At 39.8% G+C, this 288358-nt stretch overlaps 3 protein-coding genes and 1 pseudogene across 5 annotated transcripts; 3 read left to right on the top strand and 1 right to left on the bottom strand.

Annotated features, from left to right (window-relative positions):
- Nucleotides 1-80057: 80057 nt before the first annotated feature.
- On the top strand, nucleotides 80058-235913 carry ca10a (carbonic anhydrase Xa). Of its 3 annotated transcripts, XM_018761444.2 has the most exons (11): nucleotides 80058-80338; nucleotides 81194-81617; nucleotides 105509-105586; nucleotides 149338-149480; nucleotides 212750-212935; nucleotides 226248-226343; nucleotides 230668-230740; nucleotides 233542-233696; nucleotides 233886-234060; nucleotides 234650-234720; nucleotides 235087-235913. In XM_018761444.2, exons 2-10 carry the CDS (start codon nucleotides 81557-81559, stop codon nucleotides 234667-234669), a joined length of 987 nt encoding a protein of 328 aa, XP_018616960.1. In that variant the 5' UTR covers nucleotides 80058-80338; nucleotides 81194-81556; the 3' UTR covers nucleotides 234670-234720; nucleotides 235087-235913. The 3 variants fall into 3 exon arrangements, with proteins under 3 accessions (XP_018616960.1, XP_018616959.1, XP_029102362.1); XM_018761443.2 differs by lacking the exon at nucleotides 234650-234720; XM_029246529.1 differs by lacking the exons at nucleotides 80058-80338; nucleotides 234650-234720 and adding an exon at nucleotides 80558-80614 and having other exon boundaries at nucleotides 235087-235224.
- A 7204-nt stretch (nucleotides 235914-243117) lies between these two features.
- On the top strand, nucleotides 243118-243231 carry LOC114909237 (uncharacterized; annotated as a pseudogene).
- Nucleotides 243232-274201: 30970 nt separating this feature from the next.
- On the bottom strand, nucleotides 274202-279175 carry eme1 (essential meiotic structure-specific endonuclease 1). The gene is made up of 9 exons (XM_018761762.2): nucleotides 278767-279175; nucleotides 278451-278684; nucleotides 277840-277967; nucleotides 277071-277160; nucleotides 276705-276826; nucleotides 276363-276501; nucleotides 276023-276138; nucleotides 275104-275293; nucleotides 274202-274470 (listed from the first exon to the last, which is right to left on the bottom strand). Exons 1-9 carry the CDS (start codon nucleotides 279173-279175, stop codon nucleotides 274294-274296), a joined length of 1605 nt encoding a protein of 534 aa, XP_018617278.2. The 3' UTR covers nucleotides 274202-274293.
- Nucleotides 279176-280025: 850 nt separating this feature from the next.
- Nucleotides 280026-281343, top strand: mrpl27 (mitochondrial ribosomal protein L27). Its single transcript, XM_018761728.1, has 4 exons — nucleotides 280026-280106; nucleotides 280427-280561; nucleotides 280822-280889; nucleotides 280991-281343. The coding sequence occupies exons 1-4, from the start codon at nucleotides 280070-280072 to the stop codon at nucleotides 281195-281197; spliced, it is 447 nt and encodes a 148-aa protein (XP_018617244.1). The 5' UTR covers nucleotides 280026-280069; the 3' UTR covers nucleotides 281198-281343.
- The last annotated feature ends 7015 nt before the right edge of the window (nucleotides 281344-288358 follow it).

The raw sequence follows: 288358 nt of genomic DNA, 5'->3' as shown, positions 1-288358 counted from the left end.
ATCTCCACAGGAGAACAGTTTGTAAACAAATCCACCATTCAAACGATAAACGGTGCAACTTAATGACAAGCACTTGAAATGAGGCACTTGTAATTGGAAGCAATCAGTCTGTTCAGGAACATAAGGTAAAACTCACTGGCACATTGGTTCAAGAGAACTCTAAATGTGTGTAGATGAATCATTAATTCCCACTGTTTTGCTGCTTGGCAAAGGATGAGATCCCTTTTAGACTTATTCACTGCTTTAAATGAAGGGGAAAATAAACTTTAATTTGTTCTCCTGTCAATAACAAAACCTATGTCTGAATCAATTCAAAACTAGAAAGGCATTGCTTTTAACCAGTTACCTTCTGAAAACAACTACTTTATAAAATGAAGTTGCCAAATCTACAATAAACTTCTGTGATCACATTTGTACTGCCAAAGTAGATGAGTAACTAGTTATTGCAGAGTCAGTCCAAAAACAATTAAATTTTTTTATGCATGAATATAGCATATATAGCAGAAATACATGCCAAGCAAAAAGCATATTTGATCTCTTGACTCAAAGGTATCTCTGGTGCTAGTTTCTAAAGGGCTTAAATTACTTGCCCTCCTCTGATGGCCTTGCCATTTGCAACAACAAATGTATTTCACACTGTAGTATTTAGTTCCTGATTTCATCCCTCATAAATCTGGGGTGATCACAAGGTGCGGCCCCAAGATGTCTTATTTAAAAACTTTAAAGGCTAAAGTAACATTAATGATCTCCAAGAGTAAGTAATTTGGGCAAGTACAGCAGATGAGTTAATGAAATTTGAAGTACTACAGCTACATGTAAATAAATAACAGCATGGTTAATGTTCTGATTGTCAACAAGAAAATAAATTTACTTGTTATATTTCTAAAAGTAAATAAAAATGGATTGGTTGGACAAACTTAGAGTTCAACTGTTTCAAGGACAAACAACTTTAATTTCAACAGATGTGTTAAGCCTGTATTTATATAGATATAGGTCTCATGTGACTTGTTCTTTATCAGATAGAAAATCATGAAGTTCTAACACCATCATCATTTTTTTCCATCAATATTTTGATGATTTTTTTATTTAGGTCCAGCAAACATTACCAAAAAAAAATATAGGAAACTATTAGGTTTTAGATTACAACTACCTTAAAATGATAAGCAAACTTGTAACTTCTGCCCATTATGCTTGTCCTATGTAGGGTCACAGTGGTCTGGAGCCTATTCTGAAAGCTTAAGGTCCAAGAAAGGGTATACCCTGGGTATGCCATTGACAGTCCAGGTAAAAACTTGAAAAGCTACATGGTATTACATTTGTTACCATCTGTACAATGACAAGGGGGAGTCTAGTCAGAGTGAAAATGTAAAGATTCCGTTCCCTATAATGTCATATTCTCAGTTTTGTGGTTTTCATCTGTCTGTAGAAATATACTTTACCTATCTATGTTTTGAAGTGGAGTATCATATAGTTGCTGCAAACATAAACTCAGCAGACAAACACTGTCAGTTTTCAGCACTCCACACTTTTATAAAGACGTAGTAGCTGACTACCCACACCTGGAGCTCATTGCCACTTTAACAAGCTGTCAATGCTGTGAAGTGGGTGTGGCCACGCTATGCTGGAGCCTGCCATGGAGAGAATGATGGAGGAAACTTACTTCCAATGGCACAATGATGTTGTATCAGCTTTTTTAAGGGCTGAGGGGTGTGGTGATGCAGTGGGCTTGCCTGGGTCCTGTTCTCTGGAGGGTCTGAGGTTCAAGCCCTGCTTGGGGTGCCCTATGATGGACTGGTGTCCTGTCCTGGGTGTGTTCCTTCTCCTCCGGCATGGTACCTTGTGGTACTGGGTTAAGCCCCAGTTTGCAGCAACCCTGCTTGGGGCAAGCAGTTTCAGATAGTGTGTGTGTTTAAGTGCTGTGTTCCACGAAGTTTATTTGCTTTGTGACAATTTAATCCTAATATTTTCACTGCACTTCAGCAATAAAACAAATTGTAGAGCAATCACCCCCGTCCCACCAAACGAAAGACAGCCTTTCATGAAAGCTAATGTTCCTCTTAGTTAAACTCTGTAAGTTCCACTCCATGGCTGCTATGTTTGCACTGCTGAGTGACAGAGCCCTGGAGTGTACTTTCAATATCCCTCTGACATTTGGAACAGATTGCAGGGGAGCCTTGCTGAGGCTGTGGCTGTAGATCCAGAGTTGTGTTTCCCGCCATGTATTCTCAACCAGCAAATATTTAATTTGACTGAGTTAAACTTTGATAAAGCATAACAGGTTTCCAATGGACCAAAATAAAGAGCTTTTACAAGTAAAAAAAAAAGTCTCTTCTCACATCAAGATATTTTTCAGAAATGTCCAGTTTCCTCCCAGAAATGCGTTTCCAGCCAATTAACAGCAAGTACTAAATTGCCCTCGGTGTGTGGCTATCATGCATTGGAATGGTGTTCTTTGTTGGGTATGCCCCTTGTAGCCCAGCATCTGATTCCAGCGTAGACTACAAACAGTTACAACCGTGATGACAAACGTTTAATGAAAATGATTGTAACAGAATTTGGTGTGCATTGTTTGAATTTACTGGCGACATTTTGTCTCTTGACATATAAGTTTTTCTTTGAATAAAACTTAGCAGTAGGGGCAGCTGGTAGTTTAGTGATTAGTGCTGCTCTCTTTGGACCCAAAGGTTGGAGGTTCAAATCTCACCTCTTGCTGTAGTACTCTTGAGCAAAGTATGTGCCCTAAAATTGCTCTAATGGAATTACTGAGCTCTATAAAGGGGTAAATAGATTAACATTGTAAGTCACTTTAGAGAAAAGCATCAGCTAAATGAATAAATGTAAATATATCAGCTCCAGTCTTATTGCGGGTTATGCCAAATGGTGATTGCATTATCTTTTCGAGCACTAACTCTAAGTTTCTTGAGACAAACAAGGAACTTCTCATTTTCATTTTCTCCAGTGTCCAGCTCCCAATTCAGAACTGCCTCATTTTAGAAAGTTGTCGTTTTAAGCAATAACTGTAGTGATTGCATACATTAAATTTACAATATGCTGAAAATATCCCCTCTTGTTATTCCTCTGAAATGTTTCTGAGTGAGCTGATGCTGCATTCTTATTGCTTAATTAAATTAGTGCAAGTTCAAGGCTTTTGGTTATTTGTGCTGCTGGAGTCATTACCAGTTTATATAAAGTGCTCGTGTTCAGCATTGAACTAAAGAGACATTAATCAAAATACTAATGTAAATTTTGTCTGTCTTGGAAGGTACAGTTTTTAAACTTCTTAAAATAATATGATATTCTATATAATATTGCATTGAGGTTATAATGAGTACTACATCGCTTTGAAATAATACATTTCACATTGAAATGAGCAGGAGTTTTTACAAAAAAAATTAAAAAAGAAGCAGGATGTTTTGCAATAAAGGAATAAAGATACATAAAAAGAACATAAACAACAACCTAATACTGGCCCATTTGTGCAATCACAGTCATACTCACAGGTATTACCCTCTTCATAATGGCAACACCACTTAATGACTGTTCAGTTCCAAGAGCCAGAATATGCCGTCCTTCAGGTCTTCATAACACAACATAATTGTTTTCTGCTTCCATTATATGCACTTGGATTTTTATCTCACTATAAAGACATATTCCTGTTTGCAAGTGTTCCACTGTGACTTTAAAACTGTGCCTGAAACTTGCTGTACGTAGCTATATGGTGTTTCGAAAAAACAAAAAAAAAAAAAAAACGGCGTTATTACACTTCTTTTTTAAAATTGACTCAGATGAATTTCTGTATCTGAATGCTATTCATATGTATCAGAAATTTCTTTATATTGCAGTGTGAACTGAAAATGTTACATGCTACAAACAAATGTAAAGTTCACCTTTATAGTCACAAGGTACTTTCTTCTGCAGCATTTTTCCTCTGTGACTGGATTATAACTGGTAATCACAGTCCCGTTATGGCAAAAACAACTTGGGCCTTCATTGCCACCATAAGGTAAGCCTCCCCTTTAGGCAAAAGCACCTTTGGTTTGTGTGACTGAGACAGATAAACTAAAAAAATATAGCAAAATGAAGAACTAAGTGCTTGCTCAGGGCTCATAATTCAATTTACTATATAAATAATACTTTTAAATTACTTTTACCAAGGTTGCACTGCATTTTAATGCTGTTGGTAGAGTTTACAAAGGAAAAAACATTTTTATTCTAGTGAAGGAACAAGCATTCCATATTTCCCACATGACCTTAGTGTAGCATACTGTGATTTTGCCAACTATGGTGTTTTTTTTAGAACACAGTAGTTGGCAAGAGAATGCCGTAAACCGGTTTTTCTTCAAATTCCCCAATGTACTTCAGAACTGACCATGTTTTTCTGCCTCCAAAACAGCACTAATAATACATGCATATCACTGATTTAATTTTCTTTTTTTTTTAAAACCTGAACAATGTAAAAAGATTAACTGATATAGATTTTTAATTACCTTCCAGACAAAATAAACACATTATTACCCAGTCTTTGGGAGAAACTTTCTAGAAATCCAGCTAAAGTTGTGTGAACAATTCGATGGAAATGTGATCTCTTTCAAAATCACTTAGCAACAGCAGCTGTACGTACTGCGGCAAAACATGGCCTTGCTCATTGTTTCTGCACATTTCTGATGAGATGCTCATGCTAAGAATGCTTGCAGTTTTGTCACTTGGATATTGATAAACAAATGAAAAATAAAAACTCAAACTCTATCTCACTCCTTTATTCAATTTCAATAACCAATTATTCTGGTCAGGGTTGTGGTGGTCTGGAGCTCAACCTGCAGTCATTCAGTGCAAGGCTGAGGGTACTCCCTGGATGGAACACCAGTCCATTGCAGTCATTAAAGATATTAAAAATGCATATATATGATTAAAAATATATATTATATACTAAAAAGATATGATTCTGAGCTATATATATATATATATATATACAGTATACTGTAAATATTAAATACTGTGTGATTTTGAACTATATTACTACTACTATTACTACTACTATTACTATTACTATTACTATTACTATTACTATTATTCAAAAACTGTACTGGAGATTGACAAAAAAAAAAAAAATCAGAGAAACCATTTACCTCTCTTGAGCCCCTGCTGATCATTTTAAAGAGTCAAACTCTAGGTGTTGTATTGTCAAGAGGAAGTCTACTTCTGCAAAATGTGCTCAGAGATTCCTGTTCCTTTCCACCCAGTGCCTGTCCCTGTAAACAGTGTGTAGGAGGTTAGTGATGGAGGATTAGTGTTGAATAAGATAAATAATTAGAGAGAGATACTGTGAGATGGAAATTATCATGTTGGGCTGATGAACAGCTTACTTCTATTGCATGATGGTTTTATCTATCCTCATGTATAGTTCAGGCTAGGCTATGTCACTATGTCATAGGTCATCGTTCAATACTTACCTCTCTTGTTCCTGTACCCTTCCATACATTCTGTGGATTAAAAAAACCTACTGTACATTCAACTTTTAAACTTCTTTCAAGACTACATTAAACAGAAGCCTGGTTATTTTATACTGTCGTGCACAACAGTAAAAGCCATTTAGACAGTAGATAAATGCATAAAATACAATTTTAAAACCTTTGTTTTATGCATTTAATTTTTCACTGTCTGTCTGGTGTCTGCTGATGCAGTCAAGGTAGTGATGGAAAACGTGCTTATATTGTCTGAGTGGTAAGATAGAGTGATATACATATATTCTTTTTCATGGGCTTTTATTCTCCTGATTATTATTATTAGCATATATGTTCCAAGCAAAGCTTCTTTCCAAAGTTGCTTAAAAAGCTTTTTATGCTTTTACTAAGGTTGCATATTTTACAGAAGCAATGTGGGTAATAAACCTTGCTGGAAACTGCCACAATTTCCAGTTTTTTCACAGTTCATTCAACTTTTCAACTACATTGTCAGTTTTCATGAGAATTGCCTCAATTACAGTGTGGGGTTTTATGTAATCTTCTTTTAATATTATATGCTTGTATTGCTGCTCTTAAGACAATGTTGGCAACACTCAATTAACCATAACATTTGCGCATCCGCGTGTACAGTTGTACCTAAACGCACTTGGGCCCAGAACTTGGTTCATAACTTGAATTGTTGATTCATGGATTAGATTCTGTTAATAAGATCAGATAAAGGAGAAACAAATAAAAAGTTCAAAGTAAAACTTATTTATTCTGTTTTCATCAGTATGTTACATAATGCAGGTTCTCAGTGCTACTCTATACTGCAAACATTGTGCGTAAGATAGGATACAACATGGATGGGATGTCAGTTTATTTTCTTATTTTTTTATCAATTTGAGCTAACGTAAAAGTCAAGTCTAGTTCAAAATTAATTAAAAAAGTTAGAATCTCCTCAATCCCCTGTTCCCTGTTTGTGATTTACACACGCAACACAGTGCTGTGTTCTTGCTGCCTGTCTCATTCTTCGCTGTGGACAGAAAAGTAGCCACTAGGAAGCTACTGATTCATCACGTAAACATGTTTGTCAGAAGCCGGGGCAGCTGAGAGTGTAGTGGTTACAGCTGTTGCCTTTAGAGCTAAAGATTGCCCGTTCATGTCTTACCTACTGCAATACCCTTTGAGTAACATAATTACCTGAATTTGCTGCAGTAAAATGATCCAGCTGAAAAGATGGATAAATAGATGGCAGTGTCTAAACATTGTAAGTTGCTTTGGAGAAAAGCATCACTTTAGGTTTACAATCAAAAAGCAAAATAATAGACACAGTTCTGTTTTTTTTTTACTGTGTACTTCCTATAAAAGTCTCGGATACAGCAACAATAAATGAAAAATAGGCTCAATGAAATTGTTTGTGAGGATGCTCCCCCCGACACTCCACAATTTCATTTTACTGACTTCTATTTATTTAGCTGATGCTTTTTGCCAAAGTGACTTACAATGTTAATCAACCTACAACTACTTACCAATTTATGCAGCTAGGTAACTTTACTATAGTAACCAACTTGCTCAAGGGCACTACAACCAGAGAGGAGATTCAAACTTGAAACTTCCAGCTCTATAGTCAGCTGCTCTAACTACTCCACTACCAGACTTTTTGTTACAAGTATGGTTTACTGCAGTGTAAAAGAAATGAAAATGCATTGCAGAAGAAACACACACACACACTTTCAGAACCACTTGTCCCATACAGGGTCACAGGAAACCGAAGCCTACCCGGTAACACAGGGCGTAAGGCCGGAGGGGGAGGGGACACACCCAGGACAGGACACCAGTCCGTCGCAAGGCACCCCAAGCAGGACTCGAACCCCAGACCCACCGGAAAGGAGGACCCAGTCCAACCCACTGCACCACCGCACCCCTGCAGAAGAATTATGAAAAAGTTATTTAAAAGATCAAAGTTTACCTAACTTGACATTCTGTAGACAGTTTCGTAAAGGTTTTAACCTATGTCCTCAATCATACATAGAATAGGTTATTATTATTATTATGGGGAGGGAGGTGAGGTGGCGTAGCAGGCTTAGCCAGGTCCTGCTCTCTGGAAGGCCTGGGGCTCAAGCCTCGCCTGAGGTGCCCTGTGATGGACTTGCATCCCAGCCACGGTGCATCCCCAGCCCACCGCAACCTTGCTTGGGACAAGCAGCCTCAGCAACTGTGTGTGTGATGATTATTATTATTATTACAACAAGACTTCAGTTGCTTAATATTTTTACCCTTTTTGAAAGAGTTGAATAATTACCTGATAAAATTACATCTGCTTTCAATTGTCTCTGATAAAACTCAGCACAATACCTAGATATAATGTCAAAGACAATTACACACTACATTTTACTCTTTTAAATTATCCGGTAGAGAAGGATGAAGCTCTTGCAAAATGAGTGCCACAGCCAAGAGGGGAAAGCTTTTTTAAGTTCTAAGTACTGTTATTTTTAGCGTCTCACAGTTTTTTTTTTTTTTTTACAAAAGGTTCTGAATAGTTCATATTCATTTTTAATTCATGTTTGTAAGTTGTAGAAGCCAGAATAACATATAATTTTAATAAATATTTTGTATGACTTCCAATGTTTGGATCCCATTTGTTTCTATATAAGTGAACTCTATGCAGGGTGTGGTGATGCAGCAGGTTTGGCCTGTGCCTGCTCTTTGGTGGGTCTTGGGTTCAAGTCCTGCTTGGGGTGCCTTGTAATGGACTGGCGTCCCATCCTGGGTGTGTCCCCTCCCCCTCTAGCCTTGCACTCTGTGTTGTCAGGTTAGGCTCTGGTTCACCATGACCCCCCCTTGGGACAAGTGGTTTCAATCAATGTGTGTGTGTAACTGAGCTCCACTACAAAGATTTAGAGTTAATTATCACTAGAAGCAACTTTTGACAAAAAACATATTCCCATATGATGACTGCATCATTCATATTTTGTTAATTTTTCATATGGTATTGCATATAAAGTGATCTATTTTAGATCTTACTATTCCAAAATCTGTAAAAGATACTGTTTTTAGAAATTTGACTAGTGGCATGTGGCATCTTCAATACCAGAAACATTTTGGACACTTCATATTATTTCATTAAATTATAATAATGCAGAAGGGGGTGCGGTGGCGCAGTGGGTGGGTCCTGGTACTGCTCCTTGGCAGGTCTGGAGCTTGAGCCCCACCTGGGGTGCCCTGTGATGGACTGACATCCCGCCGTGGGCCCCCGCCAGGCTACGCCCTGGCTTGCCGCGACCCCACTCAGGACAAGCAGCCTCAGCGTGTGTGTGTGCGCATGTGTGCATAGTACACACACACACACATTTTCAGAACCGCTTGTCCCATACAGGGTCACGGGGAACCGGAGCCTACCCGGTAACACAGGGCGTAAGGCCAGAAGGGGAGGGGACACACCCAGGACGGGACGCCAGTCCGTCGCAAGGCACCCCAAGGGGGACTCGAACCCCAGACCCACTGGAGAGCAGGACTGCGGTCCAACCCACTGCGCCACTGCACCCCTCGTGTGCATAGTAACACATTGTAATTGATTTTTAATGTGATTACTGTTAAGAAGTGATCAGCTTTGATTCAGCAGTGACTGGACTTATGAGCGTTATTCCTTCAATTTCCTATAACAACATCATAATTAGCAATAATAAAAGTTATAAACAAATTGGGGCTCTAAGAAAAAAAAAAGAAAAAGAAAGGTAAGGAAACGAAACACTAATGGTGCGAAACTAGTAGTGTACAGAGAAGAACTGCTCTTCCTAAAATGGATTTAATGCAATGAAAATGTATTTTTCAAAATGGTACTGAAGAGTCATATCAGTTTGATATGAGGAGTACTGCTTTATATGTGATTTAGGTGTGACAGGCAATAAAAGAAAGGAAAAGAAGAGGACCCCTCTTCAAGTAAAAGCAAAACTGCATCAGCCCTATGATGCCTATGGAGAAACAAGGAAATGTGATGGGGAGGACAAGGTAAGACTGAGTCATAATTGGACCAATGCAGTGATAACTGCCAAATATTCTTAGCAAAGAAACAGCCAGCCCAACAGAGCAAAGGTTGCAAAGCCTCAGAATTACACCTGAGATGCTAATTCTCTTGTTGCATCATTACCCTTTTGCTATACCTGTAAGCATTTTCACATTAGCAAAATTATTTGAAATGGTTCACTGGTTGTAAGTGCTTTTGTGCTTTGACAAATGTTGCAACTTGTAGTGCAGTAAATTATGTGTTAGCTCTGTGAAATACGCTGATGTAATTAAACATGCTTGCTGATAGCTCTCTCTTACTGTCGTGTTACTTTGTAACTACACACACACACTTTCTGAACCGCTTGTCCCATACGGGGTCGCGGGGGAACCAGAGCCTACCTGGCAACACAGGGCGCAAGGCTGGAGGTGGAGGGGACACACCCAGGACGGGACGCCAGTCCACCGCAAGGCACCCCAAGTGGGACTTGAACCCCAGACCCACCAGAGAGGAGGACTGTGGTCCAACCCACTGCGCCACCGCACCCCCAACTTTGTAACTATGCTGAAGAAATCATATTTATTAGAAATAAAGAAAGAAATAATATTCTCAGATGCACTGAATTGAGATGCACTGAATTGAGATCAAAGCACTAATTATTGTTTATTAATTCACCTTGATTACGTTATCACACAAAATTGTTGGGTGCAATCAAATAATCGGGCAGTCACCAAGGAATAACAAAAGAATTTATGCTGTGCAGAGGACAAATGCAACAGCAGGCTCCTTTCTCAGCACCTAAGCAATATTTTTCTTCATAACTGCATGCCTTACACAATTTGGTCTTTCCCACTTACTCTTCATCGTCGTCAGACCACAGTGAAGGTTCTACTGAAACAGAAAACATCAGGTGACTGCTGACTTCTGCAAAAGTACCCCAGCACAAAATAAAAACTTTGGTAACCCTAAAAAGTAATGCAACGCTGCTGACCAAACAAAATGCATGTCCTTTACTATAGAAAATTTAAGCAAAATATAATTAACAAGGACCATGCATGTTAATCTAAATTACATCTTTCGACACCATGTATAGCAAAACTGTCACAGTCCACATGATAATTTCAGTATTATGTATTAATCCATTACCAAGAAAAGTGATATAGCATGCATACGCTTTGTGACTAAATCGCAGTGTAATTAAAAGCTAATTATACCAAAGCAAGAAATAAATAGAAACTAAGTAAGTAAACAATTTCAAAATTGTTGCAAAATTGCATAGTCAAATTACTTAGGAGGGGTTGCAATTTTTTGTAAATTGATACCATTTGAGTGGACTACACGCGAAGAAAAAAGTTCACAGTTATAATAACATCACAATATTTGTATGTCCTGCCCATTTGGGCAGCATGGTGGCACAGTGAGTAGTACTGCTGTCTTGCAGTGCCTGGGTGGTGTGAGTGAATGTGTGTCTGATTCTTGCTCAATCTGTGTGGAATTTGCATGTTCTTCCTGTGTCTGTGTGGGTTTCCTCCCACAGTCCAAAAACATGCTGTTCAAGTGGATTAGTGACTCTAAGTCACCCACAGTGTATGTATGACACTAAGTGGGGCAGCTGGTAGTGTAGTGGATAGAGCTACAGCCTTTAGACCTATAAGGTCACAGGTTTGATCCCTACTTCTGACTGTAGTACCCTTGAGCAAGGTACTTCCCTCAAAATTGCTCAAGTAAAATTACCCAGCTGGATGAATGGGTAAATGATTCTAAATACCTTAATATGGTAAGTTGCTTGGGAGAAAAGCAACTGGTAGATGAATAAATGTAAGAGCGTGTTTTACTGTTGTATGGATGAGTGACTCCTTGTAAGCAGTGTAAGTCACCTTGGGTGAATAAGGTGAGAGCTGATAACGCTACATAGTGTTTGTAGGAAGTTGCTTTGGAGAAAAGTGTCTGTTAAATGAAGCAATGTAAATTTACTAGAGAAGTGTATTGATTATTAAAATGAAATGTCATTTTTTTTTAATTAGAAAACTCATTTATCGTTTAACCAGATGTGAATTCTTCTGAATCCCCTTACAACCATAATCAGTTGTAGTATTTTGAGTCAATGAATTCTGATGTCTCAATGTGTTAGATTAACTGAGATGTTCACTCATTAATCTAACAACATAAACAAAAGTTCTTTTTTTTTTAACTTTTTCTTATGGATGAGTACTTTCACATGAGCAATTATTTGTTAAAAATAACAGCTACTCTTTTTTTTAAAGTTTGGCTGCTCTGCTGACATTTGACAAGTGGCTAATGATGGATGGATGGATGGATGGATGGATGGATGGATGGACATTTTTCACAGACACATAGCTTTGTTTCTGAGTTTCTTCAGAAAACTCCAATGCTCAAAGAATTGAAGTCAGGTCAACAGAATCTCTATGAATGGATTTCTGTGGATTCATATCAGGTAGTGAAGCTGGCTTCAACAAATCTGTAAGTGATCGTATAATGAGTTTTTCTAAGACTTTTTCCCCTTTGTGCTGTTTCAAGATGGGTCTTCCTATCCCCCGTCTGGAAACCTCAAAGAAAAGAACAACTGAAACATTCTCTTGGTCAAAGGATTAGTCTTTACTTGTTGCATGCAAGTAAGTTTCTTGCTTATGACACCAAATTTTACACTTCTTTTCAGTGTCACAACTGCTTTAATAATGCAGAACACTGACAGTGTGGACTAGAACTGGATAGAGATTTCAAGCATTCATTCTCACTGTCCAAACTCTGTTTTTTTCTATTATTCTGCATTATAAGATTCAGGATCTTGGGGCACCTTTTAATCCATTTGATCTTTCCTAGGACTTCTGGTATAAGAACTCTCTGCTGCTGGCTGCTGCTGGTTTCCTTCACCTCGCATCTAGCTTCGATAAGATGCCATAAAAAAAGTTCTCTCTGCACCACTAAACTTTTTACATATACTTTAATTTATGCATTTCTTAATAGCTCTCCTCTGACCGCCAAGCAAAGAACTAAATGCTGTTAAAAAAAAAATTAAAATAGGTATTGATTTAAACTCAGAAATCAATTAGGTCACACATAATCTCCCAGTCTTTGCTACCTTTGACCTGTGTGGTTTTGCTGAGATCTCTGTGCGTCGTGTTTAATATCATAAGTATTCAGTCATTTGACATGAAGACCACAGAATGACTCAGCATAGAGACTAAAATCCCCTGCCTGATTGTGTCAGGTCAAAACTAATTAAAACCAGATGAATATTAGTTCTTCCAAATCTATATTGACATCTACTGAAATAGAATGCTTCTACCAAAGTGAAAAACCTTCGTAAATGGGCCTTCTTGATCTACAGTAAATGCTTATATTTAAAAGTTTAATTGATCTTTCTATTGCATTTATTTATTCATGAGTTCCTGTCTTAGGACATTGCCCATTCTCATGTAATCTTGTCACATATACCATACATATGTCCATGTGTTTGTGTGTATGTACATATTCCAAGGTTCACTCAGTTCAACTGAAAAAAATGGTAGAGTTGTAAAATAAAATGGTGAACCTGTTGTGGGCATTTGGGACAACCAATACAAAAAAGGACAAATATCCTGAGAGGAAATGCTTCATTATTATTAGTCTTGTCAGTACTCATCCCAAAAAATCCCATCTGATTCAAACAGTTCACCTGGAATTACAAGTAGCAGCAGTAAGTGTTAGAACACTGCTGGCAAAAACATGATAGCAACGCCATGCTCCAAGGGTTGCCAAGGTCTGACTGTGTTCTTATTTCATGTTCTTTTTTCTCAGGGTTATTTATTTATTTATTTAGCATCAGTGTCAGTGACTTTATTCATTCTGTAACAATTCACCATGGCAACTGTTTTCTGACTGTGGAGTAAAAAAAATGTTTCTTTTGCATCTATCTATCTATCTATCTATCTATCTAGCCTCATTCTTGCAGTCTGCCTAAGAAGTTTGCATTTACGTTTACATTTCTTCATTTAGCACACACTTTCTTCCACTGAACACTACATAGTGTTATCAGCCCACACCTTATTCACCAAGGTGACTTACACTGTTAGATACACTACTTACAATGAGTCATTCAACGATACATCAGTGAAACACACCTTCTCCCTGTCACACATTATGGGTGACTTTTATGTAATTAACATTTAATCATTTTGCTAACACTTTTCTCCAGAGAAACTTACAATTTCAAGCTACTGTTGACTTGCAAGAGGTTCTCCATGCATTTTGAAGTTCCTCAAAACACATTTCTTTACCAGTATAGTACAAATTAACGTTATGTTTCATTCTTAGTCATTGGTCTGCAAAGTTTTTTTTTTTAATTTTTCAGCTTTAATTTCATTAAAATTACTTTGAAGCACTTTAAAAAGCACAAATTGAAATTTCACCAGATTCTGCCACGCCCACGCCACCGAGTCAACACGGAACACCTGGGGCGCGGCACAGATGGATGCATAAAAAGCAGCATCAGACCAGGAGCTGACACGGAACCTTGTTCAGCCTAGTTACTGCGATCTCCTTATGACCATTTCTCTCTTTCCTGATCCCTTAGTCCTTTCTCAGTCCCATTACCCTGATCCTTGAACCTCGTTGTCTCCTTATGATCATCGACCTCTCGCCTGTGTACCGACCTTGCCTTTTGGATTGCCCCGTGAACAACGTTTGCACCTCGGATACCTTTCGCCAGTTCTGTGACCAAGTTCCTCGGTTTTCCCTGAATAAAGCTCGACTTCCACTCCGTGTTTGGGTCCGCTACTTCCTTCCAGAACCAGACATGAAATTAACACAATCTCACAAATAACTGAACCTCCATACATTCTTAGTGTCAACCCACAATTTTACTTTGATTAGAGCTATATTTTCCAGGCTGTTCACTCTTTTGTTTTGCATTCAGATTCCTTGCCTATACCCTGTAAAACTTTAAGATATTTACTTTTAGCACTCAATTTACCCAGCCCACTTTATTATTTGAAGCTTTCTGGTATATGTATAATTCATGTAGTAGGCAAATAAAGGCATAATTATGCCTTGTGAAAAACCGATAGAATTTTTCAACCATTTTTCACAAATTCAGCTCTGGTTTTTTTACTTCCTGATATTCATGTAAGTTTTAGAAGTAATTACACACACACACATTTTCAGAACCCCTTGTCCCATACGGGGTCACGGAGCCTACCCGGTGACACAGGGCGTAAGGCCGGAGGGGGAGGGGACATACCCAGGACAGGACGCCAGTCCATCGCAAGGCACCCCAAACGGGACTCGAACCCCAGACCCACCGGAGAGCAGGACTGCGGTCCAACCCACTGCGGTCCAACCCACTGCGCCACCGCACCCCCGTAAGTAATTACATGACAAGTCAATTTATATAGTCTTAGAATTCTCTTGAAGCACTAGCTGGTGTGTTCACTTTAGAAGGAATATATAATTAGAGCTTTGTATCATACTGAGGAAGATACACAGAAGTGCAGCATACCTGGAAAGAAAGTCAAGTTGACAGCCTAATGAAAGGTTAGAATCCACCGTCTTCTTTGGAAAGCGTTTAACACAAGACCTTGAAGTGCGTAAAATTGTGCACTACACTTAATTTAGCTTTAGTCCTTAAGCTGAGAATTTTATTAAATCACTTGAATTTGTCAATCATTTATTTTAATTCATCAGTCATTTATTTTGAATATGGTGTCATATTATAGCAAGGAAGGCCATGGATGTAGATTGTTATAGACAACCTCTGTTATACAGTGCGTACTGTAACACCAATCAACATTATGATACAGTCACAAAAAAAGTGCTAAAGTTTACTTTTTGTGACAAATCCATCTCCCACTGTTCTCTCCATAAACCATGGAAGTCACTCCAAACACATAGTTACTTTCGTGGTGGGACATGTATTTAGATTTCCTTGCAACCCCTATGTAAAATTGCAAGTATTTCCAGCAACTATTTACAATGTAGTACATGACCCTACTCCTATGAGATGCCCAACAGTAGAATAGGACACTACAGTATATTTTAATTAAGCAGCGGTCACACACTTTTTCTGTCAAGCCTCCCCCTCTCTCCTTTTCTATTTACACTTATGATTGAAACTTTGAAAGAAGCTATTAGGAGTGATCAAGATTTTTGGTATTAGGGTAGGTGAAGAGGACCATGGCATTTCTCGATTTGCTGATGATATACTGTTACACCTCAGCAACCCTGAAACATCCATCCCAGCAGTACTAAAGGTGATATCCTACTAGAGTAGACTTTCAATTTGTGAAATTAATCTCTTTAAATCTCTGTTCATGTAATTGAATATCCTTCTTAATTCCACTTACTTTTTCCCCTTTAAACTAGCAAACTCTGGTTTGAGATACCTAGGATTTTTTTTTTTTTACTCCTGATCACCTTCTAGACACGAACTACTCAGCACAAATTAAGAAGATTAAAGAGGAGCTGGATTTGTAGACTTCTTAACCTATTTCAATGTTTTGCCTGAATGAATTCTGTCTGAATGAATGCTTCACTTTGGTTGTTATACCTTTTCCAAAATCTCTCCTGTTATTTGCCAAATGTTTTTTTTATTAGATAGCTTGATGTCTAAGTATACCTGGAGAAACAAAAGACCCAGAATTAGGTAATCAAAGCTTCATCAACCAAAAGACAAGAATGGGCCTTGTCTGCAAAATTTGAGATTTTACTACTGGGTTATGCAAATTCAATTAATGAGTAATTGGTTCCACGGTAGATCAGAATTGCTGTGGGTGAGTATGGAGTCTGCGTCATGCCACACAAGACTTCAGATCTTTGCTTTTCATTCAGAAATTCCATAATATCGCATCTTTAACCAAAAATGTTGCTGTATTCAACATTGTTTTCATTTGGAAAGATGTTAAGAGTCACGTGGGGATCATGAACAGGTAATCATTATGGTTTCTTATTGCTTTCAACCCAGACCTCCCCCAACTAAGTCTTCCCTGTCTGCGCCTCCCTCATTATCCAGGAACAAAACTTCAGGTTAATTCATAGAATCTACCTCACTCCAGCGATCACTCCATGATCATACCTGTGGTAAATTGTAGCCTTTTGATCCTAAGCCCTCACTCCATGTATGTGGACATATTTGCAGTTTCTCAATGGACTGTCTATCTGCATGTTGTTGTTATCCTGTACTGTGTATAAAACCAATAAAAAATAAAATAAAATTATAAAAGCTGTATTATTTTTTGTGCTATTAAACTGATTCTCTGATGATACAGTTGTCACAAAACAACTGTTCTATAATAATTAATATGACTAGTAAAGAATAATTAATGGTTACTTAAAAATGTTTCAACTGTTGCAAAATAAAAATGCAAAGAACTTGTTTCATTTTAAACTTTCAAGCTGTGACTGTAAAGTCTTTCTTGTACTGACAGTTTTGATCGTGAATATTAAACAGTGAGGAGGCAGTTCACAGATAATCATATATGAGACAGAGTGTACACACAGGAGAAATGCTCTGTGACCCGAATAAAATACGACCCTTAACAAGTAGTACCTTAACCAAGCGAAACATCACACACCAAGTATATAGGCTTTTATATCGCATCCCCAGAGGGGGAGGAAGTCCAAACTGTAGTCCAGTTCCAAGGCCATTCTCATCTTTGTCCTTGTCTTCATCCACCCTCCTGTGTTCTTCATTCTTATACCATGTCTACATGTCCCTGACTTTCATGTATTCACTTCGATGCAAGCCTATAATTCAACACTGGCATTTTGTGCTAACAAATAGAACTCCACCTTGGGTTCACCTCAAACCCTTTTTCCAAGTAGTGCTTGACAAACTGTAAGTGACTGTTGAACTTTATGAAATGTTATAATATGTAAAGACAACAAGCAGTATTATGAGCTGTTTTCGACAACTTTGAAATGCATTGGTTTACCGGGGCATTACTGTACAGTGTTTTTGCTGTGGCACACATGACATTTTTCAGTGATGATGCAATTATTGTTGATTTCACATCTGACTAATATGTAGAATGTTTTCTTGTGGAAATTTTCATCAGTACTTTTCATAATGCTACTATAACATAACACTGAGTGTTAAGAAAGCTACTATATGCTGTCATTACACCAGAGAACCACAATTAAATTTCTCTATTTCATTACAAAAAAACATCCTGTTAATACAATTTTTTTTAAATAAATCTTTTATCTGAACTAAACTTATATGAGTATGTAATTTTATCACCCAGAAAAAAGAAACAACATTAAAATACCAAAAGTAGACCCTGGTTGCTTGCAGAGAGATGGGTTGAATCGATCATTGGTCTGTTGGTATTAGTATTTCAAGAGGCCCTGCTTCATATACCTGGACATGTCCTTTGCTCAGTGTGTATGTCAGTGCTGGTTTGAGGGCACAGAAGTGCATCCCAGCTCATGGGCTAATCCACAGAAGCAGCAGAAGCTCAGCTGTGAGTACAGCACACCCCCTGCGCACTCCATTAGCATCACAAGGACATGTGGCTGATTGCCCCCTTCCAGGTGGGAAAATAAAAGGCTTTACTCTCTACATCCAGACCTAAGGACATTACTTGTATGCTGGCATATTACCTCAGCTTTCTCTGTGCCATCTGACTGTGAGCTTTGTAGAGGGTTTTATTCATACCCTTATTACTGAATAGCTTTTAACTTCATTTTAACTTCATGTTCAGTAAGAGGCTGCTATTCCATTATTGTCCTCTCCTTTCAAAGCTTTGGATAAAAATCGTAAATATTATCTGAGTTCTACGTAATGCATCCATTTAGAATGGGTAATACAGGAAGACATTGTCTGCAATGTATTTTAGTAGCACAGCAGGCCAGGTACTGCGTTTCAATCAGCGTGAAGCTCCTGGGTGAGAAGGAAAGCAAATTCTAACTGTGAAACAAAATGGACCTTAAAAAAGGACGTGAACAGGTGTACAACTTTAGGTAGTCCATTGCTTGTGTACTCTTGTCGATATGTGTTCGGTTATGACTTCAGTTTAGGTCTGAAAAAAAGTCAAATAAAGCTATTTTTAAGTGTACTATGCAGCCATGTGACAGTTGGGGTACTTTTGTTCTACAAATATTAAATCTTTTTGGATAAAGATGGCGAATATGAAACAGAAGACTGATGCTAAGAAGACTGTTTGATGATGGCTTGCTTGGGCATTTTTCCTATAGCGTGTCATTGTGCCTAATTAGACAATGAACATTATGGCTGAAAGTGCAATTCCATATATTATATGTGGTGCTGTGAACAGAATTCAGGCTAACTTCAGCTAGACTTACAACTTTAGCTCAGACACATCAAGACACAACAGGTGTAAAGAGGCAAGAAAAAAACATTACATGACAGAGAAAGAAAAGTTAAATAGAGGGCACCATCTGTATTTGTTCAGGCCTTCAGTTTTCACTGTATGCCGTTCCCAACCGTATATCTGTCATGCTGTGCAATGGGCTGATAGGCTGCTGCTCTCAGTATAGGGTGGGCCCTCTGCCCATCTGCTTTTTGCATGCAACGTGAGGTAGAGCAAGGGCAGGTGCAGTCAGTCACAGTCAGGAAAGACCTCTGTGCTCCTAATGATCCCGTAATGGCAGTATTGCTCCTTGGAACGAGGTCTTTTAGTTCGGAATATCTGCCACTCACTGTGACGAGTTCCGTCGAGTTGAGTGACAGCGACTCCCATCAGGCCTCAGCCACATCAGCTGTAACAAGCCCTCTCTCTCATGAACACATGGACACACAGAAAAGCACAGACGAGCTAGCATACACACACCTTGGTTCGAAAAAGTCTTTGGACAGATGGATTGAAAAACTCACGAGCAACCCAAAAACAGACACATAAGCCTCTGCTCTATTATCTCATTTTCTTTAAAGGACAGTAAAAGGTCTGATGTGTATTTTTCACCTCCCAGCATTTGTTCTAGATGCAAGTAACAATGTGCATTTGTGTTACCTGGGTAACTGAATATATTATGTTTTCTTTTTTTAATATTCATAATGTATTTACACCGGAGCCATTTTGAGAAATTTCATTGCCCTCAGGTAGTGTTGTAATGAGACATCTCTCAAAGTTGTTTACAGACTAGAGATACAGGGAAAAATCTCAACAATGCCACTGATTCAAACAGTGATGGGATGCAACCAATTCCCTGTTGTTATTTTGTGTTTATATAATATCCATTGCATCATACAAAGCCTCGAAATCCATTAGAAAAAACATGCTATGCTCTTTTCAGAAGGTCTTTTAGGTTCATCTGTGTAGATTTCAGTGATAATATCAGGACAATGCTTGGGGCTGTAATGGTGCTGATGATGGCCAGAGGAGCTGTCTCGCTAGAGGAGGAAGCCGTTTGGAGAAACAGAAACACAACACATGCTATGGTGACTGAGGTTTGCACTAAATTAAACAATTGCAGTTAAAATTTTGTGTGAGTGGGCATAGTACAGTCTGCACTTTTGGTTGTATCATGGAGAGAATATACTCAAAAGCACAATGCTTGGGTATTGCATGTGTGGGTACTGTACAACTAGCAAGGAGCCTGTGTTGAAGTTGTGGTTCTTCATTACTTATATGATGCCTGTTAGAGACATGTAAGACATCCCAAAACCAAGCTTTGTTACAATCCAATCTATTCTGGGGAAAAGGAGACAGGAAACTGAACTGACAGTGCACTGAGGCAGGCATTTATGCTAATAAAAGCGAATCAATGCAAATGAGACTTTGAACACCATCTTGATGTTGCTTCCATACAAATCTCTTAGCAGCCCTTCTTGCCCTTTTCCCGTTTTGCTCAACCCAGCTAACTCACAATGCAAACATCCTTGTCACCCCAGTGACTCGCAGCTGTGTGAAATTATCCCGATTCATTCTAATGGGCCTGGGAGAGGCCTCCTTGGTGTGGAGAATCTGAGCATCCAGGCCTACGTGGGAAGCCCACCTCTTACACTGACATGCACTAGATTAGACTTGACATTTGAAGCATTTCACTGGTGCGCTCAGCATGTCCTGTGTTTGCAATCCAGAGAGTGAAGCCCAGGCAAAACATCTGCTCTGAGTGACAGGCAGAACATGAGCACCATTATTTAATCACCTCCGAAACACAGCTTGGCATGGAGCGGCGCTCTTTGTTTGGACCGTTATGAAACAATGAACACTGCTTGTGCAAAAAAAAAAAAAGACATTAAAGGGAATCAAGAGCTCCTAGCACTCACCCACAGCTCTGTAGAGCAGGAGCAGATGCAGCAGATGCCAGCGCTGTCCCCAGAGCCAAGCTTGTTTACCCCTTCACAGCGTCCGTAAATCTGGGTGATAAGCCCCTGTTTTAAATAGGCAGGATGTATTCGCTTGTCAAAGCAGGGTGCTTCCAGCAGTGCCAGATGTCTGTGTGCTTCATGTCACCTTTGCAAGCTTTGTTTTCAGTATCGCTTAGGTATGATCCTAGGCATTTAAGTGTGTGAGCAGGAGCTGTCTCATTCAAAACATATTAATGGTAAACTGGCACAAAGAGCAACCTTTTGTGTCAATGCTTAAAAAAGAGGCCAGGCAAAAGAACGCAGAATACTGGGCTCACCACTTTTATTATGTTCCAGCTTAACTTGATTTCCATTCATTTGATATGACGACTCATCTTTCCACCAAGTTTATTAAGTATGCATAATAAAACACAATGGGCAATGGGAAAAACAGGACAATGCTGAAAAATTGCTATGGTATAAATTATGCTCCCTTCATCCTCAATGAGCTCACAGAATCCTTTAGCTACAAACTGTGTAGCACTTATTTTAAAAAATTATTGTACCATAGATGGGGTCAAAATTTTAATCCCTCCCTTACATCCATATGGGGACATTTTACTTACAGGGGAGTGAAGATTTCCTGTATTTCAAAGATGAATTCATGTGGCAAAGTGCTTAAATGATCACAAATGCAGGATGTGTTGCATTTTAACATAAACTTATAGGATTGTAAGACTTTGAAAAAAGGTGAGATATTACATTTATGCAATGCTTTTCTCCAGAGCAACTTACAATGTTCAGCAATCTACTGTCATTTACCCATTTGTGTAATTTTACTGCAGCAACTTAAGGTAAGCACATCACCCAAGGGTATTACCGTGCAAGGTAAGATTTGAACTTATGATTTTTCACCCTGAATGCAATGCCTCTAACCGCTATCTTACCAGCTGCTCTACAGATGCAGTGCTGAAATAGGTGTGTATGTGCGTTAGGCAGAATGCTTATGTCACACTAGATCCTTTATCTGGACAGTGATGGAGGATTAATAGCCTCACTGCTTGCAGAGGCCCATTCACCCAAAATACTACAGCTCTTAAAACACAGCTGAGGATTGAGGAAGTCCAGCAGGGGAAACCAGAAAACAAACTGTAGATTAGGTGCTGTAGCGTAAATAAACACTTCCAAGTAAATACTCCAGATTTTTCACTTGGAGGGGGGTCATGCAGTATGAACCATTTAGCAGAGGCTTTTCTCCAAAGCTAAACAGACTAAGCTAGCAAAGAGGCCCAAACTTAGAGAAGCTGGTCCGAGAGTAAGTTATTTATATTTACATGACAAAAGTAGAGATACGGTAGAGACTACTGAGCAAATATTTAGCTATTGCGCTAATGTTTCTTTATTTTATTAATTCTTTTAGCTGACATTTTTCTCAAAAGACTTAAATGGGTGGCACGGTGGCACAGCAAGTAGGACTGCTGTCTCACAGCACCTGGGTAGTGCCAGAGGATGTGGGTTTGATCCTCCCCCTAGCTGTGTGGGTTTCCTTGGGGTGCTCTGGTTTCCTCCCACAGTCCAAAGACATGCTGTTCAGGTTCCCCCATAGTGTGTGAGTGACAGAGAGAGTGTGTTCCCTGATGTATGAATCAGTAACCCTTTGTAAGTAATGTATCTAGCAGTGTAAGTCACCCTAGTAAATAAGATGTGGACTGGTAACACTACATGAAGCTTGTTGAAAGTTGCTTAGGAGAAAAGTATCTGCTAAAAGGATAAATGTGCAGTAAATTGTTAAACTACTTAAAGTGATATACCCACTAATACTGCAGGGTAACTTTTTATTCTATCACTTCAGAGTAAGCAGCTTGCTCAAAAGAACTAAAACAGGACCAGGGATTACAATTAGGGTTCTTGGAACTGTAACCAATACGCTACTAGTTTTTTCTGTATCTCATGCACATTTACCTTTACATTTATGTTTACATCTATTCATTTAGCAGATGCTTTTCTCCAAAGCAATGTACATGTACTTCTCATCTCTGGAAAGACACATGAAAATCATTCAAAAAATGCTTGTATTCCTAATATTTGAGATATTTGTTGCTAAATATATATCGTAGAACATCTAATTCATCATTGGACTAAGGAAAATCCCTTAATTTTGTACATATAAATTCTTATTCAGAGGCTTTATCACACATTCTGAGCAGTTGTAGGCACTGATTTACCCTTACATAATTATCTGTTTTGAATTTGAATCTCTTGAGTAATTCACATAATTATAAATCAGAGAAGTGGAATGAAATATTCACTGTAGATCTGGGATATACATAAAACATTCTGAGATCAGGTTCAAAAAACAGGATAAATGCAAATGGATATGTTTCAATAATTCCATCATTCTGTTTTCTCCTGTCTCTGTAAAAAATTTACATAACTCTAACACCTTCTGTTTAGGTATTTGGAATAATGTACTACAAATAATGAAAAAGTGAATCTCCCATATGCTCTGTGCCAGACCACCTTTTTCATCCTGGCAGGGTAACTTTTATATTCCCAGATGAATTCATTGCTTTTCAAGTCAAGGAAGATTTGAGGCACTGTTAAAAAACAGCACAAGCCGCCCATTTCTGTATTAATATATAAAAACATTATTGTGGATTTTGTGTGAATGTACCTGGTTGTGGATTATTTGGTGATTTCATATTTATAATATTTCTTTCCGTGCACACTAATCTGAAGGTTTATAGCATTCATCATGCTTAATATTACCATTTAAAAATTCCACATACCATTTGGAGGAAAAGCCCCAGATTGCCAGTTTCATTTCTGTGCAACATGTCTGTTGTCTTCAGAAAAAAACATAACATAAGTAGTGAACAAAAACCTTTTCCAACAGATATGTCTTGCACATTAATGGTTTCCTAGGAGGGAATTAATTTGTTTTGTATTTTCAAAACAATTGAAATTCTGCTTTATTCAGTTTTTTGAAGAATGGTTTGACTTGGCTTAATTAAAGTCGAAATTTGTTTGAATGTTTTTGCTACATCCTAAATTCAGTTGGCAACTGATGCTATTGATAGCACTCTTGGTCTGATGAGCATAAGCAATCATCTGTCCAACTGTCCATCATCCAAAACATTCCCTGTGTTCTCAGTTTTCAAACCAACAGAGAAATGCATGTTTTTTGCAAATATTGCATGGAAAGTCATTATCAGACAGTTACTTATTTGAAAGTATGTTGCTGGCTATTACTGAAGGAGGATACAAGGTAATTTCATAGTACTCTTGTCAGAATTTCAGATTGATAACAAAAGTCATGTTATTTTTGTTAGATTAATGGACCAAGATCCTTTTTTTCCACGTCATGTGGGATTTTTCCAGTTTCTCTCAGTTGTTTAAATTGGCTTGTGTGATTATACGGTTTGCTGTAGGTCCAGAAAGGTACAATTCAGTAGCCATTCCCTCCAAAGAAAATTAGACACTCTAATTGCTAAATTCAGCTTCTGACTTCTGTGTTTCCTTTCATATGTCCTGCTTATTGCTGAGGGGTCCAGCCCTTAGGTGAAGCAGCATTATTATTCCTTGAGAGAATTCAATTATTTTGCCATTAATCCTTAAGGCCTAATAAAATCTGAGTCTACACTTAGACACTGTTTCAGATACTTCAGATAACAAAAAGGGAACAGTATTACCCCTAAACATGTTATTTAATTTATCCTTTAACAAGGGTTTTGGTGGTATAGATATATATTTTTTTATAAGTCCTCTAGAACACCTCAAGCCAGTATGTACAGTATTTCTCAAAAGCTTGAATATATTTACTGGAAACTTTTTTGTCATAAGGAATTTGGTCAACTACTTTTAGCAGGCAATCAGCCAACATGTCTTCCCAGATGTTTTTCAGCAATTCCCATGCACTTGTGGCTTGGTTTGCTGTCACTCTTCCTCTCCAGTTTGTCCCATAAAATTAGTGCCCAGGTGGAGTAACTGTACTCAGACTTTTACTACGTATATATATTCCAAATTTACCTACAGATAAAATGACAGACTTTTTTCTTGAACTATACACGGTTCAGTGCCACTTATGCAAACTGTAGTGAGACCTCTCTAGGAACCTAAAGCTCATAGATATTGACCGTTTTAATATCACTCCTTGATAAAATCTATTTGTCTCTGTGTTGAAGAGTTCCAAAATATCCAGAAAAAAAATGTATTTCTTTCTCCCCACAAGCATTCCGTGGCAGATGTTAACAAATATATTAGCCACAGTGTCTAACAATTAAATGTTGCTGGTTGCCATGGTTATGATGACAAGCTATTATAGCTCAATAAATATTGGTATCCACAATAAAAATAAAACATTTGCCATGTCAATTTTTATGCAGTTGTGGAAGCCATAAAAATCTAAATTGAAAGGCAATCAACTGCATGTATAAACTCAGTGGGTTTGTGTGATAAGACTATTTTACATTATAATATATCAGACACACCGGTAGAAAATTTGAAAACCATGAAAGGCAAAATTATGTAAATATTTCTGGATAATCTTACTGTTTATATTGCCTTCAGTAACCCCCAGGTCAGAGTTTATATATACCGTATATACAAAGTTGCTACAGTCTGTTCCTAAGTATGAAATACATCTGTTTGCCTCAGTTACTTGAGTTTTTCACTGATTCAAACTAATATGCTTTGCATGCTGCTCTCATGTTTGCATCTCATCAGTGTTTCCACAAGATCCCCATAAAATATTAAACTAGAAAATTTTCAGCAGTTGGAGTTATGCATTGCAAAATCCCTGAGCTCCTATAGTGAAACGACATGCTACCTGAATTGAATATGCAGCCTCAGACATCAAGTAAATGAAAAAAATGAACATTAATGCATGTGTTCTTCTGCCTTCCTGCTCTCTCCCTCCTCCTGTCATGTAGGTTACAAGTGAAGTTCCAAGTGAAGTGCCATAGCTGCTTATCAAATCTAGAGCTCAGAGCGCTATATTCAAGGTTAAGAAAATGGTAAAGAAAGAAGAAAATAATGAAGCATCATCATAATATCAGGTTTTCTGCTGAATCTCTAATAAGTGCTTTTGGAAAGTACAATTAAGAGAATGTTCCTGTTGCATTTACATTTTCTGTTTTCGGAATTTGAATTGTGTTTGTTGTAGGTTTCGATATTTTGTGAGAGAGAAAGAAAAGTTGTGGACTGCTAATTTAAGCATGTCTTGTTATTTTGTTAATTGGGATTATCTGTATTTTCTCAAGGATACACAGGCTTTTTCTTACGTCTTTCCATTCTTCAAAGGTTAAGGAAATATATGTGATATAGAATGACTACTGAAATTCATGTGTAACCCTAATTGCATTCACATCTTTCTTCTCATTGTAAAACTTTCATTTATTTGTCAACATTATGTTTTTATCTTACTTCTAATATTTAATGACTCTTTACCTTATTACAGTATGTTACAATTACCTTGAACAATTTAAATTACTATTTGTCCCTGTAAGCTGTAGGAGAGGTTAGTTTCGTCATGCCTTTATACTGTATAGCATGAATACATTTGCATTAAACTGAAGCACAAATGCACCGTACATAAACACCCAGCATATGCACTAAAACTTGTTTTTCACTCATTAATACTTCACCTGTTGCACTGGACTGTAAGCTAGTTGGACAATTGACCATGTTTCCTATTTTCCTTAGACATAGCACCAGGAAAAGGTACTGAAATGAGTACAACCTGAAACTTTGACCTCCAGATCAGTCCATCATCCTTTGGTTCACTGCCTACACAAAAGGGGAGCTCTCTTGTTATTTTCTCATTTTTATTTATTTATTTTAATAGATTTCGAGGGAGGAAAGGCAGAAAAGAGTATAATAAAACACAAACCAGCGTAAGTGTAACTGCTAGAGGCTCTTCATTAAAAATGCTCTCATGCAGGTATGTAGTGATTATGTAACAGTGGCGGACAGGGACTGAGAACGGAACATTGCTCATTGGTGGCCAGAGTGTCTGTTTCATCAGTGTTCCATTAAGTGTTCTCTGGAGCTGTGTGGGACAGTGCCTGCATCATGAGCCTTTCAATTCATCTATCTGGGAGACTTACTCACTGTGTTTTTTTATAGTTTATTGCTGAAATGCTGGGTTTACTTCAGTGTAAATAGTACAAGGAAACACACAGACACAAGCTTTAAGTTTGTACTGTACTCTGTACACTCCTACATTTATTTAACAGTATGATAATAAGGTTGATATACCAATGTAGCCAATGCCCTACTAATGGAGAAAAATGTCAAAATCTGCAGTTTTTATGACACCAAAATGACAACAGACATCCACACCATTCCACCAAATGGAAGAGCAAAAATCACAGCAATGAATGATACAAAAGGCAAAAATACAAGCAAGGTGTAGATGCTCAAAGGAGATAACACACGCTGTCTGAGCCGCTTGTCCCATATGGGGTCGCGGGGAGCTGGAGCCTTACCCGGCAACGCAGGGCATAAGGCCGGAGGGGGAGGGGACACACCTAGGACGGGACGCCAGTCCGTCGCAAGGCACCCCAAGCGGGACTCGAACCCTAGACCCACCGGAGAGCAGGACCCGGTCCAACCCACTGCACCACCACACCCCCCATAAGGAGATAACAGTGTTAGGTTATTCTTTGTATAAAACTGCTTGACAAAAGTGGTATGATTTTTTTAGCAGACATTGTCCCTAAAAGAAAGTCAGACTAACACTGAATTTGAAAAACATTGTGGAACCCATTTATAAAAAGGTATGGCTCTTAGAATAAGACCACTTAAATCTGAATGCAAAGAAGTATGAAAAAGGTTTGGCGTATATGGAAATGTGAAAGGCTTTGCAGATGTGACTTAATCCCTAATGACTAAACATATGTCTTTTTCCCAGAAAGTTCTACATTCTTTTACATTCTACAGATAAATATACAATTTAAACAAATAGTTTAAAAAATCAACAAATGTGAAACATGAAACACCAGAAGTTGTTTTCTGGTTTATGTTAGCACTACTTCACTAATATTCTGACAACTCAAGTTTAAAGTAAAATAATGTTTTAAAAATATTTCAGATACTATCTCTATGTGAGTTTTTGTCTTGTTGCTGAACATTATGCGACCAGAATATTGCTGTAATCCACACATTTCCATATTTATCTTCATATGAAGTTTTTAAATAAATTGCAAAACTTGTAATCATCATCTACAAATAAAGTTTATTAAATGTCATCAAAACATGCCTACTCACTACATCCAGAGATTCTTTGTGATTTTTTTAATTTTGTTCATCATAACATTACAAAAATAAAGTTGTTTATATATTTTAAACATCTTGTGTTTAAAAATGTGTATTGGCAGTAACAGCATTCAATGTACAAAAATGTGGCTGTATCATTTGTACTCCAGAAATTTTTAAACAACATTTTTAGGGTATAAATGTTTTTGCGATGCGTCGTATGACTATGCAGGGATGGGTTTGTTCATATACATGTCTACTAAGCAGTGATGAAACAATAAGTAGACCTCAGCTGATTCATCTACTGTGTGAACCATACTTTTACAAGTGCTGTAACTCATACAAAATGTATACATCTAAGTCTATGAGAGGATGATTTTCTAAGTTAAATGGCTGTAGCTAGTAATGTACTTTGTTTTCTCACAATGACAATATACGGTGTACACAGACATATGTGAAGTTATGACCAGTATGAAGTGTTTGTCATCTATGATTACTGGCTATGCCAATTACTTGTGACAATTTTGGAGTGAATTGCGTAGGGACTATTGGCTGACACTTCTACCCGTTCTCTCAGTACAGCTGAGCACACACCAGCCTTAATAACACACAGAGGTAGCCTTTATGAGCCTGATAAAAGCCAGTGTCCGGGTTAGGAGCCTTGACAAAATGAGAAAGATGACATGTGATAAGTGTTGACTTTAAGAAGTATATAAAAAACTTTGACAAGACTTAGAGTGAAATTATCATTGAATGGATTCTAGTTTTAAAACAATATTATCTAAGTTTGGGGAAATTAAAACAATAAAGGTATCAGTTAAGGCCACTATATTCACAAATGCAGATTCTGTGCTTTATTTAATCATTTAGTTACAGAAAGGTTTTATAAGTATCTTGTGAATATGATTAGCTTTAACTCACAATTATTTTGCAAGCTAAAAAAATCACTAAGTAATACAAAAATGATTTGATTAAATGACTAATTCCATTTCACACCCTACTGAGAATAAATCTGGTCTAATGTCTTTTTCTCTAATAAATCTGAAAAAAAAGTTTTACTTTCATTACAGCTGGAGGACATAAAAGAAAAAAGATGTGTCCTGCTAGTCTACAGGCCACTGTAATTCCAGTCTGTTGCATTTTTAACCAAATATGGGTGAAGTCTCTGTACAAGTTTGATACTGTATTATGTGGTCATAGTTGGTTTTATTGAAATTATGAATAATTTTAGAGGTATTTCTAACACAAGTTATATTTTATTTCTTACAATATGCTACATACAACAAACGGTTGGGAAATTGTGATTTGTAGAAAGTGACACTGGAACATTGCAGTTACCAGAATGGTGTCCTGACCCCAAAGCCTGCAAATAACCTTTGGGTTGAACTGGAAAACAAAATCAGAGCATCTTGCATCAGAAGATTTGTTTAATAAATGTGTGACTGAGAGTGCAGCTGGAAAGACAGCACTGAGAGATAGCCATTGGCTTAGCAGCATTGCCCATTACCTTTGATGAGGAAACTAAACAAAGTAAATTATGACCAGATCAATCGAGACATAGCTAAGGGGACTATGGTGAAGGGAATGAGTGACCCACAGGCTTGGACTAAAAGTTATCGGAAACCAGATATGTATGAATAACAATGAAGGCTAAGCTTTTTGTACGTCATGAGAGCTGAAGGTTCACCAAACCAAGATGAAATGCTCAAAGTAGAGCAGCTGTCACAGCACATAAGTGTCACTCCTGGTGAGATGTAAGATGGACCTGGTTAGAAAGAAACTCACAGTTCTTGAATCCTCCAGGTGCTAAATCCTCCAGGTGTAAATCTAATCCATAAGCAGAGTAGTAGAAAGGTGTCAGATCAGATAGTTTCAAGCCAACAAGAGGAACGTGTGAGGCCAGTTCACTGTGGATGCAGACACATTTACATTTATTCATTTAGGAGACGCTTTTCTCCAGAATGACTTCCAATGAATGCTATATAGTATGTAGTATTTAGCCCACACCATTTCACCCAAGGTAACTTAAAATGCTACATAAACAATCTACACTGAGTCACTCATCTATACATGACTGGAACACACTTTCTCCCTAACGCATACTGGGCAGTACAGAGTCACCAATTTACTTGAAACACATAATGCAAGACAGTGAAAAGTAGGCAGAGCACCCAAAAGAAACCCATGCAAATATGGGGACAACATACAAATGCCACACACAGATCAAACCCATGTCCTCTCCACCACCCAGGCACTGTGACACAAAGACACTACTTGCTGCACCACCATATGACCCAAGGTAAGATGCTTAAGGCAACGGTGAAAGGTGAAGTGGATAAGATTGTTCAGAGGATAACCACTATTGTGGGGTGTGGTGGCATGGCAGGTTTGCCTGCTGTGTGGTGGGCCTGGGGGTCGAGTCCTGCTTGGGGTGCCCTGTAATGGACTTGCATCCTTGTCCTGGGTGTGCCCTTTTGGTTCTGTGTTGCTGGGTAAGCTCTGGCTTGCTGCGACCCCACCTGGGACAGTGGTTGTTGACAACGACATGACAACTACTGTCATTAGTTTGACAGTAAAGAAATTTGGTACAGAGAAGAAGGTAGTTAAGATAGGAAACATCAAGAACAAGCTTACATTTCTTGATATACTCAAACATGTTGCTAAGACTGGACATTGTCCTGCTGTCTGAAGATTTTATACAAATCTTCTTGATGGAGGTTACAGTAACATGGGAAGAAAGCACTGGGGAGTCCTAGAAGAATTATGAGACAAAGATGAAATATGAAAAAGCATAAAAGTGGCACTCAAAATGTTAGAGAACAGGGTGTGTGCTCATCAAATTAGACTGTAAAGTCTTTACAGGAAAGTCATTCAGAGCCTACAGTGTGTTGGGTATCACAGGCTGTCAGGGGAGTTAGGCCAAAGCTGGTTCTGGATCTAGAGGGAGAAGGTATCTAGATGCCTGTGGATCAGGAGAGGAAAGTTTAATTCTAAAGCAAAAGTTCAAAAGGAAATTCAACATGAAGTAGTACTGCCTAGACACAGACTGAGGTCTGGTCATTACTGTTTATCAGATGTGACAGAGCAGAAATTTTATAATAATTGTTTTTTATGGGCAAAAATTATGTTAACTTTTGGGCAGCAGTAAACTTGTGCATATAGGAGGCAAAAAGTCACATTATGTGAATCATCAGAAACGTATGCTTACATGCTGCTGTAACACATTTTTGATTTGCAAATCCCTGATTGCAGTCTGACTGGGTGCCTTACATACATATTTCATAGATCCTGATAATCACATTGCATTATAGTTTACTGTCTATTATATCTTCATAATTTTTTCATAACATTTTTGATATATTTCCTTAGCATAATTTTAATTTAGAACTTTAAATCATTTTCCAGCAATAACACATAAAAATGACTTTAGACAATTTGCAACTCATTTTTAAAGAAGCAAAAAAAAAAAAAAAACTTTAAAAGCAACCCATGAGAAGGGAGAGAGGCAATGGAGTATAGATAAAATGGCAGTTATGGAGGACAACAAAAGTTTCATTATGCTCATGATGCTTTGAAGTTCTAACTGGAGAGCACTAAACATTAAGACATCTTTGTATTTAATCTTCATTAAGAAAAGATGCCCTGAAAAGTGATCTCTGTCAAACAAAGTCATGAAATTAATTACCCATTTGTTTTGCCAATCATTGCAAATTGCTTCATTTGCAAGGACGCATTTCTTATCACTGTTTTGTCTTCAGTTTCAGCTCCTCTCAATGAGTTACGGTGTGGTGGACAAAGACCATAGCAAGATAAAATCAGAAGGACTTTAATCTGCCACCAGCACCACATTCCAAACGCAAATGTAGCTTTCTAACATTCTGTTCGCTGTTTCCTTGGTAATTTAGCATAAATGAATCTGAAGTAAAACAATAGTTGATCTTTTTCAATTCTGAAGGAATATTTTCCACTAAATCTTACTATGTAAGTAAAAAATAAAATGTGTGATTGCCGTACTGTTTATTTTACAGTGCTGCTTGAAAGTATGTGAACCCTATAGGGATAGTAGTTTTTTTTTTTTTTTAAATAATATATTAAAATCGACATAAAATCGAAAGCTTAAATCTTGAGACAAACTTATGAAGTGAATACATAGTTATGATTTTCACACCTGATGATTCTCCTTACTTGGTTTAACTGATGTAACCTGGGGTTCATTCACTTTTGCACCTACACTACTTCCGTTTTTCTGCTACACACAATTTCCTCTGAACCAACATATGGAACTGGTAATTTCAAACCTACTATATCAAATGAGAAAGACTTGTTCTGATTAAATAATGATGGGACACAAGATTTTCATATGCTTTCAAGGAGCACAGTATATACAGTATAATACAATACATACTGCTGTACAACACATAACACTAGAAGATCTCCAACTTTAAACTGGATTTTAAAAGCATAGACTTAACTATATCATGGGTGGCAAGGTTTGATTCAAGAAAGCTAACACTCTGAAAGTTTAAATAAGTTCAAAGCTTTATAAAGTTCCTAATCTTAATGTCAAAGAGCTTTTGATCCGAAAAAAAATAGTTGCGCTATGGATGTTATTGTTCCCCATCATTTAGAATATCCATCCATTTTTAATAACCGCATATCCTGATCAGCCTACAAGCATTGGGCAGAAGGGGGGCAGGGGATACACCCTTGACAGTCCATAGCATGGTAACACATAAAGTCACTCACCCATTCACACACTAAGAGCAATTTAGAGTCACCAATCCAGCTGAATTACATGTCTTTGGACTGTGGAAGGAAAGCCCCATGGACACAGGGGAGAACATGCGAACTCCACAAAGACTCAGCAGGGAACAAACCCACATTCTCTCGTACCACCAGGCGCTGCGAGGCGGCAGCATACTCAATGTACTGCCCATTGTTGAAAATATCTCCTTCTGTAAATGCCACTAATATAGAAACATCCAACAGGAGTCTTAAGATCTAGTATGCGTTAGAATACTTTCTTCTGCTCATGACAATAGTTGAAGACCTTGTCTTTATGTTAATGCATAAGTCATTGCTGTAACTGAATTGACTTCTGTATAGAGAGACTGCTGAGGCACAAAGAACTGATGTGTTTATCAAAGGTGATGTCTGAAGCAGCAGCAGCACCCTTCGGAGCAGATGGAGACGGAGAGGTAAGGTCCTTGACCTCTGAACCTTTTTTAGTGAAAGACAAAGACAAAATTAAAAGAAATAACTGAAAAAGAAAAAGTAAAAGAAGCTGAAGAGGCAGCCATGGGTCAAGGGCCTACGTTTGCAGCTTCCTTCAACGTACCACATCTTAACTCTCTCATTACTCCAATACATGTGCTACAAAGTTCATACTAACATCTGCTCTTGACCCTGTCTTGCACCATTCCCCTAGTCTAGACATTTATCCCATGTTGTGCCCTTAAGTCTTGATGGATGCTGTAGGGTGACTGGGGCCAGGTGGTTATAGAGAATTTCCACAACACATACTGACCTTGCTATTCCCACTTGCTCTATCAGAAAATCTAAAACATGTCAAAGCTGTCCCTTCTCTGTATCCTCACCCCATCAGACCTGGGGATCTTATTTTCCTTTACCAAACCTCTGCCTCAGTATTAGTCCCCCAGTATTTTCCATGTGAAGTACTATAACTGCTGGATTTCTTCATTTGGAGCATTACAAATATGTTATTAATACTGTAGCTGCAAAGTGATGGGAATCTTCTCATTGTCCATTACTGCATTGTCTCTATATCTTGATTATGTTTAATTAGTGTTGTGGTGTTTAATTAGTGTATTTTAATGTTTTACATGTTAATGATTGTTAAGTTGGTTGGGTTTTGTCTGTTTGTTTATTTGTAATTTGGTGGCTTATTGTCATTATGACTTCTGTCGCATATTTATTATAAAATAGTACATATTTTCCTTTATGGGGGGCGTGGTGGCGCAGCGGATTTGGCTGGGGCCTGCTCTCTGCTGGGTCTGGGGTTTGAGACCTACTTGGGGTGCCTTGCAGTGGACTGGTGTCCCATCTGGGGTGTGTCCCTTGCGCCCTGTGTTGCCAGGTTAGGCTCTGGTTCACCGCGACCCCACTCAGGATAAGTGGTTGTAGACATTGTGTGTTGTGTGTGTGTGTGTATACATATTTTATAATATTTAAAATATTACATATTTCTTGTGCAGAGTGCAACTCATCGTTATGTCACTCCCAATCTATTTTGGTTTTCACACACACACACACACACACACACACACACACACACACACACACACACACACACAATATGTTAAATACACAAGTCACAAAATAAGTGCTGAAAAAAAAGTCACCAACAAGACAGTTGATCAGGCATACAAACATGCATAATATTATAATTCATACAAATATATCAGTCACTATACTTATTTTATTTCCCTGACAAGAATATCTAATTTTGCTTCAGTTTTACCCAAAACATTACCTGAAAATAACGTTTTTAGCTCAGGAGAACTTTATCATGAAATAACAAGAAGTTGGTGCACTGGAAAAGCATTTCAGATTTCACTCCATGTAATTCCACAAGTGCCTGCAGAAGTAAACATGTCCATTATCAGACAGCACATACCTTTGTTTGTGATAATTGCCTAAATTAGCTGGCCCTTGAAACAACAATATAGTCAAGGTGTTTGATAACTTAATAGATTTTCTAAGTAAATTTTTGATATTTTAATTTATCTAATTTAGCCAACTCCCTACCAATGGAGAAAAATGTCAAAATCTGTAATTTCTATGATACCAAAATGAAAACAGGCATCCAACACCATTCCATCAAATGGAAGAGTGCAAAATAAAATGAATGGCGCACAGCAATGAAAGACACAAAAAGGGAAAAATACGAGAGAAATGTAGAGGCTCAAAGGAGATAACAGTGTTAGGTCGTTCTTAGTATAGAACTGTTTGACAAGTGTTCCACATTCTACTGACCTCAATTTCTAGGTCCTTACAGTTGCAAAGTTTTTCAGCCTCTTTCAGCATTATGTTTGTTTCATCCAGCATAGCTACATCGATCTATAGGCGGGTCTTCTCTCTGTTATTGTACCAAACTATGTCAGGATGGTTTTCTCATTTGTATGATTCATCCCAATACCAACATGGTTGATGGTAACATCTCTGATGTTGATGACCTTTTCAGGCTTATGCTCACAGTACTTATCAGTCACTTTGACTCCAAGTTCCAAGGTGTGTGCACAATGTCCAGCGGATATAGTTAGCCACTAGGATGTCTTTTTGTGTACTCAGATGGGGATAGAGCAGGGTGATATATATGGGGATAGAGCAGAATAATTATGTGACATATATGTGCTTCCTCCTTGTTGCACATTCTACACTTACTGTTCACTTGGTGCTTGAAAATGTTCTTATGGTGGTACCTGGTGTTCAGTGCCTGGTTCTTTGATGCAGTAATTAAAACTTCTTTTTCTCTTTTAAACCCAAAACTGCGTAACCACACTATTGTTTCTTTGCCAACGGCTAGTTTGTCAAGATTTCTGAAGAATTAGCCATGCAATGGTTGGAACTTGAAGAAGTCTTATTTTCTCTTCTTCTAAGCTGTTCTTGAGTTGTACCTTGATTTTCTCTGGAACAAGAAAGACATTTGTCTTTAATCTCTTTTGCTTCTTTTTGGAGGCTGTATTTAGCTTTTTTCTGCTTCATATTATTATTAGTGCTGTTGTTGTTGTGACAATCTGCAGAAGACAATCTTCTTCCACGAGTTATAACTCTTCTGTATAGATATCATTGTACAAAAAAGTGATGGTATAACATTATGCGTATTTCATTAAAACACATAAGACTTTTTGCTTCATCATGTATGGCAGATGGGATATTTGACAACTGATTATTATTGTATTGACTTGATGTATTTGTGAGCATTTTTGTAAAGTAGAGAAGCAAAAACTGAACTTAAGGTTTTTATGATTTTAACATGAACACATTAAACACAAAGTGTTTTTGAGGGTAGTTACACAATCAATAATCTCATTATGATTTCATCAAAATAGTATTTGCATGTGACTGGCCGAAAACAAAACTTTTTTGTTTCATTACAATTGTAATTTATTTGCAGACTGATGAAAGAGTATTGAATTGTATTGAATTTCCTGTTACTTATGTACCTGTGTTTATATTGCTATGCCAGGAAGAAAACTTCTCTCCACAATCTGTGCTGCAGAACTAATTGGTTTCCACTTAATACCGAAGATGCCTCATGTGAAAATTAAATTAATTAAGCAAGGCATACCATGCTGAGCCCTTAATAATTTAGTTTCAAAGTCCCTGTTGTGTGCACCTCTGACAATTTAATTGAACAATTTCTCAAGATTAAAATGTAATCAGGTCTAAACACAAATCATTAATGAAATCCAAAGGTAAGTGTCATTGAGGATCAAAAGCAAAACATGCAAAGCCCATTAAGCAGCATCCATGACTGAAGTTCTGTTTCCTGAACTAGGAATTATGGATGATTATAATCGAAACAGCCTAATTTACAGGGAACCATTAATGTAGGAAATCTTCTGCTGCCAAAAAGTTAAACACTGATAAAAAAATAAATAAATAAAAAAAACTGACTTTCCAAGTTCGAACAGACAAAGTACGAATGAAACTCCTTTGTATGTGTCACTGAGACTCTGGGGGGTGTAAAATATGTTTCAGTTTTAGCATACATTTACATATGCTGGTGTTATGAACTTACGTTTACATTTTACATTTATTCATTTAGCAGACGCTTTTCTCCAAAACGATGTACATCTCAGACTTCTGTAGGAAACAGCAACACAAGTAAATTTATAATTTTTGTTTAGCTGAAATAACTCTCTTGATAATGCTTACACTGTAATTGAAGAGGTTCTTCTTCTGAATCAATGATACATGTGTCATTGTCACTAGAAATGTTTATAGCATTAGCGTGTTACAGAACACTGGTGAACCAACTCCAGGCAAATATTTGGAACTCATACTTTTCAGTGTTTCATATAGGGTAATACAGCACTTTTTAGCACACTCACGTAGGTGGAATGAAGGAACACAGAGATGCTGAAGAAGGGAGGCCCTTCTGTACTTTTCTGGTGAACTTTGTTGATAAGATGAGGTTGAAAGGTAATGGAATCATGAATGAGGGCAATACATCTCCTGGTGACAGGTTCCCAAAAGCCCCTGCGGTCTATAGCATGGCCTTGCTTTTTCAGTTTTTACCACAGGGCAGCTGATTTGTCCAACCTCAGCACATTTCAGCCAGTGGATAGCAGAGATGTTGGCCAAATGTGAAAATGTGAATTTTAACATCAATAAAGCAAGACCTCAAACGGGCTTGGAAAGGCAACTGGAAAAGTCTAATCATTCATTGTTGAATTTTTTTGCATAATTTGTTTCTATGTGTCAGTAAGTAAATATTCAGTACAAATTATTAAAGCCAGTTATAAATTTAACAGATTTTGTGCACGATGCCAGCTGCGTGACTTACAACATTTTAAAAAAAATCTGGAATGATTTTTTTTTTACTAAGAAAGCTATAGCAAACAGTTTTAGACTAGGTTTTCTTGCATCTTAAAGTCTATCTTAATTCCTTGTCTGTGAAACATAATCTACCTGCAAATATAGGAATTTATAACACTTCACTGGTTGAGACTTCAGGCTCAAGTTGTGTCACAGAAAGTTAGCTGATATATAACAACAAATTGGAAGTACATAATGGGGGGATGCGGCAGCGCAGTGGATTCGGCCTGTGCCTGCTCTCTGGGGTTCAAGTCCTGCTTGGGGTGTCTTGCAACAGACTGGCATCCCATCCTTGGTGTATCCCCTCCCCCTTCAGCCTTGCACCCTGTGTTGCCGGGTTAGGCTCCACTTCGCTACGACCCTGCATGGGACAAGTGGTTTCAGACAGCGTGTGTGTGTGTGTGTGTGTGAAAATACATATGTATTTGTCAAGAAGGAAGAGGTTTTGTGGAGGGTTAAAAAGGCAAAACAGTTTTACCTGATAATGTGTAAAGAATGCTTTAGTTAATTTAGCTATCCCTGCACCATAAATCATTTTCAGAAAATTCTGCATATATTTGAGATAAATTAGTGTCTCTGTTGAATTAATGGTTTGCTGTAAAATGCATTACATAGCAATTACTTTATGACAGATTCATATCACCAATAAAATGTGTGCATTAATTAATTTAGCTGCATTAAAATGATGAAATGATGAATTAGATGGATTAGAATACAGGAAGAGCCTAACCACGAAATAACATACAACTAAGCATATAATACAGAAACTCGCCAAACATGAAAAGAATTGCTATAACGTATTGTTGATGTATATTTACATTTATGTCAGGTTCAATGAAAATGTGTTAATACCAACTAACGTAAATGGTCCTGAGGGACTGTTACAGTTGCAAGTGAATTGTATTTCTGCATTAAGTGCTCATAAAATGTGGTCTGATTTTAACAATCTGTGTCATAATGACAGATAAAAACACTATTTTCTAATTGCTATTAACTAATAGCACACAAACTGTTGTGTGTCTTGTCAATGTGGAGCACAACATTTAAAACTTCATAGTTTAGGTTGCAAAAAGTATGTGCCCAATTAACGTGTGTTTCTGATGTCACATATTGTTGAATAATGGAAAACCCTATATGCAGCTACCCGTGTAATGTATATGGCTTCATATGATGGCATGTGACAGACTAACTGTACTCTATCATCACTTGTTTGCATCCAAATCTCTGCAAGCTAATTGCTTCTCCAAAAACTAATTGGAGTCAGGTGTTCCAATCAATGCGATAGAAGCTTCCGCCTCTCAGAAGAATGACAAGAAGATTCCACCTCTGTTATAGACGCAGCAGAGATCAAACGTCTTAGCAATGCCATATCTGTACAAGGGGCGTTCCTCGGCTCGCACAAGCAGACCCTTCAGCAAGTGGTGAAGACAATGCAGGAGATCCTGAGCATCTTCCAACTGGACCACAGCTCTAAGGACGATGGACTGGCCATGGCTGCTTCCACATTGGGTCCAGTTTCAGTACCACTTGCTGTGGCGATTGTCCCTGTGACAGACCCCCAACTAGCCACACCCTTGAGGCATGATGGTGTCCCAGAGAAATGCCAGGGGTTTCTCCTACAGTGCAACATTTTTTTAAATGGATGAGAGCTACGTAACGTACCTCGTCTCCTTGTTGAAGGGACCAGCTCTGGACTGGGCCACAGCAATCTGGAGGCAGCGCTCCTCCATCACGTACGCAGGCTTCAAAAAGCAGTTTGAGGCCGTCTTTGATCACCCAGCGTCTGGGAAAACAGCCGATCACTGCTTGTTGACACTTCAGCAAGGAGGAAGGTCTGTGTCCACCTATGACCTCCAGTTCCGCATCCTGGCTGCCAAAACCCAGTGGAACAATGCTGCACTACTGGTGTGTTTTCAGCAAAGCCTAGATTCCCATATTCAAGCCAAACTGGCTTATCAAGGAGAAGACTGGATGCTTGACCAGCTCATTGAAAAGGCCATAATGCTGAGAACTTAGCCCAAGAATGCCTGAGACACCCCAGGCAAACCCTTCCGGTTGCCGGCACCCTCCTGGAGACCCCAGAACCCATACAAGTTGGCTGAGGGCAGCTAACACCCACTGAGAAGCAATGATGGCTCCACGAAGGGCTTTTCCTATATTGTTGGAGTTCAGACCACTTCCAAGCAGCCTGCCCGGCAAGGCCACCACAAAGAGGTCCACAATCACAGCAAGTGTTGAATGACCCCCTCCAACCGGCCTCTCAACTCTCGGTGCTGATTGTTTTGTCATGGGGAGGGAACCGGGTTGTTGCACACGGGCTTATTGACTCCTCAATTTTCGCAGGATCTGAGGGCCACACAGGCAGAAGATCCAGAGCCTGAAAGAGTCCAGGAAGGGAGGGAGTAAGTCCTGGCAGGTATGCATCCACAGTAGCACCATTGGGCCCACGATTCTCCAGTGGCAGGTCATGCGGGTTGCAGAAGGACTCTTTCTCTACTCCAGCAGAAGTACTGGAGACAACATGCAAAAATTCGCCGAGGCCTGTGAGGTTTGTACCCAAGCCAAGACCCAGGCCCAGAAGCCAGCGGGATTACTGGAACCTCTCCTTGTCCCTTCCCGACCTTGGTCCCATATGGCAGAGGATTTCCTAATGGATTTACCCACCTCAGAGGGCAACGTCATCATCCTGGTGGTGGTCGATTGCTTCTTCAAGGCTTGCTGCCTCATTTCACTTCCTCGACTCCCCATTCCACTGGTTACGGCCGAACAGCTTTTCCACTAGATATTATAGCTGTATGGGTTACCCAAGCACATCGTCCTTCACCTGGGACCCCAGTTCGTGTCCCAAGTATGGAAAGCCTTTTGGCAGAAGCTTGGGGTCTCTGTCAGCTTTACTTCGGGGTACCACCACCAGGCCTACAGTCAAGTGGAGTATCTAAATAAAGACCTCAGCCAGTTTCTTCAGAGCTATTGCAGTCAGAACTAGGACCAATGGTCATGGTTCTTACCATGGGCAGAGTATGCCCACAATGCCCTTTCTCATTCCTCCACAAGCTTATCCCCTTTCCAGTGTCTTTTAGGTTATCAACCTCCTCTATTTCCTTGGCCTGAAATTGCCATCCCAGAAACTCAGCCCTTGCTTCATTGGACCCTACAAGATCCTCCAGCGCACCTCCCCTGTTACCAACCAGTTACAACTACCCCTCATCTGCACATCTGCCCAACCTTCCACGTCTGCTTCATAAAGCTCTACAAGACCTCTCTGTTCCACCCAGCACGGAGGACACTAGCGCCACTTCCACTGGAGGTGGACAGAATGCCAGCCTACCCTCCTAGATTCCAAGCGTCGATGTGGGGGCATGTACTACCTGGTGGACTAAGATGGGTACCGGCCAGAGCAACGCAGCTGGGTTCCGGCCCATGACATCCTCGACGCTTCTCTTATCTCAGATTTCCATAAGGACCATCCAAACCGACCGGCGCCCCGTCCCAGAGGTCGCCCTCCTTCCAGGGGTCGTAGGGCAGCAAGAGTCGCCTGTGAGGGAGGGGGTACTGTCATGATCACACCTGCATCTCATCCAGAAGCACCTGGCTCTAATTAGAGCATCCTGGACTGGATGCCAGTCCATTGCAGGGAGAGTTAACAACCAAGAACTGAAATATAACCTCCTACCTTTCTACAAGATTCTAGCTGTGTTATACTAATTAAACATTCTGTGCCTTCAGTCCCTATTCTTAACATCATTAACACATCTCGCTCATCAGGCCTTGTCCCTGACTGTTTCAAGGAAACTGCAGTCAACCCTTTTCCAAAACACTAATGCTGGGTTTTAAAACTCAGTTTCTCTATAAAAATCCCTTCAAGAATGGTAGTTACTTTTCTGACTTTGGGACAAATGTCAGTTCTATTAAACAAATTCCATTTGTTTAATATTTCAGTATATTTTTGTATAGTATGTGTTAAGTGCTATGGGGACATCCATGTTGACTTAGTTGAGTGTTAAACTGAATTAAATGTCTTGACACTAGAGGATGTCTACAGGGCTAGCACCAGCTGCCACATGTAACTGTCATACGCTTCACTGAGAAGATTGTAAGATGAGGACCACCATATGTGTTAAGTGAACCACTGATCTCAATCTATATTAAAAAGACATAAAGGTAGAAAATTGCATCTATCCTCATAGTTTCCGTTGCATGTTTTGAATTTCAGTGAACAATCAAATTATCTTAGCAATGACAAGGCCAGTCTGCTAATGCAGCACATAAGAAATTCTTAAAGAAAATTTGTCTGCATATTGTTGTTGGAAAAAAAACCAGGAAGACAGTGGGTATAATTCTCTTGGCACAGTGCTTTTCATTTTCAAGGTGTTAATGTGTGACTCCATTTATTTTCTGTTAACCAAGCGTGCATCTTGTGGGAGGCATATTCATCGCTTTACAGCAGATAATAAGGCTGCTGCGAACAGTTCTGCACCCACAGTCCCACTACCTCAAGTCCTGAATAGTCAAAAAAGACAAAACAATGCAAGGCTGAATGGGTTGACCTGATGTCACCTGGTGTCAGCACATCTTGCTGTATTAGTCAGAGGAAGTATTCCTTCATGTATGAAAAGGGGAGGCAAAAAAAGACAGCATGTGAAATTACTATTATGGAAAGCATTTGTGAGAGCTGAATTAGCACTTCACTCACTGCTTTTTACAGCTTGGTGCTACATCAGAGTGGCGATAAATTTTGGTGTCTCGCCAACAAATAGAAGGAATGAAGAGTAATACATCAGCTGCTAACTGAAGTGATTTGAGTTTGCAATGCAGTTGGCTGAAAGAGCCATGGACTGTGATGAATGTATTTGTTATTATAACTTACCTGGCGAAAGCTGAAATATGCAGTGCCCAGTATATTTTTCATGGCTAGGTTCTAAGTCATTTACTGACTGGCCTTCCACATTCATTAGTATGTTTCCAGGGACCTCAAAGATACTTTTATTGATTCAGAATTGTAAATTGGTATTTTTTTTCCTTCTACCCTGAGAACATAATTATCTCATACTATCGTATAAATTATAGGTATATCTGGTCTATGATACCTGTCCTGGGTGTGTCCCCTCCCCCTCCAGCCTTGCGCCCTGTGTTACCGGGCTAGGCTCTGGTTTGCCGTGACCCCGCCTGGGACAAGCCGTTTCAGCCAGTGTGTGTGTGTGTGTGTGTGTGTGTGTGTGTGTGTGTGTGTGTGTGTGTGTGCGTGCGTGCGTGTGTGATTATTCCTCATGTCATCTCTTTTACATGAATGTCTGAAGATAGTTTTGCTAGTGTATATGCTTCTCATTTCAAATATTATTGTATATAGTCAGGTTCAGTCCTTTACAAATATCCCCAGTTTAATGTTTGCACACTGGAATCATGGGAAACTCTATTTGTACAGTAAGTTCCACTGTGGGTAAGGAGAATATGGCTGTGCTGATGACGAAAACAGACTGAATTAAAAGCTATGTAAGTTGATATTCCCATGTTGTTTTGCAAGTTTTTTTGTGAATTTACAATACATGGTACAACATAGAATGCAGTACAAATCAAGTTTCAAGTTTCAAGTTTATTGTCATAGGTACAAGTACCATGTACAAGTATCATGAAATTCTTCTTGAACGCTTTTCCACAGACCATGGACAAAGACAAAGACAATAGAAATACTGCACAAAACAATGAGAGTGAGTAATGCAATAGCAATAACAATAAATAACGGTAATAATAATAATACCAGTAGTCAACAAGAGAACTCAGAACGTGAGAGTGAGAATGCGAATGCTTAAAGTGACAGTGTAATTTACCAATGTGCTTGGGCGGAGCAGTCCAACTCCAGTTACTAAAGGTGGCACATTGGTTAGTGTTGTATAGTCTTACAGCAGTGGGGTAAAAGCCGTTCCTGTACCTAGCTGTGCGGGTTCGAATAGACTTAAGCCGTTTTGCAGATGGCAGGGAAGAGAAAAGAGCCCGTGCGGTTGTGATTATGATCTCTTATGATGCGCATCGTCTTTCTGAGGCAGCGTGTGGTGTAGGTGTCCTCGACTGCTGGTAGCTGTGTGCCGATGATTTCCTGAGCCGTTTTGACCACCTTCTGTAGGGCTTTCTTGTCCTGTACGGAGCAGCTGCCACTCCAGGATGTAATACACCCTGTGAGGACGGACTCCACAGCACACCTGTAGAAAGTGGTGAGGACTATAGTGGACATCCTGGCTTTCTTCTGACGCCTGAGGAAGTGGAGGCATTTATGGGCCTTTTTGATGGTTGATGCTGTGTGCTCAGTCTATGTGAGTTTGACCCCGAGGAATTTGAAGCTGTTGACCCTCTCTACAACGCCCCCTCCTATGTAGATGGGTGCCTAAACCGTATCCTGTTTCCTGAAGTCAATCACCAGCTCCTTAGTTTTACTGACACTGAGAGACAGGTTGTTGTCCTGGCACTACTCTGCCAGGAGCTTCACTTCCTCTCTGTAGGCCGTCTCATCATTGTTGGTGATCAGACACCAACATATTTCTCAGAAGTGGGTAGAAACAAGATGCCTCTCCTCCATTACATTTACACACACATCATCTGAAACCACTAGCCCCATATGGGGTTGCGGGTAGCCGGAGCCTAACCCAGCAACACAAGGCACAAGGGGCACACCCAGGATGGGATGCCAGTCCATAGCAAGACACCCCCAGCGGGACTCAAACCCCAGACCCACTGGAAAGCAGGACCCGGTCAAACCCGCTGCGCCACTGTGCCACGACACAGCCCCCCGCTCCATTGCGTTTAGTTAAGTAAAATTTCCAAGAAAACATACTTTTCTGAGTAATTTTTAGCATCAGTAATTTTTTACTTTCACTACAGTAGGTAAAGAAAAAATATACTCATGTTTTTACATTTTATCTTTGTTTTTTTTAATATCTGATCTTTCTCCCCCTAAAGCTCCACCAGTTTTACCTCAGACCCATGACTAAGAACTTTTTACTGTCAGCTGACTTTAATGGATTTCTTTCTCCACTGATTATTCTTAATCAGAGTTTTGTCTTTTAACTGTTTGAGATAGTTTATTCATGTTAAGGAGAAGCAATGTGAGATCTGAGGGGTAGTTGAAATATATTTAATAAGTACAATTTAATAATATAAAAATAGTTGCATTACTGGGTATGTTGTTTTTCATTTTAGAAATGTGAACTATGATAATAAATGGGATTTTGCATTTTACTACTATCAAAAGTGCTGTGGTGGCACAGCAGAGTTGGCCTGTCCTTGCTTTCTAGTGGGTCTGGGGTTCAAGCCCTGCCTGGGGTGCCCTGCAACAAACTGGCATCCCACCCTGGGTGCATCCCCATGCCCCATGCCACTAGGCCAGGCCCCACCTTGCTACAACACCCCTCAGGACAAGTGACCTCAGTCAATGTGTGTGTGCTATGAATAGCATGTGTTTGAAAAAAACTGAAATCAGTTCAACAGATTCAGTTCAACAATGTCAAAATATCATTGTCAGAACTATTTTAATTTTTCTTATAACTGCAACTGGAGAGTAGCAATTAAACTTTTCATTTTAGAACTGATTTCAAGAAAGTTTGCAAAAGCTGTGCAATTACATGTTAATTAATTTCTATTTTAATATACTATTTGCACATTGTTCAGCCAGGGCAGTGCACAGAACTGTGTTTTTGGAGGTTAATTGTATTTCATTTTGGTGAATTATTTACTTCACTTTACAAAAGGGCCTATACTGAGGGCAGCATTGCATGTGATAATGTTAGTGTAAAAATGTAAGTACTTACTAATTCTGTGAACTTATCTGTAATTTAATTTAACGTTGTACATAACTTTGAATTTTTATATGCATTTTCTTGATTTTGAAGTAAAGATGCTAATAGTTTCCACTTTTGTCCTCTTCTTTCCTACTGAACAACCAAACCTCCTATCAAAACCAGCAGTCTGGTTATGTTTTGGTTATCCATCCTTAAAAGTATTCTGACTACACATCCACCCTGAATCTAAAGTATATACAGCCATTCTCCGACATACGTCCAAATTCTGTTCTGACCCACCGGTCAGATCTGGAAATGGACATAAATCGGATGTATGTTAGCATGGCATGTAGAAGTCATATACCTGGAGAACATTCTTTTATCCTACTGACTTTTTATTGTGATTATGTCACGACCATGTCTGCACTTCAGCCAGCAGTACCTGGTTTTGATTAAGCACCTTGCTTCAGTCAGAGCACTCAGCTATCAAAGATACTTCTCAGCTTCTTCCCAGTTGTGGAATCTCATTTGAGACAACCGTCCTGTCTGCTCACTCAAAGCTACCTTGTCTTGCTTTTCCCATGTCTTGTTCTTCATCGTTCCCCAGTCCCTCTCCACATCTGTTTGCTAATAACCACCCGCCTTGTCCCTCAACCACTACTTCTGATCTTCACCTCTGTCCAGTTTGCCGATCAACTGACCATTCGCCCATCCCTGACCAGGAGAACAAGTCTAATCCCTTGGTTCTGAATAAATTGTCCTGCACCTGGGTTCAGCCTCCTCGGCGTCCTCTGTTTTCAATAACAGATTATCTTGTTTTTTATTAACTAGTTTCATTAATTGACATTTCATATATTTCTGTAGTTTTTTCTATATTTTATTTAAGACTTTTTAGCTCATATTTCATCATTTTTATTTTTTATGTTATGCAAGTTCTATCGTGATTATCTCATTTTTGTTTAACCAGTATTATAAAATCACTCTATGGTATATAAAAAAAAGGTTCTTTGGTTTATTTTTACCTTCTTAGCATAGTCTTTTTATGAGTCCACCAAATACAGTACAGTAGTGTATTTGTCATTCTTTAGTTTCTATTTTATCATTTATGCTTGTCATTTTCTTTTTTTTTTTTTTTTTTTTTTTGGGGGGGGGGTTAATACAATAATGGTTTAATCCAGCATGAAGATTCATTAGATTTACTTGAATAACGTGCACTCACTGAATGGCAACTGAGAGCGAGAGCTGAGAGAGAGATGCTGTGATCTACACAATGCCGGGATATTGTCTGACTGTCACTATCATACGCACGCAGCCATTAGTACTGGTAGACATACAACCAAGCATAATTTTTATATTTACATTTTTTTTTCTTAATTTTTTTATTTTACAGTATTTTGTTTTTCGGTCGTAAGTCACATAGGTCGTAATTAGGGCAGAGGCTATACTGGCTACACCTTAATGTACATTTCACAAGTGTAGTCTTATCTTTGCCTGCCAAAATATGTCAGTCTTCGTATAGATGAATTCCATATCAACTGCAGAAGAATGTTACACTGTCATCTTTTGCAGTGGAATATCACTTAAATAGTTAAGTCTGGCAACATTTAGCTAGGTGTTAAACACACACACACATTTTCAGAACCACTTGTCCCACATGGGGTCGCGGGGAACCAGAGCCTACCCGGCAACACAGGGCGTAAGGCCGGAGGGGGAGGGGATACACCCAGGACGGGACGCCAGTCCATCACAAGGCACCCCAAGCAGGACTCGAACCCCAGACCTACCGAAGAGCAGGACCCGGTCCAACCCACTGTGTCACTGTGCCACCATGCCCCCCATGGGTGTTAAACAGTATCTGTATAATGTATATGTCCTGAAGCCTTCTAACTTTGATGTCCTAAATGAACTGATGCCCTGCCTAATAATTATCAGATCAGATAGACTGACTGGGTAAAGCTATATGTAAGCTATATACAGATAAAATGTTGCTTCTGGTCTTCTTCATTTGTTACTTGTTTTGATAGTGTCGTTTTGTGTATAGATTTTGATATTATCAGACAATAGTTAGATTTGACGAGGGGTGCAGCAGGCTTGGTCAGGTCCTGCTCTCTGGCTGGTCTGGGGTTTGAGTCCCGCTTGGAGTGCCTTGTGACAGACTAGTGTCCCATCCTGGGTGTGTCCCCTCCCCATCCTGCCTTGCACCCTGCGTTGCCGGGTTAGACTTCAGCTTTCCGCGACTCCACTTGGGACGAGCGGCTTCAGCCAGTGTGTGTGGTTAGATTTCCAGTTTAGAATAATGACTAGTAACTTAAAGGTTTTCTAGCTTCAGCTGGAAAATAGTTCTGCTTGTCATGCTCTGTGTTAAATCGTATGCTTTTACATTAACTACTTTTACACATACTACAGAAAGATAATTAAGAGAAATAGACTCTGAATTGGTCTACTATACACAAATGCATGCAACAAATAGAAATATAATGATTCATAAAAATGTAAAGGTTTAAAACAAAACTGAATGGGCTCAGTAGCTTACTTAGACCATGTCAGCTTGATTGATTCAGTGGGGATGTTTCAGGACTACTGGTATTACTAGAATGAAAACAAATTCTTAAGAATCAGATTATGACAGCTTTATTGAAATAAACATAACAGATCTGGATTACATTTTTTGTGTTTTCAAAATTAGGCAGTAAAGAAATTAAATATGCAAGTGATCTTTTTTTCAAACTTTTTTTTTATATTGGGTTACCTTCTTGGTATGAAATGTACAGTATTTTGGCAAGATTTCCCCCCTTCTTAAACAATTTCAGTTCCTTTAAAGTAAAACGGACAATTTTTGAACGTTCACATGATGTTAATTCCACTTTTTCAGATTTAAACTCGTAACAGTTAGTTTTTCTGTGTGTGCTTTTGCAACAGTCATGATGCATTTACAATTAGGTAAAATGGGGTTAAATACTCCTTATGTGCTTATCTAATATCGCAGTCATTTAGCTGACCCCCTTCCCGTTTCCTCCTGTTTAATGTTCCTAATATGCAATCACTCTTTCAACTTTAGAAGGATTGCATTGCTTTGCACGCTGGGAGGCTGAACTGCATAAGAAAAGCTTAAAGGCAAATAGTGGATTATGGAATACATGATAAATGTTGCAGTATAGTGAAATTCAAGCAATATTATAAGGAACAATTTACATATACAGGTGTCACTACTGAATTCAAAGATTAGACTATATTGTGAGAGAAATACAGTTTCCAACCAATTTTCTGTCTTATGATCTGTTTTTTTTTTATTCATTTGTAAAGATTAATGCATTTTCATTACTATATTTATATTATATTCCTAAAAATAGAAATAAAATATGGTATACAGTGCACAGAAACACTGTATAGATTTTTCGTCAGGGGTCTTCATTTTACTTTACCTTTACATCATTTTTTACTAGCCTTAATATTTGATATTTCTTTTTGCTGGGTTTTTTTTTTTTTTGCAAAAATAGAGAAAAATTGTTATAATGATACAATTTTTCGTCAATGCCAATTGGAAAGCTGTATAATTAGCAGAGCAAGACAATCAGTCACCTGCAGAATTCCACTCACAGAAGAAGTAAGGCAATAGTACACTTATTGAAGAAACATTAAGTTACTGACCACAGATCAGTAGTAGCTGAATGATGCCATATTAAAGGGCTTCGAAATTATGTGGCAGCAAAACATTTTAAAATACAGAGAATTTGGAGTTACAGGAATCAGTTCTATTTTCTGCCAAAGTGAAACTTGATTACTTCATTGTCAGAGAACTGTCACGCTCAAACAAACAAAAATGGGCTGTGCACATTTACTTGAATTACTTGAGCAAAGTTCCACTACATTTCCTTGAGGTAGAGGTGATATGTCTTAGTTTATACAAAACCATTATTCACCATTGTGGATAAATAAACATGTGCCTCCAGACCTTCCTTTGGGTCACAAAAAAGTGTTGCTCCAACACTGATAAAACAGTACATTATTAAAAATGCATTTTGTTTCCCAAGCTTACATTTCTCTTTGAACATGTAATGCTATTTAGAATATCACACACACACATTGTCTGAAGCCACTTGTCCCATACAGTGTCAGGGGGAGCGGGAGCCTAACCTGGCCACACAGTGCATAAGGCTGGAGAAGGAGGGGACATACTCAGGACGAGACACCAGTCCATCGCAAGCCACCCCAAGTGGGACTCGAACCCCAGACCCACCGGAAAGCAGGACCTGGTCTAACCCACTGTGCTACTGATCACTGAATCTCTGTGCAGAACCTCTTTCATAAAGCCTTTAAATTTAATATTAATTTTTTCATATTAGGAACGTGTTCTTTAATCTGATGCTTCCCTGTGAATTCCAATGGTATGTTAACTGCTTAAAAAATGTGCATAAAATTGTGAAGCAGACAAAAAATGTAAAATTTGTCGATGAAATCATTCATTAAATATGGTCTTCATAAGTTGTTCCCCTCATCAGTCTTCATAAGAAAGGAGCTTAGTATCCTTAAATATTATCAGTATTTGGGATGTTAGACTGCATAGCAGATCAATGCCTAAAGACACGGGGTTTTAATGCAAAGCTTTGAGAGGGTCACTAATGCTTTCATTTCCTGCAAATCCTATTACAGCTCTGCAATAAAAGTTATCCCTGAGAGAAGCAACATCACTTTTGGTCAGCAAACATCCCAATTTAACAAAACCCTGCTTTAGAAAAGAGGTATAGAAGGGAAATGGAAATGAAGTGTGAGACAGGTAAATGTAGTCAGCAGCCATCTGGTTCTGGAAGTTAAGTGCATGTAGAGCAAGGATGAGTTGGGGGTTGTAGGGGTTGGGCAGGTTATCCGAGGTGCCCAAAAGGATCCACAGATATCTTCAGACAACTTCAGTTCCTGATCATCTTGTCAAGTGGGCTGATTAAACCCTTCAGAAGCAAAGACATCTGTTGCTGGGGTGAGATTAAGAAGAAAAACATCAATGACACTTGTGATCTCTAAAATGATCCTGACATTTTCTTTTTGAAGGGAAGAGACAATCGATGAAAAAGCAGTGGTCTCAGTTGTCAGACAAAGATGGTCTGGTCTTTTGCTGGATGATTTATTAATGTAAGTGTTTATCTCTATCTCTGGAGTTCTAAAATCCTTTACCATTTTTTTTTTAATAATCTCACATAAACACACAAATAATTCATCTATACATTCAGACAGCCTTTTATTCTTTACTGAGCTAACACCTTTCTCTGAAGCAACTTGCTATATTTTTCTTTAATTTCTATTCCTGAACTTTAATGCTATTAGAAAAGTATTTCCCATGGTATTTTTCCACTTGAGTGGGGTGCAGTGGCACAGTGGGCTTGGCCAGGTACTGCTTTCTGGTGGGTCTGGGGTTCAAGTCTTGCTTGGGATGCTTTGTGATGGACTGGTGTCCTGCCCTGGATATGTCCCCTCCCCATCCAGTCTTGCATCCTGTATTGCTGGGTTAGGTTCTGGCTTGCTGTAACCCTGCTTGGAACAAGTGGTTTCAGATTCTGTGTGTGTGGTTCTAATAGTATATGAATGGAGCCTGAGAGAGCAAAAACTGACACCAGTCTTCAGTTCTCTTTTGTCATTTCCTTAGTGTGGTAGTTAATGAAATGCATAATTGTTTATGTGAAAGTTATTGTCCTTAACCAGTCAAACAAAGGAGTAATTACAGTCAACTGTTAAAATACAGACAAGCATGCCTTGATCCACAGACATGGCCCGAAACCGCTTGTCCCGAGCGGGGTCGCAGCAAACCGGAGCCTAACCCGGCAACACAGGGTGCAAGGCTGGAGGGGGGAGGGGATACACCCAGGACAGGACGCCAGTCTGCCGCAAGGCACACCAAGCAGGACTCAAACCCCAGACCCACCAGAGAGCAGGACCCGGTCAAACCCGCTGCGCTGCTCCGCCACCGCACCCCCCTATGACTTGATCCAGGTGTGTCAAATATAAGTTTCGTCTGCAATACTCAGTTACAAGCAGTAGTCAAGCTGGCAGAACAGACATTTATGAAGACACAAGATGCTCAAAAAATTATGGAAGAATGTATTTTAGTTTAGAACTGTCACGCCTGCCAACTCAGTAACAAGCAACACCGGCAGCTGATCAGGGTCCGGGCACATAAAAGGGCAGCCCGGACCATAGGAAGCTGCAGAACCTTGTTCAGCCTTATTACTTACTTGCACTCCTAGTAATTGCTTCTCGCCTCCTCGCCCCGCTCCTCGTACTCGACTTCCCGGCTTGCCACAGCTCCTTGCCTGTCTTCTGGATTACGTTTCTCGGATTCTCCCTTCGGACTACGTTCGCACATCGGTTTCCCTTGCCTGTCTCCTCAACCGTGTCTTCTGGATTGCCTCTTGAACAACCTTCCTGTCCGGCACACCCGCTCCGGGGAAACACCGTGACAAGAACTTCATTTAGTTAAACTTCATTGTGCAAGAATTCTTAAAGTGTCCAATCAAATTTGCAATTTTTTACCCATTTTTTCAGCAAAATATTCATACTGTATTTGATGGTTCAGAGTAAGTACTTTGAGCAAGGGTACTGCAGCTGGAGTGGGGATTCAAACCAACAACCAACAGGATACACAGTGACAATCCAAATCTACTTATCCTATATTTGCCTAATGAAGAGAAACAGTAAAATGTTTGTTGAGAGGTTTTTAGGATAAATTTGGTTAGCCCTGATTGCTTCTTCAGTTCAGTCTCACCCACAGCTTGGCTGGGTCCCCTTCTGACTGGAAAGAAAGATAATTAAAGACATTAAATGAGATGCCGGTGTTCCAACAGTAACTGAGAAAAATTAACTGTCGGACACTGGGACTGCTCTCTGTGCTGCAGTGGATGCTACAAGTACCAGTCTGTTACCTGTCACTTTCAACTGTCTGAAAATTCTGTCTCTGCTGTAACAGTGTTTGTGTGACAAATTGGGAAACAAGCTTTCATTTTCTCAACTTCTTCATAATCACTGGCTGTCTTATAGCTAGGCTGGCTTGCCTTGTTCATTGTTCTTGTTAAGAAGCATTATTTTCGATTAGCTGACACCTTTTCTAAGACAACTTATAATGTCAGATATATACAAAGCAATTTGCATCATAATTCAGATGTATTTTTGTAGTCAGTCTTCTCACATTGTATTCACCAAGCTTCCATTTTGATTTCATTAACTTGAAGGGGAAAAAAGTATGAGCTCATTAACGTAAAGTCTGTATTAACTTATATTAAAAAAATAAATAAAAGTAATGAACAAAAATCTTGGAAAGCTTGACAACCAGGCAAAAAGTAGATTCCAGTTTCTTAGACCTGTCAGCGCTGGGAAAATAGAAGCTAATGAGTCAAACATTTATTATACCCCTTAACACAAAAGTATTGCACATGCTAAGCTTGAGAAGTACAGCAAACAATTCTGGAAATTTGCTATCAATAAAACAAATCTATTGTTTTAATACTCATATGTATAATTTATACAGAGCAGACAAAAATTCCAACAAAGGAATTAGTTGGGGTGGGTATGCAAATTAGGCCTCATAAATGATAATTATTATTTTGCTTACATCACCATGAATATCTCATAAAATTAGCTACCATGGAATGTCCTGCATTCTCTGTCACCTTACAGCTCCAAAGCACTCAATTATTCTCCTGTCTCCACTGGTCTCCTCCAGGTGGTTCGGTTTCCACTAATGGTGCAATGACATGCTAAATCTTAATTGGTTGTTTAGCAGATACTTTTATCCAAAGTGGCTCATAGTATTTCATCTATTTAAACAGCTGGTTAATTTTACTGGGGCAGTTCAGGGCAATATAGCTTTATCAAAACTCCAACAGCTGTAACAGACAATGGGGACCTAGCAACCTTCAGGTTACAAGTCCATGTCCTTAACTTATGGTTCTTGCTACTCCCTGGGGCAGTGTTGCTAGTGTAGCATTCTCTCCGCTGGGGACAGAAGGGTCTGCATTGACCTGTTCTTTTAAATCATACCTATAAGGCAAAACCTGCCGTGTGATATTACTTGGCTCTCTCTCAGGTCCCCAGTTCCTCCCCTCTTGCTCGTTGGTTTTTATCTGCTGGAGAGCCACATGGGGTCACCAGGGACTGGCATCGCTAAATTCCTCACAGGTGAGTGTGTGTTGTTGGCAAAACATTCAGAAGTGTAGACATCTTTCCACTCAATCCACAAAGACAGATCAGTACTTCTTTGATTTCTTCTTCAAAAATCACAAATCAGCTATCTGCATAACTCTCCTAGAATAAATTCCTTGATGTATGACAGTCCAGCTATGAGACTTCTTGTAATGCTTCAGCAGGCAACTTCTCAGACTTCATTCTCAACGGTATTAAAACGTTATCCATCTGATCCTCCTCTCCTCACAAGAGAAATTAAGAATAAAAGTTATAAATTGATCTGAGATGGTTCTGTCTGTGTAACCTGTTTCATAGTACAGCATGCCTCTTTCATTTCTTTCTGCAGTTGTCCTGTAGGATTCACTGCTGGCCCCATTACTCTTCTCCATTTACACCACATCCCTGGACTCTGTCGTCACCTCTCAGAGGTTCTCTTATCACTTCTATGTGGATGTCACTGAACTTTATCTCTCTTTTTCGGAGTAGAAACTGAGGTTTCTTGGCATACTTTAGCATGTCTCGCTAATATTGCCACCTGGATGGCTGACAACCACTTACAATTTAGTCTTTCTAAGAACAAGATTATTAACCTGATTTCATCAACCTGCTAAGAGTGCTGTCAAACTGTACAGCCAGGGGTCGATAGAGAAGCCAAATGCAATTGTCAAGTGCTACAACTTCCAGAAAAAAACGAGTAGAAGTACTCGTCCAAAAATTTGAGTAAAATGCTAAAAGTATGAGATAAAAAAATTACTCATGTACAAAAGTTACTTTGATTCAAATGAATACTTCTAAATTTTATGAATGACTAGCAATGTGAAGAGTTACAATATAGATTTGACTCAACTTTTCAATAAATTAAATCTAATGTGCAAATAAAAGTAGTGTGGTATGGCAGGGCCAGTTCTTGGAATGACCAGGCAGGCAGTAAATACGGGAGGGCATACAATGCTTTTTTTCCTTTGCCGCAAGTTAAAATACATACGAATGAATCAGAATGAATAATTCAACTTACAAACTTTTTATCTAAAATTTTTCTATAAGAGTTCTTGGCTTTTGATACACAATTTCAAAGTTCAAGAACAAAAAATTTGTATAAAGAAATTTATCCAAAGCATGTATAATAAAGCTGAGAAGTTGTGAATCGCATGAGTAAAGCAGAAGCACAGTAATGCACTGTAGTTGGTGCTAATGTACCATCAGCCATTTCATGTTAATTTCCTGTGTTGCATTCTTTTTGTTTCCATGGATTTGTGCAGTTGCAGTGCAAGAATGACTCCCAGGCCTTCTTCCACTTCCATCTATTACAACTCACAATCAAGTGTTTTCGTCACTCGGTGAGTACATTAACGTTCAAGTACAATATATTGTGTGGGGCACGGGGGTGCAGCGGCACAGCGGGTTTGGCCAGGGCCTGTTCTCTGGCAGGTCTGGGGTTCGAGTCCTGCTTGGGGTGCCTTGCGACGCACTGGTATCCAATCTTGGGTGTGGCCCTGCGCAACGGGCTTGGCTCCGGCTTGCCATGATCCCACTTGGCACAAGTGGTTTCCAACAGCGTGTGTGTGCATGCACGCACGCATGCAATACATTGCCTTTTTTATTTTAAATTGTCGTCTGCATTTATTTTTAAATAAAGTTTTTATTATTGAATGTTTGTTGCTGGAGGGGTGCGGTGGTGCAGTGGGTTGAACCACAGTCCTGCTTTCCGGTGGGTCTGGGGTTCGAGTCCTGCTTGGGGTGCCTTGTGACGGACTGGCGTCCCGTCCTGGGTGTGTCCCCTCCCCCTCTGGCCTTACGCCCTGTGTTACCGGGTAGGCTCCGGTTCCCCGTGACCCCGTTTGGGACAAGCGGTTCTGAAAATTTGTGTGTGTGTGTGTGTGTTTGTTGCTGTTTACTGCGTATAAGGAAAACACAATTATTTTCTGAAACCTACTGCCTAGAAGCATTCCGGCACACTGCAAACATTTCAGGTTCAGCATTTTATGGATTCATTCATTCCAAATTCCTAGTCCTGTGTATTATTACTCTCTATAAGACTATTATGACTCCTTCTTGACTGGTCTTCACATAAGAATGTCACTTCACAGATTGCATTTGAGAAACCAAAGCCCCTCCAGAAGCAACATTTCTCGGGCCAGCCGGTTTGAAGAAGGTGTATTAAAAACATTTTTGCCTAATAGAAATGATCGTACAACCTGTTAAGCTTTACATTTGAATTCACTCAAAAATCCTCAAGAGTTCAGTTGTTGGAATTCGTGAGCCCTGGTTCATTTGTTGGTAACTCTGTTATGTTCCTGTACCGGTTTTGGTGTCGTTTGTTTTTCTTTTCTATGTTTGTATATTTTTGCTTCCTGTACAGGTCCATTGTCTATTCAGTTCAATTCAATTTATTTTTATAGAGCGCTCTTCTCACGCAGTGACATATTGTCTAACATTACTTCCCTTTCCTGTCCATCAGCATCAGTAGTGGCTGAACCCCAGACTTATGTGTCATGGTGCTTGCAGTTGGCTTGTTATTGGATAAATGACTTTATTGCATGCATATGTTTGTTCCCTGACATTTGTTAAGTTATTGTACTTTGGTTGACTGAAGATTAGTTGTTTATTGAGTTGGTGATGTTGTCTTGAGGAAAAAGAGAACAAATAAGTATGTCATATGACCTACATATGCAGCATGCAACACGGAAATTTCAGCAGCCTAGACACCCTAGGGAAGAGGTGGATGCCACTCCCCTTCTAATTATGGTTATTGTTTGATAAAGTAGGTTAGTTAGGGTGACATAGACACCGAAGACCCTTTTGTTTTGTTTTTTATAGCTAGTGTAGTTTACTAACTGGAGACCAGTTACTAACTTTTTTTTTTTTTGTGGCTTTTTTTTCAGTTCTTTTCTAAGGTCTTTGCTTTGGCACCCTTCCTTTTTCCCCTGGAAAGTTTGTGTTCTTTTATGAATACTGTAAATATTTTAAAATGGTACTTTAACGTAATCTACACCAGTTAGCACAGTAAAGTAAATTGCACTCAGCATTTGATTTGTGTATGTGTGATTTTGTTGGCCCCATGCTACCACTGCTCACCATTCAGTTGATGGTACCAGAGGAAGCCATTGGAAAATGGGTGGTAGAAGCAGATATATCATTATCTCACATTGTTATCAGAATTAAGCTGAAGACAGGAAAAAACAAAAATACTATGTTTGTAAAATGTTATGTTTTGAACAGTTTTTCTGTTATACTTTAAATGAAAGATAAGTATTTGTTGAATGATGAATGGATTGGCTGAGGGGGATGCCTACTCTATATTTATTTCAGAATGCAGAAAAAAATAAAAAATAAAAAAAAATAATGGGAGAGAGGGAGAGGAGAGAGAGTAAGAGATTGAGCTCAAGAGATCAAGAAAGAGTAGGAAAGGCTATTTCCATTTAGACTGTTTGTGAGGCTTGTTGGTTGCTAGTGGAAGTCTTAACTTTGTATGTAGTCATTGTTGGGACCTTTAAATCTAAAATATAGTAGCAGAACATTTGCTGAAGAAAATGACGTTTCTGTGGATCCACAGTAACTTTGTGTTGACCTGATTACTTGACAACCTGGGTCACACCTACAAGAAGTAATGAAGAGAGGAAGACATCACTCATGATCATAAACCTATTATTTATTTATTTGTACATTGAGACATTCCAGCAGTCAGCTGTTTTTAGAAAGTACAGACAAGAACTTCAACACACATTTATAGATAATGTTTTGTCTTTGTATGTGATGAATTGACATTTGTATATCATGAACGAAGTTGAATGCTGAAACGCATCCATGTATGCATCAATAAATAGTTTAAATAGTTTTATTTCTTTCTTCATAGTAAAAATAAATAGAAGACATGCTCAAGTACAACAAACCACTAAACACAATAGATTGGGAGTACAAAAAATTGCTACGTGAAGTCTGAATAGTGTTTTTAATATATTATAGGAAGTTGTCCAATAAACATCAATGAAAAGATTACGTAATGATTGTTGCTTGTAAGTGCAAAGATTCACATCTAACTAGCTAGCTGTTTGCAATGTTGTTCTGAAAATTTAGTTTATTTTATTTTATTGTCACTGAAGTTTAGATAGACTTACAAAAATTTATTTCCGTATACAGTAACTTTAAACGAGGAGGAGCATAAAGCTCCTACTGTTTACCACAAATAGCCTTGTAGCCTGCTGCTTTCATCATTCTTTGGACACTAGGCCATAGTATAAGGCAGCTCAGATCCCCCACACCACATGCTTCAGAATCCCACCGACCTTGAACCTAGGATGTCAAGTTAGCATCTGGAACTGAGTAGGGTGACTCAGAGGTACTTGAACCTGCAGCCTGGTGCGAGGGTGTCCAACACCCACTACTGATGTTTGTAACAGCTGCAGCTCAGTGGCCTCAAGGTAAGTGGGTGGTGAGCAGTAAGCTCTTTGCTGCTTTCAGCAGCTCGGACCAAGAGGACTGCAAATTGTTGTAACTTGGATAGTCTATGGATAATCTATTGTTTCCCACTTGTCAGACATGCACTTTGTGTCTTGCTCTGCAGCTTGGTTATAAGAGATTGTCAAAGGAACCTCATGGTTTGGCTTAAAACTGAAGTCATGTGGGGAAAACAGGGAGGACCATGCAGGATGTATACCCTGATTGGAGCATGGCATTAGACAGGGTAAAGGGTGAATGATAGTGGATAATGTTTGAATCTTTAAGCCATGAAAGTTCATTTTGGAAAGAAAAAAACATTAACTATAAAAGCCTATTAATTAAAATTGTGATGACTATAGGTGACAGAAAAGTTAGTCTTCATTATAAGCTAAAAACAACGGTAATTTAAGGAAATAATTTAATTGAATACAATGAGATAACAGTCATACTGACTAGGACTGTTACTGGTTCATTCTTCCCCATGAGTCTCACAATTTTTCAGAGTTTCTTACTTTGAATTATATTAAGAAACGGTGAAATATCATTTTTCGAGAAGTGTTGGCAGCTGTGCTGTAACATGTAATAAGTCATAATTTTCCATTATCCATAGCTAACATTAGGACTTGCAGCCTGTAATCAGTTAGAATTTCTAAAACAAAACCTTGCATTTCCAATTACACACAGCTAGCAGGAGTCCAATTATATCAGTTAGCAGGAAACCAGGAAAGATGAGAGTTTTTGTTTTTGGTTTTTTTTTTGTTTTTTTTTCTGTACCCATGAGTGTAGGTAAACATACATCTAGCCATTCACTTTCAGTAACCAGTTCAGTCAGTCCCAAGATTATTGTGACTCTCTCTTCGGAAAAATGAGCTGTAATGTAGGGGACATTCTGAACTTGATAATATAAATACGATGTATAAATAAGTGCAAGAGGGAAATTTACATTTTTGCAGAGAAATGTATACAATTTAGGGGGTGTGGTGGCACAGTGGGTTGGACCACAGTCTGGCTCTCCGGTAAGTCTGGGGTTCAAGTCCCGCTTGGGGTGCCTTGCGACGGACTGGCATCCCGTCCTGGGTGTATCCCCTCCCCCTCTGGCTTTACACCCTGTGTTACTGGGTTGGCTCCGTGACCCCGTATGGGACAAGTGGTTCTGAAAACGTATGTGATGTGTATGTATAAAATTGCTCATTCTGTTAAACTAAAAATCTAAGGAAACAAGTGTGTGCGTGCACTATAGTCACTGCACTTCAGTAATTTGTACTCCTGTAAGAATATCACCATTTTACACAACATAGATCACATGGCACCACGCTGGCACCGAGCACCAATAGGATAAGCTGCACATCTTTCACTGCAGGATGCTGACAACCTCCAGTCCAAACCACAAAGCTGAGATGAGCAGTGGCCTGAGATGCCTTACCTAATTTAACACCAACTCAGCCAGCAGCCAATTATGTTCTTGCACTACAAAACTCCCAGTCAGTTACCTAATGATACAGCCAAGATTTGAACTCCATGGGTTACAGAATGAGACCCTGCACTCTTATACATACAAACACTTGTTCTCCCCTGTTTTGCTTACCCTGTTGAAGGCTGTGGTCAATTATATATGAACTTTGTTGAGTATAAGGTTTTCTACAGAAAGAAAAATACAGATAATTTCCAAGCCAAATATAATCAAATATAGCCAATGAAATAGATTTGTATGCACTCACATTGGAATTACCTAAAATAATTGTGTTTATCTCCCCAGATTTACAACCTATCTCAGTAGACACAGACTCCAAACAAACAGACAGCTGCAAACCATTACATTAAATCCCACAGCATTGAGAATTCAATTTTCTCCCTTTGACGTCTCATTCCTGGAGTTAGAGAGCACTTAAATGAAGGGTCGTTCATCTGATGAGATTTCTAGACAAGTTGTACTCCATATGGCTGTATCACCCAGTCTAATCTAAATCAGAACTGAGTTGAACACAGGTCAGACACAGTACAACAGCAAGAAATGAAAGTCCAAGTTGTCCATTGCCCTATACCTGTGCAAATGTGTGTGTCTGCATGATTGTGCTGAATCAGACTGGTACGTCTCCGGAGGATTAAAGTGCTTTTCAGATTTTTTTTTTTTTTTTAAAAAGTATTGCAGGTTTCATGCAGTACATCATGATTTAAGTACTCTCATACTAATGTCTGTATGTATAATGTAAGAAATGATTGTGGTACAGAATTTATTGTACTTATCTCTGTCTCTTGAAAAAATAATTAAATAGTTAAGTAAATAGTTGTTTACAATCAAAGTAATTCCATAGGATGCAAAGCAGTGTAATGTAAGAAACTAAAGTGTGGCATGTTCCTGAAAAACTGCTACAAACTGAAATAAAGAAACCGATCCATCCATCCATCCATCAAATTTCATTACCCTCTTGTCCTGATCATGGTTTCAGGGTTCCAGAGCCCGCCTTGGAATCACTGGGCATAAGGCTGGATGGGGCGGCAATTAAAACAAAGAAATGTTTACCATAATAAAAGTCATTGCATTGTTAATCATTAAGGAATTCAATATTTAAAATAAAGATCTACTTGCCTGCATGATGATTTGTCTTTGCAGCCAAAGACACCATATGTTTAGGTTTAGTAGGAGTTGTAGTTGTGGTTAACCTTTTCTAATTGTGTTATTAAAAAAAAAAAAAAAAACAATTCCAGCATAACACTTAGGTATTTGAATATTCTTAGTATTATTAAAGTGGATTCAGACATTTGAATTCAAAATGTAATGGTTGTTTAAAATGATATTGATTTTGAGATAGAACCCTCAAGAAGTCACGTTTCAAATGTCCACACACATACACACTTTCTGAACCGCTTGTCCCATACGGGGTCGCGGGGAACCGGAGCCTACCCGGCAACACAGGGCGTAAGGCCGGAGGGGGAGGGGACACACCCAGGACGGGACGCCAGTCCACCGCAAGGCACCCCAAGCGGGACTCGAACCCCAGACCCCCCAGAGAGCAGGACCCGGTCCAACCCACCGTGCCCCCCCCCCTTCAAATGTCCATATTATAAATATTTCAAAGATACTTATAATATTATGTGGAAAAACATGTAAATATAAAACATTTTGCACTATGGTTAGCTTGAGTCAAGTATTTTGTCTTGCTATAGCAAACTGCCTACACCACTGGTACCTTACTGATTAGACGTGACCTCCTAAATTCTTTGAGTCATGGTAAGACTTTGACATTTTCTTTCATCCGAGGACTCGAGTCCTCCAACAGTCCAGATTATGTAGGTATTGTTTTTGGCAGTGTTTTTTCTGCATCATTTATCCCAGTTTTTTCAGGCTATTTGAATGGTGACCATCTGTCTGTGATTCCTCTCTCTAAACTGCGAGCAGAGATGGTCTGCGATGACATGGCACTCACAACATAGAAGTGGTTCCGATTGACACAGAGTTGTGTCTTCCAAAGGAGACAAAGAGTGGAGTCCACCACCACACTCTCTTCTGCAATGATGACCCAAAACTCTTAGTTAAAACCTCCAAACTTAAGACCTCGGAAAGAGACCACAAACAGATTGTCTGACTGCACAATGAGGATGAACACCTGTGCTGGTTAAGCCACTTGGGTGCATTAGTTTTAGCGTGCCGTTCTGCTGGCTTGTTTGATCCATACCTCAGAGGCTGATTCAACATGATCACATTAAGCTCAGCTGTAACTCCATGGTCTATGGTTCAGCAGCTTTTTTCTCAGGTATGACTCGCAAGAAGGTGGTGGAGAACAGATAATGTGGCTGTTTGGCAGGGAAGGTGTTGTTCATGGAGTAATGCAGAGGTTTTATTGCCACCTGATGGCATTCAGTCTGAATTAAGAGTCTCTGGATTTTCAGAATCACAATGATGACTGCATCTTTAATGACTATATGGAAACTGACATCCTATTCTCTGATCCTTTTTCTTCTTATAGCCAAAGGGAGAGCAGATGAGGATTTTTCTGCTCAGCAAAGTCTCATGATGACAACTGAAAATGTGAAAGCTGAGATTACATCCAGTAACTGCCAATTAACCTAACTGAGAAAAAGTCCACTCACTACTTTCCATGAAAGGATTACAACTCTCCACGAAAGGCAATTTATGTTATAATTCCCGGAATACATGTTCTTTTGAGACATAGCAGTGACTGAAAATGCTGGGTCCTTCCAAAGATAACAAGAAATGCAACAAATTCTACAGGGACCCAATCAAAAGTCTTCCTTTTTGATTTTATTTTTTTATATATATATATATATATATATATATATATATATATATATATATATATATATATATATATATATATATATATATATATATATATATATATATATATATATATATATATATATATATATATATATATATATATATATATATAAGGGGTGCGGTGGCGCAGTGGGTTGGGCCGCAGTCCTGCTCTCCAGTGGGTCTGGGGTTCGAGTCCCGCTTGGGGTGCCTTGTGACAGACTGGCGTCCCGTCCTGGGTGTGTCCCCTTCCCCTCTGGCCTCTCGCCCTGTGTTGCCGGGTAGGCTCCGGTTCCCCGTACGGGACAAGCGGTTCTGAAAATGTGTGTGTGTGTGTGTGTATATATATATATGTATATATTTTGGACATTGAGAAACCATGAAATGGTAAAGAATTTTGAAAAGAAATAACACTGGATAAATTATCTCCTTTTCTAACAGCTCAACTTTACTGAGAAATTAATGTAGTGGTGTTCATGTAAGACATCTTACAGAACCAAAAGAGAAAGTGTAGCAGCTGCATTGGCACAGTTAGCTGTGAAATGAGTGCATCAAGTTGCTAATGGAGCTGGTGAAGGGGTCTTTTTTTCAGAAACAGCCTGTTTTCATCAGCCTGTTTTATATTTTCATAATTTTTTAGCATGTGATACATGCGGGGGGTGTGGTGGCACAGCAGGTTTGGTCAGGGCCTACTCCCTGGTGGGTCTGGAGTTTGAGTCCAGCTTGGGGTGCCTTGCAGTGGACTGGCGTCCCGTCCTGGGTTTGTCCCCAAGGAGGACCTCCAGCCTTGTGCCCTGTGTTGCCGGTTAGGTTCCGACTCACCGAGACCCTGTTTGGGACATGCGGTTGTTGATGGATGGATGCGTGGTTCACTACTCTTTGATTGTTCCATTGACAGTATTTACACATTTCACAGCTCAAATTGCAGCATATTGAAGAACATGGTGGCCAGCTTCACTGGATCAAAGCTGGAAGCTTCTGTTTTGCCATACGGGAACTCAGCCATACATGCTGGAACATTATTGCCTCCTTGTCTGGCAAAGGTCACAATGATGTCTTGCTTACACATGGCCAAGTGCAGTGACAAACACCCATTGGCCTCCCCCTCCTCAGATATAAATCCTTCTTATTTCTGGCATCAGTCCCTCACGTATCCATCGGCTGCTGCTGGCCCACCAGATGGCGGAAACAGTCCCAGCTGTATCACCCTTGCCATTTCACAATAACCCAGTCGAGCCACCAGATTGTGTAAACGTGCAAGACCTTAATATATGCCTCTCCATATGGCTGCTTTTATATTTTGTATGATGAATAAGTATTATTTATAGTATATATATATATATATTTATACAATGGGATAGATTATGTGTTAAAATCCTGCCCTGAAAAAAAACCAATGACCTTACTTTGTGACATGGCTGCTGCAGCTGATTAAAGATATCAATCTCAGCAAGTGGCTGGACCGCAGAGACTTTGGATCTGGGAATAGAATATCATATAAGAAATGCTGGGCACCTATTTTCAAAACACTTGTTTGTTTGAGCACTTTTCTGCTTCATGAAAGGCTTTTGCCGAATGAAATATCTCGATTTTAGAGGCATAAAGTTTTGTTTTATTTAAATTTGCTTTGTTCATTTCCTCTTACTTGATTTTACATTTTGCATGATTGCTTTTTGCATCAATTACCATTTGTGTAAATAGCTATTTATACAGTATTTTTACATATTTATGGTTGGATCAGACCCCCAAGCAATTTGCTCTGTATAACCTTCACAAATATGCTTAAAACAAGACAAAGAAGAAATCAATAAACATGATTTAATATATTACTGAAGTAACATTACCCTCTGTACCTCACAATTCAGCCCTCTAGATTCCTCACTAAATCAAACCTGTGTTGGTAAACTATTGGTTTGTGTTACCCTCCCCACACAAACACACACAGATATATCTCCACAATCACAAGTCTTTGGACTCTAAAACACCAAACCAGATAATTTGTCACAAAAATTATATTTGAGTATATGGACATGCACAAACTGTTGCAGTTGTCATTTTTAAATATTTATTCCATTGTCTTTTTTTTTTTAATTTGCCCGGAAGGCTTAGTGAACATTATACATTTCCCAGAAAATAAGGTGTAAATTGTGATTAAAATTATAAAAGCACGTTTTTTTTAAGTCACAATAATCTTCTGCATAAGAACATTTTTTTATTTGTTCTTTTACACCCAGATTTAATCTATCATGGCTCAGCACTGTTAGGAGATAAAATCTTCATGTCTCCAAAACATTGTAGCCCATGGACACCTGTGAAGGCGTAAATTAAACACTTTGGCTTTAAAAATCTGACATTTAAAGTCATGTTTCATTTACTGTTGTATTCTGGCAAGGAATCAATACACATTATTTAAAAAATATATATTATAATAATAATAATAATAATAATAATAATAATAATAATAATAAACAGTCTGACATAGTTTCCCTCCATGTCAGGATTTTTTTAGGCTACCACTTTGTGTGATTATTGTGTGGCCAGAATATGCACATAGACATTCTAATCAAAATTTAACACTATAAAATTATTTGTTCCTTAATATTCATAGACACTGTTATAGGAAAACATTCAAATCTAATACAATTCAGCTACTTTTAGGGTGTTCGGAGAGATATGCTCTAAAATGAAGGGTGTTCAGAAAGTCTCCCCATCCAGGAAAAAAAGAAAGGTGAGAAGTACGGGGACATGTGTTTGAATGATACCTGGTACAAATGAAAGCAGCTTAATGCTAGTTGAAAGCCCTGTTGGATAATATAGGCACTGGTTGCATTGCTTCATAAGGAATGGGGAATATTATAGATCTCCTACAGCTGCTGAAAAATGTTGAAATGCTCTATAACTACATTTTTTTAAGAAATTTGAACTCTGTCTAACTGTTGTGTTCACTGAAAGCAAATGATGAAGAAAGTTTTTTTTTTAAGTTGCCTATAATCAACAATAAAAACAAATATGAACATTTTAGAAAGTTAACAGATGTGCCATGCTGTACTTGTAACAGTATGGATCATGGAACTCTTGTTTTTTTTTTTTTTTTTTTTTAACTTGTGCCTGACTAGGCCCAAGCATTGGCAAAGGAATTGCCAGAAAAAGCAGAATTGGGTCAGTTTTTTCAACTAGAATGGATTGCGTTCGGTGGGTTGTTATTCTTAAAGCTGATGCAATTGAGTGACAGACTTTGGGCATGGGAACGTAGCGACGACTGGTGGCTGCACACCATTCTGGGCAATATTCTCTAAAATGGACTGGAATGTGCCCCTAATTTACATATAACCTCTAATTCTGTCTTGGCTGCAAGAGATTTGTTGAACAGAAATATGCATCTCTTGCAGATGTTGTACCGGTATTTCATAACCTACATTTCCGGACAGGTTCAGAAACTTTTTTAAACTGTCATGTAGCTATTTTTAACTATACATCTGCAAAAATACAGGGGTTGAAAAAAACTTCAAAAATTGAATCTGAATTGAATTCTCAAGTCTCTTTCGAAATCCCAGTCTGAATAAATTTCAGAGAGTAGCAAGTAGGTAAAAACCATTTTAAAATGTAGGTAGGACACATCTGAATAAAGCCAGTAGGTTGTTGCCATATAAATGTAAATGCATGCTAATACATCACTGCAGCAGGTTGTGTTAATTGTATTACAGACTAATCAGCAAATGTCCTCAGTGTGCTTAGGTTAACAACAAATCTTTCTTCATCCCTGTTTAATCTCACAAAATGTATGATACAAAGGTAAGTGTTTTGGTTTAATGCCATCCTTTGTGATTCACCAGGAAATGGGTCAATGAAATTTACTCATGCAACCTGTCTCTGAGGTTTTACCTAGTTTACATCAAGCCATTAAAGGGTTTTACTTCCCATGACGTATTTTCACTCTTTCCTGCTCATTTAACCCTGTTCTTTATTTACTGATGAACAAAGATATTACAAGCTTATCTGTAAAAATTTGCATTTCTTTTTGTTATTACATTGACATACTCTCACAACTTCTTATCAAAAGTAACGTCACAACAAAAGAACGCTACAGCTCATACATTCTTGCCATGTGCCAGTTTAGGGCTGGCTTTTAATACTGAGCTTTCTTTGACAGCAACTGTATTTAAAATGTAAACAAATTACATTATCCAAGGGATTTCTATTACAAGTGCAAAACCCTGTCTTTATAATTCAAAAAACTGATGTCAAAAAAGGACCTTATCAGCAGTTAGAATATTGTCTGCAGTTAGCAGTAGGAACTCCAAGAACCAAGAATGTAAATTTTTGACACAAAGAACTCTCAACATTTATGCCCTGTAGACTTGGACTGGACCTCCATTAGTTTTTTCTGTTTTTTATGCTGAGGAACCTATACACATTGCAAATTACACATTGCCATCTTTAGAAAAAGCTGTAAATTTTCTCAAAAGCAGCTCAAATGATGAACCTTATCCAGGAGTTTATCCAACCTCGACCAAGGAATTCAACTTTTTGTTTGCAGACAAGTTCTTCATTAACTGTTGCAAGTCTCTTTTTCAAGGATTTCCATCTACCTCACAAACAAAATATCAAGTTTGTTTATCCCTAGTTCAATTGCAGCTCTGCCTTGTGATCTGGAACTTATAAAGTAAATGGTCAAGTACTCTAGTGTGTTCGCATGACCTGCTATATAAACAAATGCATAGTTTTGGTCACCTGCTCTTCAGAACAGAATTCTGTTGATGTGCAATGTAGCTCAATCAAAGAAGATTAGCAAACTTCAAGAGAAGAGTTGTTGAAGCTCATAAGAGCAGAAAGAGTTAAATAAGGATTTATAAAGATATGGGCATCCATCAGTCCATGGTCAGGCTAATTTACAAATGGAAGAAATTCAGCACTGTTGGTACTCTCCCTTGGAGTGGGCATCCTACAAAAATGAATGCAAGGGTATGCCATTAAATCCTCAAAGAAGTGACAAAGAACCCCGGGTTCTTTGCCACATAAGGATCTGCAGGCAATTTCTGCACTGCAAAACATGGTGTTCATGGGAGTTACTATAGAAGAAACCACTGATCCTCAAAAAAAGAAAAAAACATTGAGGCCCTCCTGTACGTTCCACAGCACTACTGGAGAAATGTTCTGTGAACAAATGACAAAAACAGCTTTATGTTAGCAGAAAACAAAACAATGTGTACCAACACCAAACCTCTTACCAATTGGAGGGAGTATAATGGTATGGGGCTACTTTGCTGCCTCAAGGCCTGGATGGCTTGCAATCATTAATGAACCAATAAATGCCAAATTGTATCAAGAAATTCTAGTTCAAGTTCAAGTTTCAAGTTTATTGTCATAGATAAAAGTACCATGTACATGTATCACGAAAATCTTCCTGAATGCTTCTCCACACACTATGGGCAAGGACAATAGAAATACTGCACAAGCAAAACACTGACAAACAAAACAGTGTCAATGACAGTAAATAACAATAGCAGCAATGACAGCAATAACAATAAATAATGGCAACAGTAGTAACAATAATGGCAACAGTCAAAGAACTCAGAACAACAGAATGAGAATGCTTAAAGTGACAGTGTAATTTACCAATGTGCTTGGGCGGAGCAGTCCAACTCCAGTTACTAAAGGTGGCACATTGGTTAGTGTTGTATAGTCTTACAGCAGTGGGGTAAAAGCCGTTCCTGTACCTAGCTGTGCGGGTTCGAATAGACTTAAGCCGTTTTGCAGATGGCAGGGAAGAGAAAAGAGCCCGTGCGGTTGTGATTATGATCTCTTATGATGCGCATCGTCTTTCTGAGGCAGCGTGTGGTGTAGGTGTCCTCGACTGCTGGTAGCTGTGTGCCGATGATTTCCTGAGCTGTTTTTTTTACTACCCTCTGTAGGGCTTTTTTGTCCTGTATTGAGCAGCTGCCACTCCAGGATGTAATACACCCTGTGAGGACGGACTCCACAGCACACCTGTAGAAAGTGGTGAGGACTGTAGTGGACATCCTGGCTTTCTTCAGATGCCTGAGGAAGCGGAGGCATTTATGGGCCTTTTTGATGGTCGATGCTGCGTGCTCAGTCCATGTGAGTTTGGCAGTGAGGGTGACCTCGAGGAATTTGAAGTTTTGACCCTCCCTACCATGTCCCCTCATACGTAGATGGGTGCCTGAACCATATCCTGTTTCCTGAAGTCAGTCACCAGCTCCTTAGTTTTACTGACATTGAGAGACAGATTGTTGTCCTGGCACCACTCTGCCAGGAGCCTCACCTCCTCTTTGTAGGCCTTCTCATCGTTGTTGGTGATCAGACCCACGGTGGTGGTATCGTCAGCAAACTTTATGATGGTGTTGGAGCTGTGACTGGCCACGCAGTCATGTGTGAACAGGGAGTATAGCACAGGGCTCAGGACACTTCCCTGTGGAGTGCCAGTGTTGAGGATCAGTGGGGAGGAGGTATTACTGCCAATCCGCATATGCTGGGGTCTGTTGGTGAGGAAATCCAGGATCCAACTGCACAATGCGGCACTCAGTCACAGCCCTAGTAGTTTCTGGATCAGCTTGGTTGGGATGACAGTGTTAAATGCTGAGCTATAGTCTACAAACAATAGCCTTGCACAGAAGTTTTTATTATCCAGGTGAGACAGAATGGTGTGAAGTGTGTGTGATATCACGTCTTCAGTGGATCGGTTGTGGCGGTAGGCAAACTGCAGTGGGTCCAGAGTGTCTGGGATGATGTCCTTAATGTGTCCCAGCACCAGCCTCTCAAAGCATTTCATTGCAATGGGGGTCAGTGCCACTGAGCGATAGTTATACATGCAGCTCACTTTGTTCTTCTTAGGAACAGGGATGATGGTGGTGTTTTTGAAACAAGTGGGTACAGTTGAGCTTTTTAAGGAGGTGTTAAATATGTCCGTGAAGACAGTGGCCAGTTGCTCACTGCATGTTTTTAAAACTCGCCCTGAAATTTCGTCCGGTCCAGCAGCTTTGCGGATGTTGACTCAGCTAAAAGTTCTTCTCACCTGTGCCACAGAGACGGTGGGACTGGCATTATCATGTACTGTGGGGATGCACAGTGGGGGGTCTTTGTTCTCGAACTCGAAGCGGCCATAAAATGCATTCAGTTCATCTGGGAGAGACACAGTGGCACCTGCGACCACCTTTGTCGTTTATAATCCGTTAATGTTTGGATTCCCTGCCACAGCATCTTGAGTGCAGTTAAACTGTGATTCCACCTTCCTGTTATATTCCCGTTTCGCACTGGCGATGGCTTTGCAGAGCTCGTACTTGCTCTTCTTGTACGCGTCTGTGTCTCCGGACTGAAACGCGCAAGTTCACAAGTGGATCTTATTTCGGATTTCGGCGGTAATCTACAGTTTTTGGTTGGGGAATAAGCAGACTGTTTTATGTGGTATGCAGACATTTACACAAATCCCGATGAAGTCCGTGACCACCGTGGCATACTCGTCCAGATTGGAGGATGAGTTTCTGAACATGTCCCAGTCCACGGAGTCAAAGCAGTCCTGGAGCCTTTCTTCCGCTTCTGGTGTCCAGCGCTGTACAGTGCGCGTCACAGGTTCCTTTCGCTTCAGTTTCTGCTTGTAGACCGGGAGCAGCAGAATCGAGGCGTGATCTGACTGCCCGAGGTGTGGATGCAGCAGGGAGCGGTACGCACCTTTGTGTGAAGTGTAGCAGTGGTCGAGGGTCTTTGAGCCTCTGGTGGGGCAGGAGATGTGCTGATGGTACTCGGGGTACCCGTTTCTGAAATCAGCTTTCAAGACGTTCTATAATAACATGTCAGAGCATATGCGTGTGATCTTTAATTCACAAGACGTTGGGTCATGCAACATGACAACGATCCAAAACACAGGCCAAAATTAACAAGAGTGGTTAAAAAACAAAATTCATATATTAAAATGGTCAAGTGAAAGTCCTCACCTCAATCCAAATAAAATGATCTGATGCAAACTGAAGCAGGCCATGAAGGCAAGAAATCCTGAAGATATACCTGAACTGAAACAGTTTTGTATAGAGGTACAGAGGAGTGGGCCAAAATACTTCCTAACGGCTGTGCAGATCTGCCCAGAAGGTACAGGAAGTGTTTGTTTGAGGTTACTGACAACAAAGGAGGTTCCACTAGTTACTAAGCGGAAGGATTCACATGCTTTCCCATCAATTACCTTGTTTGTTTCAACCATTTGTTCAGTAAACATATGACAATGTAAAATGTTGTGTGTTGTTTCTAAATATGACTGATTTTATCATTATAACTTAGATAAAAATCTAAGTTATAATGATAAATAAAATCACATTTTAGAAGCAGTTCATGCAGAAATCCAGATAATTCCAAAGGGTTCAGAAACTTTTTCTTGCAACCTTGAGTATTGCCTTCAATGTCTTTCACTTCACACTTGATAAGCCCACTGTTTATTTTGCAATATTTTGTAATATTAGTGTAATACTCCCATTAGTTATGGAAATACTATGCCCTCAAGTTGTCAGATAAAATGCGACCATTTTTAAAGAAGTTCTGTCAAAATGGTAACTCTAGATAATAGGATTTGTGAGTGTGTGTGTGTGTGTGTTCGTGTGTGTGTTTCTGAGTGTTTTAATACCACTTACCATTGTATTGTATGCTATTATTATTATTATTATTATTATTATTATTATTGATTGGCACGGTGGCACAGCGGGTTTGGGTCCTGTTTGGGGTGTCTTGGGATGGACTGGTGTCCCATCCCGGGTGTGTCCCCTCTCCCTTCAGCCTTACTCCCTGTGTTGCCAGGTTAGGCTTCAGTTCACTGTGACCCCGCTCGGGGCAAGTGGTTTTGGTGTGAGTGTGTGTGTGTGATTATTATTATTATTGTTGTTGTTGTTGTTGTTGTTGTTGTTGTTGTTACAGCTGTTCTTTCTGATAAATATTCTGAAATCTTGTAAGAACTGCAGCCAGCACTTATGCACAAAGCAATGCAATACTCAGTTTCAGGAAAGGTACAGTCACAGAGGTGTACATCCATAAATAGTCATAGAATGCGTCAATACCCGCCAGAACATAATTGCGAAAGCACATGCTTTCACTTCAATTACAAACAAATCTAAATCTATCTACATAAAACTAATGAACCATTAGTGTTGATGAAACAATTCACATTAGCACTGATTATTTGATAAGCATTAGGGATAAAGAGCACTTTTAAACCAAGCACCATTTGTTAATTATTAGATAAATGCAACATTTAACCGTTTTATCTGTACCTTAATACATGTGGCTTTAATACCAATGGATTGTGATATCCACCATGTGCTCAGTGAGCATTAAAAGCATTCAAATGTTTTACCAATTTGCAGAAGCAATAATTATGAAAACTGTTTCCTGTTAAATATCCCTAAATCTATTTCAGCAGCCTACACCCCAACCTATACTACACACACACACACACACACATTTTCAGAACCGCTCGTCCCATACGGGGTCACGGGGAACCGGAGCCTACCCGGGAACACAGGGGCGTAAGGCCGGAGGGGGAGGGGACACACCCAGGACGGGACGCCAGTCCGTCACAAGGCACCCCAAGCGGGACTCGAACCCCAGACCCACCGGAGAGTAGGACTGCGGTCCAACCCACTGCGCCACCGCACCCCCTTCAACCTATACTATTCCAAGCGTATTGCAATTAAAAATGATAATACCAAAACCGTCAGTTGAAATCTCAGAAACACATCCAGCCATGGACACATGGTGCAGATCGTGAACATATTTTTGTCTTGTAACACTGATAAACTTCAAGTCAAGTACAGGGAAGAAGTGAATTAAATATGTGGAAGGTGGAAAACTAGTATATTTTAGTTAAAGAAAAAGGACTGTAAAACAAACATACACACACATTTTCAGAACCGCTTGTCCCATACAGGGTCACGGAGCCTACCCGGTAACACAGGGCGTAAGGCCAGAAGGGGAGGGGACACACCCAGGACGGGACGCCAGTCCATCGCAAGGCACCCCAAGCGGGACTCGAACCCCAGACCTACCGGAAAGCAGGACTGTGGTCCAACCCACTGCGCCACCGCGCCCCTAAAACAAACATAGAAATATACAATATTTCAAAATATTTGTACATATTTCAAAATAGGGAGTTGCAAAAAATTACTTACTTTTTCATGTTTTTTACAAGCACTGGCACCTAAAAATAGGTAAAGAACCATGAACTAAATAAGAAGAAGGGGTACACTGTAAAGCAGGATACAAACATTAAGGTTCAGTTAAGCGAAGCAAGAAGTGTTTTCTTTTCGGAGATGGGGGCAAACTGTGTCCCTATTAGCTATGCCACTAGAACTGCTGCACACGTCAGGCAATGGCTTCCAGATCCACATACAACATCCAGATCCCAATATAGAAGCATTTTGTTGAACCAGGGCTGTTCCGTTGAAGGACATCTGGAGGACTGCAGTACACCTGATGGCCCACGCAATTGTAAAGCCATTTGTACATTAACAATGATGAGTATGTACTGGGTCAAGAATGGTCAATGTGTGCAATTCCAGGGACACAGCTCTAGAGATACTAAATGTTACAAAAAACTGGGGAGGAAGCGCATTGTTCAGCTGGTATATTACATAGGCTATTGTGACCAGAGCGTAGCAATCAAGAAGAAACGACAATATGAATAAGACATTTTGGACGGCACTGACCTTCAGTTGAATAGTGTTCCACCAATGTACATCATTTACTAAGCTTGACACAGCAGTAGTACAAAACCATGAGGAAGCAAAGCACTAGCAGATCTGCTCAAGCATCCCACCGCCCACCAACTGTGCGTGCTTAAGATATGCACTGTGTGCTGTTACTGTAGCACTGCAGCAGCCCTGGAGCAGAGCTGTCGAAGTGCCTGTAAGACCAGCCTAGCAGCACTGGAGGTGCAAAAAACTGCACTTTGCCTGCTGTGAGTACAGCATCCAGAAGACACCGTCAGTTCTGGCTGCCACAGTTGGCTTTGCACGACCTTGATCTTTCTAAAGTGGTCCCATCTATACAGATTTTTTGGGAAATCATTCTTCTTATTTTTATTTTATTTGGGAAATTTTACATCTCCCCCCATTTCTTAAAGACTCAGCACAGAGGGATTATCCAGGCTGCGCTGGCAAATGACTGCATTCGTGTTTCCTCTCAGACAGTATTTCCATGTAGCAGACAGCATCTGGCAGCCTCATCACACTGTCTACGAGCACCAAGAACCATCTCACACAGACAGTCTTGGGCCAGTGCATTATTGATGCAGTGTGTTCCAGAGGCAACCTTCCTTACTGGCAGTGGGTGAAGGAGGGAAGGGGGGTTGAATGGGAGCGGATGATGGTTTTGGGTTGTCAAAACAGGAGTGAAAACTCAATGCTCACCAGAAAAACAACAGCGTGCATGGTGGACATGAGATGTGGTACTTATGTGTCAACAGGAATTCAGAAGTATTCTGCTAGTGTATCTATTAGACAGTATTAGACATACAGTACATTTGTCATTAGCTTGGCATTTTACTAGATCTTTCAAGAAGCATGATTTAAGAAAATCCTTTTTTTAAATCAAACATTGAAAAAGAAATTAAACTGTTTCTTAAATGGTACTTCAGAATATGTTAAACCATAGTGCATGAAATCCTTGGCATTCACACAGATTTCAGTGTTTATCCTATTCTACAAAGGCAATTTAAGAATATCAAACTGTTTGACTGTCCATTGCCTAATGTGTTTTGATTTTCCCATTAGCAAGCCAGTCTTTCTTTTTCACGCTGGCTTGATTGTAATTAGTGTCTTTCATCCGAATACTTTCTGAACTGCAGGAGCATTGATCTGACAATATATGGGCGTTACCTATCCGATTCTAAAAGGTAATGAGTGATTCGTGTAAAGCAGGAAATGGATTATTAAACAGGGCACATTAAACCCGTTTGTGTTGTGTGTCATCTTCCATTTGCTAGGTTCACCTATCATCACGCTGGATTAGGCCCTTGCGTCAAGCCCTGTCCTGTGTCCAGGTCCCAGAACCAACATGCAAATTGAGGTTGACTTGCAATCGATCAGCAGTGTTGTCTTGCCTGTCTGCATGGACAGATGCAGAAGCAGTGAACCCAACCACCCCAGCTGTGCAACTGCTGAACCCAGAGAGAGAGACATGTGGCCCATCCAGCTCCTATGACCTTGATGTGTCAAGTAACAGTTCTACGGTGTCAAGATAGACATGCCCAGGATCTTTTCTTACAGATCTTTCATGGCTTAGGTAGCACTAAGCCAGGATCATATTCAGTATTCAAGTGTTTCACTCTAACTGCTAATTGTAATGACAGTTGATGGGTGTTAGAAATCTGTGAATAATTAGATATCCTTCCACTTTAAAATTTTGAAATTTGGACTTATGGTAAACAGACATGAAATGTATATCTGTCATTTCCTCCTCTATTTAATGTAAGTGGATGGGTGCCCTCATGTGGTGAGATCCATGATGTAATTGGTTCCTACTGAGCCAGATTTTGCCAACCCCCGGACGTCTGTTCATGGTGAGTTCCAGCTACTGTATATTAAATGTGTGAAATTCATACATATAGCACTCTGTCTGTAATTGGGCCACAAGGTATCTGAGCTCTCACTGTTCTGTCCACCAGTAATGCCATAAGACAGATTGATCTACCTGACCAGCTTGAGTGTGATTGGTCAGGTGACAGAAGAAATCCAGGAACCAGAAGTAGAAAGTCTAGCTAAGATAAGAGGAATAAAAATATTTCCTGGCACAAGGCCCAGGGAAGACACAGAGCCAAGGAAAAAGCTGTCGGTTTAGCTAATTTGATCCTGCATTCTTCATTGGTTCTTTGTATTTTTTCTTTTTTTTTTTCCCAGTTGGTTTGGCAGATTTTTTTAAATCTTATGTTGGTTTCATTATTTCTCAAATGTAATGCATTTGTTTCTGTCACTCACTTTTGTTAACCAGTTATCATCGTCAAGATTGTGGCAGTCCAGAGTCTGTCCCAGAATAACTGACTAGGAGGGGTACACCTTGGACAGGACACCAGCAGTACTGATACACATGTACACACTCACTCTTCACTGATGAAGTCCTACACTATGGGCAATTCAGTGTCTCCACTCCACGTGAACTGAATGTCTTTTGCACCCCAGAGGAACACAATAATGACATGAAGAGAACATGCAAACGCTACAGAAACAGAGCTGAATTTAAACCAACATACATACCACCTTGGCACTGTCAGCTGCAGTAATACCACTGAGCTACCTTGCCACCCACATTTTTTTTCTCTGGCACCTGTTCCTGACATCCTGACAATGTGACATCCATAAGGCCAAATGGTCAAAAAACTGTTTTGTCTTGATCTTCTCATTTGGTTGAACTTGTAATGTGCATTGTTAATCTGAATTTAGTCAGCGCTGAAGATAATAATATTATGGACATATAAGTTGAGTTATAGCTAAAAATAAAAAGGTAAAATAAATAAATGCAGACAATTATAGCTTAAGTATTGCTGCTAACTGTGTACAAACCATATAATGACTGTAAATATTTTTCTTTTTGTGTTTAATAAGAATTTAATGAAAAACAATCTACATATAGAAGTCAGCTGTTGTTAACAAATGTAGTCAGACTGAATAAGAAAGTCTTTGTCTTTATGTGTGAAGGGAAAAGTTCACAGAGGTAATAAAGAGCTATCACAACCAGCAAACAGTGTGCATTTCGCTCACTGATATCTGACGGTATACAAAGTGCAAGATGGTGGCAAAGTGGTAGCATTGGCACCTCTCTTCTCCTGGGCACTGGGTTCAGACATAGATTCGAAACAAGCTCAGCGTATTCAGAGTTTTTTCTCTTCGTGCTCATGTGGATTTCCTCTGGGTGCTCCAGTTTCCCCTCACAGTCCAAAGATGTGTTTCAGGTGGAATGTTGACTCTAAATTGCCCCTAGTGTGCACATGTGATTGAATGAGTAAGTGTGTGTAACTGCCCTATGATGGAGTTGCATGGTGTCCTGGGTGTACCTTGTCTTGCACATTATGCCTGTAGACCACCAAAGGCCTACACTGGGCTAGCAGTTTCTGACTGATAAGTAGATGGGTAAAATGCAAACATTGCTGTAAAATAAATTGCATTGTTGCAAGACCTAGTTCCTATCCACTTTATCATTACCATCATCACATAAATGTGAATTATGCATTGATTTGGACAAGCTACACTCCAAAAGCTGTTTATAAATTATATAGCTGCATAAGTCTCCTGAAGGAATGTATCATACTTCTCCTTAATGATGAACCCACATTCCCATTTCCAAAACCACTACCCTCAACATATAAAGGGCCAGTAACATATTTATCTTCTGTGTTACATTAATTCCTACAAAATACTCTATATTAATCTATTACTTACTGTGTACAAATAAATTGTGCCATAAAATAACCAGTTATCTAGATGAATCCATTAAGGTGAAACAAGTTTTTGAGTGCTAATATCTAAAAAATTACAATAAATAAAAGTTAGCAAAAAATGACTTGCATCAAAACACTCGGAAGCATAACAGGCTATTTAAAGAACCTCTGGCATTTCAGTTCTTTGAGACTTAATAGCAGAGGGCAAGGGGATCAGAGAAGGTTATGGAGCATAAACAGACTATAGGCTCAGACTGAATTTAAGGGAAAATATTTTACAGCCTTTGAAAAGCTGTGTCTTGGATGTTTTCCTCTGTCTATCATCCATCTTTTTGTAGAAGTTTTTTTTTTTTTTTTTTCTTTTTACTCAAAGTTGCAAAGGGTATGCAAAGAGCTTGCTTCAATGGGGGAAATGAAGGAAACATTTAAAACTTTATGTGCTGTCACTTGGTACGTTAGACAACAGCTGTGTTTGTGAACCCTGCTCCAGTTTAAATACAGCGCTAAGAAACAAGCCGATCCTGCCAAAACTGTCACTCTCATGTGACATATATTGGGATCCAGTGGTTAAAGTCAGTTCAAGAAAATAGAAAATAAACATGAAAATGTTTATAACAAAATGATTATAATTGGAATATTGTAGCAACAAGGTGCATTCAGCCCTTATACAAGTTAGTCCTATGCAACAGCAGCTCGAGAAAATATACACTCTTACAACAGGCTTATAATTCAGTACGGGGGCATTTTGCATAGTTATGAAGTCATTCTACTTCCATAACTGATATTTATTTCCTGTTCTGTCTTTTGCTCTGCAAAGCACACAGACACAATGCTTCTTCCATATCAGAACCACCTACTATTAAAACTTCCTACATCCTACACGTCTCAGACAGTTATAACTATTAAGGTAAATACAGTATCACAACTGAAACAGCACATTTGACATTGTTATGATTATTAATGGATTTAGCTGACACTTTTCTCCAATGTTAAACAAATTACAATGATTTATTAATTCACACGACAGGGTACTTTTGACTGGGAAAATTAATTTCAGTTACAACCCAGTGCAAAGGTACCACTGCTGGAGCAGGGATCAAAAATTTCTTTGTGAAGCTACACAGTAGCTGTAACAGCATAGTGTCTGCGTGCATCACAGGAAATGGCCTCGTGAACTTTAGTTATTTACATCATAAATAGTCTCTGAGCCAAATCATCAAAATGTCTCCATCCATGGTGTTCCTTGTCTCTTACCCTGGGATTGCATGGTAGACTCCAGACGCCTGCCACCCTGCAGTCAACAAGCAGTTATTAATAATGAATGAATGAAAAGCCTTAAAAGACAAATTAGAAATAATCATTTTTGTTTCAAATACTATAAAATATGTTGTTTTTTTAGCATTGTTATGCATAAAATACCTCACTCCCATGATCACAGCTGAGTTTTGAGGAGTTGTATTTATATCCTAGAAGCAGGAATTGCACTAACCCACTACAGCAACCTCGAGAATTACTGATGAATCCACATTTACTGTACGTAAAATTCAATTTGAAATACAAGGTCTTGATCTTCTGGTGCTGTTTTCTTGTGAAAAAAAAAAAGTGTAAGTTGAACTTTTTCATGATTATAGTTTGTAAAAAGAATTGTTATGCAGTTATGAAATAAATCCTCATAGTATAAACTCAATTTCCATAAGTGAAACAACGAGAGGAAAAGACAAATTCAGACACTGGCAAGTACTGTACGTACTTGTTTTAAAATAGAAGAAATTCAGAGTGTATTCATGAAATCTTACCTCGGGGTATTTAGATTAATAATAAATAACGAATCAATAAAGCAAACATTTTGAAAACACGAAAGCGCCCGAAATTGTTTTAATGATAAACTAGGTTTTTTCACAAAGATGAAAATCACGGCTCTAGTCTATAGATGCGCTATTTGCTTCGCGGGCTCTACCTGTGCGCGCGCGCTCGCGCTCGCGCCTTCATTAAGTACTCAGCGCCGTCGAGGCCGCCGAAGAGCCCAGGAATACCGCATAAACGGGAGGACAACATTGTGCTTTGCAATCTCTGATAATGGTGATTTTCAGCCATCTAGCAAAAGACCTTCTAAATCAGTTTGTGGAGGAGAGTAGAGAATACGTTTATTTTACAACTCAACACCATGCCATGTATCTACATACAGATAATTAGATGATCGTATCGAGTCGACCGTCTTGCCAGTAATTATTATTAACAGGGGTACGCAAACTTATAGCTAAGAAAAAAATCAGGTCAGAAAATAAAACGTGTACATCTTATGTTATGAAAGAAGAATATTTCGACGCCATGCCACTCTCGATGTAGCAATATTAACTAGCTTGTATATGAAAAGCTTTCAGCGCGACAGTTGATGGAAGGTTTTAGCAGATCTAAGCGCATTCTTCAGACGTCACCGTCCTCTGGAAGAGCCGAGAATCCGCCCTCTATCTGCACCCCTCATTCCAGCTTGTTGGCGAACCACCACCCCCACTGGCCCCAGCAAGGAGAGCACCTCCCCGATGCTCCAGCCCCCTCAGCATCTTCACGTTCCGTGGCCCTGGCTGCTGACGCTGCCACCAGATCATCCAGATCCAGGGGCCCCTTCCTTCGGGGGGCCTCGCACGCCGCGCTCACTTTAAATACAACACTTTCCTAATGAACTTCGCGAGTGTATCATATACAACGATTTCACGTCCGTGTTAAGCAAATATATAGGAGGTTTGTGAAAGTTATTTAAAATAGTGCTTTGATTGACAAAGTCTCCAGCAGCTAAGCATGGCCAAATTAAAAGGAATTCATGATCGTGATTATGTATAGGGCCATTAATTTTACAACTTTAAATTAAAAAAAAAAAAAAAAAAAAAAAAAAAACATAAAAGCAATCTTGCCGTTCATTATCTCTGCGGGATCTCTGACATTCCGAATATTTGCCAGCCCTCTCATACTAGCAGCTATGCTGAGGAAGAGACAAATGGTTTCTGCTTTGATATGCACAGGTAAAAATAAGAGACTGCAGCGCATGCAGAGAAGAAGGAAGGTGATGGAACAAGGGCAGGAGGAAGAGGCTCGAACATCCATTCTAAAACGTATCTGAATTAAATATGCTATGGACTACGTGGTAAGGGTTATGCTATTTAAAGCAAGGCCCGCGTTCCTTTTGCCATTTCTATTAAACACACCCGACATTTCTTTAAATCTTTAAGTAAATTGGCCCCCTAACACCACCACCCCTGGGCAAAGATATCGGTTTGATGCCACACATAACCGGTTGCGTATGTTGTACGACCACAAAAAACATAAACCAATGGCATATTTTTAAATGCACGCACATAATTACTCGTGTTAATGCCCTACAACATGGTAACCGGTGCGTGATTCGCCGACTTTATCCGATAAATTAGTAACGTGCACGCATTTCTATTAGCAACGCAGTGACGTGAACCGCCGACCGCCACAGCTTCAGACACCTGTGCCAGCGCCGGCTCGTGGACGCGCACCTCGGCGCGGGACTGCGCGCTCCCGAGCTGCTTATCTCGAGCAGCGCCGACGTTGTGCTATCCCGAAACATCGCGTCGCCGCGAAGCTGCTCCGCGGCTCCTCGGACTGGAGCCAAACCAGCGGGACTAACTGACTCTCCCCGACTCGACGCACTTACACCGACCTCGTGTTTTTTTACCCAAGACACATTCTCCTCTTTTTTTTTTCCCCCGTGTTCTTCTACAACAACGGTACGTAAAGTACTGCTAATGGTGCTGCTTCTCCCGTGTCGCTGAGTGCGTTCCTGTGAAACGAGTGGCGAGTTGCTGCGCGAGGTCTCGTGGACGACTGAGGGTCACAGAGGGGGGTACGTTAGTACCGGGGGCACAGCGGCGGAGCAAAGGAAGGACCCGCGCAAAGTCCGTTGTAGCGGCTTTTTTATTATCTCTGGCTCAGTGGCTGCTCGCTCTCCGGGGCGGGTTCGTTTGTCACGGTTCTCAGCAGTACTGCACACATTTGTCCTGACTGTAAGTCGTAATTTCATGTATTATTAATACTTAGAAATTATTCCGTTTCTGTTTTATCGTTGCATGTGTGTGAGTCAGAGTGTGTGGAAGTACAACGTTTTTTTTTAAAACGTCGTTAAAACGCTCAGGAGAATGAATGGCACTTCCTCCCTCTGCCGTTTCATTTGCCAAAACAAAAAGTGGATGTGATGTGTGGCAGAAAATGTCCAAGTTTGAAGAAAAAAAAGTGCTGTTGGAGTGGATCATTAGGCATCGTTGTGACTTTTTAGGACAGAATGACAGTACGTTCCGAGTCGGACAGGTCGTAATTTGCGCGCGTCCCTTCCTTTTGAGAGAAAATGTGGCGCGCGAGCGCGGCGCGCGGCGACCGGCGTGCGCTGAATGCGAAGGAGGCGCGCGCCCCCTTGCAGCCACACACGCGCGCGCGCGCGCGCGGTCTCAGCTGCGCGTTTCGGCGAAATCGAGCGCTCTTTAAGCACGGAGTTTCAAACCCAGCGCTGCCTGTTAGAGAAAAGTTGCGTTTTTAGGGGGTCTTTAAATGCCGAAGGCTCACCCCGTGTTTGCACTTTTTCATTCCAGGGCTCAGGAGGCAACTGCAAGCAAAGCCATGGGACAGGATTGAGAGCCATCTTCATCTACCTGCGGGGGACACGACAGACAGAGACAGTGGTTAAAGACACGCGTCATTCTAGGCTCGTGGGACACCGTGGAACTGCACTTCTTGAAAGCCTCTAGTTGTGTCGAGGATTTATTCGCTCAGATCGATCGGGGATTGCGTGCTTTGGGAAGCGTGGCGTCATGTCTTCGGGATAAACGTGCTATGTGTTTGATGTGGGGAATACCTTGTGGAAGGTGTGCAGCGGGAAATAGACTAGGGGGACTCCAGGTGTGCGATTAACCACTGCTTTCTGTGCCTCGTGTACATGGAATGAAAGACGCAGAATGGATGTTATTTGGGAAATATTTATCCTCCTTCAAGCCAATTTTATCATCCACATCCCAGGTGAGTCATTATTTCCTTTCTTTTAAGCGTGATGCACTATAGACACAAATAAAGGCGGATGAGCAGTACTGTAGAGCTCCTTGAAAATGGCTGTGAACTTATCAAAGTCAGCGATGCAGTGCAATAAAAAAAAAAGTTACATAAACCTATTTTGCATTTCATATGTGATCCAAGCATTCACTCCTTTAATCAGAAGATTTCACATGTGTTTAAACAGCAGGTACTGTTAAACCCGGGTGGATAGGTTGTCAAGGTCAGTATGCATGAGCAGGAACAGGTGTCCGGCATGAGTCTGACCAGTGGTGTGAACTGGTTAAAGCACTGCCCGGAAAGAGCAGCTACAGACATGGATCACAGGACATGTACTAGATATGTGATGTATATCTAAAATTATTTTTTAATACGAATAAAACTATTGTTATTATTATTATTGTTGTTGTTGATAATAAAACGGTGTGTTATTATGCATTAGATGCTTGTATTCTTGCAAGATATCTTACTACGATATTAATACCATCTAGACCGCATTCATTGTATTCCTGTTTATTTTTTATTGCAAGGAAGAGATTAAAGCTGTGCCTGACTGACGTCTGTAGGATATTTTATTTTGAGAACTAAGGTTATTTCCGTTGACCGTCTTGCACTGAGGTGAGATAGCATCTTTAAAGACAGCGGGATGTCAGCAGTGCTGGAGAAGTGGATCCGAACGATTTCGGATCCTTCATGTCTGCTTGTAGAGGCTCCTGTTCAGGTCCCGTAAATGTCAGCACATCATGACCTGGATCAGGGAAGTAGCGGTGTTTTTATGAAGAAATCTGAAATGACGATTATGGTAAAGTTCCGAAAGTTAAAAATAGCAAGTACCGGTCTCTAAGGCAAAGGCTGGCTGTAAAGGACGTGTGGAGAAGGCGCGTCTGTATGTATCGCCTGCGTTTGTATCGGCTTGTGTTTCCATATTTCTGAGCGGCTCGTGTTCGCCGTGATTCAAAGAATGCTCCTCCTCCCGTCTTCTGATCTGAACTGCTTTTTCTTCTCGAAGTGCAAATGCAGGAGCTGCCCTTCCTCAGCACCATTGAAGACTCGTGATGCATGATCATAATCATAATGCATCACGTAATAATCTGCGTATTATATCTATTATCATATCATAAATTAAAAGTCCATATCGACAGTCGCACGAGGGGCAGACAGTGGTACAGGGCCTGCGGCATAGCGTGTGCAGCATTTGGTGGAGAAGAAGGCTGCAAAGTTGAAACCCTCCAAGAGCTACGGAAATGACTTTGACTCTTTGAGTAAAGGCCAGCGCTTGAATGAACGCGTCTCTGTGTAACAGAGCGACGCGTCATTAAACGCGTGTCATTAGCGATACGTTCGGGAAGTTCTCTCTTGCGTTGTCTGCGTGACATGATGATTTTTCACATTAATGAAGTTAGCGACGAATTGTTTTCGGTTAGTCTATATAATTGTATGTATTAAAGGCTTTCAGACGCAATGTCTGCTTAATGTACGTTTAGCTTGAAGAAGGGATTTAAGGGAAATTAAATATCAGAAAACAAACCTTTTTGGACACGTGGTGGGGGAAATGTAATTACGCTGCTGCCAGTTTTCACAAGGTTTAGGCGGATGTACACCCAGTCCGTGCGTAATATTGTGTGTTTTGAATGATGCATTATTTTACAAAAGCAGGGGTTAACGAAAATAGAATGCAGTGTCTTGTTTTCATGGGTTTATTGTAAGTAAATATTATCCGTATATAGACGATAGCTTTCTTCAAAGTGACAGCAAGCTACTCACAGTTATTTGTACACATGCCAAGGTTTTCTTGCTAGAGTAATTGAGTGTTAAAACTTTGCTCAAGGGCCAAACAGCAAAAGCAGGATTTGACCAATGACCTTCAGATTGTAAGGCAACAGTTGTAACCAGTGTGCTATCCGTGCACTGTTAATGCCTGTCCCTATTTGGGGCTAAACAGAACATGCTGCCTTGGTGCCTTTTTACTGATTAATGACATGTTTTCGACAATTATTCTGGGTTGCCACTATGGTGCTTGTGTAGCAGGAAAGCAAATGCTTTCAGCACCTACAAGTGATTTCTCTGATTACTTGTGCTGGACTGAGGATCAATGATCAGAAGTGATACTCCAGGAAAATGAGATGTTCTGCATTTAGTAGGCAAGGATCTGTCATTCTGCCTTTTTTTTTTTTCAACCTGGCATCTTCCATTCTTTATAAGAACACTGCCACAGTGGTTCTTTCCGCTGAAGACTGAACTCAATAATGGAAGACATTGCTCTGAGTAAGAAATTACGTTTTAAGGCCTTCTTTTTTTTTTCCTAACGCTGAAATATGTTGGCCTGACAGACTAAAATAATCAAAATTTGGTGGCAGTAATAGAAGGTGAATGAATGTGAACAAGCTGTGGATTTTATGCAGTTATGGTGTGCACACATAGCATGGGACTGACAGCATGGCAGCTTTACAGATCATTGCTGGGTATTTATTTGATTTTCACATATTTATTTGTTGCCAGATATTTACTTATGTACGGTCAAATACATTTTAAATGTTACTGTTTTGCTTCATGTGCGCAGCTGAATATTTGGTAAAGAGCAGATACCCCTCTGGGATTTCAATTCACAATCTTTTGGTCACTATTCCTTACCTTCTGCAGCAGTTGTTGCTCCAGTATATCCTGAACAACACGGCCAACAGCCGCTTCTGACATACAATAAAATATCAAGTAAAGACAAAAACTAAACCTTGGTCTTAAAATGGTCTTGGTTGTTTTCTCAGTAGGAAATAGTGTAGAAAACCATCATAATCTCAACATCCCCCACAGTCTGTCATATTCAGAAAGACACAGTTCCAAAATGGACTTCTGAGTGATATGTGCCCTCCCACATTTTATATAAGACGTGTGGTCATAGCTCAGGAAAGACAGACCTTCAGTTTTCTGCGGTAAAATTTCATCATGCTAGCTGAATGTGGGAATGGGGATTCCCAAAAAACATTGTAGTAAGTGGTCTTTTTCCAATTGTATTTTTTTTTCACTCTAAAGTTACAGCTGTCATTCTGGGCACTAATGCACTATATATCTCCAAAGCGGGCCGTCTTATCTTTGTTCTTGTTTCTACTATTGTTGATGAATAGGTAGGGTTTTAGGTAAATTAAGGATTAGGATAACTGGGTATTAGACTATTAATATTAATGTATACTGGGGGTGCAGTGGGTTGGACCGGGTCCTGCTCTTCAGTGGGTCTGGGGTTCGAGTCCCACTTGGGGTGCCTTGCGACGGACTGGCGTCCCGTCCTGGGTGTGTCCCCTTACGCCCTGTGTTGCCGGGTAGGCTCCGGTTCCCCGCAACCCCGTATGGGACAAGTGGTCCAGAAAATGTGTGTGTGTGTGTGTATTAATGTATACATGACATATTTCATCAGACTCCCACAAAACTGCACCTTCATAAGTACTAAGAATTAGCCAGGCATTAGATGTCAGAAAACACTATGTTGGAACATAGGTTTTCAGTTTTAAGTTTCAACTTTGCATTTAGGGATTTTATGGAGTTTTACAAATGCAAACTGGGTTCTTGTGTTGGAAAAGTTTGCTACGAATTTTGAAAGATGCATAAATTTCCAGGTTATGTATTTATTTTTAATTGCATTTTCTTCACTGATTTGCTTTCAAAAATGTCTTTTATGAGGCAAAGGAAATGTGTTTCTGAGCTATGAGTTAACAGTAAAAGACATTCAGACAAAACAGGAGTGTGGGGCCTCTTTAATTCAACCTCTTTACACAGAGTTTACAACTTCTGTTTTGTTGCAGATGTTTAAGGAATATTAAATATCAATTTGTTCAAACATTTGTTTTCAAAATAGTTTTAATTTTGACATGGATGTTAATGAAAATGTTATAATAAAAAAGTTTCACATAGGATTATATTATATAGACTTTCAACTGTAAATAAATACAGGCACATCTTTATTAATGTTTTGATAATTCAGGTAAAAAAAGAATTTTGAAAGTAGCTGGAGGTTGGCTAATGTTGCATATGCTTATGGAATGAACTATGTGACAGTCTTAATTAATAAGGTTGTAAAAATTATGGCTATTTTTCAGTAATGATAAATTAGTTTTATTGTAGGTTTGAAGTTGTGATTTTTTAATTGAATGGATTTTTATCTGAGGTTTTTGCATAACTTAACCAAGGACTGATAAGTTGAAGGATGTCTGTACTATTATGCTTTTATTGATTGTGACTTGGGGTGCGGTGGCACGGCGGGTTTCGCCTGTGCCTGCTCTCTGGTGGGCCTGGGGTTGGTGTCCTGCTCGGGGTGCCTTGTGACGGACTGGTGTCCCATCCTGGGTGTGTCCCCTCCCCCTCCAGCCTTGCGCCCTGCATTGCTGGATTAGGCTCCGGTTTGCCACAGTCCTGCTCAGGAAAAGCAGTTTCAGTCTCTGTGTGTGTGATTATGACTTGGGTTTGGCGGGGGCCTGCCATGTGGCACATCTGGGGTTCAAGTTCCGCTTGGGGCGCCTTGCAGTGGACTGGCATTCCGTCTTGGGCATGTCCCCTCCCCTTTCAGCCTTGCGCCCTGTATTGCCGGCAACCCTGCTCGGGACAAGCTGTTGTAGACGTTGTGTGTGCGATTGTGACTTTTGATTTCCGAACAAACAATGTTACAAATGGCCTTATGGTGTCAGTTGTGTTTCTAAGTTGAGAAGCCAGAGTGAAATGAAACAATCAATATGCTAATCAGATTCAAACATATAAACACTTTATGAGTCACAGGTATGCTGGACATAGTAGCAAAGACTTGAAATTAAATGTAACCACCATTAGTCATCATTTAAGGAGGTATTAGTCGACAGGACCTTCAGGATGCCAATCACCAACACCTCCAATATTATGAGTCACATGTAACCTGTTTAATTATAAAAATGGACTATACTGTATCTGCTGTTGATATGCAATTCATGTCACAGTGTTTTTTCCTTTTTTCTGCAAAGCTGAAGACAATAGATGTTAACCTAAATCTAATAATGCTGCTTCAGTGTCCCTCAGACATACTTCCTCTCATACTATTATGTCGCTTTTTGAATGTCAACAGGCAGATAGACTTGTATACAATCGGGACCGGAACTCTGTAACTCAAATTGATGGTAAGCCCAACAACACCACAACAGTTTAATAATACATCTTAATCCCTTAATTTGTTCATGGGTTAGGTTTCATTAAAATATCTGACAAACCTGTGGTGTCCCATCTAAGGTATACCTTCCCTCCTTTTTTTACCGTGTTTTCCTGGGACAGTCCCTGATTCATCGCAGCCCCGCTCAGGATAAGTGGTTATTGAAATATGATGGATGAATGGATGAATCTATAAAGAATTAAAAATTCACTGCAAGAAACATTTTTATTTATTGTATTTTCATGAATAACTTATTCAGTTAAGGATCTCAGTGCTCCTTTATCCAGGAATACATCGGGTTTGAAACGGGACTCCTTGGATCGGACTCTTATTAACACGAGGCAACATTTAAAGTTGTAAAGTATTAAAACTAATAACTGGAACTATTTAGAAAAACAATGTTGGCAATCTGTTGTTCACTCATTTTCGTTATCTTTGTAATTAAATTGATCTGGGAAAGCTCTGTGATGGTGGATGTGAAGAGTGCGACATCAAAGGAGACCATGATTTCGTTGTCTTCCATTCTTGTGTTTGTTTGTTTTTTTTCTTTTTTTAATATATATATTTTTTAATTTTGAAAGGGGGGGTCCAAAGGCTCAGGGGCAGGCTTTGCTGGGTCCCACTGTGTGGCAGCTCTGGGGCTCGAGTCCCACTTGGGCCGCATTGCAGCAGACTGGCGTCCCATCCAGGGTGTGTCCCCTCCCCCTCCAGCCCTGCGCCCTTTGTTGTTTGGTTAGACCCCGCTTGGGACAAGCAACTTCAGACAATGTGTGTGTATAATGGTGATGAAAACACTGTTTAAAATAAACTGTAAAATGTTCTGACGTTTATAACAAGAGGTACAAGTTTAAAGAGCGTGGCAATTCCAAGTATAATTTGTCATTGTATTATTATTTTTTTTAAAAATTCATAGGGAACTGTACATTTATTGGTCTCTTTGGGAAATGGCGTTGTGTAACTCCAGAAATAACATGACAAAGGTGAAGCAAATGAAGCGAAAAAGTGTTTTATCTGAAGTCGTGTGGTTTTAAGGGCAGTTTCTTTAGATTTAGCTGATTAGATTGAGGACACGAGGAAATCTGCATCATTCACAGTGTGTGTTCTAAAACATTGTTAATCATTACTTTGAGGCCATGGCAGGATTTCTTTAGTAAAGAGAAACGCTATTCATTTTCTGTGAACTATAGCCTGTGAGGGCACAATGGATTTCATTAATTAATGCTTTAGAATTGTGGTATAAATCCGTGTAAGTACAGAAGTCCTTTCCCAATCGCCAACCCACAAGTCTCCTTTATCATGAAGTTTTTGAATGAGTGTATGATTTTTGGCAGTAGAATTTACAGGGGTGTATTTTTACTAATTTTAGATCCCTTAATAAAATCAGTTTCACACAAAACGTAAAATCATCTAAGTGTAACCTAAAAATGCCTGTGGCATGACTACGCTGAACGGCCACTACTGTTGCTCATTACTTGCGAAGGAGTCCTTTCCCAGGTGCAACCGTCAGTCCAGAAAGTGGGTGTGACCTAGGCAGGTACTTTAGATGTAAAGTTTTGATGGTTTTGCTGGCTTTATCAAAGTTCTGAAACAGCTGTCCAAAGAATTTGGTATAGTGACTGCAATTATGATTATTATACATACACAGGCTGAAGCCACTTGTCCCAAGGAGGGTCTCAGCAAGCCAGAGCCTAATCCACCAACACGGGGCACGGGGCTGGAGGGGGGAGGGACGCCAGTCCGTCATAATGGACCCCAAGCAGGGCTCAAACCCCAGACCCACCAGAAAGCAGGACCCAGCCAAGCCCGCTGTGCCACCGCACCACCCATGAGCACTATATTATGGAAAATGTATTGATTGAAATAATTATTGACTGAAACACAAGGAATAATCACAGTGTTATTATGCACAAATAAATTTCATACTCAAAACAACAGAAAGGATATATCTGAAAAAATACAATATTGAATGCAAACTTAAACCAAATTTAATTTAATAAAAAAATACTTCACCCATCCATCGTCAACAACCACTTGTCCCGAGCAGGGTCACGGTGAGGTGAAGCCTGACGCAGCAGCACCGGGTGCTTGGCCAAAGGGAGAAGGAACATACCCAGGACAGGAGACCAGTCCGTTGCAAAGGACCTCAAGCAGAGCTTGAACCCCCGACTGGCCTTGCTGCCGCAACCCCCAAAAATACTTCAGTATTACTGAAGTATTGAAAACCTTTAAATACTTGACACCTCTGTGTAAGACATCTTTCTAAAAGAAACTTTAAAATGTCTTACCAGGGTTTCTTGCTGGAGTAAATTTAGGGTAAGTACCTTGAACAACACATCAAAGGTACTCAGGAGAGTAGAGTACTAGAACAAGAGGGATTCAAACCACACACCTTCAAACTGCAAGGTGACATGTGTAACCACTACCAAACTGTTCTTACTAAGTGCATAGTCCCTGTTTTATGTTTTATAGATATGTTGCTCTTTATTTGTTATTATGTCTCATATGTAATCCTGCAGACAAAAAATGTCTCTGGACCTGTAGAAAGATGCATTTTAACTCAAAAGTCTCGAAAAGCAGAAAAATAACATGTTACAAAACGTTACATTTTTTTTCATATTTCTGTTTAAAAATTCTATTTTGTGAATATAAAAGTTGTGCTTGTGATATATAGTCCAGTTCAGTATTTTTGTTTTTTACAGCAGGGTAGTTGCCTCCAGCTACAGTTTTTTGATTCGTTGTGCTACCATAATGTACATGCAGAATCCTAAAAAATTATCTACAGACAGTAACTGTGTGGAGGGTATGGTGGTGCAGCAGATTTGGCCAGGGCCTCCTCTCTGGTGGGTCCGGGGTTCAAGTCCTGCTTGGGGTGCCTTGTGATGGACTGGTGTCCTGGTGTGGGTGTGTCCCCTCCCCCCTCCAGCCCTACACCCTGTGTTGCCAGGTTATGCTCCGGTTTGCCGCAACGCTGCTTGGGATAACCAACTTCAGACAATGTGTGTGTACAGTAGCTGTTATTTATTAAATTCATAAAATAAGTAAGCCTAAGCATGGAAAATTATGTTATAGTGGTGACTCTATAAGAAGGGCAATACAAATATTAAATATAGTTGATTAAGTATTTCTTATGCTTTGCTTATTCCATGTTCTTACCAGAGCTTTTTAGGTAGTCTTCAGGTAGTCCAAGTAGTCCTCATCTTTCAGTGGGGTTCCCTTCTGATGTCCCTGTCATAACTCAGCTTTGTTGTTAGTCAAAAATTCCCTTATACTGTATTATAGGGAGCGTAAGGGTATATGAATAATTAATAGATAATAATGTAGCATTATAAGGGGGTGCGGTGGCGCAGTGGGTTGGGCCATAGTCCTGCTCTCCGGTGGGTCTGGGGTTCGAGTCCCGCTTGGGGTGCCTTGTGACGGACTGGTGTCCCGTCCTGGGTGTGTCCCCTCCCCCTCGGCCTTACACCCTGTGTTACCGGGTTGGCTCCGGTTCCCCGCGACCCTGTATGGGACAAGCGGTTCTGATTGTGGCATTATATGATAGAGCTTGGTTATATTTTTTCCACTAATTCCTCATATTACTCATTTACATTATTAATTTAGCTGATGCTTTTCTCCAAAGCGACTTACAATGTTATGTTACTGTCAGTTATTTATCCATTTATATAACCGTGTAATTTGACTGCAGCAATTTAGGGTAAGTACCTTGCTCAAGGGTTCTAAAGCTGGAGGAGGGATTCAAATCTGCGACCTGTGGGTCCAAAGGCAGCAGCTGTTCCCATGTTAAATAGTATCTAGTGCAGTATTATAATCATATTGTCACGCTCGCTACTTTCACTTTCATTTTTAAAGCAGCACCTCCAGAATACTCACTTTTCACTTGCTAGCCATTTTAAATTAAAAGCAACTTGAAGGGAATTACAATCAATGTTTTGTCAACAAAGCAAAGTCGCTGCTGCACACCCAAATAGTGACAGAGACCCAGAGAATAACAATTAGGTGTGTTGCACCAACACACCCGTCTCATGTTATCATACAGCAAATGAGGGGGTCATCGTTACATATCACAACCAAACATCGGGACTCAAAAATAACGTTGTTACTGGGATGCCTGTCATAAGTCCAGGTTGTCGTAAGTTAAATTTGTCATAAGTTGACAACTAACTGCACTTTGCTAATTGCTGCTAGTAGCTTGTTTTAGAAGCTGGCTTGTCTGTCATACCACCTTCCAGCAATTTCTTATGGCAAAACAGTTGAGCTGACTGTCATTTTTTTGGTCGATATTAAGGTTGTAGAGCAGGGATCATATGTAACGGTCGATATTTGGTATTCAGTGTTCATGCTGTACAAAGAGATTTAAAACGATAATGTCTTTTACCCTACATTTACACTAGGTTTAATTGTACTGTACATTATTTCACCTTATCCTTTTTTTTCCACAAAAAAGAAAACCTTTTTACCTGTATCATCGAGCCTACATAGGTCTCTCAGTGGTTTTAAATGGGAATAGCTAAAATTTGTGTAATTATTACTTGTTATCTCTATAAATAGTCGTGCTGTCTAAATATATTTGCCGTTTGTCACATTTTTGGAAAGTTTGCAGTGCAACATTTCTTCAACTCTGTCATTACAGTGTTTTCCTGATTCTTCTAGTACTTCAGTTGATCTTTATTTAATAAGGCTAAGTAAAAATGACTAAATGTAATCACTGTGCTGGGGGGTGCGGTGGCGCAGTGGGTTGGACCGCAGTCCTACTCTCCGGTGGGTCTGGGGTTCAAGTCACGCCTGGGGTGCCTTGTGACGGACTGGCGTCCCGTCCTGGGTGTGTCCCCTTCCCCCTCTGGCCTTACGCCCTGTGTTGCCGGGTAGGCTCCGGTTCCCCGTGACCCCATATGGGACAAGCGGTTCTGAAAGTGTGTGTGTGTGTGTGTGTAATCACTGTGTACAAATAAAACATTATTCAGCTACTGAGCTAAGCCCTACAGTATAAACCATTTACATTTTCCTTAATCATACACATTGTGGACACAATACTTAAGGGTTCCTTTGAAATGTTAATTACTTTAGAACATTTTATTTCTTATGTTACATGGCATTGCTTAAATGGATAATGGCTCTCCTTTGGTGTTTTGAAGGTTATTTTTTAGAACCCCAACACTTGCAATGCATTCATGAATGACATGGAAGAGGTATTAGAGCTAGATTGTTCTTGTGGTAAAATGTTTTTACATCCTAAGCATTTACTATTGAAAATTTCCCAAAACTGCTCAAATTCCCTAAACACAGGAATGATCCCGAGTAAGGTACTCACATCCATGCTCCATAATGAGGTTAGAATGTGAGATTATATGAGAGTAATATTGCTTACGGCTCACCTGTGCTTTTTACATTAGCCAACGTGCCATCACCAGTAATCATGTGTGTACAAAAGTTATACATCTCATATATCGAAATATCATTTTTTTTATTACAGCTATACTTACTGTATTGGGGTGCAGTGGTGCAGCGGGTTTGGCCCAGTCCTGTTCTCTGGCAGGTCTGGGGTTCGAGTCCTGCTTGGGGTGTCTTGCGACGGACTAGCATCCCGTCCTGGTTGTGTCCCCTTGCACCCTGTTTTTCTGGGTTAGGCTCCGGTTCGCCGCAACCCTACTCCAGACAAGTGGTTTCAGACTGTGTGTGTCTGTGTGCTTACCTTGCGTAAGAAAATTGTTCAGCATTACTCAGCATTTCCCCAGTACGAACACCCAGCTGTATAACTTTCTACAATATTGGAATTCATCAAAGAGGAACCTGTTAGCTAAGAAGCAAAATACAAGTTTCCATCATATAATAAAGCCTACTTTTTATGAATGATGATTTATGGGCAAATATAATTTGTGCTATAAAATTTACATAATAAGCACAAGAAATAGCTTTTAATAACAGAAATTTTAATTCAAAATACATGACTTGTTGACATCATGCTAGACGAGGCAAGCAGAAACCCCTCCACCTGCGTTGCGTAAATGCAATGCTCAGATGCAAATAGACTCTCACCTGTATTAAAATTTAATAGAATTCTCTTGAAAAGCTGTATTATTGCAAATGACTTTGGGTAATTTGATTTACTGTTCTTTTTGCAAATGATTCTTACCAATAACTCAGGAAAAGGGGGTTATGAGTGTCACAAGTGATTAGTAATTGTATTATGAGACTTGCCTCAGCCGATAATGTTTTAATAGTAATAACCTTTATTTTATGCAACACATTTAAAACCAATTTGTAAAAGTACTTAATAAAAAAAGATACAGTGTATGAGTTGCAACAAGCAATTTAGATTAAATAAGAGCTATTTAAAAAGTTAATTAATGAAAGAAAAACAGAATCCATCCAATTGTTTGTCAAATGCAGTGTTACAGAGATCATACTGGACACATAGGACATGAGGTTACATTCATACAAACGCTTTTATTCATACACACATACCTTAATATGTATGGCAACAGAACAACAGAACAAAATAACAAAAAGAAAGTAACAGTAAGATAATTTTGAGCACGAGACAGGATACAAAATAGGGGCATGCTAATTTATAATATTATGTGTAAATTATTTTGAACATGTGGGTCTTAAGATTGGATTTAAAGGTTTCCTTCCAGAGCAGTTCTGATTTAGGTTAATTCTAGAGGTTTTTTTTTTTTTTTAAATGAGGATAATTGTCAGAAACCGGGTTCTGAAAGCAACTATATTACATACAAATAATTGATTCTACCAACCATTATAATCTCGAGTTCACATTGCTATTTCCTCTCCTAATAAATAGTTTTGTCATTACTTCCAGCTGGACACAGTTTGTTTCCTTACGTTCATTTAGAATAATTAGTTAGTCAGCTAGTATCCCATTCAAATCTTTAAAAATTTCAGTACCTTACATTATTTAGGTTCCTGCTTCCTGAACTATATCAATGCACAACCTCATCAAGCTGATTTATACCTTGGAGTATACATTTCATATTAACAATATTTCAGTTTGCCACAGTTTTTTTTTATTATCATGTTGCCTTTTGTTTCAATACGTGTTTAGTGTCATCTGCACATTTATTTTTCCAGTTTTATTAGTTTTTTTTTTTTTTTTTCTTCTCACTTCATTGACATTACAGTGTACTTGAGAGCACCACCTCCATAAGTGCTGATGTAGCAACTGTTACACTGTAACTTTCGTTAACTGTAGCGAAGCCCATATCTATTTGATGTAGATGTGACTTGGAATTTCTGTGCGGACAGAAGGAAAATGGCACAGCTAAATCCATGGCATTCATTCCATCAGTCACTTAGATTGTAATTAATGTTAGCTGAATGCCATTTAAAGCTCTGTTAGGGGGCTTGGCCTTTTTATGAAGGAGGCATTTTTTGCTTCCATTTACTGCATGATATGCTCTATTTCATACATCCTCCAGAGCAGCAACTAAATAACCTAATTTATTACTTTAAATGTTAACTGTGAGATAGCTTCCCATGTGCAGTTACAACTCAGTTCTAAGCATTTTAATACGTATATATACATATGCACATATATATTATATCTACATATATAAATTACTATGAAGGAATCGTCGATATTTGGATAACGTTTTGTACAGGTACTCATGTGATGTACACTGATTCATATGGTGGAAAGAAACAAACTCACTGTACTTAAGAATTACGCGTCTGAATCCAAGTATTTCTGCTAATGTAATACACATATTTTGTTTTCTGTGAGATTTGGAGAAAAGCATCTGCTAAATGAATAAATGTAAATGTAATCACCTTTGGGTGATTTTTTGGTTTTGTTCATAATTGCTCTCTCTTTATTTTTTTAACAGTCTTAAAATATTTTGTACGGTAGAAAGAGAATGGAACTGCTATCGAAACAAATTTTGGTTTAACTTTTTTTATGTGGCTCAGTGTTTGTATTAACATGTTTTGTATTCTATACCTTTGTTTATATATTACTACTTACGATATCACAGCAAGTAAAGTAAAATGAAAGGTAAAATCAATATTTTATTTTTCTTAATATTTTAGTACTACTTGAAACATACAGGTACATGGGAAAAATTGGTTGTTGAAATTAAATCAACGTATCCTTCTGCCTTAGTGCCATCTATATATTAAGCCAGTGCAAAAGAAGGAAAGAGAAAATCTTAATAATAAGATGGAAGAAAGCCTCAATTAGTCCATAGGGAATAAGTGTGATTATAGCGGTTATATTTCACTCAGACTCTGGAAAAACCAGAAAGAAATGGTTCTCTCATCAGCTTGCATGTGTAAAAGTCAGTTTTACAGGTTGACCTGTGTGGCCTAGACCACAAGCAAGAGGTGGGATGAACGATTGAGTGATAAACAAAATGGCTAGACCTATATATCTCCCCCGAGCGCATCTCAGCTGAGCTGGCAAACCACTTGGCAGGGACTGAACTAGGTGTCACAGCAGACGTTTGCCACTCCAACTTGGCCTACGGCACTGTGATGCAAGCCCACCGAAACGAGACGCTGCTGTGTCTTACGTGGTATCGTTCGAATGTGCCTACTGGAGCTGGCCGAATGGTGACACATAACCGCTGTCACCTCTGGAGTAGGAGCCCAGTCCATAGAGCTTTCACGTCCCCTGAGTGAGGTGGCCTAACATTCTGATATGTCTTAGTGAATCAAAGTGTGTGTGAGGTCTGAATGTTATTCATCAAGACTGAGTTTCATGGTTAAGGATTTTCAAGCCTGCAAGTGAGGGTTGGTGCCTTTGCAGGCTCCTTGGATCCGAGTGCTCCAATTCTCCGTCTCCTCTGTAGCGAGAAACTCTAGCTGCTAATCCGATAATCCTATGCAGATAAACATTCGGCACAGGGGATGTTTTTTCATTATTTATTTATCTGAAATTGTAATAACTCCACTAAGCAGAGTAGCACTGACAGAGTAAATATTACTTTGTCTAATTTATTTGCTTAAAAGCCACCAAATGCCAGTCCTGAAGTGTAGCTTTATTGTCTAACTTTCACCAACACACCGTGCAGTAGTTTATAAAATTATGTACTCAAGGATTCCGCAGTAAGGCCTGGGATTAAAGTGCTAAAACCCTTTAGGAAGAAGTTTAAAAAGAATCCACTATTACAATATCATTGTTTTAGAATTTAAAATTAAATTATAAATCAGTCACTTGTAAACCTGCCATTGTAATACTTTTTACAATTTTATTTTTGATAATTTTTATTGTTTCTGTTCCAAGCAGAGTTAAGTTAGCTAGTGCATATGCTGTACATCTCGGTAAGTTTTAACATTTAACTTTATAGTTGGGGGGCAACCTTGGTAAGTGGGACAGGCTGCAGTGTTGTTCAGTAATTCAATTGGAAACTGTATTCTTCGGTTTGTCACCACTCATTTGAATTAGGCACCCACATTCCAGTGTTTCATTTAGGGAATGATGCCGGTAGTTGATGATCCACAATGTCTGTCATTCAGATGCAGTACCTTATACTGACTAACTTTGTAACACAGAAATGTATGAGTTTATTTTTTAATTATTAATACTTATTAACTTCCTTAACTACTGAACCACCTCCTTTCCACCTGTGAACACTGTAATAGGATACAGCTGAAGTGGGTACATAAATTTAGATTTTATAACTAGATACTATTCAAGAGAGCTTGTAATTAACTTCACAATTTCTGTGATGGATGTTTTAATTACCTTTAACACTTTTAGGTTATGCTCATGGGCTGGTTCGGGCTTTTCTTTTTAATGAGTTCTTATATAATAATGAATTAGTTACTTTAGCCAAGGCTTTTGTTTGCAGTGACTTGCAGTGTTTTATAGTGGAGCACTTCAAGTTACCATGCTCAAGAGTACTGCTGCGATAGTGCAGGAGTGGGGCTTGAACAGGCAACCTAAAATCTAAAATCACCTTTGTACTTCCTATCTGGCTTACTTCTTCAAGCAGCTGCATAAGTAATATGTGCTGGCAAAAGTGGTGGCATCAGACAAATTAAGTGTGCAGATCTTCACCTGCTGTGAAACGCACATTTTTTGCTATCAGTTGCAAGTTGCTTCAAAGAAAAACTTCAGCTAAATGAATAAACTTAAAAACATAGCCTGCAGTCCATATCCTTATCCACTACTCTACTTGCTGCTTCCTGTAGACACTTAACTAAAATTGTACAATATACTTTGTTTAGACAGTCGATAGACAGATTTACCTATATGCTGTTAGGATAATGAACTCAACATCAAAAACTGATTAAAAGTAAGGGAAGCAAAGTGCAGTTGTTATTTCTTAAGCATTTCGGGGTCTTTGGGATTTGTATTATATTGATTTGTTTGAATATGTCCTGCTCAAGATGTGAGGCCCCTAAATTGCCCCTAATGCAGTTGTATCCACTATTTGGTGCCTCAAACAGTGTTGGGTGAAACATAATTATCTCATTAGTCAGTATGCACAGCTGTCTGCAAGGTCAAGTTTCATTTAAACGTGGCCTTTTGCTACTTTCCATTTCACACTGCATGGGTGAGCTGCCGGATTGCCTGGACTCTCTGATGAATATTAATGGCTGTGTTTGACAATTACACGAAAATGAACTATTTATTAACTGTGTGGCTTTGTTCCTGTGGGGTCTTTGGAATAGGTGTGGACTGTTTTCTTTATGCACTGTTGATTTGTTTTGTGTTTAAAATTGTTGGTTTTTAAATGTTTGAAACAGAATGAATGACATTATATGAATTAGTACGAATTTACGAATTTATATGAATTTGTTAGTATTTTGTTTTTAGCTCAATAGTACACAAATTCCCTAATATACAGATTTACATGTTTAAGTCCAAAATGAATTGTTATACATTATATTTCTGGCTATGATCCACTTCATTCTGATAGTTCAGGACATAGATTTGAACAATGTATCCTAGATTCAGTTCTATTTAAGCTGCAATTATATGTCACTTTTCAGGTGTAAATCAGATTTAATTAATGGTTCTCATAAAGATTTACTTGATTCAAATTTGACTAGATAGTCTCTACCAAGAGTCTTATCAACAGTCTGTTTGGCACCTACTGGCATTTAACTTGTATAGGGGTGGATTAGATCTTTAATGTTTTCCATTTCAACATTATTTAATGAGCTAAAGTCTTATAGATTTTGGAGCATTTCTTTGGAAAAAATCTGTGATTCAGATGGTGTATTTCATTGTATGAGTCTGTATTAATAACAAACTAGCACTGCATTTACAGATTTTTTTATTAGTTGTACAACTGCACAAAGGTGGAAGTGAAAAGAGAAGATTCATTATTCCTCATTACCATCCACATCGTGGTGAAAGCTGTCACCCTCACATTTTAATTTGCCTATGATAATATCTCTATAAGAGCATGAAATAAGAAACAGTACAGAGATGTGCACTTTTTATATTCTGTGAGGCTGTATTGAACTTTCCTGCTAATTAGTAAGTTCAAAAGAAGAAAGTGGACCCTCAAAGTATTCGTTTCAATGATATTACTAAAGTAGACCCTACGCTTAGAATATACTAAGCAGTGTTGGTCCAGAGAAAAGAGTAGGGTTTCTAAAATATGGCAGTAATAAAAATACTGCAGCATAAGAGCTTGGCAGACTTTAATTTACCCTTACTATTAAAAAAGTTTCATGCTTATAAAAAATGTTTAATCTATTAAACGATTATTTATAATATCACAAACATTTTTAAATGCATAAATGTATCATTACTGTGACTACAGATGATTCTGGGAACAGAAGGGTCACAGTTTGTTCTTTTATTTCAAGTTTTCTAAAGTGAGGAGTAAGCACAAACCCTGTTTTTCCCTACTCATAACTGACACAAACAAAAGAAGGCCCTGAAATACAACAGAAGACATACTAGCAGTTGGTGACACATATTACAAATACACATATGCAAAAACCAAAACAAGGCACTCAAGAACCATGAACAAAAAAACACAAACACAAGACACCATGCTTACTAAAATGATTAAAATCATCTTTGGTGCAGGGCATCTTTAGGTAAGGTCAGATGGTATTGTAGTGGTTGTGGTCTTTGGGCTCAAAGGTCATAGGTTTGAATCCCACCTCTAGCTGTAATGCCCTTGATCAAGGTACTTACTGTAAATTGCTCCAGTAAAATTACCCAGCTGTATAAATGGGTTAAACAGTATAAGCAGCTAAACATTGCAAGTTTCTTTGGAAAAAAGCTTCAGCTAAATGCACCTGTTTGAACGATGAGCCTCGGTGCAGCAAGTGGTAGGGAACAAACTAGGTTTGCAGCTATTTCTCCTTCTCTCAATGTAATGCATAAATTGTACTTTTGCTGAGATGTACATCACTTTGGACAAAAGCGTCTGCTAAATGAATAAATGTAAATGTAAAATAGCACATACATGCTACAGGGCAAGAGATGATGGGAAGGTTCAACTCATCCTGTCAATACACTCCCACCCACCCATGTTCAGCTGTCCTCAACAACCCAAAAGCTCACGTCACTCCTGCTACCAACATGAGTTGGCTCTTGATATGAAGGTGTACCCACACTTTTGATCCTCCTGGTCATGGTCTTTGCTTGTGGTGGGGAGTCACTCGCCACAAGATGGATTGGTAGCCAATATCCCTGAAGTTTAAGTCTAGTAAGACAACACCAATGAAGTTACTCCACAGTGCAGACTGGGAACGAATCCATGGCCTAGTTCCCACTGCCCCCCATTGCGTCTGCACACATATGTGGCCAGTCTTTTTCAGGTCTCTTTTGGAAAACTCATAACTGTAACCAGTATTGTAGGGCCATGGCCAGGCAGTGGCCACTCCTCCATTCTTTCAGCCCAAAGTTCAGCACAGCTTGAGAGGCACGTCCATCCCTTGCCATCTCCTGAGCCTCACCAGTTCTTTCACTCACTCGATTGGAACTCCGTAGGCACAGCATCCATAAAGAACAAGGCCATTGTCACAGGTCACTATGGTATGACAATGGAGGCTGACTGTGGTGAATCCATGCAGAGGTAGTCAATACCATATTTGCCACTAAACCAAGTTGGAGTATTTGCAGCACAGGAGGTAGGTCATCAGCACAGCCAAAGTGGGGTGGCCTTTCCTTGCACCATGACCAGTGGGCTTGTTTGCAAGGGCAATGCAAAAGGTTGCTTTAGCTCCTCTGGTGATGTAAACTCTTCTTCAGAGTTTGATAGTTCTTTCGTTAGCATCTCATCACAGATCCATTCATTATATATTGAAGTTTCATCCCATTGTGACACCATTAAAGCAACATGTGACCCTGTGACACATGCCAAACAAACAGATTGTGGAACAGCTGAGATGTAGAGATTTGAACTTCTCACATACCAAGTAATACTATAGAGATAATGTCAAATGAAGTGTTAAGGAGTACTCATTAAATTGAATAGAAAAAATAAATAATGGCATACTGAATTTAAGGACTAATTCATCTAAATTATTAATTCATCAAACCCTAAGAACACAAGATTAGCTGTTCATTGTAATCACTTATCAATTAATATTAATAATGTCTTGAAATGTGCCCGATTCTACACAATTTGCTTGACATACAAATAGACCATCAGTTATTCTTCTCCAAGAAATAAATGCAATGTCAAAATGACCTCAGGGAGACATAATGGATCCCTAAACCATCAATCATCTTAAAATAATTAGCCCTGACTCGAACCAGTACAGAGGTAAATGAAAATGGTCTGTGATACTGTTCTATAGCCTATAAAGCGGCCAAACCTAAGGCAACAGCTCTGCATGCACTGATGATGAAAAATGATGTGGATTTAGACAGAACTGCTTTGTTTTCAGAGCATGCTACAGGAAGCTGTGCAGCATTCATAGAAGCCCACAGACTAGCTAGAGCTTCTTTTCAAGCCTCTCAAACTCATTGCCTTTAATCCCCTAAACAGCACATGGCTGACAAATCATTATTGCTTCTCTACATCATCTTATGTCAAGTTACACTATGAGAAGGACACCCATGGGCTGATGGTGTACTGTCCTTAATAAATCCTTTAATTCTTTATTTCAATAAAAATGTAATCATACACCCAAACAGATGTGAAATGAGTCATATTATGAATCCATGTGCACCTAGTTAAAGCTTGCTGGATGCCTAGTTTATCATAGTATTATTTTCATTGAACTGCACCTTGCTACATGTTGTTTACATATCACTTAGACTAATATATGCCAGATGAAGAGGTAGGCCTGAATCTGAAGTACAAGATGCTGATAAGGTAGACTGTGCAGTGCAGATTGGATAGTTAAAGTACAATTTGTTTGTCCAGCTGACCTCCCCACCATTGCATCAGGTTTGTTTTGGGCACATTAGCTTCTTCATTCTGGCATGCAAAGCAGTATACCCATGGTGCTTTTATTCTGAGTTCTGTTACATCATGTTTGCTAGTCACCAATGATGAAATGACAAGAGCAACCATACATATGATTCTTGTGATTAGAGTTGTATTAAACATTCAATATTGCATTTTACCTATGGTTTCTGTTGATGTTCATTGCAATTTCCATCAGTTTCTCCTAAATTATGTGGCAATGGCCATCCGGGTTATCTCTGAGGTGAGAAATCCTATCCACAGAGCACTGGGTAGTAATGAATCAAAAGACATGATTTTTCACACTTTTTTTTTATTATTATTTACCCTTTGAAAAAGAGCAGAAGGCAACAGGGTGAATGTGAGAAGCAGAGATGGTGACTGACTGACTGAGCTCTCGTTTTACGTTTTTTCTTTATTATAGGTTCCAGGTTAATGTTTTGAGTTCAGTTATGTTTCTAGTCTTTTTGAATTTTTTTTTTTTTTGTTTGTTTTGCTTGACTTGTGACTATTGGAAATACCCCCAGATGACTAAGACCATAAAAGCCTAATAGTTCTAGCCACTGGATGGTAACTTTGTCTGACACTAACATTAAATTGATTCTCAGGAACACATTAGGTTCAAAAAACTGAGTAAAGGTATACTTATCACAGTGCTGTGCATGTGTTTTTGCAAAAATTCTGCCAACCTTTCATCTATTCATCCATACATTTTCAGATCCTACTTTTCTTGCTTGATATATTAGAAAGTATTTAACAATTCAATACAGATGCAATCCATAACAATGCAAAACTGCGGAAATTTGCATCCTTTTGCCACTTTATGGGGTCTACCATGGCAATTTACTATAAATGATCCATTGGAAACTGTCTGAAAATGCTGGACGCTAGAAGGTTAAAATGAGAAGTCATGGTAAACCAGGAAGTCGTGGATAACAGGAACGGGCAGGGAAACAAGGATGAAGGCGAGGGGTGGACGAAGGTGAGGACAAGGACGAGGGATCAGGGAATGCAGGAAGACTAATGCAAGAAGCCAGAGTGAGTAACAAGGCTGAACAAGGTTTCGCATTTGTGTGTGTTCCGCGCTTCCTTTTATACCCTCATCCCCTGATGTGCTGCAGGTGCTCCTCATTGCGCTGAGGTGGAGGGCGTGACAGGTATATATGATGTTAAATGCGATGCAAGGAGAAAAAAAGATGCAGCAGATTCAAAGTGAGAAAGAGAGATCCTGTTCTACAAATATATTTCTTCATCACTCCCTATGCAGTATACATAGTCCTTGTGGATAATGGGTGAACAATGCAGACCGATCAAAATGCATTACTCACCATGAAGTCACAATACCTCTGTTAACAGAATACTGTCCAACGATGCCCTGTTAACTCTGCATGAAACAATGGAAATCTTTTATGAGTAAAGGACATTCCTGGGTAGTTTAAGTGGGTTTTGGGGTTCACATAATAAAGTGCATGCCCACACTCCTATCAACCTGCACCACATTTCTTCTGTATTTATGTCCTACTTGTTATAATTAGCCAAAGTATCGCAAACACGAGCACATAGTATGTATGTTAGTACTGCAACATTGTTACATTGTTAGTAATGCAACAATTTAGTCTCTTGACGAGCAATAAAATACTGTTTTAAAATTTAGAGAATACAAATTATTCTTTAAATTGCATCATATTTTTCATATCCCTCGTGTGTTTCATACATTGGCATGGAGAGACCCTTGCTGTTTTTGTGCAAGTGTACTGGGACCCTTTGGATGGTTTACAACAATGAATTTCCTGCTCAATGGGTGGAGAGGAATCTAAAAAAGGTCACCATGCCCTTTAATATGAGATTTATGCCTCACAGGGACAATGCTTTTCATATTCTTTCCAGGATGTCTTTTGTCACTTAATGTTGTGAAGAGACCATGAAAATTTGTGAATTTTTTCTGTATATATATTTTTTTTCCCTGTGCAAGTAAAATCTTTCTTCTTTAAATCCTAATCAGCATGCCAAAATAAATTGCACTTTTCAAAGCAACAAGATTTGTGATGACCAAGAAAATAAATGTGTCACTATGTCTATGCATACATGCCTTTGAAAAACTAATCTATAAAGGCTGTAATATTGATTAAATATTTTTCCTGTAATTTTATTTTGTCTGTCATTTAATTTTAATTAACTGACAGTCAAATGCTCCAGTGACTGGCTTTGGCAGTAAGCGCAGCATCTCACTTCGTTAGTCAGAGAGGCCATTACTACAGGTGACAGGGTAATTTAACCTATCGAATGTCAGGCTCGGAAAGTCACAGAAAGCAACCGATGTGTCCTGCTTAACGAGAGCACAATGATTTTGTGCCATTGGTATGCCGAAGACTTCACTAAGTCAGTGCACTTTTTCTTGGTCCCTTACAGGCATCAGTTCTTTTCCTGGCTCAGATATTGTGCCCAGACACAGCCATTCATTGATGGTTGTTGTTTCCTGAGCCTGAAAGCCAAGGGTGTCCAGTCCTTGCCAAAGTTGCAGCAGCACCTAGCACCGTGTTCATCACTGACTTTTGCCCTGTCAACCCACTACAGTCAGAAATAATATGCTGTGTCCACTTGTGGTTGAGAATTATATATATATGTGTGCAAACAGTCAGCGGTGGCAGGAGAGACAACAGCGTTGGTGTGCCTCATGCGTAATGTGTAAGGTGCTTCTCCTTGAGTCTGCATTAATGCTGTCTCATTTAGACACGAGGCATTTTGAACCATATTTGGAACATTATCTTGAAAATAAAAAAGGAAAGTTTTGTGTGAGTCAGAAAATGTCTCTTTCTTTTATATTCTGCCTACATTTCTCTTGATAATTCAAGAGTTGTGATAAGTTGTGGTTTAACACTCAGAGGGTAGGGACTACTCACTCATTTCCTTGCTCACTATTGTTAACCACTTATCCAGATCAGAGTCATGGTGGTTTAGAACCCATCCCAGAGACACATAGTGCTACAATAATCAAGGTACACCCTGGACAGGATGTCAGTCCCTCGAAGGGTAGCCACGTATTCATATATTAAATATTCACTGAAACAGGCATTCTCTATTGGCATTATGGAGTCAGCAATTCACCTAAATGGAACTACCGGAGATCCAAGTAGAAGTTCTCGCAGACACAACGAAAACATACAAATGTCACACAGACAGAGCTGGATTTGAGCCCGCATGGAAACAGCGCACAGGCTGTAAGGCTGCAGCATTGACGGGGCCTGTATTAAATAATTTTTCCCAGATACCAAAACACGTAAGTAAGTCTGATACCTGAGCTACGTGACTGTTTCATGGTTGGAAACTGTTCTACCAGCTATTCTGACCATTAGCAGTCCACACTTATAATGGTCGAAAAAGGTAATGAATCTTTTATTTCCCACCGAATTTAGGCTAAGGCCCATAAACTGTTGCGTGTAAGTGCCCTAGATAGCCATAGTGGGTTTTCATAACTGAGTTCATATACCACACAATGCGGGTTGTAAGCTATATGACACAATTATCCTTCAGTCAAGGTACAGCTGGACTCACAGGGAACTTGAATACTGTTAAGACTAAGGTGGGAAGTAGTGGATACATCATTAAATCAAGGAACACTCCCCTGCGTTTTATTGTAGCATTGGATGTCAGTCTAAAGTAGCGTGGAGACAGGGTGGTCAATTTCGAAATTATTTTTGTAATACGTATATAACTGAGTCCGTAGTTTTCTAGAATACAGAGTATCCGTGGAAAGCCTATTAAGAGCATGGGATTCTAGACAGAATTTTAATGCACAACAGCAGATCCGTGTTGGTGCTTGATGGAAACTCTCACTCTGTGTTTTGTTACTTCTCACAGAAAGTCTTAAAGACAGGAGCAGCTTTTCAGTCTCCAGTCTGCCCCCTCCTCGCATTCCCAAATTGAGAAGCTTTTTGTGTTCTCTTTCTCTGTGAGGGGATTAAACTACTTACACTTCCATTAAATTGGAATCAGGCGAGCTCTTTCCCCCTATTAAGTCTTGTTTTTCAGTGTCAGCATTTATAGAAAAGCTCTTGTATTAAAGCCTTGAAACCTTCTTTAGTAATTTAGTTGCAACCTCCTTTTGTTTTGGGACCTTCACCTATCTCAGCCACTGTCTTCGGTACTGCAGTCTTGCATTCCTTATTCAACTCATAACTTGAAATTAATAAATCATCACCTGGGGTTTGGAAAGCCTTGAAGCCTCATAATGGATTCTATAACTGCCCTACACACAGAATAAATGCAGGAAAGGTGGAGGAACACTGTAAATGTAGAAGTGATTTAGCCTTTAATCAAAATGACTTGTAAATGACTGTTTTCATTTGTTTTTCTTCCAGCCGCACAGCCAAATCCACCAAAAATTCATGAAGGCTGGTGGGCGTACAAAGAAGTGGTCCAAGGGAGCTTTGTTCCAGGTAATGACACAGATAATGAGAAGCGTTAAACGTGTTCAGATGTATTCAGTCAAGACCCATAACTTTGCAGTACTTTTTGGGATAATGTAAAACTCTACGGAGCACAATTTTTAAATGTTCCCCTTTTCTGTGTTACTGTTATTCTTTTTTTTTTTAAAAAAAAAATAATAAATTCATGTATTATTTATTTATTCACTATTTTGGTATCCAATTCTTTTCCATGTTACAGAGCCAGGGGGAAAAAAAAAAAAAAAAAAAAGAACTTGAAGTTGCATTGCAAACATGCATTGCAACAGCTGGATGCTCACCCTCTGTAGCAGTAGGATCAACACAGCTGGCATAGCTTCTGACATGCTTTCTCTGAAAAAGAGAGACTTGGCCCACACCACTGAAGCTGTTGCCTTCATTCATACCATCCACCTCTTGCTCAATTAATGAGAGCTCCATGGTGTCTGTGTGCATTAAAACAAGGAACTCTGCTTCTGGATTCCTTATCTAAAGTATACTTATTCCTCCCCAATATTTAATAAAGGGATTAGTCTCAATCAAAGATAAATGTGGAATTACTGCTTTTTTTACGCTGGTTACCTCATATGTTGCTTTTCATTTTCGGAATGCATGTTGTAGGTGAAAGAATTTAATGATGTGCACGGAAATGAAAAAAATATTACATGAACTAAAATGCATTTTTTTATGGAACCTTTGCATGTTTTTCTGATTTTTTCTCCAATTAAGTCTGAAAAATTATTTGCTTTTTTATCATTTCAAGCACTCTGAAGTAACATGATAACGCTGTAGTTAATGCATAAACTCAATTAATGATAAGATGAAAAATGCAAAACCTAAGTAATAGGTTTATAATAGGTAATAGGTTTATAAATCGAGTACATTTGTTAATTATGTAGCTAAAGTTGAAGGTTTGCTTTTGTGGTAATTAATTATTCATTCATGTTAACTGTCATTTAGTCATATTAAATGAACCCATATTCTGGAAGAATTTCTGCAGAACAGAGTACACAATTCTGTTCACAAACAACAATTCAATAATACAGGTCTTGAACTGTGTGAAATAAATAAAAGAAAGATCAAATAAACAGTTAGCAACTTGTGAAAAATCCTACTCCTGAACTGCTTCGCTTTATGTCGTCGTAATGAGACCATGAACTCAAGCACTTTGTGAAAACGCTCTGCCACAGTGCCACAGTCTGAAAAGCAATAATGTTTAACATTTCTCCCTTAAGCATGCACGCGCGCTGTGAAGCACACTGAGCTGGTTCGGCCTGGGTCATGCTCGCTGATTCTGTCTTCGCCAAGAGTGGGAGCCAGGGTTCTTCCACGAAGCTGGAGATCATTTGTAATTCATTCATTTGTTGTTCTTATTTTTAATCTTTGCCCCGTGAACAGATTATTTAGTTTGTCCCATGAAAAGTAAAGAAAAAGAGAGGGAGGAAATGGCTTTAAAGAAACGTAGAAATGCCTCTGTAACCAGCTTCAGTGACTCTGAAGCACAATCTGCTGAGTCTCCCACTGGGCAAAGACACATGCCATCTTGGGCCGTTAGGCAGATTGTCCAAGATTACCAGCTTGGTGTGGGACCCTGCACCGGAGCATTTGCATGAGCCCGGTTATAGGGGGGTGGGGTGGACTTTTTTCCAGCTATTAAGTAATTCACGTAACCTGGCTGGACACAAGAACTGTGGCTCTAAGCACACATTTGTTTGCTTTCAAAAGTGTCTCATGTCTACAGTAAAATCACTACTGTCACCAAATCTCATCCCTGAGGAAACATCAGCACCAGGGAAAGAAAGGGACCAAGATGGTCTCATTGCTGCAGAATATGCGGATTTCTGGAGGGCATCGTTATTGTCCCAAAGTCTGTCTGGCTTTAAAAAAAAAAAATTAAATTAAAAAATGGCACTTATTATGAAAAGCACAGGATGATGGGATAGACAGATGTCACAAGAAGGGCAATGGAGGGCTAGTGATTCTACATCCAGGCAATATTTGTCTAATCTGAGCCGAGAATTAGAATTCTCAAGGAGTTCAGAATGTTGGCCAGATGAATAATTGGTTGGGCGCTTAATTCATATTTTATAATGGCCGAAAAAGTAGTTTTGCAACCAGTGACTGTTACCTGACTGGTCTTTTAAAACAGTTAACAGTTAAATCAGCTCTGAACATAGAAGTTTGTCCTCCTCTTAATTGTCATTGATATGCTTTTTTGCTTTAATATCTGATTTACTCTTTGTGATTATATTATGAATCTCTACTGTTATTTACATACTAGTTCTTTACATGCCGTCTGTGTGGAACTTAAGATCCAAAGAGCGATTGTATTAATCATGACCAATGTGGTCATGTGTTTGGGGGGGTCCTTCCCAGAGTATATAGGCTTCATTTCTATTTTTCTGCATGCTGCAAAAAAAAAAAAAAACACATCTCTGCATTTTCTCAGTGTTTGCTGCTATTCATCTGGGATTCGGTGCTGGTCTGAAAAAGTTGAGTTGAATGGGTTTTTCACAGATCTTCAATTGCCTCTGAAGAGACGAACTCTGAGAGAGTCGATTTACTCTGATTACTGATTTCATTACTGATTGCAGTGTTTATTGCAACATCTTTTTTTTACTGCAGCACTAAAGAGTGCATTTTTCCATATTCTTTGTTCTTAGATATGCATTTGAATCAATACATTTAATAACTCATGTTTTTACACTTATTACACTCAACTCATTTTAAAGCATTTTAATTTGAGATTGCTTTAATTATAACATATTTACAATATGCATAATCATCAGCACTCCATCTTTCAACTTTTTTCTTAATTTTTAAAGTCATTTTACCTAGGGAGGAGGGTAGAAGCAAGGGGACATGGTGGTGCAGTGGGTTGGACTGGGTCCTGCTCTCCAGTGGGTCTGGGGTTCAAGTCCCACTCGGGGTGCCTTGTGATGGACTGGTGTCCCGTCCTGGGTGTGTCCCCTCCAGCCTTATGCCCTGTGTTGCCAGGTTGGGCTCCAGCTCCTTGCCAGCCAAGTGGTTCTGACGGTGTGGGAAGTAGGGAATATTGAAGTAGTCTGTTGGACAACCAGTTTTAGTTTTTAAGTACTGTCTTCAACAGCACCTAAAAGGCATAATGTAACATTTGGATTCTAGTAAGGTTGCTAACTGAAATGTATCGCAACCATTTCTGAAAAACAGAAACTTATTTTAGAGAGACAACCCATGATCGAAACTTAATTAATCCAGTGGATTTAGCGTGCACAGTGGATTGGTGGTGAATTGTTCACCAGAGGATATCCTGTATTTTTGACACTTTATACCTGCATGCTTTCACACAAAGATGTAACCTTATAATTTCAATTTAAAACCCCCATTAGAGGATTGGTGGTCCTACAGGCCAGTAAGGGGAGCATTGAGGGCTTTTTTTTATTCTGTTATTCATATCTTTATTGCCTGAATTATCAACTGTCAGGATTTAATTTAAAGCTACAGCTTAATATACAGTATATGCAGCATTTCTGAGAACTAACTAGCTGACAGGTTTGGAAAGTCAGCAAAGAGGGAATACCTTAAATAGACTTTATGTTTTCCATATAGGAGCATTTTTAAATTCTCCACATGCCCTGTTTGTTGAGTAGTGGACAGGAACTGGCATTTGTGGTCATAGCTTTTTCCGGTATCCAGCTCTGCAAGTATAGGTCAAGTTGTGTAAGGTGAAGTATAGTACTTTAAGTGAGGAAAACAGTAAACATCCTATATAAAGAAATTTTATCTGTACAATAAACACTGTAATTGGAGAAGGTTGTCATATAAAAGCATTCATGGAGAAGACCAAGGATCAATGACATAAGACTATAGTAGTGTGTACTACCTGCAATTGATTCATGAGTACAGTTGTTAATTTAACAGTCACTCCTTTTCGAGAGCACCTTCAGCAACTGTCCTTCCATTTTCAGCATCCATTTATCCAGTTTAGGATCACAGAGGTCCAGAGGCAAGCGCTGGGCACAAGCTGGGGTACACCATGTAAGTGATCCCCAGCCATCACAAGGCAATCACACACAAACACAGTCTAGGTTCACCAGATCTCCCAAAGCACATCTTTAGATGATGGGAGAAAACCTATGCAAACATGAGGGGAACTTGCAAACTCTGGACAGACTGGGCCAGATTCAAACCCACCTCCCAGCCCACAGGAAAGAATCTGCAAGGCACCAACACTACCTACTTTACAATGCAGTTTCACCTTTAGATGAAAGTGTTGCTTTTATACATTCTGAAAACTACTAATACATCTCTGACATCTGCATTCACACGCACACACACATCATCTGAAACCGCTTGACCCAGACCCGGCAACACAGGGCAAAAGGCTAGAGGGGGAGGGGACAGATCCAGGATGGGATATCAGTCCATCGCAAGGCACCCCAAGCGGGACTCAAACCCTAGACCCACCAGAGAGCAGGACCCCGTCCAACCCACTGCACCCCCCTGCATCTGCCTTAAGATAATAAGTTTTTTAAAAAATTAATATATTTTATTTTTTCCTGGTGAAATACTGATAAGGTATATATTGATGACTGAATATAATTGAGAAAATGTAACTTAATTTGTTGGTTTGTAATTATTGGTTATTTTGTATTCATTGGTAACTTCCTGTTCATACACATTTTACCTGTTCATGTTATGAATATGCTGACCTAACTTGTTTATTGACATTTGAATCAGCACTTATGCCAAGTGCACTATAGCAGCCCCCCCCCCCCCCCCCCCCCCCACACACAGTAGCCACTACTGACCCCATAATGAGAAAACAGATCTACGGCAGCTAATTTGTTCCTCCCCTGTGAAATGCATCACAGCAGATGCTCAGTGGATGGGTGACAGCTAAAGGAATTAAGTGACTGGGTGATCGATGGGGTCCAGGTCAGGGAAGCCACTCATAACCTCCCCCTTCCTCTAGGATCAGTTGGAAAGGGATGATGAGGAAGCCAGAGTAGAAGGCCCATGGACTGAGGTGATGGAATGAAACACCTCCATATATCATGCATGATGATTACAGACACAGTTCTTTGGGTTCGCAGACCTGCTCACAGGCTTTGGGTCCTACGGGCGCCTGAACCTTCAACATGGCCACTGTTTCAAGAAATTAGTATTTTACAGCTTTAAAGGGTCAGCAGTAAAAGTATGATGGGGCTTTTGTATATGCCCTAATAATTATTATTCAACTCCTTAACATACAGATGAAGTGAAGGAACTGTCATGAGAAAAGCATGGCGATATCATGAGGACATCTTCTATGAACCAGGAAACCAGAGAGAGTAGTGGACGTGGAAGCTTTTGGGACTATTTAAACCAGTGGTGGATGGTGCTTCACTTTGAAGACTTTGGTTTGTCAAATCTCTGCCTGATCTCCCAAGGTGGTCTGAGAAGTCCTTAAGTCTTTGTCTTTCATCTAGCCAAATTTGAGGCATCATTTTTCTTTCTCTGTTTCTCCTTCCCAAGCCAAACCGTATTGTTTCTAGTTGCCACTTGTTCCAGTGTCCTCATGAGTTCTGTCATTGTGTGCACCTTGTGGTCCTTCAGATATTTCCCCTGCAACCATTTACATCAGACGTCCTGGCAAGAGCCAGTTCCCAGAAGGCAGTTGAAAGGTACTGTAGACACAATACCCGACATCTAGAGGTTGGTGATTGCAGCTCATTAGAGGCCCTATAGTCATCACACCTAATGACTGGTTTGATTTGTTAGCTTTCTTCCGTTTTTCATTTTTTGTGCTTAATTAGCCATACCGATGGGATTTTCCATACACTCTGTATTAGAAGTTCTCCTTCCTATGCAACATGTTGCTCTTTTTGTATGATGACTCGTTGCAGTCATATTTACAAAATGACATCATTTCATCAGTCATGGCAATTTGAACTCTCAGAAAAAACTGACTTCTGTATTCAAAAGTTGGCTGTTAATGGTCTACTGATGAAACAACTCAGATGTACTACATTTTTGTTTGGTTTTATTTTTACTTAAATAAATATGCATTGCAATTATTTACGCTGATACAAACACATTTATAGTGTACTTGATTATGATAATGAATCCAGTTTAAATGGTAATTTACATGTTCTGTTTATTTCTATAACTGCTGACATCACCAGAACAGAGTTCTGTACGAATGAAATTAAGTTCTCTGTTTTGTGTCTTAATTGATCTTATCATCTTATTTTGCTGTCCAGGCTATTTGCCCTCTGAACTGACTTGCCCTACGAATGATCAATACTATACACTTTAACAATGTGTTATAATTAGATTGCTACCTTCTCTGTCTTAAGTGGATTAAAAAATATTAATTTAGTAAGATGACTACACCCCCAGTTACATTATATGTTTGTGTTACAGCTTACATATTTAAATATGTTTCCCCAGTTGTGGCATATTGACAGGAAGATTGATGTTTTCTTACTTTTTAAACATTTTCCTCTCAATTGCATTATACGGGATTCTTTTGAATAACAAGTATACTTTTCTCCTGAAAATCTGCTTGTAAGGTGAATTTTCATTAAAAAAAACTTGAAATTAATTTAAATGAGAAAAAATAATGTGCTCCTGAGCCATACCATGTTCACCTACTTCACCTAGCATGCAAAATTGTTGCTTATCTTTTAAATGCTGAAAAAATCTAAATTAAAACCAAGTTCAGAATATCAGAACTGCTATTGACCCACATGTTCAAAAATGCTTATGCATAGCACATTTGTGTACTTTTTTTCTGTCCTGTTTTCCCCTGTTCTCTTTCATAATTTATCTAACTCTAATTTTTATTTTATATTGGGCTCTTTTATTCTGTTGGTGAGGGGGTGCGGTAGCGCAGTGGGTTGGACCGCAGTCCTGCTCTCCGGTGGGTCTGGGGTTCAAGTCCCGCTTGGGGTGCCTTGCGACGGACTGGCGTCCCGTCCTGGGTGTGTCCCCTCCCCCTCCGGCCTTACGCCCTGTGTTGCCGGGTTGGCTCCGGTTCCCCGCGACCCCGTATGGGACAAGTAGTTCTGAAAACGTGTGTGTATTCTGTTGGTCTTTGGTGAGTGCCTCACAGCTCCAATCTGCCACTGAAGAGTTTGCATTTCCTCTCTGTTCACCTGCCTTTCCTCTGGGTGCTCCAGTTTCCTCCCACACTCCAAAAACAAATCTTTTAGATGAATCCATGACTTGCACTTAATGTACATATGTGTGAGTGAATCAGTGTGGGAATGATGGACTGATATCTCAAGGTTGTACCATGTCTCATGCACTTTGTCTCTGGGACATAGTTAGGACTAGTGCAACCCTGCATTGGACAAGCAGTAGTAGATGGATGGATTCTGCTCTTTAATTTGTTGTAATTTGTTAACTGCTGATATTTATTGTAAATGGCTTTAGAGCGGTAATCCGTGTATCTTTTTTTATTGTGAAACATAAACAACAAACAAAATATTGTAAAACATGAGAAGCTATAATAATTATTATTGTTGTTTTTGTTGTAGATGATGATGGTGATGTCATAACACTACTTGATAAGGCAATTCTTGTAATGCAATTACTGTAATCACTCATAACACTAGTGAGCGCTTTCTGCTGAGCTATGCTTAATGTATACCTGTTTACAATAAAAGAAAAATGCCTTTCAAGACAATTCTATGTACTTAATCACTTCAAGTTTTGGCTTGAAGTCAAACCATACTTGGTGGAGATCTGCTCACTTTGTGTAGGGCTTGATTAGCAATGCATGTATTTTCAATTGATTTTTTTTGCTTTTAACATATTTCTTGTGTGATCTGATAGCTTGTTATGTGGATTTGAGGGTACACATTGCATCTGCTTATAATTCAGATTAACATATTTTTATTTGTTGTGTGAGCATAACATACAGTTTTTTACCACTAGGAAAAGTGCTTGTGAAAGAAGTTTTAATATCAAAATAAATGAACAACCATCATGAACTACTAATTACAATAATTCACAATATCACTTGTGTTTCATCTTGGAAGTTGTGGTCTATTTTTAGTAGAGTCATTTTAGCAAATTCCTCTGCAGTTTTCATATAAATTTGGTCCATAGTATTAAAGCATATAAGCATGCTTAAATTGGTTTTGTAATTGTATGAATAGTGCCTTGGGTTGACATCTGTTTTTTTGGTTGTTTATGCACCATTTCCATGTACTGGTAGTTAGCGTTTAACTATTCCTGCTGGGACAGAAGCCAGTCAACACTTCAAAAGACTTAATTTGAGAGCCTCCAGTAATAAGATGTGCAAAAGTTGTTAAATGCCATTAAGTTCAGTCCTGCTGCCAGTTAATTTATAGTTGTCTGTTGTGTCTCACATTTCTTACTTTTTCCATGACATGAGAAGCAGCCGTATGTAATGCTAATTTGAGATAGCTTCAAAATATTGTGTTAATTATTTTTTCTTAGGCATTCATCTGTCACGTATTTAACCTTCACTTTCAGTATGACAGATGTGAATTTTAAATATGCAGGTTTGTTTCACAGAGATAAAAATCAAATTCTATTATAAAGTAAGATTTTTTTATTTTATGTGTGAGCGTGGATACGCAGAAGATTACCCCTTTCTGAGCATGAAATCACAATTCACATATGGGATCGTAAATAAATATTTTAAAGAATAAAGGACCTGTTAAAGACATAATTATAGGGAAACATAACCAGCCGTGCTGCTGTAAACTTCAGAAGCCAGAGGGAGATGAGAACGAATAACAATGTAATTCAAGGGCAGGCTGCTTTGTCAAAAATAATTCTCACTAATATAAAGAAGCCACTGTGTGTCCTAATTGAATAATGATTACATAAATTACCCAGTTGCGTTCACTCTGGAGTTCCACTTTCTGCTGACATCTCAGCCCTTTTCCCCTATGCATTTGACATGACGTGCTTAAATATGGTGTGATATAATCAAGTCAAAGGCAGCTTCTGTCTGAGGTCTGGGAAAAAAACTGACTGGAAAATGGCTTGCCCTAAAAAATTTTAATTTGACAGGACAAAGCATTACAATGACAGGAAACTATAAATTTACTTCATATGTTTGACTTGTTCTGTTCCCTTTTCCTCAGTTTGAGAAAATAACCGATGCACTCAGCTACTTTTTCTTTCTTAGCAGACACTTTTATCCTAAGCGATATGAATGTCTACCTGTTTATGGACATGGAATAGATCTGCTGGAATAGTTAAGGTTAGCTACCTTGGTGAAGGGTTCCTCATCGGATTTGAGCCGGCAACCTTTAGGTTATAAGGTCAGCGTATACTGCTGTTGACTATTTCTTTGAAGGATACAGTAAAATGTAGTATGGGCATAGGGGTGGTTAAAAAAACACTGAAAGAACAGAATTAATTATGTTGTTCCCAGGAATCATTTCAGCACTTGTAAGTGAAATGCTCTTGATATAAGTAGATGTTGTCAAGTTAAGGGTCCTGTTCACTATTTGCAGTTTGATCCTTGGTCTTGAGAGAAAAAAAAAAAAAAAGAGCTGTGGCTGGAGAATACATTTTCCTGAGGTCTGAATCGTGTGAATTCTATGCAATTCTGTGGAGCAGCAGGAAAAAGGAAAAAATCACCAACCAGCTGCAAAGTTCCATATGTCCTGGTGTCACCTCTGCCTTTCTAACTCTGTTATCTTAGCATAGCAGCTCTCTGCATCACGTAGGGAGAAACTGATGCCACGGTGAGGCCATATCGTCCCTCATTTATGATATCCATGAAAGCTCATATGTTTTTAAAAGTGGCTTTGGCTTCTTTCACCTGCAAATCACTTGCATATAATGATATGGTTAATCATAGCTGCAGGTCTCCACATTGTTCATAGCTTGAGATGGTACAGCAGGCACTTCTGCATCACTTTTTGTTCTTGCTAAGTATTCACAAAAAAGTTGAGCCCTTCCCATCTTTTAGATGACTTTGGGTTTTACAAAAAAAAATCTAATTTTACTTGAATTGTACCCTTTTAAGACTTTTATGATTCATTCATAAACATGTCACAACACCACATCATAACAAGATATTACAGTTTACAGCAGCTCTCATCATAATCCATTATAGGACATGAGATAGGAAAATGTTAAATTCTCATAAGAATCTCAGTGCAGTTTTTGATGTAAGACACAGATGAGTCCATTGGGCAACTGTGTGCATAGCACAATAAAAAAATAAGTGGTCCCTAAACGATGCCATGTACTTCCATTCAAAATAGCCAGTCCCTTTTGGCTGACAGTAATCTACAATCTTTTAAGTGTTTCTGTGTGTACTGTGAAAAAAATCCAGCAGTGAAAAACTGGAGATTGTAAAATAGGTGTTGCAGATGGATATTGGCTTTTAAAAGCATTTATATGAAGGGCCTATTATATTTGAAATGTTCCTTTGCGATGAAAAAAGAATCACTGTCCTAGAGTCTCCTCTAACATAATGTATTATTTTGTTCAGCCAGGGAAAATGTCTCTATCAATTAAAAGCTGTGGGAAGATGGTGAAGAATACATTTAAGTCTTTAAAGGCACACTGCACACTACTGATACTTTTTAATACCTTTAATACCTGTATGTTGTTTTCTTTGCTCTGTACACAGTTTTACATATTACTTTTTATGTTTTTAGTAGATGACATCAATGCTGTCATCAGGTGTACAGTTTTGGAGCTGAACAATGCTGATGTTGAGCAGAAAGGCTACAAATAGAGTCAACGTGTAGTGAGGATATTTTTTCTCATAAGAAATAATGTAAAACACCATTAATCTACATCAGTCAATTGTTTCTGCCTTCCATTCAGTTTGGTCAACTTTTAAACATAGTTGGAGTGAAACAGCAAAAGAAATATTAAAAAAGTTATATTTTATAAATCCACATTTTGTGCAAAATGCACACAAAGCATGGCACTTGTACCATACACGTAGATGATGCCATACACACAAGCAAAGTAGGGCATTGTGTAGGCGGATACCGTAGGATGAGCTAAGTGTAAGAAACGCATCATCTCCTGCAGTTCATATTATTCTTACCCTTATTCAATCATTACTGTGTTTACTAACTTTCCGACTTTATTTTTGTTATTTTACTGATATAATGATAAGTAAGAGTTACTGCATTTAAGGAGTACATTTACATTATTGGGATGGTAGCATAGTCAATCAAATCAGAAGTGTTAGGAGGCAATAACAAAGGTGTGTTGCCATTGCTTTTGAAAACACACTGCACTGAACTGTAGAAGAACATACACGTAATCCCCCACCAGATTTCCTTTAAGAGTTTCTTGTTTTTTATTATATTTCATGTTAAGGGTGAACTGTCACAGGAAGTGGGTAGCATGCTCCCTCTCAGTCACTGGGAAGGAATTGTAGAATATATGGCAGTGTGGTAGTATTCTGGTGCAATATTTTCTTCAAAAACAATTTCTACTAATCAGATTTTTAATGTATGAAAATATAAAAATACCCTCATTTTTGTTTTTGCAATTTTCCATTTTGAATTAATATGCAATAGTTGATAGGTATAGCTAAGTATCTGTAGGTGTGAAGTATCATATATTGGAGCATAATCACAAATAAGGAGTGAGGTATCTGTGATAAAGCATATAGTTGGGAGTTATATACAACCAGGACCATCTGTATATACCATACAGTCACTCAGTAATATCTTGTCTAGCATAAACTTAGTTTTTTCTGTACTTTGCAAAAGCTTTCCTTTGATCATAAAATTGACTGTGCCTCTGAAATCCAGGTAATTTATCTTTTAGGGAATACAGCAAATTCAGTGCTTTTTCCCGTTGTGACAAATAATTACTGTCTCTCAACCTGTTTTATCTTCCTCAATGAGACAGGTGTTTGGAGACTCTGTCACCTTCTTTGAATATATGTTAAAAGTATGATTTGAAATAAGGAATCGTTTTGGACTGAACTACTGGATTTGTCAACATGGAGGACATGGAAGCAGGTTTGTTTCTGACACAGCTAATTAACACTTCAAATGCAAGATATGATGCAGGTGGTCCTGAACATTGGAATTAATTTTGGGTTTGTCCACTGTATGCTCAGTAGACACATTAGTTTTTTTTTTTTTTTTTTTTTTACCGGAATGTTACGATGGTGCAGATTTTTTTCTCTCTTTTCTTGCATTTACCATGTACAACTTCTTTTACTACTTATTCCCTTTTGTTCAAATGTTATTGTCCAGTATCTCTACCTGATGACAGAAAAGTGTGGAATAATCGTTTATCAGCTCTAACTGCTCAAGCTATCAAGTTATCGGTGTCAGTCATGGATACTAGTACACCCATCCCTTGACTAAAGAGTTAACTTATTCCATAAAGTCAGTACATTGGACAAAGTCTCATTGTGAGGGACTGGATCTAGCGTTTTTTTTTTTTTTGAAAAAAATATAATCAGCCCCTGAACTAAAAGTATGTAACCTTAAATAAGAACAAATTAAACATAATAAAAAGTATTTTCACTCATGCCAATGACAATAACAGCATATTTTGTGATGTAATATGTAAAAAGTGGTTTAATTATTAAAACTCCTACCATTAGTATGGAATCTGATATTTTACTTGTGAAGTAGACTTATGATAAAGATATTATGATTGGTTGAGAGTGTCAGTGTGACAGGAAGTAGGAAATGTAGCTTCAAGACCAAAGAAGCATAGTATCAGCATGGTCTGTAGAATGAAACACATAGTAGACAGTGCATAAAATATGTTTTGTGGGTACAAGATTAGTGGAGGAAAAGTACTGCTGTACTGAATCATAAGTCCTTTGTATGAAACATTTGTATGTATCAATGGTGTATATTGATTAGGAAGTTTTGGAAGACTGTGTAAAGAATTTTATGAATATAGTTTGATTTTACATTTATCTGACACTTTTCTCCAGAGCAACTTATAGTGTTACGGTTGCAATTATTTACCCATTTATGGAGGGGGGTGGGTGGCACAGCAGGCTTGGCCAGGTCCCACTTTCCTGCAGGTTTGGGGTTTGAGCCCTGCTTGGGGTGCCTTGCAACAGACTGGCCTCCTATCCTGAGTGTGTCCCCTCCGCCTCCAGCCTTGTACCCTATGTTAGGCTTTAGTTCGCCGTGATAAATAGCTTCAGACAGTATGTGTGTACAGCTGGGTAATTTTACCAGAACAACTCAGGGTAAGTACATTGCTCAAGAGTACTACAGCTAGAGGTGGGGATTAAACCTGCAACCTTTGGATCCTAAGGCAGTAGCTCTAACCACTACACTACAAGCATTTTTACATTCTTGATAGCAGTAATATGTGGTTATATATGGCTTATAATACTAATAGCCACTTAAATAGCCAGGTTGGTATATATTGGGAACTATTATATTCCAGGTGTACAGTTGTACAGCTACAAATATGAATAAGAGAAATATGTATAAGAAATACAAATAAGAGAGTTAATCAAGCTCTTCTGCATCCAAAAAGATTAAAATGATAAATATTGTAGTGCACTCAGATACGGTAAATTGACACCTCCATCGCTGAAACGTATCCGTACAAAAATGAAAAATGTTAGAAATGGGAGCTCAGGGATCGAAAGAAGCAAAAACCTGAGAGCAGGTTGATGCTCAAGAATAGGAGATACAGATGTCAACTTGTGTGCTCTTTAGTTTAACCTTTTTTGTACCTTTTCCACCAGTGAATTAACCTTTACAGACCTTTAGTGGAAAATCAGTTTTCCTAAAAGAAAAGGGGGAAGGAATTCATCTTACTTTGTGTGTTTCTAAAATAATGTGACAGCTCAACTAGGAGTGATATTTGGAAATACCAGGTGATTGGTAAAAAAAGCTTGAAATAATGAACCTTTCTTGAATTTTATTTATTAGCATACTTATTAGCATAGTATATATATATATATATATATACTGTTTGATTTTTATTGGCTTTACAATATTTTGGAAATATTATATGTATATATACAGGTAAATATTATTTATATTTATATATACATATAATATTTAAATATTTATAAAATATAAATATATTTATATATTTAACACCATTTATAACAACTGGATCTCAGTTGCAAGCAGTTTCAGAATTTTGAAAGTATTTTTTGAATGGTGCACAGCATTTACTTCCACGGCTGGGTACTTTGTGTCCTGTTCATTTCATGGTATAACCCTGTTTTAAATTGTCAAAAGGTCATAAAAATAATGTTTTTATGTGTAATGTAAAACGACCGTGATATTTCCAATGTAAATTAACTTATTTACCATCTGGCAACACTGCATTTTTTAAAATGTTGTGTGAATATTTTAATCAGCTTCTCAGGCTGTTCTTGTCACAGAAATCGCTGAGGTATTGACCTGATTTCAATGTAAACTGAATGTTCACATTTTCTGCTTTCGCAATATACCACAAGCATCCTAGCCATCGTAACGTAACATATTTTGTCATAAAAACATTGAATTTTGCCTAATGGTGCACACACACAGAGTCTGAAGCCACTTGTTCCAAGTGGGCTCGCAGCAAACCAGATCCTAACCCTGCAGCACAGGGCCAGAGGACGCACCCCGGGCAGGATGCCAGTCCAATGCAAGGCACCCCAAGGGCTTGAACCCCAGACCCATCAGAGAGCAAGACCCAGCCAAGCCCACTGCGCCAGCACATCCCCCAACATTCATTCATTGATAACAATTATCCATCCATCCTCAGTAACTGCTTTTATTCAGTGCAGTACCGTGGTGATCTAGAGCCTATCCCAGAGGCCTTGGATGTGACGCAGGGTGCAGCCGGACAGGACACCCTTCCATTACAATGAGTGCATTACATCAACATAAAGAGAGACTTGGATGCAGACACGTGATTCTAAAGCACAGTTAGTTTGTCACATTCCACCATATAAACCAGTATAGATCACATGAGTGGCTGCATAAAGGTTTATCCATTTTTTTTAAATTTCCGATCACTAAGTTATAAAACATAAACATGCATGTTTACATGTATTCACTTAGCTGACGCTTTTCTTCTAAGTGACTTACAATGTTAAGCTACTTACAAGTTGTGACCCATTTATAGAGATGGGTGATTTTTCACTGGAGCAATCTCAGGGTAAATATCTTAAAAGTGCTCGTAGTACAGTGCTTCGTGCTGCTGTTTTTGCATCAAAGGTTGCAGGTTTGATTCTCATCTCTAGTTGTACTTACCCTAAATTGCTCCAGTAAAGTTACCAACCTGTACCAATGGGTAAATAGTTGTGCCGGTTTTTGCTTTTGAGAAAATTGTGAGTTAATGAATTGCACTAGTAGGTGAGATTTGAACTGGCAACCATTTACATCACGCGAGTAGCTACATAAAGGTTTTTCCAGTATTCATGAATTTCTCATCATAAATTTATTAAACACAACATTTACACATTTATCATGCACTTAAGAAATCAGGGGAGAAGTGAGTCCAAAAGAGGTGAAGAGGTTACACACACTGTGAGCAGTTTACAGTCACTGGTTACCTCGAAACATGTCTTTGGATTGTGGGAGGAAACAGGAGCACATGGGAAGAACATCCAAATTCCAGACAGACTTTGCCAGATTCAACCCACAGCCCAGGAGCTGCTAGGCAACAGGGCTACCTGCTGCACCACTATAGCCACTGATAATAAACTAGAAGTTATAAAATATAAGGGGGTGCAGTGGCGCAGCCAGTTTGGCCAGGTTTCTCTCTCTGGTGGGCCTGGGGTTTGAGTCCTTCTTGGGGTGCTTTACGATGGACTGGCCCCTTGTCCTGGGTGTGTCCCCTTCCCCTCCAGCCTTGTGCCCTGTGTTGCAGGGTTAGGCTCCGACTGGCCGTGACCCTGCTCAGTGCAAGCAGTTTCAGCCAGTGTGTGTGTGTCTTATAAAATGTAATATCATAATGAATTGTTATAAACTTCATCTGGGTAGCTGAAAACTGTGAGGAAGAAACTGCACGAAACTGGATGCAGTCATTATCAGGTTTAGTCACCGCTTTGACTTCTATCCAGAATTTTGCCCCGTGTTTTCTGTCATTGGTTGTGCCATGTATGTGATTTGGCGACACGCACCACGCTACTGTTTTAAAAATGACTTCCAAATTTTATGTCAGTCTAAATTTTTCACATATTTTGGGGGATTTGCTTGGCTGTTTGCAGCAGTATTTATTTTTGTTGTTATCCATACTTGCTATAATGTCATCAGTAATTATACATGGTGCAGTTAATAAGCAATAACCACAGCACTGCCACATAGCAGGCAGTCTTAAAACTTACTGACTGTATTATGTGCGCGTGTGTGTGTGTGTGTGTGTGTGTATTTACGTTCTCTGTAATGTGTTTATATTTTTGAAAGAACATACTTTTTAATTTATTGCTGATGTCATGTATGTTTTTATCTTACTGCGAAGAGCTGGAGTTTCATCAAGAACAGTTTGTTCTCAGTTGGGAATAGAAAAAGGTGTCGATGCAAGTGGTACAGTGCATGTGGTGTATCTGTGGCTTCCTAAACAAGGCAAGGTCAGATATGTTTATGTGTTTCAAGGATGCTTTAGGGTAGCTGCTCGTTTAGAACATAGAAACATTTTTTCTTGGCATTGAGTTCACTGAAGGGATTGCTCCTTGAGTCCATATGTTTTCAGTTTTGGCTATGATGTAGTGGAATGGCCTCCCTCTGTCCCTCAGAGCTGCTGAATTCCTTTCAGCATTTGAGAAAGGTCTCAAAGCCCATGTCTTTTGGAATAGCTTCTCTCATGATGATCTAACAGCTCCATGAATTTGCAACACACCATCTGTCGCCATCACCTTTGAATTTCTGATCAGACTATATTCAATAGCCAGCTACTGGTGTAATGAGTGCCAATAAAAACAACGATATTAGACAAACTAGCAGTGTATTGACACTCATACAGTATGTCTGTGTCTGTAGCTCTTCGCTTTCTGTGAAGGTGCGCTTTTTGGTGAATGATGAATGCACTTTGTTTACTCAGTTGTTTCACTGCAGAGAAGAGTCTGCTTAGTGAATACATGTAAATATAATGTAAAAGAACACAAAGATGATGTTCTTTAAACAACTTAAAACACTAATTGTTGGAGTTATTCAAATATAAATTATAATTATTTAAAGTTAAAATATGAACTGATGGCTGTCTGGCTGCAGACAATCTATTTTCTCATTTTTGGTTGTGAATATTTACAAACATCAGTTTTTTTTTTTTTTTGTATTTAAAGGCGGTTTCCTGTTAAAGGTTTCAAAATGCATGTTGCACCGATATTGTGTTAAACTCCATGTAAGAATTTGATTTTAATCAGGTGTATATTCATCTTATATTTATTATTTCTTTAACTACAAAGGGTTGTAGATATAACTCTATAAGTGAAACTGAACAGAAAGTACAATATGTCATCAAACTGAAGTGCGCAAAATTCAGCTTTTTTTTCCGTATTCGAACGATTTGTAATATTACATATACTTATATATACATATACAGATATATTTTTCAATCCATATTAAGTGCAAACTAAAGACGGTCATGAAATATACTGTCTGGCTAGAGATGTAAAACTCAAGAGGTTTTTCTTTTATTTTTTTATTTTTTTTTTTTTTAAACATGTTGAGATGTGTACATTCCTGTGAGTAAGATGAATGGCTTTGAAGAGCCAGGATCTGCAAACAAATCAGGCCTGGCGTGTCCACACTGATTCATGCTTTTTATTCAGGGCGAGTGGAGTAATGAATATTTTATTCATTAACATCACTCCAGACTCTAAGGAGACAGCGAGGGGATTGCTGTGGGTCATGCAAAACCTTTTAAGAAGTTTCTCTTCAGAATTCAGAAGTTAAAACTGAACTTTTTTTTAAAACAAGGCTTGCCACAACAGCCAACTATGAATATTCCATTTTCTTGCAAACTGCAACAACTGCAAATAATAATAATACACACACATTTTCAGAACCGCTTGTCCCCTACGGGGTCACGGGGAACCGGAGCCTACCGGCAACTCAGGGTGTAAGGCCAGAGGGGGGAAGGGGACACACCCAGGACGGGATGCCAGTCCGTCGCAAGGCACCCCAAGCAGGACTTGAACCCCAGACCCACAGGAGAGCAGGACTGTGGTCCAACCCACTGCACCACCGCACCCCTATAATAATAGTAATAAGCTTTAAATATGATGCAACTACTTCTACTGGTTTCCTCCATTACAAAAAAAGATAGAAAACGTATAACTGTGGAAATGTTACACAGAAAAAATTACAGATGGGAACAGTTCATGTTGAAAGCCCGTCCAAACAAGGAAGTGGGAAACGTTGCACGGCTGCGAACACGCAGCAGTAGCCGAGGACCCGCGAGGCTCCGACACGAGAACGTCAGACGGAATTACATTAGCAGACACAAGCATAAGCATCCGGGCCAGAATTTTTCCGCGTGTCTCTTTTAAACAGCGATTGAAATTCATCCTAGGAGGGGGGGGGGGCAAACAGGAGGCAATTATACAGATGTGTAGCATGACAACGCCTGCTGTGAGTACCGCTGCATGACATTGTAAATGTTTTAAGAAAAACACAAACATGAAGGCAGATATGACATGAGAAGAAAATTGGTGTCAGTTAGCACAGTGCTGTGACCTTTCTTTTTTTTTTAAATTCCGCAAGTGTTTTGTTATATCCAACCCAACTACAGTCCGACGCCCCCTAGCCAGATCCGCCCTCACCTACTTTCACCCTTGAGTCGGCCGATCACGTAACGGCGGCTGTGGCGGCGTATGGTGAAATGACTGTTTGGCACCCGTGTATTTGATGCGCTTTTTATTGTCCTCCTTCCAGTGAGATTTCCGAAGGAACAAATGCAACAGCAGCTTTGGGGTTCTTTATAGCCCTGGATTATTCAGCACCAAAATAAATATGCTTGTAGGAGAGGTGGAGAAAAGGGGTATAAAACAGATGAAGGCAGCATTCCCCACAGAAATAGAATCACATTTCCCACATTAGATACTACTATAAAGGGATTACACTTTATGTGCAGTATCTGGCTTTAGAGTGCTTATATTTATATGTACTGTACCCCTCATGTAATTTATAATTCTCCATATGCAGTGTGTGATCCTTTTGTACTAATCATTTATTTGTCCAATATGATGTCCCCGTTATGTTGACTTGGGCAGCAAGTAGTACAGCGGTTGAAGACATGCACTCGTAATCTGAAAGATGCTACTTAGAGTCCCATGAGAGGCCTCTTGAACAATGTGCTTGCATTAATATATATTTAAAAAATAGCTTTAGATAAAAAAAAAAAAAAAAAAAAAAACGTTGGGAAAGAAACATAGTAACTGTAAAATTTCCATCACGAGTTCTTGGTACGCATTTTGGTTTCTAATTATTAGAGAGTGTCTGAAACCCGATTATCAATTTACGTAACTTGTGTCTTTTTCATGACCATATACGCAGGAGTATTCCATTTCAAAAGCAACCTGTCAGGCCAGGATTATAGATGCAGCACAATGAGTTGTGCTTTAAGGCCCAAAGGCAGAGCAGTGAGCTGTGTGCGCTGTTAAAAATCCACAGCACCGGCTCCTCCAGTCATATTTAGGTCTGTCATTTTTTACATATCGCCTCAACGTGCTCTGGAGAAAAACATCACCCCAAAGCCGCTAAGACAACTTCCATCTATCACGTCCATCTATGACGTTCTGTTTTCATCTAATTGAGTTTTCATAATTAGAATGCATATGTAATTATCTTTTAACATATGGGAAAAGAGTGGCCCGTCGGCAGAAACAGAAATAAACATGTTTTATGTCGTGCTGGTAATGGGATTCCTTTTAATCATGCTTTGCAACATTTGTAATTATAAAAAATACTGCCTGCTGTAGTGAGGTTGAAATGTAAAAAAATGTCAGCCAATGAATACTACTACCCCAGATTTATTGATTTGACTGACTTGAGGCTATACACTGCAGCAAAAACCACAAAATTTGCAGTAACTGACCAATTTAGTGGGGAAGCGCATACATCAATGTAAAAACATTTTCGAAGAAAAAAAAAAAAAAAACTGCCTACAAGTCCAGTTACTGAAGTTATACTTTCTGGAAGCTGTGCAGTCTAATGAGTTCACTTTTCTGAGTGTCCAAATGTGCTTTTCTGGTTTGTTCCACCCCAGAGCAGCTCAAGAGTAGAATGAGAGGAGCCTCGCTCCCGGTCATTGGAGCACTAGGGGAGTGGCAAAAAAAACGGACTGCAGCGCTTCAACAAGAGCACCCAGCATGGGCAGGGATGTAGGAAAGAAATAACATTTTTTTTTATGGGCACAGTGTGTGATGACAGTGCAATTTAGCAGATAGTGAGCCCACCTTAAGAGTCACAGCAGCCTGTCATCGGCGGATCGGTTGCGAGGGTGGGCGGGCATCGGCCGGGTCCTTCGGGGCCTGAGCACAAGCAGTAGTCGCCAGATTTAGGTCAGGGACGCGGTGCCCCGGCAGACAATTACACTTATCCATTCTCAGGTTCCCTGTAGTTCACCAGGGTGGTGAGTGAGGTGTTTTCCAGTCAGATGGCAGCTTTCCGGACTATGAAGGCACTGACGTGGCCAGAGCGAGATATGTCTGTTTTGGTGCTTTGATGGAACACTTTGCACTTCGGACATTTCGGTTGTTATCCATCAAGAACACATCAATTATTTACATTTTGACTTATTCCTTTAGCCGATGCCTTTTTCCAAGGTGATTTACAGTTTTAGGTTTGAATACAAAGATATTCAGAATTATTTACCAGTTTATACAACGGGAGCAGGTGTTCAAACCCGGGTCTTTTCCAGTTACGTTGTGACTGCCGTAATCGCTGCACCGCCTGCTGTATAGAAGGCCATAAAAGTTCTTGCATTGTGAGAATACATAAAGTTAATCTAGATAGCATATATTAACAAAATGCCTTATACTTTTTTATTTTTCTGTTGTTTCAGTATTTATTCATTTACTCGATGCCATTGCAGTGACGCTCCTTTTTCATTTGAGCGGTGTTGTCGAGAGCACGTTATTGTTTTCACCAGAACTGTTCATACCGTGGCATTGGATGTTGATGAAGTGAACAAAGATACAAGTGTGGTTGCCATAACATGGAGTTTATTACAGTATGAAGCAGCAAGGGGCTACAGCTATGCAGGATAAATGAAAATATTACCCTTTCAGATTGAGGAACCATTTCCAAGCCAGCCCGTATACCGCATAACTGATTCTCAACCCAGAACCATCACACAAGGTCCCCTCAAATTAACACAAATATTTAAAGTATGTTTCCTGATGCAACTTGCAGGATAGCCCTATAGTACCACTATTGCACTAGAGTGCTATACTCTCAAGCAGTTAAGCAAAGAGTCACATTTGCAAACTCTAGGTAATTTAGAGTCACCAATTCACCTAAAAAGCACGTCTTGACCTATTTTAAAAGGACTGTACTCCCTAGAAAGTCACCTTGCAGCTCTGAACAAGGTCATTAACTCAAAATGCTGCTGTAAAAAAATCCATCTGTATAAATGACAAAAAAAAAAGAAAATTGGACAAAAGTGTCGGCTGGGCAAAGCGATAATAACTACAGTAAAGTCCCTGCAAAAGCTAATGGACTTATGTTATCAAGCACTAGTTATAAGCCAGAGTGTTCTGTCTGGAGGTGGCACAGTGGTGCAGCAGGTAGCGGTGCAATTTCACAGTGCCTGGGCTTGTGGGCAAACTGGCTCAGTCCATGTCAAGTTTGCATGATCTCCTCGTGCCTTCGTGGATTTCCTCTGGGGCCTCCGGTTTCCTCTCGCAGTCCAAAGACGTGCGGCTTAAGTGAGCCGGTGATGCTAAATTGCCTGTGGTGTGTGAGTACCCTGCGATGGACCGGTGTGCCCCCCAGCCTTGTGCCCAGTGGTTCTCTGATGGGCTCTGGACTGCAGCGACAGTGACGAGGACAAACGCTTAGTTAAACTGAGTGTAGTCCGTTTCGTTGCACTAAGACCTCGATGGCTTGCCGAGGCCTTTAACGGGTTCCTCTAGCAGCACGGACTCGCATTGCAGTACAGCACCTTCGTTTTTTAGACTTTAGAAGCACATGCACAAAAAGGTTTGAGGTCTCGCCCATCAATATTTCTGACTTCAAAAATACCTAATTGCATCAATATACACCATTTCTAAAGCGGTGACTCCTGCGTCGCTCAGATTGTTTGCTTTCGATGGAGTTTAAAACTTCTGCTTAATGTCAGTGCCGCCGCGCTGCACAGGGTTCTCAAATTTTTGCTGAGGCATTGTTTTACGGTCTATTTAAGAACATGTGCCAAAAAGGTCATCGCTGTCATTTGACATGAAAAAATGCGATAAACTATTCAACTCAAGGCATACAGCAGCATCAGCAGCTCTATTAGCCGCGGAGTAAGGAACATTTTGAATGGAGATGAATAACACAAAATAATGACTCAAGCTTACATTCAAATAATAATTTCCCTGCGTCAACATTTCGTCTATACTTTTGCTTCAGTATTCAAGTCAGTGTGAAAACATTTTGTTTTGAGACGGAAAAAAAATTTAAGAAAGCGGGAATGTTGATCTTTGTTGAAACACATCTTTTGTACACTGAGACACTGTTTTGGTGTGTTTGAAAGAATCAATAGGTCTGATTATTTGACTTTTAGGGTGAGATTTAGAGATTGCATAGTTTGCATACGCTCACAATACTTCAGACAGAACAAAAAAGAGGGCACCATGGGGCCGAGTAATTTGACACGTGATTCTGTCACTGTACTTATTTGCAGACCTTGAGGAGATTTGTCTCTGCAAACCTTGACCAATTTCATTTCTCTCTCAAAGATTCAGCTGCTGTTAAAATCAGTAATTTCACTTAAAAGGAAGTGTGTGGAGGACCTATTTTGCTGAATGTATCTGCAAAAATAATGCGGGTGTGGAGAAAGACATTTACTTTTAAAAAACACTTATCTGTGGTTTCAAAGTGAAAAAAGCAATGTAAGATTCTGCACACCACATTTTCAATCACACACACAAAGTACTTGCCAGCATCTATATTATACATGTATATATATATATATATATAACAGTATATATATATATATATATATATATATATATATATATATATATACAGTATATACACACACACCTACCGTGGAGCTACCATGGGAAAAGGGTGGTTGTCTTTCAATGTCCTTCAATCACCGTTACTGCAACCGTTTTAAGCAGTAAAACTGCTGCTGCTGTGTATTGACACTCATTAGGCAGCCATTATAAACAAGTTAATGAGAACAGCTAAGTCATTAGGACAAGTTCTTCAAAAATAAGCTCCACTCGTTCATTTTTGTTAAAACTGTTTTTCAAAACCTTTAGGGGAAAAAATCCTAAATTACACACCTGTCTATTATCAGTAACTGCTTGTCTACTGCAGGGTTACACTAGTCCAGAGCAAAGCTTATGGGGGTGATTCAGAGAACAACTTGGACAGGTCATTAGTCCATCTCAGGACACATGCACAGTGAGTCACTCGCACATACACACACTGAGGACAGTTTAGTGATACCATTTCATGATAACATTTTGTCTGAACCGCATTTTTTGGACTGTGGGAGGAAACCAGAGCGTCCATAGTTAACACAAACGTGAAGAGTACCCTTCAAACTTTACTAGATTTGAACCTACATCTTAATCCAAGAGCTATGAGGCACCAGTGTTACCCACTGCACTACTTTGGCACCCAGTCCCTAATATATAGTATGTATCCCTAATATGTAGTAATGAAATGAAGTAAATTTGAAGCCTATTCTAGATATGAGCAGCTATGGGCCTTCTTCTCATTTCCTGTGGTGCCACCAGTGCGCAGCTGTGAAATGTACGTCAGTAATGTATTTGCAGGGTGTTGTCTGTAGTTTATACAGTTGACCCTTGAACAACACGGTTTGCACCGCGCAGGTCCTTATACGCCGATTTTTTTCATTAAATATACTGGAAAAATTTTTGGAGATTTGCAACAACGTGAAAACACTCGCAGACGAGCCATGTAACCTAGAAATATCAAAAAAATTAGGAAAAGTTAGGTATGTTAATGCATAAAATATATGTAGATACTAGTCTATATTATCGTTTATTAACATAAAATATGCACAAATCTATTATAAAAAGTTCAAATTTATCGAAACTTACGCACACGAACACTTACAGACGTACATGGCGCCATTCACAGTCGAGAGAAACGTAAACAAACGTGAAGATGTAGTATTAAATCATAACTGCGTAAAATGAACTGTACTACGTACTGCACTATTGTAATAAATAGTCTATTTTATTGTTTACTACCATAAATTACACACATTTCTTAAGAAAAAATAAAAAAGATTTTGTAAAACTTTACGCACATACGTAAAATGCAAGCGATGCGCAGAACCCTACGAATCCAAAGAAAAATGCCTAGTACACAGTACGTCATAAATGCATAAAATATTGGCATATTTGATCTATTTTCTCATTAAATGAGATGAATATTACACAAACGTATTGTAAAAAGTAAAAGTTTTCAAAAGTTACGGTCCACAAAAGAACTGCGGTTCTGCACGGTTTGTAGGATGACGCTAATCATCTCCGCGTGAGCAGTTCCTACAGTACAGTACTTTAATTGTCTCTTCCTTATGTTTTTCTTAACATTTTCTTTTTTTTTTCTAGCTTACTTTATTGTAAGAATACAGCATTTAATACATATTACATACAAAATACGTGTTAATCGACTGTTTACGTTATCGGTAAGGCTTCCGGTCGACAGTGAGCTATTAGTAGTTAAGATTTTGGGGAGCCAAAAGTTATACGCGGATTTTCGACCGCACGAGGGGTCGGCGCCCCTAACCCTCGCGTCGTTCAAGGGTCCGCTGTATTTCGGAAGAGCAAACTGCGTGCTTTCTGCGAGGGCCGCTCATCGTGGCAACGGCGACGCTGCTGCGGTGTAGGCTGTAGGCACGCTCTTCCTCTGCGGTTCGCATTGACGCCTCTTTACAAAGCACATTTCGGTTCATTTGCTTGCTCTATTAGAGTACATTATTTTTCCTTCACAGAATTATTACGCTTTAGTGTCCTCTTACTGGAGAGAATTTCCACTCAGGCTCCTGCATTTTTATCAGCTAATTTCCCTCTTTTTTTTTTTAAATATTAAATATTCTGCATTGATGGGGAGAGACCTACTCCACAGGACAGTTAATGAACGATAAGGCATTTTACCTTAGATAGTTCCTGCCCATGAAACACTTAAACCAACCCACCCCTTAAAAATTGTAACAGGTACTTGACATTATAAAGGAAGCTACATTTGCATGTAAATTATATTATTAATATATGACTCCATATCCTTACTCTTTTCTAACACTGCTACTGAGAGAAGTAATATAGTTAATTATTAATGAAGAGCAGGGAAACTTTATTCATCTCAAAAGGAATAAAAAGGCTCATTTTGCGTTCCAAAAAAGATACGTATGTGTACTTGGTGGAGGAACATGAACATTCTGACTTTCTTAACGGGGCTGTATGCTTTCAGTGGGGAAGGACCGAATATCGGCCGATCTTTATTATTATGCATTCTATTGAAATGCTGTCTAAATCCCATTTTCCTCACTGGACCTTTCTACCAAAATGAATGAACACTATTCGTACTGAGGATCTGAAGCCCTGTGGGCCCCAGCTGGATAGTTAACCGAATAAGCATGTGTTTACATGTGCATTTAGGTTTTGATGAGTTCGAAGTTGTTACAGGTATACTTCATATACATATGTTTTCATTCCATGCAGGTATAAGGTTTTCGGGAGCATGATCTACTCAGTGGATTCTTTTTAATTGGAAAAACTGTAAATTACGGGAAAGATTTGCCAAGATGTGATTTAGGAGTGTGCCATTTGCAAATTAACCCGCGTTATTGTTGTACTGGGCACTAGTCCAGAGACGAGTAGAAAAGGCTGATTGTTATGAAGGACAGACAGTTGTCAGCACTGCCAGCTCCAGTGCGGAGACTCAAACGGTCTAGTCAAAACACATCTAATTCCATCAGAGTACAGATACATTAAACACTGGGAAAAACACATGCACACACTCACTAACACACAAATGGGGTACCAGTGAAAGCAAAGTGTATTAAAATTTTTGACCAGTACTGTATACAGTGCTAATGGAAAGTATGTGAACCCTATAGGGATGGTCGTTCTATATTGACTATTCAATTTATAAAATCTGAATCTTAAAATAAAATTATGAAGTGAATAGATAATTTGGGGGGGGCGCGGTGGCGGGGTCCTGCCCTCTGGTTGGCCTGGGGTTCAAGTCCCGCTTGGGGTGCCTTGCAATGGACTGGCGTCCCATCCTGGGTGTGTCCCCTCCCTCTCCAGCCTTACGCCCTGTGTTGCCAGGTTAGGCTCTGGCTCCCCACAACTCTGTATGGGACAAGTGGTTTCAGATGGTGTGTGTAGTGTGTATGGATGATTTTGATTTGCACACCTGATTCCACCTGCCTACTCAGTTTAACCCTTTGTTTGAAAATCGGTGACCAATTTGTTTTTGCACCCAAACTACTTCTGTTTTTCTGCTACACATGATTTCCTCTAAATGAACATATGGAATTGTTAATAACACACCTATTACGTGAGAAGAGAACGACTAGCTCTGATTAAATGACCATTTTGTGGTAAAACTAAGGGGCGCAAGGGGTTCCCACGCTTCCAGCAACACAGTATATGAAAGAATCTATACGGCTAGAGATGTGTGAATTTTTTCCAAAAGACAAACTTGGATGCACACGGAGATACCTGCAGACAAAACACACATGCTGAAGCAACCACACACACCTGCAGGAACACACATAAACACACACTTTCTCACAACAACACACATCTCCCCGTTTCAGTAAATATACCCTGAGACACACACATGCACACACACACACACACACACAGCAGAGATTGCTGGTAAGCTGCTTCTGCATGAGGGGGAACATCTAGCCCCTGGCTCAGTGTTTATTTTAATCGTCAGACATGAGGAGCCATGCAAGTCTTCTCATTACATCCTGTGCAGTGGGCTGCATGCCGTGGACTCGCTGTCATTCCTACAAGATAGGCAGTGCCCTGTGCGGGGAGGAAATCCGAGCAGGGTTAAGCCCAAGGATTTGGGCTTTTCAGCAGTATTTCACTTCTTTTTTTCTCTCTCTTCTCTTAATCCAGAGGCACAACAGGGCAGCTGTATTGTATTCTCTAAATAGTCTCCAGCTTTAGGGGACTGTAAAATCGGAGCTGGGTATTTTCATGGCTTTTAGATGTTGACTGCTTGACGAAACCATATCGATAACAAGCAAGGTAATTCACAGCTGTAACAGCTCTGAAACAGCACTCATTTTTTAATATACGTTTCTGTTTAACTAGTTGACACTCATGCCAGAACAATGCACTTTTGACCACTTACTGCAAAAATCCTGGTATATTTAATTTTCTTAAATCTTAAAGGGAAATGTCATGCCTTCTTGCTAATGTCCATAGCTTTAAAATCTGCTTCTGTTTATTTTCTATTTGTCTGGGTTGTCGATGACCGCAGCACTTTTTTGGAATTATGTTATGAAAAATGATGCTACAGTTGAAGGATCTGTCAGTTCTGCATAAAGGCTTTGAGGAAACACTAGATGTTTTGTCTGTTTTTTCTAAAACGTCCCTGAATTCTTGTGGCATATTATTCAGCAGATGCTTTTCTCCGAAGCAACTTCCAGTGAACTCTATGTAGTGTTACCAGCCCACACACTTTATTCACTGCGGTGACTTACACTGCTAGATACACTACTTACACTGGGTCACTCATCCATACATCAGTGAAACTGACTTCCTCTCTGTGATACTCACACACTGTGGGGGAACCTGAACACCATGTCTTTTGACTGTGGGAGGAAACCAGAGCACCCAGAGGAAAGCCACGCAGATACAGGGAGAACATGCAAACTTCATACAGACTGAGCAGAAATCGAACCCGTGTCCTTTCATACCCCCCAGGTGTTGTGAGACAGCAGTACTACTCGTTGTGCCGCCCCTCCGCCCCTCCGCCCCTTGTGGTTTGCCTTCACAAATAGGGTTGTTTTCCTTTTTCTGTCTTTACACACATTATCACATAATCTCAACAGAGTAATTAACTTTGCTACAAGAGACAGTAAGCCCTCTATTAGCTGATCACACTTTCCTGAGCCATTTAATGCATTATTCAGTGTCAGTGGTATACTTTACACAGTGAATGTGATGTATTATAAAACTCAGACAGAACTATCTCAAGTTGTCGTGCTCAACAAGAATAAACCATCCACCTGTATAACATACATTCACTAGACAGGCGCGGTTACAGCATTAACGTTAAATCTACAGTAATACAACTAGATGTTGCGTATAGCTAAATTCCAAATATACTTTAAAAATATTTCTGACTTCAGTGGATTTTTTTGGCTTTGTAGCGGTTGTTCACAAATATATGTAATACGCAAGTGCATATGTTTTGCAGCTCAAAAAGCAAAATTCCAGATTGACTTAATTTTAAATGAGAGTTAAGATATAGTTTGCTTTATTGTCCTTGAGCAAGAGTCAAGTTGTTGCGAAATACAGTATACAATAACACAAACAATAAACTATTGTTTTCCACCCAATTTTTACACTTTAAGGTATACACATATGTGCATATTTAACTTTTGATGTAAGAAGCATCATATCGCATCCTGTTTTGGTGAGATACATTTTTCAGCTTAATGTTCTGAAGTATGAGCTAAATATGAGGTCATTTCCATGCAGTAACTGGCAGATCCTTGTCATTTGCATAATTATGTGTTTTTCCATGAACCCCGCCTCACCTAAGATGTGTATTCCCTAGCTCTCCTGTTACTGACATTCATAAAGGTTGCTCTTATTCTTCATTCAGAGATGTATGATTTATTTAGAAGCATAAGCCTTTTTGCTGTTTGACTGTGCTCAGAATCGCAGTTTAAAATAAAAAAAAGCCCTTGTCTTTGGACAGAGTCCAAACAACGTCCTGTTGTTAACAATAGATTGCCTAAAAGCATCTCTCAGAATACTCAGAATTGTAAATCCATGTCTTGCGAATTTCACTGTGGAACGATGTGCTGAGAATACAAACGCTTGTCAGTGTTCCTGACAGGTGCACCAGAGGAGCTAGTAGAAAACCCGTAGAGAGAATGGTAATTCTCTCTGGGAGAGAGATGGCTGCTTTATTAGCCTTTTCCTTAAGTTTTGACAATGAGTGAAAAGCACCGTTGTCAGATTCCCAATTAAGGGAACCTTATTTCTCCCCAAAGTGAACTTCATCCTTGCACCCCTTATGTTTGTTGATTACCCAGCAACAAATAATCCACGGAGGCTAAAAAACGTAAAGTCATTTGCACTTCAGCGTAATGGAAGCATGGTCTTTTACAATCTGGACGTGAAGTGCTTTGAGATTTGTTTGAAAATCGGTGACAATGTCAAATACGACTATTCCTTCCCTGGCATCTTAAATTTTTGGAACTCTTTCCCCTTTGTCGCAGTAAACATGTTCCAAGCATCAATGGTTCTGGTATGGTGTTACACGATGTATATTTAAAATTGGTGTTTTGCACTTTGATTTCAAGAGGTTTCATACATCCATTGTCAGCAACTGCCTGCCCTGGGCAGGATTGCAGGAGGCTGGAGCCCACTTGGCAGCACGGTGCGGGGCCGGGATTGTGCCCAAGGATGGGATGCCAGTCTGTCGCAGGGCATCCCAGGCAGGGCTCGAACCCCAGACCCACCACACAGCAGGCACCGGCTGAGCCTGCTGAGCCCCCCGAGCCCCCATGCCCCCCGATTAGGTTTGATACACCAGTTCATAAAAGAGGTGACCTGATTTTTTTTACCAGTAATAAACTGATTTTTCACCTGATTTTGTTATTGCAATGCCCCTCATACTCTAATTTTGGAAATGAACATTTCTGCTCCAAAATGTTTGCTGTAGTGTACAATCTCTTATATATTACACTTGTTAGATAAAAATTTAATTTAATTAAATTGTTAACCTGTTGTGACCATAGACAACTCAGAAAACGCTTGTTCGTGTCAGTTCTTCAGTCTGTGGTTTTACTGCAGTCTAAAACAGTCATTAACACCAACAGGAACTGAAGGTTAATCTGGGTTAAAACAGTAGAGACAAGAAAGAGATAAGTTGTGCAAAATGTCACAAACAATTGTAAAAGACAACAAACCGAGTAACTCCTGTCTATAAAACAATCATGAATGCCATAAATATTAACAGGACACATTAGAACACCTTACAGCACTATGTGGCCAGGAGTGATGGGAAAGCTCCACCCGCCCGCACTAACGTCCCAAAAATGCAACTCGTTTGACCCACTGCTAAAAACCACATTTAGAGATGCACTCTACCACTGAGTTCTATTCTGAGCAAAGTCGTTCATTTATTCATTTGTAGGCCATTGGATATGGGTCCACAGAAGCATCTTTATCACTTTTCTTCCTTTAATAGACACATTCACACGCACAAATGCTTTGAGGATGCTTGCTTGGTCCATCAGTAAATTCGAGACTCAGCCAAGTAAGAGAGCCAGGGAGACAGAGGTGTGGCTCTTGGTCTTTCCCATCTCTGTATAAATAGTGAAGCTGTCTCGCCCGGCAACCACCCAATACACCCCGCCGTGACTCTGCTCGGCTTTTCTTCTCCCAGCTGTAAATATTTAATCTGCCCCCTGTCGCTACTGGAGGCCTACGGTGTCCATACATAGAAGGCACCCAGTGAACGAGAGCATAACAGTGAGATGTAGTCCATTTGTTTGTTCTGTCAGATCAATATTGTCTCACTTTGCACCAAAATCAGGCTTGGTGACCATCCAAATGAGCTTTTAAACATTTGAAGAGAGCAGTAAAAGAGGCGCATTCTCTATTTTGTGTCTACGTGGTGCAGGCACCTTCTTTCATCTCCCTGATGGCACAACGGATTTAAGAATCACTTGCTGGTGGCAAATCAACCTCACACTGCATATATAGCATTTTGCTTTTGTAAAGGAGGATGGAAACTGTATGCGAGATTAAAGTGTTGTCTGAATCCTGCCTTCAGCTCTGTTATTCATGACCAGAAGCTTCTCCAGGAAATCATCTGCAGGGTCCTTCTGCTGTTGTGCATGCCAGCTCTACCACTGTATCAGTGGATTAAATACATTAAAGTATATTTCTGCTAAGGCCCCACATGCCTCTTTAATATGGTCATACTACTGTTTCTGCATTGTGCCAAGGGACATCAAGAAATTCCCATTAGTAGGTTCTCCAAGCCCTTGACATTTTTGGGTCAGATAAAATAAATAAAATGTGTTGTGTTGTTTCCAGAGAGATAGTGTGTGTAAGCTTGCACTCTGTTTGTGATTTGCTCCAAGCAGATACCTTTGCAATTTTTGACACATCTTCAGGAAAGTTGCTTTCTGTATGTGATCTTTAAATGATTCTTTTTCTTAAGCAGACTTCTATTTTTGGAAGCAGCTGGATGAGGCTCGGTTTAAATAAATTCAAGGCAGAAAATTGGAGAAATAGGTCTGTCTATGCAGAAACCATCATCTGCTGTGTGTTCCTGAAATAGCTGTTTTCTAAACAGTGTTGCTAAGTAAACAGAACGATGCGCAGGCCTACGACCGCCACCGTGTTCTATATGAATTACAATAAATGTCGGGTAAATTCAGCCAGAAACTGGTCTGTTCAACTTCGTAACGAAGAGAAAGGTGGCATTAGCAGCATGCACCTAGGCATATTTCCTCAAAAAATGTCCATTAATACACCCTTTTGTTTCGCTCTTTAATCGAGCCCAATCGTTTATTGACCATGTTCATTTTGTGCGGAACCAGGAGAGTCTTTACTGGCAGTGCATACATTGCTTTTTTACAGTAGGTGCGCTCCCTGCCCTTCAAGTTCTATGGTCTATTATTTCTACAACAAAAGCAGAAGCAGCATTAGCTTGTTACGCACATTAATCTGTATTTTTCCATTACTCATCTGTGGTAAGGGGGTATGATGGTGCAGCGGGTTTGGACTGTGCCTGCTCTCTGGTGGTCTGGGATTTGAGTCCCGCCCTGTGTTGCTGGGTTAGGCTCCGGTTCGCCGCGACCCTGCTTGGGACAAACGGTTTCATGCTATGTGTGTGTAATCTGTGGTAACTAACAGAGCTTCACTGGAAGAAAGAGATAGTTCTTCGGTTGGGTACTTTGGATTGTTTGATCATTGTCTTTCTGTCGATTTCTGTTCCGCATACCGAAATTTTCTGCCTAATTCATTCGTTGGGAACAGCATCTGTTTCTGAGACTCAGTATACCGCAACTCTGTGTTAAGTCTGGATTAAATGTTTGAAGTTAATATTGAAAGTTCTTTACTCACTTGCTGTCTGACTGCTTGCTGAAAAGTAGACATCAGGCAGGGCGACAAGTGATTACATTCATGTACAGCGCCAGTCAAAAGTTTGAGTACACTTGCTGGGAACTAATGTTTTTCCACATTCTGAATTTCTTAACAAGCGTGAGCAAGAAAACAGCCGACATGTCTCTCCCGCTCCTCTACATGGTAACTTGAACTGATACAATATTCTCCTGCACTTGTATAAGAAGAACTTTAAGTAGGAGAGCTGCAGATCTTGTCGCTTGCTTTCCAAGGGAACCCTTTCACCAACACATTTTACGTCTCTTAGTTGGCTGAAACTCTCTTTCGGAAGCGGCAACGTAAACATCAGCATTTTTAAAATAATTTCCAAACTCCATCAACACACCACAGAGCCCACCGGTTCGGAAACTATCAGGAGCTCTTTTTATCACACTATCAGTGCTCAGATCTAGGACTTAAAACCACAGTCCCTTAAGCTGATTGTTCTAACAAAACACACAAAACCTTTTTATGCCAATGCAGCAAGTTGTTCATTTATTATTTTGCCGAGAGGTTAAACCCTCATATCAAAGGATTCCGGCAAAATGTTGTTTTTTTTTTTCTTTTTTTTTTGTTTTTAACTTCTAGCTTGTCTCGTGCATCCCTCACCAAACCATAAGGGATTATGTGTACTTTTTTAACGTATGCTGTCCGCAGAGGCTATTGTACCACAGTAGCATAATCACATTAATTCCCATCGCACGTATTTTGTCAGAATCACCTCAGGCTGTGCTCCTGGCTCTGAGTGCTGTTCACAAAGGTGTTTAGTCCTGTATAAAAATGTAACAAAGTCTTGGTCCTGTAATATTGTATCGAGATCCATATGTTATTATTTACAATTGTGTCAATTATATTTTATTTTTGTCATGATTTTATTTCTTTATATTACTGCAGGTATGAGCTGAAGCATTAAGTCACTAGCACTTATTTTCAAGGGTGGCAAAACAAGATATTGCTTTTCAGGCAGCATAATCAGTGAGTCAATTCAGATATTGAATATTCAGATTGCAATGGCAGATGAGCGAGAAAATATACTGTGCTCCACAGCAAATGCCCTGGGTGACTGAAGCACAAAGCCTTGCAGAATTTCAGAGCATACAAAATGATTGAAGTACCAAGTCCAAGAGCTCTCATCGCCTTTCTCATCAGAGCACAAAGACAGACCCACAGCCCCTACTCCCTAGCTTATGCTGTAGTATTAGCTGGTCCAGGACATGAACCTACGTAGCCAAGCATTGCCGGTCAGGGGCCTTTAACACTGAAATAGCCTTATGAGAGAATTATATTATATACAAACCAATTTAATTGCCTGCTCAAACAGATAATGTCTTGTTCTAGTCTAAAAAAATCCTTGTGTTACAGTAGTGACCACATTCCTTGTAAACACAGACTGTTTGGGAGGATTTCATGCTTTCACTTGACTTGTGATGTAACCATAGTTGCTGACCTTTGGCCTTAAGTGCATTTACTCTAGATGGTGTGCTAATGCCTGCTGTAGTCAGAATTGCACTGGAAGTCAAATCTGCACATCCGCACATCTGTCGCCTTCCCTCTACCAGGCATGCAGCCCAGATTTGTCTTTGTAGTTTAGAACTGATTAGATTTTTTTAGTACCCTCCAGTGTGTTCAGTATGAGAGAGTTTCCATTATTTGTGGAAACTTTTCATTTCTTATTTTTCCCAAGTGAAGTTATTAGCAGTGATGAATGTAGTTTTGGCTAAGAGTGAATTTGCCATTTCATGGTGCTCAAATAACCACTGTGGCCAAGGCCAAAAAAATCCATCACCGTTTCCCACAATATTATTCTGAGTGTATGCCAAGCAGATCAAACAGAATCTCATGGAAGCATCACTGTCACCCTGCACGCTGTCCTCCATTCTTCTTTGTGGATGAGGGGGGCGCTTTGCTGTTCTGGACAGGATCCTTCTTCATGGATAATGCTATGGCGATGGGTCGCTGTGCCAAACAGCATCCTTCATGGATCATGGCAGTAATTTGCTGTTTCAAACAGGATCCATTTTTGTGGATGATGGAAGAGGTTCACTGTATAGAATAGTATCCTTCTTCACGGATTATGGGGTGTTTCACTGTTTCTAACGGGATCCTTCTTTGTGGATGGTGGCAGTGGTTTTGCTGCATTATGTGTAAATAGGCAAACTAAAGAGAATTCACATTGGTCAGCCACTCCTTCACACCTTGCCAACCCTCTCACCCTTTTTGATGAAAGGATATTTATGATTTTTTTAGTAATCTATATTTCTCATGTAGGTGGCTTAATTATGGGAAAAGTATAGACTACACTACTTCCTACAGATTATTTACTGGCAAATATATTTCAGGCCTGATTTAAAAATATTGAAGGTGATGTGTTGGCATATGGAGTAAATTAGCTCCTTATGTTGCAAATGGACAAGGTAAAATTTTATGTGAAAACATTTTCCAGTTTGTTTCTTTCTTTCTTTCTTTGTGACATTTTCTCCACTTATCATTTTCTAAAATATTGGTCCATAGCAGAGTTAACACCTCCTGTGTTGACAGTAAAGAGCACAAGTGTAAGACCATGTTAATTGAACTCAGTTTCACTGTATTTACAGTCATGTCTGTTGTTCCTGAGTGTTAATGACTAATAAGAAACGTTGTATATGTTTATGGGATTAATAACTCAACAATCGGAACTTAATATGAGCTAATATAGATTGCATATTTTAAATTTAGTTGGTTTAAATTAATTTTCATTTCAACATAGCTCAAAGTTAATACAAAATTGACATCTTACAGTATATTACTTGTATATTGTCGCTATATCCAGGATTTTTGTGGAATAATTTCGTTCTTGTGAATAAATCCAAGAGCTGTCTTATTTATTAAGGTTTTCTTGACTTATCTGCAAGTGTGACTTTGGATTTGCGAAGAAAATGATTCATGAAACAAATATCCAGTCCCACTTGTGCTCTAATGCTGTGGAGCCAGTGTGTTAACACTTAGTTTCTTAGAAAAGTTGTGTATTTGAGTGAGGTTTTCAAGGGTATTGTTCCACTGATCCAACACTTACTATCACATCACAAACCAGTAGCTGTTCTTCCAATGATCAAAATAACAGTTGAAACATTTATACAATCAAAATGTGTTCAGTTTAAATATTCGAAAGGCTTATGTGTAATTGTAAGGTCAAGAATGAATAGACATTTAACTAAGACCAACAGAATGTCTCTTGTCACCTGGTGTGTCTTGTTAAACTTTCACAGACAGCAGAATAATGAATTAAAGTTTTGTACTCGACAACACAGATGAAGGCCAGGAGCCAGTCACATCCTTTCTGCAACCACTCCATCTTTCGCCTACTCTACCAAAAAACATGAGCCATAGCAATTTGTCAGGTGCTATGTGGACTTTTGCAGCCCACACTGCTAGAGATATGTGTGTGTGTATGTATGTGTGTATATGTGTGTATATGTGTGTGACCATGACCGCATATTCTGGTAATGGGAAAGGAGCCATGGTAGATTACAAAGTGTAGAAAACTATCAGCCCATCTGTACACATCCTGGAATCAGGGATTTTTGTTTCACAAAGCCAGCTATTTGTTGAATTCTGCCAACAGAAGGCAAAGGGCCTGCTCTTCAGTGCCTAGAGCTAGTGAACTAGGATGGCTTTCAGCTCTAATACTCTGTTTTTTCATCAGTAAGGGATATTTAAAGAAGTGGGTGACCCGACATTATCCCCTGCTCTCTCTTGTTTCACCCCTTCCTGCCCTTGGCTTCCATATTCTTGGGACAGTCCTACCAGAGGGAATGGTAGTTTGCTCTGCTTACAGTCATCTTCTTCTTTAAAATGACTACTGACAGGCTTAATGATGACTGACGCTGCAAAATGCTGTAATGCCAGTTTGGGGAAATAAATATTGAAAGAGGGACTAGCAAGTTAGGATGGCCTTGTTGTTCTCTTTGTCTCATTACCGGTACTCATAAAGCACTGAGCTCTGTTGACTCATTTAAGTCTCCTAGGAAAACAAGTTCTTTTCCATCTGCTTTGTTATTTAGTTATTTATTTATTGTTTTCTATTTTTTACTCACAGTGCCCAGACACATTCCCTGCGTGACTGCTTGAGTAGGAGTGAAATCGGTGAACTGCGTGCCATTTTAAACCTTATTCCAGTCTTTTTTCATGTTCCTACAAGACACACATTTTGACTGGGTGATGCTTCAGAGTGTATTTATGCATTTAATTATGTTTTGGGTTCCATGGCCTAAGGTGATATGAGCTGCTCTCACGGAAAGGCAGGACAAAGATAAGACTGCTTAATGACTTGTAAGAGGGAGATGATTTGCAGATGCAATGAAAGCTTTAAGATTAATCCAAAAGAGACTCGCAGTGTCGTGTGGCAGGCAGAGAGAGCTAAATGGCTGGGAAAAATAATTCTCACAGCTAACAGCTCCATGGTTATGGAATAATTCTAAGGGACTGTATGAAGGAAAATCGGTTTTTACTTTTTGGTTACTTTGCTCTGACCATGACATAAAGCTGTGCTCTAAACCCAAAACTGTTTCCCATCCCAAGTGTCCAGATGACCCTGAAAGACTCTTAATACTTTGTTACACACTTGTTACTCTCCACTGGAATGTGAAATCTTATTCAGGCTCCAAATCTGAGGCCCCGGCAGATTAGTCATGTCCAATGTATTTTACATTTGTTTTTCACTTCTCTTGCACCCATCCTCATATAAATCCATTTCCTTAAATCCTCCTCATCTGCTCATTGAGTCCTCCTCATCTGCTCATTACCCACCCTTAGTCTCCTCCTTCTGAACATGTACATGGTTTTCAAGGTGCCTGTAGAACATCGCAAAAAACCCCAAGTAAAGAGAAGGCTAGGGACACTTCAAAATCTGCAAAAAAAAGAAAAAGAGATGAGGGAGCCGTTAATCTCAGTCTGAACTCATATCAGTGGTAAACATTGCAAAACAAGTTTATAGGGTCTGGTTGATTTGTCAACTAACCCATTGGTCTGAGGATGTCAGGGTTGTGTTCAAGCCCTTAATCCCCTACAACTGGTACTCTTGCTTCAGCAGTTTCAGTATGGTGTTAGAACCTTGATCAGTGAGAATTTCATTAGGGAATTAGGGAATCCTACTCGAAAAGAGCTACCGTTCTAACTTAGATACAAGGTTCATAGGGTTAAGAGCTCAAGGTATTTTATGACAAAATCACTGAATATAAATCTGAAGTGGTTTGCTCTCCTGCTCTTTTTCAACAGGCCTTCAATTTCCTTGCCAAGTGACTCAAAAGGAAACCTAACTGTTGGTAGGGGTTGAAGGAGGACATCAGCTGTCTGCTAGCATTCAAGCCAGATTTTGCTAGTATTTTCAGATAGCTAGTCAATAATTTCTGCTTCACTGAGTAGTGTACACATGAAATAGAGTAATGTAAAAAAATGGAGCATCACACATCTCATGGGTACAATCTCTTTGCACTGCTTGCCAGAGTTACACTGATAGTGTGACAGCCCATCCTCAAGGTAGAAACCCTCCCAATCACACTGCGGACTGCCTGTTTTTTTTTTTTTTTTTTTTCAAAATCTTCCATTATAAGAGAGCCAAAAATAGGAACTCTTTTTGCTTCTGGGCAATATAGCTTGGAGGAACCCCATAAGTAAATTTTCCTCCTGGGTATCCACAACATTGTGCTGGAATTTCTCCTTTCATCACTGTCTTTTAGCTATGCTGGGTTTTCTCAGGAAATACCCTCTATTTTCTGAAGTTAAAGAGAGCTAATCAAGGTAAATTCTTTTAACCTGAACTTACCTGGCTGACCATCTTGCATCTTGCTCAAATGAAAGCTTCGTAGCATGTACAGCTGTTTGGCCACAGGTCAAACAGAGAATCCTGCTGTGTTCTCCAGGACAGGATAAGATCCCATTGTATTTCAACTTGGTTCTAACTATGTGCCTGAACCACCAAATGCTGCTGTGCTCCATTAATCTATCAGTTATGTGAAAGCTGTTGGGCATAAAGTGGTGTTTTGCAGCTCAAAACTTGCAAATCAGGATGAAAATTCCTTTAAGATAAATGTCTGCCTAGATTGATTCCATAATTCACTCTTTGAGTTGCAAATACATAGTACTTTTCTCCCACTTCCCCCGACACAGAGGAGTACTGATCTGTTTAAAGAGAATGGATCATTTTCATAGAATCCAAAGTTTTTAAAATCTGAAAAAAACTGTGAAGTTTATGTAGCCAATTCTTGATTCTCTCTCTCTTGACAAAGGGAGTAACTTAATTCCTCAGTTTGTTGCTGACCATCAGCAGACTAGGAATAAGCAAGAAAATATACAGTCAGCAACCACTATTAGGTACAATTAGTTGGTATTGACAGGGGAATGTGCAGGGTATCGGAGTAAAGCTTAGGTACATGAATGCATGTCCATGTGGCCTTCTGCTGCTGTAGCCCATACGTTTCAAGGTTTCAGGCATTAAAAGGCCTTTCTGCGCACTGTAGTGCCTAAAATTTTCAGGAGAGTGCCCATTTCTGGTGGAACTTGTGAGGCTTGTATTAACAATTACAAAATGTTTAAAGTCACCTAAATCACACAATTTGTCAATTGTAAAATTCATTCCAACCGTTACTGGACCTCTCAACTCTGTGATTTCCTAACTTCACTTCATGACTATGGAGGTTCAAGCTGATTGCTTGGATAGCCAGGTGTACCTAATAAAGTGGCTGATGAGTTTAAATAAACCGCTCACATTAACTTGCATTTAGTTTTTTGAGATGACATAAATTCTGTGTAATTTCTGAACTTTCTCAGACAACGATCTTGTTTGTGCATTACACCTTCCACTTAGTCACCTTCTACTTATAAGGTCAATATTCACCTCATTCCGAAATGGATGGTACATGTTGGCTAAGGGTTCCATCTGGTTCAGTGTTAGCATTAGACCAGATGGCATAACACACAGATTGGCAGCTGTGAAGCACTGGCTTTACCTGCTTTTTTTACCATGCCGCTTATCATTAACTCTCCCCTACTGTTCACTTCTCCTTTCTCTGCATCAACCTTGTATCACTCTCCGTTTGTCCTGTCCTTTCTATCTGGTATGTTTTAATCATTATGGAAATACCTGGGGTTCACTTTATAGTCTAATTTCACTATTGCCCTCAATTTGCTATAGACGGATCAAGAAGTAAGCAATGAGGCAAAGAGAAAGGGTATAAAAAATAAATACATTAAAGGAACTTCATTCTACTTACATTTTTAGAATTTGTTTCAATGTACTGCCCTACTGTAATGAAAATGTTGATGAAAAAAATTCACAGTAATTATAATTACTATATTTAGCTCTAGTTTTATGTTTCATTTTGCTCAGGATCTCAGTGTAACTCTGCATTGACAATTGAAACAAAAATTCTTAGCAAGTAATTCTGAAGGTGATCATTTTACTGTTTATAACATCGGGACTAGTTGTCTATCTGACTAAAACTATTTGCATTTAACTGCTGAAAGTGTTAAACTGTAATCCATGCTATTTTATAATTATAATTGTTTTGTTTGCTGACTTGCTTTATCCCAGATATTTTATCATCTGATATTATGTACTGTATGTATTTACTGGAACACACATTTGGTCATTGTGTCTATTCTTCCATTGTCTTCTTTTTCCTTCCTGGGCAGATATGTGTTCATAGTAGCATAAAAAGTTATTTAGTTTTATTTAGCAGTTCTGTTTCATTGATCATCTCTCTATGCGGTGTAATGTAAATGTCAAGTGAAAATGCTTTTTGATTTATGGCAGGTATGAAATGTATGACAGTATGAAAAACACCCAAGGCATCCTTTACAAGAGCAGATGCTGGCACCTGATATAAATATTTTACCTGTTAACATTACATCATAGTTTTCAGAAACCGAAAATTAGAAGAATTGGTTCAGATTTTCTAAAAGTAATCAATGCAGTTGTTGATCTGGTTGTTGTAACAAATATTGTAATGTTTACAAAAGCCTAGGAGCATTAATGACCCTTGTTCATACCCTATATCAGTGTGTGTCTGCTGTTTCTGCATGATTTGATCCTCCTGAGTCTGCGGGCCTCTGTGCCACGTTGATGCTATTCCGCTGCCGCCAGGTTATATATCCCTGACCATTAACAAATGACAGGAGGAGTTAAGCTGAGTGACGCATTTATTGTTCAATGACTGGACCAGATTAATGAGATGTATCAACTCAAGGTGTTAGGAATTCATCGGCATTAGAGGGCAAGCAGTAACAAGTGTCATGGGCCATTTTAGCATTTACAAGAGCCCTGCACCCCATGATGCTCACAGCTTGTTTGCTCCTGGAGTGTTCATTTTTCATCCAGGGTCTGATGACATTACAATGATTTAAAATAAAACAAAAAATTATGTTGGAGAAAACTTAATGTTCGTGGATTTCCATGAGGAGAGCATGACGCAAAACCTGAGTTATCTGATATACTACATAGTTGTTTGATTACTAGTACATAACTAGAAAAGAATATAGTCATTTCATTACACTTCATCCATTTAGTTTTTTTAGAAATATAATTAACCATAAAAAATGAAAGTGATATAACAATGCATTTCCACATATATCTGAAAAGATTAGACGTTAGATTACAGTTGGTCATTCAAGTCACTTGATAGTTAACAGTACACACATGTCTTGTCTACATTAATGCAAAACACCATCCACAGTATCTCAATGATGATTTAAAACGCTGAGCAGCATAATATTTTAAGAACCAGTTGTTACTGAGGAATAATTCATACCCTTTTATATTATTTTAGCATTTTAATTAATATTTAGATTCTCATTCTTTATAATATTCCCTGTAGTAAGGCTTTACTGGTAAGAGGTTTTATTTCCTGTGGTGTGTTTATTGCTTTTATTGTTTATGCAATCCTTTATTCAATTCTTACAGCATCATAGTGGGGGTGGAGAACAGAAATGCATTTGAAGCACCATCGTGCCTACAGTTTGCCTAACGCCCCCCCCCCCCCCCCCCCCCAGGGGATCAGAATGAACTTCCCCGGTACTGTCTGCATGTTCGTGATTGTTTCCTTCTTCCGCAGTGTAATGAAATCAATATCTCAAGTCCTGCCTATGTAAACAGGGAGTAAAATATCCCCATTAGCTTTATGGCACAGTTGGGCCCAGACATTTAGACACTCCCTTTTCAATGTAGAGAAGGAAATAATTAATGGGGGGTTTAATAGATGTTCATACCTTCTGAGACCCTCTTCGTTTGCCCTCTGCTCTTCACTCAACTTTAATATATCAGGCTGGAGGGCATAATGCAAGCATAAGTAATTAAGCACTGCAAGAATAAATTGCCTTATGGTGTAATTTAGGTCATGTGATGTTATGGTCATCAGTCCAGTTCAAAGGAAAAAGAGACATTGATGCCTTTAGCTTTGCTTTTTTATGATAGTCGTTGTTTAGGGTTAGTGGTGAAAAATGAAGTACAAGGTTTACGCTCTTGCACTTCTATTGGAGTTGCTTATTTATTCATTATCCAGGTTGATGCACTTTTGACAGAATCAGTTTGACATTTTTTTTTATGTTATTTTCTGTTATTGTCCTGCGACCAATTAGTACAGTCACATATTGTGCTGTGACATTTGGATTCAACCTTGAAAAATATTCCATCTTTCCAGAAAACCAAACCTTCACTGTTGTCATGAGCAGCTCTTTAATAGCATTTTTCTGCCAAAATATTCATTTCTGCTACCTGATTTGCTGTAGCGCTGTTAAACAGCCGGAGAGAGAAATCCGTAATCTTACTTTTTAAAGCAGTGGACAGATATCTTGGTATATGAACTCACGATATGTCTACGGCCATTTCTAGAAGTGACGAGAAGAAGAGGAATTGCCGTTAATTTGAAATAGCAAATGGATAATAAATAGTGGCAGGCAGTAATGCATGTCTCTCTGTCGTTCCACCCAGACTGGAGTGGCTGTGTAGGAGGTGCTGTACATTACTGGCACTGGTAGCTCTGCCCTCCCAATAGCCGCCTCCTGCCGTGCTTGATGCATCTTTAGCGCTATCAAGGGGTAATAATTACGTGTACATTGGTGACGGAGTCTGTTTTTTTTTTTTTTTTTTTTTTTAACATATCGATTTCACCCACTGACTTTCCAAACTAAGCTGTACTTTTCCTGTAATTTTCAGGAAGATGTAGTGTCAGGGGTGTCTGGATTTTTTCCTCTAACCTTCTCTCTCTGCTCGCCATGTCTGAGAACAGCATTACTGTCTGACTCAATAATATCTTAAACAAGAGATGGCTCAACCATTCTCTAATGTATTTATTTTTGCCTCCTAGACATTTTGTCAAGTGGAGAAATTTTCCTGAGACGGGCAAAGTGTGGGGGGCTACGGTAAAGCACCAGCTGGTGGCCAATCTTCGGCGATGGAAGGGCTGCAGTTGCGGCAGATTGCGACACGGCTGGGCCTTCTTCCCTTAGTCAAAACCCAGTTGGCTGACAACGCACTTCAGTCCTAGGAGTCCTTCTTTCATTTTTTGGCCCACAGGCATACTTTGTTTTTCCTAAATGTGCGCTGTGTCACCATAAAAGTTGGACAAGGACCGTCTCATAAGCGCGGTAGCGACTCTGCCGTTAGTCGAGCTGTCTCGTTTCAGTCGATGGGAGGATTTGGAGGGGGGGGTGAGCTGTTGAAAAGTGCCCAAGCCAATAAACAGCAGATGGTACAAATGTGGTAAAAATATGCAAAGTCCCAAAATTAACTACATTTCCAGCATGAAAGTGAGAATGATATAACACTGCTAAAATAGCACCTGCTTCTGTACACATCAGAAAAGCTTTGTGAGGTTTTATGCTTCACAACACCTGACTGTGAACTGTGCCGATTACCCCTGAGAGTGAAAGTGCTGATAGTCAATAACTGCGGTATAACATAAGTGTGTAATGAAATTAATCCTTTCTCAGTCTCGCTTGCCAAAAGGTTTAATAATAGGACTTTGTTCCCGAAAGCAAACTTGGCAAATGGGGACCAAGCCCGGCTTTCCACGCCAGCTGATACCTACTCCTATACAGTTTCTCTGTTTTAATTAGTGTGCTTCTATAATTTGACAACTCACAATATGAGACATATTATATATAGCGGTATCTCTGGATGGGATGGTCAGTTTGTGCACCATATGGTATTCCATTCAGATGCCTGTCAATCAAACAGACCTCAAAGGTTACATCAAAGATGGGCTGAAATGCAAACCTTAAGCTGTCATTTCAATGTATTTACTTGGTTTTTTTTTTATTTATTTTTTTACAGTGCCATCTTTCTGGGGGTTAGTTAATTCAGCATGGAACCTCTGCTCAGTGGGAAAGAGACAGTCTCCGGTCAACATAGAAACCAGCCATATGATCTTTGACCCCTTTCTCACCCCGCTGCGCCTCAATACAGGGGGACGCAAGGTAAAATTTTAAATCCACTTTCAGTTTTCTATTTCTGTTGTTCCTAACTGACGCCTCAAAAAGCTAATGCTGACTGTTATATTCAAAGTGGAGGTGGGGGCTCACTGAGCTCTCAGCTGATTGAAAAAATGTATTTGGGGGAAATGTGTATTGGAAAATATGGGAGGATCAAAGAAATATGTTGAGGGGAAATTTGAGAATATTTAACCTGCATATGGATGAAAAGTGAAAAAAGCCCTCACACACAGCCAGGATAAAACTCAATGCCTCTGTGCAGGCAGACTCATAATTGCAGACATTTTTCATTCTTACTATTTTTTGAAGGAAGATTTAAAAAGAAATTACATTTATCATACTAAAATGACATCAAATTAGCTGAGATGAAAATGAATAAATAGTGTTTTTTCCACAATCATTGTACTCTGGAAGCAAACCTAATTTCAGAGAAGCGGAATGTGTGGTATGTCAACAAACTGTTGTGGAAAAGCAAGTTTCGGGCCATCTTGCTGATCAAGACAACATTCAAAATAAAATATCTCTAGAAAAAAGCAGTCTCTGAGAAACTTCTTTTCAGTCCACATATGCAGTATGTAACCAGTTCTAGTTCTGTATGTTATTTGCCTTGTATTCCTGTTATTCAGCTTATATTTATGTTTACGAATAATTAATTGTTTAATAAATAATTTACTTGTTCATTTGTAAATAATCAGTTTAAAACACCACGATCAAAACTAATTAATCAGCATGTATTTTTCTAAATGAAGCTTATTAAAGACAGCAGGCCCAGATGCATTTCAGGTAATGATAGTGTGTGTAACCTGAAATGCTTGAACTGATCCAGTATGATAGATATAACCACTTAAACAAAAACAGACAAACCAACATAAAATTAAGTTTACCTGAAAGTTTTTGCTGCTCTCGTTAGGCTTCATTCTTAGGTGGAAGGACATCAGTGAATATAATTTTTGAGTTAGTTCTGATTTTTAATAATTGTAACCACACTGATTGTCAACTTAAGGTTTGTCACGGTTAAGCTTTGATTCTAATCTAACATCGACATTTAGTTAACATCAAACATGTAACTCAATATAGAGGAATATTAAGCTGCGTCATTAAACTTATATTGATTGTTATATAGTGGGTTGATTTACAAACAGTTTCGAGTTATGAACCAACTTCTGGTCCCAATTGTGTTTGTACAAGTGTATGAATGATATTACAAAGTTTCATGTGCCTTATCGATTGCACAAACATTGACCTTTTGTGACCTATTCACATGGGCCATCCTCTAACTATACAAAAAACAATAACTACTAAAAAGAGAGAAAAAAACTATTCGCTAGTGCTTTTCACTGCAATATACTGGAAGATAATGAATGGTTCAAGGAAATTAAAATGTCCTCTGAATGGAAGTACTAATTTATTAAGAGGAGACATGCATCAAGGTTATGTGTGTTGAGTTGGAGAAATCACAGTTATTAAATTGTCTGTATTAATTGAATATTTTCTTTGCTACAGAAGAGCTGCAGTTATCTGAAGAGGCTTTAATTAATTAAATCATTTCCATACAGTAGAAATGCTGGCAATTGTGTACCACAAAGTCTCTGACCAAATCAGGATAGCGAAAGATTTGAGGTCATACGAAAATTGGAAAATGAATATTAAAAAGACTTTTCTCTAAATATGTACTGTACTTTTTAAAATATTACCTCAGTGAACAATAGTATTTCACTTTATATCCGCAAGGTGCTGTGTTGTGCAACTTCTTATTTGTTTACCTAGAGAGCTCTGCTGACTGCATAAAATGTAAGGTGTACTTGTTTTGCTTGTTTTGATTTATGAAATGGGAACATAAATCAACCAGATGTTTAAGTTTATTTATGCTTTTTTCCAGTCAGGTTGGAATAATTGCAGTCAGTTTAATTAAGAGCTTTTGTATAAATCTTTTCGTATACATTGTCTTTTTTGGTTAGTGAGGTAATACTTCTAATGATAGCATTATGATTTGTACACTTCTAATACGCTTCTAATAATGTTATTAAGCCATATCAAAAAAGAAATGAGATGAGTGTGATGACATAACTTTTGTACCACCCATCAACATGTTAAGCAACGGGTACACAACTCCTGGTCCTTCACACTGGTAAGATTGACAATGATCCTCTCTCGTGTCTACAGACAGCGTTGTTAAAATTAGGAAATCGTAGGAATAATTTTCTAAACAGATATAAGCTATAAATAGAACGGAAGTGTCATCGAGTCAAGCTCAGCTCACGGCATCTGCTCACAAGGTTTTCTTGGGAGTTTTAAGCAGGGAGTAGATTTGTAAGACACTAGCTTCACTCAGTGCACCCGCATGCCATATAGGTCTCAAATAATTGTAACTAATCATTGTCATAAAAGTGTGTTTTGATTCCTTTTAGGTCACAGTGCACACAGAAGGAAATAACAAACAGTTGCTTGTCGTGTCACTTTCGTGTCATTAGTCATGATGTAGGACATTTGAAAAAATACATTACACAACCAAAATTTAATTTTCCATAAGTTCTTGGCATTTAAATGCCATTAAAGCAAGACTTCCAGTACAATCAACTAATTTACTTGAAAGCAGGTGTTACTGGCAGCTGAAGAAATTTATTGCTGTTATATCACTTTGTCACCTTTACAAAAGGTCATCCATTATAGGTATTGAGAAGATTATTATTTTCACTCCTTTTAACCAGATTCAAATTTTATTGTGATTTTGGAGCTACCTGATAGCTTTGCCAGTGGGGTTAAGGGAAAAAAGAATGAGTATTTAACATGCAAGAGGCCTGGCTATCCAGATGGTGTGTTCTTGAACCGTAGACAGGGAACACTGTGATGGCAATACTGAGTCACCATAATTACGGGGGAACAAGGAGGGAAAACAAACACTGGACTGTGCCAACAGATTCTTACTTTTCTTTGGGGGAATACTCAGTGCAGTATGTCACTTGGTCCTCCTCCTTAATGAATCTTTGTGATGAAGGATTGGTTGTTGAGTTTTGTGATGAAGATTTTATCTGGAACTGATCATAGTATTCATTTATATATTTATTTTTCTGTAAATACAAAGGATTATTGACAGTTTGATTCATGATCACACACAGCTGGTGAAGCCACTTGTCCTGAGGTGAACTGGAGCCTAACCTGGCAACACAGGGTGCAAGGCTGGAGGGGACTCACCCAGGACAGGGCACCAGTCTGTAGCAATATGCCCCAGGCAGGACTCGAACCCCAGACCCACCGGAGAGCAGGACCCAGCCAAACCCGCTGCACCACCATGACCCCCGCTACTTTGTGATCCGTCTATACAATGAGCAAACCTCTTTTTTCAAGTCAACGTTATCGCGTGTGTTACATAACAAACCTCATGTCCATAATTCCAATACAGGTGTCTTCCTAGATAAGTGAGGGACACTTTCTGCTGCCATCAAACATTAAAAAAAAATTTTTGCCCTCAAAAATTACTTGTTTTATGCTTCCATAGCATTCACAATTTTCATTAATTCCTAATATGAAGAAAACAGTCGTCTTTGTACAACCATTTAGTCACTTGTGCTAATATATTTAAAAAAATTATTACAATTTCCGTGGGGGTGCGGTGGCACAGTGGGTTGGACCATGGTCCTGCTCTCCGGTGGGTCTGGGGTTTGAGTCCCACTTGGGGTGCCTTGCGGCGGACTGGCGTCCTGTCCTGGGTGTGTCCCCTTCCCCCTCCGGCCTTACGCCCTGTGTTACCGGGTTGGCTCCGGTTCCCCGCGACCCCGTATGGGACAAGCGGTTCCGAAGATGTGTGTGTGTGTGTATTACAATTTCCATTTTGAGAGATACATTTCTTGTGTATTTAGTTCATGATAAATGTAATATTTATATATAAATACTGATATAATGAAACTGAGAAAAAATCAGTATTTAGACTGCGTTTTTCTTGTTATTGTTCTTTTCAGGGTAAATCTTCTGAAAGTGTGAACAGTAGTTATATTGTTGTTTAGATTCTTGGGATGCTGTGTGTACAGTTTTCCTTATTACTTTGGAGCTGTGACATAAACACAGATGCTTATAGCTGAAGGTAAAGCCCTTTTTGGTTGCGAAAACTGATTTAACTATGCAGATTACTGATTTAAATGAATCTGAAACAAGTTTGTGTTGGCTAAGCAGTTTCTTCACAATTTGCATTTATCTCTTTGAGAAGTAAAATTATTTTCTCTCTGTTTTCTTCTTTGTTAGGCTTTGAGGTGTTAATTATAGCTGAATTTCGAGGAATTGATTTCTTGGCCCCTTTTCAAACCATTGGAATTCATCTATAACCAGTATAGATAAATGCTACATGTGGATTTGTGTGGACACAGTTTGCATTATTTTATTTTAACTAGCAATGTTTTTTAAGCGGGGGGTGTGGTGGCACAGTGGGTTGGACCACAGTCCTGCTCTCCAGTGGGTCTGGGGTTCGAGTCCCGCTGGGGGTGCCTTGCGATGGGCTGGCATCCTGTCCTGGGTGTGTGTCCCCTCCCCCTCCGGCCTTATGCCTTGTGTTGCTGGGTAGGCTCTGGTTCCCTGTATGGGACAAGTGCTTCTGAAAAGTGTGTGTTTTTAAGCTTTTGATTTAAATCATATTTAATTTCACGGTAAAGTTTCTTAGATTTTTTTTTAAATGCGTTTTTTCTATTCTAGTCTAAAAAACTTTTGGTAAGATTAAATACAGTTGACAAGGTGTCTTGGATTAAAATCAATGTACAGTACCTACCTGTCAAATTCTGAGTACACATGGGAAACCTGGGCAGTACCTGTATCAGATAAAATGGACTGAAGAGTGCAATGAAAGCAGCCTTCAAGTGTCCAACATCACTAGTAACTGCTACAGAAGAGCTGGGGAGGCATGTTGACTTTTCAGTGTTTTAGTGAGAAACACAAAGCATGAAAATGCAGATGTAGCGAAAGGTACAGTCTAGGACCAAATCAGAGTTGCTAGTTTTGCAGGCTAAAGTGCACCTTAAGTGACACCTTCTGTTCATCAGCCCTTGCTCCTAAAGTTATAGATGAAGCTGTCAACGATACTAAGGACAAATGTCAAAGTAATTCCAGTAGAGTATGTAGGTTGGACAGGTACTGTGGATGGAACCGTTGTCAAAGCCTGCAGGCGTTTTCCAGAAATATTGCAGAAATTCTGAATCTTCACTGAAAGTCCTGCACCATAGCTGGAAATATCCCTTGGACCCTACATTCATTTTCAGATGTTCACAAGGCAAGCCTGCATGTGGATATCTAGAGACGTCATGACAAGGATCATGCCTGCTGAAGAGAAGGTGTAGCAGTTCAGCTGACATCGTCCTAAAAGGCCTGAGGTCATAGGTAGAATTCCCTTGATGTTGTACCGGTGTCATAAAGTCCTAAAATCATCCTGCCTGAGCATTTAGTGAAGCAGTGTAAACTGTTACCACCTAGTCTAAGAGACATTGGGACATAAGACCTGGCCTTTTCAATCACATGGTTATGACATCTTTTTAGTAGATGAAAAGCAACATACAGGAAATGAAATATAAAAATTTGACAAGTTTCTTGCAGTTGCATTAAACAGATCAGCTGCCTACTTCTTCACCCACCTACCATATATTTAGGACCTTATTCTAATTTAAGCCTGACTTGTGTCTCTGTCGGCTTTGCGCGCCTTTCTTTCCGTTCTTTGAAAGCCTGCCCGCTTGCGAACGCTGAAATGAGCAAGCGGTTTCATTTACATGAAGAATTCTAATTTTTTCAACCTGAAAATGATTTAAGTGGATTACACAAATGGTGATGTCACTTTCTTTCCAGCTGTGATTCGAACAGGCTCCGATTTAATGCAGATCATTCCTGGTGTTCCAAGCCGCATTAGCAGAGTGTAATGTTTGTGTGACGCCAGCGAGATAGCATAGAAATGCATAGTGTGCAATGCCATGAATCCTCTTGTTGTAATTTGTTCTTAATCTTGTGTCAGAGAGGGATTATCCAGTTAAACACTGTTACAAAAGTCTCCTATAGGAATTAAAAGAGCATGGTAAACTGGGCAAACACAGAGGTAAACTGACCCTAAGAGACCTTCCTGTTACAACAGTAACTGTCCTGAGGTGCTCCTTAATTTCGCTGAACATTTTTTGCCTGTTGTTATTCATGCTGGGAAAATACATAGCAAAGGCAAATGCTGAGACAATTAATCATCGACCAGTCTTCTAATTTAGATATTTTAGACATTTTACCGTTTTCGATGGAACCTCTGAGGATTGCTGTACTTAAAAAGCATTATATCAACTCAGAATAATGTATAATAAAACACACACACACACACACATTTTCAGAACCGCTTGTCCCATACGGGGTCACGGGGAACCGGAGCCTACCCGGCAACACAGGGCGTAAGGCCGGAGGGGGAGGGGACACACCCAGGACGGGACGCCAGTCCGCCGCAAGGCACCCCAAGCGGGACTCGAACCCCAGACTCACCGGAGAGCAGGACTGCGGCCCAACCCACTGCGCCACCGCGCCCCTCTCTCTATAATAAAACAGTTGTTACAAATTAATTATGTACTATTGTAATCTTTAATTACAAGTTCTCAGGCAAAAGGTGATATATCTACAATAACCATCTAACTCATTTAGCGCCTTATACTGTAATATGGGTGGCACAGTGAGTAGCGCTGCTGTCTCACAGCACCTGGGCGGGGTGAGAGGATGTGGGTTCAATCCCCACTCGGTCTGTGTGGGGTCTGCATGTTGCATACATCACATCCGAGTGCTCTGGTTTCCTCCCACAGTCCAAAGACATCCTGTTCAGGTTCTCCCATAGTGTGTGAGTGACAGAGAGAGTGTGTTCCACTGATGTATAGATGAGTGACCCATTGTAAGTAGTGTATCTAGCAATGTAAGTCACCTTGGTGAATAAGGTGTGTGGGCTGATAACACTACATAGAGTTCATTGGAAGTCACTTTGGAGAAAAGTGTCCGCTAAATGTATAAATGTAAATATCACAGAGGTTCTGATGAAAGTGCAAAAGACTGAATAGCATACAGCTGCTACTTAACAGATTAGTTTAAAAGTGTAATGAGATCATTGCAATTTAATACCTGTAAAATCCAAAAGATAATGCTATGTCTCTGTCAAAAAGCCTTTGAGCTAATTGCAGATCCCTCCATGTAGAAGTGCAGATAAGATCACAGCAAATGTGGAGATTTAGGTTCAAGATAGAGGAACCAAGTAGGAATCATACATGGTGACTCCTCAGTCAGCTGCAGTACGGGCACAATGGAAAGCCGCGTAAAGGCAGGACTGCGTGAAAGTCAGAAAGCGTGTGAGATTTCCACACTCGTCTTCCATGCCGGCGATCTCGATTACAGAATACGCTAAACTAAGTGAGGCAGTCAGTCTGAACTTTGTGGGGACAGAAGCAGCTGGATTTCACCGCTTGGCGAAATAACGCTGATGTGTTGCACCAACGACGCACACAGTGCACAGAGCTTCATATCCCACGCCTGCTTGCTGCTGAAGAATCGTGTTCTCGCTAAGAGAACTTACACTTGTATCCTTGCGTGCTTATTTTTGAGCACTTGCTCAATATTTTTACAGCTCCACTCCTCCATACAGTCTGTTTACTTTTTTATTATTTTTAATTTGTTTTTATTAATTTATTTATGCTATTTGTGTTTTCAGCAGTAGGTGGATAGTTCTCCTCAGAGATCCCTCTCCTCAACATTTCAGCCATGGGTCCTTGGGCCACTCATTAAGGCAACACAGCCCACCACTAGAATAAGACCATTGGTGAGTCATGTGACCCATCACCACCACCACCACTACACCCCGGAGTAGTTAGGGTTTAGTGTCAGCTGCTAGACATCGGGATCTTCAGGCAGGGCAGGGGGCGGCATCATGTCAAGGGTGTTCTGAGCGGACTCCTACCTGACAGTCAAGAAATAGAAAGTCTTCTGGTCTTCTACACAGACTATTTTAATGGAAAAAGAGGAGAGGGTCTCGCTGTTTTCATTTGTGCACACATACATTTGAAGGAATTAGAAGAATAGACTTATTGGTGTTAAAATAATTCCCACGCAAAGAAACGAAAGAAGTGGACAGCCATCGCCTCCAGGGACCCCGATGTTCATCTTGATCAGATCCAGGTTGTTTCTGTGTCCCTGCTCTCAGAAGAGTGCAGATATGCTGGAGCTTTCTGTATAGAAGTCCGCAACAGTGACTTCCCCTTTGTGTGTCTGCCAGCCTAATGGAAAAGTTACAAAACAATGTCTTCTGATGTCTGCTGAGCACCATCTTAAGTGTAAAAACTGAAATTGCATTGTGTCATCTTTAAAAATGACAAGAATAACAATTAATTCATTATTTTTACAAGTGAGTGCCATTTTTGTGTTGCTCCGACGTCTGAAATTAAATGAAGTCGGTCATTATTCTAGCAACACAACTTCTCCTGTTACACAATGTAGTCTAGCTTTAAATCAGGTCTGCGTGGCCTTCATTTTATTGTGCTCTTCGGAATGATTTTGAGCTGCGGATTCATTAAAAAAGAACACTGTCTGAATGTTATCTACCTTTCATGCCTACTTTTCAAGTTGTCATTATTATAATTTTTGGGTTTCAAGCATTATTTCTTAAATGTTAATTTGCTTGTTTACTTCTTTGTTGAGTTTTATTGTAAATATTGTATGATCAAATTGTATTATAATCCTGCATTATAGTCAGAATGGTCTATTCTGCACAGCAGTTATGTACCTCAAAATGTGCAATAACCTTATTTATACATCATTAAATGCAGTTACTTGCTACATTTTCTAAAAGATTTTTTTTGTTTTTTCTGTAATAAGTGGGTTTGTTAATTTGTGAGAAAGTTTGATTTTTAACCGCGATGCTTTAGAATTAATGAATGTGTCATGCTTAAGATGAGTAGATATTGAATAATGATGAAATGGATTGATGTTTTCCCATTAGTGTATAGATAGCAATCCTGGATGATATTTGTTTGGTGCAATATTGAAATGAATTCTGTACACATGGCAAATTGGTATTGTTGGTTTTCACACGTTTGTGGCTAAGGCTACATGTTAAAATTAGAACACTCATTAGTGTTTATTAGTATTTTGCATGCTGACGGAAAGTCTCCAAGGAACGGTTCTGTATGCTGCTTTATAATCAATGAAATTCTCCATGCTTTTATATTTTCCTCCTGCCCTCCTAGTGTTCTCACCTCACTCTTAAACTCCGTTTCTCTCATTGTGTGTCCCCCCCATCTGTTTATTCGTCTGCTGCTGCTGTTATGTTTCCTGTCGTGTTTTTCCATCTGAGATTCTCTTTTGCATTTCGTGCATGTACAAGGTTATCGCTCTCTGAGACACATTAGACAGCAATCTCAAATCCCTGGCTGTGTGTCCCTCGCTTCTGCCTTATTGCCAGAGAAAGGGGGGACCATGAGGACATCTGCAAGGGCTTTTATTTTTTCATGCTCACTAAAACCAACCCCTTTTAAAGCCATGTGTCCCTTCAGCTTTCCCTTTTTACCATAAACTACTTTTTTAAAATGATCCCTCTCACTTTCGTCATTTCTCAGACAGGGAGTTATTGCCAAGAGACCAATAATATCATAAGACAGCAGAATTTTTTGAAAGTGCTGACTTGGGAATGCCCTGTCATTTGAAGCTTTGATATCAATTTGTTATGAAATTAGAAGTGCTTGGCAAGAGGTGGAGTTCTGGGCAAGATCTCAGAGCTCCACCCTGTTTAAGGTCCTTTGCACCACGTTCCCTGAGAAACGACATTTCGTTCCACTCTTTACAAGCTATATAGAGGAAAGACAATAACAGGCCACTTGACTTGACTTGACTTGATTTGACTTGATTTGACTTGAAATTTTCCTTTTTTGCAGCTGTTTCACCAATTAAATGGTGCATAAGTACACTGAAGGATGGTAATTGTCTCAGATGTTCAGCATCAACATCCTATGACACAGTCTCTCTCATGATAGTCTTGTACCACAGCATCTGTGATGTGCAATCTGAATGTTATGACAATTCTTAGGTTTTACATGAGACAAAATGCACAAATTAAATCAATGGATGGCAAGGAAACAAGATAGAATTAATTTAAAAATAAACACAATGTGAGGATTTTTAAAATGCCCTCATTAGAGTCGTGTCTGTAATTTAGAGGTCCTATTGCAATTGTCAGTTTATTCATATCGTTCTTAACAAACGCATTTTTTCTAAGCCAATTAAAAGTAATTGAATTTTCTCATTAACAATTCTCTGAAACCTTTTTTTCTGACAAACATGAGAACACTTGAACGATCATCTGAATTCGCAGCACTCTTCTGACATGATAAGTGCAGTACAGGTCAAGTCCACGTCCTGAGGTTACTGCTTTCAGTTTCTCAGGAGGATCCTGCTTTAGCACCCTGCAGCAAAGTTCAGCATAAATTACCCCAGTAAAATATTTATCTGTATAAACACGGAAAGTGAGAAAGCAACACAATTTATAGTATCTAAATGTAAATACAATGAAAGAAACACAATAGCTTGTGAACAATATTGAACTTGGGTACAATATTTTGCTAAAATTTGATCAACGGAATCCTTAAGGGTAAGATGCAAAAAGATTATTTATACTGAAGGCTGTACGTGGAATAAGGCTGGAGTCGAATTATAAGAATCCTTCGGTGAGCAAGATTCAGTGGAAATTACTTAATTAAACAGCAAAGGAAGTGCTGTATTATTTACCAGTATGGCAGTGTCTAGACAGATAATGGCACTACTGTGTAACAGCTGATTGAAATGCAGTGTTTGATCATGCAGAACATTTGACTTATCTCATAGTCTTTCAGAGACCGAGCTCTTGACTTTCATTTCTTGCACAGTTTTGCCTCAAGGTCACATAACTTCCACCATATTGGATTTCCCTTACTTCGGTTCTTCTGAAAAGACCTCATGACTCTCTGGAATTCTGGGCCAGGCATATTTCATGTGCAGGATTTTCTGTGCACCCAGTAGTGCCTTTCAGGCTTACTCAAAATGAATCTTTTAAAAGACGTTACAAGAATTTAACATTTGTGCATATTTTCTAACTGATTTCAAGTTTACTATGCAAATAAACAAAGGTACACAGTGCACAGTGTTTTTGTGGCTGAAATCCCCAAAATGCAGCCTACAGAGGTAATGGCACGTATAATAGGGCTTTAACGGTTCTTCCGTGCAAACCTTAAATCGTTGCATGAAAGTAAAATGCGAAAGACGATATATCTTATATATAGCATTTTGTTGGTAGAAATAATACACTGCTTCTGCAGGAGACGTCACAGTCAGTATTAAGTAATACAGTTGCCACAAGTCACTGAAGTCACAATTACCTGGGCTAAATATTACTATTACGTGTTATCCGTTTGTCACAATTCTGAACTTTCTGCAGTTTTTTCCAGTGACGTGCTTGGCTCCTGTCATTAAATCATCCAAGGTCTACGAATAACCATAACTTTGAATGAGTTCTGTGTGTTATAATGAAATAACTGCAAGATTAAATGCAGTCTCTTCTCTTTCTTTACTTTTCTAAATGATCATAACTGAAGCTCATTACTTTACCTCCTTTGACAGGAATTAAATTTTTTAGAACATTCGTTTTTCAGATAACATTTCTGGCGCTGCATAATTTCAAAATATCTTTTTGTCCAAAGATATTCTAAATGTTTTACTTCTTGTGATCTGGTGGGTGCTTCAATGTAGGGCAGGAGACAGCGCATCAGGAAAGACAGTTCCTAGAGATTGAGCCCTGCCCTAATGGAATTGTGACATCCAGCTGGGACTGTAAACGTAAATGGCCTGACAACTTGGGGAGTGGTGTTTTGGGTGGTGTTTGGTTTATGGTTAGGTTTTGATTTTTCCATTTTGGTCATTAGTATTGCTGTGGCCCCAAAGAGTAGTTGCTTTGGTGTTCTGGCTCTGTTTTGGCTTAAAATAAACTTGTGTCTGTTGTTTCTATGTCTTAGTACTACCCTGTGACCGACCTCTGTCCCACAACCAGCCACAGTCTTTAGAATATATTTTCGAAATATTACACTGAAGAAACGTTGGTTCTGCCTGAGACTTAAAACAGAAGCCTAGTGGTCATGAGTCTGAATGCATAATGTTTCAGCATCAAATCAAAGCAAACCACTTTATTGTCACTCACCATAACAAGTGTACAGCTGGTGAAAATCTTTCGTGCATAATGGTTCAATATCCAGTATTATACCTAAGAAACTATTTTCACTTTGCTGATGTAGTTATCCGAAGCAAAATATCCAAAAATGGTAGCTTGCTGTTCTTACAGCAGTATTTTAGTGCCCATACCTTGTTCAAGGGACCCGCAGCAGTAGCTGGGGGTGGGGCTTGAATCAGCAGCCTTCGGCTTACAGTCTATGTACTTTGCAGCTGCACCACCTGCTCGTACCTTCTGTTGTTCGTGGTAGTTGAAGCTTCTTTGAGAAAGATCCTTGCATGAATACAGCACTCTCATATCCTTTAGCCATTTCAGGAAATGGACACTGTGCTACATCCGTGGTTTTTCAATAGCCAAGATCAATGCACAGCCTGATTAAGTTGTGTACTATAGATTTTTGCAGGTAGTCTCATCAAAGAGCCCATTTCTCTTTCTCTAATGATCCTGAACCTAAAGTTCTTATCCTCAGTACCTTAATTTTTGCCTGGCCATTACAAGCGGACAGTGACTTAATGAACTGCAAATAGGACAGGATTCCCGCATAAATCATCTCTGACTTGTTTCCTGCGGTATTAGAATTGCACTTCTTTCATCATTACCAAGCCTCTGGCAATTTTTTCCATGAGGTGCTGAAATGAAATTTCACCACTACGTCCAACGGATAATGATATAGTGGATGGTGTGAACAACTCTTCACATAACAGATGCCTTATAAAATGAAGGGCTCTGCTTTGGACATGACATACCACTCTGCTGGGCACAGTATACACTTTGGCTGTCTGCACCACACTCTGGGATGCTTTCTGAGAGTCTGCGCCGCCAATAGAGGTCCTCCTTACTGTTAGAATTGTAAAACTGCTGTCGTGTTGGCAAAATGCGCTCTGCTACTTTATAGGAAATTTCAAGCAAAGACACAAACCGGGCAGTGTGTGATTCAGTGAAGCATTCTGTTGAACACCCAGTTCTCAACTCATTTGCACCATGTGCAGCCTTACAGAGCTCCTGAAAACATATTTCAACACATATTGCTCGAAAGTTCTTTTGCAGATTACATCAACTTTGTGGTGTGTGAGTTTGCGTGACTTTCCCATGTGAGAGAATTGTCATGGTTTGGGGCGCCTTCGTTTAGGTGTGTCTATCATCCTGTGCACCACTTTCTGATGATTGTGATGATCACGGTGTCCCATCTTTAGCGGGGGCAGGAGCGCGTCGACGTCTGCACCACCCTTCAACACTTCAGTCGTTCATTGTGTGTCCCATTTTTTCAGGGGAGTGGGTCAGTCATCCTGTCCTTCACCATCAGTTTACATAGTAGTATCTATTTCGAAGTTTCCCTTCGACTGTGTAATTTTATATGCATAAGATCTTGGTCTTTTCTACTGCTCAAAAGTCTGAGTTCTGCAGCTGAATTAATGATTTAACTGAAGTTTCAACAAAACTTTTTTTTTTCTTTTCTTTGAGAAAGCCATTACATTAAGCCATTAAGTCCATGAAAAGCACATTCATGAACTAAACTGACATTCTTTTTGTGATGAAGACTGATTTTATTCTGAAAAGTCCTGTGACTTTAATGTGAAATGTAGACATTATGGATTAGATGTCATTCTGTAGAGCAGCCTCATTAAATTAACCTGCATTAATTTGTGTGTGCCGCCACACACTTTCAAGACAATGTCATTATGTAAAAATGTCGCAGCAGTAATATTGTTTATCGGTGATAAAATAAGTTACCTGCCCAATGGGTAACAGTAATTGATAGATGATAACTGTAATATATTAATTGAGTGCTGTTTTTAATATATTTTGGAAATGGGTGAAATAATTAATCACAAGTTATGAGAGTTCTTTTTTGGTGCTTTGTGGTTGGTACACATGGCCAAGAGCTTTTACAATTTTGCGGCGAAAGAGGCATGCGAAGGAGAGTTGCTGACAGAGCGTACACGCAGTTTGATGCAAGTGGCTGAAATGGTACTATAGATCATAAATGACCTTGACTGCCTATTTCCCGCAGTCATGAGAGCGCTGTGGCCTGGCAACGACAGCACATGTTGAACTTAAAGCACTCAAGCCTTGCACTTCAAATTTCAGCAGAAAACAGGCAGGTGTGGCAATTGGTGCTGGGGGAGCTGTGGGGTGCAAGCGTCCCTGGGGTGAAAGCAAGAAATGCATCTTTCTCAGCTGTCAGTCAATATTTTCCCTGTTGCGACATAAGATCTTCTCCAAAACATAAAATGCAAAACTGCGGTATAACTTTAGTTTGTCTTGCAACTTGTTTTTTATTCAAAATATCAAAATATTATAAACAAAGTGTTATGTGCTAGTATACCACACACACACACACACACACAGTCTGAAACTACTTGTCCCAAGTGAGGTCCCAGCAAACCGGAGCCTAACCCAGCAACGCAAGGCGCAAGGCTGGAGGGGGAGGGGACACACCCAGGACAGGGCACCAGTCCATCACAAGGTACCCCAAGCAGGGCTCAAACCCCAGACCCACTACAGGGGAGGTCCTGGCCAAACCCACTGCACCACCGCACGTTTATTTATTTATTGCTATGTGTCCGTGTGTTTGGCTTAAAGAAAATCCCGGTATACAAATGTTCGTTCAGAAGATACCGTACATTGTATTTTTCTATTGTAATCATATTTCCGGGACATTGGAAAGCACCATATGTGGCTGTGTGGCTGCCTATACATAAGTAATTATTTGCACTGAGCCTGAACATCTGCTTCTGCCTTTTAATTGCCGGAACACCATGTCACAGTGCACTATTGAACATATTTATATTATTTTATTCATGTTTAAATGTTGCTGTACATATAGTTCATACACTGTACATACAGTTTCCTTTCCTGTACTTCTGCTTGATTAGGACTTGAGCTTTTCAGTTACTTCCATATACGATTGGGTGGTATGAAGCAAGCTTGTATATGCAAAATTGATAAGTGAAAGAACGGTATATCGGTTAAGTGACCATTTTTAAAACTGACAGAAAAGCACAGGATAGGATTTTTTCCATATTTGATGTATTTATTTCAGTTTTTTGAATTTCCAACCAAAGGAAGAAATGTACAGAAAAACTGCACTTCTAATTAAATTTTTTAAGCACTAAAAATTCTAAAACATTAAGAGAAAAATTAATATCTACATAAATTTAATATGTATTTTATGATTTTTTATTTTTTTAAAATACTATAGAAATATTTTAATAAATTCTGAAAACGTTCTATGACAAACAGGCTGTCTATTCATTCAACACAGTGAGTTTTTGAATTAGGTTGTAAAGAATCAATCTAATGGGAAACAAACTCTTTGTTGTGAAATAATTAAAACTGAAGAAGAATTGTCATACCTATTTCATGCGTTGTATTTAAGCATATATAATAATATAAAAATATGTTAAAAATATTATATTTGCTTGACTGACATTTGCTAAAATGTATTTGTTTCTTTAGTTTGAACATTGCAACATTTTCAAACAGGCAGAATTAGTTTCATTGCTTGGCATGTGACTAAAACTGCAGTAGATGTTGCTTTTTTGTTCAAAATCACTTGTAGTGTTATCATGAATATTGTCATTTCAAAATCAACAGCTGGTAGTGTAGTGGTTAGAGCTGCTGCTTTTGCACTCAAAGGTCTCAGGTTTAAATCTTACCCCCAACTGTGCTACCCTTAAGTAAGGCATTTCCCTTAAAATTAGTACTATGATACTATAGTGTGTGAGTGACAGAGAGAGTGTGTTTCACAGATGTACAGATGAGTGACCCATTGTAAGTAGTGTATCTAGCAATGTAAGTCACCTTGGTGAATAAGGCATGTGGGCTGATAACACTACATAGAGTTGATTAGAAGTCACTTTGGAGAAAAGTGTCTGCCAAATAAATAAATGTAAATGTAAAAACTGCTCTAGTAGCAGTTGCCCAGCTGTACAAATGGTTAAGTAATTATTAGTTGCTTTGGAGAGAAGTGTCAACTAAATGAAGTAATGCAATGAAAAGACATGATAATAAGTGTGAATTATTTGCTTTTATCATGAAAACAGGAAGTGCTATAGACTTGGTAATGTATTTTTTTAACGTTGCTGCAGCCATTTATAGGCTGTCAGATGTTGAAGCTTGATACAGTTATTTCAGATGTACTGCCTTACATTTGAGCCCTGTGATTTTTGTAGGTACTGTGGGCATTATTTTACTTTCCTTGCTAGCAACCTTCATGTTCAGAAAGTTCTTAGGACGTAAGGGAAGATCAAAGTGACCAAAAAACAAATTAAATTTAGTAAGAGACACAGTGTGCAAATAGGCAAATAAAAAAGATTTTGTACTAAGTAGGTTAGCCAGCAATGAATATTTAATATACTTTCAGGAATTTGATTAAACACAGTTTCTGCAATTATACTAATGTTTCCATGTTTTGCTTACTATTCATACCTGAAAGTGTGCAAACACAACTCCACATGAACAGTTCTCACTAAATGCATATAATTTCATGGATAACCATTTTTTTCACAAATAACTTTTTTCAGAGCGAATAATTTTTTTCCAAATATGATATGAGCCCTTTTATTTAAATGGACTATATATAGCCACATTGATATTTAAATTATGTTTACCAGTCCTGTGAATTGTCAAGTGTTTGCAGTCTGTTGCTGTGCCTTGAATTTTAAATGGGAATATGCAAAAGTGACGATTAGGTCTGTTTATTAAACAAATTTAGAAAAAAACAGATACTGTACAAGTGATATTGCCATTATTATGTGTATATTTAATTAATCAAATCAACTCAGACATATTTCTTCTTTGTAACACCTAGAGATAAAAAATCTAACATCCTTAAAAAGAGCATCCAAGTGTGATTCTTTCTTTTCTTCATGATTTCTTCATGAACCAAATGAACAATTTCTGCAAGTACTATGATGCTGACTGAAACGGTCATTTCATAAGTTTGAATAACATCCACCTGGTTCAGCATCTTTTACCAAACAGCTTGAGAAGTTTTTCCCAATGACTTTCATCCAGAATGTTCTCTAGTGCACATCATGGTCAAAATCTGAGCTAGATCCATCATCAATATCCCTACAGAAAAAAAAAAAAAAATCTTTCTAGAGCGTAGTTTGGGGTTTAGAATTGTCGTAGAGGAGAAAAACTACCAAAAAACCAGAAGTTAATCATTATCACGTGACTTGTACAATGTAAAGAAAGCCAAAGATATATTAGTGATGACAACAATTCTCATCCAATAGAAACCAATCAATACAAATAACCCCTTGTCATAATTTGCTCCAGTAAAATGACTCAGCTGTATAATTGGGTAAGTTATTGTAAGTAGCTTAACATTGTAAGTCGCTTTGGAGAAAAGCGTCAGGTAAATGAATAAATGTTAATGTTATTCTTAATATAATGCACAAATTGTATTTTCGCTGAGACATACATCGCTTTGGAGAAAAGCATCTGCTAAATGAATAAATGTAAATGTAGATGCAATGCAGAGAAGTGCAGGGGTCTGGAGCCTGTCCCAGAAGTAGAGCACACAAGGCAGGGTCACTTTGGACAGGATGCCAGTCCATCTCAGGATAATCACAAGTCTTTGAATTATGGGAAGAAACCAGAGTACCAGGGAGAAAGTATCCCGTGCAAACATGGAAAGAACAATCAAATTCTGCATAGACTTTGCATGGCCAAATTCAAATCCACACCCGAACACACGGTCCAGCTGCTGTGAAGCGCCAGCTCTACCCGCTACACTACCATGCCTACAGCTAAAGTGTTTTAAGAAAAAAAACATGTAGCCAAACAATAGCTTGGAAGTAATGTGTGCGTTGTACTGCACCCCAGCATTACTAGTGCATCATTCTGCATCAACTGCAATACAGGTCAGGTGAGCATAACAAAATGTGAAGGTGAACCTCAGACTTCCTCTGGAAGCGGCAGCTGACCAAAGGGCAAATGATGTATTGCTAGGATGCGCAGTTCTCGTCCAGTCAAAAGCACAAGAAATTCTCGTTCTTCTAACAATTAAAATGACAAAATTCAGAAACTTCAGAGATGCTGCTGACTGCAGGAAATGTCTTTCCTTCACTGAGTGACTGAGCAGAGTGGTAATCCCTCAGACTTGCGCCCCCGATCTGATGAAATAGACATGAGACATCAAGCAAGCTTCAACTATATTTCTCCAGCTATAAGTTGCTCCTGACTCATCACTTTTTTGAGATACATTAAGTGCAAGCTCAGCTCGCAAGATATTATAATTACATCTGGATCACACTGACACAGACTTGCTGTTTGTATGGCTTTCTACCTTTTTTCCAATATATTAAAAGTATGTATACTTTATTGCAGATGTGTTGGAGAGTTCACTTCAAAATTATTCCATAACATTTGGAATACAAGCTTTATTGCTTGAGTTGCTGGTATCTCCAGTGGTTGTTATTGTATATCAGAAGTGCTCTGCTGGAGGTGACAGTAACAAATATGGCTGTTTTTGAAATGGATCAGGAGACTGTACTTTTCCAAAGCATTTTGGCAGTTATTAATTAAGAAGGGCTAAATTTCAGGCTCTTTGCACTGTTATTTTTTCTGAAACTTACAGGTGAAAGTAAATAATGTGGCAGGCTAAACAGTGTTCCAAATGAAAAACGTAACACATTGCATTCCCTGAAATTAATGACCTGTGGTCTAGGCTCTTTTTGATTAAGAAAAATCAGTAAACTACTGGGCTGAATAAATGAAGTACTTTTGTGCAAATGGTAATTGGACAACCTCAGCTGCAGCTGTTCAGGGTGTACCTGTAGGGTTGTGGGTGCGGATCTGCATTTTGACACAAAATACCTTGAATTCAGCCTCTTCCGTAAAACAGGTTAGAAAAATACAGGAAAAATTATAAGATTAGATTTTTTTCGGTTTCACACTGCACTTGTCTGATGCAAATACTTTTAAACGTTGTACAATAAAAAATATTGTGACATATTTTCCGTTCTCTCATGAATCATACTTAATCAATTTTCAAAAAGCCTTTCAAAACTCATAAGTGGAAACTGTCCCCCATGTCACTGTTTCTGAATCTTGACTTGATATCGTAATAACAAAATCCCTTATGACGAACGACTCAATGGGGTGCACAGAAATAGGAGGAGAGGCTAACATTAGCAGAGAGAAGGGAAATAAGATAATTAGGATGGTTACATAACACACTGATTAGCACAATTTTGATCTGATTAACTGGCCCTTTCTTTGACAACTACATTTTAATACAGACCACTGACCCTGGCATATCGTCACATGGGTTATAATGAGCATTAATCTCAAAATAAATCAAGGTGGAACTAATACAAAAATACATATGATTCACCAAGCAATTTAAAGTGAGAAAAAAATTCTTTGTGCTGAAAAGCAAAAAGCACTCTGCCTACTTATATGGGAATATGAAAGTATTATGCAACAGAAATATAATGACCTCTTAAATATATGAATGTCCTATTCATGGATAAGATATATTAGTCAAAAATCTTAATGATTTCTAAATGAAGCAAAAAGGTAAAAAGACCTCTTATATTAAGAACTGTCCTAAACTATGACGTTTTTCTTCCATTCTGTACAGAGCAAATTTAAGAGGACTAATGAATTAACATTAGTAAAAGGAATAGATTAGTTAATGTAAATTGATTCATTAATGAGATACAGTCAATAGTGAATTATACAGGGAGGATCTGAGCTTTAATTCAGTGCATGTATTCAGTGGATGTAGAGATGTTTAAACTTGCACCTTGTTCATGTGTGCATCAAGAAGGTGTCTATAATCACAAGTGCTGCAGGGCACTTATGAACCTTTTGTTGGAAATGTATTGGCTCACAAAATTGCTTTGTGCGATAGTTTTTATTTATTTATTTATTTTATTTTATTTATTTATTTTAAATCTGCCAGGTACTCTAAACCACAGCCACTGTGAAATTGCTTGTCACCCTGGGACTGTACCAGTACATTCCAATTTAAATGAGGCTCTTAGGAATTAAGTGCTTCATCATATTTGTAACAGTAATGTTTCAGCTCGGTAGAACAAATTGGACCATTCTTGTCCAGGCATCGGCCCTTGAGCGGACAGGCCGCCGCGTCTCTGATCGAGTAAGACAGGGTTTGAGCAGCTACCTGTCTGGAGAAGGCATGCATGTGTCTGTAGTGGCTTTGACCTGTGCACCTATTACAACCCCTATCCACCCTCCTCCTCCATGGCGCACTTCAAATGCAGTGTATAGCTTCCTGTTTGTTTACAACAAACACGCTGTTTTTGAGAACTTTGGAGCTTTTCAGATGCTTTTAATTTGTGCGTGCATTTGTATGTGCATCGTTTTGCATCGTGCTTCGGTTTGCACCGTAGGGTATGCACCACAGCCGTGTAATGTAACCGTACCACTGGGGCTACCACCTCAAGCACATTAAACAAGGAACATATCCAATTAAGTTAATTGGGTCTGTGGCACTAAGCACATTAGAAGTATGAGGCAGGTTTAATAATGTTTGAATACATACCAGAACCCAGATGAAATATGGCTTGAGGACATGGGACTGCTGCGACTGGTATCAAAGAATAAGCGTTCTAGTCCGGATGGGTCATGGTGATTTTACGTAAAGCGACTGAAAAGATCTAGTGTTTTACTCTGCAATTAATGCAATTGGTTATTTTATTTGTACAGAAGCACCTTTTGTTAACTTGCTTTTTACTTGTCATTGCAGCTGGGAATCTACTAAATCATCACCTGCACCTAAGAGGCGAAATCACAAACAGTACAAATAGTACTTTCCATTTCATGCTACTTGTTTCAGAGATTAAAAGCTGTGAAAGCACAGTACACAGCCAGTTTGGTTAATAAATACAACTGAATCATTTGCTTTGTCTAGTATTACAGAATAATTTAGTGTCAAGATTATGAGTTGAGATTAGAGGGTGTATTTCGAGGTATATGTATTTTTACCTTTTTATTACTCCTTTCAATGTTATAATTTCAGTTAAAATTGTGCAAGAACACCTATCATAGTATTTCCAGTGGAATAATTAAAGTTTCATGTTGAATAGAGTGGTCCTGTTTATTGTTTATTTGTGTGTGAATTATTGAGGCTGGTGGAGCATTAGCTGTTCTGTTTATTTTGCCTGTGCAGGAGGGAAATGCTTTGTGTGCTCTGTCTTTTCTGTATCCGCTGAGAGTAAGAAGTGAGTGGGAGTAAGAGACGTGCCAAGGTCACAATTCTTAATCCAAAGAAGTTTTAAGTGCAGCTGGGATGGCTTCCAGCGCAGTAGATGTCACTCATTCTAGCCAGGGCCTCAGTGGACAAGTGGGAGAGAATGGGGGGGGGGGGGGGGGGGGGGGTAGGACAGGTGTGTTTCTCTGGGCACTGGGGCCGTCAAACAGCCTTGGCACACGCCAGCTGGAGCGCCATTATATCACTGAGCATTTGAAGTGAATATGGGCTTTGGTCTCTGTACTTCTGGGCCCATGGGCTTTGAGTATCACCTGATCTGGGTCACCTGCTCTTCAGCCACCCACAGCCCAATAAGTAGCTCTCCACTTTTTAACCTCAGATTGGCGGTTCTTCCCTTATCTCTGCGTGAGAGTGTGTGCAGTCGAATGGTTTCGCAGGGCGGCTGCGGTGAGGACCATATTATTCTTCAGAGTGTTACCTTTCCCGTGGTCTCCGTTTTAAGGACTCTCCACCTACCTGTTCTTACCTCACTCTCCTGTTCCAAACTGCCCTGCTCTGCCTAACAGACACTGTTGTTCTCCGCTGTCCATAATCACTCAACTCTTATTAACCTGGATTCCTGTTGTCTACTTGTGCTAAGAGTGTTTTGCTTATTAAATCCCTCTCGGCGATCAAGTCATTTCATTCTGTAATGTCTCCGCTGGCAGCCGGCGCAGCGCACTGTATTAGATCTGAGGTTAAATCTGTAACACACACTTAAAATGCATATTCAATTAGTTAATGTCCCAGGAATAGCCACCCTGACATGCAGTTTTGCCATTAATCCAATTAAATGTGATCTTGCCATATGATAGCAATTACGGAGCTAATTGTCAATAACACGTATCTTAACGTGCTACGTCCTTCACAAGGAAGTACACCCTTCCCAAGTTTTACAAATGTGACATGGTTAATATAATTTATCTTGTGGACGCAGCAGTGTCACATTTTATGGCGATTTAAAGCACCGAATTAAAATGTTCAAGAGAGGAATTGCCGGGCAGAGGGAGAGAGCGAGTGCTTCCTCCACGCCTGTCAGATTCATTGACCACGGATTACAAATAATATAAAAGTGTGTGGAATTAATGTTTTTTGTTTCTCAGCTTCCTGGGCATTGGACCAGTGCAGCTCAGGTCCTAGAACCAAAAAGGGAAAGGTACCCGCTAAGAAACACCGAACACCTGTGTCTGCATCCTCAATCCGTTTTGCATCCTCAAAACCATTGAGCTTAGCAGCACCCTTTATGGGATTTTTTTTTTTTTTTGTCACAAAGGTACGTTTTAAATAGAGTACAACTTAATTCCCACAAAAAATGTGTATTCTTTCGCTTGTTCATATTGATGCAGGTTGTTTGAGGCATTTCACAGAAGGGGCATTGCCATCAGACTGATTAGTAATGCAATCGTTAAACCAGTATCATGGAAGAGCAAACAAGGAAGTCCTTTGTTTACAGGGCGAGCAGCTAAACATGTGTTTGAAATGCGGCCTTGCTGTATAAATAGGTGAAGAAAATGTGTTTTGAAGGCCTGTCTGATGCACAGTCCCAGAATTACTGATACACATATGACGAAGATCTAGCTTACGGTCTTCCTTTTTTATTTGGTCTTGCGTTCGGAAATGTTCATTTTCATTCCCATTCAGCAATGCTCAAAGTAGGAGATCTCACTGGCAGAGTAATCGCCGACATTTTAAAACTGCAAAAGGTCTTTTCCTGGATGTCAGCAACAGAAAACATCACCAAACGACACGTTACGTGAGCATATTGTGCTATCCCTGCCTGTTCCGCTGTCCAGTTGTATTGTTAAATTCGCACAGCATTTTTTTGAAATTGTTAGGTCTTTGGTCAGTGTGTCCTCAGGTGTACGCAAGCCGTGACCCTCCACACCATCCCGCATGTACCGGTTCGTAACAAGTCACGCCGGGTGACGTCCTCCTGCTAGGAACACAGGAGGGTAGGGGAGGATTTCTCTGAACGGTGTGACCTTTCCTCGGCTCCTTCCTGCCGCAGGGAAGCTGAGACCAGCGAGGGTCCCAGCAGGCAAATGCCGGGCTGGTGACGATTTAGTGCCGCCCGCGTTAATGCCGCACGGCCTCATGGGCACGGCCGGAATAAATTAGACAGGTCCTTCTCTTTCGACCCACGCCCCCACTCTGCCACATAGCTTCAGTTAAAAAAATCTCCACCGGGAAAGAAAAAGGACACAGGCAGACAATGTTTATGGAGGCCACAGGCTCAAGAATTGTGAGGTCGATCCCAGAGCAAAGAAAGGGCATCGCAGTTACCCTTACATGCTTCCGGCTTACTTGTGGTCTGAGTGCACTTCGTCATTTGTCATACATATTTCAAAAAGAAAGGCCTTGGAACCACAGCATATTGTCTCAGCTTGTGTGAGCCATTCCTGCAGTGGCTCATAGGCAGTTACGAGATTGATGCTTCATCTATGTTGAAAGAAATGAGGGAAACATATTATTTCCATTCTACCTCAAGCTGATGCAGAGGCTTTAAAGCATTACCCAACTTATCAAGCTGCAACAAAGACAAAATAAATCTTTCCTTGCCTTTCAAAATGTCAGAAGGTGCTTTGAGAAAGGCGACAAGCTGTACGTGTGTGGGGGAGTTGAACTAAATTGCATCTATTGGCTGAATGGCAAAATTCCTTCATATTAATAACTACTGTTTTCCGTGAATCATTTGAAAATCTTAGTCATATATCAGTTGTTGTATGTTGGAGCAAACCCAGAGCTTACAATGTTTTCTTCACACCATTAGTTTAATATGGAAAAATGAGTTTTGACTGAACTGTCACGGTCACGCACCTTGACTGAAATCCTACTGTGTAAAAAAATGCAGGTAATCCTCTTTAAACAGCTTTGAAACATTTCCATTATTTTAATTAAATGTTCATCAAATACCGAATTATGTACTCCCTACCTGGAATCAGTGGAATTAAATATCTCTCAGCAATCTCAACAATTAAAAAATGCCAGTATAACTGGTCACTTAGTAGCAAGTTACAAGCCCTACCTGCAGTGACCATCCAAATTTTAACATGATTGAAATGTAAACTCGGAACTCCTATGGGCTGAGACTGCAGTCGCTTTGATTAGGCACTGGCTCTAGACCTATTCGAAAGCCCCTCTAAGACTGAACAAAATTGCACAGATGGACATCCCAGCCTGCTACAGCTTCTAACGTGCCCCGTTGATTGAGGGCTATCCAGCTGCAGGAGATTAATACCACTTAAGTCTCCTTGCAGCGCTGACACTAGTTCTCTTCGAAATTCCCAGTGTGGGATTAGCTTCTCGTTTTTCTTCATCCTCATCTTCCAGGCTGTCAGAGGGTCTCGTTTCTCTTTTGGCTCTCACCTTTTTCACTCACTTCTTGCTACTCCCCTCCTTAACATCAGAAAAGTTATGTCCTGCATGAAAACTGCCAAGGAGAACAGGCTGAAGGCCAGTTTTCCATTTCATGTGCATACTGCGCATACAGCATATGTCAAATGTATATCAGCTGCCAGCCAGTACAGCCATAAAGAGCAGAAGACTGCTGCAGAATGAGAAGATATAATTGACACTTAAATGTAGATGTCTTGTTATAAATGAAGGAGCTCTATATGATGGATCCAGATTATAATGATACAACATAAAAAGGTACTGAATCACACTACTTAATTACCTAAAAATCTCGTTAATGAGGACTAAATTCACATTTCATATTAGAAGTTCTTCTTTATTCCTCTTTGCATACTACCAGTTAGACATTGTTTTCTTTTCCTTATCAAGGACAAATGAAAAGCAATCACTCCTTCCATCCTAGGGTACAAGCCAACAGTGACTTTGGAAAATAAATTCTAGACTTCAGTATAATTAATCATTTATATTCTAATGAAACTAGGATTCTATAGTCTTTGGCTGTTTATTCTATGCATTAAACTGTGATTTTCTTGAAAAAGCATGTGGTTTGCCTCTTCATCTATATCTCTTGGTCTTATGGTGAAATGCACTTTTTTCTCTGAATTGTACATCACTTTGGGAAAAAGTGTCTGCTAAAGGAATAAATGTAAATACAAATGGTTCTACAAATTAGCTACTTTTAGTAACTAATTAGTTACTAGCTTTGAATGAAATGCATTACAAAAACTAGTAACTGTAACAAAATGTCATGGCAAACAGAAGACACAGAGTAGGGTGGACCCAAGCACAAGATCATTTATTCAATACCTAAGGACTAGGCTTGTTCTCGTGGTCGGGCAAATTGTCAGTCGATCGGCGAACTGGACAGAGGAGTGGATCTGCTGTCGTGGCCAAGGGACAAGGCGAGTGGTCGTAACCAAAGAGCCATGAAACAGGACTAAGAGACAATGAGAATCAGGCCATGGGATAAGCAAAGCAAGGTATGGTTTGAGAGTGCAGAGGGACAGTTGTCTCGAGATTCCATAACTGGAAAGCGGTAGAGTGGTGCTCTTTATAGCCAGGTGCTCAAATTAAGGGCAGGTGCTCCTGGTTGAGGTGCAGGCGTGGTCGTGATGCAAAAATTGTAGTAAATTTATGTAAAAGCAGGATGAATTGCAGCAGTTATCTGAAAATGAACTATCTAAAAAGATTTTTAAGCGGAGTCAATGTTGCCTGAGCTATAGAAGTGGGTTTCCTTCAGGTTTATTCTATTATTTGTCTTATTTACTAGTAATCCAGTAACACTGAAAATGCACATTTTTGTGAATTCACTTATTTCATGCATAATGTGAGGCTTTCATACAGGGCAAGGCCAGTCTCCCTAAAAAGGACTGAAAGTGACTCTCATTTATGATCACTAATTTCATCAGCTCTAAAAGGTACCTCTATTTTCTCAGAATCAGAATCAGAATCAGAACGAGCTTTATTGCCAAATATGTTCGCACATACAAGGAATTTGTCTTGGTGACAGGAACTACCACAGCACAGACAGAATGACAGTGACAAGACAGGTGAGAAGATAGAGTATGTGAACAAGGGATAAAAAATATTTAAAAATATAAAGTACCCAATATACAAAAGTAGTCACTAGATACAAATGCAAGGGAGTGTGAGTAAGAGATATGATGTGATAAATAAATATTCTTCTATCTATATCTTCTTCTATCTATCTATAAAAATTTTCTTCTATCATCTTGAAAATAAGCATGTTTAATAGCCTTCTTGTAGTAAGGTTTCTTCTTCTTAAGAAACTTTCTAGCAGCGGGAGAAATGTCTGCGTCTAAAATTTCTGTATAACATTTCTAATAAAAAATATGAACATAAAGTCCTTTACAATATCTTCGCTCAAGGATTATTCTCCAGATTCAGTTGTATGTAATCCTCCATCCATCCATCCATCCATCCATCTATCTATCCATCTATCCATCCATTAGGGTCACTGTGGTCCAGAGCCTTCCCCAGAAGTTTAGGGCATGTGGCTGAGTACAGTCTGAAGAAGACACCGGTCCATCACAGAGTATATAATCGCATGTGCAGAATCTTGTCCCCCCCCCCCCCCCCCCCAACGTTGCTATGATAAAGAAGAACATCACAATTGGGCTAAACTTGGGGATTTGGCCATGAGAACTTTATTAAGGGCTTTTACCCCTGCCAACACACTCTTGTCGGTATTGTTCTAGCATACTACTTCAGGTCAGTAGTGTCATTGTTTCTTTTTCACAGTGTTTCCCTAAAGTATGCACAAGTGGAGACATCCTGTTGTGAAGCTGTGGTCGGCTGCTTCATTCTTTCATTCTTTTTCTGTCACAAACACAATGCACCTTCATGTACATGGAGCTCTCTGGGTGGACAGAAACCTCTGGGATACAAGGGTCCTTTCAGGTCAACACAGCTTACGTGGCATTGGTAGTGAACACAAATAAAAATCATTGGGAGGGGTGCTAATGCTGTGACTTCCCTTTCATTTAGCAGAATTTCTTTCTTGTCATATTTTCAAAGAACGAGAAATGCCTTGAGAAAACTTGAATGAATCCTTCCTATGATCGCCACATGCTTGCAAAAACAGGAAAACAAAAAAAGGAAAACAGGGGAAAAGCAGAACAATAGGAAAAGAAACCCAACCAAGTGTGACAAGTTGAATTAGGACATGAAGTTTGCTTCAAAGAGTCTATGAACAAAGCCCGGGTCTTTCAGGAAGAGTGTCCTTCACCTCTCCGACTCAGCTCAGACTGCCAGAGGCCACTGTTAGAGCACGCTTTGATCTTCTCCCACTCCAGACTTTGTCCTCAGTGACAATAATAATAATGTTTGGTGAAAATATTTTTCAGAATGCCTTTCATGTGTTCGCTCTAACCTGAAGCTGTACGTAGTAGGAAGAAATAAACAAGTTGATAACTAATGTCAGAATGGTACAATGTGCTCTGCGTGTGTTGGAGTCTGCTTATTTTAAAATGAGGAAAGTTATATAATTCAAACTTAAAACCAGAGGCTCTCCCGTGAGACAATCTCTATGTTTCTCTATCACCCAGCAAGATCTTCTCAAGACTTTCCTTCAGCAGGAGATGATGAATGTTCTAAAGTCAGGTAGAGATGGTATACTAGATGTCAAGAATTATATCAATAGCAACGTTTTACAATTTTTTTTTTTTACCGTCTTTTGTAATTGGTAATTGTGAAGGAGATTATTGATGCGCGTACAATGTCATTTAGTTTTTAACCAAGACGCACAGTAAGGGCTGTTTGTCAGTGCCTTATGGAGACCAACAGAAATAATGAATGGTCAAGATCCTACAAAGACAGTGGTGGAACAGGTCACAAGACAGCAAGCTCTTGGGAGATACTCTACTGTTCAAGGAGTAAAGCAGGATGCTGAAAGCTCAAACCTAGGTTAAATTTGAATGCAAGGTGTGTGTTACATTTGGATGTCTGGTATTTATGCAAGTGTAGCTACTTAGCCTTATGGAGCCACCTGCTTTAATAACATATTAATTCACCTAAGGTTTCAGTTTCTCACTCCCTCACAGCTTTTTTTTCTGTTCTTTGTTTTAATATTAAAGCTTAATGCCATCACAACATAAACACCACTACAGCATGTCCTTGGACAAAGTGAAGATAATGTGATCTTAGTTATCATCTGTGTTGTAGGTTTTGTTCTGAATGTTTTACAGTTGATCTCAGCAACTTGTTTTGGTATTAGTCAATAATTATACTTTCCGCTAACTGAAACATGATGAGAATGGAAATGGAGGACAAATGGCCCTATCTACAGATGAATTTAATTTCATTATCAATTACATAAACATACAAACAGAGAACACACCAAAAGTATAAGCTGTGGATTTCTCCGTGTCACACACGTCATTGAAAGGAATAAGTAAACTGGGTAAATTGTAAGTTTAACTCTTTTTGGTTTTCTGGGGCGTGCCTAAATCATATCCATTTCTTGATGAGTTTGTGAGCATAGTTGCATAAATTCAGATAAGCTCTCTAGATAGCTGGCTGACTTTATTTTCCACGATCTTACCTTTATAATTCCAAACGCATTCAATCGATATCAACAACCGCCTGTCCCAAGCCTACCTGATAGCACAGGGTGCACGGCCGAGGGCCTGGCAAGGCACCCCGGGAAGGGCTCGAGCCCCAGACCCACCACACAGCAGGCACTGGCCAAACCCACCGTGCCACCCCTTCAAAACACAATGTATTTACAAATTAGCAAAATTTAAAATTGTAATTAAAATTAAAATTGAAGACATGCTGCACTTATATACATAGCTGTATGTAAGGGACATTGAATGCCAGAAATCAGTGGTGTTTGAAAAAGGTTCTGTGCCCTGATAAGAATTTTTTTTAAATGAGGATTTATCATTTTGTCAACAAAGAGGATGGCATCTTCCCATGTGCCCCCTCACTTTTAATCCTGAATATTATCTGTGTTCCAAATTTTATAATTATTATATGACCTTGTGCCCCTCTTTGATTTACCCCAGATTGTGACCTTTCAGTACTAATGAAAGGGATACTATGCAAGCTACTGTAAATCAAATACAAAACTTACTAGTAAAAAAGTGCCTGCTACCACTAAAAGGGATGTACACATTTTTAATGAAATCCAATCTAGAAGTCAGAAAGTGAAATAAAACAGACCTTTTTACAAGGTGTTCTGATCCTACTTGGATTGACCTCTGCTATTCTAGGTTAAAAGAACAGAAAAGTGACCACAGTGCGGTGCTGCAAGAATCAAACTTATCATGCAGGTCACAGTAGGAAGTGCCATATTACGGCGCTGTACCTTTGCCTTAGCCCAGCAGTTCGTGTTTTGGAGATGTGATGCACACCAGAGGTCTGAGCAGCATATGACCTTGATGTCTGATGAAGGCAGAGCAGAGACAGAACCCTTTACTCACAGCCCTGATAGGAGCGAAGATGAATAATGATATAAGAAATATGAATAATATATTTCTCCCCTAAACCAACCTACCTTTTTCACTTTGCAGTGTATGGAACTAATCTGGTCCGTAACCTCACACCTACCTTTGTTACTTGAGAACGTGGAGTGCAGCAGCCAATCCTGGTAGTGTTGTATCTGTTGTTTGCTATTTATCTTCCCTTGTAAGTGGCTTTCTCCAGTGAAACTGTAAACCCTGAATCATTCGATGCAAACGCCACAGCATGATGAATTGCAGCAATATGAGCTGTAAAGTGCATCCTTGGTGCCCCTTCCAAGCTTTTATCTTAGATTTTGTGTAAGTGCACACTCAATAATCAAGTCAGCCATGAAAATACCTTTCTTTCACACTATGTACCTAGCAGTCTGGATGAATTTCAGATTGAAATGGATTAATTTCTTCTGTGGATGAAGGCAACAGAACATTAGAACACTTTTTGTTGCATTTATTTTTTTTATCTAAAATGCATGCTAAGTATGCATGAGTCATCCATTGATCAACCTGATTACGATTCATATTGTAGCAAGGTCTTTATGCTACGCTACATTTATGGATGTCACTTCCCTTTCAGATTTTTAGCCATATTTTCACATTTCTACCAGGTTCAATGGTTACTTGCTATACTGCCTCTGCATTTTACAACCTTCAACATTATAGCTTTTAAAATTGTAAACATTATTATTAACGGTAACTTATACTTTTAAAAAAAGCATGTGAAACTTTCTCTGCTGGAAAGCTCACAATACCATTTTGTTTCATATTGCTTCACTGACATGCTGATACGCTTCTCTGATACATCGACAATATATTTTCCATGGTCACAATCCTAGATTCATAAAAAAACAAAGTTGCTACTTTGGGATAAAGTATGGACTCTCCAGTCCACTCCTGTGTTCCCCAAGTAACTGTTCTCAAGCCTCTGCATTTCTGGGATTACAGCCAGCCGGTAGAGACTTGTTTGCTAATGTGTTCCACAGACAAAGTTAAGGCATAACACTGCCAGAACAATTATACCATTCTCCCAAAATAAACATAATTATGTAAATATATGTCACCCCCCTTTGGACACAAAGCACTTGTAATATTTCAAAATTAAGCTTTACTACATGAGATAAAAACTTTTTGGGCATCACTACATTACAGGGTTATTTAATAAATTCTTACATCAGGTTAAAATAAGGAGAACAAATAAAACAAGCTTCTACAGCTGTCTCCTGCAACTTGGTGAGAAATAAATGAAGTAAACGAAAACAACAAAACAAGTGTTAGTAATTAAAATCAGTGAAGACAAGTGGTAAACACTATACTTTTCAAAGCAGCATTTCCTTGTTTATTTTAACATGAAATTTTCAGGCATGAGCTATTTGCATAGCCTACGTTCCCTGCTACGAGTTGCATGGTCTTCACAAACCTTTGACAACTGCATTGGGAGTTAAAGCTTTCGTGACTGCCTGTTACATCTCAATATTTTGCCTCTCATCCTTTTCCTGACTTCAGAGACAAGTGATGTTTTAATTTTTTGCCATCAATTAGAATAATTCAGCACATGTTCTGGCTCAGCCACAAATCTGCATGTGAGAATCAGCTGTGTAGGCCCTTCAAACAAGCACAACTTTGCAAAATTTGGTTACTACAGGAAACAAATCCTCTGAACTCATCTGAAATCAAATGAAATACCAAAAGAAACAAAAAATACTGACACATATATAACATGACTTTTTTTGCGCTTCACAGTTCACGTACCCTTTTAGGTTTTAGAGTGGAACCAGTTAATGTGAGAAATATTTGTTAGTTTGGTGTATTTTGCTCATCGATTGTTGGTCGTACATCATGAAAGGAAAGAGCACATTAGTTTACTCTGGAGCCATACTGAAATACAGAAGACAGAATGTTTGCCAGAAGAGACATGGATATACAGTATAATAAAACATATCCGAAGAAGAAAAACAATAGCAGGTTGCAGGAGCTATGCTAAGCTCAGAAGGCATGGGGGAGACAGCAACCGTGTTGAACAGATGTAGCTATCAGCTGAGGTTACCAGTGGCTTATAAAATCGTGACATGTAGTGCAAGTTACACTGGCATCTCTCTTAACATCATGCATGCTAATTACCACTTTAAACAAATATATGGGCAGGCTCTATAAATAAAACAGCTTTCTTCTAAATGTTTCTTGTAATTGGATTCTGAATCTCAGAGGATAACGAGATGAAATGTTCACCTCAAAGTCCATAAATTCAGCTCTCTCTGGGTAGAGCCTGATTTTGTATTTGAACAGAAGATAATTAATCAAGTAAGAAAATGGTAAAGATGGCTTGTGTGCTGTGACTTCTTGGATAATGGAGCGGAACTCAACGACACAGCCTCTCTAAAGCAAAGCCCCGGCAAGGGGTCGTCTCCAAGGCCACGTTGCCTGAACTCATGTGCATCAGCCAGATGAGCGATTGCTGGAGCTGCTGTTTTGATAAATATATACTGATTAAGCTATGCTATCTGTGCTCTGCATGTGTTTTTAAAATCTTTTCTTAGTAAGAGCTGGTGTTTATGTCCCAGAGCTGATTGTCTTGACGTTGTAGATATCAGCAGTCAGAGAGGAGACATTATTGCTGCTCCTGTTAATCAATAGCCCTTACTGGAAGAGAATGGCTTTGCATAAATAGCTAAACGTCCCACCTGCTCACCACTATCAGTCTGTCGGCTGGCTCAGAGAGATATTTAGTGTGTTTTATTGTGTTTTTTCCTCCATGTGCAAGGGCACTTGGATGTGTTGAAACAAGATTTATTATGAGTCATGCTTCGTGGTATGTCTGGAAAGACTTTATGATCCTGTCCTAGAGTCACCAGGACAAAATAAATGCTCAGACTGTTCAGTGGTGCTCATTCACTACTTAATAGTCTTATTTTCAGAGTGCTTCAGGATTGCTAAGCATCCCCACAGTATGATGTTTTTAACATCCCTCTCTGCGTCTGACAGCTGACTGATGCTTCCTTCTGCTTCTGTCCCCCCTTGATAGACCTGGCAGAAAGGGTAATAAACAGCTCTTCAGCATACTTGACCCTTTCTGTGCATGATCATGATTTTTCAAGTGAGGTGCAAATAAGTAAATTAAATTTATTAGCTTGTTTTGAATCCTCCCTACTTTTCCCCTCCATTGCTGACTGTGAAATCTACATACACCAAATGCAGACATGGTTGCAGGACATTACTCTGGGATTGATAAAGATGTCATAATTTTACTTTTTTTCATCCACTTTCAGCACAGTAGAGGATGTGGTTATTCCACTGATATTAGTATTCTAGGGCTCTAATCGACCAGATCATGTCATCTCATTACTGTGACTGTAACTGTAAACTTAATGAGAATGGAGCCATTCCATGGAGTTTCTATACCCTATCTGAATTTCACACATGTTCTTGTTGCTTGAATTTACAGTAGTGTGCCAATCATTTTTACAAGTGCTAAACACTGGATTTCCAAAAAATGAAACCACTGAATACTTTTGTTCAGCAATTTCAGTTTTTTATTTGGAAGACAAGATGTTCCTTATGTATGCATTGCAGCAGATGAAGTACAAAAGGCTTCTGGAAGAATTCTGTTATCCATTGCAACTCGTCTTTGTAAAGTATTGTGACAAAGGAGAACTTGGAGAACCAAAGTTTGCACTATTAATAGTCTTTTATTTGTGCGCCTCAAAACACAGCACAGGCACAAATTCATAGTTCTCCACTTTGGCACACAAAGAATCCCAGGTACATCATGAAATGCAACATAAAACATATTGCCGATGAGCAACCAAATGTTCAATACACATACACAATAACCCAGCCTAGTAACTAAACCATCATTAACAAGAAAATTGACACAATACACCAAAATGCTTACTAAAACATACTAAAAATGCATATGCTCCACAGCAAGGAATGATGGGAGGGATCCCATCACCCTGCTACTACAGTATTAAATCACTTTCATATTTTTATAAAATTTGTTCTTTCTGAAAAAAAAAATGCTGATTTTTCAAATCAGTTGTGTGTGTTCACTGTGTATGATGCATTTTAAAAACAGAAGATTTTAAGAAGGTCAGTTGAGTTCTTCTGTTTTTAGTCATTCTTAAGAAACAAAACACTTTTTTTGAAATGATGATATTAATCCCCTAAAACAAGTGAATGCAGAGGACATTTTTGCCTCTTCCCAGAACTTGTAAAATCCATTAAAAATTTCATTTTCTTATAATGGCATTAAAAGCGAATGTGTTTCATACAGTTGGTTCCCTCTCCAAGGACCCCTGGCATTTTCTGTAACACTACCAACAAAGCTTTCTTGGGTGGAGGAAGGCCAACAAATGGGCCGCACGCAAAGAACCTCACAGCTCACTTACTGTAAACCTGAGTGACATAATGAAAAAATCAATTGAGGAAACACAGCTTTTGTCGATGGACCAACTCAAGAAGATTGATAATGGCTAGGATGAAAGCCTTTTCCCTGTCCTGGCGATCAAGCATACCGGCTCTCATAAGCCTCGAAGTCACACAGTGCAGTAGTTAAAAATCAAGAGGAAGAAAAGACAACATGAAGAAGGAAAGCAGAGTGTAGCAGCAGAGGGGCAATGGCAGTAAACAGATAACGGTAAATGGATTTGACAGTAGTGAGTATGGATAACTGTTTTTTCCTTCATCTGTGTAATGTTGGTAGTATAGATGGATTGGCGGGGTCTGCCCATCCCAAGTCCCTTAAGGGGTAGGACTGAAACTGTGGCTCTCAAGCCCATATTGACAGCTTTGCATGAAACTGAGCATGACAGTGTCTGCTTTTTCACTTCCTCTCTGGTACACTGGTGATGTGTACCTTTCTCGCTGGGTTTGCTATGAAAGAAAGCAGTTGCCATAACAACCCCCAACATGGTGTCTTTTCACCTTGGACTGGGCTTAGGGCTGAAGTCCAGTGCCAGCATTGTTGATCAACCTTCAAGTTGGGATATTTGTGGATCTAAAAACATTTACTCACTGTTCTTTTTGTTGGCAAGACTGTCATGAGACATCTTTCCACTCTTTCCTGCAGTGTTCTAATTTGCTGTTTTAATTGAAAAAGAGTGATTGACGCCCATTGTGTTACTATTTCATGCGTCAAAGCCATTTTAAAACATTAAATATTTTAGTTCTAAATGTGTCTGTGTGTGTGTGTGTGTGTGTGTATATATATCAACATATGCTCACTATATAAATATATTGTATAGTTACAAGAGATCTCTACTCATATGTATTTATGCTTTATCTCAGTTTTACTCAAGACTTACCTAATTATAGCTATTTTATTTACATAGTAGCAGGGAGTGGTGGCTCAGTGGTTTAGATGGGCTCTTCCTGTCTAGTGGGTCTGGGGTTCAAGTCTTGCTTGTGGTGGACTTGTGTCTCCAGCCTTATGCCATGTGTTGCTGGGTTAGGCTCCCGCTCCCCATGGAACAAGTGGTTCAGACGATATTTGTGGATGTGTATTTACGCAGCTTTATTATTTATTGTGCTTTCACTGAGGAGAATGTCTGCTAGGAAAGCATTTGTAAAAGCTTTGTCATACAAAGCAACCCAGATGTATTCATTATATTTTTGTTTCTGTATTTAACATATTGATGTTAGTCAACATCCTAATCCTACACTGGTTGGAATGTAAAACTTTGTTAAGTTCTTCAAAAGTCATGCTTGATTTACCTCTAAGTGTAATGACCTTGCTTGCAAGCTGTTCTGAGCAGTTCAGCTGCAGGAGAAGCTTAAGAAGTTCCAGGAGAAGTTCTAATAAAGTTTAAGCCCATGATTTCAGGTGAATAATTTCTCAAGATGCAGCTGCAATGTTAGAGAAGTACCATGGTATTTTATAATCAACAACATTTAAAATTAACAACATTCAATGAATTGTGTGACCATTGGACCAGTTGAATAATTATAATTCTTAGAGGTGCCTCATGAAGTGCATATTTCACTTAGCAAAGCAGCATATGCCTAAAATGAGATGTGTTCTGCTGGAAGGGCCTCAGTAATATTAGAGCATCAGCACAGATGCTGTCCACTGAATTGTAGCACTTGAAATGACTGCTGAAACTAAGCATTAATCACCTGCTAATAACTGAACCTTCCTACGGTCAGTTTAATTTTGGGAAGAATGTCTCAGTGTTTCAATGGGGATAAATGCCTCTAAATAATAAACTGAAGCTCTGCTAGGGTTTCAACATTCAAGAGGCTGATCTGCTCTCAGGTACAAAGACGGCCATGTTTTGAAAGTCCCGTTAGACAAGGTGCAGGTAATTTGCCAAGGAACAAATGCCTGCCACTCCAAGTGCCGCACCAAGCTACAGTTTTGAACATCTGGGTTATCTTTTGATATGTACAGGTGTGAACAGACGAACATCTGCACTTTTCCCATTGCGGACTTTCTGAGATGGAAAAAGGTGGCAAGTTGAAAGTATCATGTGCTGCAAAGTTTTTTCAGATTTTTCTCTGCCATTTTTCCTTTCTGCTTCATCAAGCCATCACACAGAGGAAAGTGTCCCAAAGTCAGTGTGTGTCAAACAGATGGGCACACAGCAGGTAGATAAATGGTGATATTGTCTCCATGAACACTTATGTAAAACAAGGGCCAGGGCTGAGGTGGCAAAAGAAAAAAATGCATAAATGGGACAGAACAGCTGTTTTCCAAGTCCAGGGACTTGTAATGATTCATAAGCTGTCCCTCCAGTCTTTAATTTGCCAGACAGCAGTAGTGTCATTATGACTAAAGAGTTGCACTGGTGGCAAGATACTTTGCCTTCTTCTCGAGTCTTGTAAGTACCCCACTAATCTTCTGTGGAGGGGCATAGAAGAAAAAGAGGCAGAAAACCTGTTTCCAATGAAGGGGAAGGGCTGTGACTTGCATAGCGCAGATGGCTTAAGACAGCTTAATGGTCTGGTTAGCATAGCACCGCTCCCTGCATGGCCCTGTTCTTTCAACAGTGTCATTGCTTGTGACATCCTCAAAGGCCTTGGCTGGCCAGCCCGGGATGTTATTTCCCTGAAACTTCTTCAGCCCCTGCATATCGTGGAAATCTGGTCCCTGTCCTCGGTGTGCCGCCCATCTCTGTCTTTCCCTTCCACATATTACTTTCCTTTGTCACAGAGACTCAGCTCTACCAGTTTTCCTGGGGAAGGCATCTAGCCACCACCATTTTGTGCTACTTTTAGTCCCACCTTCTGAAAACTCTTCTCCCTTGGCAAACCTCTACATTTCAGCATTTCCCCAGGCAATTGGCGACTCCTCCACGTAACCTGTACCTGAAATAAACACTTAAGAGGTTGAATCTGAATCAGTGTATCAGCTCTATTTTGGTATTTCAGAATGTCAGGAGCTAGGAGTGGTGGTATTTTCTCCTTGTTCCATAAAGTGTGCCCTTTTTTATGCCCAAGTCTGGAAAAAATGTACGAATGCTGTATATACATTTGGGCAATACGGGTGCCTGCTAAATGCATATACAGTAATGCAGGTAATAACATTGGTTATGTGATGCTGCATTTGCACACTGCTGGCAGCCCTACGTTTTTCTGTAAACTCTTCAAAAAAAATATAAAGACAGGATTTTTCCAAATTTTTTTTTTTTTTTCCTTCATTGGGAACACATCTCCCCAGGGGTGTAAAACCTCTAAAGGGTAAGTGTGTGGGCAATTAGAATGCACAGCGAACTTTCACGGGTCATCTCATGTCCAGGAATTATGCTGATGGCACCTCGCTGCTCTCCAAGCGAGCTGCTCAGGAGCCCGTGCTCACTCCTCCGTGAATCTGACAGGCAGGCTGGATTAAAAGCTTCTCTTGCTCTCTGTTCTGCCACCGTTGCTACCACGAGCCCGACGTCCCTCTCACGTCCCACTGTGCTTCTCTTACTCCTCTGCAGTAGCGCAAGTGTGAAGCTGCTAACACAAGGAGGCGCCGTGTAGAGCGAAGTAGCTCTTCGCATTTGCAGCAGGACTCCACGAGGTTCGGGCTCTGTGTACTGTGCTATGTGTATCAAGTGTTCAGCACTTAAATACTCTGACATATTTCATGTAAAGAAAGACTGTGGAAAAAAATGTGAAAAAAGAAATCTGAGCAAAAAAATCCATCAGTGGGTGTAACCATAGAGCTGAATATTCTATGGGAAACGGCGAGGCATTCCACCTCTAACGTACTTTACAACACCGATACACTGATGCATAGACGCTTGAGAGTAAAAATGGCAAACATGCAACATGAATGACAAAACCACCAATGTGAAGAATTATGTGCACTGAGCACCTAGTAAAATACAACACCGGGAATGCGAGCAACACGGTACATCATATTTGCTGTCATTAAGAGAGCTGAAAACTCCAGAATATCCTTTTCATCCTTCTCATGCTAATGCCACTAAAAGGCTGACTGTTCATTTACACTCTAATTTACTTTCCATTTAAGCTGAAGATTGACTACACCAGAGTTTCTCCTTCTTGGTCCTCAGGCCTGCGTGCATCATGGTTTTTTCTCCAGTTGAGCTCCACACTTAGTTGTCTTGTTTGAGATGTTAATTGAATAATTGCACTATACAAATCACATTAAACTCAAAGCATTGGTTGAAGACTAGCTAAAACACTTTCATTTTGGTAAATGGAAATTGTTTTAAGTAAAACTTTATTATATCGAGAATTGCTCAGGTGGATTTGTGCTAATAAAAAAATTCTCTGTATTTAACCATTTGTTAACAGAATAAATTAGTGTAGCACTTAAATAAATGTATTAATCTAAACGATATAATTGATCAAAGCCAGAAAATTATGGCATCAGCTTTCTTTATCTTTGCTAATTAATTAAAATGACACTGTTTTTATTAGTTTTTTTTTTTTTTTTTTGCATTTTATGAAACAAAGAAATCTGAACTTATTTGCATGTTTTTTCTTCACTTCTGGGGTATTTCATAGCTAATACAAATTACAGTAAGTTGTCATCCACTGCTTTCAGTTTAACTTGAATCATGCCATTCATTCAATGAACAGCAAAGTGGAGGCTGATTAATTACAAGGTCACTCTGAATAGAAAGCAACATGCGCAGGTGGGGAGCTGAGGACCAAGACGGAAGACCACTGGTCTAGACTGGAAAAATACATATCGACCATGAACTTTCATTGTATGTGTATCGAGCTCGCTGTTTACTGCTTCATTTCACTTGTACTTAAAACAGTTTTTATAGAAATACTTTTTTGCTTTGTTATGTGTTTTTTCACCTTTCAAATATGTGTGCATTCAGACTTGAGCATTAGTCATTATACACAATAATAGCAACATAAAAACTCCCTGGAAGTAGAGAAAAGGGAAAGGAAAGAAAGATATGTCCTTGGATGAAGTGCATTAATGATTTGTCTGCTGGTGGAAGTTCCATCCCCTCGCTCCCATCAGCAGAGTTCCTCTGTCTGTCAGTCAATAAGCTGGCATCGCCCACATCTTCTCCACTGAGCTCCTCCACCCATTGCTGAAAGCGTGTCGTACATCTGTTCTGTGCTTGACTTTGTAAAGAGAACATTGCTGAAGCTCTTGAGCAGTGGCAGTTTTCAGGCATTGTTCTTTCTTCTTCTTGTTTGTGTTGCTTTTTCTTCACTTCTCGATTTGTGACTTCTGGTAGCTGCTATTTTCTTGGTCAACATATTGGAACCACGTAAGAAGCTCATCCAGACATACTTGAGTGGTTTCCAGTTTAAATAGAGGGACTCCAAGTGATTTCCCATAGTGCTGTTTATTTTGCAACTTGTAAATGAAATGTTGGCCTTGTCGTTATACCCCTGAGCAAGACACTTAATCTGAATCGGCTCAGTAAAATATCCAGAGGTTTAAATGGATACAACTGTGAAATTTAATAATGTCATTAGGAATAAGGCTATGTGGTATGCAAATCATTTAAGTAATGTAAAATGCAGTCTGGTATTCATTATTATGATTTACTACATTTACTTGAACACAGGCCATTCCTAGTCAAATGCAGAAAAAGTAAAATGATGGAAACTGTACTTTAAAGTAGTATAAGTATTGAAAACAAGGTAACTTTTCTCTGGAAAACCCAGCTGTTTAAATGGGTTAATCATTGCAAGTAATTCAGAATACAAACCTAGCATTATAAGCAACCTTGGAGAAAAGTGCCTGCTAGCTGAATAAATCACAATAAAGAATTTTGGTATATTTTTCATTTTTTTAAAGCAAAATCTCATTGAGTTTACATTTACATTTATTCATTTAGCAGATACTTTTCTCCAAAGTGATGTACATCTCATAAAAAAGACGATTTGTGCATTACATTAGGAGAAAGAGACATATCTGTAGATGTGTGACTCTTAAGTACAGTTAGTTTGTTTCCTTCACCATATTCACCGACATTTATCATACAAGAATCTGCATAAAACTTAACCAAAATATCGCCAATTCCTACTCGCTTAGGTATTGTATAAAGTTTAATAGAGAATACAGTTCTTGAAGGTACTCTAATGACAGGTACGTGTTTTAGAAATTAATTGTAATTTTAGAAATGAATTTTGATTTTTTTTTCTGTGGATACCACTACTCGGATTTGTCTTCATTGAAATACATGTTAGATGTGCTAAAATCTTTTAAAATTAGTCCTGACACATTTTTGAGACACATTTTGTAAAAATATAATTTTCCTCTCAATAAAGTCCCTCTTGAATAGAAATTGCACCACCTAAAAATGATTACACCCATTAAAAACCTGCAACCTTCCTGAGCGCAAATACGGTAAGCTTCCAGTTGATTAATTTACAGAATCATGCATTTGTTGTTTGCTGTTCTCCCCAAGATCAAGGTTACCGTTAGATTTTCTGACATTTGTTTTTCTTTGGATATTTTTGTAAATGTGGCTATTAAATATTGACTGCTTCTTTTTCCCTCTCTCCCTTCCTGCCCTATTTTGTACTTCCCCTGCTGGAGATGTCCCCATTTTTCCGCTCATTTTGGCTCCGTTAGCATTCAGTTTCGTTTCCTTTTAAATGGCCGCGTTCCAGGTGCGCTTGCCGCTTTGATGCTGAGCCACTCGGCAGCCTCCTCGTTCTAGGGCGTGCACTGGTGACGCCTGCTTTCACCGTCAATGCTGGCTGCCGCTCAAGCCCCCCGCTGCAGCCTGCCCGGCGTCCACCCCTCGCTGCAATATGGCGAGGACCGTTAACGTCCCGGCCTTCTTGCCAGCCACTCTGATGCACTGCAGGGTGCGGAGCGCACGAGAGCACATCTTTCTGAGACGGCAGCAACTGCAGTATTTTCTTTCCCGCTTGAAAGTCCTGGTCCTTTAGGGGACTGAAATTAGAAACTTTTAGCATCAAAAGGAAAGAATGCATGGCTCAAACCAAATACTCTGCACCGTCGGATTTTTGCTGTAGTTACGTATCTGGAAGCCAAGATAAATATTTTTCTTTTGCCATATTACTTGTTCTTTATTATAGCTGTGCATATCTTGTTAGCACTATGTCCCCACACATCTATGGCAAGAAGAGGATAACATTCAACTCTTGGGAAATCATCTGTCTGACCACACTATTTCCCTTAACCGTGTTTTCTTATAGCAGTGCTATAGAGGAATGCAATATGCATTTCACTCTGGCTCCATGCCTTCAGTAATCTCTGTCCACTTTTGCAAGGTTGTTAAATGTCATGTGCACCGAGTGTAAAATTGGAATAGAAAGAATGTGAAATAATTGAAAGAAAAGACACTTAACCTTTGTGTGGAATAATATGATAATGCATACCAGGGATGGCATTAAATGGTGAATGACAAATTAATGTAAAGACATCACCCCATGTTGTTCAGAAACTTGAGCTGCCATAGTTTGAAGTTTGGCAGGTGTTAACACAAACAAATAGATGAAAACATAAAAGAATCACATGACACACTCCCAAATTTGTATGCTTATCAGAGGATTCCCAATTAAAGGAACTAACCTTTCTGGGGAAAATCAAAGTGTATCCAAAGATTAGTGGGGGAGGGTTTCTGTATTTATTTTAATTATGCAATCTTTAATTAACTGGGAAGGTCAAGTGAGAACCTATTTGTCATTTACAGGCATGACCTATGAACACAAATTGGAAGACTGCTATTGTACAGTTATCCAGCTGCAGGGTCAAATACTTTATCATATTCGGAACACGGGGATTTTGGTGAACAGCACCATGAGATCATTTCATAGATAAGTTAATTACTTGGAAATGAAGAATGATTCTTTTTTAGGTTATGGAATACAAATTCTGGAGTAGAATTCAGGTAACTTGGCAAGAAAGGGACCAATCGTCGCTGGTAGCCATCACCGATGCTTATTCATTAAAATTTCTTGCAGTTCAGTTACATTTACATTTATTCATTTAGCAGAGGCTTGTCTCCTTTTAAAGGCACTGTCAAAACACTTTGTAAATATTGGTCTTCAGTGACTAGGCGGAAATCACACACCCTCTGAAACTGCTTGTCCCAAGCGGGGTCACGGCAAACCAGAGCCTAACCCAGCAACACAGGGCGTAAGGCTGAAGGGGGAGGGGACACACCCAGGACAGGACACCAGTCCATCACAAGGCACCCCAAACAGGACTCGAACCCCAGACCCACCGGAGAGTAGGACCTGATGAAACCCGCTGCACCACTGCGCCCCCCGTAGGTGGAAATAAATTCATTCAAATTTTACTTGTACAAGCACGGTGGGTTTTTCTTTATTTCCTCTCCAACTGAAGCTAAGCGACATGTCTGGTTACGCTGACATTATCGTCTGCATCGAGACCCGTGTCTTCCACTTGTCCTTGGAATGTGCAATTCAGACGATTTTAATGAGCAGAAGAAAAGGGAAGGAGAAAAAGTAATAACTGAGACATGCTTGTTTATTAATGATTTCACTGTAACATGCTGTATTCTTTAATAAGTGAAGTCAACTAAGTAACGGGGAAAGCTGAAGTGGTTTGTGTCATGAACTGATGTTGCTTCTTTTTGACCACCAAAAATGTGACTGATTTGCAGCCTTTGAGGCGTGTGCTTCAGCGTCATATCAAAAAGTATGTTTCTGGTTATGTAAATTTTATTTGCATAACTAATGTGACCATATCTGTCCTTTGAACAGAACAGATCATAAGCAGCCAGGAATCTCTGTGTCTTCTATTTACAGATACGTTCTCTGCAGACATGAATGAAAGCAAGCTTTCCACCCATAACTGGTGATGAGCTGTCCATCACATGTGAAGGTTTAGGTTCTAAATTAAACCCCATTTTATAAATGATATGGGTATTTTATTGCTTGCACTGAGCTGTCAACTACAGAAAATGATATGAACACCTACATAAAGAGGCTGTTACTTAACTTGACTTGAGCGGTAGGTTTCGGGATTTTTGTCTTACATGCACACACCTCTTTACAGCAGAGGGGAATTAAACAGGCTGAATGATGATCAACATCAGGGAATTCTCAGAGATAAAGCGCACAGTGCCTAATTAATGGGATCCAGCCAAAGGCGTGAAAAGAGGGATGCCGCTGTGAGAGTACCGCCTTTATCCCCGTCTTCAGCCAACTTGTATTGAGCAGGGCAGCTGCATTCCGTATTCTTTAACAGGGTTCCCAGGCTGTGCAGGGATGGAGGATTACAGAGACACCCCCCTCCCAAGCCCACCTCCATTGGGGAACAGACTTCACAGTTAACCAGCGCATTACTGTCCATCAAAGTCAATCCTTATTTTATAAAGGACCGGAGATCATTTTCCAAGCAGTCTTCACTGAGCGACACTTGCTGAGAGTTGCTTACGCGGTCACCTTGGATGGATCACACTTTTTTCATTTCTGAGGATGGTAATCTTTATATCCTCCATGGAATGCATTATGTAGATAGGATATGTGATTCCATGATACTGTGAGTCTAAGGACATAAAACAATCCTGGCATCAGAAGATGGAAGTCATGGTACAGATGCAAAAATTTCTGCTTTGAACTGAACCAAAAAAAAAGCAGTGAAGTATTTTGGGGATTTTTTTTGAAATGTCATATATTATTCCTGATACTCTTCATGTTTCCTTCTAATAATAATAATAATAATGTATAGTCCTTATATGTCTATATTCCCTGTAGATAAACTGGAAAGCACAGAAAACATCTAAATGGTACTATATAGCAGTGCAACCTTATTCTGTCTGGCTTGCCATTGTCAGGCTCCAAGGTCTAATTTTTTGAAGAATGCTTTTCTCTCTTTAGGCTATTGTAGCGTTGTGGAATGGGGCAAAGTTGGACAACAACAGCATGACATATAAGGAAGTATTAGAGAAACGAAACATACAATGACTTCATCCATTTTATTCCCAGCGAGTACTAATGCTAGACATTTGACAGCATCCCAGTTAGAATCCAGAGATTCCACCATATTTTACAAGTTGTGGGCAATGAATAAGGAGTTTAGGTGTCAGTTCAAGGAGAGAGACAAACGTGTACCCACATAAATTTCCCAAATGTTGGAACATGAGCCATCCTGCTTCTGTCCTTCACTGGACAGCAAACTCTGTTATCATGAAACACCTGGATGTGGCCCTTTTTGCTGCAGTTGGATTAACGTTCCACCAGGACCGTGTGACGTACTGACACTGTTGGAATACCAGCAACCTTGTCCTTTTATTCCTCCTCCCTCACGTTGTACACCACCTCCTGTACACATGGGGAATTCCAGTGTGCATCGTAACATGAGGATTGTTGAAATGCCACATGATGTTGAAAGCAGTTCCAGGATTATATGTCCCCTGTCTACAAAGAGGAGCAGAAGGGAGAGTGTTTCCCGATGCAATTTCTTCTCATGGCACCAAAACCTCAGCAAACAGAAGATCTCCTTAAGCAGAGCCAAGAAAATTCAGTCACAGCGTAAGGTATAAGCCAGGAGTTATCTAGGACAAGCTCAAGCACACACCTGCGAGGATCCACTACCATCACACGTGTCATGATGTGGAACCTTCTCACCTGCCCTGTGCACAGCAAGTTGAGTGGCGAGCCCCTACTCCACCTCCGTCTGATGTGAGAACGGAGAGTTAAGGACTACAGGGTAGCTAATTCCACGTGAGCACTTGGATCCAGCTCGGACGCCAATCACCAGTGCGCCACGCCAGGGAACGTTATTACTCATTCACTGCTCCTCTCTTCTGGCTGACCATCACAGCTTTATTTGATTTTGTTTATCACAAGGTTCAGTAGAAACTGGAAAAAATGATGTGTTTCTTGTAGGAAGAAACAGGCTTCCCCACATTCTCTCTCTGTCAAAGGTTTTACCCTTGGTGCAAATATTAATCTTCTTTATTGCCCACTCATTAATCCAGAGCCAAAAGCCAAATCCCTAATCCAGTACAACGTGTGGGGGGCACTGGAAATAAATGCAGCGTTTCATTGTTGAGTGTTCTGCTACTGAACAACTCGCTTGGATTTTTGATGGTCATCAGGACGATTTCATAGTGTGTGATGTGGTACGAGTTGTGATTGAAAGGTTTTCATGGGCCTTTAGCTGTGGAATATTGGAACCCTGATCTTGGATGTTCCCACTTAAATATGATCTGTCACTTTCATGCAATACTTATTTAGGTGGTCTATAAATAAACTGAGTGTCTGGATAAACAGAGTATTTCAAATCCATTAAAATCTCTTGATTTGTGTCTTTTAGCTTTGGCTCATGATATTAAGTCAAAGGGGAGACAAACTCGATTACAAGCAAATCAGGGCAGCTCAGAGGTCACTTCCGTGCCACTCTGCACATGTGGAAAAACAGAGCCCTGCGAGTAAAGTTAAACTGTTTTTGACTGTTAGTCTGGTGCCTGACAGTGGCGTCTCCCTAGCGACCAGGCTGTCGGCAGCAGCATTGCCGCACGCATCCTGGAGGGATCGGACAGGAACAGCTGGCCTGCATTTGGCAGCAGACCTGGCATGTGCCGCAGAAATCTGCACAGCGCGAGCCAAAGCACGCTTTTACCCTGGAGCTGGAGCCCCGCCAGGTGGGCAAGCTGCTGCTGGGGCTCGAGAGCCGCTGGGGAGTAGGGTGCTGTGTGTGCCGCCCTTAAATACTCTCACTGCCTCACACACACAAACACACACCAAACGCACACGCATACCAGCGGTGTATATGCAGCTGTTAAAAACACGCATTTGCACACTTATGCGTACATTACATTCACACTAATGCAGATGCAGTTAAAAACAATGTGCGCAGCCCTAAAATACACTGACATACCAACTAAAACCTGCTCGCCAACACTTCTTGCATCTACAGCCATTTAGATTCAAAGACACAGCTGGAATGGATAGGCATTAGTCATGTCTTACACCTCCCGTTTGATTTTGCAGACTGAAACAAGTAAAAAATGGGCGTTAAAACTCTTTCTCGGAAACGTGGTGACACAGAAGGCGCAATGGATTGACCGACAAAGGTGTATAGTTACAAACACTGAAGAGAATGACAGGCTCTTTATTCATGTAAAGTATGACATTATTGCAGTGACCTTATTAAATGTTCAGGTGTCGGTTTTATTGTTTTATACCATGAAAAGGAAGACAAGGAGCGGATTGTTTCTCAGATTCCTGCACTAAGACCCGTGGTAAATCCTACCCACAGTGCCTTGCTTGTACGTGCAGCCCCTGATTATTTTTATTGTACCTAAGTGTGGGTAATGAGCTGTGACCAGCTTACCAGCTCTGCGGTGACGGTATCTCAAAGAGCAAACGGGCTGCATGGCATTTTTACAGGAATTGATTTTTGACTATTTCACAGGACGGTTCAGTTGGCACAAGGCATCCCTGCTTCCTTTATCACTATCCTGAGGACGACACTGATGTTTTATTGTGTGAAGATTAAGATGGCCAATGTTCAAAGTGCATGGAGGAAGCGAAGGATGATTTTGTGGCGGTGGATGTGTGAGCCAAATAAAGATGTTGAGCTGTACTTCGAAAACACCAATTTGCCAAGAACTGAACAAATTACATATTATAAAAATATTAATTTCCACTTAAATTTTGTATTAAGATTCATGTGGTTGTGGAGCAATTCCTATTAGTGTGAAAATGGCTGTCATTCTTCAAAGTTCCCTGGGGATTGTTGCTTCTGTCCCCAGACCCAACATCAACATCAGCAGATGACTCATTGATGGCTGTTAACTGCACGGTCGATGGTAGCTAGCCACACATTGATCGGTGTTAACCCCATCAGTGGAGATCTCTTAGGCAGGGCCAGGGAGGCATCCACCACTGGAGAATTCTGATTTGGAATCACTGAGATCACTGAAATGTCAAATATGAATTTACACGTATATGCCAAATATCGCTGCATAATTTAATGATGGCAATACAATAAAACTCTTTAAGAGCTTCTTTAGATCTTTATATTTACATTTACATTTATTCACATAGCAGGCGCTTTTCTTTAAAGCGACGTACATCTCAGCAAAAGTACAATTTATGCATTACAGTAAGAGAAAGAGACATGGCTGAAGACTTGTGACTTTCAAGTAAACCTGGTTTGTTACCTACCACTTTATGCACCGATGTTCATCGTTCGAGTAGGTTCATAAAACACAGCATAGATGAATCCTGATCACCTTCTTAATTTTTATTTTTTTTTATAAGGTACACAAACATTTAGATACAGTACGGGAGTAGCAACTATGTAAAAGCTTACTTATAACAGCTATTCAGGAAAAGGGCTACTCTGTGCACTGTATCTGAGTAATTCTGCAAATTTCATTTTAATAATGTAAGACAGCAGCATTTGAAATCCCATTCATTGAATAACATAGTTGTCTATACCCAATAATGTGCTTTTTATTGTGTCACATACTGCTCCGAAATGTGCATACAGTGAAGTCATATTGTACCATCAATGGGATTACACACACACACACATTGTCTGAACCGCTTGTCCCATACGGAGTAGCGGGGAGCCGGAGCCTACCAAGCAACTCAGGGCGTAAGGCCAGAGAGGGAGGGGACACACCCAGGACGGGACGCCAGCCCGTCGCAAGGCACCCCAAGCGGGACTCGAACCCCAGATCTACCAGAGAGCAGGACCCGGTCCAACCCACTGCACCACTGCGCCCCCCTCAATGGGATTATTTAAAACAAAAAAACTATGGTATTATATGTACTACTTTCTTTTTCTTAGAGATTAGAGAGTAGCAGTGTGTGTGTGTGTGTGTGTGTGTACAGTTTTATGTAAAATTTGGGCACCCCTGGGCAAATTACATATTTAGTTAATTTTGTGCGTGAAAAATAGTAAACAACTACTGCAAAAAACAGTGTGTTAAAAAAACTGCGCATTTGGAATTTTTATTGCACAGTTGCTTTTTATTTCATGAACTTTTAAACATTGGAACAAAGAAAATAGTAATTGTGGCATGTGCAAAAATTTGGACACCCTAGAAAGTCAGCATTTACCAACACTCCCTTTGTCACATCACATCTTGTAAACACCTTTTGTATCCAGCAAAGAGCCTTTCGATTCTTGTTGTTTTTGCCCACTCTTCCTTGCACATCACTTCTAATTCTGAGATATTCTTGGGCCGTCTTGCATGCACAGCATGTGTAAGACCTACGCACATATTGTCAATGATGTCCAAGTCAGGGGACTGTGAGGGCCTTTCCAAAACCTTCAGCCAGCCTGCCCCAGGTAGCTCGTGGTGGCTTTTGAGGTATGTTTGGGATCATTGTCTTGCTGAAGTTGAAAAGGGGATGGCTTCTACAACTTCTTGGCTGAATGGTTAACATTCGTGTCCAGAATTTGCTGATATTTAGTGGAATCCATTCTTCCTTGTACCCGTACAATGTTTCCTATGCCACTGGCTGCCACACAACCCCAAATCATAATGGATCCACTCCCACGTTTAACAGTTGGCAAGGTGCTTTTTCATCAAATGCTGCTTCTTATTTTCTCAAACGAACCTTTGTTGACTGGAGCCAAATAGTTCCATTTTTTACTTGATCAATCCACAGCACTTGTCTCCAAAAGGCCTCTGGCTTGTCTAGATACTGTTTTGCATACTTCAGATGTTGACTTTGCCATGAGGTTGCAGGTAAGGCTTCCTCCTGATGACTCTTCCATGCAGATCATGTTTGTGCATGCAACGCTGCACATAGAACGGTGCACACAGAACGATGCACCACCACTCTTGTGTCAGCCAAACCTTCCTGCTGTTCCTTTGCAGTCATGTGAGGGTTTGCCTTTGCCTTTCTGGCCAGCGTGAAGGCAGTACTCTCAGAAAGTTTTATTGGTCTTCTTATATATCTTTCGTACTGTAAGGTGAAGTGTATGTACTTTTCCAGATCGTAAACCAGTGAAGACTCTATTACTGGCGTGATGCTGTCAAAATTTCTTTGATAATTGATACCTGGCTGTTTACATTCAATGAAGAAAGCAACCTCATCCTTAAATTTTCTCTAATAACCAGAGGCTTCACTATAAGTATTCACAGAAACTGCTAATGGAATACCAACTGTTAGCTGTCAGTTATACAATTCAAAGGGCTAATATCACCACCATTAATATATACAGAATGTGTGGTAAGCATTAGCTTTAATAATAACAATATTCAACGTGTTACTCACAATCAACATGTTGAACAGTGTTAAACCAACATTTCAAGTTACAGCAGATCTCCTGTACTTCAGGCATCCTTACTCTAATGCCAGGGCTCAATAGGCTTAAAATAAAAATAATTTTTGGAGCTCGTCAAGACCGCAGAACATTCTTTAGAAATGGAAGCAGTAAACTGAAAATCAGCGCTCCACAAGTTGGAGTAAATGCAGCCACGGGAGCCAGGGCGAGTGTTTACTAAGCAAGGATGGCAACCTCACCCCCGCTGGAATCTCAAAGAGGGGACACAGACTGTGTTTCACTTCCATTTCTTGCTGTTTGCTTTACACGAATAGGCCTCTTATGGAGGGAGTCTCATTAGCTAAACTAGTATCTGCCAAATCCTTGCTGTCACATCCAGGTGTTGCTTTTTTTCTGTCAGCAAGGTTTGTTGGGCATCCAAGCCCTCTGGTTAGTGCTGCAGGCAGATAGAGCTCTCCATGGTCCTGAATCTTTGTCGGGACATGGGGCGTCCATTGTTCTGAAACTGCTTGATCCTTGTTTATTTTAACTGTTTGGTGAATAATGAACTGGTCCTGCTTTTGTTTAAAATCTTCATTCATTGCTCAAGAGTTCAGGACTATAGATTATGCATTCTTCTATTTCATACTTATCTGAACTGACATGCATGTCCACCTCTTCACGACAGGATAAGGGTAAATAATAAGTAGAATAGCACTGGGAGGTTAGCGCCCAATAGACTTTCATCAACAAGTCTGCTACCCTTGCTGTGGACCTCTGCAACAAATCTGCTCAGAAAACACCCCAGGATGAAAATGTGAGTCTCATGCCTGCTCGGTACATGAAATATGTCTGAATTATTTATTTGGGTTGTGTAAACACTGCATCTTTCAAAAAACAATTTCAGAATTTAAAAGACTTACAGCTCATACTAGTGGAAAAGCACAGTGAAAACAAATTTTCTTGAGGCAAGTTAATGTGCTTGAGTAATTCTGCTTGGTAAAATCAAAGCAGAGGTACTGTATTTGCACAACCTGTTTGCACACAAGCCCCTTGTCTCCAATGGAGCATAAAACTTTCTGAGTCCATAGCAACCAATAGGCAAAGATAAAAATTATGGCTATTTATTACTTAGATTGGAGATAGTTCTCATTCTGCATTGTCTTTATTTGTAATAATGATAGAACTGCGCTTGTAACCAGAGGGTTGCCATTTCAAGCCACAGGATGTGGCATAGTGTTGTATAACTATATCTAGGACCAGTTATATAAAATGCTTTGGATAAGTGCATTGGCTGAACACTTAAAATAACCAGATAAAAGAATTTGTCTGTGTTCCTTGTGTACAGTCGTAATGGGATGCTGACATTTTTTCCTGGAATTATACCCGACATGATACTTAGAATGATAGGCTGTATCATCCTGTCAAGTTCAGAGGTCGGCAAAAATAAGGTCTTGACTTTGGTGGTTAAGTGCACTGAAGTGCATTACTGTGAGGGAAATGTGAGCGAATGCAGGCTGTCGACTCTGAGAGAAAGACAGGGAGAGCTATTAGTGTGGGCAATTAATGATTTAGTCAGCCCGCTAACACAAAGTGGGTTTGTTGTTTGTTTAGGCAGCTCTGAAGGTGTAATGAAGTGTGCCTTCACACATTAGTCCTCTGTGTGTGGACAAAGCCAGATGAAATAATCATTAAAGCGATGTTCTTGGGCAGTATGTACACGCAGCTGATGGTGAGAAATCAGGGTCTATTATAAGCCTCTCTCTCTGCTTTTCGCACTCAAACCTGCAGCAATTTTTTTTCGACTTAAATAAAGGGCTGACCTGTAAAGATTTCACACATACAAATTTCGGTATTGCTGAGCAGCACGTATGTACCATAGTAGTTAGAGCCATTGAACTGCAGACAAAGACTAAGGCACTTACTCAGAACTGATAACGTAAAAACTACCCGGCTGTGTAATTGGTAATCTTTGTCAGTATCTTAGTATACAAACCTCACATTATAAGCAACTTTCCAGAAAACGAAATTAATAAATAAAGATGGTGTGTGGAAGCATGCAGTAAGTAGGTGATAATAATGCCATCATTTTCACTCATATTAATAAAATTATGTGGGTTTTTGTCCAAATTTTCAATTTTTTTGTATACAACATGGGGGTTTTCAGATCTCCTCATATTTTTAAGTAAAGTTTTTATTTCCGTACGGTTGCTTACAACCTCAGTGACAATACGGGGCAGGACGACATCACAGATAAGTAACGTTGTTGACCTGGTGAGGTACTTTAACCTGGTATTGATTTACCTTTGAAATATCAGGTATTTCGGTCCTCTCCGCTGTCAGTTTAAATTCAATGACAGCAGGAATCTTACAACAACAATCCAAAATGTGTTCCTCAATGGCACAATTGATCAGCTACAGCTGTTGTGAAATCCAACATATTGAGCACTATATGATTTCCAGCACAGATCCCACCCACTTAACAATCTCTTCTTAGGAACATCTCTCTTACATTGCCACATGCTGCTGCTGCTCCCTTTCCATCTTTTGTGTTTGGGTGTATTGATTTTCAGTCAGACGGTGGAAAATTTTCACATCTAGCAAGCAGTTTACACTGAAGACCACTTCTGGTTAGTAAAGGAAATTATAATCAACTACATTATAGAAACGCATTGTGGTTTTTGAATGCCAACCACTTAAAAACTGGTTACACATTTTAAATACTGAATGCATAATTACGGGCTTAATAGGTCATGTAATGGTTAACTAAAAGGAGTTGCATGTAATCTGAAGTTGCTATTAGAAATCCCTGGAGGGGTTTTTGACTGAGGTATAAAAGTTGAATTCCTCTATGTTTTTAAATGTCAGTGTGAACATTTAATGTGGAAAAATTACAAGATACGTTGCATAAAAGATGTGGCCAAACAATAAAGTTAGAATTATAATTGAAATGGCCATATGTACAGTTCTACGTAGTTCTCCCTATGTGTATCTCTGTTGTTCATTTTTCCTCATTTTTTATTTCCTGCGCCCCACTGTTTAGAAATGTTAATGTATCAATACATATCAAGGCAACTTATGACAGGCAGTAGTGTGCAAGAAGGATCTTTTTTTTCATTTGCGTGGCAACACAATGATGCAACGTGAACAGATGGTACTCGCACGTCGTTTCAAAATGCTGCTTATAGCCTAGATTCCCATAAGGAACTACTAGAGTATGTAAGTATTTTGATCATAGTCTTAACTGCAGCAGTTTATTGTTGTATCCAGCAATATAGTGGTGTCAGCGTGACTGAAGAAACAGTATTGCAGATCTTGCTCACTTTAGTCTGAGCTAAGTGCTGCATCTGCACTTTGCCTTGGAAAACAGGAGGTTGGGGCAGTGTTTCCCCATTTAAATTGAAGTACACTGCAGCTGTGTATTGTCACAAAGACACAAACCTAAGGCAATGGCAATTCCTTCACGCTGGTAAAGAAAACTAAAAGTCTGACACGCTACGATGTCTCGCCTACCTATTCCCTATGCATGCAATGGAAAACATTTGTTGGAATCACGAAAACAGGACATACATCAAGTGCATTCTCGCTGTGTTAGCAGTAACATTCCTGAAAAGGCAAGCATATCGTTTGAATCACAATCTTGAAAGAAGGAACTGTAATCTTGTTAATTTTCACTATTTGCGGTGCATGAGAATCACATGGAGTCTTCAAAGGCTTTGGGCAAAAGCTTGAAACAGTTTCCCAATGAAGTTGCAGCAGTAAGTGAATTCTCTTAGCTATTCTCATTCTCCTCACACCATTGTTATTATCAAATATTTATAAGGTTACCTGTCATTCCTCAAAGCTTTTTTCTCTCTTTTTCTTCTGCCCCAAGGTAAGCAAGAGTTATTCAAAAACTCCTGTTCTGACTTTTCTCAGGTGCAAAGTTCTTCATGCATGTGTCTGATCAAACTCATTCCAGGAATCCAAGCAGCTGCCTCCCAGCAATGTGGGTATACTGTACACCTCATAAACCTCTCCAGCTGATACTCCCTTTGTAATCTGTAAACCGAAACACATGCTGGCGAGGTATCTACACTGTTCCAAGCAAATGCAGTACATATAAAACAAAATAGCTTTTAAATTGCATGCAAAAGCTTAAAACTAACATTCAAGCCATAATGGAAATAAAGAGGTGGTCCATTGCTGCGCTGCCGAAGGAACTGTCTCGCAAGTGGAGATGCCAAAAAACCACTCTTGGTCCTTGTAGATCAATTACATATTCTATACGTCTTACATATTGCCCTGATTGACCTATTTTAGCTGTTATTAGCTGATCAAGCTGCTAAATGAGTGATCATTTTTGATAGGGGAAATTCAATAACATCTTACCCTATTTAACTGGCGGGCATCACTGCTGTCAACTATAGCCATATCATGTAATGAGGCCTGTTTAATTACATGATAATGAGTCGCGCTCTTCTCATTTTTACCCCACGTCAAATTCATCTGCTCAGATGTTATGCATCTTTTCTTTCATACCAACAACAAAATCTGCCCACTGCAAGGTAAACTGTGTGCTCAGTGTATAATTTGAGGCATGGTGGTATAATGAGAGAAAAAGCACATCTAGTTATTTCCCGCAAGTGTTACTTCCTCACTTTTAACACAACTTGCGCCTCCCTGCAGCTACGCCTACAATAGAAAATGATACGCTTCTAATGGTAGCCAACGATGTTAAGTCACCAAAGAGACCGTTGAGTGAGCTGGGGAGCCGGTGTTAAATCAGCATGAGCTCAAGGAAGGTGAGGAGTATGACCTGATGAGTCAGCACCCAAGAGCCCTGGTCGGATGCGCGGTGTCCCAGCGGTGACATACTCAGCTCCTCTTCCTCCTACTGCTGTCCCCCTTCTCACGCTGCACCCGCTCACATTCTTCCCCTCATCGTTTTTGTTTCTTTGTGATCCTGGCGCCCTGTCAGTCTGCTCCTTCTCCGATTCTGCATCAGTCGTAGCTGTCAGGAAAAAAACTGACCGCAAGTTTTTAAAATAGATAAGCTGTCTCGACATCAAAGCTGGGAGACGTTCTGGAATGATGCAGGATGACGCGGATCACTGATATGTGGTCCAGTAGAGTGCTAGTGTGGTTTTTATTTTGACAGGGGCATGGGGATGAGTGACACCGGTTTAGGAAAGTGAAACGACACCGTAGATGTTGGAATGAAGAACTTCTTCAAACTGCTGTAAAAAGAGAGTGAAAGGAAAGATGGGGCATTCTTGTACTTTGTTTTATTTTTCATTTTTACCACAGGAACATCCATCCATACATTTAAAATAACAACCCATCCACTTGGGCTGACAGTGATCCAGAGCATTTCCTGGGAAGCAGAAGGACCAAGGCAGGGAGCAGTCCATAGTAGTCCATCATACACACACACTTGGAAAGGGCAGTTCAGAGCCACCATTTCAGTTGAGTAATACGAATTTGGACTGCAGGACAAAGCCCACATTCTATTTGACTTTTCTGCAGTGTTTGGCACTCAACCTCCATATCCTGATTTCCTCTGTTCAACAGCTTGGAATCAGTGGAGCAGTATTGAAAGTGTTTGAGCCATAACTTTCAGGTATACCTTACCAGCTGGTTTGGCGTGGTTCCCTGTCTGTCTGTGTTCCCCAGGGCTCAGGCCTAGGCCCATTACTCTTCTCCATTTACACCACTTTCCGCTGTTCTGTCATCACCGATCCTGGGTTCTCCTACCATCGCTATGCTGATGATACGCAGCTCTTCTCCCCTTTCCCCGTGCAGCTACGGACGAGTCCTCTCATATCGCAGTTTCCCTCTTGGACATCTTTGCTTTAATGACTGATCGCCATCTACAGTTTAACCTTTCCAAGACTGAGATCCTTCACCTTCCAGCTGGTCCATGCACCTGCTGGGAACTCTCTGTCAAACTTCACAATTTGCTTTATTGCTTAAGATCTTGGTAGTAACCATTGACTCACATTTCTACTTCTCTCACACATCAAAGCCATAACCCAGTCGTGCAGATATATACATTACATCTGCAGGATCCACCCTTATCTCATTACATACCCCAAGCAATTTCTGGTCTAACCTATGCTGGTATCCCTCGTCGAATACTGCAACCCCCTCCTGTCTGATCTTCAATCTCCGCCATCAAGCACCTCCAGATGGTCCAGAATGCCACTGCACTAGTTCTGTTTGCCTGCCAAAGTGTTCCCATGTATCTCCTCTCCTCATCTCTCTCTGTTGGCTATCTGTAGCTGTCCATAATTTGAGTTCAAGACTCCGGTTACAGTCTACTAATCCATCATTGCATCTACTACCTGATACCTGCAGGACTTGATCACTTCCTATGGCCTAACCAAACCGCTATGCTCCTCCACCTCTGGTCATGTGGTGGTCCTGTGTGTAAGAGGTCCAGTTTCAAAAGCCTTAAGATTCTCAGTCCTGGTACAAATGTGGTTCAATAAGAGCCCTCTTTCACTCTGAATTGCTTGATCCCTCTCGACATTTAAGATGAGTCTTTTAGGCCCACTTCTCTCCTGATCTCCTGTCTGCTGCACAAACCTTCAGTATTTATCTGTTTGAAAAAAAAAAGACTTATTGGTTAAAAAAAAAAAAAAAAAACTGGTATTGCAGTAATAGATTGTACTTCAAGGACTGGATGTCTATGTCTGTGTCTCTCCATCTGTTGATGAAATACACTTTTTTTCTCTGAGTTGTATGTTGCTTTAGAGAAAAGTGCCTGCCAAATGAATAAATGTAATGTAAATGTAATTTAAACATGAGGAGAAAGGTGTAAGCTCTGCATAGAAAGAGCTGCGTCTGGATTCAAATGGACAACCCGCTCATCCACCGCACAGCCCTTTTGGAAGAGTAATTGTGTTTTATCCGGTTAGTAGTTACCCACAAGCCACTGAAAACAGTCAACTTTCTATGTAATAAAAAGAGAAAGTAACTTAGAAATTACATTATGAAACAAAAAAGAAGGCCTCTGTCTATTTCATCAGTTCAGTGAGGCGCACTGCTGATTTAATCATTTGGATTTAGGCGTTTTTAGATGAATGAAACAAGACAAGGATTTTTCCCCTTTCAGACATATTTATCGTGTAGAGTAAGCTGCTTTAGCACCACGGTCAGGAGCCTTTTTCAGCAGCCAACTATTTAGGAAATGACTCAAAAGGCCGTGCATTGTATCGGAGCTTTACCCTCTGTAAGAAATGGCAGCCCTTAAGCCATGTTTAAATGCACATGGTGGATTATCCCACCCTTCCCCTGCCGCTGCGCATTTTGCAATTTTGTAGAATGCTGAGTTGTTGCCCATTATTGAAATCCAGAGCTAAGCTGTTTTTTAATTAAAAGTGATACTCGCATTGACATTAATGACAATAATTTTGTGGCTAAGACGTTCAAATGACTATTGGTCTGTGTGTGTGCGCGGGCGTGTGCGTGTGTGTGTGTGTTTGTGCGTGTGTGTGTGCGTGTGTGTGTGTGTTTGTGCGTGTGTGTGTGCGTGTGTGTGTGTTTGTGTGTGTGTGTGTGGGTGGGTGTTCGTGCGTGCATGTGGAACAGAGTTTCTTATATGTCTGTGGGTGCATGTCCCAGCTGGAATCTTCTATCGCAATGTTGTGTACAGCACATAGAGAGGCAAGATTCAGTGACACAAAAGGGGAGTTGGAGCAGTTTTTGTGACCCTAAAACTAGGTTGACTGCCTGTCATGAAACTGCAGACACTGTAATGTCAGATCTGTAGATAGGTGCTGACACTCCTAAAGGACTGGACTTGTGTCTGTAAACAGGTGGAAAAGTTCAAACCCCAGAATTTAATACTACAAATTATAAAAACTAAGTGGCCAAAGTTGTGTTAAGTAAATGTCCTCCTATATAATAGCTGAAAGTAATAGGCCATGCGCTAATTTACAGGTAAAGCTATGTACTCCTACTGGTGTAAAATTGCATTATACTTTCCAGTTTAAGTATAGTGTATTTCCTTTTATTCCATTTATTTCAGTTATTCACATTATTCATTTATTTGCATTAAGCTCTGGGTTCCAAGGGCTAGATTCTGTGAGTTTACACCTGAGACTGTAATTGTAAAGTGTTTAGCTGTGCAGCAGACATAGTGCCTGGTCAGTGAGCCATGTGATTCTCTAGGCATGTGAGTGCTGGCCTCACATCCGGTGTGCAGTGCGTCGATCAGTGTAGCATGTCATCTCACCAGGTATTTGAGATGTCGCTTAGGCACTAATTAAAATATGTTCTCGGGAACCTGCACAACTTTGGCCCTCAAGGACTGGAGTTGTGCTCTCCTGCTTTATGCCATGTAATGCCAGCCTACCTCTGCAGGACTAAGAAGGTTGATGAATGGTGGATATTAATTTGACAATTCAGAGGACAGCTCCATACTTGCGTTCCCTTTTAATTTGCTGAAATGTGCAGGCAGAAGAATCTGATATTTTATTCATCAGCATCATCACTCTTTCATCCAAATGAAAAACAGAAATCTAATCATTTAATCAAACACATTATAGTTTTACCTTGATTCAGTGGTCTCCACTGGATGCTGGAGACTGTATTAAAGCTGTTTTGTGGTTCCAAAAACCCACAGCGCCTGCAGGAAATTTGTAACAAACCAAAACAAACTGACGACCTAGCGGGGAATTTCAATCACCGGCTGTAGCCCAGGAATGTGGGTGAATGGCATTTTCCAGCACATTTAATTTAATAATATTGTATGTAAGGCTGAGGGGATGGCGATCGGCAAAAAAGGCAGAATGCCAGGGTGTTTTTCAAATGCTGAGATGATTCGGTTGTGTGAACAAGTACATTTATTCCTGGTTGCAAGCCTTGCAATACCAGAGCACTATAAACAAGACACTTGGTGAGCTTGTTTCACATTATAGCATAATGGCTCAACAGGTCTATGTGAGGTTGTGATTGTAGCATTCCGGCAAGCTGAAATTGATATTTGATCATTTCTGCTGCTGGAATTGTAATGTCTGGTCCTTTCCTGCTATTTGTTTCCTATCACAGTTGTATTATGGATTCATAAAGCCTTCTGATGCAACAAAGCTCTGCAGGAAAGACACAATGAGCACTGCAACATGTTTATCATGGTAGGCTTTAATTAAAAAACTGTTATTTATGATAACACTCTGTTGAAAATTGTACTTTATAGTGTGCCTTAAAGTATAATTTTCTTCTGTCCTTTTTGCTCTGCTATCGTATCAGTGTGTAGTCACCCAAAAGATTGTACTAGCCAATTGAAATCTTCAAAGCTTTGTGTGTAGCGCGGATAAACGGCGCTATTATGCTTTGCTTTTAAAAACAATGGGGGAGAAATAGGTTGCTTGCTGAACATACTTTTTGCATAATTTCTGCTTAAATAAGGATAAAATAGATTTTAAGAAATTGCATTATAAGACATGGGTGTGTGTTTTTCGAGAAGCGATTTTGCATGTTTATTTCGCCACCAGGGGTGCGGTGGCGTAGCGGGTTTGGCCCGTGCCTGCTCGCTGGCGGGTCTGGGGTTCGAGTCCTGCTTGGGGGGCCTTGTGACGGACTGGTGTCCCGTCCTGGGTGTGTCCCCTACTCCACCAGCCTTGCTCCCTGTGTTGCCAGGCCAGGCTCTGGCTCACTGCGACCCCATTTGGGACAAGCGGTTTCAGACAGTCTGTGTGTGTATTTCTCCACCTCTGTGTTTTTCTGAAACCTTCCAGTTTGGCTGACATACAGCACTGTATGCTATCATCTGTCATCACTCAGTGCTACCTACCCAACAAATTCACATGTGTTTCCAGCTATTGTGATCTGAGGTCATATCTAAGTTACAATTCTGAACAGCTGTTTAGTCAGCTTGGAGTGTGCAGCCCCTTTGCTGTTGAGATTTTTCCTCTTAGACTCGGTAACTAAATGTAGTTTAAATGAAAGCATTACAAAACTGTTTTTGGTCTGTACTTATAATCTAATCTGGATAAAAAAAGATAAGCATACTGTCGTATGAATGTTTTTGATTGGTCCTTTAACTTCCACTTTCTACGGGACATTTAAACAAATGATACCGAGCAATTTCTGGGTGTAGCTGAAAGAATAATCACCCACACTTAAATTTCTTTCCTGTGTGCTGCAAAACATAGCTTGGTGAGTTATTCCATTCATCCATTTTTCATAACAGCTTTTCCTGATCATGGTTGGTGTGATCCAGCATCTATCCGAGAAGAATTATGCACAAGGCTAAGGTGGGGTATGCACCCTGGATGGGATGTCAGTCCATCACAGGGCAGCCACACACTGCCATTCACACACAGCAGACAATGTAGAGTTACCAGTTCACCTGAACTGCATGTCTTCTGGAGGAAACTGGAGCAGCCAGCAGAAACAGGGAGAAAATACAAACTCTGCACAGACTGAGCAGAGATCGCACACATGTTCTCTAGTACCACCCAGGTGCAGTGAAGCAGTAGCACTATTAACTACACCACCATGCCTCCCTATGAGTTGATCCTTTCAATGAAATTGTATTATTAAATTAGTAAGGGCGTCACCATTGCACTGCCTAAGCCATTGAAGATCATGCAATGACCTGATGGAGGGTGGCAGCCACACAACCATCTGACCATTCCAGAAATACAAAAATTTTGTCATAATTGTAGTGTTAAATTTTCCCACTGGGCATTGGCACCCAGCTTGCTTTGTAACGTTGAGGATTTTATTTGTACTGTTTTTGGTCTTGGGTCTCCTTTCGCTGATTTTATGGCTATTACTTATGTTAACAGTGTAGTGGAAAGACACTTTTCATGCTGTGCATTTGAACTCTCTCCTAAAAAAAATGAGTTAACTTGTGGAACAGAGCACAGTACAAAAATCTATTAAACCAAACAGCTTAATTAAACTGAATTTTATTTAACATATAGTATAACTTTACTGTTCCAGCTCTAAAGTATGCGATGGAAGCATGAACAGTGTATTTTGATGGCTCCAGTATGTAGTGTTTTTAAATACCGTTCTGCTTGAAAGTACAAGAACCCTTCATGTCTCTTGCTTTTACTACGAAATCATTATTTAATCAGGACCAATGACTCTCATCTGACATAATAGGTGTGAAATTGCAAATTCCTTATGTTGGTTTAAAGGAAATAGCGTGCTTAGTAGAAAAATTGAAGTAGTTCAGTTGCAAAAATGAGTGAACCCCAAGTTACATTAGTTAAACCCAGTACAGTAGGTAAGTAGAATCAAGGTGTGTAAGTCATAATCATTTATTCATTTTCTAAGTTTGTTTTAGCATTTTATGCAATAATAATGATCATCCTTGTAGGGTTCACATAGTTTTAAGCAGCACTGTATCTATTAACCTATATGTTTTGATTAAACTTAGTAATTATTAATCAAATAATTGTAACCCTGTGTAATAGTTCATAATAACATAGCGATACTGCTTTTTCGGTTGTTTTCACGTACGATGGTGTGGTATAATTCTGAATTTCATTAGGTTGTGTCTTTTCTGTCTTTCCAAGAAGTGCAAAATCAGTTGAATGTTCACAGTTTTTTTTTTTTTAAGCACCCAGCATTACAGGTTTATGGGGTCCCCTGGGACCCAGAACTTTGTATACACCCCTTAACTAAGCTGTTACGTTGAGGGCTGCAAAGGGTGGAACTCAGGATGTCATCTCCACCATTTATAAATATTCTTTATGTGCACTACATATAATTTTACAGTGTATTGTTTTCTGTGGGTGTGCTTAAATGAACATTAGATCCCAAAGAACATGAAGAAATATCTGATAGTTGCCTGTATAAATAATGGTCAGAAAGGTTTGCTGGTTATTAATCAGGGTTTGTGATGTTTGAATGTCACATGGAGAATAAATAAAAATATGTTGGTGTTTCCTGCCACTCATGTCTCTTATAAACCTAGGTTTATAATATCATAAACTATTTTTGACTCTTGAGCATTGAATGAAAAGTAAATATGGCCAAGCTTCTATGGTAATTTGAATTTGTCAGCACAATGTGTCACGTTTTGCATAAATGTAGTCATTTAATAAATTGAAATGCTGCATAACAGTCACCCTTTCTGATTCTGCATGAATTATTACAAATTACACTGTGGAAAAGAAAAATAGTTTCTCACTCATACTAAGACAGAAGACCCCATTTTAATCATAGCAAAAGATGCAAATGCGATTACTGATGTCTGTCACTTACCATTTTGCACACATGAGGAAGCGCAAAAGAAAGACACACTTCTCTTCATGGCTGCAGTGTGTACTAGAGAAGTGCAAAAAGCTGACATTGTAAATTTCTAAAATTTCTACATTAGGCGTTAATGGTTAGCTCATTCAGTGCACATTCAATAAACTGTTGATACAAAAAGTGAATTTAGTACGTAAGTTAAGCTTTAACTGCCGAAATTACAATTTAGAAGTTAGCCAGATAAAGAAACCATTAAATGCCCATCAAACATGCAGTACTTTCCAACTCCTCTTCTTTCAAATGCTGATTTCAGCCAATAACAGTGTTTTATATTTATTGGTACGCATTTACATTTGAACACGTATGGGAATCGGGGTGCTTTTGCATTTCCTTTTGTGAGTGTGAAAATTCACCTCGTGTGTGAGGATGGTTGCAGGGCTTTAAACACCATCCGTATTGGTTTCTCATTACTCAGGACCAAAGGTAAATGAAACATACCGATGAAAAGCATTAGACCTGAATGAACAGTTATTCAAATAAGCGCAGTTACAATATCTCTCTTGTTCGTTTATTGATCTGTTTGACCCTTTTTTGCTAATATACTTCTTTTTCTCTTACCTCTTTGTTACGTTCATACTGAGGCTTTTGTGATATAGGATATTTACATTTGAATCCCAGCACATTCTTGGAGCAGCCTGCCTCTGCTGCATTCGCAGTGCAGGAGGATTATTGTTTCTTGTCCTTTTTCTGGGGGGCATCCAATAATCCAAGGTAACTCAGCACACTGGTAATCCGGTACGTGCCACAAACACTTTCTTTGCTCCGCTCTTTCCAGTTTTAATTCTATATACCTCTCCCTTACTCTCTCTTTTTTCTTCCTCTCTTCCTCTCTATGTCTCTCTCTCTCTCTCTCTCTCCCTCCCTTGCTCCCTCCATCCCCTTTCAAATCATTGATTTTTCAGAGGTTCTATAAAATATTTACAATGTGTGGGCAGGGTTCTTTCTCTGGGAATTTGGAGAGGGAAAATCATTTTGAAGGCAAGTGGTAAAAAGGAAAAAAAAAGAGCAAGCAAGATAAGAGCCATGGAAGCCCTCCTGGAGGTGTGCTCGGAATATCAATGCCTCACTTTGAAACTGCTACCCAATATAAATAAATAAACACAGACAATGATAAAGATCATTATTCAGAGCCATTGTATCAATGCTTTCTTCCATCACCGCCTCAGATCCAATCACCCTAGTGCTCAATTCAGGCTCTTTACATTTGATGGTCTGCCCGGTTGTTTTCTCTTTGCTTCGCTCCTCGGCGCTGATCTAACGTCATCTTCTCTGCTTTTAAGTCTTGCGGTTGTGGATAGCTTGGTCCCTAAGCTAATATTTTATTCAATTATTTTCGTCATCAGTTGGTGATTTCTCAATTATATTTAATCAAATGGTATAGCAAAGTTGTGAAGCTGCACAGTCTGTTCACTGCAAGACAAAGATGTTCATAGAGTATTTGGTCCTCTTGTCTGGGTTTTACTGGCTCATTGGTTGAATTCAACGAATTACTTTCAGATCTTAGATCCTAGAAATAATAACGCTTCTGTTATTCTTGGTCCACAGGTGGGGGGGACTATGTACAACACTGGCCGCCATGTCTCTCTGCGCCTGGACAAAGAGCACTTGGTGAACATCTCTGGTGGGCCCATGACTTACAGCCACCGGCTGGAGGAGATCCGGTTGCATTTTGGCAGTGAGGATGGCCAGGGCTCCGAGCACCTCCTCAATGGCCAGGCCTTCTCTGGGGAGGTAAGAGCCACCTAGACAGCATTCAATAAATACTCATCACACGGAAAAACCTGCAGCCCCAGAGGTGCAGCCACAATAACTTGTTGTTCTGTGTATTCTGGACACTTACTCTTACATGCTACCTGAGCAGGTAACCAAAATACACGAGTGAAATCGGTAGGTCAGTTAAAATGCAGTCAGAAAAATTCGCATGTTTCCATTATGTATTTACGACTTTATTTTATGTAACCATTATTAAGACAACTGTGTGAAAAGGCACCGTGTAACTTGCCTAACAAGTACTGCGTAGCTCAAAGAACACTGACAAACAACAGCCATTGCGTGGCACAATGTTCACTGGGTATCAGTGCTGAAGGACAGACAAAGATTAAATGAGCCAATTAGACCGGATGGTGATCTATTGGGTGAACTGAAAGCGAGTTTGGGATTTCGGCCAGGGCACAGGAGTTAACACCTCCCCGCTTTGTGGTAAATGCTGTGGGATCTTTAATGACTGTTGCAGTAAGGATCTTGCTTTAGCGCCTTGTTTGAAATAAATGGGAACCAATCTCTTGTATCTGGAAGGAGTATACCAAGTGTGTCTGTAAACGGCGAGGTGGCATGGCATTAGCATTCATCTTTTGATACCGTTATGAGTCAGTTAATCCATGGTATTTTTCTTTCAGGCTAATAAGAACAACAGCAATTTGCATGGTAACAAAATAATTGTAAGCTTGACAGGCGAATGCATTGTAATTCATGATAATCCTTTATTTTCCCTAATGGCAGCAGACTGATATTTAAATAATTATAAAACTGGATCGTCTACTTTGTTGAAGCTTTGTGACCTCTGACCCTAGTCAGATGATGCCTGCCTTCAGTCGGTGTTGTTCATTTAGACACATGACTGGCACTGTTCTTGTCTGGTGGTGCTGTTTTCAATTTATCTCTCGCAAGTTGTTTACCGTTCTCCTTCAGGTAAATTTGCTCGGTTGACACTTTTATTTCTCTCATGTACTTCATACAGCTGGATGATTTACGAAAGAAGTATAGGCTTCCTAAAGAGCACCAGCAATTCCCTCCTCTGAGTCTTGAACATGCAAGCACATGTTCTGTCGCATCTGTGCCTCCTGCAACATATACCGTTTCTGAATGATATTTTTTCTGAGCATCTCGTGGGTATTTTATAGAACACGGGTAACAGACTTGTGTAACTTGTTTTCTCTGCAGAGCCCAAGGGTTACCCTTTTTGTTGAGAGTTTTCTTCCTCTTCCAGTCAGACAAAATGGTGCAGTCACTGACCCCCTTGCCAGTGATGGAGAAAGGGGGAGTCATGTGCAAAGGCACATTGGAAGACAAAAGGATGATAGTTGTAGGGATGAGTGGCACGATATGCTTAAACAGCTCCACGGCCTTGATGTTGGCAGCACGTAACACGTTGTCCCCGTTGTTCTTGGGCGGACGAGAATGTGACTTCAAGGTTGAATAATTAGCTGAAATGTGAATTTGGGAACCCTTCCCAACAATTGACACAAATGGGGCGCAGTGTGCATTCCCATGATTAGAGAACAAAGCAAGAATTATTAAACTTCAAAAGCAAAAAGCATCCCCCACGGAATTACAGACTGCTGCTTTGAATGCCGGGCTTCACGAAAGCCACTGGGTTTTGAGCAGCATAAGTATCAGCCCGAAAAGCTCACCCTCCCACCCCTTTGTAATTTATTTGGAAACAAGATATAAAAATAAGATTAAAAACAAGATGACGGATCTGTTGATTAGCGTGAGCCAGATTTGCTTATCTGCAGTGCAGGCAAGGAGGCGTTTCCAGGGTAATTGATGCGTCCTGTGCCGTGACCACAGTATTACAGTACCTCTGGAAATGAACCACCACTGGAGTAATAGGTGTTAAAATATTCAAGGTATTACTCGGAATCTCATTACGTCTCAAGTTCAGTATTTCCTCTGCCACTTTAAGCTGTTCCTGTGAAGGTAGATCTGGGAACCCATCGTATGAAAAGGAATCTCATCAAGCAGCCTGACAGTTCATAAATACTCCATAAACACCCTATGCACGGAATCTGAGGCCAATCACATTATACCCCTCTCACTAACAGAACAATGTATCGGGGTCAATTGAATCTTATGACCGTTTAAGATGTTGCATTTTTTGCTATTTAAAATTGACAGGAACACTTAGGAATTCTTTATATTCATGAGCACTATTTATACTACAGTACAATGTGTTATCTGTTCCCCTGCAAGCAAAGGTAATTGTGACCTAATTAAAATAGCAAGTTATGAGGAGCCAAGGAGTAGGACTGATTTTGTCACCACGTATGAAATTTGATAAAGAGCCCCCTGCACAACTCTGTGGCTCATTGCCTTACAACTATCAAGATACGAATAACAGTGCACAAGTACTGTATTTCTTAGAGAACATCAGTGTTTCAGGCTGGAGCTTTACCACGCCAAATTCTTCAGACTGACAGCAGCAACTGGAGAAGGATCATTGAGGGGAAATAAGCACCAGGAGCAGCAAATTGACCAACTAAGGACTTTTATTAAGAGACTGAATTTTGGAAGCCGGATAGAGAAATGCCTGGGTGGAGGGGGTTTGAATGGCTTATGGCTGAGTGTGGTGAAGAAGGTCAGATTTTCAATAGAAAAGTAATTTTTGTCTTACCCACATGTTACTCCCTAGAATTCTTGCGTGTCATTTGTGAATGTTAAAAGATAAGTGGCTTTGGATGTGTTCATGACTTTGGTTGTTAGTTGTGCTCTGTTCCCTAGTTCCGTCATTTGCTTGATTTTCCTTGCAATGTAATTCTGCAGTAGCACAACCTAAAGGCTAATTTCATTGCCAATTCATTTTCATCAACCACTTGATCCATGCACAGTGTTGACAGTTTGAAGACTATCGTAGAATATACCATGGATGTGGCACCAGTCCATCACAGGGTTGTTACACCCATTCATTCATTCACTCACACATATACACAATATCAGCAATTTACAGTCACCAGTTCAACAGGAATACTTGTCTTTAGACTGTGGGAAGAAATCAGAGCGCTTGGAGGTAACCCACATAAACACAGGGCGAATATGCAAAAGAAACTCGGAATGGAATGGACCCTATGCCACACAGGCCAGGCAATGTGAAGCACCAACACTACCTGCTGTGCCTCTGTACTACCTTGATTTCATTGACTTCTTTAATTTTGATTGTATAGAATGTGGGTTGTGTATTGATAAATATGGAGGTTGTGGTGGCACCTTGGGGCTCCTGAGCTGCTTGGTGGGTGTGGAGTTCGAGCCCAGCTCAGGGTGCACGCAGTTTGCGTGTTTCTCCCTCTGTTTGCACCCCGCAGACATGCACAGAAAAGGGCAATGAAAAACCACTTCCATTCCTCCCTTGCCAAAAAAACCATGTGAGTGATTGCAGTGAGTCAGGATTGACTTGATGGAAAATATATACATTGATAAATATGGGGGAAAGACATTAAAACATATAAATCCAACTGTTCTCATTCTGTACCTGGTTGCTACCCGGACCTGATATACCCCTGCACGACACACACATTTCAAATGAATGGACTGTAATGCTTTCTATAAACAGGTTATTCATTAAGTAAAAGAAAAAACAAATAGTTTATTATGGCTTTTTCCTGTAACTGTTCATCAGAAATGCATCACCCCTTTCTAAATTCAGATTCATTTGTATGATAACAAGCAATATTACTGGTTCTACTTAAGTTTAGAAAAAAACCAATAATGTTAAGTATTTTCAAAACAAAAGAAGTCATATATAACTTTTAGATTTACTCATTTAGCTAACACTTTTTGCCAAAGCAACTGACAATGTTAATCTATTTACAATTGTTTACCCATTTATACAGCTGGGTAATTCTACTGGAGCAACTGAGGGTAAGTACCTTGCTCAAGGCTACTACAGCAGGAAGTGAGATTCAAACCTGCGACCTTTGGGGCAAAAGCAGCTGCCTCCATAAGTACAAGTAAACTGTTAGAAATTTTGCTCAATGTATAGTATTAACCGTGCTGTCAATACTCTGCTTTATTGAAATGTAAATGTATGTAGAAAAGCATCAGACCATCATATTCAACACCAGAATATTCCAATATGAAATATATTAAGATTTACATGACTAAACCTAAGTTATAAACGTTATAATTCCTAAAATACTATATAACATGGATTTATAAATCAGCATTCGTAGCATCCCATAGGATAATTGGTGTTTGTAATAATGATATTATTATAATTGTATAGTACATTGGATATTAAAATTAGTGCTACAGCTTTGTTGAATACTTAAATCCAATTGGGCAGCGGTGTATATATTTCTGTATAGTGACTGTTGTTCTACATTTAATTACATCACTCTGCACAAGTTGTATCTAAGTAGTTTGGTCAGAATTCATAGAAGATACGGAGCAAAAGAGAAATCAGTGAGTTGAGTGATAGAGGATTGTTCAGGGTGTCTGACACTGTTTTCTCTGAGGATGACATTAGAGTTTAGAATAATGGTAGCATAGTTCTTCGTGTAATACCCTTTTTCCAAAAATTTGTGGAGTAAGTGGAATAATGTACATTGAGCAGATGAGTGGTGTCAAAACAAAAAAATATTCTGATGAAATGTATAACGATATAATAAGACCTTGTCATATCACCCTTCCTGAGCTCATATTTAACAACTACACTTAATGCTGTACATCATCTGATATGTAATGTAGGAACCACCAAACAGTTATTGATACTTCTGACTGCAAACTAACATTAAATTCATCCGTCTGCAGGACCTCTGGCAGGTGAATCTTCCTTTTTGATCACGTTTTTGTTGTAAATGAGCAAAGGGTTATGAATTACGAATGAATAGTAAATTTAAATGATGTGTAAATCACTTTTAGATCTTGGGTTGTGTGAAAGAAGCGCCGCTTGCTTTGCTGTGTTATTCAGTGCTAAAGAAAATCTTGTGGCAGTAGGACTGAATCGGGGACGTGGTATTTGTTTCAAGCATAAATCAGATAGGAGCTGAGAAATAGCTGGTACTGTCTATATTTCATCCGATGATGTATTACGGTATCATAATGTACCTGCAGGCATCTCCTTCCAGTTTATGTATGCTTGACGGAGTATACCACGGAACACTAAGATTTATTACAAGCTTAGAGTCAGTCAGTAAAAGAACTCATTACTGTGTGCGCCTTCAAAAGGTGGGCTGGACCTCTTTGGTTGCATTTAGATTTAATCATAGGTGAATTTTAATCCATAAAAGGTCTTTTTGGGAAGCTGCTTTGCTCCCTCCAGTTTTTCAGGTTTACTATATTTATTAAGTAAATAAAAGCTTCTTTACCAGGGAGGGTTTCTGTGTTAATTCTTACAATTTTCATAAGAGTGTCTGTGTATTGGGGGAGCGGGACGCTGAGCGAAAACAAAAATGAACATTTCAACTTTGTTTTGTGGTTTGTGTTGGTGCTCGTGTACATGACATGTTCTTTTATATACACTTCGTATTGCTTTAAACACAGGGTGGAAATGAGCTATTTTTATTAAACTGTAGTTATGACATTAAAAATATACTTTTAGTGTAGGAGGGGGAGGTGCGGAGGAACAAGTTTTTAGAACCAAATTACAACTAAGGAGAAAATTACTCTTTTTCGTCCTCTTACTTTTCCTTATTGCCCATAATTCATGTAATTACCGATGTATTTTTTGTTCTAATTTCATCCTATTTTTAGAGAAAGGAGCCAGACTTTAAAGGAGCCACTTGCCTCTCCAGCAGTGTTCCCCTGGGGGTTCTGTGTAATAACTGGAGCTCCTCAACATGTCAGATGTCAGGCCTTCTTCTTCGCTCCCCCCGTTCTCGACGCTGTGCATCCACTGTGTGTGCTTCAGCTCTCAGTCGCCTCTCATGGCCTTCAGGGATGAGGTGTGGGAAGGCGGGATGCGGGAGGCTGGGGGCGGTGCAGAGGGGGGTGTTGCTATTGAAATGCCGCTTCCAACAGCTGCAATTCTGCCGCAATAAAAACTGATTGTCCTGCGTGGTTTCTGTTTTCTCTTTATTTGCTTTATAAGACAGTGCCCCAATTAATCCGTTCAGCGGCAGTTCCAGGCGGCTGGTTTTCATTTTCCCTGTTAGCGCTGTCCGCCGCTCCTCCGCTATCGACTTACTGTCTTCATCTTTCCCCATCCTGGCGTTGGGCCGGCTTCCACGTGATGAAAAGCTTGTAAGAAACACACTCAAGACTCTGCTGCCTCTGATCAACTCCAACACCTCTGCATGCTGCCCGAAGGAGGCATTATCAAGCCCGGGATGTCTCAAACCACAACTGTATGTGTGTTTGGCAAACAGACTCATCCAGGGCAACCTAATAGACCAGCTTGACCTGATACAAGAGATCCATATCACAGAAGGGCAAATGTGGTCATGGAGTCAGAACAACTGGGAACTCAGAAGCTAGTGAAGCTGGTTAATGTGCCATAGACATTGATGTCTATTTTCTTTTTTTTTTTATTCCAGCCCTCCTTCGTCCTTCAACAATCCGCTACTTCCACAGCGATACATTATCAGTCTTCGTTACTTTGTCTGCGCTCATATATCCCTTGTCTCGGCCCGATCGCTGTCCTCAGGCAGGGTTTCCTTCGTTAGTGGAACCTGCCCTTAGCAGCCTTGGAACTTGCACAATTTGCACTTCTAAAAGTATGGGAGTAGGACTGGCAGCGCTTTACCAGGAAATCAGATCTCCCACTGCTCCTTCCCACTGATCAACTTTCTTTCCCCTCAATGGAGATGCCCCCATTAAGTTCACTCAAGATCTGTCATTCTGTAGCTCCTCTTTTAAATGTTTCGCATTTTGTATAAGCCACGTTAATTAATTTATTTGCTCTCCTAATGTCCAGATAAAGTGGAGTAGGAAAGAGGGTCATCTTCTAAAGGCACAGTAGCTCCATGGCCTATTTGGTAACCTACAATCTGCATCATCACTGTAAAGTGACACAAGTGAGCTATATGTTGGTCTTGTTTTACTGGTGGTAGATATCAGAGTGTGTTTTAGTGGTGGGTCTAGGAACAGGGAGACCCCGAAGCATGTGGCAACAGGGAGCCGTCAGCAACGGTGGAGCACTTTATTGCTGTGATTGCTTTAAGATTTAGATGATTCCAATCCCTACAACAGAGGCAAACAAATATACCCAATACATAACAGCCGGTGTTATATTGCAAATGGAACCGCATAACTGTTGCTGGTGGAGGAACTGTACCCCATTACACAAAAAGATATAGTAAGAACAGCTTCACAAGTAATCACGGTACACACTAGCGATCATTTTTATGCACGTCTGTGGGATGCAGTGTCTCTGGATCGCAGCTACGTGCACATCTGTGCTTAAGTAATTTAGGTTGACACACTCGTTCCTGCTTTTGTTTCTCATGTAAACCTTTGTTCCCGTGATTGCAAGGAGCTGGGAAACCAGGCTTGAAACCAGACATCAAGCAGGAGCAATGCAAAGAAGAAAAAGGACATTGGACGTCTGAAAAGCATCTTAAATATTTTCTTAATCGCTTTTTTTCCACTCATAACTTTGGCTTGTTTTTTTTTTTTTTTTTTTTTCTGATATGCTTTACTTCTTGTGCTGTTTAACTTCTTTTAACTGCCAGAGCCAGGGTGTAAAGAACCTTAGTTTGTAAAACGCTTGTGTGTTCAGAAAACTCTTACAACGCCTGTGTCCACTTCCTCTACTGCCCCTCGTGAGCACCACGCATGAGGCAGCATTATTATTTATTTGTTTAGTTATTCGGCTAACACTCTTCTCCAAAGTGACTCGGAATGGGAGGTTTGTTCGCTAAGGTATTTACAATGATTTACCCATTTATACAGCTGGCTAATTTTCGCTTGTGACACCTTAATCAAGGATCCTACGGCAGGAGCAGGGATTCCAGCCCAGGTATATCGATGACTCTAACTCATGGTTCACCTGCAGCTTCATGTGATCAGAGACACACGGAACTGGTTTCGATGTGTGTTCTAACATCACGTCAACAAAAAGAAATGCAGTCAGTAATATAATGTGACAGAGTTCAATGAAAAGACACCTCACTAGGGATATCGGACTATACGTTACTTAATGCAGAATGGTTTACATTAAATTATTAATCCAGCAGTTAGCAATAAAAAGGGTTTTTGAATCCACTGATATGAAAACAACAGAAGGCCAGGAAGCAAACACAGTGCAAATATACTCCTACCAAGAATGTTTCCTCTTTATTTAATAACTACCTTCAACTTGAGGCTGTGCTTTTTAATAATTCACATGAGAGAATTGAAGAACAGAGGAACACAAGAATGGTCGGGGGAAAGAATTAGCGTAGGCGTGAAACTCAAAAACCTTAAAAATCGTGTTTCATATTTAGAAACTGATATTGCTAAAGTCTGCGGTGAAGCAGAACACATCTGATGATCAAATATATCCAGATCACACCAGGATGAGGAACCACACGATACTTGATGCATTGTTTCCCTACAAAATATTATATTATGCTTTATTTTGTGTTACTACAGTGCTGCCAGTTAAAAGTTTCTTCCAGGGAGCTTCTCCACATGTACACTTCCCCAGATAGTGCACTATTAGTCATTTAGTTATGTTGTTTTGTGGTGATCTACCTAATGAACAGAAGTCCCTTTCCAGTCCAAGCCTTTTAAATATTCATCCGGGATAACCAGTTATTATTTTAATGTTTGTAATTACTGCCACAATTCACAGACAGGGATCTGGAGACAACTGAAGCTTCGAGGGAATTCACAGCAGTTACTTGTTAAAGGTATATAAAATAACCATGCAGGTGGTGTGCTGTACTTTAGTTTTAAAGAGCAATATTTCACAGCAGTCTCAAGAGGCTTCAGTCGAACATTGATTATGGTACATGTCTTAGATACATGTATATGTTTGAATTGTATAAGTAGAATTCAGTTTATCCGGATTTTTCATATACAAAACAAATCATATCCGCATATAATACAGTACAAAAGATTGCATCACATTTGTCTGAATTACAGTAAACCGTGGTGATAGCTAATAAGAGAGCCATTTACTGAGTCTTAACTCTCACCAAAATGTACAATACTGTATTGACAAACCAAAATTCTTTCCTATTTAATTTGAAAATTAACTAGAGAACTGCAGAGGTTCTGAAACTGATTTCACATTTTCTTAAATAACCTTTAATATGACAGATCTAATACAGATACACTATATAAAATTATACATTAAAATGTTTCATAATTTAAAAGAATTTCACAAGTTGACAGTGGTTATTCAATAAAGAGCATACATTGTTGCATTGATTCAGATTATTTCCTGTAACCTTATTCCACATTTGCTATTAACTTGCAAGCTAGTATAAAGGTTTATTTAGCCTCCAGGAATCCTGGAAACCTTGACTAACTCTGCATAGAAACAGAGAGCAAGAGAGAGAGCGAAAGAGAAAGAGAGAGAGGGAGAGAGAGAGGGGTTTTTGGAAATAAGAGATACCAGCTAAAGGACATCTGAACTTCTCTCTCTCAGTCCCAGAGCCATACTTGCTGGGTCTTGGCCAGCCTTTCATTGTTATGCTTGCCTTGCATGTAGATCTTTTGTCACTTTTTCTGTAATTGCTGATATCACAAAACATATGTGTAAATCAGTTCTGGAATCTGGAAGAGATTTATTACTCCAGACCATAGAGATGATGCATACTCAGCTTTATTAAAACAAATATGACCAGCAACATTTTATTTTCACCCGCTCAACAGGGTAACCCAAACCTCAAGAGTTTAACAATTAAATTATCATTTTTTTTCTGCACAACAGCATTTATAATTCTTGAAATTTTAAAACACATGTATATTACACACATCGACTTTTAACGGGTTAAATGTATTTTATAAAAGCTGACCAAATATGTAATACAATGTATTGACAGTTCTTCAGAAATACTAGTGGGAAAATGAAGTTTCCAGTTCAGGAATTAAATACAAAAGAAAGAAATGTTTGGGGATTGACAATTCTTTTAAATTTCTGACAGTCATGCAAATATTGAGAGCTGTTACATATTCTTACAGTGTTCATATGCAGATTTCATCATTACATTTTTAACTTTAAATCCATACTCTAGCTATACATTTTGCGTGCCTATCTATTAGAATTGAACAAATTTCTAGAACATTTTTGTAACGGGTCAAAGACTGTGGATGTTTGACTTGCAAAGCTTTTATTTATGAGGCTGGCTGGATGTCAGTTCTCTTGCAATTATGATAAATTAAGGGATCCGCAAGGATGGGTTCTGTCAAATACTGTTGCAATGGGTGCATCACATTAATAACATCAAATTAAATCAATTTATATTAATTGGCTGTCTGTTCTAAAGAGAGTGGAAATTTTTGATGGCGCTTTCCCAAATCACCAATACATTTGCAAAATATCATTTACTTATAAAACTCAAGCACTTTTTATTTTTTAAAATCGTGGAATATGATGCGATTGAAGATGACCCAGACTGCATTGTCCCCTTAAGTGGAATAGGCCCGCATTTTCACTTCGTCAAACAGTTTTCTGTTGATATCCTAGAATTTCTTTGCTTTGAATGTGATGACAAGTGGTACCATTTTTTTCACTCCCTCATATCTGTCAGTGGTTTTGTGTGGTGCCTGTGTCACAGATAACGACAGGAGCTGCCGAACAATGACACTGACACATGTCCCTGAATTGCATTTCCGAGCCGTTTCCATCTCTCATTTCCTCTTAGCTGAGAGAGCGACCAGTGGTGTGACGTCAGCGGGCTTGTTTACTACACAGTAGAGTGAGAAATCGAGTGTTTTTCGAGAATGCTCGAGTGCTGCTTAAAATCCCTCTACCTACAACCATTTTTTGTTTGTCTGCTTTTTCTCCTAGCTGAGCTTTCTTCACACCACTTTTTCAAAATTCTTTCTTATGAATTCCTCAAGCTATATACAGTATCCAAGATGTCAATCTGCACAGTTTTCTCCCTGTTCACCTGCTATCAGAGCCGTGCTTACTTCATACATTCGTTTCTTCATTGGAGAGATGGCAAAATGATTACAGTTATATGCAACATTATACATCTGTGACATTTTCATATACAGTGTAGTATACAGCTGTATAGTTTTATGAAACTGAATTAAGAAATAAAAGCAAAAACAATAATGTACCATCTTGTTTGTTTCACAGTCACAGTGCACTTCAGATGCACGCAGAATCCGAAAGGACAGGCTGAATTATTCCCATTTCCTCTCGGGAAGTCAAGCCGTGTGTGACTCATGCAAAACATTTTCAATGTATGTATTTATATATTAAGATGTCTGTTTATAAGCAAAGAGGAAGACTGAGGGCTGGAGGAAATGGAGAACACTGACCCCTGGGGCTGTGGATGAATCTGCTGAGGCTGTCACTGTGGCACCATTATAGACTCCCGGTTGCTGGGACAGTTGCAGAATGCAGCGAAGCCACCGACACCCATGGGAGAAGGGGGCCGTAAAATGGATTTGTAATAAGCAGCAGCCTGTAGCGATGCAGGGCTGAAAGTGCAACACGGTTCAAGCAACTGTGGCCTCAGCAGAAGTTTAAGCTAAAGCAACATCTGAAGTGGAGCAATATAACATTTTATTAAAAGTTTGAGCCAATGCTGAGACGGGAAAAAGTGTCTTCAAAGATTGCAAGATAGTTTCAAAGATATTTAAAGATTTTTTAAGATTCCGAACACAAGGCGGTGTCAGTGTACACTGCCCACAGAGATACAGTGCGAAGGTTTCAAAGTTTTGGAGCTCAGTACTTCTTCCAGCGCTTTTAGTTTTTGCCATTTCCAGGAGAGCAAGATAATCGGAGGTGGCCGGGAGGATTACCGTGCGCTGAAACCAGACAGGCGGTTGCATTCAGGATGAGCTTAAGGGGTCCGGTTGCACGGCAGGAAGGCCAGCCAGATTGGCGTTACAGTAGTCCAGAACGGAGTTAGCGAGGACTTGAACCAGCAGTTAAGCTGATACGAGTGTGCAGAAGAGATGGATTCCCCTGACTTCATAAAGGCTAAATTCCTACGTCCCACAGCGGGTGCAAGGAATATCTGCAGAAAAACCCAGAAAGCGCACACGCACAAAATGGGAGCGTAGTTCTGGGGGTAATAAACACCGATTCTGGAATACAGAACATCTCGAGCTGCTCCCCTTCCCCGTCTCCTGTGCCTGCCTAGTTGAAACCAATAGTGTGAGCGTGTGCCATTCTGTGGCCGGTCTGGAGTGCGTGACACATGGGGGGTCAGTGTGGGGACTGATGGATAATGATTTTAAATGCAAAGGTCAGCCGTGTTGCTCACCAGAGATGTGCCGAAAGCTGTCTGTTCAGAGAAAGGCGCAACGAAACAGCAAATCAAATGGTAAAGGTTGCATTCTGCTTGCATGTATCCATTTCCATAACTCATTTTCGCAATTTATGAATGTCTAGTGTCCCCACGTGGCATGTGTAAGGGCACAGTTGCCTATTATTCCTTTAATTAGATGTATTGTCATTACAGGTAATATCACAGGTATTAGTCCAGCAATGTGAATATGTTTTATTTGATCTGTTCCTTTGTCGACAGCCAGTAGGGTAACAATCCAAGAGGCTATGAAAATGCTAGAAACAATTGATCCAGGTGTGAATAGCAAAGAGTATCATTATGCTGCACTGTGTTATGTGCCGCACCTCAGTTAATACCACAATAGTGGACCTCATGAAGCAGTGTCTAACAATGAGCTGGTCAGTGCTCTCAAATGGGAAAATAACTGTTTTATTCTTGTGTCTTTTGAATGGGCAGCCCTCCAGAATCTGGGTTTTTTTTGTGAATTCCTCAGGCTTTCATACCTTGGGGAGTCATTTAATCTTCTCGAAATTACATTTTTCTTTATTAGAAAACACCATATAGGCAGTAAAGCACATGGGGTTACACATCAGGTCAGAGAGAGGTCATCCTGAGTAAGTAAATGGAGAGATTTGAGGGAAGAGAATAAGCAGAGTAGGTGGTACTCTGTTAGAGAGGTGTAGTTGCTCAGAGTGAGACATACATCGAGTTAAAGCCCTTTACCATCTTAGAATGCTTTTTGTTTTAAAGCAGCAATACACCAAAAAATATGCTGTGATACGTTTTACGTGTAATGAAGTCTTTACTGTATTAATGCAGTGCCATGATCGAAGCAGGCCCATGTGAAACGCCATCACCTTGAATACAGTCTAACTGTATATCTTATTTAAGATAAATTATGTTTTGTCCCCTCTGTTTTTAATCCACAGGTCCAGCTTATACATTATAACCATGAGCTGTATACTAACTACACGGAGGCAGCAAAAAGTCCAAATGGATTGGTGATTGTGTCTATATTCATGAAGGTGAGTGCATCATTTCCTATTAGACTGAATCCAGACTTAGAAATCATGAATATCTGGCCCATTTTACAAGGAGCTGGATATCAAGAAAGCATTGCTGGAGTGTGCTTTCAATATTTTTTGGTGTTGATCTTTGCTTACGATAGATTCAGGAGTTGAGAGCTGAGACCGGAGTTATTTGAAAGTGCAGATTTCACTGTGTATGGATGTAAGATTTTTCTTCAAGCAGTTTGCCTGACAGTGTCAAGTGTAAGCAGTGAAAAAATTCTGTGAATTAATGTTGTACAAATGCACTTTGGAATGTACTTAAAGTAACTTTGAGATGGGATGAAGTTAGAGTGCATCATAGATTTCCTCACAAAAGATTGGCATACATTTTTGTGCCTGTACTAAGCATGCCATTTTTGAAACTCCTAGAAAATTATCGCTCGGGTTTTTGTATTGACTAGTTTGTGAAAGTGTCCTTTCTTCCTAACGGAGCCTAAGACTCGCTGTTCTTTTTCATGGCACTTTACAAGTGACCTGAAGTAACCGAAGGTTTCGCATTAGTTTAGTGATGGAAACATGAGGAACATGACAGATTGTATCCTTGATGCCCATGTCAGATTGCTTCTCCCAGAGAGTAACACAGATTATTTTATCCTTACCCTGTCGCTCTTTGGGAAAGCAGAACAGCAACTCATTTTTAAAATTAGATGCACTTTGTTGTTTCTTTTTCATGCCAAAAGTCAAACGTGTTCATGTGATCAAACTGAAGGATGTGATCGAAGTGTTCACATAAATAAGAGGGGAATAAGACTTGAGGATCATGTTAATCATGTTAATGTTAATAAGTGCTTAGTGTGCTAAATATGCAGTACACAGTTTTCTATATGATTGAATAAATTCTGAGTCAACAGTGTAGCTCACCTGGGAGGAGATGTGTGGTATTCCTATAATATATTCTACTTGTGCCAGAAGTACATTACTGTTAAGTTTCATCTGCAGGTATCAACAGACGTGTGGTATCACAGGTCAGTTCCCCATCTTCACTGACTCATTGTGGGAACCTGCTTTGGGGCTTAAACTCAAATGTTGAAATAAACTAAAATATTCTCTAAAAGGCAGTGCACATATGTGTTTGACAAAAATCCAAATCTTTTACATAGGTGGTCATCAGAGCACAATGTGTTTTGTAATTACATTAAAATGTTATAAAGACCATATTTTTCATTCTCTCAACATAAAGACAGTTATTTATAACATTTCATGGCAACAGTACATCTCATGGAGATCTGCAAACCGGTATTTTGGAATAATTCACAAACTATTGCAGCAGCAGCGGTGTATTGTTATCAGCATCCTACTCAGTTCAGTACCGGTACAAACACCCAATAAAAATAATTACATTTTGCATATGCAATGCTTCCATTTCAGTGGATGGCAACGGTCAAGTCAAAAGAAAAAAAGCCCTGTAAACAATCAGAGTGTGCCCTGTAAAATATGCATGAGATGGCTGTCAGATTTATTAAGGTCATCAAGTAGTTTGCATTGCAGGTAACTTGTACATCACCTAAGTGGATCACCTTTCACTTCCAAAAGCTACTTCTCTGTCCTCTTGGGGAATGAATACAACAGAGGTACATGCAACGTTATCCAAATCCCATTTTGTTTTCTTGCGTTTCCTTCTTAGATTTATAAAATACAACGTGATGGCATTTGAAAAGTGTGCGCGGAAGCTCCGAAAACCCTTACACCAAAAGATTTCTGAAACAGACAAACCTTACACACACACACGTTGTCTGAACCACTTGTCCCATATGGTATCGCGGGGAGCCGGAGCCTAACCCGGCAACACAGGGTGTAAGGCTGGTAGGGGAGGGGACACACCCAAGATGGGACGCCAGTCCATCGCAAGGCACCCCAAGCAAGACTCAAACCCAAGACCCACCGGAGAGCAATACCCGGGCCGACCAAATGCGCCACCGTGCCCCCCAACAGACAAACCTGAAATGGCAAAGTCCTGGTGACCTGTAGCAGCAGTTGGGTTGCGTGATGTCATTGACCACCACACTTTACCTGAAGCTCCATCCAGACATACAGTATAGCCCTGTGCTTTTATTCCTTGTACCTAAATTGGGATCTGTCTGTGAAATTGCGATGTTTCTCCGTGCAGGTCACTCTCACGCCGCTAAAGCTGTAACGTGGATGTTGTGGTCAGATGCTGAATTGGTGCTGTAGTGACTGCCTTTTAAATGTCTTCTTTAGTATTCTTTTGGCTGCCAGTTGCTAATTGCAAATTAAGCCTGCAGTTTCCAGATGAACAAATATTCCCAAATGTTCCCAAACGATGACTTTCTAAATTGTTAAAAGTAACACCGTGACAAACATTTCCAGTTAATGGCCACACTTTTGCATTTTAGTTAAGTAAATGTGATTTTGCTTCTGTTTTAGCTGTTCATGGGATTTTTCTTTTTCAGTCTGTAACCTGCATATATAAATTGTAAATTGCCTTTTGTGGGCAGATATTATCGCAGTATTACTCATAAAGTGTACTAACTGCCCTGGACGTGCTCAATTTATTTAATGAACAAAACAGCACATTTTGATTTTTTTCTTGCCGTTTTAGTTGTTTAGGTTGTGGGTTTGACTTTTTTCTTGTATGGTGGGGCACATCTATTTCAGTTCCATGTCGTATCCATACCACATTTCTTGTAGTTCCTGCAGTACTTCACATACGTGGTAAAATGGGTTTCAAATATTCACCTGCCTTGCACTCAGCCGTAGTAGCAAAACACACACACAGGGCTGGAGGGGGAGGGAACACACCCAGGATGGGATGCCAATCTGTCGCAAGGCACCCCAAGCAGGACTCAAACCCCAGACCCACCAAAGAGTGGGGCCCAGCCAAGCCCGCTGCGCCACCGTGCCCCTGCGCCCCCCTAGTAGCAAAACATGTTTGAAATAATACATCTCAGCTGTGCATGACAGCATGCTCCTATCAACAAATCTTTCAATCCAGCCTGGCATAACCTAAGAGACCTCACCACAGGGATGCTGGCAAGTTTCAGCACATTGCTGTGCCAAACTCTCACTGACTGTGAGTTTTGTCACAGCATCCTACTAGGGAAGCAGTATGAGATCTCTCCTTTTCCGCAGTGTCTATGGGTGGGCAATGCAACTTTTCAAACATGGGACAAGAGGGCTTCAAATGAGCATAATCATAACAGACCCAGTACAGTGGGCAAGTTCAGAGTGAGTCATGGCTGATGGTATTTGCCAGTCACACTGCAGCTGAGTTTTACTGTAAGAGGTAGTAATCATTCCAGCTAGAATTGTTCGCTTGCGCTTTTTTGTTTTCTCTTCTGTTTTTTTCTTTTCTTTTCTTTATTGTTTGGTTTTTATGCATATTTTATTTCTTCTGTTCTCTTGAAAAGTGTTCTGTATTTCAAGTGTGTAAAATCTTGTGATTTTTACCAGTTATATCTGAGGAGAAAGGGAAAATGGTATGAGACACAGTAGTTAAGAGAAGAAAAAATGCACAAAAGAGTAAGAAGGTTTAAAGTAGGGCCAACTGTCATTAAGTGGGTCAAACCTGGAAGAATTATGAGTAGCTGTAAACATTTTTTTTCTCTGAGTTCTTTACATACTGATAGGTCTTTAGCATTGGTTGATGTGGCAGATAACTGGTGGAAAAAGTCAAAAACATTGAAACTCACTTAAATGAAATTAATAACTCACTAGTATAGCTGAAAAGATAATATATACTGCTTCTGGCCCTCAGCACCAAATAAAGATTTATGTTAACAGCAAAAGTACTCATTTGGCACTTTCCATTTAGTTAAATGAAATAAAGTGTCACAAATGATTGTGTCAAATGATTGTGTCTCATACTACAGTGAAATGTAATATTTCTTTGCAAGGATGGGTATATTATACCACTGCTACATTATTGGCACTTTTTAATTTTTTTGCATTCTAATATTTTGTTTACCACAGAATTAGCATTATTACAGGCAAATGTATCAACACATACCTTTCATATTTTCCTTGTTCGCTCTCCAGCAAACATGGGTTTCCTACATTAGTTACAAATTGCAAGCCAAGTTGGTTTCAAATATTTGCCCTCGCATATAAATGTTCGCACATGGATTAAAGGGGGAGTCAAGATAGGATCCAGGTAAGGTTCTTGTGGCCAAACTGGGCCTGTGTGAATCGTATGTGGGTTGTTTTGCAATTCTCACATGGGCTGCAAAGTAAATTGCATATAGTCCATGTTTGTCTGGATCTCTTTTTGTTGGTTTTATTGTAATTGTTACTGTGTATGATTTCTCGCTCTTTTTTCCAGATAGCGGAGTCTTCAAATCCATTTCTAAATCGCATGTTGAATAGAGACACCATCACAAGAATAACATATAAAAGTAAGTCTATCCAGGACTGCAATTTTACAGATGTTTTTTTTTTTTTTTTTTTCGGGGGGGGGGGGGTTTAAAAGGAAGCCCAGACAATTTCTCAACTGAGCACTTTATAAGTCTTATAAATATATTTTTCTTTTTGTCTTTTTTTTTTTTGAATGCAATACATATTTCTAGCCAGTACAAGGTCTTCCATATCCTTTAGTTGTTCTTCTTTCATACTGACAGGTGGTGGGATAAAGCAGTTTGTTGTTATGGAGGTCTTCAGTGCAGAAAGTAAGCAAAGAGATGGATAGTGTGCAACCTGTTGGAGTTTGCTATAGGTGTATGTAGTACCCAGTAATATTATTACAAATATTACAATATTACAAAGTGCTATGTACATCGTGCTACAAGAAACAAATATTCAAATTTTTAAGTTTGAACAACTGTGCAGTATCTTTCATTCCAAGGTATATTTTAGCTATAGGGAGTAGCTGGGAGGGTGAATAAGATTTTAGTGTGTTTTGTTTAAGTTTTCTGTGTGTTGTCAAGAATAGCAAAGGTTATGAACATATGTTGTTTTGTACATGCAACAAATATGAAAGTGGTCCGAGATGATTAGAGCCATTGCCTTGCAAACAAAGGATCCACGTTTGAATGCTCACTCCTGCTGCAGTACCTTTGAGGAAGGTACTAACCCTAAAAAGCTTCAATAAAAATTAAGTTTATACACGGATACGTTTCTGTATGCAGTTCTGGAGAAAAGCATTAGCTAAAGTAATAAATGATATTGTGGCACTCTGGTTTCAGCTGGCTCAAAGAAGGATGCACAGGCAGCGTTCATTATGGATGTTTTATTTGAACACCCGCGCAAAAGAAATGATGTTCTCACTCCGAGGACCCCGTTTCCTCAAGGATCTGCGCCTTAAGCCAGCCTTCCCAGCCTGCTTAGCGCCCCCCACACTTTCTCTTTTTCTCCAGTCCCCAACACAGTCACACCTTTATTTTCCCCATAAGTCCCCCCGGTGGTTGAACATTTAACGCCATTCTACCCACAGTACAACTATTTACAATAGACCCGTTTCCCGGCCAAACTCTCGGTAGCGCAGGTCATTGCAATATTTTCTATGAGATGTACATTGCTTTGGAGAAAAGTGCCTGCTAAATGAATAAATGTAAATGTAAATGTAATGATCAAAACTAAGTAAAAGTAAGTATAGTAAGAGCTCAGATGAGAAAAAAGGATGAACCTCCTCCTTAACCCACAAATCTGTTTATAACTACATCTGCTTTTTTTTATAGTAAATGAAATGTGAAGTGCCCTTTGAGTTAATTTATCAACAGATATCATGCAAAGAACAAAAGCTATTTGCATATAGTACCTACTTAATTAGCCATTAAATTAGGAGTAAAACTTAGCAACATGTTGATGCCTGCCTCTTTTCATTGATCTTGTTTAGGTGTACTTAATATTATTGGAGGGCATTAATTTATTTAAAGAAAACAGAAGGCGCAGCAAGTTGTTGGACAAAACGGGATATATGTATTGTGTTCGGAACATAAGATCTAACGTGTTCAACTGTGGACCCGGTAGAGAGAAGCAGGAATCGCTCACAGGGTTTCTTTGAGCAAAGAGGTCAGTAATGGAATTAACATGGTGGAGGAAACATGGAAAGGGATAAATAAATAAAGGACCCGACCTTCTGTGGCAGTGACGTGTGTCTCAGAGGTATGTCATCGAACTAGACTAGCTGTGATGCGGTTTGGGGAGGGTCCCCTTAGCAGCAGAGGGGAGTCCTGGCTTTGACAGCTGTCAGAAGATGCCCTCAGCCCTGCTGCACTCTCTCCTTTGCATCAGCAGTTAGGGCAGCCTCTGCATTACACTCTTACACACGTACACGAGACAGAATTATACATGCACTGAAAAATACAAGCTTCCGAAGATTGCGGGGATTTCTGGCATGGGATTTGCGGAAACACACAAAGGAACTTAAATATAATATGGAATGAATATACTGTATATATATATATATATATATATATTCCATTAGCATTGTGCTGCCAGAGATAATGTAAGATGCCACTGGGATGTTGTTTACAAGTGTTCGTGACGTGCATGAGGAAACCCAGTACAGTCTCAGAAGCACTTGCTCCCCAGGAAGTTGAATGTGTGCCGCTAGGGTATCTCCAGCCACATGTAGCACTGTTCCTCGTGACAGAGGATACCCCATGTCATTATTCCGTCATTATCTAGAGTCCGCCGTCCCATTACACAGCAGCAATGGGACAATCGAAAATTAGGAGAAGCTGAGGATGGAAACAATCGTGAAAATTTTATTTTATTGCTCGTTAAAAATGCCCTGCAGCGGTGTAATGTATTTTTAAAGAACTGACAACATTTTATTGCGACAGGGGCTGTATGGGGGAGAATAGGTAATTAGGGACTTGTGAAAAAAAGTCTTTCAATTAGTTTGGTAATTTCATTTCAGATTGTCGAGCCTGTAAAATCTGTGATAAAGAATATGCAGCAACTGTTACCGGCAAGTTGTTGGAGAGATCAATTAATTTCTTCCATATTTGTCACTAAAATAGACGACCATTCTTGTAAACACTTAGTGCTGTAGATTTTTCAAATTCTGTGAAAAAAAGCATTACAGCAAGTGTTAAAGGTCGGAAGGTCTGATTCGGTTTTTGTCCAGCTGACTGCTTCTCTAAATAGATTTACAAACTGATTTATGGAATTTAATGTTCTAGAGAGATTAATTTCTTTGTTATTGTTCCCTTCACCACATGCTGAAACTGTTTTATTTGTTTATTATTTGCAGATGATGCATATTTACTAACTGGGCTAAATATTGAGGAAGTATATCCAGAGACCTCAAGCTTCATTACTTACGATGGATCTATGACCATTCCCCCGTGCTACGAAACAGCAACGTGGATCCTGATGAATAAACCTGTCTATGTAACGAGGATGCAGGTAATTCCAGCTGGACTGATGGAGGGCTCTGGTACCACCACGTTGTGAATCGGGCCGTGAACCAGCAACATGTTTTTCAAAAGCTCCTTAAACTCGGTGCCGCTTACAAATGCGTTTAAGTTCACCCAGATTCATGGGTTTTTGGGCCAAGGCGTCTATGTGAACTGGTCCCTTTTGTTCCCTCCGCAGATGCACTCGCTGCGCCTGCTCAGCCAGAACCAGCCGTCACAGATCTTCCTCAGCATGAGTGACAACGTGCGGCCTGCGCAGCCCCTCAACAACCGATGCATCCGGACCAACATCAACTTCAGCATGCAGGGCAAGGACTGCCCCAACAATAGGGCTCAGAAGCTACAGTACCGAGGTAAAACAGAGGGAAACTCTGTGCTGATATCCCGACACCTGTCTGTTCTGTCCTTTATCTGTCTCATCACTTGTTCCTGATCTGCTCGGTGTTCGGTCTTTCCTAAGCTTGTCTCCAGTGCTATTAACTATGTGTCTTTCTCTTGCTGTCGCCATGTGTGGTTGTCTCCTTTCTTTATCTCCCTCTGGTGTACTCTCTGTCCTAGAATCCTACTACATGATGGAAAATACACACCTGAACTGATAGATTATAATGAAATATCTCATTTCCCTGATTTGCGAAGGAGTTATTAGGTGGCGACCAAAGACATGTTTTAGAGTGCATTGACATTTAACCTTCTTTCTATTCCAAAAGTATTTCAAGCCCTCTCCTCATTACTGTGATTACGATGTTACTCTTCCCCCTCTTCTTAACTATTATTACTCTTTTTTCTGAGACCGTCATTCTGATATGATGCAAAAAGTTGAGATGCTGAGGTACCGTTCAGACTTCCCATCTCATGACCTTACAGGCATAAGTCCCCTTGGATGTTGAGTGTGCAGACCAAACTATGCACAAGCTCTTTACCATTTCCTCTTGTCTGTTTCAGCCAATATATCTCCACAATAGCCGCACAAAACGTGAATTTTACCCTGCAGCATAAATAATTGAGGTCAAGAGGTAACTCTCATTATTCATTGTATCCTTTTTTTCAGAGATTTATGATTACCGTATCTGTGTCTTTCCCTTTACTCTATAATAAAACTCATGTTTTGTGCTGTTGTTGCAGAGATTTCAACCACCCATCTCTCTGTGAAGATGTTCTCTGTAATTTGATAATTTTTTAATGTGTAAAAGATGTAAATATCGCACAGAAGTTTCAGGCAACTAATCTGTGTAAAAAAAAAAATAAAAACTGTACATTTTGAACTTATCCCAAAAAATGTTAATCAAATCAGTGTAAAAACATGAGTACATAATCCATTCTAAAATTCCTTTTCGACAAAAAAAATTCTGATCTCTGTCTGTCGCTGTCTTCTCTTTCAGTTAATGAGTGGCTTCTAAAATAGAAACCCCTATGATGAACACAGATATGGGTATTATAACAGAAATCCAGAACAGTGGCAAAATACAGCTTCTCCTAACAGGATCAAGACTGCATTGCTTTTTCCCTGCCAGGTTTCATGACATCATGTAATAAAAATAAGCATAAACAAGAAAAGACTTTGCCTTTGCCAGCAAAGATCCTAATTTCATACTTCAAGAACATTTGAATCAAACACTGACTAGTAAAGAAACTAATATATCTATTAAAATGTTTTGATACCTAACTTTTTGGGAGGAAAAAAATGAAACTGAAAATATATGAAAGACAGCCATGTCGCCAATGGATATACATGTGACTTTTTAGCGTTTGTACATACGAACACCTCGCTGAACATGCAGCGGAAGCAGATCAACCATTCAGGAGGAAGACTGCGAAGGCGTCATCTTTACATTCGGTCATTGTGTGGAGAGAGGCATGCAGGTTGTGAGTGGGTGGCAAAGGACAGCTATCCATCGATGTATTCGACAGTCTCGAATCAAAACTATGTTAGAAAAACATTGAACAATACTGTCTGCGTGAAACTGAGTGTTTTGGCCTTGTAAATAGTATTATTATTATTATTATTGATTATTATTATGATTATTATTATTACTAATGCTGAAAATGAGTAAACAAAAAGGAAACAAAAAAAACTAAGAGGAAAAAATATGAATAGAGTTGAGTATTTTATGCTTGGCGCACTTTGAATTCTGGAGCAGTTCTGAGCTGATGCCTTTCTTTCTGTTTTATTGTTTACAATGGTCATACACTGTGTTTGATTAATGTTATCAGCCCAATAAATGTGTTTGGAAAGTTCATTTTTGTAAATATGCCTGACTATGTCTGTCTAGTTTCTGTTCTGCTTTCCTTATGATATATGCACATGAGCTGTTTGTGTGTGTATGAAATTTCTAAACAGGATCAGTCCATTTCTGGATACTCACGCAGACCATTAATGTGCATTACGGCATATGTGGCTTCTCTTGTTTGCGCCGCATTAAAATTTGAAGGAGCTCATCGGAGGGTTGAGTGACATCGGCTCTACCCTTCTCATTTAAAGCGAAAGGGTCTGCGGAGGTGCGGCGCGGCTTAATGGTGTTTAAAAACAGTCGGGAGACAAACAGAGGACCAGTAAATGAAGTCAGCGTTGATGGAGTGCGAGGTTAATATGGAGCAAACGTTGTGAGGAGGATAACCGTGATGGTTCTCTGCACTGCCCGATCCGCTCGTCTCCGCGTGGTCTTCCTGGGGAACTGGCACCATTGATTCCCCACTTTCAGAATCAGTTTAATTATTTCCCAATCAATTCAGGATGCTTTCTCTATTTTCCCTGATGCGAGGGTGAAAAATACCCCAGCTGGCCAAAGCGTTCAATGTTTTATCCCTGACTTAGTGGTCTCCAGTGAAAGAGAAAGTGCGGGAGGAAAACGCTTCTCACAGCTACTGCTCAAGGTTATAGCAGTCATTATTCTATTTATGTGTGTGCGCTTGAGGCGAGATGGAGCTGAAGTCACATGACAAATGAATTATCCCAATGACTCACTTTGGACGAATATTTCACACTTCTTTCTCACAGCCACAAAATATTTCTGAGAGCCAGGTCAACTTCTTTCAGAACGTGTCCACCATCGGTGAAGTAGACAAGATAACAAGCCGCAGCAAAATGTGTGCACGGTGACCATCAATGATATTACATTAATAAAGACACGCAGGGGCTTGGGATGGGTCCGAACAGCTGTCGTGTAATACTGTACGCTGTAATACCCTGTCATAAAAATGTACAAGGAGCCTGATGGGACATCAGAGTCCTGATGCTTCATGTACCGTGTGTTAGATCACTGCTGATCAAGAATGGATGAGTGTAACGCACAGTCAAACCTCCCTAAAGGATCGTTTTGTTTGTTGAAACTAATGCCTAATTAAATGTCAGCATATTTAATTACGCTGTAACTCATCTGTAACTTCCGATTGTGCAGCCTTTATTTTGAAAAGATTATTGTCTCAGTTTACCTTTGGCACCTAGAACATCAAAAATCCTTGATTAAACACTTTGCTTTTAAGCCTATGTAAAAACCTCACACAAGGGGGCATATAATATTCGGTACCCTAATTTTAATGTACATGCTTCTCTCAATAGTACCCAGTATTCAAATCATGCACGCGCTATTATGCACAATGGGACCATATGCTATCTCCTGCTTGACGGTGTGGACAGAGGAGAAGCACAAAGCACAAAGGAATTCACACACACACACACACACACACACACACAGTAAGTACCCACTGCATCGTTATAAATCTTCACACTAGAGACACTACTAATAACTGGTGGAACGCACATCAAAGATGCGGCTTTACTCTCCAGTCCTCCTTCCACTTCCATGGCTTCCCTGCAGGTGTTATGAAAAGTGTCCCCTTACAACAAAACGGTGCTGGTCCAAACAGCACCTAATGGTTTATTGAACCACCTCTGTCATCGTGCCTTAAATCTGATAATAGCTTTCTCTTTTCAGACATGTACAATATCTGAGCTGTCGTTTCTTCTTAGCGCTCACACTCCGGGCGTGTTTGGGCTTCAGCAAGTTTTAGTGGAGAGTAATAGGGGAAGCGCAGTGATTAAAAATGAACAGGGTGAGACCGATCTTTCTACAGTGTTATTGAAAGATCTGTCTCACTGCAGGGCAAGATAACCATTCTCTTACTGCTTTATTTCTGGCCTCTTTTATTAGCCAACAGATGGAGTGCCCTTGGTATACAATATGTTGTTGGGATAGTCTTGTCCCAGAGCGAGACCACAAATTCTTATCTCCGGAGTACTGGGAATCTATTTACAAGTCATTGGTGTTCAAAATGTATCGGCCACCGCAGCTTCTCACACCTGTCTCAAGTGTATATGAGAAGATGGACAAGGTGATTAGACCTCTGACAGTCCGTCTCTTTATATTTGTGTTCTGTGCGCATTAACTATACCAGGTAGGGCTCTTCAGCATTATTGCTCCAGTCCAATAACATGAGAAACAGCAGGCGAACAGCTTTAGGGTTGAGTCTGCGATTTGTGCCCGGGCATTCCTGTGCATCCAAGAACCCCTGTGTTCGCCAAAAAAAAAAAAAAAAAAAGAAAAGACTCAAGGAGTCTGGAAAGGCTTTGCGCGAAATGCCGACGCTCACGTCAACCCCAAAGCACGTTATCTTAGTAAGCAGATTTCCATTAGTGTGCAATGATGTACCAAATGAAACGAAGAATCTTTTCGTGAGTAAAAAAGTGTCTTTGAGTTTATAAACCGGATGCAGCAAAATAAGGAAATAAGGCCAATCGTAATGAAAACATTCAAATGCTAGAAAAGGGATAGGTGCCCATAGTGCCCTGAGCAAGAAAGGTGCAACAAAAGTGCTGTAGTACATGTAGGGTTCTGTGGATCTGGAGGGCTGGAAGAGAGTTATTCGCATCTCTGACCATTGCTATGAATGCTGGCTGAATTACAATATATTTTTTTTCTTTTTTTCATAAATCCAATTAACTAAAAGAGAGTGCTTTGCTGCACCACACCGCATCAATTATTCATTCTAATTTTACACCCAAATCATCCGGGCTCCTGTGAATATTAAAAAGAGCGGGGAGCAGAAGACACACCAGATGTGCTGATCCTCGCCGTTTTCGTCGGCCTGCTTTGAATGGGACTTAACCTCCTCGGCACAGGTGAAGGTGAATCTGTTGAGTGGTTCCACATCGGGAGAAAAAGAGCATAGAAACAACAATAAAACAGGAACCAGAGGGAGCAGCAGCAAGGAAAGTAAAAGTTAACTAGTGCTGGAGCTCTTCAACCAGAGTTTAAGCATGTCAAAAAGTACTACAGCAAAAAAATTGTTTGCTTTTTTTGTTGTTTTGATTATGCCCTATTATGTCCAATTTTAATTAAGGTTTGTGTATTAGATACTAATTGAAAGTTTATGAGCACCTTTGGCTTTTCAGCATTTTATTTGGCGTCTGTCATTCCACTTTAAAACCTGTTCATATATATTGTATTCCTCTGCTCTTTTATGGGTCTGTCTACATGGCTCGCAGTGTTGGTCAATACATTACCCCGGTAAGGACGCAGAAAATTTGACACTGCTAATGTATTGTTGTACACTTTATCGTGGTTACTGTTCTGAAATTTTCAATAGATAGGAGCAGAGATACTGTTTCAGGATAGTAACACCCTAGAGCAAATCAGATCACGTTTGGTTTACAAGGACGTGCACTTGAACCTTTGTTGGCTCTTAACTGAACCTCTTCAATGCTTCGTTATATGTTAACGTGGGTGAAAGTAAGACATCTGTCCCAAGGCAGGCATTTCATTTACTGATGGTTTATTAAGTGGATATGAGTCAAGGTCAAAATCTGCTACCCATTGATCTGAGGAGAAACCCTTTAACCAGTCCGCACACTAACGGATGATACACACACTTGTGCAGAGATAAGCAATGTGGAAGAACGGATATCTTGATTTGCCAACCGGTTGATAACAAAGGATTATTAAATTACCAGCTAAATGATGTACAATGTATAACCAGGCAATTCAGCTTCAGTCCCTAATGGTTTAGTCTAGTTTTGTTCCAACTGGTCAGTGGACCTTCTGATTTGACTTAGTATCTTGATTGAATCCATTTACCGTAATTCCTTTTCTGGAAGCTTCTAGCAGTGCAAGGAGAGCTGGGAAATCCACTGAACCCTGCACACAAGGACTGTGAGCTGAATCGCCCTGATCTAGAATATTAACCAGGGCATATGGTTTCAGTGTGTGAGACACAGTCTTCTGTCTTCACGTCCCAACATATTCATTCACCAGAGAGAACAAAAGATATTTGTATCCATTGTAATGGCTAACAGCAGTTTTTACTCCCGCATCGCCACTGTTATTATTTTTGTCCTTGCCTCAGTGTGTGTGTGACTCCAGCGCTCAGCTGTCAGAGGCACCAGAAGGAAATGAATAAAAGTTGCCCGTTATCAATACAAAGGAGGATATTACTGCATTTATGGAACCTTCTTCTTATTTATCTGTTGCTGTTTGTAGAATTGTGTATAGATATATACATATATATATATATAGACTGGCAACACAGTTTTAATATGCAGGTCTCTCTCTGAAAGCTTTGCAGGTATTCGTGTCACGCGGCTTGCAGTGACACGGGAAATGAGCATTTGGCTCATGGTGCATAAATTATTTGTTTTTTGTATGTGCGTACGTCGACTTGTTTGAGGAAATCAAGTGCTCAGTGTACGATTGTAATTACTACTACCCTGAAAAAGATACAAAACAATTACTACGGAATGAGTTTAGAGACAGGGCACCATGCTCATGCAGAATTTCAGACTTCTAACAGCAATTTAATCAAGTTCATTTTCAGAGTGACGCTGACTGACCATCATTAAAAGGTATTATGATCAATTTTGTACAGAGATGCAACTTTTGTGAAAACTCATCGTTTTCTATAACAAGTCATTTTGGCATTTTTCAATACCATTGTATTTTTGGAAATTTGCTTTTTACTTGAGTTATTGACAACTGATTATGACGCCCTTTCAGTCAAACCATTAAGATATTAAAGTTTATTTCTTTTTACTTTACAGGATTTATAAGTATTTTGATTTGGAGCTTCAGCAATGTGTTTTACCAGCACTTGAGTACTGAATACTGTTGGTATCCAATGTTAATTTTTATGTTTATGCTAAATTAATTGAATATGTCATACACTACTGAAGAAGTTACTAGTTAGACTGTATTATACAATGGATACGTCACATTTAACATATGAATAATCCCTGTTACATTTCGACAATGATGTTCATGTCTTTGTAAATTTTATTTTTGTCGTTGCGACAGTACTTGAATTACACACACACACACACACAGAAACTTGCCCCAGGTGGGGTTGTGGTGAACCAGAGCCTAAGCCAGCAACACAGGGCACAGGGCTGGAGGAAGAGGGGACACAACCAGGATGGGATGCCAGTCCATCACAGGGTGCCCCAAGCGGGGCTTGAACCCCAGACCCAGCAGAGAGCACGACCCGGCCAAACCTGCTGCATCACTGCAGCCCCTTGCTTGAATTGCTTTGGTTAATTTATACTGTAATCATAGTAAATGTATTTCAAAAGAAGGGGGTGTGGTGGCGCAGTGGGTTGGACCGCAGTCCTACTCTCCGGTGGGTCTGGGGTTCGAGTCCCGCTTGGGGTGCCTTGTGACGGACTGGCGTCCCGTCCTGGGTGTGTCCCCTTCCCCTTACGCCCTGTGTTACTGGGTAGGCTCCGGTTCCCCGTGACCCCGTAAGGGACAAGCGGTTCTGAAAATGTGTGTGTGTGTGTGTGTGTGTGTGTGTGTGTGTGTGTGTGTGTGTATTTCAAAAGTAAATGGATTCCAGATAATGTTTAAGTTGGACGATATTTGCTAAAACAACTTTTTAACACGTGCTTTCAGATTACTTTCATTAAATATTTGTATTGCCTAGATTTTTTCCAGCTATTTTCTTGACAATTGTAACAATCACCAGTTATGATAACAGGTTAGCTGCCACCAGTAAAAAACTTTTTGATTAGTATATTGTGATTTTAGCATTGCTGTTTCCTCACACTTCCTGTTTTTGGGTTCTTTCAATCTAAGCACCTCTTTAGCACATGAGAAGCACTTCCCAGTGGTGAGTTTAGGATCTTCATCTAAAAAAGTGCAACAATGAAAATCTAATCTGATCAGAGCTTTGCTTTGGCACAGTTTTCCTGAGAGCTACGGTTACCAAGCAACAGAGGAAGATAAAAAATCTAAGGAATTTAGCTTTTTTCTCTTCCCCCCAACAGACACCCATACATACAGTACGTGTATCGGCGTCCTTGAAGAGGGAGGTTACCTTCAGTGACCAAAACTTTGAGTGCTCAAGTAGTGTGGTTATTAATCAGCCAACTTGTAAGACACAGAGCAGTCCATGAAAGCCTTAAGAGACAAGATCTTCACAGATTCTTCAAAACACAAACTGAGCATGAATTGTCTTTTATCTTCAGAAAACTCTTAAGCAGTGCATGGTCTGTGTTGCAAGTGGGATTATAAAAATCATTTTGATACAGAATCATGGGAGATATATACAACATACATAGGGTACCTGGGGTATATCATATATCAAAAGGACCACTGGAATCTGGAGTTTGAAGCTGCCAAAGAATTAATGTGCTTGAAATCAAAAAATATTTCATTGAAACCTCATTCCCATCATTTAAACATGTTCTAACAGAAACACCGTGGTCTTTAATGTTTTCCTTTTCTTTTTTGTCCCATCTGTACTTTGACTTCTCCCTTTGTACCTTTCGCTGAAGCTTGAAAGATTACCATTCATGTGTCTAAATGCTGAAATGCAAAGTGATTGTTGACTTGGGAAGTTTAATTTCCTGGCAAATCACTTCCTGTCAATCTCCCCTTTCTCCTGAAAAAAATAGTTGTGTAAAATAATTAAATGGAGATTTTTTTAATGTTCTCTAAATTCCTCCTTTGACCTTCAAAGGACATATGGACATTTCAAATGACATTTCCATTAAGTCAACATGTTTTATTTCATTTTAAGGTAAGATTACGAAAAGCATCTAAAATATTATTTATTTATTAAATTATTATTATTTATGGACCATTCATATTTTTTACTCAGATGAATACAGCAATTAAAAATTAAACTTGTAGTGAAAGTAAAGCAGTACATTCTTTTCATGGATTAGGTCCTGAAAACAGTTTGAATCTCATTAAAAAACTGGAAAAAAGATCACTTTCTTAATTGTAGTGCTGAAAAAAATGCACTTGGTAAGTCTGCCATTTCTTTGCAACTCTTGAATAGAGTGAAATAATCATTATGCTTATCTTTGTTGTTTCTTTCTAGTTTTTTCATTAGCAATTTCTCAGTTTTAATGGTTGGTCTGGAACTCACAGATTTTCTGCAATTTCCACCTTATTTTTGAATACATATTTATATAATTTATCACTTCTCGGCCTTTTAGCTAAGATCAAAGTGTAGTACCTGTTCTTATCTTAATTTAATATCATTATTATATAATATTTGGAAATGAAAATAATTGTAAAAGGGCATTTTTAAAGAATTGCTGTTGCTTTTGTTTGTTTCTGATATACCGTGGTGAATACTTTATTACAATTAAATTGTTGTTAAAATTATTTTTTGCCTTTTCCTTATTTTATGGTAACATAAATGGGTGTGCAGGCAACAGAGTTGGCTCATAGTGCCTGGGTGGTGTGAGAGAATATGGGTTCAATCCCCACTCTGTATGGAGTTTAGATGTTCTCTCCATGTCTCAGCACTGGTTTCCTCCAGGTGCTCAGGTTTCCTCCCACAGTCCAAAGGTACACAGTGCAGATTAACTGGTGACTCTAAACTGCTTGTAGTGTATGAAAGGGTGCATGACTGTGTGTCTTGTCTACCTTGCAATGGCCTGGCATCCCAACCAGGGTGTACCAACCCTGTGTCTTGCATCCAATCCTTCCAGGATAGCCTCTGGATTACTGCAACCCTGTTCAGGACAAAGTGGTTAGTGAAACTGGATGGATGGATGGATGGATGGATGGATGGATGGAAGGAAGTGTTTTACCCAGTGTTTTGGTGGACTCTGTCCCTCCTACCTATGTTACCAGAGAATACTATAATTTAGGTCATCCAAACTGCACAATATCCAAAACAGAGCAATCCAAAATAGTAAGGATGGACTTCATCTGAAAGTTGAAAAAACATTCGGTATTGGATGTTGTTAAATAAAGGAAAAAGGCTGGATTTAACTGAAATATGAATGACCTGAATCAACTGTCACACAAGAATGGTACATTACCTGTGTTTTCTAATGTGTTTATCATCTTAGATTATGAGTTAAGCAATGTGGATGCATATTCAAATTGGCTTGTGATATCGAAAAAGGTTCACATTTCTTGACAGAATTGGTTGTGTCATCCATGTGAATCAAGCATAGCGTGAAACAGCTTTTGGAATGAATCGGCCAATCTCAGGCCCGATAGCTGAGTATGTGGTGTCATGTGAAGTTTCTTTTCCATATAACAGTGACATAAAAAGCCTGTAGGCAGCCTGACAAGCACCACAGATCCCGAATGAGATCCCAAAAAATTCAAGAGGCCTCACCTTGAGGATAAGCCAAAAAATGAGAAAAAAGGTGAAAGGTCAAATGCTAATCCTACTCATTACTCAGGGTTTCATAGGTCAGAGGCATGACCGGCTCTTTCAAAATCTCTGTAAAACTCTTAGCTCAAATCATTAATTAAGCAGGAAGATCAGAGCCGGAACAGAAATGATAAAACCAACAATTAATGATGCTGCTTAAAACAAAAAAGCTAAAAAAAAAAAAGGTTTCTACTATTAGAATTTCAATTTAAGGTTGACATAGTTAAAACGCTCTTTTGAAGTGAAGGTGGGTGTTTAATTTCGGTAGCGGTTAAGAGGCAGATTTAATGTGAACCAGGTGCTCTTGTAGGAAATCTCTGATTAACCTGGTGGAAAGCATTAAGTAACCTGATCATTGTGTTTTTTGTCATATTCCGCAGTGGTTTGTGTTGAATGAGAATGGGCCGATTTGGTACACAAGTGCCCAGTGCTGCTTTTGTGTTTCCTTCTTCCTCGCTGGCAGAAATAATAGGCGGCCTTCCTTATGCCCCAGGAAAGTTATTACCGCAGGCAGGCATAGTGGTGAGTGCCCTCTGCCTCCAGGAGCGATGTGAGGGCCATGCTGAGGAGTACATTGACACTGTCCTTGTAGCTGGTGTCACGCGTTGCGCATGGAAAGTGAAGTCATCAGTCAGACGAGACCTGAGCCGGGTGGCTCTAACTGCTCTAGGCCTCCCAGCACTTTGTCTCCATTAGCTCAACTTCAGCCTCACCTCGGAAAGGGGTCTCTCCTGCAAGGACGTTTTCACACCGACTGAATTAGACAGTGATCGAATCCCACATGTTTAACCGCGCCGGACCGTTTCTGACCGGCCCATCGCACACCCCATCTCCCACCACTGAGCTCCTGGCTGAACAGTAGCAGCGTCACACAGACTGTTACATTGCTCACCTCGGTACTCTTTGCTCTTCCCAAATCTGTCGCTGCTAATGGAATTCCAGAACTTGTTTATTTTCATTGTCCCCAATGGAGAAACCAGCTTTCAAGTTATTATAGAAAGGCAGATTTTGTACCCTGTTCAAATGCAGATTTAAGACTTTCCTCTTTAGACACGCAAACTTTAAAATGATGCGTATACATTGCTCATACTCAATAGATGTTACTTTAAAATTTAAAATTGTTTTGCTCATATGAAGTTTGTTTCGCTGAATAAAGGGGGTAAATGCACTGTAAGTGCGTGCTTACAGTAGGCCGGTACTGAATGTCCCAGTACAGTTGACAAGGATGCAGTGAGCTGACGTACACAAGCTTTGGGAACTGATACAAAAAATGTGCATAGGACACATTTAGGAGGGTAGTTCTAATGTGTTTGTTTTGGTCCGGAAGGGGCTTTGCTGAATCTCAGAATAAGGTTTACGTAAGTAGTGTAAAAAATCTTGGAAATAGCTACATTAAATAAAAATACTTGGTAAGACTTTTCATTTTGCATTTCATCTCAACTTTGAGCTATACTGAAAATGATATTCTTTTAAAATGAAAAAATGCAGTCTGTTCAATGCTCTGTTTTGATTGATTGATTAATCACATAAACTTGTTCATCGTTAGTCATCTTGTTATTAATTACAGACACTCACAAGCACCAGACATGAGCTGTAAACACTGTAAAATGCAGCTGAAGGCAGTCTAGCACTCATGCACTGTTTCTGTTTTGTCTGTGTGTTTCACCTGCAACTAAAGGTTATGTGCAGAAACGCAAATGACTTTTGCTCTGCAACAAACTAAAATATTAGAAAACAAAAGAGTGAGGATGATTAAATTAAAATGGCATTAAAAATAAACATGGAAATTTTTCATGTGTTTAAAAAAATTTGTAATATTCACACACACACACACTTTCTGAACCGCTTGTCCCATACGGGGTCGCAGGCAACCGGAGCCTACCCGGCAACTCAGGGCGTAAGGCCAGAGGGGGAGGGGTCACACCCAGGACGGGACGCCAGTCCGTCACAAGGCACCCCAAGCGGGACTCGAACCCCAGATCCACCAGAGAGGAGAACCCAGTCCAACCCACTGCATCACCGCACCCCCTCGTAATATTCAATGTTTGTAATACGAGGAGCTAGTGTGTTCCATTTACATTTGTACAGAAATACTAGCAAGTACAGATTCACAAACATATGATACGATGCAAGATGATACAATAAAATACAATACGATAATAAAAATGCCCAGGAGGGGTATTTTTCTCCCTTTGCTTGTGACTAGAAGCTTTTTGTTTTCCTCTCCACAGTTGCACGCTGGCTTTCTCCATTGTTATTTATGTGTTAGTTTTTATATGTGTAAATATTTACATGTGTAATTTTGGATTTTTTTTTAGTCTCATTTCACACCATGACCTTGTTCAGTACTCTGTGTCACTCTGGTAAGAAGAGCACTCTGTAAAAATAAATTGAACTAAATATGATGTGATGGACAATAGATTACAATTATTTTATTAATATCCTTTGACATCTGTCCATAACTCATGTTCAGCCACTTGTAAAATATTCCAATTTAAAATACAAAATTTATGATAAAAAATTATAGTGAAACCAAAAAGGGTTCCAAAATGTTATGAAGAGTTATTGTATTGCTACTTTTATTTTCACTCGTTTGTACCCTAGTCTGACAGGAATCCACTATTAATAGTTTGTTCAATCCTGTAGAGAAGACACTGTGGTTACCAATTATTTAATTATAATTTCACAATTTCTTTAATTTGCTTCCTCTGGAAATGCTATTGCCCAAGTGTACGGGGTTCATCGTCCATTAGAGTAGAGCCAGTAAGTCAGTTAACCGAGATGAAGCCTATGAAAACTATGAACGGGGTGACAAAAAGGGGTGATGTTCTTTGTTCAGGTACTGATTTCTTGCTCGTAATTTAGTTACTTGTTGTTAAAATAGAATTCCACTTGCTTCCTGCATGATCACTCCCAAAGCACCCATTCTGGCACCATGCAGTTGCACTCACGTTTTTTTTTGGCTTTTAAAGATAGCTTGTTACTGAAGCAATGAAGGTGAAGTAACTCACTTGAGGGCACAACAAGCCCACGTGTGATTCCTAACTGGAAACTTGATCACAAGTGCTCTTCATTAGACAACATACCACGTGCCGCTCTTTGGTTCGAGGGGGAAACATCAATTTTGAAGGTCTGAAAACCTTTCAGGAGTGGTTGCTAGTTGACAGGACAGATATTTATAAAAGGAAACATTGAAAAATATCACAGTGAAAAGGTTTCACATTAGGGTAGTGATCTTGAACAGATTTAATTTAATATAAGCTATTGCCGTTTGCTGCTTTTATCCAACATGAGTTTCAGTTGTATGCAATAATGCATACATTACTTACTAAGAATTCAGTTTAAGCAACTTTTTCAAAGGTACCGCATCAGGGACGCTCTTGAGACTTCAACGTACAGTCTGTAACTTTGTGTCCTTGGCCGTCGTACCCCTAGCAACTGATAAGACGTTATAAATGTTTTTGTTTCTATATGTGGTTTTATATATTTATATTTCATAAGAGAAAAATGGAATGTAATTCACATGGCCGAAACATGGTCAATACCAGTGCAAGAACAACAAGCGGAACCATGAAGAATAGCAGTGCCAGTAATGATGGGTATTAATAAGCAGTTTCTGATAAGCAGAACATCTTGTGCAACCTTCATTTAATGCCAGGATTACTTGTAAACATGTGGTAACGTGATTTTGACTCAATTCTTCTGTAATTAGTTGTCTGCTAAGATCTCCCTCTTCTTTTGAGTGACAAGTTCCAAATTTAACTTTAATCCTTGTCTGGCAATTCGCTGTAGATTTACAGGGGTTCCGCTGGCTCCATGGGTTATGAGGAATGACTGAAAAAACATCTGCCTCTGATGTATTGTAAGGTGTTTGTGCATCTACATACAATTAACACACACACACAAACACACACACACACCTCATCCATTAATGAAACTCCATTTGCACATTATATATTTATAGTATTATATTTATAAATATATGTAGCCTTTCTATGCATAAGTTCTTAAAAGTTATTCCTTCTGAGTATATTGTTTTACACACGTACAAGACCTTGCAAATAAATCTTTACCTGAATATATGGTTCCATTCTGTATTGACCAACAGAGAGGAAATTTTACTGTGGTTGGTACTGTGTGAATTGCATGAACCATTTCAATCATACTCTTGAATATGATTATGATTAAGTGTGATACTCGTAGTAGATTTTTGACAGACATTTACCTTTGATGAATGTTTTAAATGGTTGTAGAATAATTTTTGAGCCTTATTTTGTATTAAGTATTTGTCCCCTTTCAAGTATTAAGGTCAAATATAGGAACATCCTGTACCGCATAGTCAAATATCCATTCCTGAAATTGACATGCCGTAGAACAGGTTTTAATCAAGACATCAATAAAATGAGGCAGTATTAAAACCCTCCATATAGGAATATCCGCTGTGTTTATTGCTTCACACTTTCAATTTAGAAGAGGTGTGATGAAAATAAACACATAGATGATATTTCTTCAGTTTGCCACTCCAGTGGTAATCTGTACCTCCGGCTGACACTGCACATGCTGCTCCTCAGGCACTAGGCTGGTTTGCCACGAGGGCCATGTGTGACCGCCGTCGTCATTCACTAAGCAAGAAATTAATTAATCTGTCCATGCAACTGGGGCTAAATCCCACTCTTATCCCTAAAAAGGGCCATTTGAATATTAGGCGAGAAACATCCCCATTCTGCGATTAAGGTGAGAAGAGTTACTGAGGACACGGAGGGTAAATGAAGAAAGATTAGGATCCCATCATCATCCGTCATACTGGTTTATCTTCTGTTCAGAACTCTCCTTCCCTCCTGGCCAAAGATCTTTGTGATCTGCCAGGTGCAATGAAATTATGTAGATGACATTTCATTTACACTGTGCTGAAAGAAAGATGGGCACAAAATCTGGTCACATCATGATTTGATGAGGATTATACTATCAAATAATATAATCATGGTCTTCATTGAGGTACTTACCTGGAATTGATACAGTATGAACACCCTGCTCTATAAATGGGGAAATCATTGTGGACTACCTGTCCTTGCAAAGTCACCTTGGTCAGGGAAGATCAATAAATTAATAACTGTTGCATAGGAAGTAAAAGACATTCTCATTTGCTTGATATTCCACTCGGTGGCACGGCGGGTTTGGCCTGTGCCTGCTCTCTGGTGGGTCTGGGGTTTGAGTCCTGCTCGGGGTGCCTTGTGATGGACTGATGTCCCATCTTGGGTGTGTCCCCTCCCCCTCCGGCCTTGCGCCCTCTGTTGTCGGGTCGGGCCGCGGTTTGCCGTAACCCCGTTCGAGAGAAGCAGTTTCAGACAGTGTGTGTGTATTCCACTCTAAAATGTTTAAATATTGGGGAGAAGGGATTCTGAACTCTATGTGGAGATCTGTACTCCAATACTGAGATCCACAGTCCTTCTCACCTCCACGCTCTTAAACGTAGCGTCTGAAAGATTCCCTTTCTTTGGGCACAATGGACTGAATTGGGGGGGTCATGGTAACATACTGTTAAACATTTCTAACAAGGGTAGTCGAACATGTCACTGTTGTTCGTTACACGTCAGCTATACCATGACAAGTTGCCAGGTGTGTGAGAGTGTGCGTGAGTGTGTGTGTGTGTGGCTGCGTGCCACAATCTAGATGTAGTCCAAAGAACAGGAAAACTTCTAAAATAGTTGTACCTGAGAACTTAATGTTTAAAATTAAAGTAAAAAAATTAAACCTTTGATTTAATATGGTCGAAACAAAATAACAATTAAAGAAGCAAATACACACACACACACATACATTGTGTGAAACCGCTTGTCCCAGGAAGCAAATAATAAAAGTTAATGTCTACATCAATGAGCTGTTATTATGCAGTGAATGCTCAAATAAAAAACCGTGTCATATCATGTCAATGATCTGTTTTTTGTTTTGAGTGTAGATTGTTTTTGCGAGAGCAACGATTGAAAGTATACAGGGAGCACAGAGGTGCAAATTCTATTTTCTTAAGACAAACGTCACCAATTCATATACAAAAAAGGGAGAGGAAAATAGGATGAGGAACATTTTATTTATTAATGCACTGTGTGAAATCACCCTCAATCCTTTCTGTCATCGACTATTGATGTATTTGTATTCAATGTTCCTTTAAGAACAATGACAGTAATTAAATTCTGAGAAATGAGATTGGATAAATGTATAAAGGAAAGAAAGATACACATCTTTGAAAAACAGCCTACAGTGTATATTGCCTTTGTCGCCTTTATAAGAATTACATGAATATTGCATAAGCATTTATAATAGTTCATACGAAATGACTTTTTATTCTTTTCTGACTTAGGCAACAATAAGATCCCTGACCAAGCTGTGTCAAAGGAGAAATATTTTGATATAAGTCTTATTAACTTATATTGAACTAAATTATTTTTCATTTTAGGTACAGTATTTGACAACTGAATGAGCAATCTATTTGCATTTCATTTTGTTTAAAGCTATTTATATAAAAAGGAACAGGCTCAAATATTTCCGTAACCATCCAACAACGGCACATTCCTGGAGTTAGATGCCTGCCATTCATTAATTACTCAAATGAGTAGAAAATATACATCTGGCTTTATATCCTACACACACACTGTCTGAAACCGCTTGTCCCAAGCGGGGCCATGGTACACCAGAGCCTAACCCGGCAACACAGGGCACAAGGCTGGGTGGGGCTGGGGGTGGGGCTGGGGGTGGGGACCCACCCGGGTCGGGACGCCAGTCCGTCGCAAGGCACCCCAAGCAGGACCTATACCCTTGACCCGCCAGAGACCAGGACCCGGTCAAATCCGCTGCACCACCGCGCCCCCCCCCGGCTTTATATCCAATGAAGGGAAATGTTGTACATAGACTGAACTGAAATGTACCTTGCAATATTTGTGTAGTATTTCTAAAACAGGACTACATACTAACAGGGTGATGTGGAAAAAATCCCAGTATGTGAACTGTGCAGAATTTTCATCCCTGCCTCATGCCAGCCAGGCAGAAATCATCAAAGGGAAAAGTCCATATTTATCTGCAATTAGAATTTTATATTTTGTCACTGGTTGGCCGTAATACAAGAGGACTGTCTATGCTGCAGTTTGAAAATGTAAAAACCTTTGCAATAACAGGAGTAAGATGTCTGCACGGTCATAAAGCGTGCTGGCGGAGCAAATCAGACACACAGTGTCAGGGATTTTTATTCGAAGTATTGTAGAGGAAAGGGGCTTTTCTGAAAGATTCCCTAATCAATATTGTATGGTGCTGTGTCTCCTGTCTCAGCTCAGAGTTTAATTTGAACCTTCTTGTTTTTCTGAATAATAAGGTGATTTATTTCGTTTCCTACCTAAAGGAATTTAAGAGCAACTATGTTCTTCGTACACCAAGATCTGACCAGTCCCATTCGTCCAGATAAAATATTTTCAGTGGTCTGGACCTTACTCTGAAAACAGGTGAGTTAAACTGACAACTCAGCTTTGAATAACACCATTTAGTAGAATGTGTATTTACCAGTTCAGTATATCGTAAACCCATCCCGGGTGTGGCCCCTCCCCCCTCGCCTTGCGCCCTGTGTTGCCGGGTTAGGCTCCGGTTCGCCACGACCGCACTTGGGATGAGCGGTTTCGGACAGTGTGTGTGTGTCATAAGTTATGATGTGTGACGCTTTACATATATGCGGTGTTTTACGCTGCTCTGCTGCATTCCGCTGCAATGAATGCATTTGAATCCAAGCGAATTCCATGGCTTTCCAGGAGGACATGGCGAAGAATCGCCTGCCATTGGCTCTGTTTGAACATTTCATTAAAGTATGGCCTGCCCCGAGACCCGGCGCTCCTTGAAACTGCCCTGACCTGACAGTCTAGCGGAAAGATATAACAGGACTTCCCCATAACGGCCCACTCCGCCACCCCTCCCCGCCCCCGGGGTCTCCATTATTCACCACTGAATGTATGCAGTCAGCAGAAGAGCAGTTCCTGAAGAGAGGCTCTATATTACTCCCTCTCCCTTTGAATATGAAATATTAATTAACTGGGAGCTACTGGCCTGTGGCAGCCCTGTACTATTTCACTGACCAGACAACCTCTTCGGTGCCTGATGAACACTGAGGCCTTTCCACCGGAGGACATTTTACACTGATGCAATCATTAATAATACCTATAGCAAGATTGTGTGCTAAGTGTCGGACCCACTGGTTATGTAGGCGTGGGATTCCTACTGTTCGGGCCCTCTTAATATTTCACGTCTATGCACCATCTTTGCGCTGTAAATAAATACGTGTCAGGACCTTGTACACTTGCACTTTATTCAAAGCAGCCTCTTTTAAATATTTGCTAAAAAGGGCACGAAAGGGAGAAAAGTCTTCCCTGAAACACCGCGGCGAAAGTGAAGATCAAAGTCGAGCAATTAGCAATAATGGCGTAATGATCCTCCCTTCTGTGGGCCCCCCCGCAATCGATCAGCATTGACCCGACCTCAACGCGCACCTCTCTTCGACGGGCCTGTGAGGAGCTTGGGACGGAGACGAGACCACGCTACGGACTATTTTCCGCTGACCACTCAGATACACTCAAACCCTCCAGCAGCCTCTCCAGCGCATTCATTCACACACACTCAGCGCGCACAAATGTATCTGCGTGACGCTCGCAGAGGCCCACACAGCAGAGTGTTATTAAGCTATGGTTTTAGGCCTCCCTTTCTCCGCTGTGCTTGGTTTTCTCCGCTGAACAGGGGACCGCAGCCTTTATCCTGCTCAGCATCAACGAGTGTTCGAATCCCACAGAGCCCCTGGTGCGCCGCCATATAGCAAACTGAGCGAAAAAATGTCCAAGTCCGAGCCCAAGTGTCGCTTACGGCACTGATATGTGTCTAAGAGCAACGATCTAAATTACGTACAAGTGTTTTGCACTGCTGACACCAGAGACCGCTTCTTGAATGCTTGTTAAGCGTCATCTACTTCCTAGGGGAAGAGAAATGCAATAGCAATATTTAAATGTAGTGATGAAGCTTGCAGAGAGGAGCAGCTGCTGCAAGACAATTCGGTGACAGCACTCACGGCAGGCAAAGCACCAAGCTGGCACGAGAAACACATTTGGATGAGCCCTGAAAAAATATTTGACTGCCATTACACATATCAGGGGGGCGTGGTGGCGCAGTGGGTTGGACCGGGTCCTGCTCTCCGGTGGGTCTGGGGTTCGAGTCCCACTTGGGGTGCCTTGCGATGGACTGGCGTCCCGTCCTGGGTGTCTCCCCTCCCCCTCCGGCCTTACGCCCTGTGTTGCCGGGCCGGATTCCGGCTCCCCGCGACCCGTTATGGGACAAGCAGTTTCAGATGGTGTGCGTATACATACCAAAAATGTAGAAATTACTATTTGCATGCGTTAACACTTTTCTCTGGGTACTTTCTGTCCCATTGTTTTAAATGACTAGTGCCTTCAAATTGGTCTTTTCAGCCCCGATGCGTTGGAAATTTGTTAGGGTTGAAGTGCACACATTGTGCATGAAATGCGCGGAGTTTAGTGAAGGAAAAAGATTTTAATACGGCGTCCCGCAGCTACACTCAGAACATCTCATTCACGGCCACATGCACTTTCAATATGGGTAACAATTACAGTGAATAATTGAACAGTAAATATTTAGACACATACAGTAAGTTACACACATAAAACTCCTGGTATACATACACGGCTTTTCACTGATACCTTTCATTGCTCATTATTGTTATCATTCAGTTCCCCAGAGCCATCACGCGCTGTGTAACATGCTAGACGGCTGCCTGCAACGTTGAGTTATTGCGCTTTCATCTTTCGTCAGCAGGGTGCTTGCAGTATTGTGAATTTTCCATTTATACGCAGCAGTGAAAATGTAGGCAGTGCACTTCAAAATCAATACCCAACGAGTAGAGTGTGAGGGGCAGGAGCAGCTGTTGCAGTGTGACGTGCTGCAAGAGAGCAGCAAAACCTACAGCCAGACCTTTCAGAGGCACTTCTCTGGGTTCCGTGATTAATGCTCCATGTTCAAGCAATGTGAAGAAATGATCAGTTATAAGGACAGAAATGAGGAAAGAGAACAATCAGTTGAAGAGAATGTCAGGAGAGAGGCTCCCTAAGCGTTTAAAAATGAGGTGTATCAGTTCAGTCCTCTCCAATGTTCATTTTATTCATGGAAAAAATCTTAAAGATGACTCAAAAAGAAAAAAAGTCGCCGCATGCCTGTAAATGGGAGAATTCATCAAGATTGATAGATGTAGTCTAATCTGCGCTTTGAATTTCACGGACCGCACTGTTTGTTCTGCATTCTAAGTCCTATCCGTGAGCCTTTTAACAAGGGTTATAACCACCACTCACACAGTATAACAAATGTGATAATTGTTCAGTGTTCTGAATTTTAAACAGTCTTGTTTTTTGATTACATGGGACAGTCACACCGACATTAACCATTTTAACGGTTCTCGATAACCATTTTTTTTTTTTACGGTTTGGTAAACGTGTGATCCGTCAAAGCATGTGTAAAAACTCATTTTGTATTTTGACTAGAAAAGCCTGATGATATGGCTGTACCAAGCTTTCTGTGCTTTGAGCATGATGTAAGGACATGGTGTCAACCTCGGATGTCGTAATACGTAACATGTTCCACATTATGCGCAAATCACATTAGCTGTAAACATTGTGTGATATTATATTATATAAATTACAGTGAATGCACATTGTCACTCAGTCCTAATTATAGAACAAAGTGAAGGGGACAAAATCTGCTCCTCAAAAAAAAAAAAAAAAAAAATATTTTCAAAAGGATCATGACTTTCAAAACGTTTTCTATTCTTCTGCCGCGATTGTTGTTGTAAATGTGTCAGCGGAAAGGCCTTTAGGCTTCTAAAAATAATGACAGCATTTCGGCAAACAACAGAGAGCGTCTAATTTTGGATTTTAAGAAGATCTATGTCACTGCGAAGGAGCTGAAGAAACCGGTGCAAATTTCACTTTTAAGCCAAAAACAGAAAAGGCATCTATAATGGATCAAATAAAACAAACAGGACAGATGGGTGCTGTTCTGAGTTTTATTCCGGAGGTCTTTCGCTTCTCCTGGTGATGAATTAGAGGGGACAAACAGGAGATCACATGCTGGCTCCTTGTCAGAGAGGGAGGATTGAGGAGCAGGCAAGTAGATGGCCGGAAACAGATCGGTCCCCGCTGCTCTCCGCACTGTCTCGCCACGGACGACCTGGTGGACCAGACCTGTAGCTACATTTATTTAAATCTGTTCACAGAGTCATCCGCGACCAGGTGCCGCTTTGCCTTCGGTGACATTTAAAGATCAGATGTAATTCTCTACGCTGTACCGATATGGTACGTCGGTGAAATGCCACGCTTGTTCTGCTTTGCCCAACGTGAACTTGGGAAACCAGTTGCCGTTTTGCTTTCCGAATGAATAGCTAACTTGTTTGGGTGCTGCAGCAGTTGTGGTTTTGACGCCCAGGTAGTGATTAGTTGTGGAGATACGCTTTAATACGTTACATTTTTTGTCTCCTGCAGCGTTACGGATTGACTTTTGATGTTTGCGTTTGCAGCCATCTAACTAATGTTTCGTATCTCATTGTAAGACACACTCCGAGGACTCAGCATCACCTGCCTGACAAAATAGCTTTTTGTTTGCCTGTTATTTTACGTTCTTTAAATATTCATTGCCTTGAACATTTTCTGAACGTTTTTGTCAGGAACGTATACAGTCGGTAGATTTTTTTTTGCCGGCTGTGGAATTAGAGGATTTTTTGCGCTCGCTGGAGTTCAGCCTCTTGCGGAACGCAGACTCGGCCTTCGCAGTCCCACTCGGTCTTGGGTGTTTGCCGTACCTCGCTACTTATTAATAATGCATCTGAAACTCACGCTGACAACACACGGTGTCACGGAAAATGACACACAAAAAAGAGGAGCCTTTGCCACGGAAGCGCTGCGTAATGTCGGCTAACTGAGCCCCAGACAGGTGTGCCAGAGAGACTGTGATCAACATGTGCCACAGCCCACTAGTCATTTGCTGGGCACAATAACAAGTCACACATGCTGTCAAAAAGGATGCCCTGGCTTCTCCCATCTAGGTGTTTCGCTCTGCACGCTGCTGACTGTCAGAAGGCCTGGGGACTAAGAGTGGGCGAGTGTTAGAGTCCCCCAGTGCTGCAAAGGTGGAGAGAAAAACTCTCCTCCTTCCCTGCCCGCTTGATGGTCCCACACACAAGGGGTCCAAAATCAAAAGCACAGAGGCTTTTGGTTCTGGCTTCAACGTGGTGGTAGAATGACCTCCTTCTCTTGCTCAGAACTGCTGAATCTCTCTATTTCTCTCTCTGCATTCAAGAAGGGTCTCAAAACTCATCTCTTTCACTCTCGCTTCTCCCCTGATCTTGCATGCGTTCAATAAATGTGTACATGTATGTTATCTGTTTAATACAATTTCTGAAAAATCCCTATATGCAGCTACTCATCTGTTGCATACTGGTTTATACGGTAGTATAACACGTCTGCATCCAAATCTCTCCTTGTGTTGGGGTAATGCACTTCCTGCATTGTCCTCGGAGATGTACGTCACTTTGGAGGAAAGCGGCTGCTAAGTGCATAAATGTAAATGTAAAAGCAAAAAAACTCCTAAGGCTGAGGCAACACTGGCCAGATACATCACTCTGCAAGGCTGCAGAAGGTCAACATCTCATCGGCTAAAAAACAACTCCCCCACAACCCACCCAACCCACAACACGTCTGTGGATTTCACTCTGCTGTCAGTGCAGGATTCAAAGGGTCCGTTGCAAACCTGGGGCTAAAGCGTTCAACTCTCAGTACTGGGGCATCACTTGTTGGAGGCAGCAACCCAAACACCACTCAGATGCTGAGGAGCAGTGATTTTCTCCACGTCTTCATGTTTCACCGAACTTTCCTGGACCAACTTCTTATTTATTCAGAACCTCTTGTATATATTTTAGCGAGGCTGATTTTAACACAATACATCAATATCCTGAATAAATATTTCCTATTTATCTGTGATTTAGTTTTTGATGCTCATTATGCAAAGAAGAACATGTAATGGCATCCAAAAATATACCTTTTCCCAAGGAACAGGCATTCATAGCACAGAATCTGAACATTCTACATTCTTTGTTTGCATTCCAGTTTTATCTTCACAAACAAAACGCAGCTCACAGGACTGCTTCGTTAAGTTGCATGGCTAATCTTTTAATATTTTATTACAGTCGCTGTTTGAACATGGCATTAGTTATATTTGGTGGCAATACAGTGGAAATTTCCATCCATCATTTACAAATAGCCCAAAGTTCTGAAAACAGCTTAGGAATATGTTTATAAAATTTAAATAGTTAATAGAATAATAAATAGTTTAGGAGATAGTTAATAGAAACAAAATTATAGAGGAAAGTGACTGAAGGGTGTACATTTGACCCCTATGTATTTATATATACTGATAGATAATGAATATTGGAGTGTTAATATATCACTATGCTATAAATTGGATGTTTTTTCTTGAAGTTTTGCAAGTAGCATGTTCCAGCTACATCCACACTGGTGACTTGGTGCTTCACTTCCTCAGACCCTTATGCTGGAGTAAGATGCGCGCACACACACACACACACACACACACACACACACACACACACACACACACACACACACACACACACACACACACTGTCTGAAACCACTTGTTCCAAAGGCGGGGCGCGGCGACCTGGAGCCAAACCCAGCAACACAGGGCGCAAGACTGGAGGGGGAGGGAACACACCCCGGATGGGACGCCAGTCCATCGCAAGGCGCCCCAAGCAGGACTTGAACCCCAGACCCGCCAGAGAGCGGACATAGGCCAGACCCACTGCACCACCGCACGCCCCTCGGGGTAAGATATATAGTTAAAAATCAATTCTTGGTGACCATCCAAGTGTTTCCAAAGGTAGTGGAGGGTACAGAATTGGTTTTCCATTACCTCCTGCGCATTTCTTCGGACTGCGGGAGGGAACATCCAGGCACGCAAGAAGAGCGTGCAACCTCCACACAGACTAATTTGAACCCATAGCCAAAACCACAGCCCAGCAGCTGCGAGGCACCGGTGCATTCCCTGGGTGCCACGCCGTTCATAATTTTAAGTAACGGAACTGGAGAATCGGGAGAACATCGGTCTCTCCGCTGGAATAGCTATTTAAAGAAAGTAGCGTTAGAACTTCAACAGAAAGGAGGTAGTAAACTGGGCATATTTCAAAAGATTGTAGAAACAAGTTAGAGTTCCACCTGGCAGTCTTTGTCAGCACATTTAAAAGACTGACTTAGGTGTGTGTGTGTGTGCATAGAGGGGGTGTGAAGCGTGCTCCCTTGAAAGACTGTGTGCTTTTCTCAGAAATCCCTTTTTCTCCCGCATCCGCCGTATGGTCTTTCTCTTTCCTCCCCCCTTTTCAACATTAGCTCAGGCAGTGCGTTTTTTTTTTTTTTTTTTTAAAGTTATTGACAGCACTTCTCAGTTTTCATTTCATTCCTGTTCATGGCTTTCAACTTCCAAATATCTGAATTTGATAAGCAGCTCATGAGACTAACAAACAAAATGATCTGAGAGTGTCAAGACCCGGGTCTCCTTCGGCGTAAATGGACATCGTGCGGGGGAGGTGGGGGGTTGTTTTGATCGGCTCGATTATCAGCCGAGAGGAGAGAAGCTGCACTCCCCGTTTTTGGATGTACGCTACATCTCCCAGGCCTGCTGGGCCCTGGTTGGAGACTGATTGAAGCACTACCTCCGGAACAGTGGCACTGAATTATTCTCCGCCTTGGTTTTGTCAAGCATTGATGTTTCCCTACCTCTCTCCTCAGAGCTCAGAGCAATCTGTCGCTCTGGTGCCTGGACCATCTTTCACTCTGCCGAACAGTGGGGGCCCTTCCATGGGGTGTGTTTGCAGTGACGGGATCATTTTAGCACGCTCGATACAGCTAAAGCCGATATTTACATTGCATGACAGAAGTTGGTCTCCAACGCATTGTGTTCTGTGACCTTTTGTTCAAAGAGGGCTTCGGCAGCAAACATATTTAATATATAAGGATATTTAAGGAGAGTCGTATAAGGACATGCCGAAGCCCTGCTTGAGGATAAGCGGTTGTAGATGGTGGGTGGGTGAGTGAGTGAGTGAGTGAGTGAGTGAGTGAGTGAGATATTTATACTGAGATATTTATCGTCAGTTCCCAGTTTAACACTGGTTGTGAACGATCATGATTAATATATTGTCTATGACACCAGCAGGATCTCAGTTATTCACGCCAACAAGGATGCTCGTGTCATTTGGAAACTCGAAACGCAGCAGCGGTAACGCGGGTGACTCACGAAGATACGTCATAATGGCGAAACATATGCTGGCTCGTATGCGCAGCCAAAACTCCGACCACAGAGAGAATATTGCACTGATTCATTTCGTCATTCACCGCCGCTGCCAGGCGGCCTCCAAAAGCTGTCACTCATTAGGTAGCATACTGCACGAATGCCTCGGAATATTGAAACCCTGTGCTTTCATCTCTAACACCAGACTGATCTCAGAGCTGTTAAATTTTCATTTATCCACGGCTGCATGCGTCTGAGTGGAGAGCTGGACATGTAGTTGCTTTCAGCATTAAAATTAATATTTTAAATCTCAGAGTAGAATAGATGGGTCCTCCTTTGTCTTACACTCTTTTTGTTTAAAACTTGTTTTGGCAAATTTGTTTTCTTGAGAACCTTCTGTAATGGCTTTTATTGTTATTTCGAGTAATTTAGGTAGATGCCGAGCGCGGTTTGCTGCTTTGCAAAGGGAATGCGCGGCAGAGACCGCAGCGGCGCAAGACGCTGGGCGTGTGTTCAGAGCCGCTGTTTGAGAGCACCGCCTGAGAGCACCGTGAGCCTCAGAGCGCGTAGGGGAGCTGGGTCAGTTCTGGCCAAACTGCCTCCTCCCACCTGCGGACTCTCGGCCGACCCTGGTCTCCTGGAGCGCTTTGAACGCAGTGGTTTGCTTCAGAGAGCCCGGAGGAGGAAACGGGTTGATGGAGAGATGGAGTGAGAAGCTGCAGATACATCAGGCATCCCAGGGAGAGTCCACCATGATGGGAAGGTCCTGTGAAAATGGGGGGCTTCTCTGGAGATCGAGCCTTGGCCAGTCTGGATGGGTGGAGCAAAGAAGGGTTCACTCAACAGCAAAAAGAGTACATCTGGGATACAACTTTTTAGAACACCACAGGAAGACTCAAGCATGGGCTGGAGTGCTGGAGAAGGGTGCGATGTTGTTACCAGAGTTTCTCAGGTTCCACTGCTGAGACTGAACTGTCCCAACCCCTTTGACTCCCGTTCTCTAACCTCCTTTCCATGTCAGGGTCACTGCGGTCCGGACCCTATCCTGGAAACATAAGGTTAACAGAAGACACAGGGCCAAGTAAGGTACGCTCTGGATGGGGCGCCAGTCCATCACAGCATTACTGAAGCGTTTGCCAAATATTCTGATTTACACAAACGCGCACACACACACACACACACACACACACACACACACACACACACACACACACTGGCTGAAGCCGCTTGTCCCGAGTGGGGTCGCAGCAAGCCAGAGCCTAACCAAGCAGCACAGGGCGCAAGGCCGGAGGGGGGAGAGGACACACTCAGGACGGGACGCCAGTCCATCACAGCATTATCGAAGCATTTGTCAAATATTCAGATTTATAAAATATTAATGTTTAAAATGCAAAGTATATCAGTTGTAGTGGGGTAACTACAAAGCCAGTATTCTAGAGAAGTCAGTCAGACTATTTAGTGTATCTGCAGTGTCAAATCCAAATATTTGACCAACCTATATTTTAAATGCTTTATCCCAGTTTCAAGTCTTGCACCAATATTGTAAATACGTAGCAGAACACTAGGATAAGCAAATGTCATAGGTTTTTTAATTACATGCATTGCTTTCATGTTCTCATACTTTTTATAAATGCATTTCTTAAAATTTTAATACAAGTATGACTTCTGTTGATATCAGTTAGTGTAATAAGCATTACAAGACATTATCTGACCGGCTCATACACAGGCCTGGAAATTCTCAGCAAACTTATTAGGACAGGTCGTGTTGGAAATTTCTGGGTGGAGGGCAGTAACTCAGATATTAGCACATATGTGCAAGGTGCTGAGATGTCAATGGATTGGAATCAAATGACCCAGGTGTGAAATTTGTTCATACATCAAGTATATGTTTCGTTCGTATCTCTGATGCTGTCATGCAAATGCAATAAACATGTTGCAGTTGTCTGCTCAGTGAGATCATGAAGTGCTCATAAGTAACCCTTGATTTCATATATTTTTGTCGTGCTTATATAGGAATTAACATTACCTGTCCTTTTGCGTTTAATATTTGAAGTGCAGCAGGCTAATGAGTAAGGGTTTGGAAAAAGATCCAATAGCTACAAATAGGAGGAAACAAGAAACACTGACATCAAGGACCATACATTATGCATGCAGCACGTCTGAATGTCACATGAAATGAAATGCACGTGTCTCTTTGCAGGCTTATAAAGGACAAACAAACAAAAATGCGCAATAAAGTAGATTGAAATAAAACGCAACTTTAAAGGGGTTCTCAACCCTCATGCTTCAGAGTTAGTATGTATTCTTATTTTTTTCTGCTTGCTTCTTAAATCGTTGCGTTGAAAGAATTCAGATTGCAGCCCGAGATGTCTCAGTACTTCTGTCAGCCTTGTCACCCCATCTCTGGGGAGTTTTATGTATGTAAACTATATATTCTACTTAAAGACCAATGTGCAGATATGAACAATAAAGCAACACCAAAACATTTTTATTTCACTGTATAATTAATTCAGTTTCTACTCTCCAAAAGTCTTAGATAAATAATTTACTGGATTCAACCACCTATTTCTTAAAAATATTACATAAATAGCAACATACTGAAATTTTTCGTTAGATTTTTCTAAATCACTGCCATAGTTCTCATACTTTTCTCTGTAATTACATTAATTGGTCCAGGATTATATGTATTTTTTTTTTATTTTAAAATACAGTAGATTTTTAATAATTCATAGGCTACTGGTGACGAGCATAGAACTCATTAGCTGAACCGATGTCGAAGTATTCTTAGAAAGTGTTTTCACTCAGAATACAATGTGAGAAAAAAATGACGGTGTTAGTTTTGCTCACTGCTCTCATGCCTATAGGATCATGTTTGTTGTTTGTGTCATGAAGTTGAGACACTGCCTCCGAGCAAGATATGTCAACTCAATTGTGCCAGCAAACACTATTAACGATTTTACTACGAGCCTCAGTATCTAAAGGTTTACTGTCATGAGCAGACAGCCCTACCTATGGCCTAAGGTCACATCACAACAAATCACTGCATACAAACACATATTCTGACCACTTCAAGAGCCTCATTGATTTAAATCCCAGCTAGAACAAAACTCCTGCTCTGTTCCAGCAAGCAGTGCAGTAATACGATCTGTTGCTCATCCTGTGCTGCATTTATCCTTTTCTTCCGGCTATCCTGAGAAACGTGTGTGAGCGTGACAGAATGCAGGGGGCGCATTGTGGGTGGTACAACGTGTGGGGAATCTGCAGTCACAGCAACACTGCCATCAGAATGCCTCTGAAGATGCCATCACATCTGAAGGCTGACAGTGTGACAGGCAGCGCGGGACTCTTATGCAACACAGTGGCATCGCCATGTCGCGCTCCTCAAAGGGGACCTGTCTCAATCAGACCGACCGCCTCCCCGGCACAGCGCAAGTGGGCTTCCCACAAAGAGAAGGGGTGGAGCAGCTGAAGTTCTTTTTGAAAGACGCCTGCTGGTCGGACCCCAGTCTGCAGATGACGGGGCTGCTTGTCTTTTGGTTTTCGTCTGATGCTCCCTTTTTCTGTTTGCATTATGACGAGGCTCTTGAAACAAACCGCCAAAGCGCTGTACAAGCTGACCTTTCAAAAGACATGGCATCGGGGGAATTGGATGTTAGGGTTGCTAATTTGCCAACATTGCATTGCGGTTTCATGGGTCTGAACATCCAGTAAATGAACAGAAAGTCAATAAGTTCTTGAATGGGGTTTTCTTGGTTTGATTTGTATTTTTATCGCTGCAGGGCCTTTGAGATCAGAGACATTACTGCATTTATATTTTTTGCAAGTGGTCTAATTATTTCACAATGCTGTAAAAGGATAATATTTTCTCCCCCCCGAAATGCTCTGTCTCTGAACAAATAATAGACATTTGCCAAGATTTATTTAATAAAAAAAAAAAAAAGAAGATTTTTCATTACAGAAAACTCTACATGACCACAAACCAGCTGTGCAGCTAATACATTAGACACACACTTTCCGAACTGCTTGGCCCACACGAGGTCGCGGGGAGCCGGAGCCTAACCCGGCAACACAGGGCATGAGGCTAGAGGAGGAGGGGACACACCCAGGACAGGACGCCAGTCCATTGCAAGGCACCCCAAGCGGGACTCGAACCCAGACCCACCAGAGAGCAGGACCCGGGCCAACCCACTGCACCACCGCGCCACCACACCCCACTAATACATTACATTTACATTTATTTATTTAGCAGACGCTTTTCTCCAAAGCGACTTCCAACGAACTCTATGTAGTGTTATCAGCCCACACACCTCATTCACCGCAGTGACTTACACTGCTAGATACACTACTTACACTGGGTCACTCATCCATACACCAGTGGAACACACTCTCTTTCTCACTCTGATAAATAAGAACCACCTGGAGTCTGTTTCACTATTTAAAAAAATAGTGAAATTTGGGGTTTCTTGGCATTTTTATTAATTAGATTGTGTATTTTGCATGGTAACAAGAGTATTGCTGATGGATGCCCAAAGTGCCAGTGACTCCTCTGCATTGATAGTGTTAGTTTTCCAGGTTTAGTGCTTTGCTCAGTTCAAACTACAAGAGAGTGTTATGAAAGAAAAAAAGAGATAGCAATTTTAACTTAATTTATTTCCCTTGATCAAAATCTAAACACCACTTATGTGTGATGTACCTTAGTATGACCTCTGCGGTGGTGCCGTACACCTCTCTGATGGTGGCGGTTAGGTGGTTCCTTGTTACGATACGATGGATTGAGCTGCGAGGAGCTAATGGTGAGCGAAGACATCCGTGTTTCTCTCTGTCTTCATGCTTTTTGTCTCAGCGGAGACTCACCTCTCTTTGCCCCATATCAGCACGTGTGAGAGCAAGTAATCTGCTCAGAAATGAAGAAAGAAGTAAATTTGTTATTTATCTGCTTTTCCTCAGAACAGATAACATATCAACTGTCGGTTATCTCTGGATTAACTTTTTCTGGATTTTCTGTTTATATTTACATATTGACTCTCTTCTGTCTCCTGTAGAAGTAGTATAGTAGTCCATTTATGAAGAAGCTTTGCAATGGGATCTGCAAAATAACAAAATTAATCGAATAGGTGATTACTTCTTCTCCTTGTCACCTACCAATCATTATTAGGACATCTGATTAGTGTTTAATCAATACCTCTCTGACTGAAAATGCCTAGCAGCATTTTTTTTATGCCATATTTTCTATCATCCATAATCTTGACCTAACGCAACACCAAACGTTAATGTATGACAAAAAACAATGGGTGCGGAAAGCAGGTCAGATTCACTCTTCATGGTAAACTAGTGTGAGCATTCAGCCATGAGACATCATTTACATGGAGAATATTTAATGCACTGTATCATATAAGACAGTAATTGTAGGCTCAAGCTGCACTTAACAAAAAAAAATCAGTAAAATATCTTTTTGAAGAAATACACCACTCTCTGTGCAGGATACTGAGCATTGGGGTACACGACATTATGCACAACATGTGTTTTTAAGGCTTCTAGCATTTAAGGTTTATTAATCTCTCCTGTAGTAAATTAGCAACACTGCTTGCTCTGCATGAATGCTAATTTTGCGTATTTAATTAACTGGGCTTCTCCCTTCAATGGCTTTCAGATAGCCAGCTCTGTACCCAGTTCCTCCTCATGTTTAAGTTGTTTACCTTGTATGAAATTAATGTCGCATTTACACCGATTTTGGTGCACTGTTTACCCATCATTTTGTACCCTGTATTCCCTACATCTCAGCAAGAACAATTACAATCCTCCACATCTGGCTGCTTGGATCCACTAACATCAGGTCCAATACAAAAATGTCTGTAGGTTCTCATGTTTGGATCTGATGTCATTGAATGAGCTCCCTCTCTCACGCAGAGCTACTGAATCCCTTCATCACACAAGAAGGGTCTAAAAACCCATCCCTTTCCAATCCATTTCTCTACTGATCTCCGAACAGCCCCAAAATTTTGCATAATGCCATTTGTTATGAACATCTTTGAATTTCCTTTGACTGTCAGCATTTAGCTGAGATTTTTTTCCAAAATGACTTACAATGTAATTTACAATTATTTACCCATTTCACTGAAGCAATACTAGGGCAAGTACCTTGCTCAAGGCTATTACAGCTGGAGGTGGGATTTCAACCTGCAACCTTTGGGTCCATAAGCAGCAGTTCTAACCACTACAGGTGCCCCCTAAAGTTTGGATGAAGCAGGCATCCATCCCATTATCACCTGGATGCTAAAAAAAGCACTCTACCTACCATTTGAGCTAACCCCCCTCCATAAGACATTTTACATTTATTCACTTAGCTGACACTTACCATGCCATCAGAAAACAAGATCAGCTATGATAATCATGTGTGTGTATCTAAAGCTCTTCATCGGTTGTGGAATTCCATTTACCCTGAGTTGTACAATAAAAGCATCTCTATGGAAATATTTCATTTTCATATCCGCCCAGTAAGGAGGACTTCCAGACCAGTGCTCAAGATGCCCTAACAACAGCTGGCAGTCTACATATACACATGTACACATTGCTTCTTAGTGTCCCTCTCATTTTGAATGACTCACTTCAATCAGAGCAAGTTGCTCTCTGAAAAGTGACCTATTTAACAAGTGGCCGAGCTTCCCCAGCTCGAGTCCGTCCTGAGCCTCTGCACTGCGCGCATCTCTCTGCAATTAGATTTGAGTGCACTGGGCTACATTGTAGCATTTGTCTAGGGCTCTACAGGATTTAAATTGCATAAATAATTGTGGCTGTGACTTTAATGTAGCACTTTGCAGTTTATCTATGCACTCTGCACAACCGATGAATCGCAAAATCTGCAATCTGCACATGAATTGCACTATGATGAAGCAAGTAATTTTTTTAATCCACAATTCTATGGGTATTATTATTTATTTTGTCATTATGAGGTTGACATTCTTACCAGAGCTTTGCATTTTTGTTTTGAACCATGCATTTCTATTGTTTTATGTTTTATCTGCATGAAGGTACTGGGCAAATCATAATTATAATAATAGAAGGCTTGTAGTCTGTGAGTGTGTCTGTGTGACATATTTAAATACAGATATCAGGCTGTCTAATGTGTGCTTAATTAAACTTATAAACCTTGCAGTGATTATATATGGTCAGCATTACATGCCCTTCCATATCAATTCACATTAAGTCCACTTTTCAAACACATCAAGCATGAATAGAATCACGTTTGCGTACACAAGCTCATAAATAACCGCTAGTCTAATTAACTTTTGTAGCAGTTCCCGTACAAGTTGAATGTTTGCCCTTGTAATGACATTTCACATGGCTAGAGAGGCTATTTAGTAAGAAAATTTAATATTGCTCCTCATCAAATAGCTTAAAGGTGCAAAATTAGTAACAATCTGAAATCCAGCAGGATGGAGGCAACATTACCCAATTTAATGGTAGTGCACCAAAGTCTCGTTTGGATAATTACCTCATTATCTGTCTATCAATCATTATTACACATTTTGAAAATTAAAAAAATCCCAAAGCCTCAAAATATAATGCGCATTTTGTTCTCTGCATTATTTATAGGCAGCAGCATTAAATGTCTTTGGAAACAATGACAGATGAAATTAAGGCACTGGCTGTACTACTCCATCATGCTAAATGTTGCTGAGTTGAGGAGCACTTTCAATGAGACATTTGTAAAGGAAAAATAGCTTTTACTTAAGTTAGAGAAAACAGAAATGCACTTCAGAATTGCAATCTGTAAAAACTGCAGAGTTGAGACATTAACCATCTTATGGAGAGCACATTCAGTCTTCATTAGGTACTCACCTGTATTGTGAAGGAACGCACTGAATTTTCTAACAGTGCTGATATGATGGATATTGATGGGTAAAGTATTTGTGGCCCGTGTCTGCTCTACTGCTAACATGTCTACTAATGTGTTGTAGAAAAACCTAGAGAATTAAAGGAAATTATGTAACAACATTATATGAGAAGAAACCAGTGATAAATTAAGAGTGGAAGTCTGGTTGCTGTAGCTTCTGTTATTATCTATTAGTTATGGCCACATCTCTCCAAAGCACCTCTCTAGGGCTGTACTCAAGTCTATTTACTCATTCATACAGCTGTGTAATGTTTACTGCACCTTGATCAACATGACAGCTCAGATGGGATTTGAACCTAGGTCCTTAGAATTGAAGGTGAACACCTTGACCACTGTGCCACCTGCTGTCCCCCAGCAGTGCTTATGTAGATGGTTCTCTAGTTCCCATGTGTTAAAAAGACATTACTGATGAGACTTCCATCTTTATCTTGTTCTGCCTGTTCAGTAGCTTTCTTGACAACAACAAAGAATAAGACAATTTAAAACTGCACCCAGTACAAACTGCAAGGGAACAATTTCTCATTGAAATGGCAGGAAATTGATCAAATAATATTTTCCATTTGTTAAGGATTACTAACTTATAGAACGAGATCTTAAATGCCTGTCAATCTACACTACATTTATCTGACGGTTTTCTCCAAAGAGACATACAATTATTTCCCCATTTATATAGCTGTGTAATTTTACTGGAGTAATTTAAGGGAAGTACTTTGCTCAAGGGGTCTATAGCTGGAGGTTGGATTCAAAGCTGCAACCTTTAAGTCCAAAGGCAGCACCTCTAACCACTACCACCTGTCAAAATCAAGGTGAGTGTTAAAGTATTTAAAATTCAGCCATATCCATCATTTGCAGAAATGTTTTATTATGATGCAAGCATGACACCTAAAAGGCTCATATATTTTAAAAATAGTGGCATTAAAGAAATGATGCATCTGAGAAAGAAAGTGTGGTGACAGATGGACAGACCAAGAACAAGAGTGGAGAATGTACAGCACACACCTAAGAAATAGCTGAGACAGACTGAAGTTACCAACAGAATGTCACGGATGTTACTTGATTGCTGACTGTGGCTCTTGTGGGAGGTAGTGGGCAGGAAGACTTCCACATTCAATATCTTCTGTCTGCATGATGCTTATTTTTCATCTCAAGAACAATTAATGGATCCCAGACTGGAGCTCATTTAAGTCTATAAATGCACACATTTTCCCCCCCCTCCTTTCATTTTCTATAGCTATATTTTAAAGAGCAGCCAAGATTACAAAATTGTACCTCGGCATATATTTCATCTCATGTCACAATTTATATTTTCTGAGAGGCAAAAGGTTTAATGGATATTTAAATAGCAATGTATTATGTAAATTGTGGTCATAACTTCTCGGATGATGCTGTTTTAGCTAAGTAGCGGTTTGCTTAGTACAGATTTAGACCTTTTAAGGAAAGCAGTCTGCAGAATAAAATGCTCTAAATGATCTTCTCGTAATGTATACAACAGATTAAATGACTAAGCAAGCACCAGACAGTTTTTTTTTTTTTTTTTTAATGTATTTTTGTCTTTGTTCTTGGAAAAGCCAGACATGGCTACAGATGTATTGTACTCACCATGACTGAACATTCTCAAAATAAATGAAACAAATCAAAAGGTATATACAATTATAAAGATATCATGCATGTGGGCTACAGAGAATCAGCACAACCCCCAAGTATCAGGCTTTGGGTAAAAAATTAAATATAATGTATGAAGATCAAGGCTCAGTTTTAGGGAGATGTATCCCTTGTCAAACATCTTGTAGACTCTCTCAGTAAGGAGTGAATATTTTGATGGGAAAACAACACTGATATATTCTCTCCATTTGGAATGCTGACCAGATTAATGCCTTTGATGTGATACCCTGAAGAGACAAAGAGGGGAAGGAAAAAAAAAAAAAAAAAACCCCACACACACAGCCGTGAGTGAAAGCACTGGAAACTGGTACATGTGAATAAAAATGACATGATATTGCTTTATTTTTGCATCTCTTAATAAATTTAAACATTGTAAAATTATATCTGGGTCAGAGTATATACTGGAACATCTTATGGAAAGTAAATACTGGATGTCTTACTGTATATTAATTTCATTTCATTTTCACACAAACACAAGGTAAATGGGGTAGCACAGTGGTGTAGCAGGTAATGGTGGTGCCTCAGTTCCTGGGCTGTGGGTTTGGATGCCAGCCCAAAATTGCATCCTCCAGCATGGCCTTTGTATGACTTTCCTCCCTCAGTTCAAGATGTGTTTCAGAAATACTGTTGTGTGTATGCATGTGCAATTGCCCTGCAACGAACTAGTACCTCGTCCAGGGTGCATCACGCCTAACACCCCGTGCTGGACAAGCAGCTAATGTCACGGGATTGATGGATGGGCACTATGAAAGGTTTATGATCGCACTTTAAACTGACCATTACAACTTAATATAATGGTAAATGTGACACTTAGATGTAAGAATAAACACTGACCAGGAGGACAGAAACACAGCTTTTCACCCTGTCTGTGTCCAGTGCTGGGGTAAATTTTTAACGAAGTACTGCATCAAAGCACTGAAAGGAGACATGATGAATTGCTCCTACTGTCATACTTGCACTCCTTTATCACAGGATTCCTCCTCGTGATGCTAAACTGGTTGGTTTGTGTAGACATCCCCTGTACTGGAGGTGACATCACTCCTCAGAGGTGAGAAAAACAACTGAGGAGAAGCGAAGTCAGAAGACAGCAACCTTGGCCATGTGAAGTATGTTCCCTGTGGGACCTGTTACACTTCTTGGTTTATGACAGGTGGGCAAGCAAAGCAGGCCGTACAGGAAGCATCTGCGAACAGAGCAGTCGTAAAGCGGCAACGAGAAACAAACCCAAGAATACAGTTAACAAACGATACACTGCAAGTGCCGTTTTTGTGAGAGCGCGCATGTGTGTCGCATGTGTGCGTTTTTTTCCCCCCGTTTCGAATTGTATCAAAGCCTATTCGCAATTTGTTTCTGTGGATCGAGCAATCCGGCACAGCACTGATCGGAATGTTAATAAAAAGCCCCGGAGGGTGACGGTGTGTCATGAATACCGAATGCAGCCGCTCCCTACGCTCACCCCAGCGCTGGAGCACGTTGCTGCTGCCAGACACAGACTAACGTAGGGCTGTGGGCACCCCGAGCAGCAACAGTACAGCAGGAACATGTTTTAACTGGGATCATTAGGCCAGAAATGTGCTTTAACTGGGATCACTGACAAGCATTCAACACGTACCTGAAAAACAGCCCATGAAGGCTTCATTTTGGCAAAATGCCACAAAAAGTGCTGTTGCACAGAGAAGAAAGTGACAGCCACACCCACTACATTTAAACGGGTTGAGCATCTCACAGTATCCTGGCGGGGGAAAAAATCCCACCGGGTTCAGAGTTGTGATGTACGTAATGGGAGTGAACCTGAGCGAATCTTTAGGTGTAAAACGGAGCGAAACGTGCGCGTGCTCAAACCTCCAAGGCAGGGAACAAAAAAAAAAAAAGAAAAAAAAAAAAACAGGAGCGGCAGAAACGAGAAAGCGCTCGCAAGTCAGACAAAGTAGAGGAGTAAAGCAGGGGGAGCAAGGAGGGAGGGAGGGAGTGAGGAAAAGTGCATTTGAAATTTTCACAGCGTGCATCAACATTCTCCACAGAGTGGGCCATCGGTGAAGAGATCAGTGAACATTATTCTCCCAGCTGATTGCAGCGTTACAAAACAAGACAGAAGCTGTCAGTCAGGTACCCCTCACGGCTGTACATGTAAACAAGAAGCATAAAGGGCACGCAGGGATCCACTGGTCCTCCAAGCTCAACAGCCAACAGAATTAAAATGTTCCACAGAATAAAGAGGCCTAAACCAGTGCAGCAATTCTGCTGCAAGGTCTCCTGTCAGTGAGCGCTGTAGCGGGGAGTTCTCAGTCTGGATTCCAACGCCAAGGACAATGCACATAGAGCACAGCCACAATTTCATCCTCCTCAAGTTGGGGAAAACATTACTGTGCTCTTCTTACACATGCAAACACTTCCCTGAGCTGACAATAGTACGAAAAAATGATTGCATTTGCAAAGATGAATTTTCTCCTACACTATTAGCAGGGAGGGAGGCACGAAAGTTTCATAAGGTCTGTCTCTTATTTAAAACCAAGGCCTTTTTTGGTTATCTGCATGCATCACAAACATCGCCCTGTTTATTTAAAAAGTCACTGCATAAAATATACACAAGAGAGTTTTGCATGTATGAATGTGCTCATGCATCCGCAGGCGGAGTCATTATGAAAGGCCTTGGTTCATACTTTTTTCCGAACCTTTCCGTGTACATTTTTTAATTTTTCATTTTTACCAGCTCGATGTCCATTATTGAAATTGAGCGTGCATCCTGTGCTCTCTTTTCTGGCTGAATGTTTTTCTAGATGGCTTTCAGAGTGAAACAAGTGTGCCCCCCTGTGGTGCACGTTAGGTGGTGTCCTCACTGTGGTGACTCAAAGGCTCACGGCCCGAGAATACACGGGTGGGGCTATATAGCTCCTGAACAGAAGCGATTTTTCCATTGTTGTCCATCACAGATGCGGGAAAGCCCAGGAGTCTGCGAAAAGTGTGTTACTCTTTCCAGCAGGCACATGCTCATAAACAGAGAGATACACACACACACACCATGTATATCTTATCTTTTCGACCTCAACTGCCCTTACTTGCCCTTCTCTCTTGACCAGGAAGAAAGCATACAGTATGTCTGTCATTAATGCTCAGATGTGCACTTCTACAGATGCTCATGGACTCAGACATTATCTGCAGTGAGCTGCTCCACACGGGTGTATCCCCTACTTCATTACATGCACGGAGAAGGGACAGCTCTACTCATTACAGCGCTTTAAAAAATTTGCACAATGTGCATTCCTCATTTTCAATATGTTAAATCAATTCTGAATGCAGTATTTTTTTAAATCTTTTTTTATTTAAAAAAAAAAAAAGTATTTACTTGAACGGTGTGGTCAATTCATAAAATTTTCAATTCCAATCGCTATCCACAAAATAGGCTGGATACGTACTGCAGAACTGTTCAAATATGGAGAATTTCACAAAAAGACCAAAACACCACAAAAGGTATACATCACACTCAAAGGCGGGATGCAAACGCTGACATATCTGAGACATAAACTGAAGAGGATGGCTGCAAACTAGCTGTGTGGAGAACAGTGACAAATGGCCCAGGAGCACTTTCTGCCCACTGCAGCATTCACTTTACACACCCCTAACCTTCGACCGCTTGGGAGAGCGGCCGGGGGGGGGCAGAGTCCAGCTCTTCACCTTAGTCTCCTCCCACCCTTTTTCATTTGGGAGCCAGGGCACTTAAGGAGGGAAGGTGGAGTCTAGCACTTAGTCTAAATCTCCCCCCACCCTTCCTCACATGGGACCTGGTGCACTTGGAAAAAGAGAGGGTTGGGTCCAGCACTTAGCCTCAATATCTTCCCACCCTTCCTCATTTTGGATCCAGGGCACACTGACAGAGAGAGGGGCGGGGTCTAGCACTTAGCCTCAATTTCTTTCCCACCCTGCCTGACTTATGGCGCACAATAAAGTGCTGCCTTCAGAAACATAGGCGTGATACGAGGCTCATCTCTTAAGCACATTTAACGGCTCGTTACCCTGCTTTTCATTTCCAGGCGCACGAAACCCTTCTTGGTCAGGTGCCACATTGCTAATGTGCTGGAAATGAGCCGTGAGGAGTACACGCCTGAGTCAATGCGGTCGATGCTCACTGAGAACTAAGGCCGCATAGCAGTTTTAGCAAATACCGTGTTCAAAGGGGGCAACAACTTGGAGCTGAATAACGCACATAAAGCAGGCATAGCACAGGGTCCAAGCAGCAAGGCCTAAGTTTTTTTTGTCATAATTGTCATTTCGCTGCCAGTGTATGAAAGATCCTGCAGAGAAAATTACAGCAAACCTGCTGGCATCGTGGTAAAGGAACCAGAACTGACCACAAGATTGCACGTTAAAAATCCCCAGATAATTGCTTTTTCACCCTTGAGAGAGTTTCATAACCAGGACAGCTTCAGCAAACATCCAAAAATATGAACTGATCATGGTATAACTGGGTGTCTTTGAAAAGGGCTGTTCTGGATGACAGAGTTTAGCCCCAGTGGGGACAGCACATATGGACAACAAGCGACTCAACGTATTGTAATGGGTTCAAAACTTATGTAGTGTCAGTGTTAATGTGGTTATTGTTGCAGATTCTTGTTCTTTTGGCTGTTTCTTTTTTTATCCAGTTTCCAAAATGCTGAAGAGGCTGACAACAATAAGCCTTTGTTCAGATAGTTAAAGCCAAGTCTTTTGAACTTCAGAGAGAGAATGAATAAGGAACAATGTACTTGAGAGGGAAATGGATTGTGGCTTTTTCCACTGACAACCACCGACTCAAGTGTAAGTACAATGTCAGGTACGTGAATATACTACTACAAAGAGGAAATCTTCTGAAGGCACTCAGCTCTTTAGAATGACTACTTGTGGTCCAAACAAGTCAAAATAAACAAGAACAACAGTATATTTTAATAAAGTACATAAAAAAATACCAACCACATAAAAAGAAGATTAAAACAACAGTTTCAGTGCCACACCATTTTAAATGGAGTACTGCTACAACATTATATATGGCACCTATTCCCACCTGTTCTCAGCTCATGGAGTCAAGAACCTGCTCGGGGTTTGATGATGTCATCAACCAGGAGAGACGTTTCGAGAGCTCTGGGCCAATCCTGCGAGTCGTGGAGGTCACGCCCTCTCCGCGGCGAATCAACAGGTCCGAGAGGAGCAATGCTTTCTCACGGTCTGACCTGCACCTGCCATAGGCCTGTCCATAATACATACAAGCAAAAGTAGCTGAAAAGCTCCATTATGTGCATCTCAGAAGAATCTGAAACACAAAACAGAATGCTACTAAGCTATTAGAAATAAATGAGAAGAATAATTTGTTGGCTTTTTAACTGATCTTTTTCCATTCTACTTTTCCAAGAAATTGCCATAGGCAATTAATTCTGAAACAGCTACTGGGGACAATACTGATCAGAAACTAAATTGTGAAAAACATTCTAACAATACAAAGTTCCCCCCAAATGAATATCATGTATGCTAGGTTTACTCTCTGTGGTGCATTACAGAAAAGAACAAATGTTTAGTTAATTCAAGTTTTGAAACAGTCAAATAAATACTTTGGCCTTTACCTTATTAATGGGATATTTATGGTTAACTTACGGTAAGAAAAACTATGAAAATATCACCAGGAAAAAAATTTCAGCTCAATCTGATACTACAAATTCCAAGTCTCTCAATGGCAGAAAAATAGTGGTTTCTCATCACATTTGTGTTCATTTTTACATGCATTATTACAGCCATGTAACAAATATTGCCATATTTTTGTGCATTTCCCCATCTACCAGCATGCGTACGGCTATGGGTATGCATATATATGTATACGTGCAGTCACCTCAGTCAGCAGTTGTGGGGAAGGGTAAGCTGTGACAATAGCACTGGCCATGTCCAGACTGACCCGGTTCAGCTGCTGGATCTGGCGCTTCCACACCTGCAACAGACCCTTCCCATTCCGGTCCACCCGCTGACCCCCTGCCCATTCACTCTCCAAGCAGAAGCTGAAGCAGTTCTTCTCCCGCTCCCTCCTAAAAAGAGTATTGATTGTCCAAGATTTACATTTATTTACTTAGCAGATGTTTTTTTTCCAAAGCAACTTCCAATGAACTCTATGTATCAGCCCACACACCTTATTCACCAAGGTGACTTACACTGCTAGATACACTACTTACAATGGGTCACTCATCCATCAGTGAAACACACTCTCTCTGTCACTCACACACTATGAATGAACCTGAATAGCATGTCTTTGGAATGTGGGAGGAAACCGGAGCACCCAGAGAAAACCCATGCAGACACAGGGAGAACATGCAAACTCCACACAGACTGAGAAGCAATCAAACCCACGTCCTCTCGCATCACCTAGGCACTGTGAGACAGCAGCGCTACTCGCTGCACCACCCTGCCACCCAGATATACAGTTTAAGTACAAGATGTACAGTTCAGGCACGTTCCCCTGGGGCAATGCATTCAATAGTCTTTGATTTCAGACCTAAGAATTGAGCAAGGAACCTTCACACAAACACCTCCAGGCAAGTGATCAGCAGCAGCACAGGTACACTCCACCTTACAGCATGCTTTTGAGCAATTGATTGTATCTTAACTCCCAAATTTTAGAGCTTACTATATGTCACTCATTTGAAGGATTTTTTTTTTTTTTTTTAAATCTCAAACTATCACACACTTGAATTCAAATCACATTTAAACATGCACACTTGAATGCATCCTATATTTGAAAGTGCCTCAGATTCACTGACTTGAAAGGTGCCTCTGCAACTGCCTTGGTTGACATTGCGATGTAATCACAGAAGTCCTTCCAGGTTGCCAGGAAATGCACTTGTACCCCAGTACGCAGCTGCAGATCCACCAGGGCCTAACGTTAATCATGGGTGGATACAAGAATGAAGACTCAAAACAGACTTATTCCATATAATGTAATTATGATGTTGGGGAAGGCTTATCTGCGTTAGCAAAGATGGATGATACCAGAGCCTGGAGAAAAAAAAAGGAGTCTGCTTTCTGGGGAATATAAATTGACTAGGGTGTCAGCTCAAAATTTAAAATCTGCTCTCTGCTAAGTAAAGAGAAATAACATGCCTCTTCTACGGCCACACGGGACACATCTGGAAGCTTCTCACATCCCTCCTTCTTCTTCTTTCCTTTCCCCGAAGCAGCTGTCAGGTCATTTCCTTGAACTGCTTCACGGTACTTCCTCTGATTCTGTGACTTCTGTGATCTAGAAGCACAGAGGAGACATCAAATCTACTAGATCATTCTAGAAGGGGACCTGAAACTGCTCTCCAATTCCTCTTGGAAAAGACCTTCACAATTTACTTTTGCATGTCCCTTAGCAAAAGGACTGTCCATCCAGGGATAGTGTAGTTTTGGTGCTTTTGAATCAGAAGGTCTGTTCTGTGTTCTGCTCTGCCCCCTTCTCACCTGAAGTATTTCTCTATGTCAATAACAGCCAAGCTAGGGTTATGGCCAGTGCTCTGGGCCAGAAGAAGGCAAGTCCAGCCTGTCAAAGTCTGACCACAGTCAACTGCAACACCTCTCTGCTCCTGCGAAGGGTGTAAATGTCATTATTTTAAGTGTTTAATACTCTGATTAAAAAGGATTTCAGAAATTTGCAAGGTGAAATAAAAAGCAAACTGTAGAAAATTACTCCCTAAACTATAAAGGGCTGTTCATTGCAACTCCTAGGAAACACACACCTGTTCACTGAGACCATAAGCAACTGCATTACTCTCCATTACTGTCTGAACAGTCCACAAATTAAGCAGAAACATGGCCTTATGGTTTTACCTGGTTGTAGTTGTGGACCATGCTGATGAAGTCATTTACTGGCACATGAATAACTGCATGAGACTGCAGAGCCCGGTGTTCCTCTCCAGCCTGCCAATTAAATTGCAAATTAATTAAATACGGAACAAGTGAAGATGGTGCTTTACACCTAACACACAAACATAAGCCTGGGTAGCAACATGTAAATACCAAAACAGCTGTGCCATAGCATGAGCATAACACCATACTGCAGTGTGTTGTGTACAATATTACTAATTTTCTTTGCATTACATTGCTATCTAAACCATCACACAATTTCACCCACTTACACATCTGTGTATTTTCCTTAACAATTACGGCAATCTTTATTCAGGAGAACAGTAATAGAAACCATCCTGTGATTTCCAACCAACAGCCTCCAGGTTACAAGGCAGCTCCTTGCACCTCCATGTGAACAGCTTTTCTCATAAAGCATAATGCTGCCATGCAGACCAAGCATTTTAACTGGGTACTTTTCCCAGCATAGTGGTAAAGCTTCAGAAGCAAACTGCTTTAGCAGGTATTCCATTTATAGAATAATTCTCCTCACTCAGCACTCAAAAAGAGTGGTTGTTATTTTTCCTTGTAAAATGGCAAAAAAAAATCCCTTTAGTTAAGCACACTTTATAGACAAATCTGACGGTTACGTTTGGTATCATTTTTAGCATGATTCTCCTTCCGTTATTTAAGCCTGTTTGTCTGTCCTGCAGTCGTTGAACAATTGTGAATATGCACACTGAGTTGGACTTGCCTGTGCACTAGGAGTTCTCCTGGTCCAGGTCACACTGCGGGGGACAATCTGTTTCTCGATAGCACAACTGCAGCCCAGGGCCTGGAGAGATGTCAAGAGTGCCCCCCCACCCTCAAGTTGCAACAGAGCTGCAGAGACATGGGAAGTTGGATTATAACAATCGCCATCCCAGCACCCTCTTTCAACCCAAAAATACATCAGCATGCCCTTTTAATACAAACAATTCATGAATATACCTAAACCAATATTCAGCAAAAAAAAAAAAAAAAAATCACAATTTCCAGCTGGAAAAAAACCTGCAGTTAAGAGGAACTAAGCTGGACCTTAACTAGAACAATGAAGAATGCAATGGATTGTCTGATGTCAGTCTTTTTTAGCATACATGCCACGTTTAGATCTTGCTGAGCACTTAAGAGCTTGAGTGAACCATTTAAGTCCCTAATATAATTAATTTAGTTTTGCTTCTCTGCACTGAGATGTAGCTGTGTGAAAAGAGATCCAAAACATGCAGAATCAGCACACCAGCAGGACAAGGACTGGACATCCTTAGAATAATCTGTGCCACCCATAAACCCTCAACTTTGATGGTGTGCCGTTCAGTAGACACCTGCCTGGATCCACGGACACCACCATATGCTTGATGCACTCCTTAGGCCTTATAGCCTTAGCGGCATCCGTAAGAGCCTTCTTCTCAGCTCTCTGCCTCTCCAGCTCCAGCCTGTGCGTCTCCTTGTTCACCCTCGTCTTCAGGGCATCCTCCCTATGTGCCTTTATCTCTGCCATGGTGCGTTTCGCTGCCTTCTTCTTGGGAGAAGAGGTGGTTGTCTCCATGAACAGCCCAAATCCTGAAGCACAGAGCAAGGAACCCCTCTTAGTACCCAGCAAAGTATGCATCTTTTTCAGAACAAGGGAGAAAAGGGACAGAACCTTGGACAACTAGCTCTGAGCTGCTGTTATGCTGATGTTGCAAAGCAGATGTGCTGGGCTGGCCTGCAAAGGTTTGAAGGGTCTGTCCAGGCTCCAGGATGGGGGAAGATGTAGTCGAACCTCCAAGGTGCCGCCGCAGCCTCACTGCAAGTGGTACGTAAACTTCCTCCTCCTCACTCTCGCTGCTTACCATCATGATGTCCTTTTGCCCCCCTCCTCCTACTGCTGCTGCTGCTGCAGGCAGTAGAGATGGGGCCTCAAAGTCCAAACTGTCAATAACCATCACATCAGCTGGCTTTCTTTGAATGCCATCTGACTGACTGCATCCAGCTCTGAGGAAACCATAGCTGGGCAGGTCCTCCAAATCACTGGAGGATGTGGATTGGTCCTCTTCCAGGCTGCCTCCCATGATACCTCAGACCTTTCTCGCTCTTTGTACACTTTGCATCTACCAGTAAACCAAAAAAAATAAACACTTTAAGCTGCACATATTCACTGTGACTAAACACAACTATCATGGAGACAGTGATGTGCACAGATTAATTTTAACATTTATAAATCAAAACACACTTCTGTAAAATCAAAACAATATCAGCTGGTGATTAGCCATTATTATTGATGATTAGTTACTGACTTGTTTTTTCCTGATGCTCAGAGGTTAATTATGCGCTGCTGTGTCTCAGGAAACTTTGCACATCATATCTGTGCAACAATGCAGATGTGAGTTTGACAGTAAGTAAATCCAAATAAATTGCATCTGGTGTGTGTATTATGTACATATATTATAAAAACACATGATACGGAATATACATTATTATATATTACGTAGTAAATGAATGCGAATGGGAGTCATTCAAAGTTTACTATAGTTTATTGAAACACTTCAACATACTGAAAGTTTACAATCAAAGTTTTTTTGGTTTCTTCACAGAACTGACATAACTTAGAATTACAGCAGAGTCTGCGTAAAAATTAGCCAAGTAGAAGAAGTAACAACTCCTGCGGTATTTTGTTTAAAACCAATTACTCACAGTTCAGAAACACAACCAAATCTAGCTACAGGCGATACTTGTGCACTTTTAATTCGATATTCCGTTTCCGAAACCTGAACTTTAAGACAGAAAGTAGAATTCTATTACTAACAATTGAATTACCTGCTAACGCTCGGTATTCAAGCTCTTCACGCGCTTTCGAGTTTCCCGCTGTTTCCTATCCACTGCAAAGCCGCCGTCCCAAGTGACGTCATTACGTGCGTAATACGTGAGTACGTGATCAAGTTGAGAGTTCACGGCAAGTGTGAAAGATGGCGGTTGTGCCCTTCATTTTGCGCTCCAAAACAGGTAATAAATAATTGCTCGTTACAGTTGTTTTATGGTTATAATTACAGCTACGTGCTGTCCTCCTTGTAAAGATAAATGGATTAATTCATGCAATGTCTCGTCTGCATTTTGGCATTTTTTTTGTATTCGAAAGTAGCTGTCAATGATGAGCCTACACCACCACAGACTCCAGATCAGATGATGACGAGTTAATCAATTAAATTAGTTATTGCTGATTTGATAAACGCCTTGTTTGTCACTCATGCCTAGTTGACTCAGTAACGATAATACTCTTTCCTAAGCGGGGTGATTTTAGCAAATAATTTTTTTTCTCCTTTCAGAGATACTGTTTGAAACAGTGTTTCAGAGTCAGTTGGCAGTTTTTGCAAGGTTTGCTTCCAAGAAAGCAGGGGGAAGCAGCAAAAATTATGGTTCAGGCAGTCCTGGTCGCAGATACGGATACAAGAGGATGGATGGTGAGTTATCTTTTCATTTCTTAACTTCTTTACCTCTTATTGAGAGCCTGCTGTAGACCGAATTGGTTTAAGCTTACTGATGTCATTCAGTATCATCTGGATCAGTTATAATGTTTCTGAAGTTAAACTTTGGATTGAATTTTTTTCCCCCAAAACATTGATTGTGTAACATTTATTTGATCTTAATTTTTTTACCCAGTTGATTCCCTGTTTGTCATTTTATACCTGTTGTTATTATTATGTTTTCCATCTATATTCAGGAAACTTTGTCCATGCTGGCAATATACTAGCAACGCAGCGTGCTATTCGCTGGCACCCAGGAGCACATGTAAGGTTTTTAATGCCTTTGTTTAAAATAAAGATCAAAAATTCAGATTTATTTATTCATACATTCATGTATCTGTCTTTGCCTTATAATTCTTCCACAAGGTTGGCATGGGGACCAACAAAACACTATATGCCCTTGAAGATGGCACCGTCAGATATACAAAGGAGGTGTATATACCTGGACCTCGCACTATTGAAGCACTCAGACTTATCAGAAAACTTCCTGAAGGAGCTGTGCTCTACAAGACATTCATCAATGTTGTTCCAGTCAAACAGGAGGGAAAATTCAAACTAGTGGGCATGTTGTGATACTGGATCTTTTTGCCTTCTTGGGAACTGGTAAATTGTCAGGAAGGTCTTCTATAATGGTGGACTTTTTTTGCACTGGACTTGTTTATATTGTGGAAAAACCTGTTGATCTCTCCAGAAAAAGTATTAAAAAAATCCCATATTAATTGTGTCTTTTTAAGCACAGAAGAACTTGCAAGAAAGTCTTGTGGCTTTTGAATGGTAAACTGAAAAGTACCAAATATTTGTATTTCTTTTGGAAGCTGTAGAAATAGTACACACACACACATTTTCAGAACCGCTTGTCCCATATGGGGTCACGGGGAACCGGAGCCTACCCGGTAACACAGGGCGTAAGGCCGGAGGGGGAGGGGACACACCCAGGACAGGACGCCAGTCCGTCGCAAGGCACCCCAAGCGGGACTCGAACCCCAGACCCACCGGACAGCAGGACCGTGGTCCAACCCACTGCGCCACCACACCCCATAGACATAGTAATCATCCAAAATTATTATATTCTTAAATTTTGTTTCTGAGAAAATCTTTTATATGCAGTTTCACACAACAAACTATGGAACTTTGCATTTCTAGCTGGGGATGTATCAGTTATAGGCATCAAATCTGTATCTGAAAGAGTTAATGCTATATAAGTACAGTTGTTATATTTTTTCATATAAATTTAAATAAGCATCCTGGGACAGTTACTTGTAACATTTATTGAAAAGTATACCTTAATACTGTTAATGAAACAGCAAAGACCAAACCCTTGAGTATATGTTGTCAATCTCTATGTTAAAAGAGAGAATTGAATAAACAAACAGCTGCCAGAATACATCTGGAAGAGATGACAAATCTAAATCAATTTAAGAAAATGTAAAGATTTTATTTGCAGATCAAAAGTATTGTAATCATGGTTTATACTTTTTCTGGAATGTTTAAATGCAGCAGGGTGCCCAGCCCTGAACTTGATCAGTCCCCAAAACATTGACATCTTTCTTACTGTAAAGCTAGCTAATGATGGCTGTTGACACAGATGACACAATATGGATAAGTTAAATAGTAAATACATAAAATGTCTGTAAACATCTGCAGTAAATCCATTTTTCCTAGTTCATCAGACTGAATGAAATATAACCATCTGGGATTGGACTCAATCAAGTAAAAGAACTGATTTTGTATCAAAATCAGTGTGGTCAGCACTGGGGTTATGAAATGTGCTTGGTATCCTCCAGTATTCTTATACTGGAGATTTGCAGAACCCCTCAAGAAAGAACATCTGTATATCTTCATATTTACTGCCATAAAGAGTGTTATTAAACAGCTATTTAGAACATCAACACAACATATAAAAGCAATTTGATCTTAGAAAACTACACTTAGAGTGTGGGGTGGACAGTTTTTGCTAATTTTGTAATTTTGATGCTGTCGTAATGGCATTTATTAACTCATTGCATCGAGGAACTGAGGTCATTTAAACTAGTCTGGAAACATTTCAGTAACAGAATAAGGCTAATAGCATATTAATTACCTATACCAGGATGATGTCAAACATTACTGAGCAGTCTGAATTTCTGAAATGTAGAATGGATTGGCACCTCTCCCATGCAAGAACTGGAGCCTTGCCATTTTACATACCAGACCTTTATCTCAGCACCCATTATTCATAAGGCAAAAAGCAGTCTTAATCATTATTAGTTGCTTGATATCCACATTGTCGGTTTTGAAAAGTCTGTCTACCCCTGCGCATATATATATATATATATTATATATATATATGGGAATTTTGAATATAAAGCATTCAAAGGCTATCAAACTGCCTGACTGATACATTTTTTTTACAGTTCATTATTACGTAATTTGAAGAGGGGATCATTTATTATATCTAGTACTTTTTGACAAAACTGGAACAGTCTGGAACAGCATCTGGCATATTTCAGTGGGAAAGATTTGCCTGTGCTGGCAACAGCATCCCTGAAAAGAAGTTGGCAACACTAAAACTACTGCAGACTGCAAAGTACAACAGTCAGTAAATTATTTACACCTGAAAAGTAAGAACTGGAAAGAATCCTGAGTTAAAGAGTAATTTAGTGAGAAATGAATAACACAAGGTAAATGCTTCGCAGGTTAATGCTTCCATGTGTGATCTTAACTGGCATGTTCCATTTCAAAACTCTGTAGCTGTCCATCGTGTACGCTCATTATGCCCTTTAGCACTGCTGGAGCCCTTTTTATCTATATATAGTTAAATATAAGTCAATGACATTGAGTGGCTGAGTTAAGCAGTTTTAGGCAACTCAGCAAGCCTGGACTAACTTAGTGGCTCAGTTACAAAGCAGGGAAAAAAGCTAGAACATCTACTCAAGAAAGAATTCTCAGAGGTCCTCCAGCTGATCCAGAGGTTTGTTAAATGCCAAGAGATTATGAGGAAACTGGCCACAGCTTCACACCAACATGATCTTCCTGGATTAATCCCAGCAGAATCGCCCAGGCAATTCCAGAACTCGGACAGCAGGACCAGCGCCGTACATTAGAGTTAGTATTAATCATGTTTCTGAAGTGATTCTTCCACTCAGCAAGTCTTCAGAGGATTATCCAAAGCCTCTCTGACAAAGAGACCTAGACAGGTAGATGAGCCTCTCTGCTGTTGTCACCAGGCTGTTGTGTGACCACATTTGTCAGTTCAGCTGGGTACGTGGCAGGGTTTGAATGAACAAGATGCAACGGGGTGGCGACGGCTACTTCGAAACCATGGATCTCAATGGTCTGATGAACAGACTCCTCATACGTTGGTGGTGACTGCGGTGGGAAAATAAATTAAGAAAACAGTGTTATTATATATTTACATTCATTTATTTAGCAGACGCTTTTCTCCAAAGCGACTTCCAATGAACTCTATGTAGTGTTATGAGCCCACACACCTTATTCACCGCGGTGACTTACACTGCTAGATACACTACTTACACTGGGTCACTCATCCATACATCAGTGAAACACACTCTCTCTGTTACTCACACACTATCTATATATATACATATATATATACAGTATATATAATATATATATATATATACATACTGTGGTAATGAGTATCAGGAGAATGCAGATGTTCCCTCAAGAAATTAAAGTCTATAAGCAAAGAATTTAGTATGCCATTTCCAGGACATCTATCAAAAAGTTCTTTATAAATATTTTCCGTCTGAGAGTTTATGTGGTGTATTTATATTCAGCACAGCCACTTAGATGACTAAGCCAAGCAAATGAAAATAATTTAATATGATTAAAAAAGGATATTTAGAAGTTCTATAGTAAGCTTTTGGCACCTCTCCCATGCACCAAAGGGATATATTTTAAAAGCACCAAAGATATGGCAACAAACTGGTTTGAAAAAAGTATAAATATTATAGTGCACACATCCACCAGTTAATACACCTGTGCACCTACAGCCTTCTGGAATATGGAGGGGATAATTTCACAGTCATATTTCAAATACATGTCAGATGTTACTCCTTTTTAACGGGATAAGCCGTTTCCTTTTGTTTATTTTAACTGTAAGGGGGTGCGGCGGTGCAGTGGGTTTGACCGGATCCTGTTCTCCGGTGGGTCTGGGGTTCAAGTCCTGCTTTGGGTGCCTTGCAGTGGACTGGCGTCCCGTCCTGGGTGTGTCCCCTCCAGCCTTACGTCCTGTGTTGCCGGGTTAGGCTCCGGCTCCCCGTGATCCCGCATGGGATAAGCGGTTTCAGACTGTGTGTGTGTACTTTAACTGTGAGGTATTTCAGAGCAGACCCCACTTAAAGTGTGTCAGCTGCTGAAAACTTATTAAAAATACAGTTCCACAATCCATTCCTAGGGACAAGCAGTAATTAATCAGTCAGCAATTGCATGGTATTTATTTACATAATAGAGTCGTCTACGGCACAGACTCACCGAACCTTTTCAGCTTCTATCTGGCCAGTGTCCCATTTTGTAACGCTTATCTGTTAATTGCTTTTGAGACCCTACAGCAGCAAGGACATCCTCCTCTCTTTTCCCAGTGAAATAAAAAACATAAAACAAGGTCCCAAGCTTTATTACCGCAGGGCAACCAAATGTCATAAAACTGAATTTTCCCAAGGGATTGTGGGGTGGCTGTTGTCAACAAGACAGAGCCACTGAACAAAAGAAACGAAACAAAAACACCAGCAAAAGGACCTCACCCGCTAGTGCTACTCTTAACGTTGCATTTTCATAACGGCACTTCAATGATTAGCTTGGAGATTTCAAGGAGAATTCTCGAACGTAAACGAGAAAACAGCACAAAAGAAATGTGTGCAGCGTTGTCTTCAATTTATATAAGAATATTTACTTCGAAGAGTTCAGCAACACGTTATCTTATCAGCAAGTCCCTGTTGTAAGCCTATGTCTTACAAGTAAAGGAATCCATAGAAAGGACAGCTACTCACCTCGGACAGGACCGGACTGTTGAGGCCGAATCGGTCCGCAATCATCATGTGGACCTGTCGCTGCCGGTCCTTCTTGCGAACACTCTCATAAGAGGGAAGGTAAGGGAGGGGAGCTTCCAAAGGAGGTAGATGGTAACTTCTGGGCTGCCCAATAAGGAACATCTGGCCTGGCTGCTGCATGGCAAAAGGGTCATTTGAGTCTCCATTCAAATGCGAATTTCACTTTTTCTTATATAGATGGAGAAATCTTCAGCTCCAGTTTGGTAAATGTAACAGCAGACTGGAACTCCCTCCTTTGTTCCAAGACCTCCCACACACTGTTCTCGCATAGAAATTACAGTTCACTAGAAGGTATCGTTGTACAGGAATTATATATGGAATTCATTCGTTCGTTCGTTCATTCATTCATTCATGGAACTTTATAACTGCAGAGGAAAATTCAGTTGGGCTGAGGCAGAACAAAATGTACAACAGACATAAATATATGCATATGCCATATATGCATACATACACATAAAGAAGTCAAACATGTTAAGAAGAAGAAAATAAATACTTCAGCTAGGTCTCCAAGAGCAACTCATGACTACGTACCTGGGCCACTATGTTGTCATATGCCATGTCTGAGCTGTGATCCTGACAGTGGGATGCCACTAATGTCTGCCTACTGCTGCAGTACTGGGGTGGAGCTTCCTGGCAAAAATTTCAATATAAATGTTAGCTCACAACACACTGAGATTTACTACCATCAGATATTTTTCACTTAGTGTCATCTCCATTATTTTGCTGTCAAATTAACGTGTTAATGCTCTTCGGGTTCGTATTACTTCCTATCCACTGAGATGACCACACTGAGAATCGTCTTTAGGCTTAAACAGTAGTACCTTCTAGTCCAACCCCTTCAAACCCCAATAAAAGCTTATTGTGAGCGGGTGAAATTCTTAAGATCCCTTTTGAAAACAGTGACTGGGCAGAGCCAAAATAAGGGCCTTTGTGTTGAGGGACAATGCGGTATCTTTGGAGTTTGTTTCACGGATCCTAGCAACAGACCAAGGAAAAGTCTACTGCATAGTTCTATGGTCTATTGCTTTCCCTTTTTAAACTCTAGCAGGTAAGACTTAATGAGTGTGTCCCAGCAGTGCAGAACACATTCACATGGAATGTCTTTTCAGACACATTTTTGAAAATCTTTAAAGGGATGATTGATTGAAATTCAAACTTTGCGCAAAATAACCCAGCTCAGTTCATGGTAAAGATTACTATAACAGCAGAATTTAAACACAAGAAAACAGCTTAAAACCTCCAGAATTAAAAAGTTCCTTACATCCATATTTAGAATTGTAATTTTCAGTCATTGTTTTCTTTTACAAAGCATTAAAACCTGGTGTTTCCAAGTTCTATGGTTTTACCCCAGAACTAACCTTGTACCACTTTAGGCTGTATAACCACTAACGGGATAATATTTCACTAGAATATCTTACTCCGTCGAGGCTGCCAAGCCACGGCTCCCTCAGCTCTGGATCATACTCAACCTTCTTCGGTGCTGAGGGCTGCCAAAACCCTTCCTGCTTTTCCTCAAAAAAGCTTAAAACCAACCCTTTAGACTGTTGAAAATGCTCACAGACCTGTGTTAAGTAAACTAAGTATCATGGCCTTTCTATAATTCTGAACACAGTACTACTCAGTTGGAATATAGAATAAATTCATCCTGCGTTAAAATTCGACTGTGCTAACAAGCTTGAAAATGCGTAAAGAATTCATGTCCCAAACCATATTATGGTCCTTATTTACCATGAAAACAACATCAAATAAATTTTGAAAAATCGTGTTACTTAAAGCAGTGACATTTTTGCAGAAAATTAATTTGGAAAAATAAATCAAAAATAAAAAATACACAACAGCACAATTTTTTAACTACCAAGATGCTGCTGCTGAATTTCCTTTAGACTGACATATTTTCATAAATTCCATATTTTTACTCTAGTCAGGAATAACTAATATATCTGCATGACATTACATATTCAAAATCAGTTGTGCATTTTAAACCTCATTTGTAAATATATAAATCCTGCTTTGGCTAGAAAACCAGCAAAAGCAGTGCTCTTCGGAAACCTGAACTGATTACGGCAGGACTTTGATTACTTATGAAAAAATAATGGCTTTGCCTAGGTAAAGTGAAACTTTTATCAATGAAAAGCCAACTTCAGCCACACTAAGACCACCAACAGTGTAAAAACCACGCTGAATACGGCATTGAACAGACAGGCAATAGGTCTGTCATAAAGATGTTACAGGATCAATAAAACCTTCACATTCGTACTGGAACCTCCCTCCCCAGGCAAATTAATGGTGGCATTTTAACACCTTGTTAGCATTATATTCTTCCACTAGGGTTATTTGTTTTGCTGATAAAAGAATTTCTCTCATTCTTCCTTTCTATACTTGACCAGTCCCTTAATTTGGTCTCCAAGGATGTGCAGCATTGCATTACAGAGGGAGCTTACAGCACATGGCCGTGAATCTTGATAAAATCTGACTTTCCAGCAAAGAGGGTCCTTGTGATAGAGGACAGACAGCAGCACCAGGATCATCACAAAGAGAACCAGGGAGGAGACTGGTGGACAGAAGGGGTGGAAAAAAGAACACACATTATACTGATAAGTTATCACACAACAAATCCACTGTTTTAAACAGAAATGAAGAAATTGCATACTCTGTTCAACTTTATTTGTCAGGCAGGCAAACA

The sequence above is a fragment of the Scleropages formosus genome, chromosome 20 (assembly GCF_900964775.1).
Source record: "Scleropages formosus chromosome 20, fSclFor1.1, whole genome shotgun sequence".
In the NCBI taxonomy this organism is placed as follows: Eukaryota; Metazoa; Chordata; class Actinopteri; order Osteoglossiformes; family Osteoglossidae; genus Scleropages; species Scleropages formosus.
Note: the sequence above shows the minus strand (reverse complement) of the source record. Positions and strands in the feature narration are given on the sequence as shown.

Coding starts and splice junctions, on each gene's coding strand:
- ca10a (XM_018761443.2), top strand. CDS start 81,557: ATGGATGTTATTTGGGAAATATTTATCCTCCTTCAAGCCAATTTTATC. Junction 212,936..226,247: donor GCCAGGCCTTCTCTGGGGAG/GTAAGAGCCACC, acceptor TTTAATCCACAG/GTCCAGCTTATACATTATAA. Junction 233,697..233,885: donor TCTATGTAACGAGGATGCAG/GTAATTCCAGCT, acceptor TTCCCTCCGCAG/ATGCACTCGCTGCGCCTGCT.
- eme1 (XM_018761762.2), bottom strand. CDS start 279,175: ATGGGAGGCAGCCTGGAAGAGGACCAATCCACATCCTCCAGTGATTTG. Junction 277,968..278,450: donor GGTGGTGTCCGTGGATCCAG/GCAGGTGTCTAC, acceptor ATGTCTCTGCAG/CTCTGTTGCAACTTGAGGGT. Junction 276,502..276,704: donor GACATAGAGAAATACTTCAG/GTGAGAAGGGGG, acceptor CTGTGCTTCTAG/ATCACAGAAGTCACAGAATC.
- mrpl27 (XM_018761728.1), top strand. CDS start 280,070: ATGGCGGTTGTGCCCTTCATTTTGCGCTCCAAAACAG. Junction 280,107..280,426: donor CATTTTGCGCTCCAAAACAG/GTAATAAATAAT, acceptor TTCTCCTTTCAG/AGATACTGTTTGAAACAGTG. Junction 280,562..280,821: donor CGGATACAAGAGGATGGATG/GTGAGTTATCTT, acceptor ATCTATATTCAG/GAAACTTTGTCCATGCTGGC.